At 42.1% G+C, this 274,941-nt stretch overlaps 1 protein-coding gene across 2 annotated transcripts; it reads left to right on the forward strand.

The window, feature by feature from the left end:
- The first annotated feature begins 122,044 nt into the window (after positions 1-122,044).
- Positions 122,045-243,217, forward strand: FOXN3 (forkhead box N3). Of its 2 annotated transcripts, XM_054398494.1 has the most exons (6): positions 122,045-122,587; positions 149,941-150,077; positions 174,569-174,633; positions 221,579-221,644; positions 232,416-232,524; positions 242,668-243,217. In XM_054398494.1, the coding sequence occupies exons 1-6, from the start codon at positions 122,045-122,047 to the stop codon at positions 243,215-243,217; spliced, it is 1,470 nt and encodes a 489-aa protein (XP_054254469.1). The 2 variants fall into 2 exon arrangements, with proteins under 2 accessions (XP_054254469.1, XP_054254470.1); XM_054398495.1 differs by lacking the exon at positions 221,579-221,644.
- The last annotated feature ends 31,724 nt before the right edge of the window (positions 243,218-274,941 follow it).

The following is a 274,941-nucleotide window of genomic DNA, read 5'->3' on the forward strand; positions in this document are numbered from 1 at the left end:
AATAAAATTACTCAAAATCCAAAACAGCTTCATTTTGCTTCCTAATCTGAGCAGAAATAAATCAAACAAGCAATCGAGCCCCGAGTTGGAGCGCCAAAAATAAAAAGTGTGTCGGTGTGAGCTGAAATTCCCCCCCCACCGACAATAACCAGGCTAGCTCAGTCTGGAAGCAAATGAAAAGCTGTATTTACAAGCAAAGTCTAAAATCTACAATGAAATGCAATGAATATGTACAAATATACAAAATTCACAACATTCACAAATATATACAATCAACAGAAAAAGCACAATCGATCTCCCTTTGCTTCCCCCCAAGGGGACCCTCCCAAAGGGGCCTCCCTCTCCCAGGAGCTTCCCCCCGAGACCCCCCTGGACAGAGAAGCAGAGTTAGTTAAGCAGAAAGTTGTTAACTTAGCTGCCAAGGTCAGTGTGTTATCTTCAGCCAGAAGAGAAGAAGAAAACAGCAGCCAGACAGCCCAGCAACTGCCCCCACTGCCGAACGCAGAATGTGCAGAGTGCCTACTTTGTTTTGGGTAATAGTTCTTAAACATTTCTATCTATCCAATGGAAGTGTTTAGAACAATCGTTATTTTGCTTTCTTACACCCAATAGTGACTTATTTACATTCTTTCACTTTCTCTGTTCTGAATTTTGCAAGGAAAAATTAAAAAGACAGTTTCAAACCATCACACCTTGGCAGCTAAGTTAACAACTTTCTGCTTAACTAACTCTGCTTCTCTGTCCAGGGGGGTCTGGGGGGGAAGCTCCTGGGAGAGGGAGGCCCCTTTGGGAGGGTCCCCTTGGGGGGAAGCAAAGGGAGATCGATTGTGCTTTTTCTGTTGATTGTATATATTTGTGAATGTTGTGAATTTTGTATATTTGTACATATTCATTGCATTTCATTGTAGATTTTAGACTCTGCTTGTAAATACAGCTTTTCATTTGCTTCCAGACTGAGCTAGCCTGGTTATTGTTGGTGGGGGGGGAATTTCAGCTCACACCGACACACTTTTTATTTTTGGCGCTCCAACTCGGGGCTCGATTGCTTGTGATTTATTTCTGCTCAGATTAGGAAGCAAAATGAAGCTGTTTTGGATTTTGAGTAATTTTATTTCATCTATTATCAGTGTGATTGTTTACAGATGGGCCATTTCTTGCATGATAGACAAGATTGTGAGATATGTGGCATATAAGTCGTTTCTTTGGGTTAAGAACAAGTTACTGAATGTTGGTGAATTCTGTTGTGGTCTTATTGGGCTAAGAAGCTATGGTAACTCAACTATGGATCTGCTAGCAGACACATATGAGTTTGTTACTCCTCTTACAACTACAGAGGGTCTTTGGAACCAGTGGTACCCTAGATATCTTGTGCTAGCCTTAATCTTAATTTTGTTGCTTCTTGGAATAATCATATGGCTACTGATAGCACTGTGTCAAGAAAGACATAAGGCTACTTGCTCTTCCAACTCTGCTGTGAATGTGAAAACCAAGCCAGTAAATTTGGTGGCCACTGTAACCAGAAAGCGTAAAGGAGATGCAGATGCTGCAGGAGATGGTGCAGATGGAGATGAGGGTCCTTCTACTCAGGGTCCCTCTGTTAAGAAAGATCCTTCTGATGAGGAAGAGAGGGTTAGCCTTAAAACTCTGGTAGACCTCTTGAGACCCCACATGGATGATGGAGATGTAGGTCAGGATGTAGACCCTGGTAGATTAGCAACTGCTGGTAGTGCCTCTGAACTCAAAGAAATTCAACGGAGGATTAAAATAGGATTATGGGGACAGCGACCTCAGGATGATGATGATGATGATGATGATGAGGATGACATACAGTCAGCTAATGCACCCAGACAGGAAATTAGACATGTGAGGAAGGATTACATCAGAGGAGATAATGAGCCAGTCCTGTCTTGGCTAGCCAGGTGTTTTGATATGGGAGCCCCAGCATTGGTGGTAGGCGACAAGTCGGCCTCTCAGTTGGGGATGCTCTCAAAGGATACAGGCATAGACAGGCACCTAGGCAAGTGCATTGGTAAAGTTTCTCTGTGGGCACGCCTCCTACTGGCAGTCTCGCTGAGGTACCCCAGCAGAGATGATTTACCATGGAACCCTAAGCCTTGGACCACAATAGCTGAGGGAATCAAGCGTCTGAGAGAGTTTGCTGTGAGAGAAGTAATGTATGGAGATCATAAGACTCTGAATCCTGATGAAATTCCTGTTGGAACAGGCCTTGCCAAAAAGCTCATTAAGCTTGCTCCTCCTAATTATGCTACTATTCTGGCAAGCAGGATTGTGGCAAGAAATTATGGTGGAGCACCTCCTACTGTTGGCCATTTCACTGACCAAATGAGGCAGTTGGAGGATAGTCTTGCACGTACTTCTTTGGTTTCAGCCATTGAAACTCTGTCTGGAAAGATGGAGAATTGCATGAAAGAGCTGAAGGAGGAACTTAAAACCTCCATATCCAACTTGATGAAGGGGGATGATTCTAATTCCTCTTCCTCCAGATGGATACAAGTTTCAGCTGTTAGGAACAGACGTGCTCCAAGAAGGCCATTCCAGAATAGGTCAAACCAAAACAGACAGCAGAGGCAATCACGTGGCAGTATCTGGATAACTCTGCGTGATCAGTTTGGTGAGAACATGAACAGATGGGATGGTCAACCAACTTCTGATCTTTTCAAGAGGTTACGGGAGCTGCAGAGGGGCAGATCCCGAGGTAGCAATACCAGGAGGGTAGCTGTCGCTTCCTCAGTTTCCCAGAACAACTCTGATAGCTCCAACAGTGATCCTAATTCTGGTGCTGGACATTGTGCCAGCTGTACATGTGGAGGTAATCCCCACCATTAGGGGTGCCCTGCCTTCCGCCAGGGGGAGGTAAGGGATAATGGAGATAACAGAATCTATTGGGATGTGTACATCCAGTGGCCTGGCACTTCAAAATTTCAGAAGTACAGGGCCTTGGTTGACACAGGAGCTCAGTGCACCATAATACCATCAAATTATCAAGGGGGAGAATCTATAACTATTCAGGGAGTCACTGGTGGATCTCAAGAGTTGTTTAAGATAGAGGTTGATATAAGTTTAACTGGGAAGCAGTGGAAGAAACATACTATTGTAACAGGTCCTAATGCACCTTGTATTTTGGGAATTGACTTTCTGAGAGAAGGGCGTTTTAAAGACCCTAAGGGTTACAAATGGGCTTTTGGAATAGCAACTGTAGAAATTGATGGAGGAAAATTGAAGTTGTCCATTAGACCTGAGCTTTCAGATGAATCTGCAGTTGTGGGACAACATGAGATAGAGGATGTAAAGCTGCCGGTTGCTTCTCAAACTGTGCATCACAGACAATACAGAACCAACCGTGACTCTTTGGTGCCCATTCAAAACTTGATTCGTCAGTTGGAGAGTCAGAAGGTCATCAGCAAAACTCATTCACCTTTCAACAGTCCAATCTGGCCTGTGAGAAAGCAGAATGGAGAGTGGCGTCTGACAGTTGATTTCCGTGCCTTGAATGAAGTAACTCCACCCATGAGTGCAGCTGTACCAGACATGATGGAACTCCAATATGAGCTGGAATCCAAGCAGGCCAAATGGTATGCTACCATAGACATTGCTAATGCTTTCTTCTCTATTCCCATAGCAGAGGAATGCAGGCCTCAGTTTGCTTTCACCTGGAGAGGCATTCAGTACACATTCAATCGTTTGCCCCAGGGGTGGATTCACAGTTCAACCATCTGCCATGCAGTGATCCATGATGCTTTGGAGAAAGGTGGAGCTCCAGAACACATTCAGTTCATCGATGACATCATCGTCTGGGGTGAGACTGCTGAAGAAGTCTTCGAGAAAGGTAACAAAATCCTTGACATTCTCTTGCAAGCTGGTTTCGCTATCAAGCGAGACAAGGTGAAAGGACCTGCCAGAGAAATCCAGTTTCTGGGAGTGCGGTGGCAAGATGGTCGCCGTCACATCCCAATGGATGTGATAAACAGAGTCTCCACCATGGCAAATCCCATCAACAAGAAAGAAACTCTGCGTTTCTTAGGCATAGTGGGATTTTGGAGACTGCACATTCCTGGATACAGTCAGATTGTGAAACCTCTCTATGATGTGACTCGAAAGAGAAACAGTTTCCAATGGGGTCCTGAGCAACAAGCAGCCTTTGACCAGATCAAGCGAGAGGTAGTCCAAGCGATGGGTCTGGGACCTGTCCGAACTGGTCCAGACATTAAGAACATTCTGTACACGGCCGCGAGTGACAATGGTCCAACCTGGTGCTTATGGCAAAGAGCTCCAGGGGAGACACGAGGACGTCCTCTTGGTTTCTGGGGTCGTGGCTACAGAGGCTCAGAGGCAAACTACACTCCAACAGAGAAAGAGATTTTAGCTGCTTATGAAGGAGTGAAAGCTGCTTCTGAAGTGATTGGAACTGAGTCACAACTTCTTCTAGCTCCTAGATTGCCAGTTCTGAATTGGATGTTCAAAGGCAAAGGTTCTTCACCACATCATGCAACAGATGCTACCTGGTCTAAGTGGATGGCTCTGATAACACAGAGAGCTCGAATGGGAAATCTCGAAAGGCCTGGTTTGGTGGAGGTGATCACAAACTGGCCAGAAGGCACAAGCTGTGCTAAACCTCCAGAGGAGAGAGTAGCTCGTGCTGAGGAAGCTCCTCCTTACAGTGATCTGTCTGATGATGAAAAGAGATATGCTTTGTTCACAGACGGTTCCTGTCGTCTTGTTGGGAACAAGCGGAGATGGAAATCTGCAGTGTGGAGCCCAACGCGCAGAGTTGCAGAAGCGAGAGATGGAGAAGGAGAATCCAGTCAATTCGCAGAGGTAAAAGCTGTCCAGCTAGCTCTTAACGTAGCTGAACGTGAGAGATGGCCAAAGCTTTATCTCTACACCGACTCGTGGATGGTAGCCAATGCCTTGTGGGGTTGGCTGAAAGACTGGAAGAAGAATGGCTGGCAGAGGAAAGGAAAGCCAATCTGGGCTGCAGATCTGTGGCAAGACATTGCTGCTCGCATTGAGAGAATCCCAGTGAAAGTGAGACACATCGATGCTCACATTCCTAAGAGCAAAGCTACTGAGGAACAACAACACAACCATCAGGCAGATCTAGCTGCAAGAGTTTCCCAGGTGGACACAAACTCTGATCCTGATCCTGATCTTGACTGGAAACACCGAGGTGAGCTGTTCTTAGCTCGGTGGGCCCATGACTCGTCAGGACATCAAGGCAGAGATGCAACCTACCGATGGGCTCGTGACAGATCCATTGACATTTCCATGGATGCTATCACACAAGTCATCCATGACTGTGACATTTGTGCTGCTATTAAGCAGGCAAAGCGGATCAAGCCCTTGTGGTACGGTGACCGACGGTCCAAGTACAAGTATGGTGAAGCCTGGCAGATTGACTACATCACTCTACCTCGTTCTCCATCTGGTAAGCAGTATGTGCAGATACAGCATCGCGCCCAAGAGGAGAGTTCATGAGATCTACAGTGCACGAACCCTGAGAGCCCTGAGTCACCTGAGAGTCCCTGTTCCTTTCTTCGCTCCATCTGCGAGGAAACAAGCTGTTTGCTGTTTTTCCTGTGATTTGACTCTTTTGTATCATCTACATCTGAGATAGCCGGAATGGTCTATGGTCTTTATTCACCTATTGTTGTAGATATTATTTTAGATTAGATAAATGATAGTCGCAGCCAATGGAATTGTTTAGAAGGGGTGGACTGTGATGGTTTGAAACTGTCTTTTTAATTTTTCCTTGCAAAGTTCAGAACAGAGAAAGTGAAAGAATGTAAATAAGTCACTATTGGGTGTAAGAAAGCAAAATAATGATTGTTCTAAACACTTCCATTGGATAGATAGAAATGTTTAAGAACTATTACCCAAAACAAAGTAGGCATTCGGCACATTCTGCGTTCGGCAGTGGGGGCAGTTGCTGGGCTGTCTGGCTGCTGTTTCTTCTTCTCTTCTGGCTGAAGATAACACGTACTGACCTTGGCAGCTAAGTTAACAACTTTCTGCTTAACTAACTCTGCTTCTCTGTCCAGGGGGGTCTGGGGGGGAAGCTCCTGGGAGAGGGAGGCCCCTTTGGGAGGGTCCCCTTGGGGGGAAGCAAAGGGAGATCGATTGTGCTTTTTCTGTTGATTGTATATATTTGTGAATGTTGTGAATTTTGTATATTTGTACATATTCATTGCATTTCACTGTAGATTTTAGACTCTGCTTGTAAATACAGCTTTTCATTTGCTTCCAGACTGAGCTAGCCTGGTTATTGTCGGTGGGGGGGGAATTTCAGCTCACACCGACACACATACCTAAGACTCTTTCAAGTGAAGTAAACTGACTATAATGGGTAAGTCATGACAAACATTAGAAAAAAGGGTGTTCAGGATATTTAGCAGAAAGAAAAAGGTAACATGAGAAAGACACAAGGGTCAGTATGGCAGTAATTATAACACTTTAACTTTTGCTCCCTCAGAATGTAAATAATGTATTTCTAATGGAAAGTGAAATACAAGTATCCTTTTTGGAGAAAGACAAGACAAACCACACAGCAACACACAAATACACAAAATTATGTTGTTAGCAATATCCTGAACCTGGCCAAAGGGTGTTACACTGGTCAGTGGCTGCAAATTGACCAATATTGATTTACATGTCAAATCAAAGGCATATTTTGACCAGCAAATGTAAAAAGGAGGAAAATAAACATCACTGCAAGAGATAAGGGATGGTGTTTCACAAAAAGCAAAGTGGTGCTTGGGTGACCAGAAAATTTGGTACTTTGGACAAGTAAAGGGAATCTTGGCAATAGGGAAGTCACCCCCAAATTTCAGGTACGTCTTCCAATACCCTAAGGCTTACCAAAAAAGGTGACCAACACTCCTTCCTAACATTTGTCACTATGTGTTACAGGAAATGAATATAACAAAGATCAGTGTAGGATATTTTGAAAACGAAGATTGATTTTTATTTTGAACAAATCTATGTCCAATTTCTCTTGCTCGTTTTCTCAGATTGCTCATGTATGCATACACATTTCTCACAGTCACACCCTCTCAAGAGCTTTCTTCTGCCTGTGCCTGGGGAAGCACAAACAAGGGATGCTGAGCCTTGAGCCCTTACCATGTCTCTTGCCTTCCTCTTCTCTGGCAATGACAAAATCCCTTTTGGATAGTCCTTTTATAACCTTTAGGAGTTGAGAAATTACTGTGATCTTATATATTGACCTCAAATCTTGCTCAGTCCTGACGCCATGTATGTAAAGCAAGGTTACACCCCTTTGTTTCCCAATTTTAAGCTTATAATCCTCTTTCCTGTTGAGATGAAAGGAGGATGATGGCAAAAGAGTTGTGGTATATCCTTGCTCCTTAATTGCTGTTACCAAAGTACAGGACTTCTGCTGGTGAACCATCTCTGATGGGGTCTGATTGCAGAGAAGCCGACTGGCCTCCATAAGAACACACTGGCCAGGATTTATAGCTCAGTTTCTGCCAGTTGCATCCTTGCTAATCAATGTGGGATATTCTTTTAAACATTGCTCTTGTTTCTTCTGGTGCTTTGACACACAGACATTTCTATTCATATGTCGGCTAGATGAATCTTTATATATATATATATATATATATCTCACAAATGTCTACATAATTGATAGCTTGCAGCCTGAGAAATTTTTCTCCAACTGTCAGTTTGCTAACCTAGCAGAGGTTCCCAGATGAAGAGAGCAGCCTGATACAGCCCAAATACACCTCTCATCCCAGTGAAAAGGGAGATCATAGCACTCTGTTAATTTCATATCTGGATAAGAAAGGTGTATGCTTATTTTATTTATGTCAAACAAGGGCCAAAAATTAGGATGGCAACAGTGAAAGGTATTGAGAGAAAAATGCAATTCTGTGTTCTCGCTTAAGATCTTTTGATGTTGTTTCACCATTTCCTAGTCCAGGAGATCTGCCTGCTCACCATCCCACCCATCCCAGGATGGGTATCCCGAGGCTTGCTTAGGGCCAGTTTCCCCTCCCTGCTGCTAAGGATACCTCACCTGCCCAGGTAGACAGGTGAAGACCCATCCTTCTCTTCCTGCAATCCAGGCTATTGTGTGTTTCCTCCTGACTGCCAAGATTCCTATGTTAAGGATACAGTGGTAAAACTTTATAAATTGCAACCTTTGGAAAAAAAGACATTTTGCAATCACTTTGTTAGAGTTCACTATCCATCCTACGCTGAGCTTGTCTTAAAGATTAGAAAATATGTGACTGCTAGGTATACAGAGATGGAATTTAATTTTAAGATGACACTCTTAGCCAGGTCTATCAAGAGGAAAAGGATAATACAGTATTAAAGTTGCAATTACTGTATTAGGTCCAAAATATAAATCCATATACCAGCTGTTACAACCTAGCTAAAGAAGGGTTAGGAATCAGGCAAAATATTTTCATTATTTTCATGGAGTTTTATATAGCTACTCATAACAGTGAAATTAAATGAATGCACATGTGTGTGTGTGTGTGTACAGCTAGATTTATAAGCTGTCTTTAAAAGTATTTCAGGTCCTGCTGAAATAGCACAGAAATAGAAGCCAGGATTATTTCACCTGCCTAGCTGGCTTCAGCAATCATGTATAGAGTTGCACTTGGCTATACAGATATACAAGACATAGCTTTGCACAGCTATGTCTTAGGGCAGTTGTGAAAATTTGTGGATTTGAACCTTGGAGCACCATGAAGCAGGAAGGAAGCTAACACTGCAAAATGTGCTACTCCTTTTCCTGTGTCAGGACCCCTCAGTGAACCAGAGCCTTCAGGACACCAGTGCTAGCTACAACACAAAGCCCTGCTAAATATCTGTGTTTTTTTAACCTATTTTCTCTCTATCCAAAGAAAGCTAGTGTAGCTTTGCTGGTTTGGACTACCTGAGGATGTAACCTTCAGAAATGAAGTGCCTTTTTCAGCTGCCAGAACATTTTGTCATTGTCTGGGGTGATGTAGAGGGAAAGGAGAGATTTTAGCCAGTATCCAGCCTGGTCAGAGTCTACAGGGGGGCAGCAGCTGCAGAGGCATTTCTGTCTCTTTGCAGGAATCCAGCGTAGGCTCTGTGGAGGTTGTAAACCCTGGCTTGGGCACTGCTACCTCTGTGCCACGTGCTACCTCCCAGCATCATTGCATCTGCATCAAAACCTTCTCAGAGGGGCCACTCCTCTGAGATGGCCCTGTGCACCCATCCTGTAGGACCCACCCTAAGCCCTTGGGCTCAGCAAGACCAGTAGCAGCAAGCCCAATTCTGAAGGACTTTTCCTTGCTCCTAGTCACATGGCCCTGCTGAGTCTGGATAGCTTCACCATCAGCGTTGCCCCAGGCATGACTCATCTATTTTACTGTAACAAGCTCTTCTAACTCCATGTTGGACTTCCGTACTGTGTTCACTCTTCCCAGCCTTGTCTGTCTCTGAGCAGAGCAGCCCTGGCTTCTCCAGACCCCCTGTGCATGATCAGCAGAGCTTCAGGCCTGGCAGAGGTCCTTCCCCACCTGTTCAAGCCTGAATTCCTCTTCATGTGTCACCTACTACCTGAACATTATGGAGAGATCCACAGGGGACTCTCCTCAGTGACTGCAATGGCACAAATGCTTTTCCAAGGATGAGAAATAACATTTCTGAATTCTCTTACTAGATTCTAGGAGTGCATATGATCACCTTTTAGAAGTACTCACCCTGCAGCTGAGTGAGCTGATCAGGATCGACACCGGGTCCACTGTGCCTGCTTTGGGTTCTCTCTCTTTTCGTTTCTTTTCGGGGTTTGCGGGGCGGAAAGACCCCTGGCAGAGAGCGACAACCAGCGGTCGTCCTCTCACGTGCCTGCTCCGGATTGAGACGTCAGCCGCGGGAATTTTTAAAACCCGGCGGAGCTGAGCGCGCGACGCCATTTTGGCTGGTGAGCTAGGCTTCTTGCCTGGTTGTACATGCCAGGTCAGCTGACAGGGTACAGAGGAAAAAAAAATTAAAAAAACAAAAAAAAACCAACCCTCAATAAAATCTCTGATCTTAAGATCTCTTGTCTGCAGGTACCTACCATGGTAGCAACTCGGACAAAGGGTGTTAAACATGCAGTAGGTTCTCAGACTGAGTTTCTCTGCAAGCATGCTGGTGTTCAGGCTTCTGGCTGCAGTGAGTGTTCAAGGCTGGCACTTGGTGTGGAGGGTGAAGGAGACACCTGTGTCAGGTGTGACCAGGTGAATTTTCTCATAAATTTGGTAGCTGAGCTGAAGGATGAAGTGGCTGAGCTGAAAGCAGAAGTAGCAAGGCTCAGGACCATACGAGAATGTGAAAGGGAGTTGGATATGTGGGAACAGGCTTTGAAACCCTCTCCAGTTGAGGGGAGCAGTGGAGGGTGGATACGGGTCCCTGTCAGGGGAAGCAAAGGGAATGCACCCCGACCCTCTTCCCCTCCCCCGCTGCCCTTGAGCAATAACTATGAGACTCTGCAGTCTGAGGGCAATGTGGATGAGAGTATTGTAGAGGAACCGAACAAGGAGATACCAAAGATGAAGCAGCCCCCCAAACCTTAAGGACCAGTGCTACAAAGAAAAAGAGAAAGGCTATAGTTATTGGAGACTCTCTCTTGAGGGGAACAGAGGGACCCATATGCCGTCCTGACCCATCCCATAGGGAGGTGTGCTGCCTACCTGGGGCCCGGGTGAAGGACATCACCCAGAGGTTACCTAAACTAATCCAGCCCTCTGGCTATTACCCATTGCTGGTAATTCAGGCTGGAAGTGAAGAAATTGAAAAGAGCAGCACCAGGAAGATTAAAAAGGAAATTAAGGCCCTTGGGAAATCAATTGACGGGGCAGGAGCTCAAGTGGTGTTCTGCTCAGTTCCCTCAGCAGCTGTGGTGTACACTGAGAGAAACAGGAAAACCCACACCATCAACAGTTGGCTTAGGAGATGGTGCCAGCAGCGGAATTTTGGCTTCTTTGATCACGGGGAAACTCTTACTGCACCTGACCTGCTGGACCAAGATGGGTTGAATTTATCTAGAAAGGGTAAGAGGGTGCTGGCACTGGGGTTGGCAGGACTCATTGGGAGGGCTTTAAACTAGGTCTGAAGGGGGTGGGTGTGGAAACCAGTCTCCCTGGAAAGGAGGGAGGACCACACAAACTGGTGAAATCAGCAGCCCAGCTGAAGTGCATGTACACCAATGCACGCAGTATGGGCAACAAACAAGAGGAACTGGAACTCTTGGTTCACCAGGAAGACTATGATTTAGTTGCCATTACAGAAACGTGGTGGGACGATTCTCACAATTGGAGTACTGCACTGGGGGGTTATAAGCTCTTTAGGAGAGACAGGCAAGGGAGAAGAGGAGGAGGGGTGGCCCTGTATATTAGGGAATCTTTTGATGCCTCAGAACTCGAGGTTGCAGATGAAAGGATTGAATGCTTATGGGTTAAAATAGGAAAGAGGCCACACAAAACTGACATCCTGGTTGGAGTCTGTTATAGACCACCCAACCAGGATGAGGAGGCTGATGAGATATTCTATAAGCAGATGGAAGCTGTCTCAAGATCATCAGACCTTGTCCTTGTGGGGGACTTTAACCTACCAGACATCTGCTGGGAACTTAATTCAGCAGAGAGGAGACAGTCCAGAAGGTTCCTAGAGTGCATGGATGACAACTTCCTGATGCAGCTCTTAGGTGAACCTACCAGGGGCAAGGCTCTGCTTGATCTGCTCTTCTCAAATAGAGAAGGGCTGGTGGGAGATGTGATGGTTGGAGGCTGTCTAGGGTGCAGCGACCATGAGATAGTGGAGTTTTCAATATGCAGGGAAATAGGGAGGAGCAGTAACAGAACCCTCACTTTGGACTTTCAGAGGGCAAACTTCAGGTTGTTCAGGCAACTTATTCAGAAAGTTCCCTGGGTAACAGCCCTTAAGGACAAAGGGGTCCAGGATGGTTGGACCTACTTCAAACAGGAGCTCTTAAAGGCACAGGAAATGGCAGTTCCCACATGCCGTAAGACGAGCCGGCGGGGAAGACGACCGGCCTGGATGAGCAAGGAGCTCCTGAAGGATTTAAGGGAAAAAAAGAGGGTTTATCGCCTTTGGATAGGGGGGGAGGCAACTAGTGATATGTTTAAGGATGTTGTTAGATCATGTAGAAGGAAAATTAGAGAGGCAAAAGCACAGTTAGAAATTAAACTGGCCGCTTCTGTGAAAGACAACAAAAAGCATTTTTATAAATATATTAATGCTAAAAAGAGGGGCAAGAGGAGCCTCCACTCTTTATTGGACGTGGAGGGTAACATTATAACTAAGGATGAGGAGAAGGCTGAGATTCTAAATACCTTCTTTGCCTCTATTTTCAACAGTAAGGCAGGAGGACTTCAGGATAACTGGCCTCCTGAGCTGGTTGATGGGGTCAAGGAGCAGTGTTGTACTCCTGAAATCCATGTGGAATTAGTTCGAGACTTGTTGAGTCACTTGGATATTCACAAGTCCATGGGACCTGATGGGATTCATCCTAGGGTGCTGAAAGAGCTGGCAGATGAGCTGGCCAAGCCTCTGTCCATCATTTTCCACCAGTCCTGGCTCACTGCAGAGGTCCCAGAAGACTGGAAACTGGCCAATGTGACGCCCATCCACAAGAAGGGACGAACAGAAGAACCTGGGAACTACAGGCCTGTCAGCCTGACTTCAGTGCCAGGGAAAATCATGGAGCAGATTGTCTTGGGGGCAATCACTGCATACCTGAAGGATAGCCAAGGAATCAGGCCCAGCCAACATGGATTTAGGAAGGGCAGGTCCTGCCTCACCAACCTGATCTCCTTCTATGATCAGGTGACCCGCCTGGTGGACGTGGGAAAGGCTGTGGATGTAGTCTACCTGGACTTCAGCAAGGCCTTTGACACTGTCCCCCACAGCAAACTCTTGGCCAAACTGGCAGCTTGTGGCTTGGACAGCAGCACTCTGCGCTGGGTTAGGAACTGGCTGGAGAGCCGAGCCCAGAGAATGGTGGTGAATGGTGCCACATCCAGCTGGCAGCCTGTCACTAGTGGTGTCCCCCAGGGATCAGTGCTGGGCCCCATCCTGTTCAATATCTTTATTGATGATCTGGGTGAGGGGATTGAGTCCATCATCAGTAAGTTTGCAGATGACACCAAGCTGGGAGCAGGTGTTGATCTGTTAGAAGGTAGAAGGGCTCTGCAGAGGGACCTTGACAGGCTGGACAGATGGGCAGAGTCCAACAGGATGGCATTCAACAAGTCCAAGTGCCGGGTGCTGCACTTCGGCCACAACAACCCCATGCAGAGCTACAGGCTGGGGTCACAGTGGCTGGAGAGCAGCCAGGTGGAGAGGGACCTGGGGGTACTGGTTGACAGGCGCCTGAACATGAGCCAGCAGTGTGCCCAGGTGGCCAAGAGAGCCAATGGCATCCTGGCCTGCATCAGGCATAGTTTGGCCAGCAGGAGCAGGGAGGTCATTGTACCCCTGTACACAGCACTGGTTAGGCCACACCTTGAGTACTGTGTCCAGTTCTGGGCCCCTCAGTTTAGGAAAGATGTTGAATTGCTGGAGCATGTCCAGAGAAGGGCAACGAGGCTGGTGAGAGGCCTTGAGCACAAGCCCTATGAGGAGAGGCTGAGGGAGCTGGGACTGTTTAGCTTGGAGAAGAGAAGGCTCAGGGGAGACCTCATTGCTGTCTACAACTACCTGAAGGGAGGTTGTAGCCAGGAGGGGTTTGGTCTCTTCTCCCAGGCAACCAGCAGCAGAACAAGAGGACACAGTCTCAAGCTGCGCCAGGGGAGGTTTAGGCTGGAGGTGAGGAGAAAGTTCTTCACAAAGAGAGTGGTTGGCCATTGGAATGTGCTGCCCAGGGAGGTGGTGGAGTCACCATCCCTGGAGGTGTTCAAGAGGGGATTGGACGTGGCACTTGGTGCCATGGTTTAGATAGTCATGAAGTTTAGGGTGACAGGTTGGACTCGATGATCCTTGAGGTCTCTTCCAACCTTCTTGATTCTTGATTCTTGATTCTTGATTCTTGATTCTTGATTTTATCTTCTTTAATGAATTTTCACCTTTCCATCTTACTGCAACAGTTTTGTTACCAGCCTTTGGTTTTTCAGATAAATTCAGCTATTTCTGGGTGGGGTTTTTTTTGTTGTTTGGTTTGGTTTGGTTTTTTAAAGTCATCTAGATCTTGCTACATAATATTCCAACCCTTTGCTGCACTGGCAATACTTTGGAAATTTGTCACATCAAAACATTTTATTAATAAATAGATATATTAATTAATTAGTATGTAAATATAATTTCCATTTTGTGTAAATGCTTCAGACAAAGTAATTGTGCAAGAGTAGTCCATGGGCATTATTTCCAGCACTTTCCTGTCCAGAAGCCTCTCTCAGCACAGTCCTTCCTTCGCTAAAATCTGTGGTCTTTTTGTGCTGGCCAGATCACTGCCTGCTGCATGAATGTGCTGTGCATTGCATATGCTGACTTCAGTAGTAATTTCCCACACAACACTATTGCAAACACATTACCAAAGTCAAGGCAGTTGGAATTTTTTCCTCTTCTTTCTCCTTCCAGAATATATTACTGAGTAAGCTCAGGTTACATTTTATCACATTTACTTTCATGTCCTCAAATTTTATTTTATTCAGAGATTGTCCTAACAAATTGCATGGAACTGATGTCAGGCAAAAGGACATATAATTGTCCAGATTACTTTCCATATTCCTTTTGTAGGTGCTATGAATGCTGTTATCTAAGGAGCCAGTGCTCCTTGACAGTGTCATTTGGTGTCCCGGTTATTGTGCTGCATCGTTCACAATCCGGCAAAGACATCACCTCCTCTTGTTCCCTCCTTCGCCACCTGAGCATGCTGCCTTACTCTTCCAGGCAAGAACCTTCTTTCCTGTTATGCATCCACCTTTCTGCCATTAAATTGGTATTGCTGTCATTATGGAAAACCAAAGTAAAGTAGTCATTTAGATTTGGAACCATACTTGAATTATCTTTAATCTTCACATCATTCCTGTTTCAGAGCAGTTCCGTTTTCCCCTCATTCTCCTTCTATTTATATAGTTGAGGAGCCATTTATTACTTTAATTTCCTTTGTAATGCTTCACTTCCAACAGTTTCTACTGTATTTCTACACTCCCTGACCTCCAAGTCAGTTTTCATTGCTAATCTGTCTCTTTTTCAATTTCTTATAAGTGCTTTGATTACTTAGACTTCAAGTGATTAACTTTGCTTTATTATAAAAGGCACATGGGGTCTTGTGTCAAGAGGCACATCCCTCACATTGGGGTGCCTGACCCTGGTGAGGGGCTGAATTCCCCACCTTTCTGTGCTGATGGCATTGGGAATGGGTAAGTTCTTACTGCCTGGAGGGGGAAAAGGGAAAATCCAGAACTCAATAGTCTCAGAGATTTTTGTCAGGACAAAATATATAGGACAATCTCTGTATTTCAGGATGGCTGTGGCAGTCTGAGATGTCTGATCTCTCTCTGAGTAACAGCCATTTTGAAGTGATTATTCATCCTGTTAGATCTGAAGCATTTCACCAGAGGTTTTTTGGTTTTTTTCCCTAACTTACTTGAAGCTTTCTTTGATCTAAATGTCAAGCCCTTCCTAAATTGAGGTCCCTGAATTATTTGGTCACTTATTTTCACTAGTTGTTTCTGGTAGTTAGCTCAATAAATAGTAACAGGTCTATTTTTGTTTATTCTTTGATTTAATTTTAACTAAGTCAGCCCATGCCCACTCACTGCAAAATTCTTGTCTATGATTATGTCTTGCGTGATCCATTCCCTGCTCACCAAAACCAGGTCTAGCTGCTACTCTGCATTCGGTGGATCTTTGATGAAGAAATCTGACAGTCTAATTCTACAAGTATTTAGGCCATAATATTGATGGCAGTGTTTGCTCTGATAATTGAGGCATGGAACATAATATTTCTGCGTGAGCGTGATGGAGAATAACTTTTCCTGATGCTGTTCCTGGAGGCTGTTTGAGATGCAGCAGAAACAACCTTCACTGTCCTTCCTCAGACTTATTTTAGCCAGAGCATCACAGCGTTTTCTCTTTCCTTTACAAACTACTGCATCACAGCATTACAATGTTAATCTGCCATGATAATCATAGAATGGTTTGATTTCTATTTCCATCTTCCCTGAACAGCATGTACTTTTCAAGGATTAGTGAAACACAACCAAATTGAGTCATTTTTAGGGCAGCGTTTTTCCTTAAGCCTTTCAAGTCCTTTAATCTGCACTAGTAAAGCCTAAGTAGCACTCTCTAACTTTTCTTAACTTTATCTTCTGTCTTAAGCCAACACGGAATAGAGGCACATACTTTTATCTATGGGCTGAATCATGTGGAGTTTCTGTTACAACCTTTTTCTTGCACTGAAGTTTACTGTGAGATCCCAGCAAAAATAGCAATGCTAACCATTTCTCTCTCTGTTTACATGTTAAAAAAAAAAAAAGAAGGCAGAAAGTCTTGCCTTGGAAACCTGTTTGTCTTGCATGTGGCACAGGTATTTCAGGGTCTTTATTTGGAATATCCGAGTTGTACAAATACTATGCTAATGTTCACCACCCCTCTGGAGGAAAGGAGGGCTCTTAGCATGTTTATCACATATCATCCCTGCCTGAGGCATGCCAGAGACACCAGCCTCCTTGTTTTTTCTTCATCCTTTATTGTGTACTCCACTATCTATCTATTATGAGTCACTCAACCTAATCATGACAAATATGAGGACCTAATTTTAAGTTCATAAAATGGATTGAATGATGAAGGCACTGATGCCACTAACTTATTTTGATTTGTGTGTTTTTAGACACGTTTTTGAAATCAACAGGGATATATATACAACTTGCTGAGCACAAATATTTCCTGGTTATTGTCTTCACTTTTCTCATAATGAAATTCATTTGCAAGTAACCACAACCAAGCGACACAGTAACAAAAGATTTATACCATGTTGGTCATTTGCTTTTCCAATGGGTTTCTGTTGCCAGGTAGATCCTCAACAGTGTTTCTCATGTTCAGATCTACTGTTTATGCAATCTTTATGATTTACAATGTCACAGGGAAGAATCCATTACAGTTCCTGCAAGCTAGATGCTACATTAGATAACCAAGTTTCCCAGGGCTATTAGCCATATGTATTCCAGAAAAATTGTTTTCCTCATGTAATGAAGTCAAAGTAAACCTACTAAAACAATAACACTACATATCAATGTCCTAAATTTCCTATTAAGTTTCATTTGCCTGCATCTCCTCCAAATGTGGGGGAGACCAGGTGAACAGCTCAAGGAAGCAACATTTCTAACATCCTAATGCAAAACAGTGCAGGGCCATACTGTGAAAGCAAAGCTTGTTTCATGAGGAAAGTAATGTTTTATTGAAACAAGAACTTGATGTCAATCCTGCTTTTCAGTTGCAGAAGCCTGTTGTTCATTGCAGCAGCACGTTTTGTCTAAGTTCCTTCCTGATTTATGATGATTCACATTGATAGACTTCTAGTCTGTGACACTGCCATCACAAACAATAATTTATAACAGCTTCTGCTCTGCTCTTTTAGTGCTGGTTTTCAAGGACTAGAGCCAAGATCTATTCACCATAAGTAAATCTGGGAGGAAGTTCACATACTATGAATATTAATTAATGTTTATATACTATGGTTTATTTTGTTAAGCAGTGATTTAATTCAGAACATTCAAAATGGTGCTGCATGGGTGAAAAGAATCAGCAGCCATGTGCTCAATTCATTTCAGAGATAAACCTGATTCCATTCATTTTCTTTTATGGTGAAACCTGAAAACAAGCTTTAGTAAATGTGGCAGAATAGAGAGCATATAAGCCAGTGACAAGTGGTGCTTCTCTGTTCTCTGTAATTATGCAATAAAGAGAAGATGTTCAACTTCACCTCGAAGTCCTCCTGCATTGCTCTTCTTATGCAATGGAAGGAACCTCTTCACTTTGCTACTTTCTTTTTATTCAGACTAATCATCTCCTTGTGGAGATACTAGTGGAAGCGATTGAGACTAAGGGGTATAGCATCATCTTGATGCTGAAGAGCATTCATGAAAGCTGAGTGCATGACTCCTCAGCAGCATGAGAGGATAATACACAGCAGAACCATATTTTTCTTTGTAAGAAAAAACAGGAATGGCCAAGTCATTACAGATTGCTAGCATGCTTATATTTCCCATGTTACAGCATATAAAGGTATTCTTCTGGTTTATATTTTGTTAATACAAAGCCTGCACTCTTGTTTGTGATCCCTGAAAAGCTTTTGGTTTACGAGGTTATGTTCTCAAAAGCACTCACATCAATTCGTGATATGAGTAACAACCCTGCTAGTGGAGCGGTACCCGAACTGTTTTCTGGACCAGCTCTTCTCTGCCTGAAAGTATAACCCCAAAGGCCAGTGTTCTTAATTGAAGTGGGCTGGGTGTGAGTGGGTGATGCTGCTAACCCCAGCATCACTAACTGCCACTTTTGCAGCCAGAGTATGCTCCCCAAACAACATAGCTGGTGCTTTCCTAGCATTCAATGTGGAGTGGTGTGGCAATGCTGCTGTATATCCTTCCTCTCTGCTCCTGGTCTGTCACGTACCTCCAAGTGTGGCTGGTTCTCCTTTTCCACAGTCTTTCAGTCTAGCCACTCTCTTTCTTCACAAGCCAAGCCCAAGTACCAGGCATGGGTTCCTAAGGCCTGCCAGTCAGCAGTCTGCTTGGTCCAGACCCTTCATAAGAGGGTGAAGAAGCTGCGGTCCCTGATAGCTGGTGACTGCTGTGCTGGGATGCCTCTCTTCCCACCAGACTGCATGCAAAGCACAGCCTCTCCTCAGCCACCCCTTTAGGGCTGGCTTTTCAAAAGACCTCTAGCTCACTGCTGCTCTGTGAAGCTGGTGTTGCTGGCTGCCCTCACCCAGCAGGCACACCAGCCTAGTGAGACCTCTCCTTGCAATTGCCACGCATGGTATATGTTAGATTAGCCTTAAATAGATTGCACTGACTCCAGTTAGTGGCTTGGAAGTATAGAATAGCACAGCAACAAAGACGACCCCTTATTCCAATAAATTATATGTTAGGCACAATGTGAGCTGAATTCCTCCTTCATCTATACCCAGATTTCCTCACTGAAGTCAGTTGAAGCTGCACCTTTAGGATTCAGGAAATAATTTGACCCAGTTAGATGTCCCTGAACAGACTTCAGTAGATTGCACAGACTGAAGGAAGAGCAGAATGTTGCCCATTGTATTTACTATCATGTTTGCTTTGGGAGCTAAATTATTCCTCCTAATTCTGCTAGCAGTGTAATATGCTGTCGCAGTAATGGAAAGCATATGAAAGCAAGCAGATGGTGAAAGCAAGAAAAAAAAAAAAAACAGCATGTCCTGATAATGTAGTAAGCAAGTTCATTTTTTTGGCATTAGGCTTTCATAACCAAGCCATCGTGATAACAAGTGCAGACATATTTTTAGAGTGCAGTTCATCAAAAAATACAGCCAGTTTCATTGCAGGGCAATGGAAGATTACTTTTTGAGACTTCTATATAGATAAACACTAGATGCGAATGTTGTTGAGTTAGAACCATCATTTATTATTGCCAGAAGACGAGTGGCAGAACAGATCCTGATCAGAGTGATTCCATCACAGCTCTTCTGATCTTTCAAATAATTACAAATATTTAACTCATTGATTTGCAAATATGCAGCCATCCTGCATTCCACAAATACAAAAGACACTTCAATATACATTATTATCACAATGGATGGTATTGGAAACTAAATTTTTTTTTTTGCTTTATAATTTTGAAGTTCCAAGTTGTTTCTTGGATATTTGTGTGTGTGTCTGCAGTGTGTGAAGCTCCCAGCCTAACTACAATGGTCCTTTGCTTCTCCTACCCACATGCTCCATCCTTCTAGAGTAGAAGGCAGAGCAGCCTCAGTGGGAAGCTCTCATTTGTTTAGCAAGTCTGAGAAAAGTGAGACAACCTTGACTCACTGGCTGAGCAAAAGGCCCTGAAATGTGATTTCTGGGAAGGACATTATCCAGCCTGATAATATCCAAACTACATTTTTAAGACTCTCAGGACAAAACATAGGCAGAAGCAAGGCCAGATTCACCATTTATCATTTTAAGATTTTTCAAAGAAGGAATAAATTATTTTTTGTTACAATTTTCATTTGAAACAATGAACCCATGTCTTTGGGTAGCTTTAGCTTCCAGGATTTTTGGTTTCAGACAAGACCAAAGGAGAAGCCGTGAAAGGCGCTGCTGCAGTTACGACAGCAAATGTCAGTGTACAATTGGAATCAACCCAGTTCTGACCATGCTGATCTCTTATATGGGGAAAAGGGGTGAATAGAGACAGCTCCATTTCTTATTAAGGCAAGTAATTGGTTACAATGCTCTTTTTTCACCATGCAGAAATGTGTACTAGGTAATGAAGGAGTTCGTATTTTAAAAAATGCTTCATATGCATCTGGTTCATTTCTGACTAGAAGAAACAAAGGTAAAAGAGTATTTTTGATTGCTCGATCCCTCTGAGGACCCTGTGCTTGCTGCTTCCTGAGAAAAGTTGTCTCTGTTTATTCTTTTTAGTTATGACTGGCTGATTTAACCTCCCAGGAGATAGTATTTTTTATTCTGGATTGCCTTTAATGTTTCTGGGAAGTGACAGGTGGCATCATTCAAATTTCTCAGATGTCCTCATGTCCTCTTCCTTCCATTACCTGCACAAGACTTGGAGCAAGGAGGAAATGGGATCAACATCATGTCCTGCAGTCTCAGTTGTTTCCCTACTCTTCTGCCTGTGCCACTGTCTTTTGCTGATGCCACTTACCCTTTCCAGGTCTTGAGGACATGGTACAGCAACCAGGTGAACCAGGGACACCTTTACTGCTGAGGCCACACAATTTTCTCCCAGCAGAAAGCTTTTCTCCCTGAAAAACCTCAGGCAGGCCCTAAGATGCCCAGCTCAGACTCACAAACCAGACTGGGAGCAGAGTGGTGATGGGCTTGGCTGAGCTGTTGGCTAAAATGGGTGGTGGATCACTGGTGGTGGTCATGTTAGTGTATTGCTTTCCTCTGCTGCCTGGCCTTCCTGTAATCTCCTTCAGGCCAAAAGCCTGAGGCCCCTCCTGCAGTGAAGTAAGTCCTTGATCCTAAACTATTTAAACTGAGGTCAGCAAGTCTGCTTCCAAAGCAAAGCCCTGCTCTCCGTGAGTAAATCTCCCTCTTATTTTTTGCTTGGCAATCCCACAGCAAATGGCTTTAAAGGCAGTGTCTGAATGTAGCTGCTCCTTTTGGTGCATTTCCCACAATGAGCTGTACCATATGTGTTTTGTTTTTAGTCACCTCAGAACAATGCTGCGCAAGCATTAAGAGGTTTTTCTAACAACTAGCGGATGTGCTGCTTTTCACAGCTCACCCAAGCATTCCTGGCTGATAAGCAAGCCTGGCTGCAGAGGGATGTTATCTGTGTTTCTAGGGTGAGAGGAAAAGCAGAAAAAAGGTGGGAGTTGTATCTAAATATTTCATACAGCTAATTCTGATGGAAATAAATTGTGCAGAGGGCACTTCTCTGACAGGGAGGCCTAAGGAGGTGTTTGTGGAGTGGCAACACTGTCCAGAGATGAAAGTTCAGTGAGAAGTGCAGAGACTCAAACTCTTTGCTCCTTCCCAATTCCATGTATCCTTAAGCGATTTGTTCAGTTTCTCGCTCTGGCAAGCGCCATGGCACTATATCCATAGTCACGCTCAGACATCTTAATTCACAGCAAGGGTATTAAACCCACAGCAGTACCCTGTGTACCTTGCACATATGTTTTAACAGTGCAGGGGCAGTATTTATCCCAGTGGTGTCTTTATTAGGGGAGTAAAGTGCAGTACATACATGCTTTATCCACCATGACACAAGCAGCATCTCCAGAGATGGGCATCTGGGGTCCTCTCCCTAAGTCTGACTGACCAGATGCTTCTGAGGCAGCCCTGGGGCTCATAAAACATCTTTCTGAAGAATAAGAATCTTGCTGCATTTCTGATTTTTATCTGAAACAACCTAGCCTGCACTAGCTAACAAGCATTTTTCAGAAGGATCTTTAGGCCAAGTCACTCATATTTTTGAAACAGAGTTGCACTCATGTTCAATGCATTGTCCTTTCCAGAAGTAGGCATTTCCAGGAAAAAAGAGCTGGATGTTTTTCCCCCGTGCTGCTTCTTCCGTCTTTGACTGCAGTTACAAGCAAAAGATCTTGCTGTAGTCTGTTGTCCCAGGAAGGATGAGCCCTTGAGATACGCACAGTGTTCCCATAGGATGAGCAAAAGGGGAAGCAGCGTGATGAAGGACTGCGTGGCTGCAAATCATGCTTGCTGGGCAAAATATAATGTGCATCTTTGTTGAAAGATCATCTAAGTCCAGCTTTGGCAGGCACACAGCAGTAGCCCTGATTTACACCATACCCCAACTGTGTGTGATGCTAGCACCAGCTCCACAGTCCTGCTGGGCCATGTTACCCTGTGCAGAGACTTTTGTCTACACTAACATTAGGAAATTCCCAGTTTTAGTTCCTGCAATGACCATAAAATTCTGAATGAATACTATAAATTAAAATTCTGAAGTTGGCTCCACAAGTGTTTCTCAGTGGGTCCATGAGAAACTACATGGTACAGTAGTTTGGGAGATGCCTGCAACCTCCACACCTGTCCCTGTAAAACCCAAACACAGCTAAGAGGCTTGAGGAGAAAAACTTTCAGTGGCTGAAGCTAGGCATCAGATGTTCTAGAGCAGATGTGAAATTTCTGGTGACCTGAAGCTATGATCCTGGTGTTAGAGAAGGTGACAACTCATGCTGTATGTCAGGGCCAGTGATCAGCAGGTGTTGGCTGAACTTTGGAGTGACACAGGCTAACCAGCATCCTCACACAACGTTGTATCTTATGCTCTATTTACTGCACTTGTGGCCTTCATTGCTTTGGTAGCTGAAGACTTCACGCTTATTAATGTGTTTATCTGCACAGCAGCTCTGTGAAGCAGGAAAGAACTCATCCCCATTTCACAGGGAGGGACTGAACCAACAAGAGGCTGAATATCCACCCCAAGGACTCAGAGAGTCTGTGGCAAACTCTCTGTCTGAGGTCCTCCCCTCTTTTTTCAGCAGTAATAGAACAGAATACAGATCCAAAATTTCGTAAGTGCCAGCCCCTGCTGGCTCTAATCCACAGGTTGTGACCTGACTTCTCCACCAGCATTCCCATGTTCTTGTTATTGCAAATGTTTTATCATAGCATTATCTTATCTGAATTTTACTCTGAAGGGGATAACATTGACAAATTTTGCTACTCCCATTGTTTGGGCCCAGACACGGAGAGACAAATGCATAAAGGAAACCTCCTTCCCTCTGCCAGCCCCAGCCTGCACTCTGCATGCAGCTGCATAGCACAAGAGCCACCAGCAGCCAAACAATCTCTTCCTACTCATACCAGGGTGTGTGCTCTGTCCCCCAGAACAGGGATATAGCTGTCGTTGTAGTGTGGAAAAGCTGCATGGCCTTAGATAGATGCTAATCCAAGACAAGACAAAAAAAAAAATGGTCCCCATGTTCCAAGCTGACCCACCAAAGAGAAAGGTCCAAACTGTGATGCTTCAGCCTCTGGATATGCTATCTCTTTAAAGTAGGCAGTGGCTGAGATCTCCAGCTTCTATTCAGTCCTGCCCCATTACAAAACCCCAGGTGTTACTGAAAGAATTACCCATGTCTGCTTTGGCATGTGAAGAATGTGTCACTTGTCTCATTGCCTTAAAAGCAATAAATCTCTCTTTATCTTGATGGTCACTTAGTAATGAAAACCAGTGGCCACATCAGTTATCTGAAAGAGGCTAAATGACAACTTGCTCCACAGTCTATACAAATCAGTCAGATAGCTTCAAAGCTCTTATCAGTTCCACGTGGCTGGATATATCCAGAGTGGCCGAAATGGGCCAGCATACACCACTTTGTCATCCTGGCACCTCTTACTCTTCCCAAACAAGGACTCACAGGGATTCCTGAGTTTCCACTGTGATTAGATACATCATTCTGCAGCAGTTTATGAAGAAACGGTAACTGTATTTAATCATTCCTTAAAATGTAAATGTAAATGTCCCACCCAGCTATCTCAAAGCATTTTACAAGCCTGGTCTTTCTCTGTTCAAGTATTCATTGCAGTGGGCAAGACCCTTGCATAGGAATTTGCTTGTTTTCAATCTTCCACCTGCAAATTAGGAAAGCTATTCATCCACCTTTACAAAGGGCTTTGGGAACTCTGCAAGGAGAGTGCTATTTAGTTATCAGATTTCTGTAGCAGCATGCCATGTCAAATTCATCTGGGGAACTCATTGAGGACTCAACTAGATGTAGCAAAATTCCATATGTGACTTAGTCTTTTTGCACCTTCATGCCTCACCTGTAAAATGGAGACAGTAATGTTTCTTTGAACATCGAGAAGTACTACATTAATGGTACTGAGATCATCACCATGAAATGGACACATTAATTTACATTTGTATTCAATGAACTATTGGTGGCACCCAACTACTAAGACCCCAGTTCTAGGGGGAAATGTCTGGAGACAGGGGCATTCAGGTGTCACTGAACTTCACAGGGTGCAGCATCCAAACCTGGGCTTGCATGTAGATTGCACAGCTAATCCGTACTTTATTTATAGTAGCCCAAACCTGAGTGTGAACTCCAACCTTACTAGAATCCTGGATCTTGATTCAGCTGCCCATTTTGTAGCTTGGGTCTACGTCTCAAAATTACTCTGTTGTCTGCTTCAGTCTACTCTTAAGCTGGAGATTTATTTCTATGGGAGGCAGGAGAACATATTATGTTGCCAAACTACTTCCAGTTTTTTCCAGAGTTACCAGTCAGGGGATGGTGGCTAAGTCTTGTGATTTTCATCCTAGAATCTAAACCAGATGGGCTACCCTTGCAGCATAAACACTTAAGCAAGAAAAGCAAAAAAAATGGCAGAAAAAGTTCTGTTTTCCAATTAACTGCATTATTATGACTTACATTAAATAATGAGCTGCACATAAAGCTAGTATACAAAATAACTTGATTACTGTCTTTAATTTATCCCAATAAAATGTGGAGGTTTTGGGTTCTCAAGTGACCACAGAATAATACAGCAGTTGTGCTTATTAGAAGCAGAAAGCTCTCAGCCTGCAGAAGAAAAGGGTCTCTCGGTAAAGTGCAGGTTAAATTAATCCAAATATATGAATAATTAAATGTGATCCAGCAAAGCCATGTTGCTATTAACAGCCTGGGTGAGATAAATAGAACAGGGCACAAACTTTGCCAAGCGAGAAAAAGGGAGGTTATGAGGAAATCTGTGCCCAGGATTCTCCATCCCTCTCAAGGCAGAACAGCCAAAAGGCTCTTGTCCTCTTGCTGTACAACACTCCAGTCCTACCTGCTTGTATCAGGTATGGAGGCTAAATACCTGTCAGGTTTCCTTGCTTACTTTCACTTTCTTCATTTTGATACAAGTATCAGGGTGTGGTGTTTGTTAAATGCCTAAGAAGTATCAAACACATGGCTGGCATATTGGACAAGTAGGATGGTAGTAAAAGTCTCTCTCCTTTCCATTTACTCTTTACAGACATGAAAGACATGAAAGTATCAGAAGTAAATTTAAAAAAGACACCAAATGAATTAGATGCCATTCATCTTATAACTTGAAAGCCAGCAAAATAAACAAAAATAAAAAATTTGCCACAATTAAAATTATGACAAGTGTATAATCTGTAGGGAGCCCTGCTGAAAACATTGCTAGAAGGATCCAGGTCTGTGTAACTGGGAAATGCAAAGCCAGATGAAGCTACATGTTAATTTCAAAACAGAGGCTTTGCAGGGTGAACAATTAGCTACAGCAGCACACAGCGAGCAAGCACACCACCAGAGCAGACCTGAAGCTGCTCCTCCACAGCCCTGGACACTGGTAGAGCTAAAACTGCACAGGCTAAGCCTTGGGAAGCTGCCAGCCACAGCCATTACACCAGGTGCAATTCCAAGTTTTGACAAATCCCCAAGTAATGGAGATGAAGAGGATAATGATCTGACTTTCTCTCTTCTGGCCATAGGCAAATGCCCCTATACTCAGGTGTGAGGCCTTGTGGCTGCTGTCTGTGGGAGACTTAGGGATGGGGCAGCTGGATTTCCTGATCTGGCAAAGAACTTCAGGAGATCTATTGGGGCAGCTGCAGAAGCCACTTGCAGCAGCATCGTAGCACTTTCTGACTGTTCCTCAGCCACAAAAAACTGAACTTCTCTACCTTTCTAATCAATTTCTATGCTAAATAAAGTAGATTTGCTCAAACTGCCTGAAAAAGTGACCTGCACCTTTTGCTGTGCTGATACACAGGATGTGATTGTAGCTCAGCAGTGTCACTTCAGAAGGGGAGCAGACCTATGCCAGGGAGCAGAATTCTTAACCCCCTCTGAGATGCAGGAAAGCATGCCTGCCTGTACTTGACAGCATGGTGGAAGGATAGCATGGAGGGGCAGCCTAGGGAAGAAGTAGAAGAGTGAGGGAGGGGAGGGGAAAGTCTTGGGGAGCAGATGCTGATGCAAATGAGGAGGCAGTGAACATCCCTTCAGCCCAGGCTAAACCTAGAATAACCAGCAAAACCGAGTGAATCTTATTGGCATGGCTGCAGCCAAAGCAACACTTGTAAATACTGTGTAAATTCGGGGATGTTTAATCAAAGAATTGAAAAGAAAAGGAAAAGTAGTTTTACAAAACTTCACAAACTACCATACTTCCCATGAAGCCCCTCAGACAGACATGTAGGAATAAGTTTCTCAGTGCCAGCACAGTTTCATAAACGTTTTCTGGTATTTTTTTCATTATTCTGAAATCTGGCTCTGAATAGTCATCAGTCTTTTTTCCACTGGCAATAAAGCATATGCTATCTTGGATCCTAGCTGCGTGAAGTTAACACATAACTACCTTCTTATTTTTTCCTTTCAGTCTTTCAAGCATTTCCACCACTGAAGATCCCCTTCTAGGACTTCAAGTTGAAAAATCTTTGTGGCAGATTTGGCATTGCCTGCAATAATTTATGAATGTGATGTCTTGACATGTTTACTGTGTGCATACATTGAGAAACTTCAATAGCTGGATTGTCAAATAATGCACCTATAAGGCAAAAAATGACGCTTTTTTTTTGAGGAAACACTTAGGAAACAAAGCAAGTGCCTTTTACGGAGATATTTTGGCTGAGCCTCATATAGGATTGCTGGAGAGAGGTTTCTGGGAGGAATGTGGGCACCTGCAAAGCAAGACATGAAAGACCCCAGCGAATTTGCAGTGAACCATTTAAAAAGAGATTTTTTAGAACAAGACTCCAAAAGAGGTTGAAAGTGCTCACATCTGTAGATGTTTAATTTAGTAGATGCTGTCAAAATTAGAAGATAAAGTGGATGTGAAATATTTTTTAACTGGCATGGCTTCTTTCAATGGTTAAATGCCTCTTCTGTTTTAAAAATGTTTGGGTCATGCAGGAAGGCTGCAGGTCTCTGCTCTTGTATACATGTGTGAGCTTGAAGTATGTACTGAGTGTGTAGCCTAGAGCTTGTCCTAAGCATGCATGAATCAGATTAGCCCATGAATGGAAATGTAAAATCTCAAGGGCTGGCCTAAGCAGAACGTAAACCAGAAAGACCGCATATAGCCAGATACACCAGTAACCATAACAGCACCATCATCTTTCTTGTAAGTCCTCACACATAATTCTGCTAATGACTTTTATTAAAACTTTAAGCCTTAGTATTCAAGTGATTCACATTTGTTACAAAACCCTGTCCCATTAACACAAAGTACAAGCTGAAAGAAAGTTATGGGCCCTAATACTTGCAGGATAATTCAAAGTTTAAAGGTGATATTAACAAAAATAAAATTAGGAAGAGTGGAAAAATAGAGTTTCATTGTCCACCAGAGAATCTGAGTTTTGGGTTCATAAAAATCAAATCTATTGCTCAAGTGGCTCTTGCATGGTTATCAAAGCAGTACAAGAACACATATATGTGCAGAGTTAAGTACTCCTTTGTGACCATAAACAGTCTGTCCAGCTGTCCATGGGCATTGCAAAGTGGGACTTGATTTATAAGCATGAAAGAGGGAATGTCATTACTGTTATCCCCCTATATTTCACTACTTTGTCTGAGGCTCAGCCGTATGTATTGGAGTGGTTGGGTGCACAGTGCTGGGAACAGGAGTGTTTTGGTGCAGGCTGTATGCCCTGTACACCTGAGAAGCAATAATAAATTGACCTGGAACTGCATAGGTGAGTAGTTGTCCTATGAAAATATTAGGTATAACTCAAGTAGGCACTCAAAAAATTAGGGATTAGGTGTATTAGGTATATCTGAAAACATACACTAGTATTTTTCTCTTTGCCTTCTGGTTTTGCTCTATCAGATATGAATGGGAAATAGGTAAGTGGAAAAAAAGTCACTGACATCTTCCTGCCCTTGAAAACATGAGATCTGGCTTAAAGCACTTGCATTTCTATCTTTTGTGTTCAAATTAAGAGACTAAATATGCTCAATAAACAAAAAGGGCAAGGAGCACAGCTATAAAATGCCATTTTGGAAGTGAAAGAGCAGCGGCATGGTGAACAATTTCCTAGCATCATTGCATTCATTTTGATATGGGCCCCATTACCCACAGTAGCCGGCCTCGGGGCTCCCCAGTCATCCCAGTCTCAATAAACAATTTTTGGAGTGAAAAAAAGGGAATGGGTAGTAACAGAAAATAATGGTGCTGTGGAGCAGGGTGTGCACAGGAGCACTGTTCACTTCCTAACTGCTCCTTGATAAATAATCACAATGTGCTACAGCAAGTCCTTTAAGAGATGCGAGGGGGTTTATAGCAGGCTTTGTATACAGCTGCTTTGTAGAGGCAGTCAAGCTCCACTTGAGCTGCCACCCCCTGGGACTGGAGCCATTCCCAAGAGCTATCCCTGTGGCAAAGTGCCTCTCATCTGTCTGTCCATGGAGCAAGCACTACATTGTGCTGGCAGCAGAGAGCACGTGGCAGGGACACTTTTTCTTGAGACCAAAGAGTCACCTGTGCCCTGGAGTTGCTCTGGGGGCTGTAAACTCAGGCCAAGAGGCCAGAAATAACCCAGGAGCTGCCAGCTGGAGAGGATTTACAGACTGTCCAAGAAAACAAGACTTAATGAAAAGCTCAAAGGAAAATTAGACAAAATGAACTGACGTGGACATGGGAATACATTCTACAGCATAACCCATAAATTCTCCTCAGTTTGAAGAGAGGTAAGAATTTAATCTCCATTAATTTTATCCAGCAGATGCAGATAATAAAGCATCCCTCTACATTGCTAAGACTGATACAGAGAGACAAGATGCACTTGGAAACGAAAGAAAAGCACATCCCTGAGAAAGTTTCCACTATTAATGTTTTTGCCTTGCAAATGTGGGTCTTCTAAAACACTCTTTTCTTTAGGAAGGATCTAAATGAAGAGGAGGTGGGAAGTAGAGCTACAAAGCATGTAATAATACCTCAAATCCATGAGTGGGAGGAAGGAGGAAGAAATGAAAGAATAATGAAGCTTGCATCACTGAGAGCAAACAGAAGGGAAATGCACATACTTGTGGATAAATTTTGCAGGGACTCAGGCTGAGGTCTAAAATTGCTGTGGTTAGCACGAAGGCATAGAGCAATTCAGATGACCTAATCAAAGGACAAAGCAACATTACTACCAATTTCATGAGGAGAATCATCTGGCTTAGAGTTAATGGGTAAGCACAGGAAAAAACCCTTCTTTATAATGTTGATATGGAGTAGCTCTGCAAAGGGTAATCGCTGCCTACAGAAGTGAGGCAATTTAGGGTTTACTTTAATGGGGTCAGGACTTTGCCCTTCATGGAGACATTGTTAACACCTCTGGGAATTCTTTATGTGGTGATGTTGCAAGAAGATATTTATATTTAAAAAAAACCCCAATTAATAGACATCTTGTTATTAACACTGTGCCTTGAGTGCACAGCTCTAGGTGCATGAATAGCTGAGCCCAAATGCTCAGCTACTCTTGGGAGTATTTTCATTAATAGCAGATATCCACATTGAGAGCATATCCAGTGGGCCTCCACAGCAATGGTTACCCATCTGAACTACAAAAGAAGCCTGGAAAAGGACCCCGGTGTTGGGTTTATTCCATGCCTTCAGATTTTTGTCAGTGCTTTGATCTAAGGGTGCTATTAGGCATACAGCGAGCAGGGCTGATCTCTCCTGCCACACTTTCAGGCATATTGCAGAGCAATCAGTAAAAACTTTCAACCAAACAGAATGAGGGGACCTTTGTGTCTTATGCAGGAATCCTGTGGGATGGGAACGCCTTCATCTCCATGTCACCAAAACCAGCTATAAAAGGAAATCTGTAACTTTGCTCAGGAAATCCCAGGGTTTTATATTCACTTTGGAATAAACTGAGCCCATCCATCCATTGAAGATGGAGCATCAGGGAATCAACAGGAGGTTATGGCCATCTGCACAGACAAGCAGTGCCCAGGGATATAACTAGGACCAAGGTGGGGGCAGGGAGAAGTTTTGTGCCAGCAATTTTTACAAATGAAAGGACTGAGCTGCTACTTCAACCTATACTGGCTTTTCAAAATCCATCCTGAGAGAGCAGGAAAAGAAAGGGCAGAGGAATGACGCTTCCATTCCCTTCTACCACTAAATCTATATGTGATACAGAAAAACCTAAAAAAAAATTTTAATCAAAATTCAGAGTTGCTACTTTTTGTATAGTGGTTGACCTCCAAAGTTTTCAATATGCTGGTGTCAAATCTGGGTTTCTTTATGTCACTCCCACACCACATTGTGTTGTGCCTGGGGTTGTGAGCTCTGTAGGCTAGGCTTTTCCTACAACCACTAAAGCAATTGCATGTATCTCAAATTGTCACTCTATAGGGTTGGTTGGAGAAAGGTAACTTTACAACGAGTAATTAAATACCCTTTACAGGCTTGACAGTTCCCCGGGTGTGTGGCAGTGCTGATAGTGCCAGCTCCCTCTGCGACCTTGCCAGCCTTTGCACTCAGAGGTAGGTCTCCCTTCAGGTCAAAGCTTTCTCACCTGCTTTCATGGGGGCAAGGCAGGAAAGGCAGGAGGAGTCTGGGGTGAAGGTTGCAAAGGGTTAGCGGAGCGATGACAAGGAGACAGGGTGCACCCTTCGTAGTGCAAGCTCTCCATTTACAGCTGTAGAGTGCAGTATACGAGGTGCCAGGCCTCGGCTGGAGCTCCCGGCTGGTAAGACGATAACTAAAGATAACCGTTTAGTTCTCAGTTTTCAACACGTAGAAGTCCGGCTCCAGTGGCAGGAAGTTGCAATGTGATGGCAGCTAAGGCGTGCAGGCATGCACGGGGGGTCGTGTCCCTCCCGGATGGCGGGATGACCGGGCCGGGTACCCCCGTGGAATAGCGGGCCCGCGGTAAAGAAAGCGTGGGAGAAGCCATCCGCCGCCTGCCCCGGCCCCAGGGCATCTCCGTCCTCAGAACCCGCAGGAAAACATACCTCAGGCAGCAGCACCTCCAGCCCGCCCCCGCCGGCTCCCCCCGCCCGCACTCCTCCCTCTCCCGAAGTTGCGTTCGGGGACGCCCGGCCCGGGCGGTGTAGGCGGGGCGGGCGCGCGGGTGGGCGGTTCTAGGGCCCGGCGGAGCGCGGCGCCGCCGCCGGGGCTGGGGTTGGGGGGGCAGGCGGCGGCGCGGGCTGCGGCTGCCTCCGGCTGCCTCCCGCCGCGGGGCGCGGAGCGCGCAGCGAAGCTGGCCGCAGCGAACACCGAACCCCGCGGCGGCGGCGGGAGCAAAGGGCTCCGGCGAAGGAGGTAACGGCCGCGGCGATGGCGTTTCGTGGTGTCACTGGGAATGTGTGCGGCAGGGTGGGTGCCAGCCCACGCGGCAACCCCCGTACACCTTCCCTCCCGAGACAAGGAGCCTCGGTTAAACTTTTGGGGTCTTTGGGCCTCTGACCGCCGTAGGCCAGCAGCGGCTCCGCCCCGGGGTCTTGTTCGGGGCATCCGTACGCTGGCCGCCCATGTCCCGCCGCCGACCCCCACCGGGCGCGCAGTGTCGCTGCGCTGGGGACGCGGAGTGCTGCGTGGAGGTGGCAGTCCGGTGGCAGGCACCGGGAAAGGGCGCCCCAGGGCGGGCCGCATTGTTGGCGGGCTGTGCCCCATCACTGGCGGGCCCGGCCGCGTCGCTGGCGGCTGTGCCCCATCGCTGACGGGCTGTGCCCTCACAGCGCCGCCCCGCCGCCCCCGGTTCCGCGGAGACGCCGGGAGGTAGCCGCGGCGGCGGGGCTGGGCGGGAGGAACGCGGTGTCTGCACCGGGCCCCGGCGGCGGGCAGCCACCCTGCCGTCTCTCTTTTGTTCCTGCCTGCCGCCGACTGTTAAATCTGTGCCCGGGGAGAAGACGCTTCTACTTCAGGGGCTCCGTCTACGTCTTCACACACGCCTGAAGGGCATCCTTTGGTAGGGCTGGTCTGTCAGAGACGCCGGGAAAGGTATTTTCTTGTTCTCACAAGAGCTCCCTTTTGCTTGATCGTCTTTGCTGCTGACTCTTAACTTATCCGGAGTTACAGTTAATTAATTTCTTCACCATACATGCATGCACCCCTACACCTTGGAGAAGGATTTCCTGATAACCTGCCAACTATGGCGGTTGGTTGTTATTTATATTATTAAATACACGTCTGTGAAAATCTGTTCGTGGGATCAGGGCACCACTGCTCTTACAGCCCAGTTTGCTGAAACTTTAATTGCAGCAGGGGATGTTCTGCTCTGGAGTCATTTACGTCAGAGCAGTGTTACTCCGGTGGGATAACAACGTCTCTCAGGGATGGCTTTTCATGCAGGGAGGGCTCGTGCTGTTTCATGGCATGAATCAGAAAGAAAAATGAGCAGACAACGACTATGAGTTTGTGTGGTATTAAAAACTCCAACGTGCTAACATCTGTTATGGGCATGGCAAATTAGGCAGCAGATCCCCAGTTTGCTCCAGTGTAGCCCCCGTATCTGCCAGTAAACAACACAAACTGGGATGGATCGCTTTGCAGCCGAGAATATAGGGCCTTGCAGCTCTGGCTGCCGAAGCGTTACGTGTCAGTAAAGTAGCTCTTGGAGGAGACGAACTGTCCCAGGAGCTGTAAAATCTATAAACACTTTTCTGATTGGTTTAAAAATTTAGACACAGGAAGTGGATGGTATCTAATAACAGACAAGTGGAGACACTGTTGTCATGGAAACTGAGAAGACTCCCCCCTCCATATATTTAAAAAAAATAAAAAAGAAAAAAAAAAGGAAAAAGTCTGCCTGGCGTCAGGAATGCCGGCACACCGCCTTGGCTGCCCGTTGCCTTTCCCACAGCATCTGTTGAAACCTGAGAACGTGCCTGTCAAATCAAGGTCATTTTACAATGAAGCCCCGTGCTGCCTCTCTGGACGTTGTCCCATGTTTACCACCCAAGGAAGAGTTTGGAAGACAGAGCTCGCCTTCTCCTTGCCCACTGGCTGCCCTCTCTATGGTGGGTGTCCTGCCCCAGCCAGGGCTGTGGCTGGGGGTGGGTTCAGAGCAGGACTACTGTGGGTGTTAGAAGCAGTGAGAGCTGACTTTAACGAAGTGACTAGGCCACATTTCTTTTCATGGGAATCTATGGACCTGGGAGAGAAAGCTGGGATTGATTAGATCTCCCTCCTCATTTTGAAGTTCTATTAAAATGAAATGATTTGGACTTGAACATTAAGGCTATTTTCACAATCCTGCCTTACCTGCATACACTAAAACACAACAAAAACCAGGCAAATGGCAGTGGGAAACCCTGTGCAATTACTTTTCATAAATGAAATCACCATTTGGTTATAGCATGCTATTTGAGGACAAAAGTAGAAATACAAGAATAAAATACGCCTCATTACAATGAGCGCAGCATGAGAAAATCAGACTATTGTTGTAAATTTAAGTTTTACTTTGCTGGACTATTGAAAGTTTATTGTGTGTGAAAGAAGAGAGCTATTCTGCTTTTGGAGTAGGAGAGAAGTATTTCACAGCAAACAAGAAAGGTTTTAATGTTCTTGCTTATTTTCTTGGGCAGCAGGTGTTGATTTCAGATGTTTGTGATGGAGAGATATCTTTGACTATTCACTGTGTTTTCTCAGAAACATTTCATTTTGTTGCTCTGTTTAACCTTTGTTTTGCAGTGACCAAGCTGAGAAAAAGCAGTTGAGTGCTTCACCCACTGTATAAATCATCACTTTGAAAACTTAAATGACTGGTTTGACCTCTGTTGCCTCTTCGATTGCACATTTCACTTTTTGCGTTACAGTTTTTTAAGAAAAGCAGAGGCCGGAGAGTAGGTTTTGTGAATCGGGAGGTAAATCCTGCAGGGCACTGAATTGAAGGTACTCAGTGTCCTCTCCACACGCTCCTTTGGATCTTGTCATCCAAAAAACCCAAGGTCTGGCTTTAAAATCTAACTGTGGTCAGAGCGGCCTGAAGGAGTGTTAAAGTCTGAGGGAACAGCACCTGCTTTTCCTCACGGAGTCTCCATTGGTGGCTGGGCTTGGATGGCAATGGGGTGTGGGAGCTGGGACCCTACTCCTGATGTCAGGGAAAGGCTTAGGGAGTTGGGCAGTTGTGTGTTTAATCCAGCTCACATCTGATTATTGAGAGGCTGCTCTTAATTGTGAAGTTGAAATGGAGAAAGTTTGGCTTGATAGCAGAAGTGTGCTTGCTTCTAGAAGCAAATTTCCTGTTGTTGGGAGCTCCCTTATCTGCAGGAAGGTTTGCCGGCAGGAAGTGTGTCAGTTACTTGTTTTTACACAGCGAAGGAAATGAGCTGGATTGGGTACTTTCTAGATTTACCCTTCATCGTCCTCCATGTCTGTCTACTCTATTTATCCTAATAGTTTTTGTTCGTAAAATTTTATGATGTCGGTCATTCCCAGGGGAAGTGCAAGAAGTTAAATGCCTGTGTTGTCCTGCCATTTTTGCTGCTATAAAAAAACAGCCCACTAACCTCTCTGGGCTACGTTTTCAAAAGTATCCTATTTGCAATTTATACCATTTGAGCCTCATTAATGATACTTGGATAGGCTTCGCTGCTCCTCTAGGATAAAAGATCAAAAAAATGTACCAGTTAATTTACTAATAGGGACAGTCCTTACACGTCTGAACTACTTTTCATCATGGATCATAAATCACTTTATAGAAATTCATTTTTTAATATCCATAGAAGTTGTACGAGCATAGGAAGCTGAAATGTAGCATTTCACTTGGACTGCCCAAAGTTGCAAGGCAAATTAAGAGCAGAGCTCATAGTCAAATTAATAGCCCCTTAATTAGCAATTGCTAATGGACTAAAACTTTGAAAATGCTTCTGCCTTTTCTGAATGCACTCCTGCTAACAAGCCAAGGCAGTGTGCATGTATTTGCAATGTGGGGTTGAGGGTGAGAATCTGTTAAGTGGTTCCAGGAAATACCAGGTTTTTGCTGGTCCCTCTCTGGCCCGGCATGACTCGGATGTCAGGCTGGAGTCTTGTAAGTTTAGACACAGCTTTGGACAAAGGTCCAGACTAAGGATGAGGGTTGGGGATTTTGGTCTTCATGTTACAGTAAGCAGGGAAATAAACATCATCCCTCCAATGTTGGCTCATGAGAGGGTACTTACGGTGTTAAACTGAGCTTTTGCATAGAGTTAAGGGGTAAATGTGGAAGTTACATAAACTTGTAAGAAGCTGCCTGGCATGCTTCAAGCAGTGATTTTTGGTGTAGGAGTTGTCTTGGAGTTAGACATTCCTGGCAGAAGAGACTGTAAAGGCTGTCTGGAAGCCTCAGCTGGGCTGGAACGGGACTGTCCTGGCTGATGCTGGAATTTCCCAGTTCATGACTTCAAATGTAACCCAGTGCAGCACGACTTTGGCTGCAGTTTTGAAATATTTCTAGTGAAACCGCATTTGGCTTGTTACCTGCTCTCCAAGCCAAAGTAAAATTGTAACAAAATAATGAAGAATAAAAATTAAAAAAAGGACCCTTACAAAACAGTCAATTTAAATGTAAAACTCAGAGCCCTGTTTTTTCAGAAGCCATCATCTGATTCTGGGAAACCAGCCTAAAGCTCTGGAAGGCAGGGCACTTTTGGGGAAGGCTTTGGAAATTCTATTCTCCATTTAAGGTGCCCAGAACTGAGCTGCCAAACATCAGGACAACTCAAACCCTCCTGAACTTCACTATAACACTTCAGGTGCATTTAGCAGTCTTGGGACATTTAATTGATCTGGACTGAGGCTGGTTGCCTAACCTAAAGTTTTCACCTTGGCTGCTTGTGTAGGTTATGAAGAAGTGAGGCTTCCTGTCTCCTGGTTGTCTACCTTGAGGATAGGTATGGAGCCCCACTCTGGAGGTGGCAGGTGAGAGGGATCTTGAGGAGTGGCTAGAACTCACCATGACTGGACACACAACTTTCAGGTGATCCAAGTCCCTTGTGTCAGTGCAGGAGCTGATGGCTGGTTGCTTGCCTCCCTTTCTTGGGGAGGAACATGTTATGCTCTTTCAAAACTCTCTAAAGCTCATCTATTCTGTAATGTCTGCAAAGATTGGGCAGCCTGAGTCTGATGGAGGTGAAACTTCTGCTTATTGTGCTGAACAGTATTTTGTTGGTCTTTTATTATCTTTAAGAGTCTCTTTGCTGGAGATGGTCTTTTTCTGTGTTGGTGCTGATTACAAGGCTGTGACTTGTGGTCAGGGTTGGTAGGTGCTGCTGAATGAGAAGGTCTGTCTAGCTGTTTGTGACACTTTTTTCCCCCAACATTAGCAGGAATTTACAGCAATGCTATCTGATACAATGAAATTTCCAACACTAGGTGTTTCACTTTTACTGAAAATAGGTTTAAACCTGTTTTAACCTGTGGGTTGTGGCCCACACCAGCTTCTTCCTTTGCTCAACTCCCACGTGCTGGGTTGTGGCAAGACCCAGTATGTGAGCTCTGTTTACTCAGGCTGAGCATGAGGTTCCATGGCGCAATCCTAAGTGCGAACTGCTTACCTGCCACCTGTTTGCTGATACAACCCACTCAGGGAGTCTGGGCATACTTATTTTTCTTGTAAAGGAAAATACACCAGACTTCCTAACAGACGGGGCTTTGCATACAAGGCAATCCAAGCTAGATTCTGGAGAGCATTTCACAGAATGGCAGCTTTATTGGAAACTACTTCTTAATACCGCATGGCAAAGCTGCTGCTCTTTTTAGCGTAGTTCTTTGCAAGATCTGCACCGGCCCCACTGAACTGGGCAGCGGCCTTGTGTTTCCTCTGACCCTGTCTCGAGTCAGGCTCCCCAGGCACCCCTCTAACCCCTGGCAGCTCTACGTTTCCTCAGTGCAGAGCTGCTTTTTGGTTTTTCTCCTGGGATTTGTAGAGAGGCTAACTTTTTCCCTGGATAAAGTCAGCTTCCGGCAAGCAGATCTGCTGTCCGATCCATCCTTGGAGAGCTGTGCTCAGTGTTAGTCCCCTCAGTAAGGTCTTATCGTTTCCAGTTTAATTGCTGTCTGGGCTTGCTTTGGAAAGGAGCAGAGAAGCATTAAAGGGGTTACAAGAGGTTATTAGGGAAGAAAGCTGCAGGTCTGACCCATCCAGATTTAACTGGATTAAATTTCATTTTACCCCCAACTCCAGCTTGTTTTGATCTAGGTTTTACAGTAGATCATTTGTAGAAGCTACCCAATTAATATGCTAATTTTAACACGATATTTTGTAAAGCTTTTTTATTGAAAGTGCAGAAGGGATCCAAATGTTTTGATCCTATTTTTATCATTATTTCACTGAGGCTTCCTCACTCTGTGCTTTGCAGAGAGGAGCAAAATTTTAATAATTCACTGATATACTTTCATTAACATGTTATCGTTCTGGTGTTGTGCATATGGTGAACTCCTTAGTAGCCTCATTAAGGGCTTGATCTTTCCCCCGTACTCTCACACCCCTCCAGGTGTGGAAGCCCCTGAACCCAGGTGCTGTTCTGCTTTTTTGGAAAGAGCTTTTCTCATTTTTCAGTAGATGGTAAAATGAACAAACCATGGAACCTGGTACATGTTTATCTGGACCCCAGGAAGTGTCCAGGTTTGCACATTCACAGGTGCCTGCAATGTTAACCACATGTGCTATCATTTGCCTTGGCCATCTGGACCCCAGGAACTGTCCAGGTTAGCACACCTACAGGTGCTTAGCCCATTGTCTGGGCTAGGGCATGTTTGGGGGTTTGATTCTTCAGGACAGTTACATGTATTGAAAATAGTGGCTCTTGTGAGACCAGAGGACAAGAGATCACAAATACAGGAGATGTTGAGTGGCCTGGCTGAAGGTTTTTTGTTGTCAAATAGAATATACTTGCTTCTAGAGGCACCAGAAACTCATTTCTTGTAAATTGGTGTAATGCTACTGGGATTAGTGGAATTACACTGACTTATACCAGTTGATGGTCTGGTGGTGTTACAAGAGTGAAGAATGGGGGAATTGGAAGAGGTTACAGGTCTGAGTAACAGGGAGAGGGTGGAAGTTTGTTCAAAAGTGTTAGAAAAGGTGGACAATTGAATAAAGATCAAAAGGTACGTGGCAGCTATACTAGCTTTGATTTGGTGATGAGATACACAGCCAACAGAGACGTCAGCAAGGCAGGCTGAGAGGTGGGCTTGGTTGGAGAGAGGAGAGTTGATGATGGATGGTACATTTCTATTGCCATTGTAGTGACTGGTGTGTGAGTGAACAAGAAACACACAGGATGGGGAGGAAGGAGTAAAGAAAAGGCCAAGGCCAAGGCAGGAGCTGGAGGAGAGGATCTGGAGGTACAGAGCAATCACTGGACAAGGAGGGCCAGAAGACAACGCCTCACTAAGCCAAGGTGGGACAAAAGTTTTTAAGTCTGGAAGGAGGAATAGAAAAAACTTAACAAATATTATTTAGGGTTGAAAAGATAAGGGGAATGACATTGGCTTCTTTAGAGACATGAGCCGTGAACAATCTCTCCTACAATTAGTAATCTTTGAAAAGCTGAGCTATAAATAAACAGCATCTTAACTGGTATGTCTAATTTTTTCCCTGTCGTCTGTTGTTACAAAGTAGTCTCGTGTAATGGTGCAGCAGACCTTAATGTCCTGGGGATGGTAACAGCAGCATCTCTAATTGATGCTGTGCTGCGTGGTACTGCAGTGGCTGCTCTGTGCAGAGCTCTGTGCCTCACTGTCCTGGGGGGTGAGGTGGCCATGTCAGCCCTTCTTTACCCTGGGGACCCACAGCTGGCTGGTGTGCCTGCTGCAGCTGGAGGTCCCGGGAAGCTGTTGCAGTCAGGTTTTTGCTCAGGAAATTCAAACATACTGGGAAATCACAGTATTTTGATTAAATATACCAACGCTGTAGCAGTAGTTGCCATAATTAACAGGCCCCTTGTTGGGGAGCGGGGCAATGTTGAACCACCTGTGAGCAGGGGAGGTGGCAGATGGATTCCCCTCTGTCTTGTGACATTTGATGGGAACAGAGCTGGGGTGTGACAAAGAAGATTTGGGATAAAAATCACAGCTTTCAGCTTGTGTTGTGACCAAGTAGGTAATGTCACTCGACATATTTTGCTATGGAGTAACTTTGTGCAAGGAAGAAGAGAACACAGACTGGAAAAAATGAAGCAAAATATAGTAAAAATGTAGAAGATAGGCCTGTGTTAGGATAGTCACCCTTGTTCACAAGCAGGTCTCATTACTGGAGCAACTTCAACCCATTTACGGTCCTGGGGCCCACTGCAACAAGTTGAAACAGCCTGACTAGAAATGAGACTGGCTTAATTGTACCAAGACAAGAAAAATTAAAAAAAAAAACCAAAACCCAGCATCAAAAGTATGAAGTAAAGTGCATTATTTTTATTTTTTTTTAATGTGTGTGTGTATTTGTAAGCCAGGGTGCCATTTTTGATGGTTAGGTACATTCCCGTTCCCTGTTCATAACTCTGGTGGGTCTCCCTGCCCAGCACCTCAAAGGCAGCCAGCCTGAGTTGGAAAGTGGGTGTCTTTAGAAACACAAAACATTTTGACTTTACAAATAGAATGATTTATTTCTTTCCTACTTTTATCAAAAACATATGTTGCTGCCATTGCAGCAGTTTGAGGGGAAAAAAGCTGAGCATCTTGAAGCTAAAATACTTGAGAGATAACTCCTGGGGAAAGCAAGGAAAGACATGGAGGGCTCAGAGGCAAAGTAATGGAATGCAAAGCTTTTCACCACAGGTTGTTCAGGTGGGCTGTCTCCAGAAAGCTGTAGTTATCCTCTGGCAGTGGCTGTCAGTGGTTTCACAGCTGAGTGGCTCATGACCATTCCTGGTCCCATGCAGCTGCTGGGATGTTGAGGACCAGTGTGAGCTCCCAACAGTGGCCTTTCTCTGGTTCCTCATGAGCTGACCACAGGGCTGTACACCCTCAGAAATCAATGTGCTGGTTAAAGAGAGTGGCTGTAATATCAGGCATCCTAGTGGTTGGAGCCTAGACCATCAGGTTGGAGAGTCATACAGAAGTGTTGAAGAAATGCAGCACATAAGGAAAGGGCTGGGTGCTCTGCACAAGTATAGAGCCCTCAAGCCCCGTATTGAAGGGACAATTTCACAGTGCTAGTAGCAAAGGCTTTTTTTTTTTACCAGAAAAGCTGTGTTACCTTTCGTTGAGGGGCTGCATGAAACAGCCTTTGCTACAGTGATGGTAAGAATAATACTGGTCTTGCCCACCTGCCCTTTCTCCCTGCAAAGGGTTGTGTCCCACGCTGGTGGAGCTCTGCCCACTCTTCATGTGGGCTGTGCTTGGTTTATTCAAGCTAGGCTTCCTCCTTGCTTTTTTTGTGTGAAGTATTTTCTCCTCAAAAGAGGATGCCTGTTCACTGTGTGACATGGGCAGTTCAGGAATTGGTTTGAAATCTGGAGCAGGAATTTTTTTTTCATAGTAATTTTCATTCTGAGTTTGTGTTTATTCTTGCTTACAACTATAAGCTTACTGCTAATTGTGTGGGAGCAGGAGCTGGGACCACAGAGCAGCAGGGATCCCAAATACCCTGCTCTGTCACAGTGAGAAAAAAAGGTTTTCTTTCAGATCCCCAGAACCTCCAACCTAAATAAGGTGTTTGGAGAAAAAATTGCTCCAGGACAGAAGTCTCTACACCAATATTATTATTTGTTCTTCTTCATGCTTCATATACTTTAAATTTCTGTCACCTGCTAATAACATATGAATATTGGGGAAATTTGGGCAGTGTGAACAGTATTGTTGGCATTTCTTGAGCAGCAGCTACTAACCTGCTTACATTCAGTGGATTTCTTTCTGTCAAAAACACTTTCAGCACATGAATGAATGGGCAGGAAACCATCTAAATATTGATTGATATAGACAGAAACCGGTCTTCCACTTCCCATTCAAAGCAACAGTGACAAAGTCAGGCAACAGGATTCACTCATGGGCTGTTGGGAAGAGCTTGCTTTATTTTAAAAGCAGAGCTTTGTTTTGATGAAGACTCTCAGGTACTAGGGCTAGGAATGAAACTTTTGTTTCCAAACATGAGGGACAAGAAGTTCAGCCCAGGTGCAACATCTGTAGGTGAGGAAGTAACTTGACTTCCACAGGTGTTGAAGCAAGCGGTATGGCACTTTGGAAAATCCAGACAGTTGTTTCTCTGGTGCCATTGTGGGCATGAATGCTGACAAAAATGTGAAGCTTGTTTCTCTATTTTTTACCAAAATCTGCTGACTCAGTTTGTCTTAGCTGACTTCAATGAAGATTTTGCTGGAGCAAGTAGCTTGGTGTTTGATCATGTAGACAGCTGATAATTGAAGTCCACCTTTGTGTATTCATGGGGAGCTCTCATGGGGAACAGTGGTAGTTGCATCTGATCTTGTGGGTGCAGAATTTGATGCTCCGTTGCTGTCATTGATATAGTAATGGTGTTAATGGTTATTAATCTGTATTGCAATGACAGATGAACAGTGTTAATATTTGGCTCTTCCACTAACTTTATTTCTCTCTCAGGCACATTCTCCATTGATACCACAGGGGTTATATCTGAGTATTCCCACTTCGGCAGTGAGTGACATACCTGCAGCTCTGGAGCCAGGAGATAAGACCTCTGTATAAGCAGATATGCTGTAATATAGATTTCTACTGCTTTAACCATGAAATCTCTATCTTGTTATGAACAACACATAGTCCATTACTTGTTTGTGCAAAATACAACATTTTGCCAGGCAGTGAAGGGAGAAGCAGAGGGCCAAACTTGGCCCCCTGAGTACTGAGTATTGGTCTTTACTGACTTGAAGACCTTTAAGCCCATAGACTGATCTTGAAGATGGTTACTATGGGAGCAAGTGAATATGGCTTGTCAGCTTGGCTTGTCTTGTGATGATGTTTAATGACTGAATCCATGTAGCAGCCTTTACCCAGTTAGCATACTTGCCATGTCTCTGCTGTGGCCACTGAGCTTTGCAGAATCGCAAGAAGATAGATGTGTTAAATTTAATTAGATAAACCTATTAAGGAGGAGACAGACAGCCATGGACAGAAGGATGATTGAAGCACTTTTTAATAGCCAGTAAAGCTAACCCTTTTCCCCTAAAACGTGTAAGTAGCAGTCTAAAAAACTGCTTCATCTATGAGCTGCCAGAGAAGGAAACATGGGTAGAAGAATGCATGTAATGACTTTGTTACAAGTGTTAATTACCACTACCCATAGTTATCCTTCATTATTAAAGCAACTTCCTTCAAGATAAAACAATGCAACATACATTTTCATTTGTTTCTGCCAGTCAGAAATCCAAGAAAAGCTATCTGTTCTGCTTCTATCTCGTGATATGAAGTAATGCAAGTCCACTCAAGTCAGAAATGCATAGCTATGGAGAAAGCAGCTTACTTCATTACCAGAGTGCTTTACTGCAACACTGTTTTGTTTGTGTACATTAATGTCAAACAGCAAAGTGTATTTTGCTAACAAACTTCATAGTTGCTCTGTAGGCTCTCATGATGCATCATTTTGAGATACCTTCTATCTATTAGGTTTTATCTGCCTGCAAAATCCATTTCTAATTCTAGCCATATCTCCTTTGCGATCACTTGACAGAAATCTATTCCCAGGATTCTCCTTATTTTAGTGAAATATCTCTGCTTCAGCACCTTTCCCAAGGTGGCTGATCTAATCATGGCACTATCAGTTATCACTTCTTATTTCCTTTGCTGGCTCTGTCAAATGCAATGCACTACCTAACAAAGTGACATTCAAATACTCTCAGTGACCAAGGCTATTTCACAGATTCACTGAATGGAAGGGGTTAGAAGGGACCTCGGGGGATCATCCACTCCAGCACCCCTGCTATAGGAGGTTTGCCTAGGTCAGGTTGCACAGGATCACATCCAGGTGGGTTTTGAAAGTTTCCAGAGAAGGAGAACCTCCCTCAACCTGCTGGCCACACTCTTCTTAATGCCCCCCAGGATACTATTGTCCTTCTTGGCCACAAGAGCACACTGGTGGCTCATGGTTAACTTGCTGTCCACGAGTGCTCCCAGGTCTTTCTCCACAGAGCCACTTTCCAATAGATCCACCCCCTAAACTGTACTCATGCATGGGGTTATTCCTCTCCAGGTGCAGGACTTGACACTTGGCCTTTTAGAACTTTAAGTTCCCCCTGCAGCCAACCATGTAGCTTGTCTGGGTCTCACTGAACAGTACAGCTTTCTGATATCAGGTTGGTCAAGCATGATTTCCTCTTTGTGAACCCATGTTGACCCCTTCTGATTCCCCTCTCTTATACTCTGCAAAACTGTAGCTGTATGTGGTTTGTCAAATGTATGCCCTTTACTCCAGGAGTATGACTTGAAAAGTGCCCTGTGAGGAGAGTTAATACTAAGTAGCTGAAGTAGCTCCCACTCTATCACAGATAGGTTGCACTTATAGTGGCCATCTGGATATTTAACCCCACATTCATGAGGTTTTTTTTTTTAAGTAGAAAAGAGCAATGCTTCATTCCTTCCAACTGGTAAGAGAGCCTTGTCTTGCTATTAGAGAAATAAAATATGTTGTCTCCTTGTTCCTAACTTACGTTCTTGTCTGCTTATAGACATGTTTCTCTTTTAAATATGAGTGTGACTGTATGCAAAGGTCAGGGTGCTTTTGTGTTTTCTCAAGTAAGGAGTCATCTGTGTAGTGAGATCCTCTGTTAAGGTTAAATGTGGTTTCTATGGACACAGGTCCAGCAATAGCATCATTTTTTTGGTCTCTTATTTTTTCCTTTGGGTGACAGGCCTCTTAGTGCTATCAAAGATTGCTATCACAGACTAAGACTTGTTTTAATAAGTGTCTGGCTGACTACTCCATCCGCTCTGGAAGATAGAGTTATCCACGTGCATCCTCACAGCCCTTCCTACTTTGCACCATTTAACACACTGTCATGTGCTTTGCTTTGCTGCAGTCCCTCCATTGTTTACTGTGAGGTCTGAATCCTAAACCTTGTTTTTTCAGAGAAAATGAGGAGAAATCTCTCAGTAGACTGGCTGGGAGCATAGGAAGGTGTGTCTGTTCCACACACCTGTCCAGGTTCCAGAGCACCACAAAGTGGAACCCTTGTGTGGTGCTGGGTGTTCACCATGAGCAACACCATTCTGGATTTCTTCTGAAATCACACAACCTGGGTTTTTTAGGGGATTTTTTTTTCCCCCACTGTGTGAAACAAATAAACCTGTCTTCTAGTCTGCAGCTGATCAATGCACATATTTTCCCTGTAGCCTGTTACAGATTGCAAAATTGAGTTTATTTCAGGCAGCAAGGGGAAAAATTAGTGTGTCGGTGTGAGCTGAAATTCCCCCCCCACCGACAATAACCAAGCTAGCTCAGTCTGAAAGCAAATGAAGGGCTGTATTTACAAGCAGAGTCTAAAATCTACAATGAAATGCAATGAATATGTACAAATATACAAAATTCACAACATTCACAAATATATACAATCAACAGAAAAGCACAACCGATCTCCCTTTGCTTCCCCCCAAGGGGACCCTCCCAAAGGGGCCTCCCTCTCCCAGGAGCTTCCCCCCAGACCCCCCTGGACAGAGAAGCAGAGTTCGTTAAGCAGAAAGTTGTTAACTTAGCTGCCAAGGTCAGTACGTGTTATCTTCAGCCAGAAGAGAAGAAGAAACAGCAACCAGACAGCCCAGCAACTGCCCCCACTGCCGAACGCAGAATGTGCCGAATGCCTACTTAATTTTGGGTAATAGTTCTTAAACATTTCTATCTATCCAATGGAAGTGTTTAGAACAATCGTTATTTTGCTTTCTTACACCCAATAGTGACTTATTTACATTCTTTCACTTTCTCTGTTCTGAACTTTGCAAGGAAAAATTAAAAAGACAGTTTCAAACCATCACAGTCCACCCCTTCTAAACAATTCCATTGGCTGCTACTACCATTTATCTAATCTAAAATAATATCTACAACAATAGGTGAATAAAGACCATAGTCCATTCCGGCTATCTCAGATGTAGATGATTCAAAAGAGTCAAATCACAGGAAAAACAGCAAACAGCTTGTTTCCTCGCAGATGGAGCGAAGAAAGGAACAGGGACTCTCAGGTGACTCAGGGCTCTCAGGGTTCGTGCACCGTAGATCTCATGAACTCTCCTCTTGGGCGCGATGCTGTATCTGCGCAACACTCTGAATTTAACCTCTCTCAGCCAAAGTTAGATTTCTTTGTGGAATACACTGAATTTCACCATTTTCTTGCATCACCCAATAGGTGTGACCAGGACCTTCAGCAGAAACCACCCCTCGGACAGGTTTGGCCTCTCCTGAAGGAGAAAATACCCAAACAGTTTTGCCTAACAGATTCTTTTCTCTGATAACAGGAACTCTATCACCTTCCTCCTTTCGCAACAAATCTGATTGGACAGGTCCAGCTCGATTCACTGAACCTCTACTATTCACTAACCAGGTTGCTTGTGCTAAATGTTTCTCCCAGTTTTTCAAAGATCCACCCCCCATGGCTTTGAGAGTGGTTTTCAGCAAACCGTTGTAGCGTTCGATCTTCCCTGCAGCTGGTGCATAGTAGGGAATGTGGAATATCCACTCAATGCCATGCTCTTTGGCCCAGCTTTTCACAAGATTGTTCTTGAAATGAGTTCCATTGTCTGACTCAATCCTCTCTGGAGTTCCGTGTCTCCACAGGATTTGTCTTTCCAGACCAAGAATGGTGTTACGTGCAGTTGCATGAGGAACTGGACAAGTTTCCAGCCATCCAGTGCTTGCCTCTACCATAGTCAGCACATACTGCTTACCAGATCGAGAACGAGGTAGAGTGATGTAGTCAATCTGCCAGGCTTCACCATACTTGTACTTGGACCATCGGTCACCGTACCACAAGGGCTTGATCCGCTTTGCCTGCTTAATAGCAGCACAAATGTCACAGTCATGGATGACTTGTGTGATAGCATCCATGGAAATGTCAATGGATCTGTCACGAGCCCATCGGTAGGTTGCATCTCTGCCTTGATGTCCTGATGAGTCATGGGCCCACCGAGCTAAGAACAGCTCACCTCGGTGTTTCCAGTCAAGATCAGGATCAGGATCAGAGTTTGTGTCCACCTGGGAAACTCTTGCAGCTAGATCTGCCTGATGGTTGTGTTGTTGTTCTTCAGTAGCTTTGCTCTTAGGAACATGAGCATCGATGTGTCTCACTTTCACTGGGATTCTGTCAATGCGAGCAGCAATGTCTTGCCACAGATCTGCAGCCCAGATAGGCTTTCCTTTCTTCTGCCAGCCATTCTTCTTCCAGTCTTTCAGCCAACCCCACAAGGCATTGGCTACCATCCACGAGTCAGTGTAGAGATAAAGCTTTGGCCATCTCTCATGTTCAGCTACGTTAAGAGCTAGCTGGACAGCTTTTACCTCTGCAAACTGACTGGATTCTCCTTCTCCATCTCTTGCTTCTGCAACTCTGCGCGTTGGACTCCACACTGCAGACTTCCATCTCCGCTTGTTCCCAACAAGACGACAGGAACCGTCTGTGAACAAAGCATATCTCTTTTCATCATCAGACAGATCACTGTAAGGAGGAGCTTCCTCTGCACGAGTTACTCTCTCCTCTGGAGGTTTTGCACAGCTTGTGCCTTCTGGCCAGTTTGTGATCACCTCCACCAAACCAGGCCTTTCGAGATTTCCCATTCGAGCTCTCTGTGTTATCAGAGCCATCCACTTAGACCAGGTAGCATCTGTTGCATGATGTGGTGAAGAACCTTTGCCTTTGAACATCCAATTCAGAACTGGCAATCTAGGAGCTAGAAGAAGTTGTGACTCAGTTCCAATCACTTCAGAAGCAGCTTTCACTCCTTCATAAGCAGCTAAAATCTCTTTCTCTGTTGGAGTGTAGTTTGCCTCTGAGCCTCTGTAGCCACGACCCCAGAAACCAAGAGGACGTCTTCGTGTCTCCCCTGGAGCTCTTTGCCATAAGCACCAGGTTGGACCATTGTCACTCACGGCCGTGTACAGAATGTTCTTAATGTCTGGACCAGTTCGGACAGGTCCCAGACCCATCGCTTGGACTACCTCTCGCTTGATCTGGTCAAAGGCTGCTTGTTGCTCAGGACCCCATTGGAAACTGTTTCTCTTTCGAGTCACATCATATAGAGGCTTCACAATCTGACTGTATCCAGGAATGTGCAGTCTCCAAAATCCCACTATGCCTAAGAAACGCAGAGTTTCTTTCTTATTGATGGGATTTGCCATGGTGGAGACTCTGTTTATCACATCCATTGGGATGTGACGGCGACCATCTTGCCACCGCACTCCCAGAAACTGGATTTCTCTGGCAGGTCCTTTCACCTTGTCTCGCTTGATAGCGAAACCAGCTTGCAAGAGAATGTCAATGATTTTGTTACCTTTCTCGAAGACTTCTTCAGCAGTCTCACCCCAGACGATGATGTCATCGATGAACTGAATGTGTTCTGGAGCTCCACCTTTCTCCAAAGCATCATGGATCACTGCATGGCAGATGGTTGAACTGTGAATCCACCCCTGGGGCAAACGATTGAATGTGTACTGAATGCCTCTCCAGGTGAAAGCAAACTGAGGCCTGCATTCCTCTGCTATGGGAATAGAGAAGAAAGCATTAGCAACGTCTATGGTAGCATACCATTTGGCCTGCTTGGATTCCAGCTCATATTGGAGTTCCGTCATGTCTGGCACATCTGCACTCATGGGTGGAGTTACTTCATTCAAGGCATGGAAATCAACTGTCAGACGCCACTCTCCATTCTGCTTTCTCACAGGCCAGATTGGACTGTTGAAAGGTGAATGAGTTTTGCTGATGACCTTCTGACTCTCCAACTGACGAATCAAGTTTTGAATGGGCACCAAAGAGTCACGGTTGGTTCTGTATTGTCTGTGATGCACAGTTTGAGAAGCAACCGGCAGCTTTACATCCTCTATCTCATGTTGTCCCACAACTGCAGATTCATCTGAAAGCTCAGGTCTAATGGACAACTTCAATTTTCCTCCATCAATTTCTACAGTTGCTATTCCAAAAGCCCATTTGTAACCCTTAGGGTCTTTAAAACGCCCTTCTCTCAGAAAGTCAATTCCCAAAATACAAGGTGCATTAGGACCTGTTACAATAGTATGTTTCTTCCACTGCTTCCCAGTTAAACTTATGTCAACCTCTATCTTAAACAACTCTTGAGATCCACCAGTGACTCCCTGAATAGTTATAGATTCTCCCCCTTGATAATTTGATGGTATGATGGTGCACTGAGCTCCTGTGTCAACCAAGGCCCTGTACTTCTGAAATTTTGAAGTGCCAGGCCACTGGATGTACACATCCCAATAGATTCTGTTATCTCCATTATCCCTTACCTCCCCCTGGCGGAAGGCAGGGCACCCCTAATGGTGGGGATTACCTCCACATGTACAGCTGGCACAACGTCCAGCACCAGAATTAGGATCACTGTTGGAGCTATCAGAGTTGTTCTGGGAAACTGAGGAAGCGACAGCTACCCTCCTGGTATTGCTACCTCGGGATCTGCCCCTCCGCAGCTCCCGTAACCTCTTGAAAAGATCAGAAGTTGGTTGACCATCCCATCTGTTCATGTTCTCACCAAACTGATCACGCAGAGTTATCCAGATACTGCCACGTGATTGCCTCTGCTGTCTGTTTTGGTTTGACCTATTCTGGAATGGCCTTCTTGGAGCACGTCTGTTCCTAACAGCTGAAACTTGTATCCATCTGGAGGAAGAGGAATCAGAATCATCCCCCTTCATCAAGTTGGATATGGAGGTTTTAAGTTCCTCCTTCAGCTCTTTCATGCAATTCTTTATTTCTCCAGACAGAGTTTCAATGGCTGAAACCAAAGAAGTACGTGCAAGACTATCCTCCAACTGCCTCATTTGGTCAGTGAAATGGCCAACAGTAGGAGGTGCTCCACCATAATTTCTTGCCACAATCCTGCTTGCCAGAATAGTAGCATAATTAGGAGGAGCAAGCTTAATGAGCTTTTTGGCAAGGCCTGTTCCAACAGGAATTTCATCAGGATTCAGAGTCTTATGATCTCCATACATTACTTCTCTCACAGCAAACTCTCTCAGACGCTTGATTCCCTCAGCTATTGTGGTCCAAGTCTTAGGGTTCCATGGTAAATCATCTCTGCTGGGGTACCTCAGCGAGACTGCCAGTAGGAGGCGTGCCCACAGAGAAACTTTACCAATGCACTTGCCTAGATGCCTGTCTATGCCTGTATCCTTTGAGAGCATCCCCAACTGAGAGGCCGACTTGTCACCTACCACCAATGCTGGGGCTCCCATATCAAAACACCTGGCTAGCCAAGACAGGACTGGCTCATTATCTCCTCTGATGTAATCCTTCCTCACATGTCTAATTTCCTGTCTGGGTGCATTAGCTGACTGTATGTCATCCTCATCATCATCATCATCATCATCTCTCCTGAGGTCGCTGTCCCCATAATCCTGTTGTAATCCTCCGTTGAATTTCCTTGAGTTCAGAGGCTCTGACAGCAGTTGCTAATCTACCAGGGTCTACATCCTGACCTACATCTCCATCATCCATGTGGGGTCTCAAGAGGTCTACCAGAGTTTTAAGGCTAACCCTCTCTTCCTCACCAGAAGGATCTTTCTTAAGAGAGGGACCCTGAGTAGAAGGACCCTCATCTCCATCTGCACCATCTCCTGCAGCATCTGCATCTCCTCCTGCAGCTCCTTTACGCTTTCTGGTTACAGTGGCCACCAAATTTACTGGCTTGGTTTTCACATTCACAGCAGAGTTGGAAGAGCAAGTAGCCTTATGTCTTTCTTGACACAGTGCTATCAGTAGCCATATGATTATTCCAAGAAGCAACAAAATTAAGATTAAGGTTAGCACAAGATATCTAGGGTACCAGTGGTTCCAAAGACCCTCTGTAGTTGTAAGAGGAGTAACAAACTCATATGTGTCTGCTAGCACATCCATAGTTGAGTTAACATAGCTTCTTAGCCCAATAAGACCACAACAGAATTCACCAACATTCAGTAACTTGTTCTTAACCCAAAGAAACAACTTATATGCCACATATCTCACAATCTTGTCTATCATGCAAGAAACGGCCCATCTGTAAACAATCACACTGATAATAGATGAAATAGAATGACTCAGAATCCAAAACAGCTTCATTTTGCTTCCTAATCTGAGCAGAAATAAATCACAAGCAATCGAGCCCCACGTTGGGCACCAAAAATAAAAAGTGTGTCGGTGTGAGCTGAAATTCCCCCCCCACCAACAATAACCAGGCTAGCTCAGTCTGGAAGCAAATGAAAGGCTGTATTTACAAGCAGAGTCTAAAATCTACAATGAAATGCAATGAATATGTACAAATATACAAAATTCACAACATTCACAAATATATACAATCAACAGAAAAGCACAACCGATCTCCCTTTGCTTCCCCCCAAGGGGACCCTCCCAAAGGGGCCTCCCTCTCCCAGGAGCTTCCCCCCAGACCCCCCTGGACAGAGAAGCAGAGTTAGTTAAGCAGAAAGTTGTTAACTTAGCTGCCAAGGTCAGTAGTGTTATCTTCAGCCAGAAGAGAAGAAGAAACAGCAGCCAGACAGCCCAGCAACTGCCCCCACTGCCGAACGCAGAATGTGCCGAATGCCTACTTTGTTTTGGGTAATAGTTCTTAAACATTTCTATCTATCCAATGGAAGTGTTTAGAACAATCGTTATTTTGCTTTCTTACACCCAATAGTGACTTATTTACATTCTTTCACTTTCTCTGTTCTGAACTTTGCAAGGAAAAATTAAAAAGACAGTTTCAAACCATCACAATTAGGAAAACAGATTTTAAGCTGACAAAAAGAACCAGTGTGATTTGTTGTTTATGGCCCAAGTTACAACACAAACCAGGTGCTCTGCATTTCAGTTCCTTGGCATACATTTTGATGAGCTGTGTCACAGCTTGGCAGCTTCCAGGGCAAGGTGTTTACAGTCCCTCCTGGCTGTCCCTCTGGTCAGCTGCAGAGGTGGAAACTGGGGAGTATGTGCCCTGTTGGGATGGCAGAGTGAAGTTCTGTGTATCCTTAAATGGCAATTTCCAATACACTTAAAGAACAAAGATCGCATCTACTATCTTTAAAAGCTACTCATTGGTGCATTTTTTTGAAGCTATTTCTTCACTGTAGGAAGTTAGAGCAACCTGTGTTAAAATAATAATTAAATGCTGACAGTACTAAATTTCCACCCAGCATGAGTTGGCAGTGGTTTCAGACCAAAACATTAGATCATTAAAAAAAAAAAGGCAACTTGGTTAAATACCTCTGTAAGCTGTATGTTTTTCTGATTAGCTATTCTTAAAAAGAGCATGTGGCTGTAATATAAGGGTGTACTTGACAGCAGCAATTGCTTTTTTTTGGAGAAAGGTAAAATAGTCATGTTTTAATATGTGTATATATGTGTGTTTAAAAGGCTTTCTTGCTGATCTTAGCTGTGAGGATTTATATCTTACTAATCATCCATTTTTAAAAGCCACCACAAAATCTCCCTGCCAGGAAATCCCCTCAGAATTATGTTTCTGGAAAGAACAGTTAACAGTGAATAATGTGCTCAGGGTTTTGGTTTGGTCTCTTTTTCCTCCTCTCTGGCTAGACAGCTGATTTCACACTTGAGTGTGGAACAGCCATGGTGGCCCTTGCTGTAGCATTGATGGTATTGAAGCCCAATGATGGAAGCTGTGGCGTTTAAGTGGCAATACAACCTTTTTCTTGGTATTAATAGACTCCTGTCTGCACTTAGAAGTTTTGTATAAACAGTGGTCTCACAAATATGATTTCTGCTACCCGAAAGACATGGGGAAAAATATTCACCTGAAGGAGTTCAAAGGAGGTTCAGCATTGTGTGTGTACGAATTTACTTAGCGCTTTTACCGGACTTTTTTAAGGGCAACTGGGATATTATTTTTTTTCCCTGCAGAGCTGTGTAAGTTACATGTGGAGTTTTGTTGGTTGGTTGGGTTTTTTTCTTCACTATGCCTTCCAGAAGGCAGTTTCTCAGGAAGACTTGTCCCGGTTTAATCTCTGGATTATCTGTTGGGTTTTTTTTCCCCAAAATAGAGTGACTGAATAATCAGCTAACCCTAATTCAGGCAGATCTGAGGACTATGTATGGGCATAAGCATAGGAATCCAGATTTGAGGAGTACTACTTCAATTGGCAGTGTTTCAGCTGTATAGTCTGTGTGCATCAGTAGCTCAGGTGCTCCAGCAAGCTTGGCCACTGTTCAGGGACTGGATCCCAACCCCTCTGGAAACACCTCAGGTTTAGAAAGCAGAGCAAAAAGCAGATTTATGCAAAGGTTAGAGCAGTGAATTTTTAGCAATTAAATACAGTGACCAAGCGTAAGGTAAGAGTGTGGCCTGTATTTCTCTCCTCTACAAAGATGTACCAAGCAAAGAACTGATGGGGTCAGAGGGATGCCTGTGGTTGTCTAAGTCTCAGGCTGCCTCCATCCTGGCACTGGCTGGAGGCCGAATGACCTGCTCTCTCTTATGTAGCCTGTGATGCCCTCAGTCACACTCCTGTGGGGTGACATTGCAGCTGAGACATCCCTCTGCAATGTGCTGTGGGGGAGCTGAAGTCCCTTTGTATGGTGACCCTCCCTCAGGAGAACTAAACCTTGGTGACAGAAAGTGGGTCTGAGAGCCTGGCCTTCATATCTCAAATATTCATTGGATTTTTGTAGTATTGAGACAAACTTTTTGTAGGGTTGAGACAAACTATTTCTCTGCTGATGTTAATGTACTTGGCCCTGTACAGTGCCAGCTAGCCAAACAGTTACATGCTGTTAATCTCCAGTTGCTCCTGTCAGGTGGTATATTCATTAATCCAGGGCCAAACAGTGGTTTAATTGCCAGCATAGACTATGATAATATCTTTTTTTAGCTCCTGATAATTGCCAAGTTAGCTTTAGTTAACTGTTTGCAACTCTAGTTAATACTGTTTGCAGAGTCCTGAAATTTCAGTCACTCCACTAAAGCTAAGGCTCAGCATTGAATCACAGAATGTTAGGGGTTGGAAAGGACCTCAAAAGATCATCTAGTCCAAGGCCTCTGCTAGAGCAGACCACCTAGAGCAGGTCCCACAGGAACACATCCAGGCAGGTTTTGAGTATCGCCAGTGAAGGAGACTCCACAACCTTTCTGGGCAGCCTGTTTCATTGCTGTGTCACCCTCACAGTGAAAAAGTGTTTCCTTGTTGTGGCCTGAAAGCACCACACTTACGTTCATGTGGAACCTCCTGTGCTCCAGCTTGCACCTGTTGCCCCTTGTCCTAGCACTGCACACTGAGAAGAGCCTGGCTTTGTCCTCCCAGCACTGCCCTTCACGTATTTATAAACATCAGTGGGGTCACCTCTCAGTCTTCTCTTTTCCAAGCTGAAGACAACCAGCTCTCTCAGCCTTTCCTCATAAGGGAGATGTTCCACTCCCATCATTTTTGTGGCTCTGCGCTGGACTCTTTTAAGCAGTTCCCCGAGGTCCTTGAACTGAGGAGCCCAGACCTGGACACAATATTCCAGATGCAGCCTCACCAGAGCAGAGGGGGAGGAGAACCTCTCTTGACCTACTAACCACACCCCTTCTAATACACCCCAGCATGCCACTGCTCCCATGGAATGCTTCTTGGCCATAAGGACACATTGCTGGCTCATGGTTATCCTGTTGTCCACTAGGATTCCCAGGTCCTTTTCCCTGGAGCTGCTCTCCAATAGATCAGCCCCCAACCTATGCCGATACACGAGGTTGTTCTTACCCAGATGCAAGACTCTACACTTGTCCTTGTTCGGTTTCATTAAATTTGTTACAATCAATCATAGAATCAATCATAGAATCAAGAAGGCTAGAAGAGACCTCAAAGATCATCGAGTCCAACCTGTCACCCTAAACTTCATGACTATCTAAACCATGGCACCAAGTGCCATGTCCAGTCGCCTCTTGAACACCTCCAGGGATGGTGACTTCACCACCTCCCTGGGCAGCACATTCCAATGGCCAACCACTCTCTCTGTGAAGAACTTTCTCCTCACCTCCAGCCTAAACCTCCCCTGGCGCAGCTTGAGACTGTGTCCTCTTGTTCTGCTGCTGGTTGCCTGGGAGAAGAGACCAAACCCCTCCTGGCTACAACCTCCCTTCAGGTAGTTGTAGACAGCAATGAGGTCACCCCTGAGCCTCCTCTTCTCCAGGCTAAACAGTCCCAGCTCCCTCAGCCTCTCCTCATAGGGCTTTTGCTCAAGGCCTCTCACCAGCCTCGTTGCCCTTCTCTGGACATGCTCCAGCAATTCAACATCTTTCCTAAACTGAGGGGCCCAGAACTGGACACAGTACTCAAGGTGCGGCCTAACCAGTGCTGTGTACAGGGGTACAATGACCTCCCTGCTCCTGCTGGCCACACTATGCCTGATGCAGGCCAGGATGCCATTGGCCTTCTTGGCCACCTGGGCACACTGCTGGCTCATGTTCAGGCGGCTGTCAACCAGTACCCCCAGGTCCCTTTCCACCTGGCTGCTCTCCAGCCACTGTGACCCCAGCCTGTAGCTCTGCATGGGGTTGTTGTGGCCGAAGTGCAGCACCCGGCACTTGGATTTGTTGAATGCCATCATGTTGGACTCTGCCCATCTGTCCAGCCTGTCAAGGTCCCTCTGCAGAGCCCTTCTGCCTTCAACATCTGCTCCCAGCTTGGTGTCATCTGCAAATTTACTGATGATGGACTCAATCCCCTCATCCGGATCATCAATAAAGATATTGAACAGGATGGGGCCCAGCACTGATCCCTGGGGGACACCACTAGTGACAGGCTGCCAGCTGGATGTGGCACCATTCACCACCACTCTCTGGGCTCGGCCCTCCAGCCAGTTCCTAACCCAGCGCAGAGTGCTGCTGTCCAAGCCACAGGCTGACAGCTTGGCCAGGAGTTTGCTGTGGGGGACAGTGTCAAAGGCCTTGCTGAAGTCCAGGTAGACTACATCCACAGCCTTTCCTACATCCAATTGTTGCCACACAACTCTCCAGCCTGTCCAGGCCTTGCTCAATGGCAGCACAACCTTCAGGTATGTCAACCACTCTTCCCAGTTTGGTGTCATCAGCAAACTTGCTTACAGTGCACTCTGTTCCCTCATTCAGGTCATTAATGAATATATTGAATAATATTGGTACCAGTACTAGCTCTGGAGGGACTCCACTAGATACAGGCCTCCAACTAAACTCCATCCCATTGACCACAACTCTCTGACTTCCATCCTTGTTGGTTCATCCCCTACATGTGCTTTCAGAGCCAGCCCCTTTTGCTCGGATGGCTGGTTCAATGAAAGCCAGCTGCTGCTCACATACCTGTAACAGGGGACACCCACTTTTAGTTCTCCTTCATAATGCTTAAGATACCTGAGAGGCGGCTCCTAGAGATCTCTTGATCAGCTGGGCTGCTTTTTCACCCTGTGACCTCTTTGGGCACAGCTGAAATGGAGGTGAGTTGCGTTATTTCAGGACATGTTCACATGCTGATTTTATTGCCTCATTTTGTAGAGGAGGAACGCTCCAGGCATCCCATAGCAGAAATTCCCCTTATTCTTGGACACTGCCCAAGGGTTACTCATCAGAACAATAATTGGTAAAAAATAACAATGCTGAGTGTGAAGACTTATGAAGTGCTTTGATATGGCAGGTTGTGATGATTGTGCATAGAGGGATGTCCTTGTGTAGCTTGAATTGCTATAAAAGGCTTCAGTAGCCTTTCTCTGGCAAACAGGTGGTGCCTGTAGTTAGGAATTTGAGCAACTTTTGCAAGCTCAGTGCCACCATACACATATTGATCTGTGGCTGCTCCTGAGGTGAAAGCTGTTTATATTTTAATGCAGTAAGTTCTGCTCGTGCTGTTCTGCATGGAGTTCTCATTTTGAAAGTATAAGAAAAAGCTTGAGATGTTTTAATACAGCCAAAAGCATTTTCTTCCTACACAGTGCCTTTTCAGAGAGGAAACAGCTTCTCTTTCAGTTCTGTTTTGGTCTAGGTCTCTGTCTTCTGATTTCAACATATGCTTGTATCAGTTCCTCAGCTGGTGTGTATCTGTTGGCACAGTACATCTACTGACATAATGCAGTTTCTGCATTTACACCTGATGTTTTTGCTGTGGGTCTTTAAACTTAGTAGATTCCTGTAGCGAAGCTCTAACATGGGGGCTTTGAGATTTTTTGTTTTCATGAGAAGAACATTGGCGTAGTGGCCAATAGGAAAGGAAAAAGTTGAAGAAGTTGATTTTTAACCTGGTATCTATAGGATTTCTTGCATCCCACAAAGCAATTTGCCTTATTCAGCAGATGGGAACTGTGATGCTCCAAGTGGCTGGATGTTACTAGCAGCATGTGGCACACCTGGAGCAAAGTGCAGATATTCTGTGTGTGAAGTTGTATCACTGCAAGACTTGCCCTTCTCTTGGGAAGCTGCTCACAGCTGAGAGCAGTTCCATGCTGATGAAACATGCAGCACGCTCTGGCTTTGCCACTTCCGATCTGGGCAAGTCATGGATTTCCAGAAGTGTGTACGTAAGGCTGGAACACAAGTCCTTTGAAAAGCCACATGTGTCCAGGTAAGCAGCTGAGATCACTCACAAATTGTCACTCCCCTTAGCAGAAATAGAAAGGACCACATTTGGGGACTGTTGGAGCTGCTGTGACTGGCTATAGGAGGCTTTGATTTCGGATTTTATTTGTTTGTGGGATTTTGCCTTAGCTGAAATAGTGATTGAGAAGATAGAGTAGCAACTTTAACTTCTGCTTAGGACATCTGCAGAAAAGATGTAAATTATCAGAGACTGGGATAAAATCCGAGTCCTAATGAATGGCTTTTGAGGATCCTGAAGTCATCTGTGGTAGGCTGACCTCATCACCTCTGTTAGATACTGTGAAAGAGACTCTGGCAGGCTGCAGGAACATAGTTCTCTAATTTTTGTTCTTTTGATTGCTCCTCTTGTCCTGGTTTTGTTTTTTTTGTTTCCCCTCAGATCTAAGCATTGCTATGTTTTCATCTTGTGTCTCACACATTCATTCTTCTGCTAATGAAGAAAAGGAAATAGTCATGCTCAGATTTTGTTCTTTGAAAAACAGATTTATCTTGATTTTGTTACAGTTTTGCACAGGCTACAAGAGATAAAGTGCAAAGTGATTTGGAAATAAGTTGAATTTTTTCACACAAAAATGAAAGGCACCAAATAAGCTGAAATGATTTTTGATACAGTGCTTGAGATGTTCTGTTTTTTTTTTTTTTTCAATTGTTCAGTTCTGTGCTACAGAAAAGCTGTGTTTTGAAACCTATGAATGGAAGTAAGGAATGCCTAAACTGTGTAGTTTGAATGTAATACTTCAAGTTAGTTCAGCTGTTAACCGGGCCCACTCTTAAATAGGGCCTTCTGGCTGATGTAGGTGACTTCTTCCCACAAATACCTTGCAGTTTCTATTTTATGTGATTTGATTTAGTTATAAAACTGCCACTCAGTCATCTGCCCTACTATGATTTCTTTGTTTAAAGAACATCCATCACAGGTTTTTTTCAGGCTGATACAATACCTCTTGGTGCCCAAGACCTGCCCTCATGCCACAGTTATTCCCACTGTTAGGGTAAGGCATTCATGGAGGATTCTCATCGTAAGGATGCATCCATCCTGCTACTGCAGCTTGAGGACTGCAATCAAAACAGAGTGATTTCACCTGGCTGGGTCTGTGGGGGTGCATTAACTTAAGTTACAATACCGTGGGCTGTGTATTGGGCAGTTGTGATAATAAGAGTTGTAGGTGTTTTGTCGGCTCTGACAGAGAGTTGTCTGCTGTGTGCTGTCTGTTTGGCAATTCATTGTAAAACCGTAGCTACAAGTTTCACTTTCCACAGGGATGGCTTTTTCTTTGGTGTGTGGTTTGGATTTTTTTGTTTGTTTTATTTTGGGTTTTGGTTTTGTTTGGGGTTTTTTCCCCCCTGTCTTCAGCATGCTAAGCAGAAATTGTTGCTTATCTGTGGCTCAAATCTGTTGTCATGCAGTAGAAAGACATCCTCTCCTCCAAAATATGGAAAATTTCTAGTTAGTTCTCAGGAAATCTGGGAGGGAGTGGGATTGCTCCCATGCAATGCTACAGGCTTGGGGAAGAGTGGCTGGAAACCTACCTAGCAGAGAAAGATCTTGGTCTCTCACTGCAAGAAAGACATTGAGGTGCTGGAGCAAGTCTAGAGAAGGGCTGGTGAAGTATCTGGGGGCCAAGTCTTATAAGGAGTGACTGAGGGGAATGTGGTTGCTTATCTTGGAGGAGAAGAGGCTGAAGAGAAACCTTATTGCACTCAGTACCTGAAGGGAGGTTGTAGCCACGTTGGTGTTGGTCTCTTCTCCTTAGTGACAAGTGATAGGAGAAGAGGAAGTGGCTTCAAGTTGCTCCAGGGGGATTTAAATTGGATATTAGAAGAAACTTCTTCTCTGAAAAAGGGTTATCAAACACTGGAATAGGCTCCCCAGGCAGGTGGTTGAATCCCCATCCTTGGAGGTGTTTAAAAGATGCATAGAGGTGGTGACATAGTTTAGCACCGGGCTTGGTAGAATCAGATGTTTGGACTCAATGATCTTAAAGGTTTTTTCCAAGCAAAACGATTCTATGATTTTTTTGTACAGTTTTCTTGCTACTCTCTCATGTAGAGCTACTCATTGTTTTGTGTTAACTGTTCATACCTGAAGATTTCTGAGAAGAGGCTTGATACAGTGAACCCTTAAAGAGCAAAATTAGATGGGATAGAACTGGCTTTGATTGCCACTTCGGGCTGTTATGCTGTGCTCTTTTCACTGCAGCACAGATGAAAGGATATGTTTATTCCTAAAGTAAATAACAATCTGATCCTCACCTGAGTTTGGCCATTTATTAGGAGGAAGAATTTTCTGTAGAAAAAAGAAGGCTATTCAAAAAAATTTGTGTTGGGTATTTTAATTGCAGTGTGCAGTGAATCCTTTGAAGTTTTATTACCTATTATATACTTGATTCAAATGTTGCCTTTTGCAATAGCTTAAAGTTTTTTATTTGCGTAAGAATATTAACATTTCTGTTTCAAGCTTTTAAAGAGCAAACTTCCTGAGCATGATTATGAACATTGGGTTAATTCATAATCCTCAATCAGAGGTTGTCCTAGATTTACATGTGCTTGTTTAGAGGCTGTTCAAAGGTGCTTAACTTTAATTGCCATTATGTGAGCACACAGAAATAAGGACTCAAGAGTCTTATCAATTATTCTGTTCACAAATTCATTTTTAGGTCTCAGAACTGTTCTAAATTGAATTTGCATTGAAGTTTCTGGGAGGTGTAAAGATTTTGATCTAAATGGGAAGAAGGTTCTGTTTTCTCCCTATTTAAAAACTCAGTAGTTGTACCTTTTTTTTTATCTTAATGCTGAGGATTTGTTTTCTGCATCCTTGTTTTTTGCAGGTATTTTACCTGTCTTGCCTTTGCATGGGCAAACTTCTAATTGCCCACATAGAAATAATAGTTAGGTCTGTTTAGTAATGGCATGAATGACCAAGTTTCTGTGGCCCTAGGTGAGCTATAAGATCTTAAATACTTAAGTTAGAATAGAAGGACCTTACCTTTTAAAAGCCTTTGAAAATGTTACCCTGGAGGGTTAGAACTGGGGCAGCCTAACTGAAAGCTGCATCTGTCCAAGAGAAGCCTTTCTCTTGTAAAAGTTGTTACTTCAGCATTTTATCTAAAAATCTGGTCCAGGGAATTTTAGAGTGAGTCATTGTTGAGTATGAAACTGGAAATGTGTTTCTAGAATGCAGGAAAGCACTGGCATGTGGGGAAAAGCTCTCCTATGCAGCCTATCCAATACCAGAATGGCACAATATAAGACTGAAGGGAAAAAAATCAACTGTTTTGTGCATTACACTGCAAAACAGAGTAGAAAAAATGTTTACATGGTTATACCATAGAATGAAGAATTTACTTCAGAGGTCATATGAAAATGCCTTGTACTTATTACCAAATTATGAATAGCTTTCTGGCACTGAAGATACTGACACCACTTTCAATAGCAAAACACAATGGGTATTAGAAGAATTCAGATAATTTCTGACCTTGTAAACAAGCTGTGCATGGGGTACTCTGGAAGTTGGGCTGTGTGGATTTGTGGTCTCTTAGCTAATGAGAACAAATAGTCCTCTTATATGTATATTTGAAACAAATAATGTGTGCTGGTGGTGAGCACAGAAACATGACGAGATGTTAAGGGTGTGAGAAATCCACCAGTCATCTCGGGTTAGTTGAATGCTGCTGTCAGCCAGGGAGTGAGAGATGCTGTCTGTCATTCAGCAGCCTGTCCCTGCTGGTGGCCCCAGCTCCAGTGGTGGAGGTTCATGGTCCCCCCCAGCCTAATTCCAGCAGTAGTGTCCCTGATGCTGCCTGGGGCTGCTTGCACTGCACCTGATGCCAGACTTGGAGAAATAAGTAACGTATGCACGGTGTGGTTATCCTCATCAGCTTCTTTCGCCTGCCCTGATGGTCTGAATTTCTTGTCCTTGAACTGAACAACTCCTTATTTGCACCTAAAGCCTTGCATGTTACTGTATCCTTAGCACAGTGTTCACTCCACTGGCATGGTGTGCTGCCTTAATCTCCAATTCCTGTTCAATTCTTAGATTGTTTTCCATTTTCCCTTTTCATCATTTGATTTTTTTTAAAAGAACTTTTGTAAACTCAGGGGTAAATATTTTTTTTTTTACATTAAATATTTTTACTTCAGTTAAAATTCTCCTCCTTTCTGACAAAAGACCCTCTGTGTGTTTGGTAGAAGTAGATTGGTCAGTTTCTCAGTGAAAAACTCAGTTAAAATAAAGCCTGTTGTTTGCAAAAAATGCTGAGGTTCTGTTTTTTGGTTTGCAAGCCTGGTACATGTTTTCAGGGTACCATGAAAAACAGTCGCCACAAGATATTTCAGAGTTCTCCAAGAAAAGCAAGTGCAATTTGTCATGAATCCTGGTTAATTTATTCCCCATTCCATAATGTTATCCCCTACCAGTCCAAAGGCTGTCATTACACTGCTGTCCTTACCCATCTGTTTAGTATGTAAAACTCCTCGGGGCAGGGATCCTGCTTTTACTTTGTGCTGTGTAAAGCTGAGCCTGTAGCTGAGACTTGAGAAACAATCAATGATAATACAGCTCAGTAGGGTATTGGATACCCAGCTAATAATAGTGGTATAAATGCCTGGCTGGCTGGGGTTAGAGGGAACTTCTGTCCCCCAGTGGTGGATCTCCAGCAGGGAAATACTCTTCAAACATCATCTGACAAAGAGCAGAGAAAGATGAGATGGCACTTCTGAAGGATGTGAAAGTCAAGGATGCAAAAGAATCACAGTTTAAGCCTGTATCTGTTTTTATTATTATTATTACAAGATTTTACCAACTAAATATTTTCTCTGCTATAGAATAAGGGATCACTTCATAGCCTTAATCTCATTAGTGTCTGTATTTTCCTTTGAACGGTCTTCTGCACACTTTATAAGTCAATGCTATGGTATTTGTATTTCAGTGATTCCTGTGTGTTGGGGTTGGAGTGGGGAGAGCAAGAGAAGCACAGTAGATTTTCATTTTATGTTAATCCATCAAAATTGAGTTAGTTGCAGGTGATGGAGGAGGTCTGCCTGTGCGCTCAGACGTCAGCACCCAGGCGAAAGCTTGCCAGTTGCCCAGCAACCTTCCCAGAGGAAGATGGATGTCCTGCCACTCGTTCTGCTTTTAGCTGAGCCACGATACATTCCCAGTACCGCATCCTGCATGCACCCAGGGGACGGGCACAGGGGCTCAGCCAGTGGGGGAAGCCTAGGCTCTCAAGAGTTGGCTCTTGTGCCAGGACTGGATAAAATGCATTTCACACTGTCCTTGTTAGTACTGATACTCAGCTGACTGCATCATGTAGGTTTGGGAGCAGGTGCTGTGAGCTCGTTCATACCATTGGCAGCGCTCTTCCCCTCCCTTGCGCTCTTAAAGCCACATTGCCAGCAGAATTTCTCCCTCCTGTTCAGAAACATAAATAAAGCCAGCGGCTGTTGTGCTGCTGTGCTCTATCTCTCTGATAGTTTCTTTAGCTCCTGAATTCGCCTTAGCCAGGGCAGGGCCTGATCTGACCTCCACTCTTCCCCATCTTGTGGTTGTCCAGCACTGGGACTCCTGGCAGTGGGACAGGGACCTTCAGGCTGCAGCCTGAAAAGCCTCTGGAAAAACCAAAGGGCTCTTTCTTTTGGAGAGTTTCATGTAATGCTGACCTTTTGAAGTCAAGTAAGACCTGACAGTGTCCTTTAATTTTATGGAATGTTTAATTATTATAAGATGCATTTAATCACTGCTTTAGAAGATGTACCAATCCCTTACTCTAGAATGAATTTGAAATTCTTGCACATTTACAACAATTTGAGCTAAATTGTGCTGAAAAGCTCACACAAAAATCCTACCTGCATAATTGCAGATACATTTCATGGTCTGGCTGCGGTGCCTTTATTTATGTTCACAAGCTATTTACTTCGGGTTTGATTCAGGAAAGAAATTATGATTGCACTTCACTTTAAATCTTTTAGTAGTCTCATTGAAGCTAATGAACCCCTTCACAGGTTTAAACTTAAATGTGTGCTTTGCTGGATCTGGACCTGTGTGAGTGGTGTTGCTAAGCCAGCAGGATGAGCCTGGGGAAGGTAGTAAAGGGCTATGCTGGCTCAGATGCTGTCAGACCAAGTTCTTTGACCACAGCAGATTAGGATATTATCCTTATTGTGCTGGGACAGAATTACAGGCCTGCCATGGACTGCAGGCTATTAGCAGTTTCAAGTCAGCCAGTGCAGCTGACCTCACCTAGGTACAGGTGTGTCTGAGACCATGAATGTCATGCTCAGTATAAAGGGAGAAATTTGCATAGGAAGCAGGGGTGGGGTGTCTTCTGCTTGGGCTTTTTCTGATCCTGCTTCTTTTGTGGACTAGTTTCCTGAGCATTTGCTGGACTGAGTATAAGTTTGTATGCTTTATATTTGCATTGCCTTTAGTTGGGTTGTTTCATTAAATCTACTTTCATTTCAACCCATGGGTCTTAGCTCCTCTTCCTGATTCCCCTTGTCAGCTGGAGAGGAGCCAACAAGCGACAGAGTGGCTACTATAGTTTAGCTCTAGATATGGTCTAAATGTAGACCGATGTAGAAATATGAAAAGGATATCAGGGAAAGCACCAGTTGTCCTAAGGGAGAAAATATTTGCAGCCACATGATGTAGCCCCTTAAACTGAGATAAATCTGTCCCAACCAAGAAACACTGCTCTATTTTAATCTGCGTTCCTCCCTCTGTTGCCTCACCAGGAGCAATTATTGGTGGGTATGGAGCTGCTCTGAGGCACTTCCTCACACCCCTGTCCTGGGCTGACTCTGTTGATGTGCCTATGACGTTAGGGTAGCAGGGACTGGCTCTGGGAGATTATATTTGTATTAGCAAGGAGGGAAAACAAGCAGCAGCAGGGAGCTGCATGTGGGAAGTTTCAGCATGGCTTTTGCTTACTCTGTGCTTATATGTGGAGCAATTACATGCCATTTCAAATGCAGTTTCTGGTGGCAAGCTATTTATCATCTGACTATTGAACTTGTTATTTTCAAAAGCATGTGGTGTGTGGCTCCTGATTGAAAAACTGCTGTTCTGTCTTCTTGGTCCTCCACCTTACATGGATTTTTTCTTACTCATTTTGTTAAAGTCCTTCAACTCTAGATTGATAACTTCCGTCACCTGGATAGTGGAGCTTTGTTCAGTGACAATGCCTTTGTTTTTGTCTGTGCCATTTGTGAAATTGCTGTATGCAAGGTAGCACAGAGAAGTACCTGGAAGCAGGGCATCAGATGCCTAAAATTCAAAAGATGTTATGTTTTCACCCTGCTGGTGTGCTTATTTGTTGGGAAACAAAAACTATGAAAAACTAATATCATATTTACCAGATAGGAGCCTGGATAACAATAAAAGTGTGTCGGTGTGAGCTGAAATTCCCCCCCCCACCAACAATAACCAGGCTAGCTCAGTCTGGAAGCAAATGAAAAGCTGTATTTACAAGCAGAGTCTAAAATCTACAATGAAATGCAATGAATATGTACAAATATACAAAATTCACAACATTCACATATATATACAATCAACAGAAAAGCACAACCGACCTCCCTTTGCTTCCCCCCAAGGGGACCCTCCCAAAGGGGCCTCTCTCTCTCCCAGGAGCTTCCCCCCAGCCCCCCTGGACAGAGAAGCAGAGTTTAGTTAGAGCAGAAAGTTGTTAACTTAGCTGCCAAGGTCAGTGTGTTATCTTCAGCCAGAAGAGAAGAAGAAACAGCAACCAGACAGCCCAGCAACTGCCCCCACTGCCGAACGCAGAATGTGCAGAATGCCTACTTTGTTTTGGGTAATAGTTCTTAAACATTTCTATCTATCCAATGGAAGTGTTTAGAACAATCGTTATTTTGCTTTCTTACACCCAATAGTGACTTATTTACATTCTTTCACTTTCTCTGTTCTGAACTTTGCAAGGAAAAATTAAAAAGACAGTTTCAAACCATCACAAAAAGGCTCCTTATTAAGGTTTTAATTGAACGAATCATGACTTGTTGGTGAGAAGCATTTCTTAGAATGGAAAGTGTGATCAAGGAACAAGCGGTCCTGCTCCTCTCCCAGTCCAAGCACCATTCTTGCCATAGGCACTCAATTAAGAGGGGTTGATGTTTGATCCCTCTGTAGCTAAGATGAGGGGGGATGAGTCCTGCTGCTTTTGATAGAGATAGTAGTTTGCTGGTCATGTGTTCCTGTTTCAGAGAAACATCAAAGAAAGACTTTCCTTCCCATGGTTAGGTCAATTTTTTTTTCTTCTTCTGCTCACTGAGGAGTCAGATGGGAATGTGCTGTAAGCCACACAATGAAAAGAGCTAGTCAAGGTCTGCACAGGCCTGTTTACTCTTGTCAGTCCTGACACTAATGAGTATGTCATTAATTTGCATTTTAAGGACTTGTGAGGAGCCTGTTTCTGACCTGATCAGTGCTGTATAAACACAAACCCAACAGGACCATATCCCACCCTAAAGGATTTACATTTTAAGAAACTATCCTGTAGTAGAGGCAGGTAAAATGATAAATTAGAGCCATTACTACAGACAGAGGAAGCATTTCAGTCCTGCTGTTTGTCCTGTAGGGTTGGATTTAACCTGGCCAGTGTTGTGTGGACACCCTAGTGCTGCAAGCAGCTGGCACCCCTCATATTCTGCAGAGAGAAGTGGGCACTCAGGGTGCAAATCAGCTCAGCTCAGCCCAAGAAGTGCTTCTGACGAGGTGATCACTTCCATGAACACTGCTCTGCCTCTCATCTGGAGCCCAGATGTCCAGTGTAGCTGTAGGCTGAGGTCAGCGTTGCACGGCATCCTAGTTTTTGTGGTACGAGTCACAGATGTAATGCCAAAACAGGTATGCTTTCATTTAGCTGGAATATGTTCAGGTGCTGGGTGTTTCTGCTTTTCCTTAGGATGAGGAGGATTTGAAGTCACCCAGTGCCATCCAGGAAGTTGTCCAGGAGGATTATGGGAAAAGGGAAGAGAAGCCAGGTAGCTGATCACAACGAGCTGCTAAAGCAGCAACAAGAATATCTTCACTTATTTGAGACCATTTAATCTTTTTGAATGAGTAATATAATATTTATAATATTATAGTAGCTGTAATAACTTGCTTAAAAATTAAAAAAATTTAATGGGTGAAGTGGAATAAGTGTGTTCAGTGCTTCGCACTGAACTGCTGCTGTACCTCCTGCTAGAAGAGTTTTCTTTAAATGAAAAAATTTCTCCCATTTTAGCTACACTGACTGGAGCAAGCACTCTGGCTCTGTATTCCCTTCTGGATGCACATCAGGCTGATGGTATTTATAAAGCTCCCTGTCTGGTATGTGTCCTAGCTGTCTTCAACACCATCTCCAACTGTCAGATGAATTATCCCTAGGCAGCAGAAGGCTTTTCAGTGAGATGAATTGATCTGTCAGGTCCCTTTTTGGGATGCAGTCCTGGGTCCTTTGTAGTAGGTGAATTTTGTGCATTATTTTATGTATTTTTAGGTAAGATTCCCTTAATTCCTGGGAGGTTAGCCTACGGCTTTGCCCATTGGCCATGGAAGTGCATTTCGTGCAGTGCTTTCCCAATGGAGTAGAGAGCTCTACTGTGCTTGAAGCGCCAAACTACTGACCATAGCCCTCAGTTAGGCACTGTTGGAGATATTGTAGACAGCGTGGACCTGTTGTGCAGGGGATTTTATGAACAGAAGACACTGGTCTGTGTTACGTAGTACAAAGGTTATAGGACAGTCATGTCTTGTGTTGATGAAGAAGTGTGCTGAGGCATTTCATACAAGTAGCAGCAGTCTCCATAGTACTGAAGGCTATTGGCAATTGAGAGGTGATAAAACACAAAAAGTTGCAGCAAGGTCATCATCTACCAGAATGGCATGGAGATTTAACCCAAAGTTGATAGAAAGTGTTTTGTTGCTGTGGGGTTCAGTTTATTCTTGGTGTGAAATGTAAGCCTGGCTGCAGGCTGTGTTGACTAAATGGTATAGGGTGGGGAGCAAGGGAGATGATTCCTTAGAATGAAGGGACCTGCTCAGTGTGAGCAGACTACTCAGAGTGCTGTCCTTTTCCCACCAAGATCATCTTTGCCTTCTTACGTCTTTGACTGGTTGATCTTTGTCAGTGATGCCACTGTGTGTGGTGAAGGCCAGGTAGAGCTATGTGTTGTATTCAGAGCATCAGCAGCTCAGTCCATACAATATTGTGACATGAGGTAGTGTTTAAACGTGTTTTATGGGCCAGATAACTTGTCAGAAATCTGAAAAGCGGTTGATGCAGATCTTTGGTCTGCTTTTTGTTAGCTTCTTACACCTCTTGGACATTCAGAGTGAACCTGTGCAAGAGGAAGATCCTGGGTAACTGCAGGCAGCTTAGTCCCAGGCAAAAGAATAGAACTGATAGAGGATTTAGAAAATTAAAGGCAAGGAATATAATTAATGCCATTCAATGTTCCTTTTTTGGGAAAATATATCTTGTCAAACAAACCTAATTTATCTGATGAGATTGGAAGTTTGGGGGATAAGATAACTGTGTAGATATAATATACTTAAACTTTTGTAAGGTGTTTGATTTTATTCCACATGACATTGTGATTAAAATATTAGTACTAGATACTTTCACTGAAGAACATGTTAAATGTATTTAGAATCAGGTAACTGACAGACCTCAAAAAGTAGTTGTCAATGGGGAATCATCACTGAATGTGAACATACTAGTGTAACTGCAGGGATCAGTCAGAGCTTCCATGCTACTCATAATTTTTGTCAGTGATCTGGAAGTAAATATAAAATTATTTCTGATAAAATTTGTGGGTGACGCAAAGATTGAAGTGAGAATGAGGGCAGTAGGATACAGTGCTGTCAGTCACTTGGTTAGTTGTCCCTATTGGAACAAAATTCAAAATTTCCTTTAAATCTAACTAAATCAAAAAGTTTTCATGCATTTGGAGAGGAGTGCAGCACAGAGCTGAAAAGCAGGTTTATGAGAACATTTTCAGTCTGCTGGCCTCTCTGGAGAAAGGAGGCTTCCTTAGGGAGGAAGCTGTTTGCCTGCAGGATCCCTCAGCCTCCATGTGACAGCAATGCTGGTCCATGGCTCAGCAGTACTACTGTTCGAGAAGCTTCCCTGAGGAGGGTTCTTGTAAGAAACAGTTCTTCAACCATAGTGCTGTGGATTTGAGACTGGTTACATTTCTGTGTTTGGTTGTATAGCTGTCTATATCTGTGAGTGTTTTCTCATTAAGATTTGCCTCTTGGAGGCATTTGAAGATGTCTGTAGAGCTGTATCACAGAAACATGGGAGTAGAGTTTAGCTTGAATGTGGGGTAAGGTCTGTCCTGGTGTTACTGGCTTTTAATTCTCTGTTAGTACCTCCAAACTTAAACTAGGCTACCGCAGTGAAATGAAAACACAGAGGTACTGCATGCCCATATCATGGCTATATTGAGTTAGCATGTAACAAAGACTATTTGTAAGTGCAGAAGCTCCTTGGATCCACAATTACTTTCACACCATAGATGCATGGGCATGTGTTCTATGACACACCAAGACTTTTCCTCGTGATGAGACCATGAGAGAAGTGGTACACAGACATAAAATTCTGGAAATGCCTTCAGGCTTTTTTGCGTTAGAGATTTTGAAAAGGCAGAGGAGGTAACAACTCTTCTGCCTCTGTTTTTGGTTTGAGTGACACATGCTGGCTTGTGCGGGTAGTGCTGGGACCTTTCCTTATTTTCAAAACCTGAACATAGCATCACAGGATTAGAGAGTTTTTAGGCTCAAAGGGACTTTTGGCAGTCCAACAGTCAGCTCAGGGCCAACACGAGCCTTTGCTCCAAGATGGAGATTTCACAGCCTGTCTGGGTTGTCTGCTTAAACATTTGACTGCCCTGCCTTCATTGTAGTTTTGTTTCTTTTTAATTCTTGATCCTCTGGAACTTTCTGTGTTCAGCTTCTGTCTGTTCTCTTGTCCTGTTCTTGTAGACCTCCATGGGAAATCCAGCTCAGCCTATGATACCTTCCTGCTAAGTAATTGTATACAGTGATAAGCAATCCCCAGAGCATTGTTTTATCTAGGCTGAAAGAACTTTGCTCCCTCAGTGTCTCCATCTATGTCCTGTATTCCAGCCCCCTGACCTTAGTGGCCATCCACAGGACTTGCTCCAATATATCAAGGTCTCTTGACCCAGTGCACAGGTGCTGAGCAGAGGCAAGTGGTCATTTCTGTCAACCTGCTGGTATGCTTTAAGAGGGGAGAAATGAAAGAAAAAAACAGGCTTTGTAAAGCCAAAATTTGTCTTTGCTGTAAAGCTTAGCTTTTCTCAGCATGATCCCAGCATGTGGCTGTTTTAAAACCCATCAAGGGAAAGTGAGTTTCAATCAGACCAGAACAAAGTGAACCTCGGGGCAAACAATGCAGCAGTGAAGTGCCCCCTGGGGAGGTCCACCTCAGAGTCAGCTGTAGCTTGGCTAGGCCTCTGGGATCCTCAGCTGTGTAACTATCATACAGTAGTGGTAGAGTGAAGATAGAAATGCCTGTGATGAGACTGCTGGGAACTTCAGGTCCATGTAACAAGGTGCATCAGGTTGTGCTTGCTCTTTCCCTCGCTCTTTAATGTCTGGTGCAAGCGGTTTTTCCCATTACTGTTTGAAGGACTGGAGTCCATTCATAAATAGACCCAACTTCTAGTGTGGCTTTCCACAAGTTTCCGTTAGCTGAAAGAAAACAGTGTATCTTACTAAATAAATGATTAGACATCAATGATTTTCTGCCTTCTAGAGCAGAGTTATTTGGAAGCATGAAGGGAAATTGCATCAGCAGTATAAAACCACTGCCCTTTGCACTTGCATCTTTCCCACCAAGTAATCCTTCATTCATTGTTTACTTAATGAGAAAAGAAAGAGGTTAATTTATAAAACCAAATTTAAAAAAACCACACAACAGTTAGAAGACTTTATTTGTGGAACAAAAACCTGAATTAAATGAATAGTCTGTCCATTAGTGCTGCTAATTGTGTCATGCCTCACTGAGGAAAATACACAGGTCTGCTAGTATGTTGCTCTTGCTGGTGGGGACCACAGGCCCTCTTCAGTGATGGTCTAAGACAGCAATCTGTGGCAGGAGTTTTCTGAAAAATTTTCTTAGTTGGTGAATTAATTTCAGTTCCCAGTCTGTGACAGGCTCGGCATCTCAGGGGTTTCTTAAATTTAATAGATAGGCATATGAATAATTGGCAGACCTGATTTTGCTGCTGTCTGAATAATTTGTAAGTTCTCATGAATATCCACAGAGAGCTTCTGCAAAAAAAAGAGAAAGAGGGCCTTCTCAATTCATTTTCCCTGCTCCAGAGAACTCTGTCATACCCGTGTTATAATTTAGCAGTTTCTAAGCTTACTTCTGTTGACTAAAGGATGTTTCAGAGATTGGAACGAAACCGAGGTTTTGCATTTCACCTGGGTTTCCCATGGTAGCTGTTTATCTTTGCTAGTCAGTGCAAGTCTGGAATCTCCACCATCCTGACCTGGTAGAGAAAGTTAATGGGGAGGGGAGCAGGATAGCTGTGCCATGATCTAGATGGGAGCACGTTATATTTACATGGGTGATGACTACTTGATGCTGGGGCTGGCTGGAGGCTAAAGCTGCTGTATCTCCCTCTTTTTCTTAAGGGGGCAGGGAAGACCTGGGCATATGCAGGGTTGTAAAGGCTTAGAAAGGATAATCAGTTCATGAAGACACCTAGGAATAAAGCTTTATTCCTTTTGGGAAGCTGGAGATTACTGTGAAGTGTAGCTGAGAAAAAACGTATCTGGGGGAAAACCAAAAAGTTGTTATGCCTTGGGATGATTTAGAAGATTTTTGTGTTGGAAAAGGCGTTTATTTCAGGACTGTGACTGAAATTAAAGGAAATACATAAAGAAGGTTAGTTTTTTTACTGAACTTTACCAGTTACCCTATGAATGTGGAGGAATCACGATCTGTCTTTACCTGATGGGGCATGAGAGCTTTTAAGTCCCAACTGCTGCGCTGCTGCCAGGACCTCATGAGGTTTTGTTCCTCACTAACTTCTCGTCACTTGTGTCAGCCAGTGCTAAACCTTGATTTCCAGATTGTGATAGCAAGAGTGAAATGCTAATTGTGAAAACAATCAGTAAAATTTAAACCAAACTGGTGCCTCAGGGCCTGTGCAGATTTTACAATGAAAGAAAAACCTGGAGCAGAAACATTTTGCCCATCCTCATGTCAGGCAGATTCACCGCTCTTGAATGTAATCTGCAGTTTGTCTTCTGATAGAATTCTACTTCTTAATCTTAAACAGTACTTGTTTCTCTATCTATTTTATGCATATATAATATATATGCATAAAATATATATATTTAGGAATAGAAGTAAATATATATGTATTGTGAATTGTAGAATCATAGAATGGTCTGGGTTGGAAGGGACCTCTGAAGGTCATCTAGTCCAACCCTCCCCTGCAGTAAGCGGGGGCTTCCTCAACTTAGACCAGGACGCCCTGGTCATATATATATGAAAAAGTATGTCATTGTTGCTCTAATGTAGCTTTCTGGCACACAGAATTATATGCAGTATTTGGAAAGTGGGTTTCTTGAAATGCAGCCAGATCTGTTAAATATTCAAAGAACATCTTAATTACTGCTGTGAATATCTTTTAGATGCTTGGTGGAAAAAGTTGCAAACATTTTTGTTAGAACATGTATTTTGTAACCTGTTCAATACATCACCTGTTTGTATGCCAGCTGGCTTCCTTCCAGGAACATAGTATTGAGAAGATACATATATATATATATATATATATATATATATATATATATATATATATATATGTATGTGTGTGTGTGTGTATTATTTTTTATCATTGTGATGCATTTTTATCCTGTGGTCATATTTTAATGGAAGTCTAACCCTTCTGTAATATCTTCTGGAAATATTTGGGAAACATAAGACTGTGCTTTTTCTGAATATATTGGCAAAATTATTCTTGGCTTCAGTGTGGGCAATCAAGTGATTTATTCTTTTTTCCCTCTCAGTTCAAACTTAAGTAGTTGTGCTTGCCAATGATTACATCAACATGGCAGTGCTCATTTTGTCTAGAAGGTATGTAAGCTGAAATGTCTGAAACTGTGGTTCTGGAATGTGTTTGGGTTCCTGGGATGAACTGCTGAGCAGGTGGAGTCTGTGGCTGATGAGGGCTCATAGAGCAAGCATTGGGTCAGAGGGGAGCCTCTAAGCACCATGTGCTTGCTGGCTTCTCTTTGTCTTCCCATGGAGTGACCTGTGGTTGTGGTTCTTCAAATGCTAATGCTGCAAGCTGCTTGTGCCTCCGTTGAGGTTTTGAACATTTCAGGACATGTGTCATTTTTGATGGTTGTGTTTGAACACAGGACTGCTAGTTGGAAGGGAAGTGTTCTACAATGCAACCAACTTCTGTAAGTGAACATTGTTTTGAAGGAAGTCAAGGATTGTGTTGGTAAAGCTAGACGCCATCAGAAGCAGCCTCAGCTCTTGTGCCTGTGTAGCCCATTCCTGCTGGGGCATGGGCCACAATGTGGGGTGGCTGAGTGAAGCTTCTAGTGAAGCCCAAATCAAAGTTAGGATCTGTAAGAAATCTCCACTGTTTCCCTAGCTTCTAGGCATGGCAGTCAGCGGCATCATTTTATTTCTTAGCTTTTCTGTTTCAGTTCAGTGAGCAAGGGCAGTGCATTTTTTTAGTGGAAGACAAGATTATCTTCGTGCAGAAGTCCTCCAGGGATGAGGAACCCACCTCTGCGATGGGCTCAGACAGGTCTCTTCCTCTCCTGAACTCTCCTTGGATTGTGCTGTAGTCTTGAGGGGAAGGCCATGGTGTTTTATGGATACATTCAAAAATTACTTTTTTCTACTGCTTAAATCTAGGAGAAACTGCAGTAGACTGGAGAAGCTGAAATTGCACATCCATAGTTCATGAGCAGGGGACTGTGGGCAGGATATCCTTGGCCCCTGCTGGCAGGGCCGCGTCATCCTGCCACAGCAAGCAGACGGAGTGAGAAATAAAACCCGAGATACGCAACATGTAAATACTCCATAAATACTAGGAATTTGGCAAGGAGGCAGCAGCAGCTTCCTCTCTCCCTGAAGATACCACCATATGCCCAGAGATGAATCTAGTTATTTCAGCAGTGTTGGCAAAACTTGACTTCAACTCCCTACTGCTCCTCAGCTGGCATGGGCACCACCCCTGTCTTCTCAGAGCTGGGGGGGCTTCAGGATAAGGGAGGACCAGGGAAATCGGGGAAGAGCACTGAGTACTCTTGTGGGAGTACTAGGACCTCCAGTGATGACACCTGGGGTGTGGAGCAGGCAAGGTGGTGGTTAAAGCAGGGGGCCTGGGTGAAGGGCAGTGCATCCTCATCCTCAGTGCTCCACCCCCTTGACTCAGATTCAGGGCCCAGGGTCAGGGCCAGTGGTGTGGGAGGTGTGCCAGGGTGCCTCCTGATCTCAGCCTGTGCTTCCTACTTTGGGTTTTGAGCTCTGATGGGATTGTGGCATAAGGTGGAAGAGCTGTTGGCAGATCACTGTTATGACAGATATCTTACTGCACTGAAAGTATGATTTATGGCAGTTGCAAGATAACTTTTCCTCACTTCTGTGTATTGTCCCAGTCAGGTGGCATATAAACTGAACCAAGCTGTAGAAGAAAGATATGACACTGGGTTTGCTGTGCACCTGCTTAGCACCTTGGGCCCTGGTGTTCTGCCCTGGAGCACAGCACTGCAAGGAGCTGCTGGAGCACAAAAACACAATAGGGGCTTTTGTGTGGGTTTTGATAGTGGGAAACAAGCTACTGCTACAGCACCTCCTCTGAAAGTCGTTATTTATTGGCTTGTGGCAAACCTCAGACTCACAGTCTTCAATGGCAGCACTTTTCTAGCCCCATGTTACTGCTACAAATGGAAGGTGCAAACTGTGTTGTAAAGTAATTTATTTTCTCCTTCACAGAAAGAGGAGATATTTAAAAGGGTGAAAATGTCAGAGGTAAAAATTCGTGTCCAGCTCTTGGCTCCACTCTTCTGTACATAGGCCTTCTCTTTCCATGCCATCTGTCTGTTGAAATTAATGCTTTAATAACCTCTGCAAGGGTAGCACTGCCATGCATTTTTTTCTTCCAATGTCTAAGTCACTTTTTGACTTCAGAGATTAAGCTGAATACCCAGGTGTCCTCATGGACTGTGAAAATCCCCAAGCTGAAGCATCACAAACTCTTTAAAAGGAGGAAAATCCGGGAGGTGGTGGTTACTGTGGTGTTTTCCTTGACTCATTTTCTTAGTTGAGACTCCCAGGGGAGGGAACCAAGGCTCCAGTCCCTGGGGTGTGGCCAAAGCAGAGGTAACATGCAATGCCCCACAGTCCTGGTGGATCCCACCTTGCTGCTGCTCTGCTTCTGGCAACCCTTCCCTGCTGGCTGCTCACTCACCACAGTCTCCTGGGAGTAGGCCTGTAAGTCTTCTGACTTATATGGTAGGTTATTTTTCCTTCAGAGGTAACTGGAGCCCAAGACCACCATACTCAGAACTTGTTTAACAGAAGAAAAATCAGAAGTATTGTAACCCAAATGGGAATAGGTCCTGCATTTCTCATCTTGCTCTGCCACTGGGAGCATCTCTTGAGATAGGCTCAGGATTGTCTGGATCCCAACTGCACCTGCAGCATGTTCTGGAAAACCTCTTCCTTTCTACTACCCATAGTTTCTTTGTTGCATTCTGTTTTCTGTCTGGGAGATGGTTGGTTAGGATTTTTTTTAGCTCCAGTCGAGTGTGTGACATGGCATGCTTGTTTTGCTGCTGGCTACTGCATTTCAGGAACCTCCTGGCACTTCCACCTGATAACCACCAAAGTGTCTCACCCAGTATCCATGGATACAGTCTTCCTATGAGCCAGCACCCTCATTTGCCAAGGTCTTCCTTTGACCATGCCAGCCTAAGATGGCCACCACATTGATCTGCAAACCAGCATTCTTGTTAGGCCATAATTGTCACACTAATTACTTCATGATAACTACATGGTATCAAACAGGGTGCACATAGCAGATTGCTCTGCTTATCCTACCAGTTTATCTATCCTGACAACCTCTGGGTGTCCATTAGCTGCCTGGGGATCTCACCTCCTACCATCAATTTGTGTACCTCGAGAAGGTGCTTTCTTTCCTTTGTGTCCAGATATGGTGTATCCCTTTTATTTTGCATCTTGGAGCCTTTAATTACTCTCAGCAAGTCCCTTTCACACTTTGAAAATCCTGTAGCAATTTCAATTTGAATTGCTTTCTCTGAAGCTTCTGTTTAGATGCATGCACCTGCTCTGGGATCCCACTGGTAATTGGGCTGTAATAGTTATTATCCTTTAAATGCACTTAAGGTACCATGAGCTTTAAGAGTTGATAACGATGCAATCTGGCATCTCAGCACCACTTTTATCTTGTCTCTGGGCAGAGAATTTTGATGTTAATTGTATTGTTTTGCCTTATGAAGATTATGAATATTCACACATTGTAGAACTTGGATGTATTTAATTAAACACTGCCCTATGCTCATGTACCCATCCTGTAGATCTGGGTCACAGGTTGCTTGCTCCTCAGTTCCCACTCTGCCAACTCCCTGCTGAGGTCAATGGGAGTTTTGCCAAACAAGACTCTAGAAAAGAAGTGTGGCTCGTTTGAGCACTCATTTGTGCACCAGCCCAGGGTTGTGTCAGTACTTACAAAAAGTACTAAATCATAGAATCACAGAATCAATAAGGTTGGAAAAGACCTCAAGGATCATCAAAGTCCAACCTGTCACCCAAGACCTCATGACCACTAAACCATGTCACCAAGTGCCATGTCCAGTCCCCTCTTCCAGGGATGGAACCTACTTGTCCTTGCACAAACTTTTATGCTGGATCTGGTCTACCAGGTTAAATATGGAGTTTCCTTTGGTTCATATGTTACCTTAGATTTTGTATGGTGGGTACAATGGTTTAGTGCACATGGTGGTATTTGGTTGGGAGTTGGACTTCATGATCTTAGAGGTCTTCTCCAACCTTAATGATCCTATGATTCTATATCATGAATAGATCAAAGTTTTTAGAGTTCTCTGCTGCCTTAATTACCCTCTAAGAAGAGGGGGAAAACAGAGAAAAGAGAAGGACATCTCTCTCAGGCATATCTCAAGAGGTGTGCAGCCTGTAGCATGCTGCCGCGCTTAGAATATAAAATTTCCAAAATTACATGTTGCAAGTGTGATAATAAACTGAAAGTAAATACGGTTCAGTTTTATATGAATTGTTCTTTGGAGGTTTAATTGGACTCAGATGAACTAGCATTGCTGCAGTGCAAGAATGGATTTGATTCAGAATTAGACAGACATTGCTCAGCAAACCAGAGCTGCAGCATCCAAGTGGCACCAGGGAAACCTTGCCATCAGAGGGGCTTCCCAGGATGAATTGAGGAAGGTCTCTGGGTGGGAGAGGAGCCAGCAGCTCCAGCAAACCACCGAGATTCAGGAATTCACCTGCTGGTGCTGGAGGCCCTCTCCACTTTTTGAATCACTCTCAGATGAACATCAAGTTAAGGTTGTTGCTGTGAGATGGAAGGCCTTACTTCACTCTAAAAGCCCTCTAAGCGATTCTGAAAAGGAAAGGGGATATGAAATGGTACTAATGGGAACTGCTATAGTGGGATGATACAGTAAACAAGTATTTTGTGCTCTTCATTCCAGCAGGAATTTAAGAACATGTTGTGGTGTTACCCCAACCAGCAGCTAAACACCATGCAGCCACTTCTTTACTTCTCCCCACTCCCAAGGGCATGGGGAGGAGAATTGAAAAGAAAAAAAAAAGAAAAAACAGCCATGGGTTGAGATAAGAATTTAATAACTTAAATATAACAACAATAGTAAGGAAAACTGGCTGGTCATGCTACTCTGGGTTAGAAATTGGCTAGATGGCCAATCCCAAAGAGCGATGGTGAACAGAGTTAAATCCAGTTGGTGTCTGGTCACTAGTGGTGTTCTCCAGGGCTCATTAGTGGGGCCAATTCTCTTTATTATCTTTATCAATGATCAATGAGGCAATTGAGTGCTCCCTCAGTAAGACTGCAGGTGACACCAGATTGAGCATGAATGGTGATCTGCTGGAGGGCAGGAAGGCTCTGCGAAGCAATCTGGACAAGATGGATTGATGGACTGAGGTCAGTTTTATCAGGTTTAACAAAGCCAGGTGCCAGCTCCTGCACTTGGTTCACACCAATCCCATGAAATGCTACCCGGCTGGGGCAGAGTGGCTGGAAAGTTGCACAGCAGAAAAGGACCTGAGCGTGGTAGTTGACAGCCATCTGAACATGAGCCAGCAGTGTGCTGAGGCAGCCAAGAAGGCCAATAGTATCCTGGCCTGTGTCAAGAATAGTGTGGCCAGCAGGAGCAGGGAAGTGATTGTGAGGCCACACCTCGAATACTGCATTCACTTTTGGGCCCCTCACTACAAGAAGGATGTTGAGCTGCTGTAGTGTGTCCAGAGAAGGGCAACAAAGCTGGTGAAGGGTCTAGAGAACAGGGCTTACAAGGAGTGGTTGAAGGAACTGGGACTGTTTAAGAGGTGGCTGAGGGCAAACCTCAGTGCCCTCCACAGTTGCCTGAAAGGCATTTAGTCTCTTCACCCTAGTATCAGGTGATCTTGTGCCAGGGCAGGTTTGACTGGATATTAGGAAAAAAAATCTATATGGAAAGAGTTGTCGGGCATTGGAACAGGTTGCTCAGGGAAGTGGTGGAATCAGCATCCCTGGAGGTGTTCAAGAGACATGCGGAGATGGCACTTTGGGACATGATTTAATAGTCATGGTGGTTTTAAGTTGATGTCTGGAATTGATGGTTTTAAAGGTCTTTTCCAAATGAAACAATTCTTGATTCCATGAAAAAGACACATAAAACCCAAGAAAAGACAAGTGGTGCATAGTGCAATTGCTCACTACTTATTGACTGATGCCTGAGCAGCGACTGGCTCTTGGACAAGTTCCCTCAGTTTATGTACTAAGCATGACATCCTATGGTATGGAATATCCCTTTAACTGGTTTGAGTCAGTTGTCTTGGCCATGTTCCCTTCCAGCTTTTTGTGTACCTTCTCACTTGCAGAGCATGGGAAACTGAAAAGTCATTGACTTAGGGTAAGTACTACTTTAGTAACAACTAAAACATCCTTGTGTTATCAACATTATTCTCACACTGCACCAGCTACTAGGAAGAAAATTAACTCTGTTGCAGCAGAAACCAGGACAGGTCCCAAAGCAGAACCACTAATGGCTCAGACACCATGTTGCATCCAGGACAATACTTTCCTTAGGAAAGTGATTATGGTTTGGCTTCCTGAGAGATGGAGCTGGGATGATATCCTAGCTTGTTGTTTGACTAGCGTAGCTTGACTTCACTGGGGATATACAGACAACTGGAACATGGGAACTGTCTATTAATTGTCTCTTTAAAGCCACAACCATGATTATGTCATCAGGTTCTTAACCTGCTGCAAGGAGATTTATATAAGTGATTCTCATTAATGCCAGTGGGAAATACTCAGAGCTGTACAGGTGCATCACAATAAGAAATGTGCCTTGGCAGTTCACTACTAATATTTGAAGAAAGTACAAGCAAAGTCGTGTTCTCTGACTCAAGTGGGCATGCACTAGTGATATTTTTTTGAAAAAAAACCAGAAATCTCTTATTTTAGTCTTTTGAGAGGTTATAGGAAGAATAAATCTTATGAGGAATAACTGAGGGAGCTGGGGCTGTTTACTTTGGAGAAGAGGAGGCTGAGAGGAGACCTCATTGCTCTCTACAGCTACCTGAAAGGATGTTGTAGAGAGGCTGGTGCTGGTCTCTTCTCACAGGTGATTAGTGATAGGACAAGAGGGAATGGTCTCAAGCTACAACTGGATAGGTTTAGACTGGACATTAGGAAGAAGTTTTTCCACAGAAAGAGTGGTCAGGCTTTGGAATGGGCTGCCCAGGATGGTGGTTGAATCACCACCCCTGGATGTGTTTAAAGGTCATTTGGCTGTGGTGCTTGGGGATATGGTTTAGGGGTGAACTTTGCAGAGTAGGGTTCTCAGTTGGACTTGATGATCCTGAGGGTCTTTTCCAACCTGAATGTTTCTGCCGCTCAGTGGAGAAGAACCATTCGTACTTATATTCCTCAAAAATAAGGGTTTTCTAATAGATCTGGTATGTTAACTGTTCCCATGAATATAACTGCAGATGCTTAGCTACTGTTTGCTGGTTACTGATGGGCCTAGCTCTGTAGCTGCTGACCATCCCTGCTGGCCCAAGACTTCAATCCTGTCTATTGCTCACCATGGCACAGGAAAAGTTGGTTTCATTCTGCTTGCAGTTACATCCTGTAATAAAACGAGATGAGGAGACTGCAGGCAGCAGAAGAAAGGGATAAGCAAAATCAGAACTTGTGATTTTAGTCTAGAGGAATACCTCAAAGAGCTTACTGCATTTGAAGTGGCCATTGAAGTGAGTAGAAAGGGCTGTGTATTTATGTGAGGTACAGAAAGAGGCCAATATTGACCTCTGCTTGATGTTTCTAAGTTAGTCATCATTGCTCTGTTCATTTTGTATCAGTAACAAGCTTTCAAGTTGGTTTCTTCAAATTTTGGCTTTATCTTTTTTTGGATAAAGTTGGCATGAAGTTAAAATCCAAGTTCCAGCAGCAAGCGTTATTTTAGGTACGGGTCCTGTCCTGCATTGTACTGAGTACAACTACGCAGCATTTGTCCCGTGGATTGCAGGGCACAGGCTGCGTCTGTTAGCAGTGTGCTGCTGCATTGCGTGCCCCATCCCCACAAGACCAATGGCTAATTGCTGATACGCCGTTTCACCTGAGTTTCTTTATTATTCTTAATATTATTATTACATCATTTTTACAGAAGCCTATTTCACATAAATGAGAAAGGGTAAAATTTACTATTCCTGACAGATAGGGGCAGCTTTGAAACAACACAGGATGTGGTAATTGCATCCCTGCAATGCCACTGGCTTGGAAGAAGATTCACCAAAGCAGATGAGTCTTGCCTCTTGCCCTGCAGATTATAAATGCCAAAGCTAACGTTTGTAACAATACATTGCAGGTTACCTACTGGGAAGGTCAAGGCTGCGCAAGCTGATTTCATCAGTTTTCATGTCTGCAGCAAATAAACTGGTGAGGTAGAAGTTTGTGCTATGGATGCTTGTTGCAAAGCTTCTTTGGGATTTATTTGAAAAATTGAGGGCCTTGGAGATCATCACCTGCTAAATTAGTAACTCCAAGGATGATGGTATATCCCTTCAGGGTATACTCAGAGTCGTAGATGGAGCATGGAGCTAGAGGGCATCCACAGAGAAAGTGCATTTCAGTTTTTCAGCTGAGCAGTGGCTAAATCCCAGCACAGCGTGCATACATCTTACCACTGCTGTACGGGGCAGGTGCTCTGATAGGGGAAGTTGGCATTACAATGATATGTACTGGTTTAATATCTCAACAGAGATAATAGAATACTGAAAAAAAATCTTACTTGATGCTTAAGTAAGGATTTCATCCTGCTATGTCTGTAGGCAGATACCGAACAGTTTGTAATTCACTATCCAAGGGTTCGATCCTTCCTTTCACTTTATTTTTTCTTTCCAACTTACAATATTTTAACTGCATAGAAATTGCTGTAAGGAAATAAAGACCATAGTCACATAGAACTTACACAGAATAAAGATAAAGTGTTGGGAACCATAGACCTAGGAAGATCCAGTTGCTTAGATATAGTGCATAGTATATTGGATGTTAAAAAGTGGAAGTTCTTGAATGTTCTCTGCTTTCCTGTTGTTAAAAGACAGTCAGACAAGAGACCATGTGAGGGGTCCATATCTCCCTTGCCCTGTGACGTAGCAATAGTTATAGGGTATTTTACCCTACCACTGTTACCATGTCTGCTGCATGACAACTGTTAGCACCAGCCAAGCCTCACCAGGAGCACTAGGCTCCTAAGATCGGACCAACTTTTAGACTACTGTGCTACTTAAGCCTAACTGAAGATGCTCCTGGCTGCAGGATGTGTATGGCCTCAGGAGCCTGGCTGAAGTGTGGTTTCCTCTCAAGTCCGGATGTGGGTCAGTGGTGGCAGCTCGGGACAGCTCTGAGCACCCAAGCAAGGGAACCCAGGTGAGGGCAGCCAGTTGTTCAAAAAAGGAAAAAAAGATACTTTTATTCCAGCAACTAAAAGTCATTTGTATTTTGATTTTCTTAGCAGCTATTTATCCAAAACATTTGGGAGAAAAGCTGTGTCTCTTTATTAAATATTTAACACCCTTGCCTTCAGCTGTGGGCTGATAAAGCTCCCAATCCACATGTGAGTCACCAAGAACTCCTGAACAAAACCAGAAGTCCAGATTGGAGATTGCTACAGGAAAAAAAAAAAGTTTGCTGATTTGGAAGAATGCCAGAATGGTTCACATCTCTAATGTATCATGAAGCAAGCACAGCAGTCACTCTGTTGTGTACATGGATTGAGGACTTGTAGAGTCCCAGATTTTAAGTGGAGATCTCAATATGCTAGGCAGCATCACACTCTACATAGTGCAGACAAGTAGTGCTCCCAACAACTGGATTAATGCCATTGGGGTTTCTATACAGACACGCCAGAAGTGGCAAGGCATAGATTGCTGTTTTCTTTAGTAGTTTGTTCCATTGGTAAATTATTGCTATTTTTAACCTTAGTGTGATTAATTTTCACCTCCAGCCATCAGCTGACATGCATCTCTCCACAATGCAAGGAGATACACATTCAAAGGTGCCCCGCTCTCTCAGGATGACAGCCTGGGACTTGTCTTGAGCGAGCATGAATGCAGGCTCCTGAAAAAACAGTGTATGGCAACAAATCATGATAAGGATGACATGTGATAAAACAGATGACAAAAAAATGTTATGCCTAAAGTTCTATTCTAGCACTACTGGTGGTGAGTAGTGTTGCACACTGTGCTTCCATGTATGCCTGGTGCTTGTAACCGACTGCAGTTTATTTCTGTGGAAGTGATAGGAGCTGAATGAGTAAAATTAAGATAAAACTTTTTTGGCGTGTTTTCTCCTTTTGGCCAGTTTGTTTTCAACATCCAAGTGAATTATCTACTGCAGAGACAGATGGCAATCTCTGTCCCATAGCCAATTACAGAGACATCTGCAGCAGTGGTTTTACACGTCTTTCCACTGTGGGCTACTTAAAAATTTTTCATGGCGATGTGGATTTCTTGTGCAGTGAACGTACATCTGCTGACAAGAACCTTATTCCACCTCATTGCTATTTGCAGATACTTTAAATGTGGTTCTCAATATTTTCACTGGTACACAGAGGTAGTTTATATGTACTTTGAAATTACTCCTGCAGGGAAGACAGAGATGTAAACCACTTTTTTTAGACTATATGCTCTGAGTAGTTTAAAACAACTATAGTTCATGGGCCTGATTCTGATTCAAAGTAGTGTTTAAATGTCAGTTTGTGGTAAGGTTTAAGACTATGTAAGTAAAAACTTTTTTTACCAGATTCTGAGCTTGGAAATACAGGCCTTATAGCCTCCTCTGCTTGTCCTGGCATGGTGCTCATTGGAGTGGTGCTCATGGTGAGAAGTAACACCAGTAATATCTGTTAATGACTTATCAGCAACTGAACAGCACTGACTGGCCAAAATATTCTGGCCCAGGTCATTTGGCCCCTTTGCTCCTTTGTCCTCTGCCTTGTGCAGGTGTGACCTTTGTACACGCCTGGCTTTTGGGTAGCCAAGATTAATGGATATGACTTCTTCTGTGGTTGGGCTCTACTTTCTGGAGGGTGAAAATGCGATTGCTAAAAGTCAGTTTGAACACTAAAGACTGAAAGCATTCAGATACAACTTTGACAAGCATTCGCAAGTACTCAGAGACAAAGTTGGTTGTCCTGGTTTAGGCTGGGATAGAGCTAATCTTTTCCTTCTTAGTAGCTAGAGTAGTGCTGTGTTTCGGATTCAGTATGGGATTTCCTATGAGAAGAATGCTGATAATATACTGATGGTTTTAATGGTTGCTTAAGAAAGCAAAGACTTTTCACCTTCCACGTCTTGCTAGCATTCAGGTGGCTCAGAAGCTGGGAAGGAGCATAGCCAGAGCAAAGGACCCAAATTGGCTGGTGAAATACTCCATGTTATACAGCAGGCCAGGGAGCACTTTGTCTCTTTTCTGGGATTGTGGTTTCAGGATGTTTTCTCTTCTAGGGTTGCCAGCTGAGAATGGACTGGGCATTGGTTGGCAGGTGGTGAGCAATTGCATTGTGCATCACTAATTTGTATGTCTCATTATTACTATTATTATCATTATTATTAATTCTAATGTTATTTCAATTACTTAATTGTTTTTATCTCAACCTATCAATCTCCTTACCTTTACCCCCCCAATTCTCTCACCTTCTCCCTGGAGCAGGGGAGGATGAGTGAGTGGCTGCACAGTGTTTGGCTGCTGGCTGGGTTTAAACCATGACAATGGTCAGGAGACAGTTTGTACCAGCATTATGGAAAATGTTAAGACTCTTCTAAAAACTCATTGCTCAGATGTGCTGCAACAGGTACCTTGATGAACATGTGTATAAGGTCTGCTCACAGGGAGGAGGTAATGTGGCCATCCACCTGCACTTGAGCTGGCTGATACAGCTGGCAACTTCGTTCCCTACCCAAGGCTCAAATTGCCTAATACTGCAGTTGCCAGCCTCTTTGATGAGAGGCAGGTTCATTTATCAGATTGTTGAGCATTAGGGATAGGGGATTAGATTTGCAGTATAATCTTCCAGTAATATTCTCTTGATCCAGAGATCGTGCTTTATAAAAGAGCTATTTTCTCTCTGACATTGCAGTGGCCTGCTAAGGGATGACTATCCTCCACCTTCATTTGGAAATAGTAAGGCTGCTACTGACCTGATGTTCATGAAGGTCACAGCTGCACCAAGCAAAATTAGTTCTGTGCAGGACAGTTAAGTAGATTGGATTTTCTCAGTTGTAGCTGATTTGCTTTCATCTAGGTTCCTTTAGCAAAACCGTTTAAAGTCGATTCCTCTCTCCCCCCCACTGCCCATCTATTGGAAAAGACTGAAAGGGAGAAGATTTCTGCCTGGGCTCTGATTGTGCTTTTAGTCCTATCCTCACATCTTTCTAGAAAAGTGTTTAGGCAGAGGCTGAGCAGGGATTTGTAGTTGCCCTGGAGTTTCAGGCTGTATTTCATCCCATCACAAATGTTGCAAGGCCAATAGGGATGGTCTTCCCCTGTGCCAGCTGACTGTAGCTTTCTACTGTCTGCTTTGAATCAGGACTCTTCAGTGACCCATCTGCAGATTCCTGGTAACAGTGCTGCAGATGTGGCTGAGCCCCTTTTCAGTCCAGCTTTTTTTTTCTTTTGGCTGAAAGTCTCAGCAGATTTTGAAGCCTGATGGAGCCGGTTAATTAGAGTTAAAAGGCAGTGTGATGGTTTGAAACTGTCTTTTTAATTTTTCCTTGCAAAGTTCAGAACAGAGAAAGTGAAAGAATGTAAATAAGTCACTATTGGGTGTAAGAAAGCAAAATAACGATTGTTCTAAACACTTCCATTGGATAGATAGAAATGTTTAAGAACTATTACCCAAAACAAAGTGGACACTCTGCACATTCTGCGGTGGGGGCAGTTGCTGGGCTGTCTGGTTGCTGTTTCTTCTTCTCTTCTGGCTGAAGATAACACGTACTGACCTTGGCAGCTAAGTTAACAACTTTCTGCTTAACTAATTCTGCTTCTCTGTCCAGGCGGGTCTGGGGAGAAGCAACTGGGAGAGAGAGAGGCCCCTTTGGGAGGGTCCTCTTGGGGGGAAGCAAAGGGAGATCGGTTGTGCTTTTCTGTTGATTGTATATGTTTGTAAATGTTGTGAATTTTGTATATTTGTACATATTCATTGCATTTCATTGTAGATTTTAGACTCTGCTTGTAAATACAGCTTTTCATTTGCTTCCAGACTGAGCTAGCCTGGTTATTGTCGGTGGGGGGGAATTTCAGCTCGCACCAACACAGGCAGGCAAAGCCCGTGACTTCTAATCAGGAAAAAAAGTCAAGTGAGTACCAGATTTAGGCCACTTAAGTCTAGCCACTAGGAAACATGCCAGGTATGTTTCTGTACTGGCAAAACACGGCATATGGTTAAGTGTGAGAAGCCCATTCACTGTGAGCATGGTGAGACACTAGAGTGAGAGCAATTTCCACATGGACACATTTTACTTCAGTTACTTTGCCAGTGGGATGTAATTATGGGAGCTTTGCCTTTTGCCCTGGAAAAAGCCTCTCCTTTCCCAGACATCCTCCTGGTTTCACTCCCTTTCACTGTAATTGTGGTGAAGCCTGAAGTCCGTGCATCTATTGCTGCCTGGTAAGATTGGGAAGCAATACTTGGAGGTTGTGGCAGACAACCAACAGAGGGAGGTGCCGGTCGTGGACTGTTCAGCTTCACAGTGCGAGTGGGTAAAATTCATAGGAAGATTTACATGAGTATCTGGGCAGAGGCTTACAGCTTGTGAAGGGCATATTGCCTTCTTTGCAAAGTCACCTTCACCCTATTTATAAAATCCTTGCCTCCTGGAACTATGTGGAAAAAGGGGATATTGTGATATAAGTAAAAGAGAGCTGCTGTGTGTTATGTTCTGTCCTCCCCAGAACTGTACCTGATGCAGAGTCAAAAGCATATAAGCCTTAATTGCTCCCAGAGCTCCGTGTCTTTCCTCTCTGGATAGCAGAGCTGCACTGGAATAGTGCTGGCAGCACCACTTGGTCTGATGCAGCAGGGCCCAGCATGGCTGCAGGAGCCAGGACAGCTGCAGAAAGGTCTGTGTCCCTGTCCCTGGGCCTCTGCTTGCTGCAGTCCCCTAGTGCCTGTCAGGCCCCCTTGACTCAGTCATGCTGGCTGACTCCAGGATCGTGGCATGCTGAAGATCACCCTGTAACTGGTGCTCCAGTGTCCCAGCGTTAAAACTGTTGCAAAGCAGAAGCACCAGGTCAGCTGACCAGAAGGGCAGCCAAATCAAGGTTTTTCGACTCCGCTTTCTTTTCTGAAAGCTTAGGTAACTTTTGTTTTCCTGCACTGCACCGAAAACGTGCAATGACCCTGGTTTGTCTTTTTTTCTTCTATTACTTTTTATTGGCATCTCCCTTTATATTAAACCAGTGTGTCCTGTACTGCCTTAGAGGTGTAAATACTAACTCAGGATTTGGGCTTTTCAGTCATTGCACATTTGGGAAAGGTGCTAGTGACTGCTTGGGGGTCAGCATGCAGCTTGTGAATGCACAGTCATTGGAAGCATCAGCATCCTTTGTGCTTCAGAACAGGTCTGAGGCGTGGGGATTTTGTGTTTTCAATTCAGGCAGTGTTATGTTAAGGGTATGAAGTATTTGACGGTTCTTTTAGCTTTACTCTTTTTAATGCCAAAATGTGTCACATCTGGTATTAATTGGCAGAAAATTATGGCTCTAATTTGCCAATTTGATTGTCTGGGAAAATTGAAAAGAATGCAACATAATAAATGAATGCCTATTAATCTTTTGAGTTTGTCTGTTTGCCACCAACTACTGTCTACTGAAATGGCTTGTTACATGGTGCTGCAAAACAGCTTTTCCAAAATACAGGTATTTGTGGAGCAGAATTACTACCTGGGAGGGCTGTGGCCAAAGCGTTTCAGGCTCACTGAGGGGAGGATGGAACCTGAAGAAGTCCTGGAGCTGGTGGTAGCTGAGACCCACCTGAGACAGTCTTTTCCAGGCTGTCCACTTTTCCTGGGGAGAAAGGAGGCTTCTATTCAGTAATAACCCTGGAAGAGTGACAGCACACATGCTGGTCCTGTCTTGTGCTGTCCTGGGTGCAGGAACAGAGGAAATGGCCTTTGCTCTCTACCTGGAGTTGTCTTCTGCATGTGGGTTTCTTATCCCACAGCACAGGCTATTGCCTCATTGATGCCCAGCCCAAATAAGAATGTTTGTCCACTCTAATTGTTTTATACATTATTACGGAACATCAATTATTTCCAATGCAAGCTCCCCTAAAGCCCTGATTTTTTTCAGACTCGTTGACAGAGACACGTAGAAAAAAGAAGCAGGTTGTTCCTCCTGTCTCACAGACAACATGTGGATCAAACCCAAACTGCCAATACACTTTGGCAAGGCACTGTCACTCCATCCTGACAACCCCCTCTCTAATGATATGGGTCTCTACTGCCCTTCCAGCTGATGTGCAGTTGAAGCAAAGGAAGGTGGTGGCAGTACACAGTTATCTGGGTAGCATATGTAGATGGTGACAAACCCGGTAGCTCTTCTATCAAAAGACAATTGGGTGTTTGTGAAAATACGTTTTTTTAGGATCAAATGCCAGGTGCTTATTTTAGTTGCAGAAAGCCCTGAAATATGCCAGCTCTGAAAGAAACTGATTCTGAAAACTGACACATTCTGTAGGACTATTCCAGTATATGCCATCTGTCAGTAGCATATCCAAATATTTATGTATTTTGATTATTGTAACTGCTAACGCAGATACTGAAGCTCATAAATAATTTCATTTTCAGCAATAATTTTATTACTCTTCCATGGCTTGATAATAGTATCTTGCATGTGCCTGTTCAGGCTCTGATATAGGGAACAGAGTCACTGTGTGGCTATGCAAGAGAAACCGTTCACACAAGGAGCCTGTGGCTAGAGGATGCCTGAGCCCATGTCCCCTCTGGGTCTGAAACATCCCCCCCCAATTCATCTCCTTGGACTTCAGTCCGTGCTGCACTTTCATTCAACTCAAACCTGCCTTGTCAAGTGACTACGCTTAGATTGGCAAATGATGTAATATGACTAATTATGTGTAATGCAGATAATGTCTTAGAATCAAAATAAAAAGCGGATTGCAAACAGATCCTTAAGGGCACGAGGCACAGAATTGACACCATGTTTATTGCCAGCATCGCTGAAGTGCTAACAGCTGCTCAGCTCTGGCAAGTGTGGGCCCTTCGCAGACTTTTCCAGAAGAAAGGCTAAGTGCATCGTAAGCACATTATTGCTGATAATAGTAATTATTTTAGTAGAGCTCTAAATGTTTGGGAAAATATTTTTATCCCAATTCTGCAACTCCACAAACATTGGCAGAGAGAAACAGCCTCCTCGGCTTGGAGGAGTCACTGCTGACCATGGGGATGGCCTTGGCCCCGTGAGCAGGGATGTTGCCCCTCTCTTTGGACTACATTGCTCTCTCCATTTGACTTCAGAAGTAGAAGGTATGTCACCTCCCTATCTCTGCCCTTGTTTTCACAAACATTAGCAAGAGGAGCCTGGATGCATTCCTGTGTGATCTGGTATAGGTGATCCTGCTCTGGCAGAGCAGCTGGGACTAGATGAGCTTTCGAGATCCCTTCCAACCCCTAACATTCTGTGATTCTGTGACTTCAGTAGATGGAGAAGTGCACTGATGTGAAAGCTGATTTTGGTGTTACATGTTTGAAAAGCCATTGTTGAACTAGAAGAGGAAACTGCAAGCTGTGAAGGTTGATGAAGCTCCTCTGTAAGGCATTCTTAGTTTGCTGTGTACGTTTGTTTTCTCTTGCTAAGTGCAATCTAGGTTTCAGAGAGAGATGGCTGATTAATCTGTCTGCCAGGTACATATGGAAATAAATTAGCAAATAGTGCATCTGGGATAAAACTACTGCAGAGATGATAAATTATTGCCATCTTCCATGGCTGTATTACTGAAGCTTCATTGGGTTCCCAGTCCTCAGTTACTTGCTATTCACATGGTATCACTGTGGCTGTGGAACGGAAAGCCTGTATGTTTGAAGCAGTTTTCTGTGATATGCTAGTTTGAGAGCAGATTTTACCAGACCTATAAGGATATGCAGTGTACTTAGAATAAGTTTAAGTAAAGAGATTTGGTTTGGTCCTTCTACTCTGCATGAAATTCTGCTGGTTTCTGAGGGCAGGAGTGCTTGGGAAGGTGAAAGGCAAGGACCTGCAAGATGTTTTTTCACTATCTGCAGTCATCTCCCACCTTTTATCCCAAATAGCAGAGAATTATCTATGCTTGCACAAAATTTCAGAGCCTGTAAGTGAGCATCCTCTGGCCTGAACCCCTCCCACATCCTCAACTTGACTTAGATGTAGCTCTGGATTGCACAAATCCAATTATCTTTGAGATTGTGATGGAGATGAAACACCAATGGGGTACGTGATATTTGCATTGAATTCTGGTACAGGTTTCTCAGCTGTGTCTTTGCTTCTGCTGTGTTTTTTGTGTCCATTTATACTGTGTATAGTTGATGGGCTGGCAGCCAGCACCTACTGGCGATGCCTATGCAACAGGGCATGCAAGTGGGGTAGGTGTAACAGCAGATGTGTGGTATGCCACATTTCTGAAGGAAGGGTCACGCAGAAGTTGTCATCAAGGCTTCTGCATTATAATACTTGGCAAGATTATGACTATGTCCACAGTGCTTGTTGGGAGCTCTCCGTGGATCAAATAGACTGGTGTTTTCTTATCCATGTACCTAGGTTTTGTTTCAAAAGAAACAGATATAGCTTTGGAGGTGATACAAGACAGGTAGCTCAATGTGCTCACCCAGGAGAAGTTCCTTACATACAGAAAAGTGATCTTATGATAGCAGTGCAGAGTAACAAGTTCTTCTGGTTTCCTTAGTTCCTGAGGCCTTTACTTGAGCTCTTGACACTTGTTCTGGGTTGTTCTTCCCTAGAAGGTATTTGAGGAAATAAGGCAACTCTCTGAATGGTCATGAAGAAATTGAGGAGGGGGCAAGTGAGAGCAGTGTTGGACACAGAGATAAATCAAAGATGAAGTTTTGCTTAATATGTGTTCTGTTTAAAAGCTTGTATTTTAGTTTGGGAGCATATTGAAAGAGTAGCTCAGCTTGTCCTAGGACAGGTCCACAGCGTGTAGGAGCCATGGTGCTAAGGGGCCAGATCATGTACAGGTGACAGGTTGGACTTTGATGATCCTTGAGGTCTTTTCCAACCTATTGATTCTCTGATTATGTGATCATTGAGATGTGGGAGCCAGGGCAGCACTGTGGGAAAAACTGCAGCCAGGATGTCACAGGGAGTCAGCAGTCTGGCACTGAGATGTGGTGTCTCCACATTGACCTACCTATCCCTGCGTGGGCCTGGCAGGTCTCTCAGAATTGGTCCCTGTGTGTGGAGCAGTGGTGTGGCCCTGGGGCACTGGATGGAGATGTGCAGGGACAGGACACTTGTGAAGCTGGGAGCTGCTGAGTGCTAGTTGTCCTTCGACTCCTGTCGGCGGCACTGGTGAGCAGACATGAGCCCGTCACAGGGTATGGACAGCTGTGGAAAGGGTACACTGTGTCTTCAGGCTTGGCAAGTGGCAAGAGCTGGGCTTGAGGGACAGTTACTGGGTGACTGTGGCCTCCGCTCTTACTGTCCAAGTCAGTCGTTGCGGCCCACGGGTCAAGCACAATCAGGCTGTACACATTCATAATTGAATAATGCTTACGAGAACAATGTGGTTTGTTACGAGATGCATGGATGGGTGCCGGGCTCTAAATCTGAGCTGGCAAGAACTGGCTCTGTTCAATTAATACAAACACAGAAATATTTACTAGAAATAGATTTATCTTCCGATGGCTTTATTTGCAAATTTTGGTTAACAACAACAGTTTGCTCATAACATAATCATGTCAAGCAGCAAGTGGGATTTCCTGTCGTTCTTGGCCTTTCCCACAAAGTGTTTGGAGAAGAACGTGGAGTGAGTCATAGGAAGCACTGTCTGATGGATGAACAGATTGTGGCACAGTCATCTATTCTACTGTACACTTCCAGGGAAACCCCTGCAAATTAGATGTGCGGCTTTTACATATACAGAGAAAACTAAATAAATTACATTATGAATGAAAAAGTAGGTGGCAGTGTCTATTCCTGTCACATAAACAGTTCAGGAATGACTCCCTCTAAAATATTCTGCTTTAAGCACACATTTAATTTGTGCTCTGGGAGCAAAATAAACTTGCTTAGATAAAACATTCTAATAATGATTTATGTAAATTATTTGAACAAAGCAATGATGTACTTGCCTATAGCAAATTGTTTGGAATGTGAAATGCTATTTACGAGCTGCTCCTCTATATATGAATACAATAGATGATGGGAGATGCTACATAAAGAAAACATAATTGTATATTCAAAATGGATTCTGATGCCATGTTTAGTAAGCATGAAAGCCAGTTGAACAGATTGCTGAATGTGATAAAATAATCTCCAGCTTGATTCTTCCTAGATTATTTATATCATGTGTTTAATTTAAAATTTAGGTATGTGCCACAGATGACCGTAACAATCATACCAAGGCCATGTATGACAATACAAATTGTTTGCCTCACATTGCACATATGCAAAAAATCTCAAGTTGCTTTGCAAGCAGAAGATCAGGCTCCATATCTTCAAAATACAGATGAAAAGAGGAAAACAATCATAGTCCCCAGCTGCCACGGGCATATGAGGCCAATTTTGTCCCGTCTGTTGAAGGTTATGGAGTTCTGCCAGGGATGACTTTGATCCTGTGTGTTTGGCAGTGTAAGACATCCTGCTGCTTCTCATGTTCTCCCCATAAAACAACATCATTCAAAGTGGCTTGAATTGTGCTCAAGTCACAAACATGATCAAGGGGGATATTTCAAGTGTTCTGATTTTTGCTGTGGTGATGGTAAAGCAGTGAACAGCAAATGGGCTTTTTCATCAATGAATGCTTAAGCCTGGATGTTGCTGATACAACCGAGTATGCATCAGCCCTAGGCAGAGAAGACCAAGAGCCATTTGAAGCATTTTTACAGAACGCTGCAGAACAGCGTGCTGTTTCTTCATTCAGGTAGCACAAAGCATGTTTCACTTGAAACACATTTTTTTTAAATCAGGAATGAGAATACTGTGTAGAAATAATAGGGTTGTTTACTGGGTTTGCTTTGGCCTACTAAGGCATCTCTAGATACCCTGATGATGGGCTGAGCCACAAAGTTTGCATTCATGCTTCAGCCATTTACAAGTTTAAGAAACATTTGAATATCTTGCTTTGAACAGGGCTGATTTCCTAGTCCCCAGCAGCTACTCTCTTATGAACATAAGTCACTTGTAAAGTAAATTTGGTTGAGTACCACATGAAGATACTCTCTTCTGGCTACTGTACAAAACCTGAAAGTTTGTGTGTGCAAAATTGTGCCTGTGGGAATCCTAGAAGGATTTAGGTGAAACAATGCTCTGCATCTGTCAGGTGACATTTTTGCAGAGTTAATTTTCTCCCAGGTTCTGGACAAGCACTAAAAGCCCAGTGTTGGAAAGCTATGGCTGATGCTCAAGATTTCACTGGTGCTGACAGAATGGTCTATACAGCACCAGACTTATATGTTAAAGGAAATAATGAACAGAAAGTAACTCTCTTTGGTCTCATACTTACAGGCTGTTCTTTTTGGGCTCTTCATGCATATCCAAGTGAGACTAGGAAGATGATATAAATGCTGCTGCAACAAACCTGCTAATGAGAATCTCTGACCAAACAGTTGTTCAAATCCAGCAATGCTACATTAGACTGTATGAAAGGCAGGTCTTGGTAAACTGTCAAAATTTTACATAAAATGATCCTGGAAGATGATTGTAGAGTTGAAAATTTAACTGCAGACATTTATAATCAAATTAATTTGTGTGCATTCAGTGTTCAGTGCCTTATAAAGGGGACTTTGAATGGCTATAGACAGAGCCACTCCAACCTCTATTTATAAAGTGTGCAGGCACTTACGCTTGGAATGAAGAGGTATAAAGGTACTGCCACACAAGCAGTGCCTGGAAGAATCATCTATTTTGCTCTATTTATTCCTTTGTGACCACTTTCTTCTGCCTGGGGCTTTCTTGTCTGCTCACTGAGTTACTTATTGACTGCCAGGCGAAATCTTTGAAGACATTTAAGAAAATGTGACAGGTTCACTTTCAAATCTTGATCAACACTGATTTGCCCTCCAAATCAGAATTAGCTGCACAGACAGCAGCCCCCGGAAATTGGGGTGAAGCCATATGTGTTTTTTGTTTTGCTCTTTGGGCAGCCATTCCTTTGCCACAGCAGATTGAAACTAGGGCAATCACCAAGTCTTTTACTACGATGGCATGTCTTCCTTCAGAAACATGCAGGACTGGGGTAGTTTTAATAGCTTACCTATTTCATGAGCTGGGTTATATCTATCACCATCTGTTATGGGTAATGAACTGACCTGGGACATCTCTGTCACTTGAGGGTGCTACAACTGTGAGGAGGGTTTCAAAAGAAACTCTTGATCTGTCAGTGGTGCCCGTAGCTTGAGTGTCTTCAGCTGAGATAAAAGCTTTGTTTGCTTAACAGGATCGAATTTTCTTCAAAGAAGTAATTGAAACAACAGGAGAATCACCCAAGGCCTGAGCATTAGCAGATGAGCTGGTTTGAAATCGATCCATTTGAAAAGGAAATAATGTACAGATTGGTCAAGGTAATAATGGTATTGGATGATAAAGTAGATACAGGGATGGAGAAAGCTTGTGAGGGATATAGTGTCACCTAAAAGCTTTGCAGAAGTGCTTTTATTACCCTGAATCAGCTTGGCTTTGCACTGACACTTAACTATTTGCAAAAGAATTATACCTGCTTCTGAGACAAATACATCTGACAGTGAACTCTTAACCCCTCTTTCACAGGTCCTTTCGGTGTAGTAGCCATGGAGAACAGGAGGCCTTCAATTTTTCTGAATAAAGAATTAGACAAAATGGGGTGCAAAAATATGGTACATAATTTTCCAGTGAGCAGAACGCTTCAGGAAAATTACGGCCATTATTGAATGTAATGAAACCTGACAAATTAGAGTTTCATGGGCCCTCCTTGAGATTAGCGTGATCCATTAAACATGCTCTCTGACTGCTAAATCGCCTTCTCCCATTTTACTGAAAGAACTTGAGAAATCCTGAGGTAACTCTGGCTAACAGCTGATTGAAAGTACCCAATCAAGAGCTCTTTAAAGTAAGGGGAGAAATTATCCTGATTAACATTATTTCCAAGAAGGTACTTTCTGAGTAGGCCGTAAATTGTGTTAGTAGCATTTGGGTATTGCAGGGAAGACCAAATTTGCCACTGAAGTGGCCACAAAGTAATGTACAAAGTGGAGTGATCAAGGAAAGAACATTTTGTTGATTGTGGCTGGAAAATTGAATTACTCTCAGTTGCATAGCTATTCAGAATGTGTATGCTAAAGTGAATGATACTGAGTTTAAAAGAAGAGCAAGCAAATATGAAGAGCAGAAAAAGCCTCTTTCCAAATCCTTCTTGCCTCATGATTTGCATCTTAAGAATGTTTTCACAGGGAATAGCATGGCATGCTGGTCATGAATACCTTAACCATTAGGCTAAGACATCCCAGTGATGCAAACTAAATCAATACAATAGTATTCCTTAAAATTATTCCTTTTTCCTTGACTGATTGTGCACTAAAAGCAACCTTCAAATGATAGCTAAGCATGATTAGCACCTGAGACTTGATCACTGGCACTGGCTGAGCTGATGTAAGATAAATTCTGAAGGATCTGTATGATAGAGTTGGTACAATCCTTCTGAATTTCACAATGGAGTCTTCTTACTGGGAGCTGGTGAAAGCAGGTTTAAGTTGCCAGTATGGGATAGAAAGTCATTATCCTAGGAATCTTCATATAGAGAAAAGCTGGAGGGGAACTATTTATAAGGGCCTGTGTTGACAGGACAAGGGACAATGGTTTTAAACTAGAGCTAGGTATATGTGGATTAGACATTAGGAAGAGGTTTTGAAGGAGGTATTCCTGCCCATGGCAGGGGGATTGAAACTAGATGATCTTTGAGGTTCCTTCCAACATTCTATGGTTCTGTGATCTTGTGGAAGAGGTAGCACACGGTATACGCTAGGGCTTGGTCCTTCAGGGCACTAAGACCACCTTAGATAGTTTTTTATAGGCGTAAGCAGAGGAGAGAGTGGTGTGGCACAGGTCCCACACATGAAAATGGTATATACCGTATGCTCTGATGAAACTGCAGTTTCGTTTTGCTTGCTTGTCTCTTGGTCTCGCCCATTTCCTGTCCCATGTCCCAGTTTGGGTGGTGCTGCACACTGCTAGGCACAGTCTGCAGCGTCTTTCTGAGGCTTCCAGTGCAATGATGCATGACACTGAAATGCAGTAGAAATTAAAATCTGGAATAATGGCAGGCATTAGTAGAAATTTCTGGAATTCTGAGGCAAAAATTTAAATGAAATTCTAAATGTCAAATTAAAATAGCCACATGACTCCGATTTACTGCTAGAATCTATCTAGTCTGGTAATGTCATCTCATTTCATGACATCCTCAATGACTAAAGCTGATCCAGAAGATTGATTTGTAGCATTTTTCCAGGATCACTCATTAAAAATGGCTTAGTGATGCTTTGGATGGTGTTTCAGCCAGAGCAATGGGCACTGATGTGAGAGGTAAAGTGCCATCATGGTGTAGAAAGCAGAACGAGGGGCATTGAAAAGTTGGAAGGAAAAACAAGCAGTTAAAATACATCTAAGATATACCCATAATCTTACCTCTGCCTTGAAAAAAGAGTATGTCAGCACTGACATGGTGTGGGGCAGAACATGAGCATAAACAAAATTCCAGAGAAGTTTCTTTCTTCCTAATCTAACTGCTTGTAAGCATTTACAGTGCCCATCCCTGTAATATCTGAGCTATATTTGATGTTGTTGTTCAGGACTGGCAGCTCATATCTGCTATCAAGAGCAGATCTTTAAGGAAGATCTCTGTTGGCTAGGATGTAGCTTATACATAAAAATATTTACGGTAGCTGCTTACATCTGTGCTCTTCTGAAAGATAAAGCACTTGAATGCACACTGACTGTGTGCTACCTACTCATCTCCCTGACATTCATTATCAACCTAGAAGCCAAGTTCAGATGTTTTGTGCTGTAACTTTCTCTAATAGATATATTCCTATTGATTGCAATGAAACACACAGAATAGAACAGATCAATTGAAGAATAAAGTTACGACAACAAGTACACTTCTTTTCCACTTACCTTAATGGAAACAGTTATGGCTGGATCTGTCCCAGGTGTAATGCTGGTGAACTCAATGGAGTTGTACCAGCGATGAATTTGGCTCCTAGTGTTTTTTATTTTGACCTTTGCAGGAGGTTGCTCTGCAGGAGCAAAAACTATTAAACACAGCCAGTGATACCTTAAGGTGAAATAAAGAAACAGCAAAGCTAGAGTGCATAGCACCTTTTTCATTAAGGAAGAGGCCTGACTTCTATAGAGTGAGGGTGAAAGAATTGATTCCAGGTAAGTGCTGAACTTAGTTTCAGGTTTCCCTGGTGAATAACAATCCCAATTTGGCCTGAGACTCGACATCTCTGCATTCATGCATGGTCATCTGGAAGGGACTGCATGGCCTTTCTGTACAGCTGTGCATAAGCACAGTTTTGAGTGGGATGCCAGTTCCTCCAGATATGCTACTCACCCACTCAATAAGGTATGTGTTAAGCAACTGAACATACCATCAGTTCAGATGACCTGAAATGGCCTGGAAGTGCTCTGTGTGATGATCTTTATTAGCAGTTATTTTTGGATTTCAGTGGACAACACAGATTCTTCACGTTGCAGTTCTCAGGGAGTAGTGCTGTGATTTTTGATTATTTTCAGCCTTAAGACATACTGTTGTACACCATTTGGTGTGCTGGTACAGGCTAAGAGACAGCAGCATGTTTTATGGCAACTGACAGGCAGCAGTGCAACTGAGAACGGGCCCTTGGTATTGGTGTCATTTCCCTCCTGCTGCAATGCAGGATTTTCAGTTCTTCACTGAAATTTCCAGTGATCTCTGAAAGCAGTAACAGTGAGCCATGCACAGAGGGGGAACAGGTTCCTCTCACAGGACAGGGGCTTTGCTAACAAGGAGGAAGACAGCCAGAAAAGCTCTGTTTCCTTCTCATCTGGATTTGGAAGGATGGCAGAAGTCCAGAGGGGTGTATCATAGGTGTGCTCCAGGAGGTCCCCTTGCCCACAGTGAGAACAGCAGGAGGGGATGGCTAGCAATTCCTTGGCCTGGAGTCAATGCTGGACAATCACTCCTGGGGTGCCTGTTTCTGTGCTCCTACCCTTCTCCTTATAGCTTCTTTCCCCTTCTCTTTTTCCATGTCCAGACCTCCCCTGCCCTTTCCTTTTAAGTGCTAACCAACAAAGCTCATCCTCAGCTACATTTAATAAATTGTTAACAGCCTGACATTTGCAGACTCTCATTCTGCTTATGCAGGGTGCTGCTGTCCTCAGCCCTAATGCAGGCTATGGGCCTCTTTGGGGCAATGTTTGATCCCACATTGCCTGGCTTAAATGGACCAGGGCCTGCCATTTGCCTTAGCTACTTGTATAGTAAATACACTGTTTGCAACGACTCCTCATTTTTCTGGTAGGAGAGGAAGGATGAATAGACCTAAAGATCTCTTGAGTCACTTGCACCTATTCATCATCTTGCACATGTAGGTGAGATGAGAGGATTTCAACATTGACAACTCAGAATGAGACTCTGCTAATGGAAAGTTTTATTTATAATACTGTTCACTGTTTTCCATGCTAGATTTTGTGGGGATTTTGTTTGTTGTCACTGTTTTTTGTTTAGTTGGGTTTTTTTAAGTCAAATACAGCCTTAAATTCCTTATTTGCCCGAATCCTTGCACCTCATGATTCCTTTATTGAGACCTGAGTCCCTGTCCCAGCAGGACGTTAACAGAGCCGTCTCCCTTAGCAAAGGCTTGCTTTCTTATGTAGAGTCTACTGCACTGTGTTTTCTAGTTTCTTCTGAAGTGCTATCATAAATAATTAAAGCTAAACTGTGCTTGTTAAATAAGGGATGCACATGTTCAGATGCATTATCTATGCTTTAATTGCAATCATTTGTTGAGGCCCTCTTCCCACAGGGATGCAGGAACCCCCTGCCTGAACAGTGGGCTGCAGGAGCTGGGCTGAAGTCCTGGGCCCCTGCTCATTTGCCCAGTTATTTTTAAATCAGGTTTCTAGCATAGTGGTGAATGTCATCCGTTGTGTCACGATGGTGTTCCTGGAGGCAAGTGCCATCATTTTGCTATGGGCTTTAAAAATGCAGAGAAACTATTTGCAGAGGGAGTCTTCTACATCCAGACTGCTATTCAGTGTGTACAGGACAACCAGGTGAAGCCAAAAATCTCTTCTGCTTACAGCCACATCTGTTGGTGCTAAGCACTTTGCAGTGCACACTGCCTGTGTGTGCCCTCATTAGCCTCCCTGGTTGGGCTGGGCTGTAGGGACTCCCTGACACATTCCCCAGACTGCTTCCTGGGTCTCTGGTTGTTTTAATTCATCCTTCTATCTTCGCATGTGCTTTTAGTCTTTCTGTGTTTCTGTAACACATACACACCAATGCATATGCTGCACATGACCGAGTAGGTTCCAGTGCATTGCTGCTGCATGGCTGTAAGAACACAGGGCCTCTCGGGGTTGACTGATCTGTGGGCTAAGGCATCCCTTTCAGAAAGTGATCCAACTTCATCTTAAAACTGGTTTCAAAACTAATTGCTGCATAGAGTCTCACAGCCATCCTCATTAGTGATTTAAAACTTCTGGACTTGGTAACTTTGTCTTCATTAGGAAGAACTGGTTTTATGATAATTGTCCCTAAAGAGGACCTGGGGGACTATTAAGGGATGGCATTCATTATCAGTAAAAATACCACAAAGAAATTTCCTAGATAAATGTTGACTTTCTGGAAGATGTTATTTTTTTCCACAAGAAGATTTAATACTAGTTAAAAAACTGTTCTGGTTTCAGCTAGGACAGAGTTAATTTTTTTCCTAGTAGCTGGTACAGTGCTATGTTTTGGATTTTATTTGAGAATAATGCTGATGACACACTGATGTTTTAGTCGTTGCTAAGTAGTGTTTATACTAAGTCAAGGACTTTTCAGCTTCTCATGCCCTGCCAGCAGGAAGGCCGGAGTGGCACAAGAAATTGGGAGGAGACATAACCAGGACAGCTGACCCAAACTGGCCGAAGGAACACTCCATACCATATGGCATCATGTCCACTATATAAACTGGGGGGAAAGCTGGCTAGGGCAGCCACCCCAGAACTGACTGGACATCACTTGGCGAGTGTGACCAGTTATAAAGATGATGATATCCTGTTAAACTGCCTTTATCTTAACTCAGGAGTTTGTTCTGGTTTTGCTGGGATACAATCATAGAATTAATTTCCTATTCCAGAAAGCTGCATTTTTGAGAAGGCTGCAGAACCTGATTTGGTGAGAAGAAAGTTGATGAGACACTTTGTTTTCACTGAGGATCAGCCATGGTATGTGAACTTCCATAATGATCATGGTCTTTAGTAGCTTTGAGGTAGCTATGTGCCAAAGCCAGAATGAGAGAAAACCAGGCAGCTGACCCAAGCTGGCCAACAGAAGTATTCCATACCACAAACTCAGTATAAATTGGAAAGTTTGCTGGGGATGATCTCTTCTCCAGATTTGCTGGAAATCAAAGCCAGAACAATACACTGATACAAGGCAGCTGTAAGATCAGAGTCAGATGTCTGTCTCTACAGTCACCAAAGGAACATAGGCATCCCTGGATGCTTGTCAGATACTGAAAGACTTTTGTTTTTATAAAGGACATGGTTCTAGAGCAAGAGAGAGTAAACAGATTTGCCTTTTTTTTTTTTTTGCCTTTTTTTTTAATCCCTGTGTCTCAACTTTACTTTCTTGATGTTTGTTTTGGTTATTATGTTTTCTGAGGCATTTTAAATTAGTGTTTATTTCTTAAAGAGAGTGTCTGTGAATGGTCCAGAATCTCGTGTCCAAGGCCACAGAAAATAATATTTTAGTGAAAAGGAGTGGGAAAGTGAATTTTCTCTAAGGAGATACGTTTTTGAATGATTGTTTGTGTCCGCATCTAAGAGAAATTAGTATTTCTTATAGCAGTAGAGAGATGGTCATGAGGAAAAGGAAGCCATTATTAGTCATCAGTTATTATTTTAATATGTGTGCACCACTGTATGACTGGTGCCCCACAGGGAAAGACGATCATCTCTCTGCTTGAGGAGCCTACATTTTAAATTTAACAGTAGCGAGGGCTGCTCATGGCAGATGATTTGTTTTCATCATTCAGTGCTCTGCCTCAGCTTTTTAGCTGAATCCCATTTTAATTCCCCATCCTCAACAGAGGGAACCTGCACCAAGCAGGAGTGTTGGGATTGGAGTCTAAAAGAACACAATAAATGTAGCAAAGGCAGGATTAGAGGTCTGATCTTGAAGTAGCATCTTGCAATCTTTGTGCAGAATTGCAGTAATGTGAATCCAACCTTTCCAAGAAGAAAGAGTGCAACATTTGGTGCCAATTTGGAAAGACCTGCCCTTCCCAGTTCCTCAGACTGGCGTTCAAGTAAAGTTGATGGGATCTTTTTTTCCCCAAAGTCCTTAAATTAACATACTTAACAGTGAGACCTCGCCTGCGTGGGGCTGGTGGCCGCAATACTGGATATTTCTCTTGCTGTTGTTTGCCCTGACCTTACTTCTTGCTGATGTCCCATTCCTATTTCTGTGATCTGAAGCAGTTGTTTCTAGATTCTGTGCCTGTACCTGATACTATGCTCAGCTGGCAGCAGTCAGCAGGGTGATGAACTCTGATAGATGTCTTCTGATAAAACATATATATTTAGTTCCTAGCTGATACATCACAAGAGTTGTAAGGTAGTTCTGTGTACCAAGCTGAACTCTTTCGTTGAAAGAATACATATATGTGGCAGTGCACTTGAAGAGGAGTGCATTTGAAAGGGCAACTGAAAATATGTAATACTGAGAGAAACCAATGTTTATGTAAAGTGCCTGTCATTGTCAAAGTGTGGCGTAGTGCCTAGGACAGAAAATGGGAGTCAAACAGTCTAGGGTCTGGTTTTGGCTTCAGTATATCTGTACTGAAGTCAAATTAATGGAGCTAAATACAGAAATCTCTCCGTATATAGGACTTTTTATCCACTCTCAGAATTCTGTAACAGACTTGTGCAATTTGGTTATTCTAAAGGATGATCTAAAAGCATGGAAGGGAAGTTATTATGATTTTTATTCATGTGTGCAAGATTTTTTCATGCGCATCAGAAAAATGGTTTCTGTACTGTGAGTAATGAATCTATAGAAATCGATAGCTCTTGCCAGATGCCAGCCTTGACCAGAAATCTGTTGGCTTTACTGAATTTTTGCATAGATATTTTTCCCTGTCAGGTGACCTGTGAGTGCTCGCTCTCAGTAGGTGCTGAGCTGAGCACATCACTTGTGAGGACTTCCCAGGAGTAGGACTTTAAACCAGCACTTGTGATGTACAGTCCGGAAATAATTCACAGAAGAAACTGTATAATAGTGTGTTGCCATCTCATCCATCAGAGTTAGAAACTAAAAATAAAGCTATCAGAGGAGAGGAAGACACCAATTAATTTATCTGCATTGCCATCTCCCACTGGCCTTGGAACAGGATGAGCGCAAGACTAACAGCAGCTATAGATGGTTTGTCCACACTGGCTTGTGTAATGGCTGGCGCCTGGCTGAGGGCGGGGTCATACTAATTTCTGTGCAGGTTGTTACCCCTAGGCAAGACAAGCAAAATGAACTCCCCACTGTATCTGCCCTCCCCTCTTACAAGCACTCTGTGTTGGTGGGGAGAGACAGGCAAACCTCTAGGCAGGGCTTTAAGATGATGCTTTTGGAAGTATCCAAAGGCTATAGCAATCCAGCCTGAAAGTCAGTTAGAAGTCAGCAAGACCTGAGCTCTTAAATCTTTCCAGTGCTTTTCTTACAAGTTGCCATCAGTACTTGAAAATCTAATCTGTTGGCTATGCCTCCATTGCACCATCCATCTGAGGATCTCTAATCAAAGCTGTAAATATCTATAAATCTGTAATACCTTATGAATTCTCTATATTGACTTGAGTTTTGGGATGTTTACTGTGTGAGTATATTGATTTAGGTTAATAGGAAAAATAACCCAGTCAGTAATAAAAGCTGATGGTAAATCACTTTTTGAGGAATGTGGTTCGGGTGGGTGAGAGGGAATGAGAGGATGGAAGGATCCTGTAGGCAAAGGCCAGCAATTGGACATAGTGGTTTATGTGGCCAGTCCTTCCCTGACCACATCAAGGGAGAGTGCAAGAGAGAGTTGCTTAGGGGAAGGCAAAGTCTCATCGGCAGTTAGTGAGTGAGTTAGCTGTAGCTGGGTGAACAAAGATGCACCTGCCCACTCTTCTTCTGGCTGTTAAGTAACAGCTTAGATTTAAAGTGACTATTTCTACCACTGCCACAAGCCCCTGATGGAAGTCTAGTGGAGTCTTTGCTGTTTGTTAGATAAACAGGGTTTGTGCTCAGAGTTCTACTTCTCAGGGCTGCCTCTTGTTTGGAGCAGCTGCAGGATTGCACCCCAGGAGAGTGATGCCTCACACCTAAGGAAGTTGCAATCAGAACAGCAGAGGTATCACTTATTGCAGCATGCTTCACCTATATCCCATTCTTATGAAGGAAAACATCTGCAGGTTATCCCATTCAGCAGCTGGTATGGATCTGTACCATTTTGCCTGAGGCCGTTCTGTAGACTGCAGGGAAAAATACTCATGATGTGCAGGAAAAGCCAGGCTGCCTGATGTGGATGTAACATTAGGCTTGGCCACAAGACTGGGAGTGTTAGAATTTGTAATAATATGTTTTTTCTGGTCAGGCTCCTTGGGTTATTAACTCTGATTGTTCTGACTCACTCTCTTGTCTTTGTGGTTGATAAGGCAAAAGAGCTTTTTTTGCCATGTTAATTTCCTGAAGCAGAGTGTTACTGCTTTCTTGTTTTAAATAAAGCTCCTGCTCTATTTTTGAATAACATAATGAGTGAAAAATTACTTTATCCACCCTGAGGGCAGGACAGCAGTTTGTTAGGCTGCCAGCTGGAGTACCTGGATCAGGAACAAATTTGGGTTCCCAGGCTCTATGCCAGAAGAGCTGAGACATATTTTTGAGGTGATGTACTTGGACTCTAGGGGGAGATTGTTGACTGAACTGATCTGCTTTCAGAAACATTCTGCCAGCTGAGGTGCAAAACACTGCTGGTCTTTGCCTCAGAATGGACAGGTCTCCTGCATCACGCTGTTGCATGGCAGTTAGGAAGGGCTTCCAGGAGCTGGAAACACAGGTGAAGAATTCAGAATACTTTGAGTGGAAATTAAGTTTCTGTATGTATATTCACCCTTATTTATCAGTTTTTACTTTGGTCCAAGCACAAGGAGGTCATGTATGAGTGCAGATTGTTGGAGGAAGAGTTGTCATGGGGCCAGAGCTGAAACTTGAGTAGAAGGTAATGCAAGGTGATCGCTTCAGTATCACTGCCCTGGACTTGACTGAGCCCCATGCCACTCTTTGAAAGCACTCTCTCTGTGTCCCTTCACCATAGCCCTTCCCATCATTCTTCACAGTTTCTCCTAATGTCCCAGACCATTTCTACCTTGGCCATGCTTCTGCTGTTTGGGGCAGATGCCAGGTGTAAGCCAGAGGCTGTGACATGGAATGGAGTGCCTCTGAGAAATTTGGTAATTCTGAAGCTGCAAGTTTTTTTAAGAACTGAACCTGCATAGGGCCTGATCTGTTACAACTTGTGTCTGTGTGAGGTAGCATTTTCCAGCTGCTGTTCTCTCTATTGATAAAGGTATTGTCAGCTGGAATGATCTGCTTCCGTATTTCATATGGACATACTAAGTGCTCCAGGTACTTCAGATGAGACTATAAAGGGGAAAGTAGAGCATGAGACTACAAGGGAAGGCATATTGTTTGGACCATCTTACTAAAAATGAACATTCTTTTCTCCTATCTGGATAGACACAATTATAGACATAATTATGACTATATGGTCATTGATAGGTATGTTTATTGTTTCTCTTTACCTGCAGTTACTTCAAGGAATGAAATACAGAATTAAGTTTATTAGTAGCACTGTCTGAACAGTAAAAAGGCACTATAAAATCAAGAGGAGTCTGTATAGACATGACTTACATGTCCTAGATATACAGTATTGATCATAATACAATAAAGAGAGGTTTCAGTATGTGGTGGGTTGAAAACTACCAAGTGGCAAATTTAAAGCAAAAGAACTTTTTGTACATAGTCAATAGTTACAACATGGAACTCCTTGCTATAGGCTGCTGAAGCTTACATGACTTTTTTTAGATAAGTATCTTGGGCCTATGGCATAAGACAGCATCTAATTGCATTTTTTGCTGAAGCTTTCAAGGAGCAGTTCTCCGTAAACATAGACAAATGCTGTAGGGCATCACCGTGCGTTTGCCCTGCTCTTCCTTAAGACATGGCTAGAACCAGGACATGGGCAAGAGAAGCTTTGGTCTGACTGTTGTTTTCGACCTCTTACAGTAAAGGCTACATGGAGATATGTGACAGAGACATAAAAGGATAAATAAAGGTAGAGGGTTGGATGTTGGTTTGGTTAGTGCTGACATAAATCCAAGGATGTAATCAAGTAGTGCATGAGAGCCACAGTGTATTGGGGTACCTGAGAGCAGCTTCAGCTCACCTCCCTAAGGACCCTGCAGGCACCAGTATTCTGCTTTCCAGCCAATAAGGCACTAAGTATAGGCTTAGGCATCACTTTCAAATCTTATTCCATCTGCCTTACCTATGAAGGAAAAATCCCTGCTGAAGTAGAACCTGTTAACTTCAGAAAGAACCCTGTCTGGGTACTTGACAACTAAATTCCCCATTTTGAAGAGACCTGAGCACTGTCTTCCAATGGCATGCATGTCCAAACACACCTCCTTGCACACAAGTGCTTGCTCACTCATGGAGATAGCTACTTGACAGGGGTTGTTCTGCAAACCCAGAGGTGTTTGTAGATGCCAAGTCCAAGTGTACTGTCACTAGGAAAGCCATCCAAAAAAATCCAATAAAATTACACAGTTCTTATCCAAATCCAGTAGTGTGTACCTAAGTGGACAAATTTGCCTTATTTTCCTGTTGTTTCCCTGTTGTGTCTTGAAACTTGCTGATAAGCATTTGGCTTGGGTTAACCCTGGCTGGATACTATGTGCCTCACCAAGGTTGCTCTATCACTCCCCTCTGCAGCTGGACAGGGGAGAGAAAATATAACGACAGGTTCCTGAGTCGAGATAAGGACAGGGAGATCACTCACCAATTACTGTCACAGGCAAAACAGACTCAACTTGGATAAATTAATTTAATTTATTAACAATAAAAGTAGGGTAATGAGAAGTAAAAATATCCTTAAAATACCTTACCCCCACTCCTCCCTTCTTCCTGTGCTTAGCTGCACTAATGATTTTCTATCTTCCCCCCTGAGCAGCACAGGGGGATGAGGAATGGGGACTGTGATCAGTTCATCACATGTTGTTTCTGCCACTCCTTTTTCCTCAGGGGAGGAGTCTTACACTCAGGGGAGGATGTCTTATACTCTTCTGCTCCAGCATGGTGACCCTCCTGTGGGAGGTGGTTCTCTACAAACTTCCCCAACATGAGTCCTTCCCACAGGCTGCAGTTCTTCATGAAGGACTGCATGAAGTCCTTCAGGAACAGACTGCTTCAGTTGTTGGTTACCTGTGGGTTCACAAGTCCTGCTAGCAAGGGTGCTCCAGCATCGTTTTCTTTCCCTATGGGTCCACAGGTCCTGCCAGGAGCTGCAGGCTTCCCACAGCCTCCTTTGAGACATCCACCTGCTCCAATGCGGGCTTGTCTACAGTCTGCAACTGGGTGTCTGCTGCACCAGTAACTTCCATGGCTTGCAGGGGTACAGCCTGCCTCACCGTGGTCTTCACCAGGGTCACCTTGGCTCTGGTGCCTGGAGCACCTCCTTCTCCAATGACCTTGGCATCTGCAGAGGTGTTTCTCTCACATATTCTCACTCCTTGTTTAGGCTGGTGTTACACAAGTTATTCGCACCCTTAACATATATTATCACAGAAGCACTACCATCAGTGCTGGCTGGCTCAGCCTTGGCCAACAGCTCTATTGAACATAATGGAAGCTTCTAGTAGCTTCTCACAGAAGCCACCCCTGTAAAACCTTGCCACACAAACCCTGTACAGCATTTTGAAGCAGAAACAGTTGCTCTTTTTTTGCTTGCTTAGTACCACGGGCTCTTGGTCCATAGCTAGGGAACAAGTGCTAGGAATACTTTCCCAGAGCACCTCATGTGGGACGACTCCTTACGATGGATTTGTGGGGAGTCTTCAAACAGCATTTTCAGGCCCAGGTGCAGTCCTACACTTCATGTATGAGTGCGGTATGTCTCTGGCTGCGTAAATCTGACAGGTGTGTGTGAGAATCCAGAGTCAGCCACGGCTGTGTATGAGGAGTACATCAGACCAGTGCTACGGCAGAAAGGCAAGTAATAAGTTAATGATGACAGTTCTTGTCTAAGCCCATTTGTTTTGCCTTCTCCACTATTGCAGTAGTTGTGACAACAGACAGAGAAAAGTAGAAGTAAGGGTTATTAAAGTGTTATTCTCTGGCCTCAATTGGGCAGTGTTTATGGGTTTTGTGGAGCTGCACTCTCCCACTGACTCCCCTGTAGCTACTGGAGTGTAGAAATGTTAACTTTCTTTGGACTGGGACCTGCATCCAGTGCGTACGGAAGCCGCAGTTTTTCCTTTGAGTTGACTACCTGAGTTTTTAACTTTGTGAACATTGAATGTGCTGATTTCTGGTAAGAAAAAGCTATAGTTTGTTGTAATGGTATGACCAAAGTACAGAGGAACTCAACCTTCCTGACAGATGGACACACACTGGGGTCTTGAGAGCCATGAAATTATGAGGTTTATCATGTGGTTTAGAGATGCAAGGGGAGGAGGAAGTGCAGGAGTGGTTTTCCAATAGTGGTATCAGCTGTGCAAGGTTTTGGATCAGGCTGCATTTGCCCTGGTACTCAGCATGATCTGTCTGTCGCCTTCTCAGCAGCACTGTCTGGTGTCAGAGTGGTAGTGAGGATTACCCAGTTGCATGGTGCTGGCTGTGCACCCTACCTATTGTAGGCGAGTCCTGCGTGAATTTGCTGAGACTAGTGTCTCAGAACCAACCAGGTGACCTTTTAGATCAAAGCCATCCATGGCACCCTCAGCAAGAGTAGCAGCATTTGATCAGTCAGGAGATTCATTAGCAGTTGTAGCCAAGTGTGTTGGCTTTGTTGCACACAATTAAAAGCTGTCTGTCAGTTTGTTTGCTTATCTTCCCCCAGATTTGGCATTCCTCTGATTTTGCAGCCAACTGTAGGTTGTTTTTATTTGGACAAAATCATGCCTTGGGGTGAAACTGACATCACTGCTGGGCCTCATTAGGGAAATGAGGAGCAGGGTGTGGGGAGCTGGCTGCAGGAAGTGCCTCTGTTTCCCACCACTGAAGTAGGAGGTGAACTCTGCTCGCCAGACAGGTTAGTGGGGTCCGGCATGTAATGGGGTTTCAAAGCGGCCCTTTGACAACACCCTTCAGCTACAAGAGGCTCAGGAATCTCATCAGGTGGAGAGCTTTTGATAAGTTAAGACTTGTATGCTATGTGGTGTGGTGTAGGCTGCTCTGTTGCTGTCTTGGTGTTTGTTGGGGGATTTGTTGTGGGTTTTTTAATCTTCATTTTAAAAACGACAATGGAGTTTCTGTGCATCTCTGGTAAATTCAGAATCATGGCTGTAAATAAATGAAGAGTCATCATATGGTTGTTGGTAGGTGGTAAAGTCCTTCAAGTAGTGCAGGACTTCATACTCTGCTTAGCTACAGTGTTTCCAGCTTGGAAGAAACTGATTAATGAAAATTGCAATGATTATCTCTTTTGTGAGCTTCTTTTGCTTGCCCCTTTTTCTTCTCATGTTTAGTTATTGCTGTGATGTTGCCTTATGTCTCACATACTTTTCCTTGTTTTATACCTTACACAGTGACTGGACTTTAGCTGTGTAATTTCTGGTTTTCCCTTTTACCTAGCTGTTTCTGACCTTTGGAGTTGGGTTGTGTAACCAGAGGTGCAAGTAACGTTTTTCCACTGGACATCAAATACATGTCGTATAAGACAGTGTCTTTAATGTCACTGTGTAGTTGCTAGTTCAACAAGCTAGAAGTTAATAAACTTAATCCATAAATATTGTGAGCAATTTATCTTCCAGAGAAAAGTATTGTTTGAAGAGAGCCAGTGGCTGTTCCAGCCACTCCAGCAGCAAATACTGCGGCTCACACTGCTAACACTGAACTGTAACCTGGCTCCTATTTCATGCTAAATAAGACAACAAAAGTATTCTGGGATGTTTCTAAACATACCAAAAGCTTGTTTGGCCCAGCAGCTAAAAAAAGTGTGGCTTTTAAAGTCCTGTCTTTTCATTTTGGCAGAAATCATAGATGTTCATGGAAGTATCTGTAAGCACAGTCTCTGAAGATGGGCTGTTTCTCATCAAACATGCGTGTGTGCCATTGTCTTCTTATTTCTTTAGACTTTCATTTTGAAGTCTGACTTTCATTTCTGAGGAATATAATTTAAAGTTATTTATAGCACTTTGTGATTACCTGCAACAACTAGCAAAAAAAAAAAAAAGACTTGGAAACAGAGAAATAAATATGTTGCAGCTGCTTTAACTCTGCTAGAGTAAAAAACGGCCTAAACAGCCGAGTGCGTTTTACAAGGGGGCAGAAGCAAGCAAGCGTCTGATTGCAAAAAGTTTTATGGGCAGAAGCAAACAACACTGGAGGCTCCCAGTCCCTCTATTTAAAGTTTGCTTTGCTGTTTGTCTTGAGTGGGGTCAGTGTTGTAGTGAATAATTTATAAGCAGCATGAATGAGCTCATTAGTCACCTTTTCAGAGCTTAAATGAGTTCTGCGGTTGTCATTACATGGGCCTTCTGTTCAGTGGCATGGCAAAAGGACAGCTTGGCGGCTGGCTGACTGGCTTGTGGCAGGACAGCCTGTCTCCTTCCAGCCTAGACTGGCCTTTGTCTTCTACTGAAATCCCCCCTCTGCTGCCCAGTGCTGGTCCAGCAACCTGCAGGGATTTCTCCAGTGATAAGTGTTGGTATGGGTTTTCTGGGTTTTTTTTTTTTTTTTGGTTTTCTGTCACCATTATTTTGGTTATATGTGTTTGGTTTGGTATTGTGTTGTCTTCCTGTTGTATTTCTCTTTTCCATTATGGAAAAGAATGCTGAAGGTTATGTGACAAGTGATGTGAAGTAAGTAAAACCCTCTACCTGTGCACAAGCAATAAAAATGACTTTTTCTCTCAAACTTGCTTCAACATTTTCCTGTAGCCATACAATTTCTTTTGTCCTTGAAATGCTTGTGGAAGTGTTAAACTGTTCTGGAACTACGTGAACCTTAGAAGGGGCCACAACTATCATTGTTTACAGGACTGCAGTTTTAAAAAAAACAACACTGAAATCCCAAGATGACATCCTGGTGCTTTGGCTTCCAAGGCCCACTCCATCCTTTCGGCATCCTTGTGAGAAACCTGTGGAATGACAAATTTACCTGCAAAAAATTGGCAAGGTGTCAGATGCAGTGGATTTCCCAGATCACTGCAGCTGTTAACTGAAGTTGCCAAAAGGACTGGAGCAGTGTCAAAAGACGTGGCATAAATTAATGCCCCAGTGGGTAAATCAGACCGTAATCATAATGAACTTTTGTTACCGCGTAGAAGCCAAAAGCTACTTACAGGGAAATGCACCTCACAGGACATGAATGTGGCAACCAGGGCGTGGTTCTCTGGCCAAAGCTGGCAACAGTAATTGCTGTTGGGATGTGGCTTTTATTCTGTGTCAGTTTTCCCTCCTCAAATCTCACTTACCTGCTCTGCCTGGTGGCTGCTCTCCGGTTTAGTCATGGAGCCCACCTCACCTCATAGTAGAGGGGAGCAGAGGACAGCATAGGAGCTTCTGCTGATGCTATTGACTGTTTTTAGTCCTTCCACTGCAGGTTCTCGTTGCTTTCCATGCCTTGTTTAAATTTTATAACACTTTGCTTGTCTCCCAAAGCCTGCACCCTCTCAGCATCTCTTTGCAGACACAACTGTAGGCCAGCCATGTTTGTGCTTCAGCACTCTGTCTCCTCATACAGGCTCTTGTAACTTGTCTGTGCATCGTCACAGTCTGGGAAACTGGACCCACGTATCAAAGAGTTCCTCTGGGACCAGTGTTCAAGAAATGCACAGAAAGAGTAGTGCTGGGCAGTAAGTAGAGGAAAGTACCCAGGAATATCCTGAGCTACAAAGAGCTGGAAATCAAGATGGGACTCAGTACAATCATGGCTAGGAGATCCACCTGACACAAAAAACAGTCAGATGAGAACAGTAGCTTACAGTTCTAATGATAGTAAACTGTGCATAATGCCAGGTCCTGAGATCCTCAGCTGATGAGATGTGAACAGAAACTTCACTACCTGTGAGGTACTGTTGTAACTTAAGTTTGCATGCATAGATACACAAATAAAGGACAAACTCCTTAAATCTTAAATGAAATGAACAGCTTGTGTTCAGAAAAGTTGAGATGTTGTCCAGAAAAAATTTTGTCTTAGTTTTAGAAATTGTTTGGCAATTCCATTTGGGAACTTTATAAGAGAATTTGGTTCTCCATTATAGTTCTCCACCCAAACTTCTGTTCTTTAATTCTGTGTGGTGTTGGCTGTTGCTTTTCCTTCACTTTGCTTTTAAGAACAGAAATTCAGTTGATTTCTGGTTCTGCTGATTACTTGTAAGTTTGACTTCAGCTGCCAAATGGTGAATACTAATGTTGAGATAACTCCCAGACACATTTTGTGGCATTACACATGTGCAACAGATAGCAGAGTGTGGGCACCAAACTCAAAAAAACAGTTCATTTTTTTTTTTCAGCCACTTTAAACACTGTAACAGTACTATAAATACTGGCTTGTATTGCAATTAATGTACCAGCTGTGTTAGGTTAGATGTGATTTCAGATTAATATAGCAATTAGAGCAGAAGACTCCAATAAAGATATGTTTATCCCAGCAACATTTTGCTTCGCAGTGGTTGAGCTACTAAGATAAGCTGCACTGGGAGAAGCTTCCATTTACCAGTAGAAGCTAGGTTTTTCCTTGGGGTACTAGTATGTTGGCGTAATTATACTGGGAAAGCATTTCTCATATGGACCTGTCTTGACAAATGTCTGTAGGACAAGTTAGCATGCATGATACTCTCTTCCCACTGTGCTCATGTACAGAGACACACTTGATGGTAGCTTGTCAACTGTATATAATTTTAGCACCAACTATACTCATTTTCTTAGAAGCTGCAAGTGTTACTACAATAACATCGTAATTGTGCATACATTATTTTATAAAGTCATTTCTTCATAAAAACTCTGGATTTTATTGTAAGAAATTAATTACATTTTAACCTGCAGAAATGCTATGGATACTTTAGTTTGCTCACACTTCTGACAAAGCTTCATATCAGTGATCCTTTTTTTCAGCAATTCAGTTCTGTTTCTGTTGGGCTTCACCAGTTAGGGCAAACGACAACTTGAACAATTAAATGAAAAGTTGGGGACGTGGCTTTGTTAATCTGATTACATCATCTCAAATGAATATGCAAAAAATAGATCTATCAGCAAGTTGGAGTAAGCTGGGCCTTCACTGCTTGTACAGCTCATATCTTTAGCTAGTGGTTGGAGTGGGAGAAGGAAGTGAAGTGCATGCTTGTAAAAGGCACAGGGCAGGAAGGCACAGTACAGCTGTGCTTGGAGCAGCTGCAAGGCAAGAGCTGCTTTTGCACAGGAGTGGGGCACTGTGTGCCAGCTGGTTAGGTGTGTTTCCTCTGTAGGAGGCAGAGAATGACTGTACAGCTGGGAATTCAGATACGGCTTTCTCTGCCCCAAAAGCAGGATAGCACAAACAACAGGGTCTGGCATGGTTAAAAATAAATGAGTTTGATAGTGAGGGTTCTGTAGGAAGGACTGGAAAAGAGCGCTAGGAACAGTTGTGAGAGAGGAAACAAACAGGCACATACTGACTGTATTGATGATTTAGTTTTCAGTAGTGCCCAAAGGTGTTCACTATGCTTCTGCTCTGTGCAAGACTAAATCCATTGCCTCAGAAAAACATGAAGTTTGTTTAGAAATGGCAAGATTGATGGGGGACAACAGACATTCTTCAAGGGCAAAAAAATGGGAACCACATGAGATGGCCAGTGTAGAGGGTTAAGAGCCTGAGATGTGGTGCACTCTGAGGGTCTGAGCACAATAGGCAGCAGCCCAGGCCACTCCAGTCTTTGAAAGGTACCTTACTGTAGTGGTTTAAGTCTAGTTAACAACTAACCACCACACAGCTGCTCACTTACTCCTTCTTGTGCCCTACTCCCTTCCTCTCCTCTGCACCCCCAGAGGGATGGAGAGGAGAATAAGGGGAAAAATTAAAAAAAGAAAGAGAAAAGTCATGGGTTGAGACAAGAACAGTTCTGCACAGTACTGTGTTTAAGATTTAGTATGAGAATAATGGTATTAACACACTGATGTTTTAGCTAAGTAGTGCTTATCCTAAGTTAAGGGCTTTCCAGTTTCCCGTGCTCTGCCAGTGAGGATGTGGGAGAAGCTGGGAGGACGCACAGCTGGGAGAGCTAAAGCCAGCTGACCAAAGGGATATTCCATACCAGAGGACATCATGCTCAGTATATAAAGCTGGGGGAAGAAGAAGGTGGGACATCCAGACTGATAGTATTTGTCTTTCCCATTAACTGTTACATGGAGCCCTGCTTTCCTGGTAATGGTGAACACCTGATTGCTGATGTAAAGTGGTGAATGAATTCCTTGTTTGGCTTTGCTTGCCTGTGTGGCTTTTGAATTACCTATTAAACTGTCTTTATCTCAATCCACAAGCTTTCTCACTTGTATTTTTCCAAGTCTCCTCCCAGTCCCACTCAGGGAGAGTGAGTGAGTGGCTCTTGTGAGGCTTAGTTCCCAGCTGGGGTTAAGCCACAACACTTGCACATCAGGACTGTTTGTGAATCAGGAATCTTAACATTGACAAGGATGCCAGTCAATGAGGACATTATAATTGGAGATCAGGTTGGGAAGGGGGACTTAAACATGAGGACAAGTGCAGGTCTGTTAAATGGTGAGACGGGTGAGGTGTCCTGGTTTTGCTGGTGTAGAATCATCATCAATTTCCTATTCCAGAAAGGACCTAAAGCCAGGATGAGAGAAAACCAGGCAGCTGACCCAAGCTGGCCAACAGAAGTATTCCATACCATAAACTCAGTATAAATTGGAAAGTTTGCTGGGGATGATCTCTTCTCCAGATTTGCTGGAAATCAAAGCCAGAACAATACACTGATACAAGGCAGCTGTAAGATCAGAGTCAGATGTCTGTCTCTACAGTCACCAAAGGAACATAGGCATCCCTGGATGCTTGTCAGATACTGAAAGACTTTTGTTTTTATAAAGGACATGGTTCTAGAGCAAGAGAGAGTAAACAGATTTGCCTTTTTTTTTTTTTCCTTTTTTTTTTAATCCCTGTGTCTCAACTTTACTTTCTTGATGTTTGTTTTGGTTATTATGTTTTCTGAGGCATTTTAAATTAGTGTTTATTTCTTAAAGAGAGTGTCTGTGAATGGTCCAGAATCTCGTGTCCAAGGCCACAGAAAATAATATTTTAGTGAAAAGGAGTGGGAAAGTGAATTTTCTCTAAGGAGATACGTTTTTGAATGATTGTTTGTGTCCGCATCTAAGAGAAATTAGTATTTCTTATAGCAGTAGAGAGATGGTCATGAGGAAAAGGAAGCCATTATTAGTCATCAGTTATTATTTTAATATGTGTGCACCACTGTATGACTGGTGCCCCACAGGGAAAGACGATCATCTCTCTGCTTGAGGAGCCTACATTTTAAATTTAACAGTAGCGAGGGCTGCTCATGGCAGATGATTTGTTTTCATCATTCAGTGCTCTGCCTCAGCTTTTTAGCTGAATCCCATTTTAATTCCCCATCCTCAACAGAGGGAGCCTGCACCAAGCAGGAGTGTTGAGATTGGATTCTCTTCTCCTCAATGGCCACCATCTCTAGAGGGTCTCACCATTCTGCTCCCAAGGCCTATTCTTCTGTTTACTGTGACCATTGTACTTTTGCTGGAGCTGTGGGGCTTGCAGCACTTGACATCCAGCATTTAATTGCTTGGAGTGTGCAGCTCATGGCCAGCGCATGGACTGAGTTTATAACTTTGTGTGCTTTGTATTACTATTAATACTTAGTTTTTATGGTTACTTTATCTGTTTCCATTTCACCCCACAGGCCTCCTTTCCTTTTCCCAGTTCCCCTTCTTAGGATAGTGCTGGGGACTGTTGTGTGATAGAACAGCTGACTGAACAGAGAGATGAGGTCACAGGGCAGAAGGTAGAAGTATTTAGCAAGGTCATGTGGCATGGTCATAATAGCAGCAGAGGAAGGTTCCCAGCAGAGATGGAGATGGAGGGGGTAAGATGAGCTTTGACAGGTTGATAAAGAGCCTATGACCTTTGCTGTGCTTGTGGAGGTTATCAGGGATTCCAGTCTAGAGGATGATGAGAGATAAAGGAGTACAGGGAGATGGTTGGAAATCCTCATTAAATAAGATACTGCAACATCTGCAGTTGGTATTCTGAAATCTGAGTGGAAAGATTAGACTGTTGTATCTAAGCCTACAAGGTCTTTCACTGTTGGTGCTTCCATCCTTTGGTATGGCAAATACTTTAGTCTTGATGCACAATGTTCATGTCAGTATTGCAGATCTTTGGCTAAATGAGTTAGTAATTTTCCTGTCTTAGAAATGGGGAAATAAATACCCTAATAAATTTGGTGGCTTGCCTAATACTACTGAGTTACTTCATGGCTATACTTTGGATGTTTTGATCAGTGGTGCTGTGTGAGACTGCAGTCTCCTTTCTTAAATTGGTTGTATTAAGTATTACAGCAAAGAGTCAGAAAAAGCAGGGGGACAATCTTCCAAAGAGGCACGATATCAGTGTTTACCTTGCTGCTGGTGTTTCACCGCTCTGCAAGTCAGCAGTTGCTGCTGAGCTCAGAGTTGAGTGAGAGCCAGCAAGAGGCTGCTCTGCACCACTGCACTTGTGGGGTGCCTCAGGAGGGAGCCCTGTGCCAGCCCTCCAGCCCTCCAGCATGCGGTCTGTCCCCATGCTCTCCTTGGCTTGTGTGTCACTCATGGCTGGCCCCTACGCTTGATCACACTGGCTTGTCTGTCTAAATGGCACATTTCTCATGGTGGTCCTTCAGTGTAATCCTTAGTTTGCACTCTGAGGAAATTTCTGCTTGCCATGGAAAAGTATAAACCTCTGGAACTGATCTTACTCCACCAATATTGAAGGGGAATTTTGCCACAAATTTTGAACTGAACTGAGCTGTGTACCTGAACAGGATGTGTATTATTGTTGTGTATTATTGTTGTTCTTCTACCCGATTCGGGGGCCACTGGCTGATGAATGGAGGCACGAACCCCAATTGCCATATATTAATGAGATTCCAGAAATGCAGAGAGCAGACAACCTCAGAAGTCATCCCAGAAGTTCTTCATTGCTGCGTTGTAGAATCCTTTGCATTACAGAGTCACAGAGTCCCACTTACAGAAGTCCCAGAAGCCCTGAATAGACAAAGCAGCTAACAGAAGTCCCAAGCATATCCCTCGCAGCATCCCTATACCGAAGCCCTAGCCAGAAGAAGTAGCTAACAAACAGAAGCAGAAATCCCCAGCAGCCCTAACTGAAGATAACGGCTGGTTTTGTAGTCTTTGTGATCAATCCCTTAACCAGTAAAATCCAGCCACAAATACAAGCTAAAATCTTTTCTCAATAAGAAAGGAGGTGGCTTCTGCAGCATGTTCTAATCAGAGGGTGCCAATGTGAGGATGTTGTTCTTGGCACACAAGAAATGTTACTGTTTTGCTCTACGCAGCATGCTAAGGAATTGGTCAGCTAAGGAATTGTGCACTCTGCACGCATCCAGCAGCTGCCCTCTGAGTGGCTGCAATATATGCAGTTGCATCTCATGAGGCTTCCCTCTTCTCACTTCTGGAATACTTCTCACTAACTGAATTCTCCTTGGTAGTTCTGTTCTAAGACACTTGACTTTTGCAAGTGATGATAAATGCAGTAAATTTTGCTTGCTGATAGAGACATGTTGATTTACTCAGGAAAAACGTCTGAAGCATTTGGAATAAATTCAGGTGGGTGAAGTTATGACTTGGTAATTTAGTTTGGGTTTGAAACCAAAGGGCCATGAGATAAGAACTGTGTAAACTAATGGTCTGCTGACTGTTGGAGTGTTAGGGCTGGTAGCGTCAGAGGACAGGGTTACTGGTGAGTGATGATGATACTCTGCTGTCTCATAGGTACTCTTTCCATTCTTTAATCCAGCTGCTGGCATGTCTTCTTGAAAATATGCAAGAATGTGAAACATCAGCTCACTGGGTAGGGGAGGGAAAGCTATCGGCAAAAAGAAGTTCTTAGTGAGTTATGACAGGAATTTCTAGTTTGAGAGAATCAACAAAATGCTTTTCAATCCTGCACTTTGAGAATGAGGTAGTTGCCACTCTTGTCTAAGGATGTGAATTTTCTGAGTGTCAGAGGTGGCCCATGTCTTGGGAAATGGCTAAGCACAGACACAGACATGCAGGAGGACAGTGGTGATCCTGGTTAAATGGGATAAAATTGACTGTGTGGGCCAGCACAGAATTCCTGCAAGGTATTGAGACAGCTGTCTGAAATTTTCTAAATAAAATGACTAAAATGCTTTCTTCTTGGCTTGGGGATAATTTCTGTGTCCAGAGCTGCACTGGTAAAGATGTACCAATATACCTGTATTTCTAACTTGTACTATGTTGGTTTTACACATTTCTGCAGCAGACCTTTTTTCTATACTGAAAGGAAAATTAATTTTAAAGTATACTAAATCTGCATGCCTTGTTTACATGGAGTAGAAAATGTTTGATTTTTGTGGATCAGCCACAAAAGAATTTCATGTGTTTGTTTTGTGGGTGGGCAGCCATACTTTAATTCTGTGCAATGAATCACTGAAGCTTCTTGAGGTCATGTTGCATTGCATGGGAGACCGTATGTTTAACCAGTGCTGTCTATACTGAGCAACTTCTGTTTTATTTTTAAACCAAGTTAGTTTCTTGCAATTAATTTAGCTGATGGTAACATTTTTTGCTCAAGTTAATACTAATTATGTCAGGATATGGTAGCAGAGGAGAAAAATGCACCATTCTTCCTAATTAAATCAGGCTTTATTTTAAAGCAAATTTCCCTAGATTAAGAAATTGTGGGGGTTTTTTTGTTCCCCCTCTCCCCCCCCCCAGCAGTTATTGCAGATTTCTGTAACAGGGTTCTTTACTGCAATTAATTTAGCTGATGGTAACATTTTTTGCTCAAGTTAATACTAATTATATCAGGATATGGTAGCAGAGGAGAAAAAATGCACCTTTCTTCCTAATTAAATCAGGTCTTATTTTAAAGCAAATTTCCCTAGATTAAGAAATTGTGGTGGGGTTTTGGGTTTTTTGTTTGGTTGGTTTTTTGTTGTTTTTTTTTCCCCCTTCAGCAGTTATCGCAGATTTCTGTAACAGGGTTCTTTACTGCACCATGTGAGGACAGACCCTCAGCAGAGCCCACAGTTTCATGATAGACCGCCAGCAGCGGAGACCCCTTGCATTGTCCCCTGCTTGTTGCTGCTGGCGGACGAGCTCTCTCCTGCCCGCACGTCTCCTCCTAGGACCGGACTCGCGCACACATTTGCAGGACAGCCGTGTTTGAAATTGTCTGACCGGAGGCTGGAGTCGCGTGTCGCTGGTGGGCTTGCAGGTGACCCCTTCTCGGCAGGAATTAATTGTTTGCTGCTAGATGTGGAAGACGGAGTCGGGTGGGAAGGTGTCTCCCCTGCTCCTCTTGAGGCGAAAGGGAGAAGCAAGGCTCCCGTCTATTGAGCTGTGGACTCCTGGTACGTGGTGGTGCCTTCAGTGGCGACCCTGTAGTTCCTTGCAGTTTATCCGGGGTGGGTCTGGCCGGGCCTCCCGTCACGCCGCGGGCAGAGGGAGAAACTCGTACAAGTGGGAGCGCCGGTGCCGCCGGCGAGGACGGACAACGCTGTCAGTTCTCTCCACACCGTAGCCTTTTTCGAGAGGGCTTCCTGCCTTCCTCCCAATCTCGAATACCTGGCCGCCTCAGGCAAACGCCGCCGGCCCAGAGCGACCCCGATGCTGCTGGGCCCGCGCCGCCTGCCTCGGCGAGGGCCCTGCGCTACGCTGCCGGGTGGGCGCTGGCGGACCCGTGGGGCGACACGTCCGAGCAGCTGACAGCGGCGGGTGCCCCCTGAGGGTGGCCGCAGGCCAGGTTGCCCGCGGCCTGCCGTGAGCAGCGCCGCCCGCGCCGCCGCCCTCCCCCACCGCCGGCGGCCCTCCCTTCCGCGGCTTCTCCCGTCTCGGCTGGCCCAGCCCACGTTTTCCCTCTCTCCCCTCCCTCCCTGGTCATGTGTCGCCTTTTTTGTTTGCAGTGGAAACAATTTCTCGCTCTTCGGCTCGCAGCGAGGCGGACTGCTGCCCGTCGGGAGCGCGGGGCGGGCAGGGGGCGGGCAGCAGCCAGGCCCCATGCTGGCGACTGTGCCTCCTGAGCCAGGACCCCCGCGGCACCCTCGGGGCTCGGGCTGAGGTGGGGGGTGCGAGATGCCCGGCTCCGTCAGATGAAAGTTTGCGCCACAACCATGAAGGGACCGCGGTGAAGCCGCCGCCGCCGCCCCCCTTTCCCCGCCAGGTAAGTTGTTGTTTGCGGGGATTGCGCAAGGCTTCGGCGGGTCCGCCTGGGCTGCCGTGCGGGCCCGTCCGGCTCGGCATGGCTCGCCCGCCGCGGGCCCCGCGGCCGCGACGCACCACAACTTGGCCAGGAGTTGGTGCGTGGCAGCGGCGCGCGCCGTCGTGTCCCCCCCGAGCCCTACCGACGGCGCCGCGGGGCCGAGCCACGGGGGCCGCCTCCAGCCCGACGTGGTTCCGTCGCGGGGGTCCGGGAGCTGCTAGGGCAAAGACTTTTGAATATGCAGACACACTGACACACACATATGTATAAAACAGAGGCAGAAAGAGGCGCCGCCGGGTGCGCGCGTTAGGGCCGCGAGCGGCGGGGCGGGCACGGGGAGAAGTTGCGTTCCCGGCGCGGCGGGGCCGGCGCGGGCCGGTGACATCTGGCCGGCATTGGAGGTATGCGCGTCGCTGGCCGCCCTCGCCCGCCCGGCCAGGGCAGCCCTAGTCTCCTAGCAACGCCATTGATTGGCTGCGGTGGCGGCCAATGGGCGCTCGTTCCCTTCCTTCCCTCACACACCCACCCCGCCGCACGACAAGTACGGTGGGAGCGCGACGCGGGGGGGCCGGCCCGGGGCCGCTTCTTCTCCTGCCGGCCCGCGGGCTCGGGGGCTCGGGCAGGCGGCTGGCTGGCTGGCTGGCTAGCTAGCTAGCTAGCTAGCTGAGTAGGTACCTGGTGGAGTACCCGTAATTAGCACTGCATTAAAATTTTTCGCTCAACTGCGGGCTCTCATGTGACCGGCACTCCTTTGTCTGACGGCGGGGCGCCGCGGCACCCGCCACGGGCCTCGGTAGCAACCCCCCTACACATCTTCCTGGCGCAGGCACGGCCGGGCCCCGCTGCCGCTGGGGGCGGCTCTGGGTGCCTCGCCCGCCCGCGGCGGCCATGCTGGGAACGACTCCGTCCGGGCTCTGCCGGGCCGTCCTGCAGACGCCGGTGGCCGGCCCGAGGGGGCTCGGCAGGGCCGCGGCTGCCCGGTCACCCTCGGCACCCGTGAGGACCGCCGTCTGGAGAGGGGGAAAAAAAAGAAAGGAAGGAAAAAGAGATGGTATGGTATGGCCCTTTGGGAGGATACTGGCAAATAAGCAAATTAAACAGAAAGAGAGCAGCATGTTGTCATAGCAACAGTGCAATTAAATTACTTTACTGTCAGCCATCATATAATTTTCCTGTTTAAAAGCTCATGGGACATAACTTCCATTTGGAGTCAAAGTTGAGCGTGCGGCATAGCATAGGCACTACTGGTGCCAGTGCCCCTAGACGCCAGCGATACTCGTGTTTACCTTCTGGCTGTACTGGACGTTGTTTTGAAAGCTAGGAAGTGGGACCTACATAAGTTTGGTCTCTTGGTGTTTATACCTGCCTCGGTATTTTTATCTCCTCCAGATACTTGTGTAAAACCACACGTTTGCTGAGCTTCTTGGGCGATTGTGTATTATTGGGCTTTTATGCATAAAGTTCTGTATGTTTCTTTAGCTACTTTTGTATAAAGTGCTTCTAGAAAAGGCCTGAGAAACTTTACTTTTTCATTTCTGCCGTTTTATAACAACTAATATTAAGTACATAATTTCTCTTCCACAGAATAGTCAGGTAGTTTTTTTTTTTTTTCCTGTAGATGGGTGGTTCATTTTGGTTTTATTTGCAGATTTTTGGCCCTTTATTTATTGCATTGACTATGTGATTGTATGTCTTCTGGAAGCTGCTGAGGATACATTTTGGATACAGGGAATCATTTTTGCAGGAGGCTTTTTGGTTTTAAATTTTGTTATTCACTCTTAAAATGTTTGTTTCATTGCTCTTCACATCTCCAGACCTAAATCTTGGCAGTTTCACTGCATGGAGAAGCTAAGGAGCCCCTCTTCTGCTTCTGAAGTAGAATCATTGGGTTCCTGTCAGTTTCCCTTGAGTTAGGCAGGTGCCCAACTTCACTCAGCTTCTGAGAGGCTCAGGTCCCTCCCAAATATTACCCCTTGCAGGTGTCCCCCTCCCCCACTCAAGACCTGCTAGTGCAGTATCATCAGCATCTCCACATCTCTTACGCCACTGTCGAGCATCACAGCAGCCTTTCTGACGGTTTTCTACCATGTTTGAAATACCATTGAGTTTACATTATGATCATCTGTTTACATACATCTTTAAAGTGCTGTATTCCTCTGGCATTTGTTTCCTTGTGCCTTGGCCCTGGTCCCAAAACTACCGTGCATTGCTTTCCTTCTTCACTTCTCTCACCCTTGCTGTTTTTGAAGTTCTGCTGTCATTCCTGAGGTTTTTTACAGATGTGACTATAGTCAGATTGGCCTCTCAGCCTTTAGCTAGAATGACTTTAATCACAGTGCTGTTGTATTCTGCTCAAAAGGGAAACAGCTGAACTTAATCTGAAGCAACTGGCCTAAGCCCCTTTATTAATTTATTTATTTTTAGTTCATATGCTTATTAAAGTAATATAATCAAGTATTGAATGATTTGATACCCATATTCATTATTAAAGGGACATATCTCTAGGATTTCCTTTGTGTGAAGCTTCCTGTGCACACAGAACCAAGGTGTATTTGGATTATTTTCTTATTCCATCGACTGAAATTTCTTCCCTTGCCCACACTTTAGATTTCAGCAGCTGTAGATGAGTGTTTACGTGTGTCATTTCTAATATACATGGCAAAAGACCTAGTGACCAGTTAGGGAGAAGCTGTTGAAATGTTATGCAGTGTATTTTTATGAGCTAACTTTTTTCTTTGTTGCTTTCTCCCCTTTCTTTGGATTCACTCTCCTAGGAGTTGCTGTCTAAATGGGTCCAGTCATGCCTCCAAGTAAGAAGCCGGAGGGCTCAGGAATCAGCGTTCCCAGTGGACTGAGCCAATGTTATCAAGATAGTGATTTATCAAAGGCACTTCATGATGATGAGGACCTAGATTTCTCTTTGCCTGCCATCAGATTAGATAAAGGGGCCATGGAAGATGAAGAACTAACTAATTTGAACTGGTTACATGAGAGCAAGAACTTGCTGAAAAGCTTTGGGGACTCAGTGTTAAGGAGTGTTAGCCCCGTTCAGGACATTGGTGATGACACGCCGCCGTCTCCTGCCCACTCTGACGTGCCCTATGATGCCAAGCAGAACCCCAACTGCAAACCTCCGTATTCCTTTAGCTGCCTCATATTTATGGCCATCGAGGACTCGCCAACCAAAAGACTGCCTGTAAAGGATATATACAACTGGATCTTGGAACACTTTCCGTATTTTGCAAATGCACCCACTGGATGGAAAAATTCTGTGAGACATAATCTGTCGTTGAATAAGTGTTTTAAGAAAGTGGACAAAGACAGGAGTCAGGTAAGTTTGGAAGTGTAGAAACCTATCTGACTCTGAAAATACTCACCCTCTAATCCCAGAATGTGTCCATAAAAGTGAAATGCAGCGTATGCAATGCTGTCCCTGATAACGTAGTTCATTAAAGTCAGAGAGGCAGTGTTTCTTTAGCATGGCTCATTCGGATTTTATTAAATTCATTGTCTAGACATCTATAAGAAAGTGCTCAATGTGTGTGTTTTTTCTTCTCCCCCCAGCTGGTGTCGTCATGCATAGTGGTTAAATATTGTTTTTAGTTATCATGCTGTGGTAATGGTTTCCAGCTATACTAGATGAATGTAATCATGTTATAAATAGGCTGCTTGCTGTTCTTGGCTTATACAGATGTATAGTGAAACGGTATGCCTTACGTAAGAGTCGCTTTTCCTTGGTCTGTGCTGTAATTTGAAAATAACTTTTTCTTTCGCTGAACAGAATTAGTTCTGAAATTCAGTGATGAAGCTTTATTCCATTTCAGGCAGTTTTTTTCAGAAATTCTTCAAAGAGAGCAGGTAGTCTGGCATGAAAAGTGGAAGTTACCATTCACCAAAATTTCAGTCCTTCTTTCCCTGGGGCTTCTGTAGCCTCTGAGACTGGTGCAGTGGCAGAAGACTGGGGAGCACATTTTTGCCCTTGGATCTCTGTTACCTCCTGGTTTCATTGCTGAATACTCAGCGGTGTTTGCAGGAAGAGGCTGTGTGCAAGGGTATGCCAAAGCAAGCTGAACAATGGAGGCAGTCCTTCACTTAGTAGCCTTCTACTACCTTGGCCTGCCTAGGGGCAGGTATCAGTTTCCAAAGGGGACCATCTCAAGAAAGTGCCCTGGATTAATCTTTGGCAAAGTCTGAGTATATTGATAAAAATACCAGCTTGCAGATTAATTTCACAGGCTTTCTCACAGTGAAATAAATAGCAAGTAAAATCACATCACTGATCGTTTGTCTTAAAAATGGCTGAACATCAGAAAGTGGACACTTTCTCCTGGCAGAAACAGTAGATGCATGCAACTTTTGTATTTCAGTGAAGTAAATGCTGTGATTGTCTTGTTACTGGTTAGCCTGAAACTAGACTTCTGTTGGTGGTGCTGTTCTCCCTGTTTTGTGTGCGATTCAACTCTTAAGTGCTGTGGAATAGGAGCTCAAGTAACTCTAGAAATACATTGCTCTAAACTAGCAACTTTTCATGTTTAGATTACTTAACTTTATTTTCTATCGTTTTTTAAATCATCAGCACTTTTCTCTTAAAAAAATCAAGATGCTATTCCCTGGAATCCACTGTCTGTGTGTTGCTGATCACATGTTATATGTTGGGGTTTTTTTATCCATTGGTTTGCTGTAAAAGAATGTATGTGAGCTTAAAAAAAAGCATTCCTGAACCAGATCTATTTTTGTGTAAACCAGTCTTAAATTCCTGTTTGGAAATGAGGCTATAATAACAAGTGCCACATCAGACTTTTATGATCCTGTCCCAGGATCATAAGAAACCTGGCCATAAGAAACCTTCACACAGTACATGTAAAAAAAAAAAAAACAAATATTGTAACTGACAAGGCATATGTTTATCATTGCCATTGGTGTTTCTGGTCCTTCTTCCTCTGTTTACAAGTTGACTGTTTAGATTACAGCTTCCTTCCTGTAAGGAACTTGTCTTCATGTCTATCTGTCAGATATCTGACAGTCTGCTGAGCTCATATGAACAATACCACAATGTGCTGCTGTTCTACAGGGAAGTGGCAGAGCACAATGCATGACTAGTCACCTATGCCTCGAATTTGTGATTAGAGCCATGGTTACATAGCCAGACTACAAAGTGGGGTGGAAGACCTTGCCTGTATGAATAACAAGGTGGGGTTTTATTCATTCTTAGAAATTCCTAGGTTCTGAGAAAGCATCTCCAGGAGATGGAGGAAATTCTAATAACTGCAGGTAGCTGGCATTAAGGTGAATGAGGTGAGAATCTCAAATGTAAAATGTGCCAAGGGCAGGTTGTTTACATCCTCTGCTGGGTTTTTCTCATGTCCTGGCCGATGGCTGTGGCAGACAGGGTCCTGAGCACAGAACTGGTGCACAGTCAATAGTTGCTGGATCAGGTGCTTGAAAGCTAATTGTGAACTTGGAAAGCAGTGAGCGTCAGCTGCTGGCTGTGAAAATAAGCCCTTGTGTGCGCACATGCACACTTGGTGTTGATTTGAGTACCTTGCAGCAAGCATCTCTGCTGTTTGGAGGGAAGGTGTGTAAAGGATTCTCTAGTTTTGGGCTGGGGTTTGGTACAGGGGGAGATGGGACTCTCTTGTATAAGGAATCATTTCATGCTACTTCTCCTTTGCAGCCAGATTCTGTAAATTACAGGTTTAAAGTCTGCCTGTCTTAATGCTTTTATGTGGAAAAAAAAAGCATTTAGCAATTTGCATGTTATAAAATGCTAACAAGATAGGCTCTGAAATGTGTACAGTTTGGGGAGAAGGAGTTAATCAGTGCTCGAATTGCAGGCATTTGCCAGTTGATATGCATTGACACACTGAAAAGCTAGATGCTTTTCCTCTCAAGTTATGCTCTCCAGTGTTTGTGTAGCCTTTCAGTAATTGTTTATCTAAAAAAAAGTTCTGCTGAACACTTAATTTTTTTTGTTCCCTCTGCATAGTATTTTTCTCAGTCTTAGGTTCCACAAATTTATATTCATGTTGCTAAATATGTCTTTAATAGCATGCAGCTTTTTCTGCCTGCATACAAATGCTTGTATTTCCTGATGTGAGATCCTTGTAACAGAGGTGGGGAGTAGCGGGCAAAAGACTTACAGGCTGCAACACTTTGTTTTTGACTTGCCCTGTCCTGGTGCTTTTAGGTCTAGTGTGGAATGCCAGGAAAAGACATTTTTCTTCTTCGATTTGTTTATGTGTTGCTGCTATTCCATTTCATCTGCAGTGCCATCAGGCTTACCTGGCAGTCTGACAGAGTGACTATTCATGAAACTTCCCGATGAGGCTGGGTGGAGACCGAGAGCCAGGCTGAAGAAGGAAAAATGCTGAGTGCTTGATTGTACAAACCTCTTTGCGTTGAGCTCAGCAGTTTAATAATAGTTGGCCAGAGTATGAAGTATCACATGATGGGAAGTAGATGAGGAGTTCCCTGGCTTTGTTTATACTGCCAGACCTGTGAATTCAGTCATTCAGATTAATCCTATTGTGAATGTACAGATCTAAATGTCCTCTAGTGTGTGTCCCATTTAGTGCAGCCTGTTAGCCCATGACTACCCTGACTTCCCTACCATCTGGTCCTTGGCTATAGAGAGGAATTTTTCTTGTATATGTGTCTCCATAGCAACAAGTTTGCAGTTGATATGGAAAGTAAGCAGTTGCCCTAGCAACGGAGTTACTGATGTGGCAGCTCCTCTGCTTGCAGGGAAAGGGCTAAGCTAGTTCAGACACATTATGTAGGTTTGCTGTAATTATAGCTGTGCCCACTAGTGCTGCTCTAGCTAAGGGTCTGTCAAAAATTTTTGTTACAAACCCTATTTTTTTTCCTCTCTCAAATATCTGTTTTATTCTTGTAGGGATTTCTGCTTTGAACAGAGGCTGGTAGGGTTGTATTTCCAGGGCATGTGGTATGTCTGTGCCTTTTATGAATGCAAACTTTCTCAATCATTGCTATCAAAAGAGGGGAACGGATGTTTAACCTCATTGGCTTCTTTGCATTTTTTTTTTTTTGTTTCTGTGAACAGCCCACGGTTATAAAGGTTGGGGCTCTTATCCCATGCTTGTTTGCACTGTTTTGTCATCTTTTCCCCAGTCTGTGCTTCTTCAGGCATCCATCCTATCAAGACAGTTCCTCTTTGTGTCTGTACTGTATTGTCTGAGATAGGGAAATGCACACGTGCTCCTGGCTGCCTGCATGCTGAAGAAATTAAGGTCTCTTAAAGGGTTGTTTGGCACTCTTTCTGAGGGACATCTTAGTAAAAATCTTAATAAAAAAAGGAATACGTTAATGGAGATAGGAGAAGAAAATTCTCCTTGCTTGATATAGAAGTTATTCTTAGAAGTACATGGTCCATAACTGGGTCATGGGGATCCAGCCAGGCTCCTCCTCCGTCTGGAGCAAGCTCTGAGATCTGAGGACTCCCGAATGGTCCTTGGGCGCTGCAAGAGCTGACAACCAACTTGTCCTTATCTAAGGCATTGACTCTACTGAGTGCTCTGCCAGGGCATCAGACAAGAGCTGTGGGGAACTCTGTGCACAGGAGAATTTTCACTAGTCCCCCCTGCCAGCATCTTTCCTCTAATGTGACAATGTCTGGGCTTGCAATAGGTAAAACCCTGCAGAAAGTGAGAGGAAAAGGAACCTGCTTGTTCTTGGCTTATACACAAAGGCAAGGGACCAGGGATCTTGTCCTCCTTTTTTTAACATTAGTATTCAAGAAGATCTGTGGAAGATGGTTGGCACTCTTGAGGACAGAAATTACCTCCTCCATTTTTAATATTGTTATCACCTAGACTGACCCAAATAACAGAAGCATCAAAATGTCACTGCATTTACAGCATCTGGTGAAGCTAAAGTGTAAAACAAACAACAAACCAACAAACCAGACAAACCCACAGCATAACAAACCTTCAGATTCATGTTAAAAGTTTCAGATGATGTTGAGTCCATTAATAAAATACTGTCCTAAATACACTTGTCCAACTGTTAATTTCCCAAATTGTTAAAAGAAGATGTTGTGGTTTTAAGCTGAAATACTTCTAGTTTAACTTGAAATCCATTTTCTTACACTCCAGTCTGTCATACTACGAAGCTCGCTAGCATGAGAATTTTTCATCTTTAATTGGTAGAGAAATGAAATTAATCTCATTCCAGAGCAATCATAAAAGTCTCTAGACATAGGCTGTAATGTGGAGTTTCCAGATATCAGACAGTTTATGGAGAGTTTTTCTTGAACCCTTTCAGTTTTGTTTTTGAAGTGGAAACCCAAGACTTATACAGAATAAATAATAGATTTCTTAAAGCTGTGTGTGGGGAAAAAAAAGCACACTTCCATTTCACTGGCTTCCAGCTGGCTGAGTTTGCATGAGAGCTTACTCTTTGCAGTGAAGTCTGCCTGTATTAACTGGTTTAAAGCTCTACAAAGCATCGTCATTTCTTTTTAAGTCACGATGGCAATATCCAGGAGTCCTCTGAACATTAAATTTCAGGAATTTATGTTGTCTTGCTCTTGGTTAAGATAGCCTGTGGGCAGGTGCCCTGCACATTGACAGGCTATTAACCTACCAAGGGGGATTGACTACTTAGGTTAAACAAACTAGAGTAACTGATGATGTCTGTGCTCCACAGCAAAGGTGATACAAAATCTCTTAAGCAGCACTGAAAGAGCCCAGACAGGAAAGCCTGGAGTAAGCCACTCTTTAGCCATTGGGGTTAGGTGGTCACAACTACAAGGTAAAGGTTAGGATGAAATGAGAAGTTGAAATACAGTCAGAGACTTTCTTCTGCTGGAGACCTTTCTTTTGGTTTTCCTCTAGAAACATAGTTGTTCAAGTGTCCTGTGTTAGCAGCTCTTGGTGGGGTTTTTCATCTGATTTAAAGTGATCAAAGTTTGGCCTACCACCACCAGGCATGGTCCCTGCCCAACCTGGCTGCCTGTTGCTTTTGATGGGGGATTGAACTGGCTGTATTGCCAGCCCCTCTCAAGCTCATACTGGCGTATGTGTCACCACATGATGAGCAGGCTGAAAACTATTTGTGTTTACTTTAATTTGGTTTATTTTTCAGTGAGTGAATGTAGTTGAATTCATTTTCATCTCCCTGCTTAGCTTATCATCACCATGGTCAGCCAAGCACCAGTGTCAGCACGGGTCATGGGCTCAGGTGTGTTTAATTTGGCATGAAACCATGCCCATGGCTTTCAGCCAGCTGTGAGGTGACCTGGCAGCAGCAGAAGATGGTGAAGGGAAGATACTTTTACCTTCAAGAACAGGCTATGGTTAAATCAGTGGCACTGCTTGTGTGTTCAGTCAGATGTGTGCTTGGTGCTAGACTGGGCCCATACAACGTGGGTGAAACAATTCTCAGAAACCTGCGAGGTGTTTGTGCCCATATGGGTGCATGTTTTCTCAGCTTTGCAAGGCTGGTTTCTTTTTGTTGCCCACAAGTCTTAATATTGGCTCTGAGTGGAGTGGTGGTGTAGATCCTCTGAAAGGCTATTACAAAGAGGGAAGGATATTTGTAATGTCAGTTGTCAGGCTTTTCTATGCAGCTGTCTTTATGTCCCCATCACCACCTAGGTTTCTTCCTGATTATTGGAGAGCTAATGAACTGCTGTTGTCCCTGCCAGCAAATGAAGCATGGATCCCTGGGCGGTGCTTTGGTTTGAGCATAGGAGGCCTCGCTGATGATGGGGCTGGAGTACATATGTACACAGGAGCACTTTACGTGCCCGCTGACGAAAGCAGGGGGTCGTCATGAAACCCCCATAGCAGTAAGCAAGACATGTCACTGAGCACCATGCATGCCATGGCAGCTGTGCTACCTCCAGTTGTGGATGAACGTCGGAGGTGAACTGGGCTTACTGGTCTGGCCAAGCACTCACTCTTCTGTCTTGCACTTCTGCTCTTCAACAAAGCATCAAAGAATCCATTTCCATTACAAAATATTTTTCCCTTAGACTTCCTCCTTCCTTTCCTAAAAGGGAAGTGAAATGTTGTACATGGGCTGAAACAAATATTAAATTGTGCAGTGTGGCTTCCTTTCTTGGGTGAAGATCTTGTGAGAAAAACATTTAAAAAACTGAGCAGTTGAAAATACTCTTCACGCAGCCTGAAGTAGCCTATTGGATGCTGGAGAAGCTTCCTTTTCTTGCTTGTTTCAGGCAGTTGCTGTGTCCCACTTGCTGACCCAGGCAGCAACGTTGGCTCATTCCTGCAGCATCTCTGGTTCCTGGTAAAGGGATTGGAATGACTGACCCAGTGGGGTCTGAGAAACAATTGCCAGTCTGCTCAGACCTGCTTCTTCTGTGTTGCTTTCACCTAACTGCTGTGTCTTCATCATAAATCTAGTTAAAACAAATAAATGGTCAAGGGCAGCATAAGTTGGAATCCTTAGGGAAAAGGAACCCATTGTGGCACTTTTTAAAATTCAGTTTGTAGGTGTTTGTGTGTTGGTCAGTGATGGCTTAGCCTGTAGAAGTAATTGAGTTCTGTTGAAATTTCAAGACTGGGCAGACCATTTCTAGATGAGGTGGTGGTACAAGCACAGCACATAGCTATAACAAAGCAGTATGTTGTGACACAGTCTCATGAATACAGGTTTGCTTAAATAAACCCCCTGTGGCTGCCTCTGGTTAAGTTTTGCTCTGTAAGCATCTAGGGAAAGACTGCTGTGTGCTTAGATGTGTTTCTTAAGCTAATAGCGATTTCTCTCTATAGGTATTTGCTTTTATCTTTTGATTTATAACCTGGTATTTTGGACAAGTATATGTTAAGTCTCCTGTCTTCTAGGAGAACAGTTTGCTTTAATGAGATGCATGTGAATCTGGTTGGTTTTCTGGTATTTCTGGTTTAAATCAGTTTGTTGCTAAGTAGTTTAAGGATAAGGAGATTTTGATTTTTTTTTTCAGTAGTAGCGACTGGCTTGTTATGATTTAGCATTTAAGTTTGTTCTCAAGGACAAAACTGTTCAGTTTTGCTTCCTAACATTGATGAGAGGAGATGCCAAAATGGTTTGTCTGGCAGTGCTTAACTGGCAAGTAGCAATAAGACAGTTCATTCAGGTGCACTTACGAGTCCCTCTCCTTGATGCTTGCACTCTGATGTCTTTAAAGATAGAAAGGAAATCTGTATGTCTGCTTGAATGCTTGCATCAGTCTTGTGTATTGGTTTTTCTAATTTAATTCCTGTATCTGTTTTCCCTGGTTTGGAAGTATTCAAGCACAGAAGTAGTGTGGATGACTTCTGGGATACTCACAGCTCGACAATCTACCTCACCTGGGACACAGATGAGGAGGACAAGGGACACTTTCCTCAGCTGTGCTGCTTTTAGTGAGAGCTTCCTGAGATGTTTTTCCTTTCAGAAAAATTAGTGTCCAGGACTGAAGTTCACAGCCATTCTCACTTTTAATTACTTGAGGGAGTGCAGAGTGCCTTAGCTCTGCCATGCCATTGTGTCCATGATTCCTCTAAGCCTGCCTTCAGATCTTACTGATGAAGTGGATGGAGCTACTGAGATGCTCTGTAGTTGAGATACCCGCACCATGCTCATCACTGCTGTGGTGTCTGGTAATTTAGTACAGATTACTGCAGTGGCAATAAAACTGTGGTTATCTTTTCTGGAGAATAATCACATTTATAGCAGTCCAAATGCTGACAAGATTTATCTACTTCTTGGCAACTCAACTAGCATCCACGAAGTCTTAAATTTCTTACAGCTGTAAGTGATGCCAGACTCAATAATAAGTAAGATAAGCAACAGTAGAGAGGAAGAAGTGAAGTGACCTTCCTACATTGGCTTTTCTTTTTTTTTCTTCCCTCCTGAATTTTTGGCAGGTCACTACTGGCCTTTCTTGGTCTTGGATGTCACTTGCTTGCTTTCTTCTGTTCTTCTACCAGTTTGGACTCCTGATTTCAGAAGAGCTGCATTTGATTTACTCTTGAGTAAACAACAGCAGAACTGGGCCTGAGAGCTGTGGAAATAGCAGTAAATAATGTCTCTGGATCTTACTCAATTATAAGAGTAATTTTGGAGACAGTATATTTTAATTTGTTAGTTGTGTTCTTCAAATTCTGTTCTGGGTGTTATGAAAAATTTGTTCTGCTAAATGTTGCAGGAATTTGTGGGAGGACTCCTTCCAAGGATCTGAAATGTGATTGAATTTTCCCTTGCTACAGTAGAAAAGAAACCAAATTGCTGCCCTCAGCCAGTGACTTAAGATACGAAGACACTGTCTGTGGCATGTTGAATTGCTGTGTTTTGTTGCAGTGGTGAGTGGTAGCAATTTACCACTAGCTGAGTAGTATCAAGATTTTGAAAGGCCAGTGTATCTTTCTGAAAGACAACTGTTCATAAGCAGAGGAGTAAACGTGCTTCGGGGAAGGGCATGGAAAAGTGTCTGTGACAGTATGTGGAGCAGAAACATACTGATGGAATTTTGAATAAGAGGAGCTAGTTGAATGCTGAATTCACATTCAAGCCAGGAGCAGAAAATCAGGTTCCTCTCCAGAGCTGTGTTCATGAGAGCCTACTGTGGAAGGGTACTCACTGAGACAAACAACTATTGTGGACTGTGGGTGTTAATGAAAGATTAGGGTTAGGTACTTGGATAGCTTATCACAAGCTTTCTTTTACATATTTTATCTTTTTTTTCTTACCCTTTGGGGTGATGAGTGGGAACACACCTCTCCTTAGGTTATGTGTGTTCCAGTGAAAATAGGGAAATTGGTCAAGAAATGCTCTAGTTTTAAATTATGTGGGTAAACATCAGTGTTAAGGTTAAGTGATACAGAATGTAATGAACACAGCAGTTTTGCAATTAGATCTGTTTTCTTTAAGTTGTTGGGGAAAACTAAATCATTCTTTCATGGTTCATCTTTATGAACAGCAACCTTGCCATGTGGTAAAAGCTGTATTTGTAAGATTCTCCTTAGTACCACTGACTTGCACTGGCTGTCTGCATGCAGCCTTATTCAGCTCTAGGATAGCACAGAAGCACTGTGCTTTCAAAGATCCTCACTGCTCCTGGGAGCTCTTTGAAGACTTTTGGAGAGGAATGTCTGACAGCTTGAAGAACTGCATGCTGCTGGCTCAGATGGAGCTACAATTAGACTTTGAGAGAAAATGATGCAGAGCTCATGTGTCAAAAGATATTTAGTTCTGCAGAAGCCCCCTTAGAGATTATATTTATGTATAAATTTAACTGGAAATAATGATATGATTCTTAACATAATTCTGTCCTTCTTGAAGTACCTTACGACTCAGGAGCAAGTCATAGAATCATTTAGGTTGGAACCGTTAACCAAATATTGCGAAGTCCTCCCCTAACCCATGTCCCTCAGCACCGCATCTATGCTAAATATTGCCAGGGATCGGGACTTAACTACTTCTCTGGGCAACCTTTTCCAATGCTTGACAACCCTTTTGTTTTGCTTCCTACTATCCAATCTAAATAGTGCAGGCTCATGCTGGAAGAAGTGCATGGTGTACATGGGAAATACAGGTTTTCAGTCTTTAGTTGGGAAAGGTGGGAAGTGAAGGAGTCAGGATGTGGCCACAGTGGCTGGGAATCAAATGCTGGTGCTTTTGGCATTGTGTGGTTTGTTTTGATGCAGTCAGGTGAACTTGTCCAAAAGACCTTTCCTGTTTTGGCAATTAACATACTTATTTTTACGTAGGTACCTCACTGTACTAAGTTACTTGGATTTTCTCTCTTTTACCTCATTCCTTGGTGCTTAGGGTCAAATATACAAACCTTACTGTTGTAAAGCAGAGTAGATTCGCTTTTTAGAATTTTATGTCAAGTTCTAATACTTTCTAGACTTTCGGCTGTGTGGCAGAGAAAGAGGGTGGGAACTGTCATGAAGACAAATTGTACAGAAGACTCAGTACAGTGCTAGCTCCCAGCCGTTGAGACAAATGTGATTTTATTGTTCAGGCTGCACCTCCTTTTTTTACTTTATTTTTGTATCTCTATCTACATGTATGTGTTTACAAGTACATTTTATGTATTAAAAGCATTGCATAGTCATACTGGTTTTTAAATCATCTGAACGTTTTTAGGGTAAAATGGGAGCAAGGTAGTATGAGTTTGGGTTGTTACATAAAGCTTTCTATCTACTTGAATCTCTGTGCTAGAACAAAACCCTGTCCTAGTAGTACATCTCCTTGAAATTTTCTTAGGACAGACGTGTTCTGTTGCCACAACCGGTTACCAATTAGTCTAAACAGATCACTCTTTAAGAGTTTAACTAAGCTGACCAATCTATTGTTTTCTCTCCAAAACACACCAGCACTAAAATTTAGGCAAACACCTCCATGCTGGCTAATTATTTTTCTTTCAGATTTTGCTAAAACACCTGGAAGAAATCACTGTTTTTTGGACAACGCTGCTTTTGCTCTGAGGAATAAAGTTCCTTGTTCCTGGCTTAGCAAAAGCCCACTTGGATGTGTCATTTGGATGGCTTTTAGAGCTGAGTAATACTGAATTTGGAAAAGCAGAAATGTAATTATGACCCTTTCCATTAAGAGACAAGTTTTTCTGTCATTATTGTTTAAGAAGAAACACAAAATTTTCATTTAGAAAACTTTGATTTTAATTTGTAGCATTGAAATTGTAGGAGAGATGTTTGCTTTCTCATCATGTTTTTTCTGCTGACTAGGAAAAATAAATAGGAAAATGTCCTGCCCCCTAGCTAAAACACTTGCATTATTTTAGTTTTAAAGTAAACATGCTTATGAACTAACCACTTCTGCTAATTGCCATCTGCTTCTTCACCAGCACTTGAATCCCACTTACTCTCCAGTGTCTAGTATGCCAAAAATGCATTTGCTTAGGCTTGAGCTAATGGGACAAGAGGCCATATCTTAATTATGGTAGTATTATCCACTTCTGTGCCACATCAATTTTGATTGATTTTTCTCATAATTTATAGAACAGGGTACACAAACCTGTTGGATTTGCACTCTGAATCTTTAATCTAGACATTCATTAAAAAGAGGAATAATTTGCTTCATCAGTAAGCTTAGTTTTTTCCTCTTTTGACTGTTTATTCCTGTTGTTTGTCATCAGGCAAAACTATAAAATGGTTCCAGAGCTGTTTTAAGTCATGCTTTTCAGTCCATGCCATGTGTAGCCTCTGTCTTTTCATGCTGTGTACAGAAACAGGCTTTTGTTTGCAAAAGGAGGGAATTTTGTAATTGCCCAAATAAATTCTCTGTGTTTGTGTTGTGTGGCTTTTAAGTTGAACGAAGTAACGTTAGCATCTACAGGGACGTGTGTAATAATAGGATGGATATGGAGGGAGGGGTTAATTACAGAGAGACTTGGGCCTTAGAAGTTATGAAATTGGCTTAAAAATCATATTGTCTTTTAAAATTATGGGGGAGTGGTTGTACACCTTGTTTTAGAGCCTTTAAGTTCTTTGCAGGCTTTTCTGCAGAAGTGAAGACAGTTTGAAACATTTTGGTTTGTGTTCCCCTTCACCCCATGGTTTTGTATTATCTCATGGCTTTCTAGTAGTAGCACCTAGCATCCCAATATGCTAACAATTCTATGACTTTGCAATATTAAAGTCAGATTCTGGGGGTTACAAAAGAAGCTGCAATCTTACCAAGTTTCTTTCAAACTCTTTTGGTGTTTAGTATTTCCCTGCAGAGTCTTTTGCAAGGAAAACACATCAATTACAGAAATCCTCTACTGTGCAGTACAGATGTCAACATTTGTTGTCACAGGGTGCAACTATGAAGAAAAGAAGGACCCTTTGGAGGATGCCAGCTCTTTTCCATGGGCTGGCAATTTGGAGATGGTATATCTAGTTTCCTTTTGTGGGGCAGGTGATGGTGAATTTTCACACTAGTGGCATGTACAAGGGCTGGTTACTGTTTTTCAGCAGGATTTAGTACATTATGCAGCTCTGAAAGGTAAGATCTCTGCTGTCTTTTAAGTTTTTCATCATCAGTTTTGAGAAGGGTCTTCAGCAGTTTGGACCTCATTTTCTGGCTACTTATTTTTCTCTGTAAGAGAGTGTACACATTATTTTTGGTTGCTTTTCACTTTCAGGTATTAATTTCCTATTGCTTTTTTGTGTATGTTCCCCCTTAGTTCTCTCTTTTCTTACTTGCATCAGCTAGAAATCAAATCATTCATAAATGTCTCTGAGGAACATGTGGCAGGGACAGGTACTTTAAATCCTTGTTGCACTATGCTGAAAGTACATCTGCATTTTGAAAAAGAAAACTGTTGCAGGTCTTTTTGAAGCAAGGTTTTAATTTGTAAACCATCTGCTATTTTTGGTGTGTCAAATATGAAGGCTTCCTGTGTGAAACTGATAAGAGAAAAAGATCACAGGAGACCTGGAGCAGTGACTCAGGTCACAGCAGGCCTGTTTGCATGATACCTGTGTTATCAAAATAGCCTTGCTTTGGTATCCTTAAATGAAATTTTCTTTTCCTTTTGGTGGTAGATCTGTTCAAAAGCATACTTGATTGTGAATAATTTGGAGGAAAACAATTTTCTGTCCCTCTGAGAATATCTATACATCTTCTCTTCATTGTTACTTCCGAACTCTTCACAATTTCAACAACTGGTGTTCTGCAAGTTGTCAATTTTCAGTACTGGAGTCTGCTCAAACATGTTTTCTCCCTGTTTTCTTCCACTTCAAGCATGTTGAGTAAGATAAATTCAAACAGTGATGTTTAATCACTGAGCACTAATCACCCTTGTGCAATATTGATCATCAGCCTTTTTGTATATAATGGTCAGAATGAGTAATAGCTTGCTAGTAAACGCCAAGGAGTGGGAGAACATAGAAGCTGATACTACTTTACTAATTCCTAGCGGTTTCTAGGCTCCATCAAACAATGTTTTCTTCTCCTTTTCCTCTCCCGTGTGCCAAACTCTATGTCTTCCTTCATGTACTCCTGTTCAAGGCAAGCAGTAATTACTCCATTCTGTCACAGCATCCACAAGTGCCCCAATCCCTCTTAGGATGCTGGTACTGCTGAGATTTTGCACCATCTCGTTTTCCCAAGGAGCCTGTCACTTCTCCAGTACAGCACGCTCAAAACACACGCAGGCTTCCCCTGCAGCCCTCTTACATGGGGGCTGCCTGTGAACATTACATTTGAGAATAACTGCTTGTGAGGTAGTTCGGTTAAAAAGAGACCAGGGAAAACCCAAGCAGGCAGGGCTGCAGTGTGTGGGTTGAAAGCTTCCCCTTCCCCCCTCCCCATTTCCTCCCACTCTTTCCTTAACGGCTAAAAGAGGAGGGCTGTGCCTGAACTTGCTATTCTGAATAACCTCTGTACACAGCGACTGATGCTCACATCCTGTTTGCTACCAGCTTAGCCAAAAGAGCGCCCTGGAGAGTGACATTTCTGTTTCTCTTGGGTTTCTTTCAAGGAGTTAGCAGGCTGGCTCTCTGCTGCTGCCTCTGTCACATGCCTTTTGATTCTCTTCTGTGAATTTGAGAACACCTGCTTTTCCTTTGCTTTTTGTATGGAATAGCAAAATCATTTTGGAATTTGGAATTGCGTCTGGAAAAATGAAGTGGAGTTTGAACAGAGGAAGAATCTATATTGAGTCAGGATCTTTAAGTATCTAGACTTCGATTAATGCTCTGCTAACGCAGAACTAGTCTGCCTGGGAAGTAACATGAATAAACCTGTGAATCCTACTTTTGCCAAGCTGTAGGAAAAAGATCTAGATTTAAATAGCTGTTTTACTTTTAATCCACGCACACCAGTGAGTCAATATTTTAATTCTCTAAAGTAATAACTTTGCCATATTTGATAATCTGTCTGCACAGTTTCAAATCTGTTTTACTGGTGGAGGTGCTCAGGGAAGCTGAAACGCAGTATTAATTATCTGCTCTACAATGTACTTGATTGAGTGGCTCATGCTGCAAAAGGTCCCCATGCTAGCTTTGTTGCATCTACTGTCTTCAGCATTTTAGCAACTGCAAGCCACACAACCATGCTTGTATAAATGCAGGCATCTAAAAAACCTAAGGCAACAACAACAAAAAAAACCCTTAAACTGTCAATTCTATTTTTGAGATGCTGCATGGAAAAAATATTAAAGGGAATCTTCTTACAGTTTTAACAAATCTTGCTGTGAGTAAAACTTTGAAGGCTAAGCAAGTTCATCTTCTTGCTATTTTTACAAGCCTGTGCCTTTATAGTGAACTTAAGTAAAAATGGGAGGAAATGTAAGTACATCCAAATTAATTAATCTCACAATGAGAAGTGCCCATATTATTCCTTTTATCTTCACCTTGAGGATGAATTTGATGAGACTCAGCACCATAGGTTTCCTTCTCTTCCTGCCACTGCATCCTTCTGCTGAGGAGGACAATTTCTCATCTACTTCTCCCTCCCTGACCTTTGTGGTAGGATGCTTCCATGGGACTCAGCTCAGGCTCATATGTCAGGTGCCATACACCTGCAGGGAGGGAAAGAGGACTGTGCTTGCTGCCTATGCAGGAAGGGTGGGAGAACCCACTGTGCTTAAGCCTCATGTCATAGTGTCTCCTGTTTGTGGTTGTGGTAGTGCCATAGCCCTGTCTGTCTCCTGCCACTGGTGGGCTGGGGCATCTCACCAGCTGGAGCAAGAAGAGTCTTTGTGTGCTTTTGCACCGGTGGGCTGCAGGGTAGCTGCTGGAGAAGCTGAAAGTTAGAGTTGGGATTGGGAGAGGGTGCTTTTATAGTGACATGCAGTGTAGTTGGTGGAGGCAGGAAGGCAGCTTAGCACCCAACTCTGCATCTCTGCCTTGCAGCATTGAGGTCAAATCTTCCCTGTGCTGGAAGGCTCTGCGGCAATTGGGGTGTGTTTCTGCCTTTGAAGGGAAGGTTTTTTATGGCTGGCTTGCCAGAAAACACAGCAAGAGGTTAGTGCTGAAGGAAGTGGTACTCTTCCTGCACAGCTAGGCATGGCAGGGGCTTTCTACTCTCTGTCTGACCCTGTGTAGATCTCAAATGTTGTAGCTCTTTAATGGGATTTCTTGCTTGCTTTGTATTACAATGAAAACAAGGTGCCAAATCCCATAAGGTGAGGAAAGCCCTCTCCCACAGGTGCTGCCACTTTAGTCTCACCAGGATGATCTGTGTCTTAAGATGAGGGGCAAGTTGGTGGAGTGACTGGAGTTTGATCTGCACAGGATGGTGGTTCACTCTTGGAGCTAAACTGGTCTTGCCCTGGTTTGCCTTCATTGCAGAACCGTTGTTCTTCCTGACTAATTTAGGAGATGTTTCTCCAGAGCCTTGTGACATTACCTGGCATTTGGGAGGAAGGAGGATTGCTGTAGGCTACTCGAAGAGATACTGAGTTATGGTGAAGTCCCAGGTTTTTTGGTGTAAGTGAGGTTTGGACTTGTGACATTTGGGTTGTTGAAGCAACATTGTGCTGTGTGAACAAGGTGAAAGCTTCAAATGCAGTCAAGAAGTTGCCTTGTTTGGGGGGATGTTTGCAGCATGGGGGTTGTTTTGTTCTGCTTTCTGAGGAACCATGAGAAAGAGGAGAGGGAAAGAGAAATTATAGGAAAGACCAAGTATCTCTCAACTTACTGTAGAGATAGAGTATGTGTATGTAAATGACAGAAATAGATATTTGTATGTTGACAGATGTGCAGATAAAAGTGTATGTGATAGATGGGTTTTCTTCACTGTCTGCCTGCTGCAGGTGACAGGTGTTTGTTGAGGCTGCTGAGCAGGGCTCAGGGTGGAGTACAGCTTTGTTTCCTTAAAGAGCTCAGGGACACTCCACATCCAGGCATCCTCTCAAACCATTTATCCACCTGCCTTGTTTTCCCTGTCAATTCGGTGTGCAAACCAATGCCAGGAAAAACACTACATTAAATAAACAGTTATGGGGGAAATGATGCAAATTCATTATGTTTTGTCAGGCATTCTTTATTTCTATTTTTATTAGTCACTGCTAATGGATTTAGTGCAATCTACTTCCTCCCACCTGTCTATACTAGCTGTTAACCCTTTTCCCTGGAAATCCACTCACTGGCTAATTAAATTATTAATATACTAGTATCTGATGACCAGTGGGTGTCCCTCTACCATGAATGTAGCATGGTCTGGAGTGTCAGGATTTTTTTCCTTTTTGCCTTTGACTTTATAGGTAACCTTGAGCCTTGACTTAGATTCTTTTTTTATTCTTCTGTTTCTGTGTCTCCTAAATTTTGTTTTCAATAGAGTAAGGATAATTAGGCTTTCCATGTATACACAGAAATTCTATAGACTTAAACAGCATTATTAATGCTACTTGCTGCCTAATCTCCCTCAGCTATGCCATGTGACGGGCTGTCATGCTGACAGGCTTGTCTTCTGGGCTTTCTTGCCTTCCCAACCCAGTCTTCCCCTATGTCTGTTTGATCTTACACTTTGTTCCTCCCTAGCAGTGTCACAGCCTGTCTTCTTCAGCACCTGAACCTCCATCTAGCCTGGGGAGGCTTTGAGGAAGATCTGAGGTTGCTAGGCATGCTAGCATGAAATAGCATAGTACTACTTTACATAGGAGCCAGGCATTGTTTAAGAGTAGCTAATGACAGCACTTTCTTCATTTGCTTGCAGGATTTCCATATGGCAGCCTAATAGCTTTATTAGGGTGGTTTGCATATAAACAGGCTAAATATGGCTCTTGGAGTTGAGTGACATAATGCAACAATTCCTGAGCCTGTTGAAGGAATCATTTTATGATGAGGGCAGTGGAAAGCTGATGTGTAGCAGATCTACTGCCAGCCATAGGCAATAATATTGAGTGAGATTACCTGTACTAATGTACCTACAAGTGCTAATGCGTTGAAGGAGTGGGCCAGCTATGCCTACGGTGATATCTGGCAGTGGGTCACCATGACTGAAATAATGATAGAGAATCATTCTGGACCCAGTTGTAATGTGCCCCTTGTGGGATCAGGAGCCTGCGGTCTGGAGGCATACCTTGGGTTGGTAATCCTTGGCAGCAACACAGGCTTGCTGAGTGTCTAGGTCTTGCACTAGAAGGCATTTGTGGCTTCTCTGTACTCATGAGAGGGAGTGCAGAGGTAAAAAAATGCTTAGAAGTCCATGAATGCCTTCATTTGTGTAAAAACCAAACTGTCCACAGTTACTCCGGTGCTGTCTCTCAGCCATTGCCTTGAGATGGTAACCACTATTTCTTTGGTCTGCTTCTGTGAGGTAGACAAGGCCTGTGCCTGTGCCTCTGCTTATGGGGCACTCTATGGATTTTGCATGGCAGCCCACCTTTAAAGACACTGCTGAAGGGAGCAGGGCTCTTCACATAAAAGCACATAAAAGTCCAAAGCTATGAAGAAATTTTCTAATGTCTTGTGATGGTGAGACTTGAAATGCTTTAACACTTGAAGACCACTGAACACTGTGCATTTCAGAAGCACTTTCTTGGTGCTGCAGGATCTTGGACTGCATCTTGCCTGTGAAATAGTTGGTGTTTTTTGGCTAGATTACTGCAGGCTTTCCTTTTCTCCAGCTGTTACTTCACAGCACTGCTCTGGCTTCTTGATTACAGCCTAATTATTAGATATTATTTAGCATTGTTTATTTGCATCCTTGGCTTCCCATTTGGTTTGGGGTTTTTGATTTACTTCCATTTTGAAACTAAGTAGTCTTTTCCACTATAATCATACATGCAGATAATGTAGAAGATTTAGCAAGAATAGTTAGCATGGATTCACAAAGGGGAAATCATGCTTGACCAATCCAGTAGTGTTCTAGAATGGTGTAAGCATCTGTGTAGATAAGGGAAGAACAATGTGGATGTTGTCTGCCTCGACTTTGGCAAGGCTTTTGACCCTGTCTTCCATAACATCCTCATAGGTAAGCTTAAGAAGTATGGGTTAGATGAGGGGGCAGTGAGGTGGATTGAGAACTGGTTGAATGACAGAGTGCAAAGGGTTGTGAACAACAGTGCAGGGTCTAGTTGGAGGCCTGTGGCTAGTGGTGCTCTCCTGTGGTCAGTATTGGGTCTGGTCTTGTTCACCATCTTCATCAGTGACCTGGATGAAGGAGCAGAGTGTGCTCTCAGCAAGTTTGCTCATGACTCAAACTGGGAGGAGTAGCTGACACACCGGAAGGCTATGCTGCCATTCAGCAAGAGCTGGATGCGCTGTATGGAGAGTTGGACAGAGGTGAACCTCAAGAAATTCAACAAGAGCAAGTGTAGAGTTCTGCACCTGGGGAGGAATAACACCTTGCATCAGTACAGGTTAGGGGTTGACCTGTTGTAAAGGAGCTGTGCAGAGAAGGATGTGGTGGACAGATTCAACCATGAGCCCACAACATGCCCTCATGGCCAAGAAGGCCAACACTATTCTGGGGTAAACTAAGAAGAGTGTAACCAGTGTTCTCCCCCTCCTCTGCTCTCCATGGTGAGGCCACACGTGGACTATTGTGTACAGTTCTAGGCTCCCCGGTTCAGGAGAGACATGGAACCATTGGAGAGAGTCCAGTGAAGGCCCATGGGGATAATTAGGGGACTGGAGCATCTCTTATGAGAGACCTGGGACTCTCTAGCCTGGAAAAGACTGAAAGGGGTCTCACAAATGCATATAAATATCTAAAGGGTGGAAGTCATGAGGGTAGGGCTGGGCTTTTCTCAGTGGTGGCCAGTGATAGAACAAGGGGCAGTGGGTACAAACTAGAACACAGCAGGTTTCTTTTGAACTTAAGGAGAAACTTCTTTACTTCAGGGGTGCCAGAGTCATGGAACAGCTGTCCAGAGAGGTTGTGCAGTCTCCTTCTCTGGAGACTTTCGAAGTCTTCCTGTGTGTGTTTCTGTGTGACCTCATTTAGGCAAACCTGCATTAGTAGGGGGGTTGGACTAGATCATCTCCAGGGGTCCCTTCCATTTTGATTTTAGGATTCTCCTTCTCAGTGAAGTTACTTACTTACACAGCCCTCCAGTTGGAAAGATGGTGCCCATTTTGTAATTACCATGCCCCTACTTTACTTGGGGCAGAAAAAAGCCACGTTCCCAAAGGCAAACAAGAGGTTTAGAAGATTGATGGCTGTGTTGGTGTCTAGGATAGCTCATTGAGCAAGTGAACTAAAATACTGAGAGATAAGCATGAAAGCAGAGACTTGGACTTGTGTAATTTGACCTAATGGATGTTTTTACTTTGGAGCAAATTAAGATGTTTAAAGTCCCAACTTTTTGTTTTCTTGAGAAAAGCTGGTGATTTCTTGATGCAGTTGGTTTATTTGGGTGGAAGACTGTACCCCAGCCATCAAACTTTTTAAAAGTTCATGCATTGACTGAGCATGTATTTATAGTCATGTAATTGTGTTTTAGCTGGTCAGAGTTCTTTTTCAGCTTGTGCATGAGCTGAGCTGTGACTGCAAGTTTACTAGAAAAAAGAGCTGAAAACATGCAGGAGACGTATGTGAGGATCATGTTATGCTGCATGCAGATAGTACTTCAGTTTCTTCTTAGTATCAAGCTGTCACATAACATTGCCAAACTTCCTCAGAAGGGCAGGGGAAGTTTGTGAGTTCATAGGTAAGGGGGATTTTGTGGTGAGGGTTTCTGAAAATTAAATGCTTGCCATACAGTTGTTACTGTAATTAAAACTACTGTTAACATCTTAGTGCAATTCTTTAAACCAGCTGTATAGAATTTCACTGGTTAGTGCCAGAAATGTTGGAAGATAATGAAGAAAATCTACTCTTTATCTGCATGTAATTTTTATGGGAGATTATAGTGGGTCTAAGGAATGTGTTTTATAATAATAGCAGTTATTGGCAATGGCTTTGTTTCTTTCTTCATGAATTTATTAGCAGTTGTCTTAATTTAAACAAACAAACAACCCCTAGCTGACCTCAGATGATTCCAGTGGTCTGTGTCTTTCTGCAAATTACTTAATTTGTTTTAAAAACAGGTAACTAGTGAGTCCACTAGCCCTGTCTGCAGGGTCCATAGTTGTTAAAGAGGGACCACTTATAAAAGCTATTTTAAACTGAAAAAACAGTGTAGATGAACAGAGCAAGTAACATTATGTCTGTCTTGCTGACTTGAAATACTGATGAATAAACATAACCAACTGAGTTTTCAACACACCAGCAGACTAACATTGTCATCTTAATCTTAAATAATGAGAGTTTGGTAGCTAAACTGAAAAGCAAGCCACATTCGTCTTGGCATCCTTGACTGCTAATAATAGCACAGAGCTCTCCTTTGAGTAGTGTTCCTGGTTGCATATGTTCTCGTTGGATGTTGAAAAGTCTCTCTGCACTTGCTGTTGTAGTGCTCATTCAACGCAGCATCAAGTAGACTTGCATTTTCTAACACTAGTGATTTTTGTAATCATGAACCACTTGTTTCCCATAGTGCCTGCACAGCATTTGGAAACCTGAAGGAGTAGCAGCGTCTTTGATGAAGGATGTGTAATCTGTGGTATTGCAGGATGGTTTTCAAGTCATTTGACAGGTGTTTCTGTGTAGTGCAAAAAAGCTACTTAAACAAGTCATTCTCTCCTGAGGTACATTTTGGAGTGATTATTGTGTTCCTCTTAGCATGTTTCAGGGCAGAGGGCAAGGTGTCATGAGGTGCCACTTGAAAAGTGTTTTACTTCCCGTTTTCCTGACTCTCCATCTCTTCAAAAAAATTCCTCAGTTTTCTGATGAAGTAGATCTTTTGATAAGATGAGGTGTTTAGAAGGAATTATTGACGTTTGCTGTCCCTGGGGACCAACCAGAGATGTGTCTTAATGAAAGTTCCCAGAATCGCTCTGTGTTTTGGGTGGCTGCAGTGTTAGGTGGTAAATGAAATACCATGCTCCTGTCATGGGTAGATATTTCTGTCATGCTGGTTCTACTGAGAGCAGCCTGTATGGGTCCTTGCTGCTTATCAGCCCTCACCATCCCAGAGATTTCATGTGCAGGTGTGAACCATCAGCAGTGGTTCCAGAGATACAGTGCTTGTGAACAGGAAGCCAATGACTTTGTGCCATCTCAATTAGATGTGGTGCAGATGTAGAGGCTGAGAAATATTCATGCTTCCACCTTATGCACAGAAATCTATTTCTGGTCTAACCCAATTACTTTTCAGATTCCGGTCTAGGCTATAGTTAACTCAAACTGCTTTTCAGTTCTGTGGTGGCATGGGTATTTCTATCATCCAATTGTTTTTAATTCTATAGAAACACTTCTGTTGAAGTGTTCTGTTGAAGAATGCATGGATGGCATTCTTGGACACCTGTATAAGCTGTATGGCATTCTCATGGAGAAACCTGGTGGCAAATCTATGTGAAGAGCTTGCTTCAAGCCTGCTGATTCAGGGTAATTGGGCACAATGAGCTTGGGATAAATATTTCTTTAGAGTAAGAACCTTTGATACCCAGTAATCCTTCCACTATTACTAGCAAAGAGGTCATTTGTCATAACAATAGAGGTTTCATCCATGAGAGCAAACGTTAGATCAGTAAAGGTGATTAGTGACACCAAAAATGTTCCTCATCACTGCAGAAGGTGTTCTCAGCATTATTTGCAGGTCCTGTATTAAAGACTGCAATGACTCCCACTGAGCTAGGCAGCGACTGAGAAGCCACAGTGGTGTGAATTCAAAATTTGATAGCTTAGGACTGCAGATGCTAGTTGGAAATGCCTTTTTTTTTTTTTTTTTTTTTAGTAATGGAAAAATTCTGGTTTTTTTCGGTTTGCTTTTATAGTTCCTAAAGGACGCCTGTAGACAGTATGGTGTATTTCTCAAAGATAGTGTACATCTACAGCACTTCATCCAGAGTAGTTGCCATATTCCAAATTCATATTCTTGACACTCAGTTCAGGAAAGTGTAGCCATGCCCACTCATCTCTGTTGGCTTGGCTTTGTTAACTTGTTTGAAGTAGCAGGGTCCTTAAGAGAGTTCAATGTAATTCTCACTTTGCCGGCCTAGCCTGGGTGCCTGTGCAGAGCTATGATATTGCTCAGGTGCAGTTGTTTTGGTTCCTGTCTTTCCAGCCTCTGAACCTGTGTTGGTGCCCACCATCTTGACATCTCTGATCTTGTCTGCATGGCCTTCCTGGTCTTCTTGGGGCTGTGTCAGCCAGTGTTCCTGCTCAGCTGTCCATGTATCCCTACTCAATGCTACACCCATTTTCCCTATTCCTCTTCTGAGTGACTTTGTGTCCAGCCAGGGTCCTGGTTTTCTTTTCCTCCTTTTTCCAGGAGACTCACAGGGATGTCACTGTGAGTCCTGCTGCAGAAGATGACAGCTCCTGTTCTCCTGGGCTCCAACCTCCATGCTCTGCTTTGCAGCAGTGCTGGGTGCTCATCAGACCCTTCATGTGAGCCGGTGTAATGACTTTAAATGCCAAAAAATTTGCCAGCTAAATAGTTTTTTTTTCAAGGAAAATGACTGAAATGGGGTTTTGGAAGAAGAGCCAGGCAGATGCAAGAAGGCAGGCAGGAGAACAGCACAGCAAGGACCAGGGAAACAGCAGCAGCAAGTCAGACCACCCATCCCTTTTGAGGGTTGTTCCCTTAGGGGTCTGTTCTGTTAGAGAGACCCTCTTGGTGGGTCTGCTGCTGTGAGATATGTTGGTGCCTGGAGCTGCTTCTTCATGGTTTCTGCTGCACAGTCCTGAGTGGATACACAGTGAACATGTAACTGGAGCTTCAGAAGGTACAATTTGAAATTGCCAGTGTCCCTCAGAAGTTATGTATTCTGCAGTTCCTATATCTACTATCTTCCAAAAGCTTTATTTTGGGCAGACTATTTGTATGGCAATGAAAAGAACAGCACTGGAAAAGAGTTGTGTTTCTAACACATTTCAAGTCTGTGTTAAAATAACCAGGGAAAAAAATCCTCAAATAAACATTTTCTGGCATTCGTGTATGAGAGAGCATGTATTTACTCCCAGCCATTGGTCTTGGAAAGAGCTCAGTACACAACTTTTGTTTGTTTGTTTGTTTGTTTTTGTTTTTAATTGCACTGTGGGCAGATCTGTAAGGCCAAGCAGATAATTGTGAGGTGTATGGAAGCAAAAGCTTTATAATGAAGAGTTTTAATAGTGGATAATGCTTGTTATCTTCAACTATAACAACCAAAAGAGCAGCAAGCAGCGTTTTAATTATTTTACTTTTAAATATCCAACTTTTGTTCCCATTCTACTAAAAGATGACCAAGCATTTTTGTTTGGTCTTAGTAAGATAAGAGTACTAATAGGTTGTATAAAGCAGGATTTGAAACTTTTGTATGCTGTCTATTAGGAGAAAAAACCCAATTAGACACTGAGTATATCGTGTACCTATTCATGGCACTGCATTGGTTTTAATTATTGAGGGAGGAATGAGATTTATGTATTTGAGATATGAGAGAGCAAATGAATTAATAATTTGGGATTTAGTACACAGTATTCTGATAGAATAGAAAAGATAATCAGGATTTTTTTAAAAGAAAATGTATTTAGTTAAAAACTTTTGTGGGGTAATTACTACATGTTGCTTTCTCTCCCCGTTAGTACCTCTGAAATAGCTTACCTGCAACTACAGCCTCTTCTTGGACAAGGCAAAGGGTATTCATAGTAACACTCTCACTGTTCTTAATAACCTTATATGTGAATGCAATGCAAAAACAGTAGCCTGTGGTAAGTGGGAGGGAGGCAGTTTTGCCTGGCCCTGGGAGGAGATGGCATGTCGGGAGGTCTGAAGGTACTCCATCACTGAGGTGATCAAGGGACTGCTATCCACCCCTCAGTTGCTTGTTGCCTGGAAGACAAATGTAATCCAGTGATTTTTTTATTTCCTTTTTTTCCCCCCCTTTCCTTGCTGTTTTTTGATTGGAGCCACTATTGACTTTTGGCTTGGAGGAGGTAATGAAGGAGCATGCCAAGTGTCATAAGATGGAAATTAATCACTAACTGATGGATCTGAGTTCCAAAGATTTCTGTTCTTTGATTGCTCTGTATATGGAAAGACTAATGACAAATCTAAACAGACAGTTAACGGAGCTCTTCACACCTCTGATAGTCAAGAAGGATTCTTAACTGGATGACACTTCAGTTTTCTTTTTCTTTTTGTTCTCTTGTGTGATTGTGGAAAAACAAAAGTAACAGTCTTAAAAAAGGGACTTTTCATGGTTGGAGACCGTTGCATTTGGTTTTGCTGCTAAATTATAAGTCAGCTAAGCTGCAGTAAAAATACAGCTTATCTGCCTTCCCACTGTTTCTTTAAACAAGAAGTATAATTCTTAATACTTTTTCTGTGAGAGAGTTTCTGTTTTTCAGTGAGATTATTTTTGTCTTTTGCAAGAATACCAGCAAGCCAAATAAATTTAGCTTAACAGTAATGAAAGGTTTTGAAATTACTGTTCAGTACTGACTTCATCTTGCAAGGCCCTCAACTTGAACTAACTCTTACGGGTTTTGAGGAGTAATCTCTTCCAGGTAGATGAAAAGTCTCTCTTGAAAATAAATGAAAACCCAGAGAAGTTTGGAAACAATATGTTGTGTTCCAGTAAGTACAAATAAGGTAGATGGTATTTAAGTGCAACTTTATTTATTTATTTATTTGTTTATTTATTTTAAGCTTAGCCCATGATGTAAGGAATAAGGAATCCAGCAAAGAGTTTCTCTGGAAAATGTTCCTAGTTTTGGTTGTTGCTTGCTTAAAAGGAAATTTTATGTTCTTCTTGCGTGGATGGGAGCATCGAAGTGGAATTTGAGAGGTTTGGATTCTATTTTTGACTCTGTCCTTTGCCTAAAAGTCACTTACCAAGTTTATTATGTCAAGTCTCTGGCTTATTGTCCCATATTTAAAGGAGGACTAAACATAACAACCTCGTTTTTGCAAACTGGTTTGAGATGTGTGGCACACAGCTTCTACCACTGACACCAGCAGTGGATCTTTCAGTCATCTGCAGTAGTGCTTTACTGAGATGAAAGCCCAAGAGTCTTGCTCCTTTTCTCTAGCCCATTAAGTCTTGGGCTTTTTGGCCAAGCAAGAGCATGGCTTTGGCTCAAGAGCTGGACGATGTCTTTCCTTAGACTGTTCAGTGGCCTGTGAGGTGCCCCTGGGAAACAAAAAAAGAGGCAGGCTTGAACCCTGCTATCCTGAAGAGGCTTGACCCCACATTTCTGCTTCTGCCAGAGCAGCATGCAGTTCCTTCTTCATGATTCCCCCTCCATCCCCTCTACCTGATGTGTTTGTTTCTGAAAGCAGCAGTTAGGACTCCTGTGGGTTGGTCCAGCTTCTATCATTTATATTCAAACCTGGTGTCACATGAACTTGCTAGATGCTTCCCCACAGTTATCCAGCAATACTGGGGAAGATTTTTAATCTTAATTCTGCTATTTTTGGGAGGGACACTTTAGTACAGATTTGTTGTCCATAGTCTCAGAAGGAGGTTTTTAAGCATTTTGCATGTTGCACTGTGTGTCCCAAATCTATCCATGAGGCAAAGGAGCACTTAGGAGTTGGTAGGGTTCTGCAAAGATAAGTTTTTGAACAGAAATAAGTGTCTGGTTTTGGTCTTCCTTGTGGCTTTAGAAAATAATATCCCACTTCTGGTGTGATTTTTGTGTTTGTGTTTTCTTCAACACATGAAACTGAGAGCCTTGCTCTGCTGATAGAAGTTGGAGGTGAGAAAAGGGCTAGTCCTGGGTTGAAAAGCGGCTAGATTGGTAGCGCAGCCTCCTCCATCTGTTCCAGACAAAGTCAACATTTACCAAAAATCTTATTGTAATGCCTTGAAAGCCTGCCAGTGGAGTTCAGTCAATAATTAGGACTGGTGTTTGGTTTGCTCAAGCAGACCAAGGCTGTTCCTGACCTATCATTTTATGTGCTTTCATAGTGGAGCAGAGGGAAAGTTACTTTTCTATTAGTTAGAGAACTTACACAAAACAATTAAAAATATTTTCACCCTGACCTCTGATGGGACTGAGACAAGAACTGGAACTGCACTGCTTGTAACTGGAGAATAAATACAGAATTTTAGTGTAGGCTTAGCATTACAAATTGACTGCTTGAGTTGCTATGTGTTCAGAAAGGGTGATTACAGTAGTTGTTGTTTTAACCGTTCGCAGTCTCACAACACCCCTAAATGGTTTAAACTCTGTTTGTTTTGTGGGATTTGCTATTTTTCCCCTTGGCAGAAGGGGGGGAAAATGATTAATTTCTTCTCATAGTATAATGGCACTGATGTCACATGGGTTGAAGGATTAAGTTCTTTTATTTTTAAAACAGTTTCTAGGGTGTTTAAACCCCTCCTTTTTTTAGCCCTGTTTCATGTTAGTATAACATCAAAAGACACTTACTTTCACAAATAATATAATTTTATTTAAAGTTTCCATTTAACAGTAATGGTAGTTTTTTTATTTTTCAGTGTAAGGTGGTGGGGAAATTGCCAGATGTTACTAAATCATCTTAACTAGTAACAAGAGGGGGTGGAGGTGGGGAATGGGGAAGCAACCAAACATTCATTCTTAGATTTTTTTTTACCCCAAGAACTGTACAGTTGCAATACGTTATTGATGGAGCAATAGTCTCTTGCAAGCAAACTGTGTTCACTTCTTTCAGAACAAAAACCCCAAACTCAATGCTTTTCCTGACAAATACTGTTAACTAAAGAAGGCTATGCCATTAGATCAAATATTTGATTTTTTTTTTTAATTCTTTTTTCTTTGCAGAGTATTGGAAAGGGGTCCTTGTGGTGTATAGACCCAGAATATAGACAAAATCTTATTCAGGCTTTGAAAAAGACACCCTATCACCCATATTCGCATGTGTTCAATACACCTCCCACATCTCCTCAGGCATATCAAAGGTAAGAACTAGATGCATTTTACAACTCTCAATGTTTTCATCCAGTGTTACGTATGGATCTTGGGTAAGATGTTAAATGTAATTAAGTGATGCAGTTTAGAAATGTGCTAGCAAAGAAAGCCCTGGAGTGCTGGTGGCAACCTGGCCTTGCTCAGCCTGCATCTGAGATGCCTTACCTGCCCATCCTTCTGCATGGCAGTCCTCCTGCGTGACAGTCCTCCCACGTGAGCCACAGAGCCCTTTGGCAAAAGAACACCTGAAATTAAAATGCATGTAACCAGATGAAGAGTTCCAAAGTATCTGCTTACTCCTTTGCATAGATAGAAGCACAGTACTCTCACTTGAAGGAGATGAGATGTTTTTTTTCCACAGGTGAGCTATGGTTCTTGTCCTGCCTGTGCTGCTCTCAGGTTTCCAGTCGAGCCCTGTGGCTTTTGTTGTCCATAAACCCCCTGCACAAGTGCCTGCTCTCCAGGTTATACCAGAGGGTGAGAGGGAGAGGGGTTTTAACTTGTTTTGCGTTTGGTTTTGATCTGCTGTTGCTTATGGCTGGTATTAGTGAAGAAAGGAAGATATCTACAACTGCCGGGCACCATGTGGGGATGCTTTTGCCTTGCTGCTGATGCAGCAGTTGTTTCTTTCACTTTTCCCAAATGTTGGCAGCGTGCCACAGCAGGGGGAGAAACGCTGGTCATGGCCAGCGCCGTACCACACGCCATAAAGCCAGGAAGGTGTCTTTAACCAGCCGTAGCAGAGATCAACAGCACCACCAGGACTGAGTGACTGTGACAGCTCTCTTAGGGTTCGGAGGTGGGGTCAGGGGTGTGTGTGTGTGCGTGATGATGTTTTTCCGGAGTCGTTTCAGCATCTGCGATGAGCCCGATAGGGCGGGCCTGGGGTCGACGGCTGGGCCGGAGCAGGGGCCGCGCGGCTGGCGCGGGAGAGGCAGCCTCCCGCCCTTACCTCCCGAGGAGCGTGATGGTCGCCATAGCAACGCGGGCGTCTCCCTGGCAACGCGGAGCCGGTGCGTCACGGGGCCGCGCGGCGCTGACTGGCGAAGGGGCCGGCTGGTGGGGCGCCGTTGCCGCGGTAACGGCGGGTACCGGGCGGCTCAGGGTGGTCCTGCTCAGCGACGGCAGCCCCGCCGCGTTCTTTCGGAGTCGGGGGCCCGCTAACCGGGTGTTGTGTTCCGCGGCGGCGGGCTGCCGCCGAGAACTGTCCCCCGCTTAGAAATGAGTGGCCGGCTGAGGGTCAGCCGGTAGGAGGGGTGTCCTGGAGCAGTACAGCTGCAGCTTGCTCCTCCTCTGATGTGTGGAGTGCTAGAAAAATATTTCCCATAGTACCACCTTTAGAAGGGATTTTTTTTCACTTCACATTTTTTCCATTTCCCAGCGATTGCACTACTATAGTGTTTTGCAGAAGGACAGATACATAATTTGAATAGTGGCATTGAAATTGTAAGTTGCGTGTTTAAACAAGGCTTGCATCCACAGTATCACTTCATTGTTTCTGTTTAAAGAGTATTTTAGTTATGGCCATACAGATTTATTCAAATATTGTCATATCAAGTAAAAGTGTAATGCACATTTAACACAGAAATGGAGGGATTTTGCTCCCTTCTAATCTCCTCAAGCAAATAATTCCAGTAAAGACACAGGGTTGAAAGCAGGTGGATTTTTTTTTTTAATTAATATTTGAAGTGACTGTTAACTTAATGGGTCAGGTTTGCCAGAACCACTGAGAAATTTGCTGGCAGATGTTGCCTGCAGGAGCTCACAGGATAGCTTTTCCAAGTTAGGTAGAAAGAAGTGATGCAGCAATGCTGGTGCTAGCAGTGCTTGCAGGGGTGAGCCATACATATGCCCTGGCTGGGGACTGGGTGTTAGGGAGTCTGTCCTGGGTGACTGCCATGCATCCTGTGCAGACTGCAGCCCACTGCTCTCCTTGCTGCATGTCGCAAAGAATGCCCATGGAGTTGCAGAGCTCGGGTAGAAGTCATGCTGCCATCTGGGTGGCCAGAACCTGATGACCTGTTTTCATGTGTGGGAGAGCAGAGGTGTACTGACAAGTGCTAAACAGCGTGGGATTTAAGAAAGCATTTTCAAAGACTGACTGCATTCACCAGTGCACAAATGTAGCTGGGCAATGGCAAAGCTATCTTCTGAGTGAGGCAGAGGAAGCGTGCTACCAAAATACCCGTTAATGAGTCCCAAAACCAAAAGAGAAACAGCTTCTCCTCAGAAACAAGGGAGTGTCAGAGCTGCTGCTGCACTGCTTCTGCTGTTAAGTGCTTTCCAGTCTTCCTTTGTCATGGCTGCATCACAAACCAAAGAGCTTCTGTGGCTGCAATAGCAGATGCTTCATGAATAGAGAGACCCAAAGGAGGCTGGGTTTTGTATGAAGAAATTCTGGTCTTACTGTTATTTTTAGCTGGACATCTCTCAGAAGTTCCATTGTCAAGTAAAACGTAATTTTCGTATGGTTTTATAAAATATTTATTTTTTCTCTACTAACTACTGGCAAAATATCAAACCAAAGCTGGTCTAGACCATCAGTGACTGCTGAATTAATTTAATTATGCATTGGCAGTTCCATGACAAAAGTTTTTTTTTTCCAGTATATTTCTGATATATTGATAAGGATCTGAACATTCCCTGCATTTGGATAATCTGTAATCTCATATCTACATGATTTCTTTCTCATGTGTACAAAGGCTTCAATAATGGATAGAAAATGTAAATCCACTCTCCAATCTCCAAAGCAATGCATCATCATAGTAATAGGGAAAACTTTTCTGATGGTGAAGATAACATATCTAGAAAAAAAAAATCCTTGAGTGTCAGAGGTTTTGCTAGGCATCCATCTTACGTAACTGAAGCCCACAGCTCTGAAAATCTATATAACCTGATATTAATGAAGTATGTGTGGAACCAGAGAATTTGCCAATAGTACTCTTTCCTCTAGGAAGGAAGGGAATTAATCAGAGGTATTACAAGGCTTATAAGGATCAGTTGGTGCAATTCCACAGAGGCAAATTGACCTATTGCTTATCTTTATCAGATGTTTTAAAAGAATAAGGATACAAAAATGAATCACATAATTCTGTTTAGTATCTGCATAAGCAGCTTAAGGGTGAATTGAGACAGAGTGGAAGAATGTATTGTAAAAATATCGCAAGCAAGATGATCACGGAACAAAGTCTCCCTTTCTGAGCAGAGTTAATTAAATCAGATAATTTAGCTTTACAACTTCATTAGAGCATCCTGCATAAACATAACAGGAAGGACCTTTTATGAAGGAGTTTTACACATCTGAATGATGGAGTCAGTGTTACACTTGTATTGTTTGAGATAAGACATACGACTCAAACCAGTAAGTTTGGATTATGTTGGGTCCATGTGTAGAAGTGCATAGTTAGGGGGGAAAAAGGGCAACCTTTCAGTGTTTGTACATAAAAAAGGACTTCAGACTACAGTTGTCTGAGTTGCTTCTGCAATTTAGGATGAAGATTATCTTTAAGAAGGGGGGGAATATAGCAGTGTGAATTGTTTCCATTTTAATTGGGTTGAGTGTGTGTTCTTAAAAAATAATACTTATGCCAAATAGCTAAAAAACCCTTGGATTTTTATCTGATTCTTCTAATTGAAGCATATATCATGTCACTTAGGATTAATTTCAGGAATGAACTAGCGCTGATGAACTAGCACTATAAAGAAAAGGCTCTCCTTGGTGTGGAAAAAACAGTGCTTTATTCTAATGTGTTTCTTTTAAAATATTTACAATTGCATTGTTGATAGCAACCTTAAAATACATTTATAGACACAGCATCAGTTAGGTAACTATGTAAGTCTGTGTCTTCTATAACTGAACCGTAGGTGGGATTTTTTACGTCTAGTAGTGCTTCAAGGAGATCTTAAATGGATTTTTCTTTTCCCTTTACACAAGGCTAATTCTCAATTATTGCTGAAAATTGTCAGGAAATGTAAAATAACAGAAATAATTAGTTGCACAGGTGGATAAAAGTTAGATCCCTTTACGGACTTGTGGAGCATTATTGCACTGTGGGTTTTGGTAATTGTAGTTTTCAAGAACTGGCAAACATTGACACATCTGTCCTAAGTTGCTCTATGTGATGAAATCACACACATGCCCAAGATGGAAACTGAGGAGTGGGTTTAGTTTTGCATTGCCCTAGTCTACTTGTTCAGAAAGACTTTGTTTGGCTCCTTGTTTGTTTGCTCCTTCCTGTTGAAACAGCTCCTTTTGGATAATGCATAAGCATTCTTTTATCTGTACACTTTCTAAGCTGAGATCAGATGTGATCTTCTGAGGCCGTTTGGTGAAGCTGGTGAAGCAACCTTTTGCCATTCACTGAAAATTTCAAGGCTGTGGAAGACACTGCAGGACGTCTCTTTGCAAGATGGGACTTAGAAAATAAATTGATTGGTTGTCCTTTGCAGTGTGGAAGTGCAGATTGAATTCTGTAGTTCTGGGTTTTGCTTTCAATAGGAAACGAAGCTGACCATAGAGCAGTCTAATGTTAATTTCTGTGCATGTTACAACCCCTTTATAAAAATGAGTCTAAATACTTACTTCCTGAATAACAACAGAATGGATTTGTTTCTCTCGGTGTGGTGTTAAGGTGGAGTCTTGTGGAATTCTGTTTTGTGGCTTTTGTAGTTCAGAATGGCAGGGAACACAAGTTTGAAGAGCATCTGTACTTGAGGATTGTGCTCCTTTATTTGTGCTTTCAGGAAAATTAAAGAATATCAGCTCCATTGGGTGTCAGGTAGGAATAACAAAAGAAAACAGAATTTTTGCTTGAGTGGATGACTGTAATGCTGGAAGTGTGTAAGTATTTGAGGACTTTGTCAGTCCAGGACTTGTTTTCTGACATATTCTTATCAGCTCTCTATGATATGGGAAGTGGCCAATTGAGCATAGTTTCAGGAAACAAAATAGATGAGCTCTTACCTTTTAAAAGGAAGTTAGTATGAAGGAGGCAGAGGTGAGGGAGATAAATTAGGAAAGGTGGCAGAGGTGAGGGAGATAAATTAGGAAAGGTGGCAGCAGAGCCTGGAGAGAGAAAGAAGTGCAAGAGAGAAAGTCCGAGTCTGCCCTCTTTCACACAACAGTTTCATGTGTCTGTTCCGCAGCACACTTCTGTTTAGCAGGAACAGATGATGGAAATAAAAGCAACCCCCTCTAATCATGTCTTTGTTCCTCTCAAAAATTAAATAAATGCTTAGCTGAGATGTTTCCAATTGTTATTCATCTATACCCTCAAAATAGTACAAATACCTTTTTTCCCCATTTTTGAACTACATGAAGATTTGGTTGTGTCTTTGCTTTGGCTGTATGTTTGCAGACTTTTGGTAAAAAACTGTGAAGAAGCATCCTTTCCTTACATGGGGAGTGAACACTAGCCTTTCCATTGTTATCATTCATAGTCACATTTGTTGAACAATCTTCCCAGTTATGTGTTTGGGGGGGGGGTTATTACTTTTTTCTTCCCCTACCTTATGACTTAGATGTTCAAGAGAAGACTGGATGAGGCACTTAGTGCCATGGTCTAGTAGATTGGATAGGGCTGGGTGATAGGTTAGACTGGATGATCTTGGAGATCTCTTCCAACTTGGTTGATTCCATGATTCTATGATATAGATAAATATAGCCTTATTCCAAAGATAGCTTGGAATGGTATCATAGGTATTTCCACTTCAGTTCATGGGAAAAGGATAGCCTAGGTATGTATTTTGTTAGTTTGTTTGTAAATCCCTCTCTAACCCTGGATATTTCACTATGAGAGTCGTTAGAGTGGCCTCATTGACAGAGCTGTGAATTGGTGACTGCAGAAACTTGGAAGCAAGTGCATGCTGTGCTTCTGAGACTATCTTCTGCAACACCCCATCTCTTTTCTTTGCTGTCCCCAGGGTGTGTTCTTGTGCAGTTAGGGCATATGTTGTGCAGTGCATGAGCTGTATATTATAGCAAAAAACAGAAAGCATGGGGCACACATCTCCTTTGGTTACTTGGCAGGGTTCAGTCCATCTTTCACCCTTTGTCCCATTAATAGCCATTGCATCACTATTATAACTTGCAGCAGTTGCATGTGTGGGGAATCCTTGTAAGGCAATTCAGTAACAGTTCACTGAAATTTTAGTATTTGAAAATTAAGACTTGGGAGCAAGTATTTGAGTGATGAGCAGTGGATGACATGAGCATCATGTTTATTAATACTATTAAGCAGTGGAAATGATCTGACTTATGCATTTGAAAACAGACTCATGAGACTTGGGAAGCTGCAAATAGCGTCATAGTGTGTCATGTCTTTATTGCTGTTGGATTGAGGATGGGTTATTTCCAGAACTCCAATAAATTTTTAATTTATTTTTTAGTTTTGGGTTTTTTTCACTTCTTTAGTTATTTACTTTCTTTCCATTGGTGCCTGTAGTAAGAAAGATGTACAGGAAAAAAAATCACCTTACTTGCAGTTCTGTTGTAAGACTGAAATTCTTAGAAGAGTTTCTAATGTCACGTTAATAGTAACAAACTTACTGTGAATTAGAAAAAAGTTATGATAATCATAGAATCTTCCACCCAGTAGAGAAGGGCTGACTTTTTTGGAATAGCTACTCTTGTAATTTTAAGACATTGTGCACTTTAACTCTTCATGATTTATTTAATGCTTGTTTAGACTCAAAGTAAAGTGCATTGACTAAACAGACAAGAATTGCAGCTCTGTCTTAAGCAAAAACCTGCATGGACCTTTATTCTGTTTACCTGACATTTGAATGTATATTGGGGAATGGAGTACATATTTAGAGTATGAGGGGGCTTTTGCTATATATGTGACACTCCCAACATTTGTCTAAATTATTGGTTCCATATGTAATATCCTGATAATGTCAGTTCTGCACACAGGTTCAATAGCCTTGCCTAAGTGAAGAGTCCAAGCACTTACTTGGCAGCCCCTCATCATCTTGGGGTGGTCCAGTTGTGTCCAAGAGGTGGAGGAACTGGCTGCAAGTGACCTGACTTCTCCCCAGGTTGTTACAAAAGGTGACAAGTGTACCATAAAACCCCTGGTTGTCCATAGAGAAACATCCTTGAAGATGAGCATGACCAGGGAGAATCAGTTCCTCTTTTCTCTGCGCAGTCTCGTTTCATTGATGCTCATGGTGTGACTGGAAAATCTGAATGAGGTGAGGTCCCTGTGATATAGGTGGACCACCAGGTCTTGGGTTAACCATCAAGTGGTAAAATACTGAACTAGTTAATAGACCCTCAGCCTGGGACCCGGGTAGCTGACAGCAAGTTGGGAGACACTGAGCTTCAGGGGAAGATGTACTGAATTTCAGAGCTCATAGGCCAGCTCGTCTGCAATACTCTCTTTGCAAATGGTCTTTGTCCTGAAAAAAATCCTCTCTGGTTTCCATGCCACCCTGTCATAGGGGGAATCTGTGTACTAGTCCATGTTTGTCTCAATAGTGTTTCCAGTTATTTAATACACATAGTTATAAATACAGTTGTGTTTCATGCCTGTGTTAGGTGTCTGTAATCCCAGCATGTGTATCTGACCTCAAGAGTATTTCTCAAATATCGATCAGTCTTTCTGCAAATGATTTTTTAAAATCCTAAAGACCCTAAATCTTAAACTGAAAGTCAATTTCCCTTGAAGCTGTTTCTTCAGTTTTATTCTCAGATAAAAATAAATAAAATCAACACAAGTTTCAACAGATGAGACTTTCTGAAACTTTATTAGCCAACACACTTTATTTGGGTTACTTATGCTGTATATACAGTATACTGTATGCTGATCATGTAGTATCTGTAGATATAGTTTGGTATGCTTTCTGGAGGTGGCAGGTGTTTTAATTTGTTTGTTTGAAGAAAGTAAATTTGGGGATAAGTTTGTATGTTGATATTTGAACTCTTGAATTGTGATTATGACTTCTAATGTCATAATGTCAGCTCAGGGTTACAGTTTCAAGTCATGATTACTGACAATGTTTGTTCTGCTTTTGTAACTCCCTTGATCACCATGATTTTCTTTTGTATCCAGTTTTTCATGTGTGTGAATCTGTCCTCTGATTGTATGATCCTACTATGTAAAAGTGGCATTCTTCCTATTTTGATGGAACTGGGTTTTGTATGAATAAAACTATTTTGCTAGAGTTTTTTCCTTTCACAGGAATGTCTGTACCTCAGAGGAATAAAAATCAAATGGCCTTAAATAGTATTAAAATATCTAATTCTGAATAAAAAGCATAGAGGTTAGAGTTTTTTTCATACTGAAACTTTTTTACACTTGGATTTTGAATTTTGACTTTATGGTTTTCATCTTGTTACAATTTTGGTAAGATACCTTGTTTTGCGTCTGAGGCTTTTTTACCCCATGATTGCATGCTCTTTTAGTGATAATTGTGCAAACCTCAGGGGTTTCAGTGCACAGGTATATGCATATACAGTGTGCTTTTTTATGTCAAAAGGCAGCTTGACTACTAGGGAAGCTGCTGTCTTTTGCACTCAGAATCAAAATGTTTAGTGCAGGTGACCTATTTTCATTACAGAAGAGTAAGTACTCAGAGCAACAGTGACAGCGGAATTGCTTGAGACAGCTAGCCTGAAGTAGGTTTGTGCAGACAGTTTGACTAGCAAACACATTAGAGAAGTTCCTTTTGTGGATGAATAACTTGTGGAAACCAGAAGAGGAGCGCTGGTGATGTAAAGCCAGGCTCTGCTGCCACTTGAAGTGCAGTTAGTTGGGTTGTCACATACACCTCTCTACTTACCACCTCTGTGGTTTAAGATTTGTTTTGGTTTTTTTCCTTTGTAAAACGGGAATGACTGAAGAGATTGACCAGGTCAGATATGAGGGTGGATCAGAGTTTTATAAAGTATCTTTCCTTTCTCTTCATCTTGATTCATTTCTACTTTGTTGGCAATCTCCTCCTTTTAATTGCCAGAATTTGCTCTGTGGGCTCCTGCGTATGCTTCAGTTGTGTAGGGTAATTACTCATTGCTTTGCTCTTAAAGCATCCAGGATTGCACAGCCAATGGGTCTTACTAATACAAATGTAAATGTATTTCTTTCTTGGCTTGCTGCAGCATGCATACACTTGTTACATTTTCTTTTCATTAGCTTGTATGACATATTTTAGGTATTACAGCTCATACTACAAGGACTTTTATTTGAGAAAGTGGGATAACTGTAGTTTATTATTTTGCCCTTTTCAAAGATAGCAGTCAGTGTCCAACTTGCTGTGGCTGGTGAATTTTCACATTTGTTGCATATGGCCCCTTATGCTTGACTGCTGTTCCCAGTTGTTCTCTATGTTGCAGTTTTCAGCGTCACTGATGGGCTCTCTATGTTGTGTGCCTGGATAATATAAATATTGCAGAGATACATGCCTCTCACTGTTTTTACTTTTCTGTAACTATTTTTATCAGGATTCCATTATATATCTTTCCGAAAGAAGTTCTGTTCAAATAGTGGTTACAGGCTTGATGGAAAATTTCATAAGGTTTATTTGAAACCCTAAGATGCTTAGAACAAGCTCCTTTTTTTAATGACACTTTAGTGTTTAGAAGCATATATAATTCTGGATTTTATCTTGTGTGAGCATGGTGGTGGTGTAGTTTTTTTTAAGACAGAATGTCACTGCAAAATGCAGGTTCCAGTAAAAGTATATGACAAAGAGATGTACAAACATTGGCATCATTGATTTTTATGGCATTATTAAATTTTATCTGGATCAGAAGATAGAGGAAAAAAAATGTAAACAAAAAGAAATTGGGTTACTTTCAATTATGTAACTTCCCTGAAAGGGCTTTTTTTTTTTTCTAGGCAGCTGTCTGATCAATGGCAAAATTCGTAACAACTCCCCAAGTATTTAAGTTGTCTGTTAATTGGAGTACCTTCTCTATATGAAGAATAGTTCTCTTGTTAGCTCGTTTGCATGAGAGAGATGAAGACTCATGAGATTAAAAAAGGAAAACCATTAATTAGAATGAAATAATTTTCTAAACTTAAGGGAATTAATAACAAACAAAGCTTCTGCTGTAGCCAACTTTTATTTTGCAACTAGCAAGTATAACATAGTGTACATGGAAAACTTTATACAAATACATTTATTTATACAAATACATTTATTCCATGATCTTATTCTGCACCCTGGGTATATTACCATCAAAACCCTGCTTTGAAAACAAGTTATACTGATGAGCTCTCTGTTTTGTGATGATGAAGGAACAAGAGCTTTTGGAGTTCAGTTTATGTTGAGCATGTTGCAGTTCATTTTTGCCTGTTTCTGTGCCCGTTTGCCCCCCTCAATTTGCTACAAGGGGTATGAGATGCCTTTGAGAAGAGTGACTATCACTCTGTGGGTGGTACTCTCAGGCACTGCAGTTGAAAAACCCCACTAACAGTTGCCATCTGATCAGTTAAAAAACCCCAAAACTAACATGTGAAACTTTTCCAAGCTGTTTGGATTTGCCACTGAGTTTGCCCTTTGGCTAGTCTAAGACAACAAAAGCACATTTGAGCTTTAACCATACACGTGACAGCCTCCAGACTAGTTTTCAAACAGCTGCCTAAGAACCCTGGGATCAGTGTCTTCTGATTGCTCAGCAGAGGGATTGGTTTACTGTTTGGTTTTATTTTGTGGGGGGGTTTCCTTGGTTTTGTATTTTATTTGGCTTTGCCTTTGTAAAGTAATTTTAAGATGCTATTGCTGTCCTTGTACAATAGCAAACTGCTATTTCAATTGTGCTGATGAAGACACCTGTGTAGTTGCACAGTAAGTGGGATCCTGGTGATTTTTTTTTTTTCCTGTGGTTGTTTTATTCAAGGAATTAGGTTTTCTTCTAACTTCCAGTTGTCAAACAGCAAGGTAGAAAAGAGAGGTTGCTTTGATGCTATAAACAAATATAGCATCCCTCTGCTAATGCAGGTGCTCGATTTTCACAGGCAAGTCTCTGGCTCTCTTGTATTGCTATTGTGAACATTGACTCTTGGGTGCAAAACTTGCCATTTTGATAGCATGTGAGGAGGAAGCAAGCAGACTCTGGCTTATCTTTCTTTGGTCGCTGACCAGGCGCAAATAATGAACTTATTAGACTGAATTAATCCCTTAAAGGAAATGGTCTGAAATCCATCTGGTAGAGTGCTGAAAAGCAGACTCAATAAAACTGTAGAAAATTGACTGCAGGAAGGAGTTTTCTGTTGGCAGAAAGCTGAATTGGATGACCTGAGGAGAAATTTCTGATGCAAATGCAAACAGAAATAAGCAATGGATCCTGGGCACAAGGTTTGTGGATGGCGTTTCAAGAGATGGAGAATTAAAATGAACTTGTTTCAGTGGTGGGGGATCCTAACTTTCAGAGAATGGTAGTATGCACAGAGCTAAGCAGACTTATTACCTGTCTTTAATTCAAAGACCATCAAGACACAGCCTGATCACAAGCTATGGCGCAAACAAAGAAAACTCATCAATAATTTCAGCTGAGTTGAAACCTGAGGTTGATTTCTGTGACTGGAGATAAATGACAAATTCCTACTGTGTGACTCTGTACCCACACCATTTCTAGAGGATACTTGTATTAACAGATGTGCCTTTTTCCCCAGTGATAGTCAGAAGCTAGCTGCATGTGCCAAAGCGCATGCCTTCTTACACAGCATCTATGGTGTTGCCTCTTTGCACTAAATCTAGTGAAACCTTGTGTCTTATATACTGCTTTCTGTAGAGTCTCAGCACCTGACAAGCCATCTCTTAGTGATGCTTCACAGGAAGGGTTGATCTCTCAGGACAGTGAGGCAAGTATTTTCTTTTTTCTTTCTTAATGCTAATGTATTCATAGCATACCTGCTACATAGCAGATACCTGCTAGATACCTAAAGGGAGTGGAACCATCTCCCTTAGGAGGGAAGACTGAGGGAGCTGGGTCTCTTTAGATTGGAGGAGACATTCATAAACTGTTTATAAATACAGGAACAGCAGGTGTCAGGAGAACAAAGCCAGACTCAGTGATGTCCAATGATAGGACAAGGAGCAGTGGGTGCAAGCTGTAGCATAGGAGGTTCCATGTAAACATAAGGAAAAACTTTTTCGCTGTGAATATGACACATCACTGAAACAGGCTGCCCAGAGAGGTTATAGAGTCTCCTTCACGGGAGACATTTAAAACCTGCCTGGATGTGTTACTGTGTGATCTGCTCTAGCAGGGGGATTGGACTAGATATTTCGAGGTCTCTTCCAACCCCTAACATTCTGTGATTTTTTTTAAAGGTGTGCAGTAGTGAGTGAGGGTGTGGAAATAGTTACAACTGCATTTAAACTCAGGAATACTCCTTCGCATTATGATGGAAGCAATGTGTATTTCATCAGATTGAGTTTCTTGTGTTGTCCTTAAGCTTTAAGACAATAATGATACTGTGCAGTATCTAAGTGTTAAAACTTCATGTGGACTCCTGGTGACACAGTCCTACCAACTTGAAAAACTTTTGAAGCTTTTGTCCTATTTTGCCTGATTCAAAGTTCAAGGTTAGCCTTAGGTTTGCTGGAAACAAGTGTCCATTGGACATAGCTTTATTTGTGGGTTTGTTTTAATGCATTTCCTAGACTGAAGTTTCCAGTTACAGAAGAACTAATTTTGCTTCCAAGTCTGGCTGGGAAATGGTCAACACTGATAGTACATCAGTAAGAGAAGTCATTGTTCCTTTTTGGCACTACCTGCAAACACAGTCATTAGCTGAAAAGTAGCAGGCTTTTTTAAATCTCCTCTTTGCTTGTTATCCTTCAGGAACTGTATTCTGCAGTCCTTTCTCCATACTGCCTCAGACCCCTCAAATTGTTGCATTTCTCAGCAGCAGCCTTGCTGCAGTGCTGGAGGTGAGGTGTGTTGAACACTTCCTCACTTCCCTCCTGGTTCCTGCTGCTGGTGGAGCTCTGGAAAATGCCTGTGCTGCCCTGTGTGTTGTCTAACAGGGCTTGGCCCAGGCACAGCACCTTGCGTGCCACCCAGCCCTCCACGTGTTGCAGATTGCCTGCAAACCTGCAGAGTTCCTTGAGCATCAGTGGAGCAGTTCTTTGGCTCTATGAAAACTTGCTGCTTATGCTGTGCAATTTAAAGAAAAAATGCTTCCTGCTAATTACTAACAGTTATTCTGTAGGAACAAATTCATTACAGGGGCACTGAACCCTGGCCCTCTTGTCTTTTTCAGCACCTGAACAATGTGAGAGGGAGGGGGAAGAAATGGCGAGAGAAACTGGAGTGCACCAATTAGTCCCAGGATTAGTCCTGAAAGAGGATTGCAATTTCAAGGCCAAAAAGAGTAAGGAACGGGTAAAAGGATTTGAAATGAGATTATAGGACCTAAAAGCGCCTTTCTTTTGTTAGGGAAATAATTCAGCACTTTTGCTCAAGCCAGTGAGACAATCCAGTTTAGTGGCTGAAGTAGGAGATGGGTGCTCTTTTGCTATTTAAGGTTCTTTAAGTTGATCCCTAGTTGCATTTCTTAATGCTTCCTGCAAAATCAAAGTGTTTTCAACAAACAAACAAAAACAGGGAGGAAAGCTATTGCTTCATCAAAAGGCCTGTTGTTTTTAGGAAGCTTATTTGTATTCTTTTAGAAGGGAGCCAAGAAGAGTAGCCACATTGAACTTCCTTTTTTCCTCTGGGGAAACTTTTTAGCTGGTGGTTACTATGAGACCAGCACAGGAGTCACCCTTTCAGTGCTTATCCTACAGATGAGTTTCACTACCAGTTTTTGTTTGTTGACCTACTCAGAGATGTAAATCAGGCAGTTCCTACTTCAACTAAAAGTACCTCTTCTGTCAGTGTTGTGGTGTATGTCCTTTCCTCTGGCAGCAGGCACTAAGCTTTGCTGCCCTATTGAGGCCATGATACACACTCATGTAACAGTAAACATGTCTGGGGTTGAAGACTGGAGCTTGCTTGGAGACGATAAAGAGAGGTCTTCCCACTCCCTCTCCCTCCAGAAAGAGAATTATAAACAGAAGAATTACTGAACAGAATTACATTGTGGATTTAATAGGAAATGTTGTGGGTTAGTCTATTCATCGAAGACTGTGTGAAATGGTGGCTCTTTTTCTGCCCTTTCCAAGATGGAAGCTGTTTCTCTTAGAGTGGCTTAGACTCAGAAGGTGTGGAGGGACCATGAATGTATCTATTACCAGCTTTTTCCCCCCTCTCTTTTCTTTTTCAGTGGAATTTCTCACTGTAAAACCTATGTAGGCAGGTTTGAAAGCCTTGCTTTCAGTTCGTTGTGCCCACAAGTTTAGAGGCATTTGTCGGCATGAAGGAGTAGTGAGTTCTGCCATGCTCTTGATTTCCCTTGCTGCCACATTTCACAAGAGCCTTTGTTAAATCTGCTTTCAAAGGCAAATGCTTAAAGCTGTCTTCCAGTATGGCACTGAGAGCTTAGCAGGCATCATCTTGCCACTGAGGCTATTGTATGCTCTTCAAGAAAAACCTCTCTTTTAATAGAGGAGACCCTTTTTCCCTAGAGAAAAACATTAAAATAGGACATTCTGCATACTTTGAGTTGAGTTGTTCTCTTTGGACTTGTTTATAAATGAGTATTTTAATTCCCATCTAAAACACTTGTTAAATGCTAAATTTTTCTCCACTTTGTTTTTTCTTCCATTACACTGCTCTCATATAATCCAGCAAATCTTACTTGCTGCTTTCTAGCCTTCACAACCTATTTGAGAGTCCCTCCAAGAAAAGAGGGAGAGCAACCAAGAGATGAACCTTTCAGTAGTTTCCATGGAAAATGATGAAGAAACACCACCTCTCATCCTGTTTATGGGACTTGTGTAAATGGCTTTAATAAGGCTTTAGATGTGAAGTTCTCCCATGCTGGGATGCTAAAGGACTTACAAAATAGCCATAAACTTTCAGAAAAAGAATAAAGACAGTAATAAAGTCCAGAAGGGGTTCAGCAGAAAAACTAATGTGGAGGAGGAAACAGTTTAAACAAGTACTGGCGATGATGACAGAATGGCAAGTCCTCTTAGGAGCAGGACAGAAGAATTGTTTGAAAAGGCTAAAGAGTGCAGTGAGATGACAACAGTTTCTGCTGATGTCATGCAAGTCCTGCTTTACTTCAAGTCACATTTCTCTATGATCTAAAATTCAAGTGCAGGGATTTCTAAAAAGAAGTTACTGGTTGAGCATGTTCCAGCTGAACTGAGAACCACACGTGATATTCACTGCACCTAGCAGAGGCAGCTGAGTGATTCAGTGCTGCCATGACTAGGCTTGCTGCTTTCCAATATGTGAGTATTTACTCTGGCTTTCATGTTTTGGCTGGAAAATTCGGTGATGTCAGTATATGACATTGAAAAATGAGACTTGACTATCAATGAAGCCACCAACATGAGAATTATCTGGAGTGGTGTGGCAAAGTCATTTGTTCCATTTTTACCCCCTGTGATTTGTCAGAAGTTACACTAACACGTGAAGAAAATATTTGTGCTTAATTAGTTGTAGCAAATGGATGAGATATGATGAATTGCCTCTTTAAAAGGTTATGTCTCGTTCATTCTGAGACTGATTAGTATTATTTCACTAGAGTGAGCAAGGTTGAGGTCATCGGATGTTTGAAAAGCATAGTTTGTTACTTTCTATGATTTGCAGATTTAGAGAGTTCAAATATAATCTGGGTATGTCAGGGTGTCAGTGTCTCTTTCTAAACACCAGAGAACCATAATTAATTGTTTCCTGTAATCTAACTCATTGATTTTCTATATTTGAGGTGATCCAAGGAATAGCTTTTCTCCAGGGATTAATTACAAAGAGAGAGGGAGAGTGAACATATACTCATGAACATATTTTTGCAAGTTCATACCAATGAATTTTTTCAACCACATGGCAGATACTGATCTAGCTGGAAGGAAAATTGCACAGTATCTGACAGATACAATGCCCATCCTTAGCAGCTCTTTTTGATGCTTGCAGAGATTGTACTCTTTGTTAGTGAAATACTTCTGGGTTTGGGGTTGCCCACCAGTAGATGGAACTCCTAGAACCTCTTGGTTTGTCAAAGAGAGATGTTGTTGTCTCCTCTACTGCCTGTTAAATTAGAGCTATTCAGTGAGCAGCACAGAGAATTGCTGAATTGTCCTATTTGGTTTTATTCTTTACCTTTCTTGAGCTTTGTCAGGAGAGAGTAAACACCCATGTTTTGGCACGAGGTTATTCCCAAACTGCTGTTTAGATGTTCTGTGTGGAAACAGTGAATATAAATACGTGAAGTTGAAGCAGATAGACCAGAGGTGCAGAAACCAGTATGTCATTGCAAAAAGCATTACAACTTTTTTCATACAGCCTTTGTTTCTACACCTCTGCTTTCTGCTGCAAATGCTAAAGTGAAGAGCAGAACGTTTAAGCCCTCGTCTTCCTGAGTCACGTTCAATTTCTGCACAAACAGCTGAGGAGAAGCAGTAAAGTTAGACCACATTGTGGATTCCAGCATGGACGCTGAAGGTTTTTTGAAATAACAATGCTGGAAGACAGTTGTTGGAAGGTACAGCTTCATCAGCCATATGAAGAATTGCTGCCTTAAAAGTAGAAGGATGACTTCTCACTATAAATTGTGTGAAGATGAGCTCTTCTTAGTTCCTTCATTCATTCAGGTGTTATTGTAAGTTGACAGAATTATTAAATAATACAAAGTACAATGTTAGTATTCTCAACAGGCTGAAGAGCTGTTTGGAGAGGTAAGCATTAGGGATAAAGATGCACACTGAATTTTGTTTTCCATTATAGGTGGGAGATTTATTTTTCTGCTAAGATTAAAGTGGCTAAAGATAATTTTACGATGTGTCAAAATGAAGTCCTGTGAGTATTTATTTACAGTTAGATTTGCAGAATGTGTGAATTTCATTATTTCATAGCTCTGCTTTGAAAATGTTAAGTAGAAGATACTGGTATTTGGATGCTGTGCCTATTGGTACTGTGAAAATAACTAGAAGCAGTCTCATTCTGAAGACCAGAGAGCTACAGATCATGTGCAGTTCCCAACCACAGCTCAGTGCTTTTTGCAGAGGCTGTAAAGAGGGAGTAGACTTCTGCAGTGTAAATACCTTTGAGGTCTCACCTGCTCTGCTTCATGAATTTAAGGCTTTGTTGAGTTGAAGGTTTTTCTGGAATTAATGGAAAATTCCCATATTTTCATGACTGGGTTGGGCTAATAGGATGAATTTAATTGAATTTGTTCTATTTGCTTTAAATTTACTGTATAGTGGAGGGCATATTATATTTTTGCTTTTAATTTCCTCTCTGCCTAACTGGAGACATTTGGGATCAATTCAGGACAGACACTGAGCTCTTGTAGGTAAAACTGATGTCAGTCAGTGATGTGGAGCCCTAAGACAACAGCATTGTGGGTTGTTAGCAGGAAGCTGGAGCTGAGAGGTGGGGTATCTGTGGGCTAGTTCATGTCTGCTACAGTTTTACTGGGTCTTTTGGAGATGCATAATTATCTCTGTGTGTATGTTTCCCTTTCCATGAATGGAAATAGTATCTCTGTGGGAGGGTTGATCTAGGTGATGTCTCTATAGTGCTTCTGAATGCAAAAGGTTCTGTGTTCTCTAACCTCTTGCTACATCTGTAGACCCAGACTGCAAGCCTGGTGCTAGGTGCTGTAATTTCATGTATGTGTTGGTCTGTCCCTTCCCCATCTGTAAAATACAGTTCTGAGTGCTTCAAAGAGAGTAGTCACAGGAATGTGAATGAGTGAAAAATGGACTCATTTAGCTGATATGTAGAATTGAGATAATCAGAAAATGTAACTGGGGCTTTCCAAATACGTGAGTACTTGACTTTTATTATTATTATTATCATCATGTTTTCTGTGTTTACGTAACTTTCTGACATGTGCTTCAAGTACTTTGGTGTGTGGCCCAGTGACTGCAAATCTCTGCATGCTCCTCTGCAGCAGTGCTGCAAAGTCTGTAAGCACATTAAGCTTCCCAGGGAAAAATATCCTCAGCATCTGGGAGAGGTTAAATGTTCCAGGGGGGAGGTTAAACATTCGTTTTGTCCTCTGCTGCTGTAATTCCAGAAGCCAGATTAGTTCTGAATCATCTGAACCACATTCATTCAAGATTAATGAGAAGGACCAAGTATGGAAAATTTCAGCTGCTAAGCACCTCAGCTTTGAGCAGTGGTGGAGGGGGGGTTCATACTGGTAGCAGCCTGTGGGTCATAGTTAGTTTTGAATTTCCTTAGTACTTAAATTGGTGGAGAATCACACCATACCAAATAAACAAGAATTTCTGCAAGCAACCTGAAGCATATAGGGGGTGGAATGAAATTAAAGGCCTCCCCTTTCTTTTTGCCATTTATTTCACTTCCATGGAAGATCAGATTTGTCCTTTTGAATATGCACGTTATTTACAACTTTGTGTGTGGTTAAGGTATGATGATATCTTTAAAGTTAACAAGCAGCATGTTCTCACTAATGAGCGACAAGTGTTCGAGCAGATTATATGTGCATGTCCTTAATCACAAGTCCAATTGTTGGGAAGGCCATGGTTAAACTGTGGTTAGAAATGTGAATGGGAGCCTCATGTAGAAAATATTTATGAAATCCAGGCAAGTGTACCAGCAAAGCTGTTTGAAGATCTGCAAAAAAATAATATACTGATTGTTCAAGACTAGAATAACAGAAGTCGATTGAACGATCCTGGGCTTTTTAACAGTTTCATCCATTTCAATTTTGGAGAAATGCTTTTTTTTTAGTAGAGCTTTACAGTTTGTGCCTGGGTGGCAGCTCTGCAGTTTTCACTGTGGTTCAGGTGGTTGGCATGGAATTTCTCCAGAGCCTTGTCTGTGCTGTAGCATTAGATCAGACTCTTTGCATCAAGTTGAAAATGAAGATACAGGCAATTGCTAGGACTCATTTGTTTTCTGGAACCTGAGATTACAGATTTTTTTTTTTCCCCCCAGTACAATTCTAATCAAGTAAAACCAAAACAGAAACAAACCTCTTTGTTCTTGTCACTTTTTTTTGCAGCAAACCAAGCCTATCGTCAGAAAACAAGAATGTTCTATTTCTGATTTTCTTCAATAGAAGAAAGTAAAAATTTTCCCTGGCCATGCCAGTGTTCAATGTTGGTGGGGCCCAAGAGAGACGACAGTCCTCCGCGGTCTCAGAGCTGCCTGCATGAGCTGGCAGAGCCATGATCCATAGCACATAAGCAAGTTTAGATACCTTGGAAGTTTTCTCATCCTGATGACCACCAGTTTTTCATCCAGGAATAGTTAGTTCAGGACCTGTCTATTAGCAGTTGCAAAATAAAAAGAAACAGAGCACTGCACCATGTGAAGTAATTTGCAGTGGTTTTCCTTACTTCAAAATAAGGAAAGCAGCAACAACTAACAGCCCATGTTCTAGAAGTGAGCTGTGTTGTTCCTTCTTCAACTACATGCACCTCAAAAGACTATTTCCTCACCTCTTGTGTTGTTACTTAACAACTATCTCTTCCTCACCAATGCAGGTAGACTATATCAGTAAGAACTTATTCCCATTCTTAACACAAAAGAAAAAAATAAAACCGAGACAAAAAGGAAAGTCATTTGACGTGCCTGAAGTCACTGCGCGATTCAATGGTTGAGGCTGAGAGCTGACATTTCTGAATTCCTAATGGAGACAATTCTTCTTTTAATTAAAAGTAACCTGGGACACTTGTCTCACCATGAATTTTCAAATACATCTGAACTTTCTTCTATTTCAGTATTCAGCCCAGAATTAGAATATGTTCACCACAAAAGTGTTAAAATATTTAAAGCAGATAAGTGAGAAATTTGCATTTTGCACTATAGCTGGCATACCTCAAATATTGATCTCAAAACAACAAATCTGTAAAACGTATTGATGTTTTCATTTATCTAAAGAACAAATCCTCTGTTGTTGTCCATAAACATACGTTCAGCTCTCAGCAAAGACCAAAATTCTGTCTGAAAGCTACAGAATCTCACCAAAGGATCAAGAAGGCTTCATATATCACGTGTTAACTGTTCCTGTATGCCCTGGGAGCTCCTGATCAGGCTCATCAGCAATCACAAACCCTTGCTGGCTGACCAGCCAGGTTTCATATCAGCTTGGTTTCCAGCACAAGTGCTGTCCAAATCAACACCATTCCCATGCAATATTTTAGATTTCAGCAGAGTAACATTTTCCTATGGAAAAGCCTTCCCTCTGAAAAATCCCTGCTAGCCCTTGGTCAGGAAGTTTCCCATGACAGGGCTTGGCAGTGTGATGGAGTTTCCTACCAACTGTGTCCTTAGAGGAAAAACAATTTATCACTTGTCTTGAACGGAAGTTGTGTCCCAGTCATTGTTAAAAATCAATAGTGAATCACTGGGAAAGGTTGGATTTGATCAAGGGTGGCTCCTGCTTCCAGGTATCTAATTTAACACAAGCAGATGCTCATGGTTTAAACATTGTTAGTTGTCAGTTCTCTCAGCTGTTAGTTTTAGGCAAGTGTGTGAATACTTCATTTGCTTCCCTTGTGGTGGTGCATGGATGCTGCAGGGACAATGACTGCACTTCAGAGAGAGATGGATCCTGCACTGGATGGATGTGAACTAGCACCTCTGAATCCTAGCATTTGCTAGGAATACTGTTGCAGCCTGCATACCCCTTTGGCTGAAGGTATGCTTGAGCTGATAATGTTTTCTGCAGATCAAACCAACAGTAACTGTTGGTGTTTCACCTGTCATCTTATCTGTAAACTATACTGTGTCGGTGTGAGCTGAAATTCCCCCCCCACCAACAATAACCAGGCTAGCCCAGTCTGGAAGCAAATGAAAAGCTGTATTTACAAGCAGAGTCTAAAATCTACAATGAAATGCAATGAATATGTAGAAATATACAAAATTCACAACATTCATAAATATATACAATCAACAGAAAAAGCACAACCGATCTCCCTTTGCTTCCCCCCAAGGGGACCCTCCCAAAGGGGCCTCCCTCTCCCAGGAGCTTCCCCCCCAGACCCCCCTGGACAGAGAAGCACAGTTAGTTAAGCAGAAAGTTGTTAACTTAGCTGCCAAGGTCAGTACGTGTTATCTTCAGCCAGAAGAGAAGAAGAAAACAGCCGCCAGACAGCCCAGCAACTGCCCCCACTGCCGAACGCAGAATGTGCAGAGTGCCTACTTTGTTTTGGGTAATAGTTCTTAAACATTTCTATCTATCCAATGGAAGTGTTTAGAACAATCGTTATTTTGCTTTCTTACACCCAATAGTGACTTATTTACATTCTTTCACTTTCTCTGTTCTGAACTTTGCAAGGAAAAATTAAAAAGACAGTTTCAAACCATCACATATACTAATTCATCTTCTTTCAAGATGTTTGTTTGAAATCTCAACTCTGTATGATTGGTTCAAGTCCATCTTCCCCTCACATGCATACCCATGCCCCAATACCCTGTGCTCATCTGCTACTGGAAATTCAGCCAGTCCAAATCTGTGCATAACAAAAAATTTATTGGGCCACAAGTTTCTTCTCACTGATATCAAAGTTCAATCTAGTTATTGCTTTTCTTCTAGTAACTCTCTGGGGATTTATTAGCAATCAAACACTATTTTATACTGTGTTTGGTTGATAAGTTTGGGGAAAACTCTACTATCAATAATGCTAATTGCACAAATATTAATCTTATAGCATGTATTGATTAAAAAAATAAAAAGAATTCTAAAACCAGATTTTGCATTTTTGTTTTGAGCCAATCTTCTCGAGTAGCTTACAGACTACACTGAAGATACAATTTGTTACAAAAAACACCTGTGATGGACAGAATGGGTTTTAAATTTAGGTGGTCTTTAGAAGAAAGAATTTCTTCAAATGGTTTTGTAGTGTGGAACAGGGAGGAATCAGCTTTTTGAACACTTTAAAGTGAGAGATAGTTTAACTTGGTCATTTCTTAGCTTGAAGTATGTTTTAATAATTGATACCATCGGAGACTTCACATGCAAAAGTTTAGGAAAAGGAGGAGAATATATCCAACATAGATCGGACATAGCTAAACTTTAGCAAAGCCCTACAAACACTGAAGTTTGTTGTTTGAAGACCTTGACCGGTCACTCTGGTACATTATTTACATGCTTGAATTCTTTAGCTTCCTTCCCTGGGAAGGCACAGTTAATTTTCTCAGTTCATGTGGGTTTGTGATGAATCAGATGGAGGTTTTTTTGGTGAGAGCCTCAGGCCTTTTTTTCAAGTTGGAAAATAAGATAAATCACTATCACTTTGTTTCTCTAGTGGAGAGATGTTGTCCATTTGAATATATATACTTTTTCCTCTTCTTTCTTTAACCCTCTTCCACCTATGTACAGGTATATGGCCACCTGGAGTACATTTTTCTGTATTTAATTTCAGATTTTTTTAAAATGTTTTTTTCCCTTGGGCTTTTGAAAGGCACATAGTTACCATTCCATGATTTCTGATCTCTCTGGTAAATCCGTACAGTAGAGAGAATATGCTATGGCTTTCTGCTTGTAGCTTGATGAGTCCTGTCTCAGAGATTATCCTGAACGCTGATTACTATAAAACTCTAAGCCTGTCCTACAGGAGTATGAATGCCGTCAACAGCTCTTGACCTTCATTTGAGTAGAGGAGCTACGCTTGAAGAGCTGCACTTACAATAAGGAATGCAAACAAGGGGTTACATTAGGCCCTATGAAGTGAGCGTGCGTATTCACGAGTGCATGCCCTAGCACGCTCCAGCTATGAATGTAGACTTACTTCTTTTTGGCCATTTTGCTTACTTTCTCTTTCCCCCTCTCTCCCTTCTCTTTCTGTTCATGAGTATTGAAGGCTTTTTTTTGTTATTTTTATTGGATCCTTTTACAGTCTGTGTTTTAACACAGTGACGCTTTTATATAGTAGCACAAGAATCTCTGCAGAATAATTGTGAAAGCAGTATGGGTTTTATATATTTATATATATGTTTGCTAATGCTGTCAATGTAATACACGACGTCCGTTTTCCATTTCATTGCAGTTTGTGCAGTGCTAGTCAAGACAAGACAAAGTTAACTTTGAGCAGAAATGGTGTGTGGGGATTGGTTTACAGTTTGCATCCAGAGGAAGGTGGATTGCCTTAAAAAGGCAAAGCTCCTTACAGAAATCTTACCAAAGCGTATCTGCTCTCTTGCTTTTAATTTGCATTTGAATTTGGGCATAGGCGAATTACTTATATATTGATAGCATAGTTTCATGATACTAATTTCACTAAAAGCATGATTGTCTTCAGAGGACTTTGAAACATGTTTCATGACTACAGGAAAGATCTCCTGGCTAGTCTGTCTCTTCCACTTGCCTTGATAACACTAGAAGTCGTCTTTTCCATGTTACCAGTTCTTTACCTTAGGTAATGTGCTTTTAAAATACTGATGCACCTGAGCCCTCAGATGTGATCAGTGAAATCCAACAGGTAGCGCCTCTCCCATCAAGGACCCCCCACACAGCAGTGGCAGCAGCAACACTTGCTCTGGGCAGCACTGCCTGTGAATTTCCCTGGGAGGGCAAGCTGTGCCCTGCTGGAATTGGAAGGGCATGCCTGGGCGGCAGTTATCTGCACTGAGAGGAAGGCTATCTTTTTTCTCTGGGAAGTTAGGTCCTTCTGCCAACAGCCATGGCTGGGGGCATCTGCTGTAGGAAGGAGAGCTGCTCTGGTGTGATGGTGCAGTGCTCTGGCACCTTTGTGGGAAAGGAAGGCCATCAGGCAATTCCTCTCAGCCTCCCCTCTTCTCCAGCTCATCAGCATCGCAAGTTGTTGTCAATCCTGATGCCCCCAAGATCATGGGCTGCTCTGAGGCAATGGAGAGAATAAGGCTTAAAAGATTATACCAATGTTTGCTCCTCATGCTCCTCTTCCGTTTCCCATATTTGAATCTGTTCCTTTCATTCAGCTGCACTAGTTGCTGAAGAAGCCTCTCAGAGGCTATTACCTTTGGGCAGGAAACAAAAGAGGGACCAAACCACCTGGTGTCTGACTGAGGCTTTTCCAGGTTGATGTGTTAGCTGGGGGCAGCACCATGTTACAGCTCAGTAAAACCAATGTTTATGACAGAATAAAAGCCATAAAGTATTTTGGGGTTTAGAAGATGTCTTTGGGAAAAGGCATAAATGTTACTGTACTGAACTCAGTAAATATTTTGGCACTGATTTAGTTGGGGCTTTTTTCATTATTTAGTCTAATTTTTTTTTTTACTCTCTTCCTCTAAGAGAGTGAAGGCATGTACTTTGCAGAGGAGATTTTTACTTATGACGAGAATGTGAATCTTGAATCATATTAACCTATGTTTAACATGAAATTTTAGACCCTTGCTTGAAGGCAAAAATGTGGCAGTATTACGTTAGCTTTTAAAACAAAACACAATTAATGCAAATAATAACTTATAACTGCTTAATGTAAATGAGATTTTCTTACAATTATTTCTTGTTATTTTTAGCACATCAGGTCCACCCATTTGGCCAGGAAGCACCTTTTTCAAGAGAAACGGAGCCCTTCTACAAGGTAGGTGATGGATACGACACATTGGAGTAACAGTTCTACATAAAAACAAGCCTTTTACAAATTGCACCCCTTTCGTATTGTTCAGTGGGCAAGAATTTTTGGTTTCCTTTTGTCTCCTTTATTGCACATCTGATGCCTTGAAAATGATGATTTATTGCATACAGTGAGTGTAGTCTGTGAAAGTGGCTCCTTTTCTTCCTTTCTTGGATTATTAATTTGCTTATTTTAGAATGTGGCAAAGAATTTTTTTTCCCCCCTTCCCTTTGTGTGGCTAAAGAATACCCAGAAGGGAATCTTCTAGGAACATTGCTTTTTAGCTCTGTGATTGAATCAAGGTTGTTCTTTGAAAGAGATCCTTTCTTTTGCTTCCTAATTAGGCTGATAGCAAAATGTACCCAAAGGTAGGTAGCAGCGTCGTATTGGGGCAAACTGGCTGAGTATTTGTCTCAAGAAACCTACCATATTTAATGCCATTTGTATTTATAGAGGAGTATTAAATCTCTTATTTCCATTGGATGGACCATATAAACAGAAGCTATATGACTGCGGTTTTGATAGGTGAAGATTTTCAGTCCACCTTACTACACTTTTAAATCACTATTCACCGCTGAGTGTGTTCATATTTCTGCCATTAGGTGCATCAAACTACCACTGCTCTTAGTGGAAGTGTTTTGGAAATACAGAAGGCTCTTTCCCCAGTCTGCATGCATTTGTTTGTGATGCAAAAGTAACTTACGCCATTTAGAATGATTTATGGTCTTCGCAAGTATTTGTCCATGAAGTGTGTCAGTCTTGTGTTTATTCTTATGATGCTAAGAGTTTTCTGGCCTTTTTCATGGCAGAAAATGCTATATAATGTCCTGGAACATTTATCCAAATCACCTAGAATGGAGCATTACAATAAGAATCACAAGCAAATATTTGGCAGTGTTGCTCAACTTCCACCCACCAGAGTAATCCAGCATCTGTAGTTTACCCAAGAGGATTTTTCAGCTGACTCCTTGCACATATTGAAGAATTTGCATAATTCTATTATCTAACATTTATGCTGAGTTTCAAGCAAATTTTAAACTCATTAAAGCATTCAGATTCATTTCTTAATACTAGGAGGTGGTGATATAAATTATAGAGGTTGTCAGCTCTTGGCTTTCAGTCTTAGGACAGATCTGCAATCTTTATAGTCCTTGCTAATGGGCAAAAATAGGTTGGTTCTATTTATTTTTAAAAAAACACACCACTGTTGTGAATATGCTTGATTTTTTTTTTTCAGTTGTTGAACAATTCTGGCTTTAAAGGTGTACCTGCACATACACAGACTTTGTAGTTTGAGTTCCTAAAAGGTAAACTATCCTATCAAGTCTGTGCAGCACAAATGTTTTTTACCTCTTCTTATCATGCAAGATATCCAGGAATTCAGAACAACTGTTTGATAGTCCTTCTTATCTCAGTGGTTGCTTAAAGCCTTTTCCCAATAAAGAATGGTACACTGTTCTCTACTCTCTTCTTTGCCCTCTTCTGCTTTCCAAATTGGGAAAAGAAAACCCTAAAGGCCCAAAACTTTTCAGCATATTAAAGCAATAGAGAAAGAGAGAGAGATGACTGCCTTTTCAAGCAGCTAGCAAAGCCTAACAGATCTTTAATGGAGTTGGCATTCTGCATTGCCATTTCAAGTGGAAAACCTAACCAATTTGAGCTCTAATATGCACAATGCAGCTGGGGTTGGAAGGATGAGAAGTGTGTAAAGAAAAACCTCATTAAAGTAGTCTTTTAACACTTCCTGGATTTAACTTTAAAACAAGAAAGTAACTCAACCAAGCCTTTCTGTCTTTCTGTCTATAATTTTCTTCCCTCAATGAGTACTTTAATGTGCAGGTTTCAGCAGGTTGTGTGAAAATAGCACGTCTACTTCTTTCCTACTTCTGACTGTCTTTTTCCAGAAGACTTGGCTACACTAGTAGTAGGTGCAAGAGGCATAGTATGAAGGAGCAGAGAGGTTTGTTGAGTAGTGCTATACATGACCATCTTAAGTCTTTTTTTTTCCAGTGCTTATATCCATCTTAATGCAAACATGAGGATGAAATTTCGAATCAGTTATCAGTTTCAAGTTACAGTACTGCCTTTTGATTGGGAAAAGTTTGGTAAACAAAGGGATGTGAAGATATTTTTACTTGATAAATACTTTGTTACATTTGAAAAGAATGTTCAGGGTGTGTTACAGATGACAATACAGAGTCATTCTGAAATTTTAATAAAGTTGATACTCACATGCACTTGTCACACTGCATTTCTTCTGAGTTACTAAGGCAAATGCTCTTCTTCTGGACTGCGGGATGAAGAGAAAAAAATTCTACAATGTAAGTAGTAACTTCTTTAGCCAAGAAAGAATTGTAGATGCTCATGCTTTCCATTTATAATATACCTGAACTATTTGGCTAAGTAACCCTAACCACTTTAAAGCATTTAATGTATCTCTCCAGAGAAAATGACCAAGAAACAAATTATCTGTGTACCTCGGAGAAAGGGAAGCTAAAATTCATTCTAGCTGTTATGTCCTTAATGTATTCAACTTTCCTTTTTGGCTGTCTTTGCTTGTACTTTGCTGAAGAATGTTGAACAAAATATTTGTGGTGTTTTCTTTTTGCTTATGTTCTTATTAGATAGGAGATGTCTACAGCCATTTCTTTTTTTCAGAATCATGGTACTGGTGTTCCAAGCATTAATTCTGTAATCAAAGAAACTAACAATAAATTTAGTTTTTGTGTTGAGTAAGTCACCTGCTCAGGTGCTCTTTGAAATTTTGAGCTACTTCTACTAGGTGAAGATTGCACCTTACATCCTTGCGCTCTTTGGTCTTATCATGAAGTCCTATGAAGAGCTTGAAATAGGTAGGACCTTCAGCCTTACTAGACTTGTATACCTTCTCTCAGAACTTACTGATACATCTGTGAAGGTTGCTTCTTGTAGCCTTCAGGATTCACAGATACAACAGATTTATACTCTTACTGTTTTGCTTTTTCAGGTTTCTTTTTCAGGTTTTGTAACTTTGTTACTGTACATGTTGTGGTTTTGTTTCAGTCACGGCTTAATTTTTTCAAACCTGCATGGAGAGCCTTTGTTCCCACTTCATTTTTATTCTCAGCTGTCAAAGCAGTTCCATTTTTATTTAATAAAAAGTATGACAGGAAAACATCTTTGTGGTGGAAAAGATCTAGACGTAGTCTAAACTCTTCAGAAACTTGTGCTGGGTAAGATAGATGGGCACATAATCACATTAAGACCTTGAAAAGTAATGCATTGTGTTCAGATAAGGTCAGCTTCCTTACCTCTCTTTTTATCTTGGGTATTAAGCTCATATTAGGGTAGGATGCAGTTTCTCACAGATAATGGGTAATAGTAAAACTATTATGCTCTCAATGTATCGAACATTCTTGCTGAATAAATTAAAAATACATCTTCAAATTAACTTTTAGTAGCAGTTGTGTAAATTCCAGCTGCTGTGTGCCACATAACCAGATTGTAGAGGGGTTTGGGTTTTTTTTTAAAGGTAAAATTTTCCTTTTGAAGTAACACCCTGCCCCCAATCTACCACACCCTCTTAGTAGGCTTATTTACCCTCACACTTCAGTGAAGTAAATGCAACATATTGCTGTGCCTTCTTGAATCATATTTGTTCTGTTCTGAGTTGCATGGAAGCATGTGTAGAAGGTACTTGTGGGTGTAATTACAGCTGGAACAAAACCAGCTCCATACAGTGAAACAGCGATCTCCATCTGCTGTTGCTGCTGCAGTGGGTGTTGAAACAAGAGTGCAAGACCTTCAAGAGTTACCCCAGAAGATTTGGGAGCCCTGTGACTAGGCAGTGGCTGACATAAAGCAATGCCTCCCCTCTTATTTACAGCAAGTACACATCTGCAAGGCTTAATGCCATTCTTTGGTAAGCTTTCTGAGTTTCTAGACTGGCAGAAGGAGGCCTTCGTGGTAGCACAGGTAGTGATTCTTCATCATCCAGGTAAGGAAAGTGAACCTGGGTAATCCAGTCCCTATTGCTGTTACAGCTGAAAAAAGAGACGGTCCTCATCACTGTGTCTAGATGGTCCTCCATAGAGTTGCTGCTTCCAGCTGTTCCCGACCAGCTGGAGATACATCCATGATCCTTGCCATGCTATCTGCTTTCCTGTGTGAACAAGGTCCTCTACTTCCTCTTCTGACATTCAGTAAAATTTAAATCTGCTGTCTGTAGATGTTAAATCAAAGATAGGAGCTCTTGCTCCAGAGATCCTGCATACCTGGACTCATACTTGTGAACAGGATTCATCAGTCAGTGAACTGAGTTCATGGCTTTTTGTTGAAGCTGTGTTTCTCTTTTAATTAGAATGGAAAAAAAGATTGGCAAAAATCACATCCCGTTCACAGGACAAAGGAGAGAAGGTGTGAGGAGCTGCATGTGGCCTCTGGTCCCTCGTGGCTGAGAAATCTTGAGAAAGGAGGGATTGTCATCCCCAGACCTCACAAGCTGCCGTGCTCTCTCTCTACCATCGGCTGCAGAGCAAGCAGTAGCATGTTTACATGAGAATAACTTGGCCTCTTTTCCTCTGGGGAGGAACTGTGTAAGACATTTCTGTCTCAGACTGATGTTTCCAGCAGACCATAGATGATCTGACTTGGTCCAGCTGCCACTAGCTGTCACTGCCTGCAAGGAGCTCTGTCAGCAAAGATTCGGAAGACACCGTCTTCACAGGGTCAGGTGTCCAGCATGAGACAGTGACTCCACAGTTCATTGCAGAGTGGAAATGGAAACTCAGGTCGCTGCTGCCACATCAACATTTGATGCCATCAATCTAAAATTGTGGCTTTCATGTTTAGAGTACTGACATCTGATATCTGACCATAATGCGAGACTTTTAGGAGATTGCCAGAGCACATGGATCAGTTTATTCTTGGTTGAGAATGGTGATTTATTTAATACAGCAAGAAAATTGCGTCCCTAACTCAGAACGTTTATTTTGTACAAATACAAGCAGACTAGACCTGAAAAGTCCTACATAAAAAGATGGGAAGCAAACTCTTTTATGAATACGTGCACACATTTGTACAGAGATGTTTTCCTTTTCTAATAAGCTTGAGAATCCTTGAAATGACCAAATAGGCCATTAATCCATTGTCTGCTGAGCAGTTGTAAGAACTTCATTGAGCAGATTTTGGACTTGACATTTTCAGGTGTTAGCTATTAGTAGAAGCACTTGCAGAGGTGGAAGTAAACCACTGGGGAGGAGGCAAAAATTCTCTCTTAAAAAGTAAGATGTCTACCCTGCATTTTTATGTAATAGTGATAGTAGCAGAAAAATACAACAGCAGCAGGGACCAGGTTTTTTTTTAAAACAAGTATTGCCCATACCAGCTACTCAGTCTTCTCTCTGGGAAGGTTTGGGAGGAGTTGTTACCTTCAGGATGGAAGTTGACAACAAAGTTACAAAATTGCCTATGTGCATACATCCACACATATTTTCTCTCTAATAGTGTGGAAGGATAGGGAGGTTTGTCAGTGCTGGCCAACAAATACAATAGGGCCCCAGCAGGCAAGGTGGACTTCTTTCTTCTGGTGGAAATTCAGTTCATCTGCTCTTGCCACTGCTTGAGAAAGACAGGTACAAATCCTGGGCATGTGGGGCAGAGATGCAGCCTATCCTGGAAAAGGAGGTGCTCATGAGGGTGAGGAGAGGAAGAGCAAAGAGCAGGGGAGACATGAAAAATCAGAGGATTCAGTAAGTCTAACATACATTTAACTTTCAGGATTGCATGTCTTACACCTCAGAAGAAAACTGAACTTGGAGAGAAATGCTGTTTTCTTCTGCTGCCTACACGTGCAAACAAAAGGCAGTATGGCAAGGTAGCATGTATGATACAGATAATTTAATATTATATAATACTTAAATGATGACTATAAGAAGAAGGACCAAAAAGAGTGCAAGGCAGTCCAGCCTTAGGACTGGTAGACTTAGGTGCTGTGATCTGTAACACAGCCTTGGGCAAAACCCTTATGCTCAGGCCAAAACAAACGCTTGCTTCACAACATGTATTTGGGTCTCTCACCTTCCCTGTGAATCTAAATACTTTGTTGGCTTTGGGTTATAATGCCTTGGGTTTCTGCTCTCTGAAATGAGAGTAATAATTGTTCTTCTCACTGTCAGAGCTGTTAGTCTGTAAAATGCTGGCTCTGTATCATATTCCAGTGCTCCACTAATAGGAGAACTGAGGGAACCTAAACTGTAAAGGAACAGTGCTGCTTGTTAGCTTTTGCAGGGAGGTGCAGTTTAGATTTTGGTGGGTATTTTTTTCTCCTTGAAGTTTCAATTAAGCTCCATACTTTGAGAAGTACGCTTGGAAATTGTCTTCATAAACGACTGATTTGTGTGGAGAACGGGAGGGGTTGAATGTCCAGTTTAGTTATCTTCATGAGAAGAATGCAGAACCTTTTGATTGCACCATGTCTTCTCTTCAAATTTTGCTTTTTGCAACTTCCAGTTCCACCCTCTTTGAAACTGTGGGGGCAATCATGTTCTGTGTTTGCTGGTGTCTTGGCTTTGCTCAACCTATTGAATTAACAGCAAAGCTGCTATATCTCCTTAACAATAAATCAGTTCTTATTCACACTGCATTATTATTTAAATTATGGGGGTTTCCTCCTCTTTTCCCTCCCCCCCTTGAAGGGTACCTTACAGTCTCTTCAGGAGCTTCTTTTCAGGAAGATGATTCACATGGTGCTTCCATAGAGACCAAATATTTGAGTAATTTATTTATTATTAGCATTCAATGTGTTTGCAGCAGTGTTATTGAAGAAGTAAAATTAAGTCTGAAGGCTTGTGCAGCATGTCCCTAAGGGAGTAATTTGAACAACAGAGCTCTCCTTTGTTTGGGAAAGTGGGTAAAACCCTTGTGGGGCTGCTGGGATCTTGAGGGTGCTGATAAGGGCTTGTGTTTGTTAGAGGATTTTAAAATGGCATTAACGCTGTGCATTCAATGAAAAAATCTCATTGAGAAACAGCATTTTGCATTGATTCATACAGAAGTAGTTACACTGGCATGACAGTTTCAGCTCTGTGTTCTGTGTAGGACATTTGTGTATACGGTGCTATATGTGCTATATCCACAGATCAGTTGCACAGTATGTTTATGGGGGTTTTATTTCTATTTTTCTAGCTGAGTGTTTTAAGACAATGGCAAAAGCTGTATTTTAGTAAGTGCCTGACATGTGGTCCTGTTAACATTGATGTTAGAGGCATTAGTAAGCAGATGTATCTGCTGGCTGTTTATATTCCTCATGACCAAAATGTCTGAGCTACCTTTGGCCTCTAAAGTTGAGAAGGAAGAAAACCGGACTGCAGCAGATAGATCACGTTGCAGAGTGCAGGAAGATAAGTTAAATTCCTACTGTGTTTAAACTCTGCGATTTATGGTTTAGATCTGCATAGATGTCTTTGCTATCTTTACAGATAACTTTGCATATTTTGTAACAGTCGCATGTCGTGACGTTTGAAATTATTACTTCTTAGTGACTCAAGATGAAGTTTACTGGCTTTGTTTACTTTCCTTGACAACTGGGGAGTGTGGGTGTGTGCTGCAAGGCAAGTCCTTCCACAGTGCTAACCTTGGGCAGAGGATAGGATACATCTGTATGTACCTGGCTGTCCAACCTTCTGTATCAGCTGCTGTGTGAGCTGGAACAGTAAAACAGCACTTCACAGTACACATCAAAGATAAAATAACTGCTGCTGCAAGTCCCTGCATTGCTGGCTTGGCTGCCTCAATAACTATCATAGTGCAGGAAGGAAGAGGGAAGCTACCCAAAGCATGGAGCAGGTGAGAAGCTGGGTGGTCCTTTCCCAGACAGAGTTCAATGCTGAAGTAATCTACAAGTACTGTTGCTCCTAGGATGATGCTAAATGGCTTCAGATATGTTCTTAGCTACTTTTCAGGTTGGTCCTGCAGGTTATGTGGCTGTGGCTTTGAGATTTGAACACTGAAATCTACTTCCTTTAAATTACCAGCAGCTGATCTCAGCTTTTTTAGGAAAAGTATTTTCTGTGACTGGCCCTTTTGTAGGCATTGGCACAGCTGGTTTTATCCAGAGATACTGTCCATTCCCACTCCCGCCCCCTGCAAAACACACATATGGGACTTAGAAACTAACTGTGCTGCCCTTGGGTTTCAGTTGGGTGAAGGAAGATGTAGACTAGATACAGCAAAAGAAATGTCAAATTCCATGCAGAATTCCACCAATGTTTTCCTTTCCCTTCCTGCAGCTCTAATCTTCTTAGAGCATGAGGGTTATTCCACCTGTGCTGAGGGTCTCTGGATGCCTGGCAGCACGGTGGGAGCATCTCTTTGAGGGGCCATCATGTAGCTAGACATGATCACTGCAGATGCAGAGACAAGTCTGACAGCAGCCAGTGTCAAAACTTTTCTGTAGATGGAATTTGGAGCCAGGCCACCTCTGGCTAGGATGGGACATAGAGTGGAAAATGTCAGTGGCCTATGACAGGGACCTAGTGTGCCACCAGTTAGATGCCATTTTACAGCAGCAGTTCTCTGAAAAAGGTCATGGTTAGAAACTAGCAGTAAGATTTGCATGGTAACTTGAAAAATGGTAGAGCATACAAAGATTTATTTTCCATAACTGTGAAATTACTGTCATTATTGCCTCAAAATCTCTGGGCTGATGAGCTGCAACATATGCTCCATGCTGAGAGCCTGTGAATGTTTGGCATTCCTAAAATGTGAAGGTGGCTGATATTAGAAGTAATCTTGGCTTTCATACTTCTAGAGTCTGTTTGAGAGCACAGCTACAAGAGAGGCATAAGCATGTGCTTTACATGGAGATTACTAAAATAAGAACACTATTGCAGTTGTGTTGCTATGATCAGTTTTTAGTAATGTGCAAATGTTACCAAGTTGAGCTGTTCTTAACTACGTGCTGGGTTTCTTGAGACAGACCTGTATTGAGAAAATTTAAAACGGAAGCTCTGGGGGTTTTTAAGATGCTCTTTTGCTATGACCTGCTTGTGCGATGGACCATTAGATGTTTTGTAATTCCTGGGAAAGCCAAAACTTCATAACTAGTGAAAAATAGTGAAGATAATGAAGTACGTTCATGTCCTGTGGGGTTTTTTATATGCTACTTGTGTTGGATGTTGTTCGTGGTTAACATTGGCAATAATTTTTTCTCTCTAACATGCTAAGAATTTCTCTCCACTGATCAGAGCAGATCCGTGTGCTGCTGGTTAAAGATTGGTATGTTCTTGTTTGTATAAAAGACACTTTTTATAATGTCTAGAAAAAACGGCAAATTAATGCAAATGACATATTACTAAGAGAACTTACTTTTGTTTGAACAGTTTGGAAAAGTAGGGACTTTCTTAAAATGGAAGGGTGGGCAGTGGCTTGCACATTTCACTGCATTATTTAAGATAAAAGTGAAGAAAATCTGTTGGTATTAGACATTGGAATAAATCATACCACTAGAAATTTTTCAGTTGTACACTTGAGAGTATGCAGAGCTCTAGCATGGCCAAGTTTGCTCTTAAAACTGTGAATGCAGCACTTGATTTTCCTGCACTTTGTATCAGACTCAAAAGTGAACTGATACTTCAAGAGGGAAGGAAGCAGGATTGTTTTCATTTATCAATAAAAGTGCAGTATGTTCAGAAACCCCAAAAACAAGGCTAGGGGTCCTTTCGGGGTACATAGTGCTTTATGCTACTGGTTTCATGCTACTTGAGGTGCATCTGCCAAGGCAGTAGACTGTGAACATGAAAATTATTCATACAGCACTTATTCCTTACATCCCTCCTGCTTTGTGAGGGGAAATAAGTTGCATCCAAATTCTGAAGGATGAGCTTGTACAAATAGTCCTCTCTAATCAGCAGAATGGGATAAACTCTCGCTTTCTTAAAGGTGGTCTTTGGGAAGAGTCCATAAGACTTTAAGGCTGGTAAAAGAATTTTTAATTCCAACCACAAAATAACAAAGAAAACAGGATTTTCCTTTAAAGTATTTTAGGATAACCTCCATCAATTTAGACATACCATTACAGAATCCTTGAATTCATCTTACATGAATCTCTCAGTGCTGTTTCTCTTTAAAAGTCGAAGTTTCACAATACTTGCAATAGCATACAGTAAAGGTAATAAATTCTCTTTCTCTCTCACAGTATTTATTTCTGCATCTAGCCCATCAGTCTGCTCTGTAGTGCATGAGAAGGATAAGGTGAAATTCAAATCAAAATTCTTCATACGGTAATGGGAAATTCCAGTCCTGGCTTTTACACATATGCACAATTTGAATGAAAATACTAAGAAGACTTCCTGCACATCTTTCATTTTCACATTTCTACAATACATCCTAGCTTTGAAGCTTTTGCACTTTATTTATTTGTGCAGATATATACATTGTTATAAAATAGGATGTGCTGCTTTGTGAACTGCATATTGGATTTCAGCACTCAGTTTCTGGTACTAATATATGAATTTGTTTCTGCTGAGAAACATGAACAAAAGGTTGTTTCTTCTGGAGAGGCAAACATAAAATAACTAAGTCCAGACCACCTGATCAGCTGTATGTGACAAGTGTCTGTGCTTGTGTGTATATTTAAATAAATGCATTTAAATATAAATATGTGTAGCTGTCTAATAAATTGAACATGTACAAAGAAACACACAGTTATGTATGAAAATACCGCTTTTTTGTGCTAGAAATTTGGTGCATCTGCCCTGTTCTCAAAGTCTGAAACTCATCCGTGGAGATAAAATTACTTTTAAATAGGTTCTAGTGCTTTTCTGGGATATCTGAATATTACCATTCTTGTTCGGAAATGTTTTCTGCGTCTTCCAAATGCTAGGCTTAAGATACCAATACAGAAAAATGCTATGTTTTACTAGTGGGTTTTGGTGATGAGTACTGTCCTTCCCACAACATGTTTTATCTCTCCCTTTCCCCTCTATTTTTTCTCTAGAAATATTTTCTTCTCTATAGCATTTTGTGTTTCTGTCAGTCTGCGCATTCTATCTTTTGGAGCAAATTTGAAGCTGTTCCCTTAATGATTTTTCTGTCGCTCTCCTCTTCAAGCAGTTCTAGTTTTTATTACTGCAGTTGACATTGCTAATGCTTAAAGCAGTTTTGAGTTAAAATACATTAGATGCATTGTAAGTTTGTGTCAGTGGAGGGTAGTGGTGGTGTTTAAAATAAATTAGTTTAATCTTACACTACCATGAGTTCATGTTGACTTGCCCCCCCCACACACACCCCCAAAATTTCCCTGGATGTTTTACATCAATAACAGTGTACTCTATTACCAAACAAAGATAGGTTTCTCTATGTGTCTTAGTTAAAAGGCACCTTGTTTGCTTTGTGATATCCAGAGAGGTCAAGCTATGCTTCTGGACCTGTCTCTTGCAAACTTTGCTGTAGGGGCTGCTGAAAGAGATTCTGTTGTTCCTTGCCTTGATTACACTAATAAACCACAAGCATAACTAAGTCTCCATTTTCAAACATCCTCATATGATTTAGCGCTTTAAAAGCATAAAACAGCAAATGGTGCCCAAATGCATCATCAGTTAAAAATTGGATAATTTTATTTGTTTGTTTCTCTGGGCTGTCATCAGTGTCTGAGGAGTTCTGTCTATTTGATTTTGCTTTTTGGCTTTTTCAGGTAGCTCCTTTCACTGTGTCTCTAGCTTAGCTGCTCCTTTAAATGGGTTATAGTATCTTGCACAAGTAAGCTGTTCCTTTCCTTTGGAAATGAAGCCGGTGTAGTATTGGTAACAAAATGAAACTGGAAGAATGTGAACTGGTGCCTGAGTAAAGGTTTAGCACAGCAGGTATGGAGTACATCACTGACACTTGTTTTTAGTGCCTTGGGTGGCATTAATCGCTGGCAAGGCAACCTGTGTATGACGTGAGGGCTTGGAGTGCAGATTTGTACAGAAAGGCAAGAGAAGTAGCTTGACACAGTCTGTTCGAATTGCTACTCAAAATAACCTCAAACCCTTAATTTTCCTCATGGCATCTGTTGAACTGCTTAATACGGTAGAAATGAGAGAGGGCAGAATTGGATGGGGACAGAACCTAGCAAGCACACGTACTGCAAGGTCACGAGTCCCTGGCTTTTCTGTTCAGTCACGATGGGGCTAGCAGAGCTCCGATTACTTCTGAAGAACAGGATCCAAATTTACTGGAAGATGTCTGAAATGAATCCTTCTGAAATTTTGTTACTAGGATTAGTAGTTACTCTCCTGCCAAAGTTGCAGATGCATATAGGTCAGTGGCGTTGTGATTTATTTTGTAAACATTGCATGGTTTGACTGCTATCTTTAGAGATGCTCCCTCTGCCTACATGTAAATGTTCTTCTTGAAGAGTGACATGTTAAACTCTTGCCAGGTAGCCATTAATTTCCACTCCTGGGATGAGAGTGAGCAAAGATTGTGAAACAAACGTTGCTGAGTTTTTCACTGATTTTTTACCTTCTCTGTGATTAACTGCAACAGCAAATCTTAAATATTTATTTTGCAAGAGAGGGAAAATGAAATGTAAAGGTCAAGAATGAGATGTGCTAGTACACATGACTACTTAACAGCTGTTTAGCAATCCACAGATTGAGTAAAATAGTTTAAGATGATAATAGTGAGCTACTAGTCTAACTAAAGTCATTTATCTTCTTTTATTTTTTTTTAGAGATGTGGCAGTACTCTGAGCAGGGCAATATTTTCCACTGAAGATGTAAAATAATAATAAAAAACGTGTCTTAGATCTATTACCTGAAAACAGATTCTAAAGTATACGGTTCCTCTAGATGTTTTATTCAGCTGGTAAACCTCTTTTATAAGCTGAAATTCTTCTCCAGGTAATATCCTAGAGGAGTGTGCTCTGTAAGCCTGACAGGGGAGGGACAGCTTTATAGACCGGCAACAATACGTGAAGAATCTTAAAACTGCTTCTTGGAACAGCCTGTAACCTGCAATTAGGGGCACATCCAAGTGTTGCAGTGGCTGGCCAAGGGTCCCAAGAGAGGAGAGAAGCTGTGACCTTCAGCAGTTCCTGCTGCTTGTCTGTCACCATGGAAAACTCTGGTTTGAAAATTACTATCCATGATTTAATTTTGAACTCTCAACTCAACCTGAGCAACTGTGTCTGTAAATGTGTAGTACCCCACCACACTTCACATGTTTCAGATTCCTTAATTATATTGTCCCTGCCCATGGCAGGAGGGTTGGAACTAGATGATCCTTGTGGTCCCTTCCAACCCTGACTGATTCTATGATTACTTCACATATAATTTGATGAAACATAGAATATTCATATCAAAGGATGTGAATTATGTGAAGCAGTGGGCGGCAGCGGTAATTAGTGTCATGAGCCTCTGTTTGTATGCCTGTGCTAGTTAAACCAGTCACATGTGCTACTGTTTGGGACTGTCTGTTGTGTTGAAGTGCAACACCCAACACACTGGAGGCATTTTCTTACTAAAGGTATCTTTTTCTACACCTCATCTTTCCAGGTTTCTTTCATTTTGATTGTTTCTTAAGTATTTATTAACCAAAAATTAGGAAGCAAAATGCTGCCAAGTTTACATAGGAAACCTACAAGCTGAAGCCTGTAGAAGTTGTTCCCTGCAGGCGTGATATTCGGTCATTCAGAAGCAAAAAAAATCCTGTGTGATGAGTAGCTCCAGGTATGCAAACTGCATGCAGAGTAATAAACCAGGGATTCCCATTGTCCTCAGTGGTTGGAATGCAGGGGCTGCCTTTGGCCAGGAGACTGGCTGCTTAGGGCTCCTTGTTGGGAGCTGCAGTCAGCCTTCCAGAAGGTGGTGATACTCAGCTGACCTCAGTAAAGGAAAACAATTCCCACAGTTCATCTGGGCAACTACTGTTTTGAAAAGAGGCAATTGCAAAAGCAACATTGGGCCCTGTGAAAGGAGAAACCAGGTGACAAGAGCTAATTCGTATAAACTGTAGTTGGAATTGCAGGCATCTTTAGGAAGATCTCATTGCGTCAGACTCACCTGTCTGAGAATTTGTTTGTACATTCTTCTCTTCTTGATTTCCCTGACCTGGCAAGGAACAGTTTTATGTGTTTACAAAATGCTGAAGTTCAGGAAGGTTTTGACATGCTGTTCTTGTTACACCACAAAGATTGTTCCAGCTTTCACTGCACTGCTTCATGGTGGTGGTTTTACAAGTCTTATTTCTTCTTCACTTTCTGAACCCTATCCGGTTGCCTTTCAGACATAATTTATTCTGCCAACAAAGGTGGTTGTTAGCTACATTAATGAGCTACTGCTAGCAAATCGTCTACTATAAGTGGTGTATAGGCTGGAGAAAAAAATAGCAATTTACGTCTTTCCATGTGTGAAGTGGTTGTAAATTCCATTAGTACTTCCATGACCAGGGAGAGTGTCTTTTTATCTCTGATTATCTGTACAACTTCACTGTAAGCATAGCTGCTGTGTAAGATCTGGGCTAAGTTCCATGTGATAAACCCCAATGACACCTTCTGCTGTGTGATTCTGAACATTCACATGAACCCTCTGAAATTTCAGCCAGGAGACTAAAGATTTCTCAGGTGTTGTTGCTCAAGTGTCTGTACTGGCAGCTGGGACTGCACATACACATGCAGCTATCTCTGTCTGTACAGCTGTACATAAGCTGTACATAAGCAAGTATTTTCTGTTTAAAGTACTTGAATCACAGAGCACTCAAATTAAGCAGTTCATGCACTTTGGAATTGAAGAGGCTGCATTGGAGAAACTCTCCAACTGCAGCTGAATTAATGCTAACCAGGGCTTGAGGTTTGATGGAAATAGGAGTAGATGAGAGGCTGAGAAACGTGGCAGAGTTTCAGATTGCAAGGGTGAGGTGGCTGGGGAGCATTATCTTATCTAAATGGTAATTTCTGTTCTGTACATTAATTAAAACACATAGTGTACAAACTAGCATTTAGGAACTCTTTCAGAGGATCTTTTCCTAAGGGGACGCTTTGGAAGTAAATTGCAAGTTGTACATGCCTGCTTGGTGCAGCCTCCAAGATTGTACTGAAGCAAACAATCCAATTATTTGCCCTCTTCAAGCAATAGGGGTTTATATATGTTCATACTTTTGGGGAACCTGTTTTTTTTTTTTTTTTTGTTCTTACTAATGCATCTTGGGTATCCTCCTTATCATAGGAATTATTTTGGGTGGAAAAAACCTTTAAGATGGTCAAGTCCAACCATTAACCCAGCACTGCCAGGTCACCACTAAACCACGTCCCTACTAAACCACATCCTTAAGCACCACTTCTACACATCTTCTAAACTTCCTCCAGGGATTCTACCACTTCCATGGGCAGCCTGTTCCAACACCTGACAACCATTTCTCTGAAGTCCTTCCCGATAACCAACGCAAACCCCTCCTGGTGCAGCTTAAGGCTATTTCCTCTGGTCTTGTTGCTTATTACTTTGGAGAAGAGATAATACCCACCTCACTGCAACCTTCTTTCAGGTAGTTGTAGAATGTGATAAGCTTCCCCTCCGTCTCCTTTTCTCCAGGCTGAACAACCCCTGTTCCCTCATAAGGTTTTTGCTCCAGACCCCTAACCAGCTTTGTTGCCCTTCTTTGAACATGCTCCATCACCTCATTGTCCTTCTTTTAGTGAGAGGCCCAAAAATGAACCCACTACTCAGAATGCAGCCTCACCTGTGGTGAGTACAGGGACATAATCACTTCCTTAGTCCTACTGGCCACACTATTTCTCATCTGTTTCCTTCTGTCAAGAAAGGAACAAAACTATGTTTGTAGAGATTAACAGTGTGAGATGCAAGAATCTGTTTCAAGAATACTAGATTCATCAGTTTTAAAAGAAAATTTTTACCAGCAGTTAAGAATTTTTACTTGTTTCTTAATGGCTATTCATTATGAAGACTACTTAAACAATATTATCCAGGAACTCAGTTGTATGAGGTAAACCTGTTCTAGATGGATCTGATTATATATTTATTGTAAGTATAGCAACAATGTTCCCATTTAGTAATCAGAAGATATTTACATGGGAGGCATATTTTGATTATCTTGTCAGTTTTGCTTTCTTTCCCGTATTACGGTGCATTCATGACACCGATTTGTATGCATCCTTGCTTCTGTGTAACATCCTGTGTTCTATGTCTCAGGTGAAATGATCTCATGCACTGGCACAAGTACTCCTGATATTTTATTTGCTACTTTGCCTTCTTATGGAAAATATGCACATACTGTCTGAAATACCAAACCAAAACAATCCCCCTAAAAAATATTTCTCACTTGAAAAACTGTAGAATTTCTTGATTTCATAGTAATTGCAGTGACCTCAGGTACAGTAAATGATTAACAATGAAAGCCAAATAACAGTCTGCTTCTAGATTTAGAGGCAGGAATTTTGTTTTTATAGCTTTTGCAGAGGGACAAATACTTCATGTCATGGGAAAAAGAAATTGCAAATGCCCATGTGGAATCAAAAGGGATTTGAAAATGAAATGCAATCCTATGTGCCAAATACGAAATTGCATGTGGTTTGCCTGGGCATTCAGGAAAATCCACTGTCCTAATCTAATCCAAATAATTAGATTTTGGGTTAAGGTAGGCTACAGTCATCAAAATCAGAACAGGTAGAGATAATTTTTGTCCAGTCTGGACCCTCTTATTATGCTTGGCTTATTTTTCATCTTTATAAACTTCTGTATCTTTCTCTTCAATGATTAATCTTTTGCAGAGTGCAAAAGTTATTAAGGCTAGCAACAGACAAAAAGATAAATGCTGACCTTTCTAATTGGCTCTTGAAACCTGAAATATGTACCACTTGGAGCATTAATAATATTTGTGGAATGGTTTGTCATCCAAAGTATTTCTTGCTTCTTCATGAAGCCATGCTAACCTCAGATAAATAAGTATCTGCTGGTGCCTCCACTTAATGGATTTTTCTGCATCATCGTAGAAAGAAATCTTAACTTCCAAGTGATTGTCAGTAAACTTCAGTAGCCAAGCATACCTTACTGATGGTTCCTTTGCTTGCTTTGCTAAGTGTGATCATGGCTGGAAATAAATGATTCACTTCTTTATCTGAAGTCTTTGACACTAGGAATCAAGACTTAATCATTCTCTGCATTGATGGGTAGCAGAGCATAACGACTCTCTCAAGGCTGACAGGCTGATATTTTGTTCTTTGTTCGTGTTCTCTGGAGTTAGTGGAAAGGGCTATAAAACCTGTGATTCTTCACAATGAACTGGGGGTTTTCAAGCATAACTTGAAGATTCTCTTACCTATGTTAGTACTGAAGCTGAGGTGTCTGGTAGTACCCTGGAAAGCACAACGGTGTCACCACTGAGAACATGCTTGTTTTTACTGTGTTCTGCAGACTAGCTGGGATTAACTATTTGCATTGTACTGTATTACAGCAAATTTTATTAGCAGTGCAAATCTATAGTCTGTCCTCACAATAAGGACTCAGTAAATGTGATGAAATGTGTTCCATTTGTTGGAGTGTAGGTCTGTTAAAAGTGTCTGAAAAGAAAAGAATGCCGGAAAGTACTATGCTTTTACAAAGGGGCAGAAAAAAGACTAATGAGAAATTTAAAAGAAAAACAAAAGAAACAACCACCACCGAAAAAAACAAAACAAAACACCACAAAAGACCTTTCCTGTGGCTTTGTTGCTGTGATAAAAGTAGTGGGTTCCAGAGGCTTTTAAGTCTTTAAAACTGGCCTGACACGTGAAAGTGCAAACACCAAGCTAATCTTGAAGCACAAGTGAAATCACATTGTATTTGACTTTAAAAGGAATGGTAAAATGTGTCTTGCTGGGCCCCTGATGGATAAATGAACACTGATGTTTCAGAATCAAAGCAGCCCATGTAAATTCATCCTGAGGTGTTATGTAACAGCTGAGGGTTTTAGGAGAATTATGACGTAAAAGCCTGATGCTTATTTAATAAACTGATCATTAATTACAGTTAAACAGTTTACTTCTGGAATGAAATTAAGAATAGCTTTGCAGCTCTTTTCATTTTAATTGCAGCATCTGTTGTGAGCCTAAGATTCTCTTCCCTGACACAGTATATGCTGCATTGATGTTGTATGTGTCTTATTGGCTGGTAGTGTTTTAAAACAGATTGGTTGTTTATTTGGGGGGTAACACATGCCCACTTCAGGAGACACTTACCAGTTTGCTCTGGTCAAACAGCAGGAGCAAATTGTTGATCCACTTTGGGTTTGATTAGTTTCCTAGCCATGTTTTTCCCTTTTTTCCCATCTCTTTTCTACCACTTCCAATTAAATCATGTAATCGTAGAGAAAGGCACATGTCATTGTACCAGCATTACAAAAAGATGATTTAGTAGGAAATGTATGATTAAATTTGCTTAGAAGCACTGCTGTGGCAGGTGGATGGATCCATCAGTAACTAGCAAGATTTCTAAGCAAAAGCTTCAAATGAGGTGCCAACTACTTGAAGTTTGGGACCATCTCTCAGTTGTGTCTTATTGTGAGTCTGTAGTGTGCTGTAGCAGCCACTTCAACTTAGAAGTTTTTGCCCTGAAATGAAAAGACTCGTGCTCTCAAGATGTTTGAAGTTTTGAATTGTCTTCATTTCTGCAGCAGCCACTGACTGAAGAAAGAATGGGCTTATTCATATTTACACTTTCCAGGGGATGGATGTCCTGTCCTAGAAGGGAAATGGCAGAAACAAATGTATATGCTGTAGAGAAGGAAGAGTTAGTACCTGAGTTTCAAAGAAAATCACCCAATGACCCAAAGCACTTACATAGCAGATGATTGTAAAGAAAGTAGTATCCTGTTGAACTAAACCCAGAACATCTTACAATTTGCAACTACATTTCTTCCTGAAAATCTTTCTTTTCCAAGAATACTTAACTCCAGAGTTTGCAGAGAAGATCAAATCTTCTTGTCCAGAGGTATGAATAAAAATTTGGATTTCCTGAGAGGGTAAACAAATTCAAGATAATGATGCTTCAGTTTTGATAATTCCTGCAGTCATTTTTTCATGTGGCCAGTAGTGGAATAAAAGCAAACAGGATCCTCTTATTGGAGCCTGTGTTTTAAGGCAGTGTTCACAGCAAAGAGTGCTGGGTGTAATAGAAATGGTAATTTTTACCATTTCTTTTGGGGGGGAAAATCTAGTATTTCACACCCCCACCCCCACTGTTTTGTTGTGCTTAGTTTTGGGGGAATTCCTGACACACAGACATATTAATAAAGAAAAAGAGTTAGTACAAGATTTGCACTGTGACTATTTACAGTTAATACAGAGAACAGTGGTACCTTGTCTAATTACAGGTTTTAGTTGTTTCCCTTCTTTTATAAGAGACCTTCAGAGAGCAATGTATCAGCTGATAGAGCAGAATAAAATTTTTCACATACATAGGTACAAATCTAAAGACACCACTTTGTTGCCCACATGTGGAGTCCTGGTACCAGCCTGCACATCTGGTGCACACAGCGCAGAGTGTGATCACTGGTGGGCTACTCTGCAGGTGACAGAAATGATGTTCACCTATGTCACATGAAGAACACTGTTTGACCTCCGGAAGACTTCACCGAAGAGATTATCAACTGTGGTGTTCTCAGTGAAGGACATTTAAAATTTTTCCGTAAAGGCTTAGAGTGTGCTATGGGAATTAGTGGTGACAAGTCCCTTTTGTGTAGCCATAGTTCAAACAGGCAAAAAAGAGCTCATTCCAAAATACTTGCATAAACTGGGGGCTTTAAGCTTAATTAGGGTATGTATGTGGTAAAAGGGGGGGGGGGGAAGTTTCCACCTTATTTTAAATTATATTTGTGCAAATTTTATACATTAATTCCGTGTTTTACTCTGAACAGCAAGTTAGGAAGGAAATGGTATAGACTGAGTCTGAATTTTAAGTGTGAGCAGTGTTTAAAAAGCAATTAATGCAGAGGTGTACAGAGTGATAAATGGGCAGGGAAGCAAGCGAAATGATCTTGCTATAACAGTTTAATGTTCAAGAGATGTGGTAGGGAAGCGACTCATGCAGAGCCTGCATTTCTGCTGGGCTTTTGCACAGACAGATCCTGTGGCAGGGCAACATTTGTATGCAAGACTTCAGTAGCAGCTTTGACTTTCCCAGTGGCTTTACTTTGCCACAGTATCAATGAGTGTTTAATTACATAAATATCAGTTACTGAATAACTTTAATTATAAAAAGCTAAGATTTAATTGTGGTTTTGTAAGATGTGAGAGAAGTGAGACTTCTGTCTAACTTTTCCTCCTGGTGACTCATGGACTTTTACCCAGCACTGTGATGTATTTGTACGTTTTACACCTGGGGCACACATTCAAAAATAAATAGCCTGAAACTCTGAAGAAGTTGCAGCAATAGTCATGTTACCTAAGGGGCCTTTTGAGTGCTAATCAACTTTAAATACTTCTTTGTATGCAGTTCTCTTGTCTGTTCTGGTGTCTCTGACAGCTGGTCACGTTACTGGGGGCAACACGTGTACAGTAGGAGAACAGCCCCCTGTGGCTGTTACTTAGTTGGATCTTTCCAAGCAGGCATGTCCATTCCTTTCAGAAACAAGACAGAACCCAAAGTAGTAGAATTCGTGAAGTAAATTTAGGGAGATGCAATGGGTTATGAGTAATTACTTCAGTTTCTGTCTTTTAAAATGTTTATTTTGCCTGTAACCGAGAACTCCTCCCAAATGTTGGGCCCATTTTAATCCTTTCTTGTGTTCGGGGAACAGTGATTTACCAGAGCGAGAGACTGTAAGTTACAGTGCTGGTTCGATTTGACAAAAAATGGAAAATTGAATTTCTGTGCTGTTTTGAAAACTCATTTCTTTAAAGACCTTCCAGGTCTTTAAGCTTCTAACTCTTGTACATATAGTAAAAATGATACATATGCAAAGCAGCAATATTTGGAAATATCTAACTCTTTAAAGCATCGTGGCAATTTCTATATTTAGAAGTACATGTTTGTAAATAGTACAGCGCACTTTTTCTTACTTGATGGATAATGCTATATTTTGTTCTACAAGAAATGCAGAACTGCATCCACATGGTGACTCTGTGTTATGCTGAAGCAGTGTTCCCTCATCAAGCCTGAGTACCTGATGAGAACTGGCTTTGATCTGGTTTCTCAGGAGTGCAAGATGTTGCACACCAAGGTAGTTCTCTGGCACTGCTGCACTCTACTTGCCCCTGGTTTCATCTAAGGTGACATGGATGTGTTCCTGGCTAGCAGTGGGGCAAGATCCTGCCGCACTGGGACATGCAGTGCTGGGTGAGTGCCACCCTGGGGAGACTGCAACAGCATACACCAACTGTACCTGGGCAAGAAGGGGGAACTGGCAAATACTAGTGTATTATTTATCCTTACTAAAACTGGAAAATGTCTTAGCATTGTTACTGCTGAACGGCTTCATGTGGGTATGAATAAGACTGCGCTGCCTTGTGGGCAGTCAAAGGCTATTCAAACATCTGAGAGCACAGCAATAGTATCAGAACTAAGCAAAACTCTGTGCTATGGATTAGATCACACCTGTGATGGGAAGGTTTTTTTACTGGGAGGGACTGTTTATTCTGGCATACTGCTGCACACCTGCCCATGTTTGTGTGCACTGTTGGCTTTTTGCTGTCTCTCAACTGAAGGTACTCAGACCACTGTTTCTATTGCCAGAAACGGAGCACAAGTTTGAACCAAAATACTTTCTGGATTTGAAGTTCCAGCAGTCAGCCAAGGAGGACAGAAAAGTAATGCTATCAGTGGCAAAGCACTGAACAAGCAAGGGGAATAAATCTGGCTCTAGGGCTTAGGAAAGGATGTTACTGGGATTCCCTATGCATTTAGTTGCAGTGTTTTTTATTTTAGAAGCGGAGTGTCCATACCCGTTTATCCCTGCTCACCGCAGGGGCATTGGACAAGATGACTTTTGAGGGTCCTTTCCAACCCAGTGCATTCTGTATGATTCTATGATATGTAACCAGTTGTTATACTGTAGGCCACTTACTTTTGCGGTAATATTCAAGTACGTTTTAAGTGAGAATTTCTTCGTTCTAATTCATTTTAAATATAGACATAAAAGAATAGGTTTGGGGTTGTTATTTGCAAGACTTTGTTTCTTTAAAAATGGCTTATATCAGATGTGTTTTAAAATGTTTTGATTCATATTATCAGTTTGAAGTGCAGATCAAGTCAACATTGCAGCAGCCACCATGTATAGATGTATGAAGAGCATCTTTTTGTAAATACCAATCGATCTTTCTCTGAGTGTTTTATGGAATGTAACATAAAAGGTGTATTCCTTGCCAAAACTTCCTTTGTGCTGGGCTTCTCTCTAATGTAATTTCCATCAGTTAAAGAATAAAGAGAACATGTTTTTGCACCCATTTTCCTTGGCAGTGCACAAAGAAAAAGAAAGGTTGAGAATATTACTTCTCAGCTACTTCACACAAAGAAATACTGAACTGCTTTCAGAAATCTCTTAGTACAAATGCCTTCTGTCACAAGCAATCAGTGTTACACCATTTTGACACAGCTGTACAGGATACTGCAGTGTGTTATAAAATTGTTGTGCTGGACTCAGTACAGGAGGCCTGAGCACAAGCCATAAGTCTGATTTTGCATGATCACATGGGTGCTAATTGTGGAGCAAGAATCATTTCAGCAAATAGCTCTTGTGAAACTGTCTAATGCAGTGCACTTGAAAGACAAGACACACCTAGAGCAGAGGTGCTTGGAGAGGGGCTGATTTGGAAGGGTGTCTGTGTCTATCTTTAGGTTTGTGCAGTCATGCTTGCCGTCTTACAAGAAGGAGTAAGTTACATCCTCCATTGCTTATACAGCACTTGCATTGGCTTGGCCTTCTGATTCTGTCAGCATGTCTCATGTCACAACACTGATCTAAACACTGAACTAAAAATCTACTTGGCTGTTCTTTCTCTGGTTTGAACTTAAATACATCTTGGTTGAATGCTTGATCTTAAAAGGGATCCAAACACTGTGAAAGGGCTGGATATTTTGGGGACTTCGTATTTCAAGCCTTTATATCCATAGCAGTAGATGCCCGACCAGTGCATTATACTTTCCTGACAAGTTGGACTGTAGGACACTGAGTGCATGGCTGTATCTTTTGCTAGCGGAAGTGTTTTCTGCCAGTTCTCTGTACTGGGAGCCAAGGTTTGACTGGGAGAAAGAGCTGAACCCTCACTTGAGAGGGATGGAGAGGGAAGAAGCCAGAGGGCTGCAAACCCCACCTAGAGTGGGCAGTGCTGCTGCCAAAGAGGGAATGGCCCTGGCAGCCAGCAGTTAGCCTGGTTCAGCAGCTGCCTAAAGGCATTGGGAGGAGAGAATTTGTGCTGCGTGCTTGGCATGCACTGTAGTTGTTCTGCTGTCATAGCCCCATGCAGGAAAAAGAAGGTAAAGAGCTGAAGTTCCCCATGGTTGTTGGCATAAACGTAGGCACATGGATGTGCTTCATGCTTGTTAAACTTATATCCCTGTTGCCCTGTTTCAAATGACCTGTGTAATACCAAAAAAGAGATTACAGTAAATAAAATGTTCATCCTACTTTGCGACTGTCAATAAACAAATATCTCCATTTTATGTTGTGTGCACGCATTTGGTTATCAGATGTTTCCTGCAATCCTGCTGCTTGATGCTCTTTGTATGTCTGTCCTTTCGGGACTAGCTTACGAATTCTCTCTCCTAATTACAGTCTTGCACCATTTAAAATAGTTCAGCAATTATGAGAGTGGTCATTATTTCATTAATGTGTAAGAAGAAAGCAAGATTCAACTCCGTTGGCTTCTGCTGGTCAACAGGTACTTTGAAGATAGGTGACTTCATTTGAATTTGAAATTCAAATATTTGAATATACTGGGGTTTATGCTCAAAATACCAAACGTCCTCCCTAGTGCACATACTATAAGAACATCCTCTAAATATGGTTCTTTGACTTAAAACCTGAAAAATTTATCAGACTTATTGACATCCCTGTGTTTTTTCATTTCCATTACAGTGTTTTGTTTAAAATTTAGTTTTAAGAGATGTTTTCTTCATGTTGGTTCCATAGTGCAGACTGTTCTATTTGCAGTGTGTCTCTGGTACATGGCTCAGTACAGGATACTGGAGGAGGAAAGGATGTTTGAAGATTGAGAGGAGGCAAAGGCCTGTCTATGCTTTTTCATGTTTGTTTGGGCTTTTTTGTTTAGCTATATTTCATTACCTTTTAGGGTGAGCCATTCAACTTCCATTGCTAGTTTTGGTTTTTATGTTCTTGAGGATAAAGAATGTATCAATATTTGTGATTCTAGTGCATTTTGAAACATAACTGGTGTATTTTTTTGCTTATATATCTGGGCATTGCATGATGAAAACAACTAATTATGCCTCTGGGCATCCATTTTATTCAGTGAGAAGGGGACTCCTGATATGCAAATGAAGGGCACTCCATACCTGCATGAACTCTTTTCTGTTTTGGTCTTTAAGTTTAGTGTTTCCCTGCTGTTTTATCACAGGCATTTATACATGGTCAGTTTAACAGTTTCTTTCAGTAGCTTCTGAAGTTTCCCAACTTTTTGGGGGTGTTACTCTTGTAGCTTCCTTTAAAATATAATAGATAATTTCTCAGATTTTCTCAAACTGTGAGGTCACAAATCTTGTACTTTCAAGCAAACTGTAGCTTTGTGTTTAGCATGGGTCAGGTTTTAAGATTGTTTGCCTTTAAACATGGCTTCTTGCTTTGCTTTCTAGTAAAGGCACACTTGCAGTTTCAGTACATGGTGTTCTTTACATTTGCTGATGGTGTGGATTGAGGCTACTACTAACACAGCAATAGAAAGGTTTTTATCGATACTTGTGTAAGGTGTGTGGTTCATTTTTCCCCATTGGATGTGTTGTTAAATAATAACCACTATAGCTCACTGTTATTTGTAGGTGAGTTTGTAAAGATATATATATATCATTTTGAAGGAGCACGGAGAATGCTGATCAGTGTAGAGTGTGTTAGACTATGGCAGTAAAAAAGGTATTCTCTAGGTGAAAAGAGAGCGATGTATGACATTCTGGTGACATGTATATAATTAGTTCTGGGGAAGTGAAATTAACCAAATTGAACTAGTCCTAGTAGGGCATTTTTCCTTGGCTTTCCTAGAGCAGCCTTCACTGAGGGCAGAAGGGAACAGGTGGAAGTTATCATAGCACAAGAAACATCTTTTTGTTCCTGCTTATCATCTAGCTTTGGTTTTGATCTGCCTCATACTTTGGGGGCTTTGGGAGCCTTCTGCTCCTCCACACAGGCTAGATCTGACTTTGCCACTATCTGGAAGCTCTACGAGGAGGATAAACAGGTATTTCCAGGTTGGTTGGTATCTTCCTAAAAGGAGAGGTAAATGCTAAAAAAACAAAGGCTGTCTTCTGTCTAGCTGACCAAAATGAGGCCAGATGGGTGTCTCAGTCAAACAAAACATCATTCTTGGAAAGATTTAAAGTACAGTCTGCAGCTGAGCATGTGAGGCAAGGGAGAGGTTTATGATGACCAGATTATTTCATCCAGCACCTGGAAGAGTCAGGATCTTGCTCTCTTCTGTGTTTTATTTTCTCTTGAAGGCTTTTATGTATGGCACAGTATTTCCTGTCCTGCCAAGGTGATGTGATGTGGTCCTCTGTGGTGTGTGGACTACTGCCAGTTGCCATGGCAATGGAAAGCCTCTCCAGCTGAGGACAGAAACACTCCATTGCCATGTTACCGCTTGGAAATGGCTACAGCGGGCAGAGACATCTCATCCTGTAGGGTGTATCCCATCAGTGATTGAAATGTACTGACCCTACCCAATGAGATTGTGGATCCTAGGATGAGAGTGCTTATTTTTAGACTGAAAGGGTATCACAGCATACTGAAATACATCTCTGCTCTCATGTGGAAAAACACATTTCTGGTGTACTGCATTCCTTCTGCCTAGAAGGGATTCTTTCCCCTCACCTGCTCCCACGCAAGAGCACAATTACCACAGTAGACTTGCTTAGCTATCAGTCAAATCCTGTATTTAGTTGACTTTCTCTTGCTTGGTAAGTTACGTTTCAGTACACCATGAGCAAGTAGAAATATGATTCTTATATAAGCCAATTTAATTGAGTTTGTCAACTTTAATACCCCATTCTGATCTCATTTGCTGCTTTTCAACTTCACTGACCTCCTCAGGAGAATAGTTTCTGATGTACAGGATGATAAGGGAGGTTCACATCTGAAAAGCCCAAGTACTGCAGTGGAGGAAGGCAGCCAGGCACGCTGCCTTGCATGTTGCTGTTTTCACAATGTGGCCTTTCCTCACATGGTACAAATATCCATTGGTTAGGAATGGAAGCTGATAACTGTTTCTATCTACAGACAAAACACATCCTCCATTGCAAAGTTGTTGTATTCCCTCACGCTCTCTACACACATAGGAATTTCATATAATTAAGTTTGTAGACTGTATTTTTGTAGCTCTTTTTTTATCTCTTCTACCCTGCTGTGGGTGCTGCCACTATATAAAAAGCAAGCAATGAGGGGAATGTTCAGTAGGCTTTTATAATAGTTTATTTTAAATCCTTGCCTGTGTATGGGTAAAATGTAATTAAAGCAAGCGCTACATTGTGAATGATGCTAATTCTGAAAATATATTAAGTATATATCATGAAAAGTTTTATTTCTGAAAGCTCTAGTTTAATAAAAATAATGGAGAGCAATGGAAATGGAAGTCTAGTTGCATTGTATTTTTTAGTAACTGTAGTACTAATGAGCAGAACATTTTTTTTTTCCTATAATTTTTTAAAATGGCATTAGTATTCCAAACAGCAAAATACCTGGCTGGAGAATTGTAGAAATGATGATTGCTCATTAGCAAATAGAATACAGATGTTCTGTTCATTTTGCCTGAGTGCTTCACATAAACACCTTGGGGAGTGACTGGCACAGAGTACAAAACTTGATAACATAACAGCGTGCTAAACACTTCGGGGCTGGCAACAGAAGCAACCACATGCCATGTAATTTTGTAAAATTTCATGTAATTTTTAATCATGTGTAGTGTTTGTGTAACACAGGAATCTTAGTGTGGGAAGTGCAGGATGGGGGGGTGGGGAGAGGTGGGAGGTTGGGGGGTGTCTCCACAGGGCTGTAATCAACACCAGAAACTACAACTGGGTCAACTTTGTGGAGATCTGTCTTTTTGCTTTGCTTCCACCTTCAGCTTACAAAGAAGCAAACTTCCATCCCACTTCAGGTCCATCAGTCTGGTATTGGTTGTATGTTTTTGTATTTGCCTGACCAGTTGCCCAGAATTTCTTGGGCTTCTGAGGGCAACATCTTTCTGGTTCTTTTCTTATACATCTTGGTGGTGATACCAGGTAAGAGATTTGTTGTTCCTTCTCTCCCCTTCATTCATTCCTCAATCCTCCCCCCCAGAAATAGTCTCAATTACTTAAAAAAAAAAAAAATTAATCATAGAGGTGTCATTACTGTAGTAAGTAGTTAGGTGTTTTCTGACAGTTGTGTTTGGTGGCTGTGGGGTTTTACATCCCAGCATGATGTTGCTGAATTCACAGTTCTGTCAGTGCCTGTGGTGCTTATGGTGTAGCTGAACAAGGAGATGTCCCTACTCTGCTGGAGAGGAATTGAGTGAGTTAAGCCTCTTTGTCTCTTTTGCTCTTGGACTCTGTTCCTTGCATAATTTTCTAAGAGAGAGACAGTTTCCTTTCAGTGAAGATGCAGGAATTGTTTGGGTTTTAAAGCCCACATAAGAAATGCTGAATCTCATTCGTGAAATTGGGTAAGACTTCTAAAGAAAGGGGATTTCTAGCTGTGATATTACTCTGGCCTCTTGCCATGGTGTCTGCTGTACTTGTTTAGTTGCCAGGGCCAGACTGGGAAGAAGCTGAACGAATTTTGAAAGTTTCGAAGTCATTTATTTTATTAAAGAATATGTTGATTCCAGTGGGTTCTTTTGGGGTTGTTTTGTTTGCCTGTGGTAAGAAGTCTTCCAAATACTGCGTAAAGTCATGGAACAGCGAAGCTGTGCTTCAAAGCAGTACCTCTTTCAAACTGCATCTGGACTACCATATGCCAGATCTGATTGCCTGCTGCAGATACTCCGCAAAATTATTACGCAGCAGTACATCAATGGCAAGCAGTGTTTTTACGGGGGTTATTTTAGGCATTTTAAAGTAGCTTTTTCTTTTCTGACGTAGTGGAAAAGTCTTAAAATTGTTGAAAAGTCTCAGCACTGGAAATTGGTCAGATGATACAAATGAGAAGATGGCACTGGCCCCAGGGTTGTAAAGTTTGTGGGTTGTGATTTCCCAGCCCACTTCTAAGCAAATACTTAAAACTGAATGGAATTTATTAACAGTAGTTGGTCTTGCTGAGTGAAAACAGATAGTAGGTATCAAAGTTAAACCACTTCTAAAGGTGGAATCAAATTAAAGTGCGTTGAAACAAGTTGGATCAGCATGAAATGACTGTTTATAAAGAGTACTTTGCATTTCTTTATCTTTTCACAGCCATAATTGAGAGAAGAATATTGGGAACTTCACTTAAAAAGCTGCTGTTTGCTTCCTTCTTTTGCCCTAAAGCAAACAAAATAGGCAGGCTCCCAATTTGGAATCTATTGAATGAACCAAATCACTTATGTGCTGTTTAGTTTAGCAGCAAAGCAAACAGAAGTGAAAAGGTTAGCCAAACGTTGACCCTGATGCAAGGACTTGGAAACCTAGTCGGTAGTTCATCAGTTGTTGAGGCTGCAGGATAAAGGCATGAAGGAAGAAGCAAGCCGAAAGTAAAATGTCTCATCTGAGAGATTTGTAGGAAAGAGGGGAGTTTCCAGTTTTACTTTTCCTGTTTGTTCCACTGCAGCTCCAATATGTATTGAAATCATATAGCAAGGATGTGAAGAAAAGTATGTTGAAGAAGAAAATTAATGAGTATGTTAGCTTAGTGACTAAGGCACTGCCCTGTTTTGCAAAGAGGTTATAGCTGAGAAAGATGTTAGTGAGGACATTAGATTTCTTAATGATATTTAAAAGATCTGAGAAACTGTAGACAGGACAACTATAGCACTTACTGTCAACTGATACACGTGTAGTAAGAAGCAGTCTTTGCCTCAGAAAGTTTACAGAGCGAGCACACCAGCCCAGCAGCCCATGCAAAGGAAAAAATGAAACTTGATTCTGTTTAGAAAGGAGGATGAAACACGTTACCTGAAAGCACAATGTCTGCATGTGAGTAGAATGTGAATCTGAGGCCATGATACTCCCAGGGTTTTACTGGCACAGGTTTCCTGGACATAGTTATAGGTGAAAAACGACTGTCCCCATATATCGTACTCTTGAGAGCATACTTAAATATGGGCCCAGGGCTTCACAGAGGGAGTCCAGATGGATTTGAGCCTTTAGTCTCCCGTCACTGCCTGGAGGTCTGATGTACTTTACTTCGAAACTGATAAATGGAATGGTGTAGAGAATTGTTGCTGTGGTATGAATTATTCCCACTGTTATTAAATAATAAACATGACCACAGTGAACTACTCACTTCCTAGACTGGATTCCTTCTGTGGCTTAATCTTAGTAATGGCTTCATATTTGAACTACATAATGTCAGGCCACTGAAGGAAGGGGGGCAGCAGAAGGAAGTTGGTAGATTGATACCATATCATGTGTATCATAAAAAAAGGTATTAAAAAGCCTCAGGAAATTATATTTCTTAAGTAATGCAATCAGCATTGCACTTAGACAGAGAAGATTGCTTTGTATTTACTAGCTGTGTTTACTGCTTTTTCTGATGTGCCTAAACAGGAAAACCAAGTATTTGGAGACTTCAGGGAGTGGAAAGTGGAGATATGGACCCAAAACTGTACAGTTACTTTTGGGAATAACAGCAAAATGAGTGAGCTTCCTTTGCTGCACAGCAGATGCCAGGATTATATGATGTGGAAGGAATTTTTTACTTTTAAACCCTTTCAGTGTGATGAAATGCAGGGGAGAGGAAGGAGGGGTTGACGTAAGTGCCCTCATTTATTTTTTTTTTAACCTCTTCTGTGCTCTGAATCCGGAGATACCAGTTCATTCATGCAAGCACAGCCTGTCTGTATAGGTGGACTCTACCAAAACAGTAATTAAGTGTAATATATGTTTCTGCAACACAGTTAAAAGGGAACAGAAAATAATACTATTTATTCTGTGGTTTAAAACCCTGATGCTATAAACAGAAAATGCAACAGGGAACTGAGTTCATATGAAAATTGATGAAGAGTGCAGAGTGTCTTTTTTGGTATTCATGCATTACTTAGCAGTTTAGCAGACTATAAAGCTTTAGATTATAGTCAGCTTGTAAGTGTGTTCTGCAACATTGTACAGCATCTCAAAATAAAACGGACCAGCAGTTGTTTACAAAAGCTAAAGGATTTCAAGACCCACTCATGTGAGGAGCAGATGGTGTTTGGGCATTGTGTTGTGGTCTTGCAGTCCAAACGATGCCATGTTGAGCTGATTCATGGAGGTCTATTTGCAAAGACATCACAGTGAGCTGCTTCATCGAGAGGAGAGGAAACATTTGAATGCGCTTTCTTGCCCTCTGTGCTGTGTTTACTAAATTCCATTGTCTGCTGTTCTATTTGAAGAAAATGACACGAGTATATCAGTCTATTAAAGTCAACTGGTATCCTTTGCAAGTGATGATCGTTCTGTTCAGGAGAGCTTTCTATATTGTCATACGGTGAAGAAGCCGTGTAAGCAAGGTTCAGCCTCAGGTTTTTACAGCTGGTCGTGCAGGGCTACGGGTCACCTGCAGTGGGCCTGGCAAGCAGGCAGCCTAGGTGTGCTTCTGCTGCACAAATGCCTATGCACTGCCTTGGCACTGCATTTCACTCCAGCATCTACTTTGTTGCAACTGATGCAAACTGAGGAGTGTTCCCACTCCACTGCAGGCAGGGTGCTGTTCCCCACTTCCCACGGGTGCCTGCACCTAGCCCTGCCATAGGCATGCACAATATGCTGGGACACTGAAATGTTTTAGTTGGACAGGAGATAAATGTTTTTCTTGGCCAATTTAAGGAGGGTCAAACTACTTCCTTGCCAAAGGAAGAGAAGGGGAGTGAGGAAGTTGCACTAAAGCAGAGACAGCAGTGAAACCCCAGATGGCAAGATCTTTGTGGTGTTTCCCTTTAGGTGCTAACAAAGCTTGGGACGACTTAATATTCAAAAACCTGCTGAACCTGTTGGTAAGAGCAGAGTCCTAGATACTTGTTGCAGGTGGTTTGTTTGTTGCTACCAACTGCATTTCAATTGCCTAGTGATAATGTTTGTTTTCTTGGAATTTGCTTTCTGGTGCAAGGTTTCAGCAGTGCCCTGCAAAGGCAGAGCTGCTGCAGGCCAAGGTACAGCAGGGCCTCTGGCACCCCACAAGCCCTGCCCTGCTACGGGGAGGGTGAGGGCAGGGGAGTGTCATGGTCTGAATTTGGGAAACGGAAAACTGCAGCAGCTTCCTACTCCACTGGCAGGCACAGTCAGTGTAAAACCCGTTGCTCTTACAGGAACAAGCTGACCTACTTATTAACACATTGTATTTCAGTGTGCAGCTATGGCTGTCCGCCCCAGAGGTGTTGTGTTTCCAACACCACTGGAACTGGGGCCCCAGCCCTTGTACCAGCCTTGCTGAGAGTCTTGGGCAGGGCATGTTGGTGCATCTATCTGGTGGTGAGGAGCTGTGGTACCACAGCAATGGGCACCATGCACTTGTCTGTGTAGAAAAAGGGAGAAAGTCTGGAAAGTAGAAACAAAGGAAAATTGGAGGGAAGTGATGTTTGAAGTATTATAAAAGGTTTTCACCAGAAACACGTTTTCAGCTGCTGTGATGGGTTGAAAAATTCCCACACACACACATTAACTTTGCTAGACCAGCTCAGTCTGGAAGCAAATGAAAGCTGTATTTACAAGCAAATCTATGGAATGCAATGAATATGTACAAATTTACAGTATTTATAGTATTTACAGATATTTACAATTAACAAATAGCACAAGGACCCCCCTGGTCTTTGACCAGGGGAACTGCAACAGCTTCTCCCTCCCTGCTTCCCCCTTATTCCCCTGTACAAAAGGGACAAGAGACAAAGAAACAGAGATATTAGACTTAGCCAAAATAAAAGCAATGTAGTCAAGGTCAGTAAAGCCAGTTAGTATCTCCCCAAGTGAAGAAGCAAGAAGAGAGCGAAAAATTGTTTTAGGAACCAAATTTTATGGGACATATCTCTCCAATGGAATGGTTTAGAATAATCATTATTTTACTTTTTAAACCCAATAGTGATTTATTTACATTTTTACTACTTTCTGCTCAAGATCTGTGGAAAATTTTAAAGGCATAGTCTAAAACTACCACAGCTGCATTCTGTGGTCTGCAGTAGAGTGGCAAGGCACTAATGGCAGTAGCTGTGAGTATGCATAGGGTGTCTGAAACAAAAACTGTTTAGCCAGCTTGTTGAATTTAGAGGTGACAGCAATTCTTCCCACACTCCTAAAGTGAGACTTACCTCACCTACAGGTTGGTCAGATAGTACATGTAACTGAGGGAATTTGGAGAAGACTAAACATCTGTGTGGGGTCAGTGAGGAGCTTCCTCTAGATTTGATCAGCTGGTGGCACTGTGGTGATGCAAGAATTGTGCATCTTTTCCCGTGGAGATGATGGCATAAGCCAACATGGGAGGCAGTCCTACAGCTCTTTCCAACCAGGCCTTTGGTCTGTTTTGCCAATCCAGATTTCTGTGAGCAGATCACAAAAGTGTGGTGCTGAAGAAGATGGGACAGAATGCCCTTTTACATGGTAGACTTTTGCTTATGCCTCTGCTCTGGAGGCCTTTCAGTGTTTCAGAGCTATTGGGTTACCATTTTGCTAGGCCAGCAAGAAATATCTGTTCCATCCATTGGTAACAGTGGACTTAGGCTCTCTTTGTTGGTCTGAGTTATGCTATGTGACTTTCCAGTAAAAATGAACTTGCTGCTCTGACAGAACGCTTTCAACCGGTTTGAAAGAAAATCATCTGTTGTGCTGTATAGAGGCCTGGAAAACCAACATTATTGTCCAAATAGTCTGAGCTTTCCAAGAGTTTTCCTTGAGTTCTGTGCCCTGAAAAGCTGCAACCTCCTTCAGTAATTACTACGTTGCAGTGTAGCCTTAGCTTTGAGGGCCATGGAAGGTGGAGTTCATGTAGGATACACACTCAGGCAGTGTATTCACAGGTTTTGATGCAAAATTAATTTCTCTACGTTTTGTGACTTTTCTGTGGTACTTTGTATGCACATTCATGTCTTTTTTTCTTTGATGTACACATATACCCTTAGTCAAGCTATTTACTCTAAAAGTTTTGAAAGAAGAGAGAGGATTTTTGTGTATAGATTCTTGAGAGGCCCTCTGCTATCATAATGATAGAGCTGTAGAATTACCCAGAGATACAAAATGACAGACATCATAGTTAATACTCATCAGCATCCTTTCTAGCAATTTCAAAGAAGTCTCATCAGTAAAAAGCTGTGCTGCATTATCATGATTGAGGGCCAGATCAGATTTGATGTTGCTGGCTGACATGAAAGGATTGGGAAAGGAAGTTTTCCCACTTCTAAAACTAACTTTATACATAAGCTTTTTGGAACACTACAAATACATCCTCACACTTCTGTTAAAATACCCAGTAATGATATGAAAATCAATCTCAGATACTTTGCCTTGTAACTAAACGGAAGTGAGCTGTGTACATTTCATCCCTAAAAAAAAGGAAGATGCTTTTCCAGCATTATGAGTTTGGGGGCTTATGAATTCCAGGCCCTTCCCAGGCAACATCAAGTGTAGCAATGTTGGGTTTTAATGAGGCTTAATTACCACACCAAATGTGTGGCACAACTTATTTCCATCCATTTTAAGGCTTTACACTGTTTTCCATGGCTGCATTATTGTTGTGCAGTCCATTGCTTGGGTTTATGCCATAAGGAATCCTGTTACCACAGAGTCTCTAAACTTCAGTGGAATTTCACTGACAGTTTTGCATGAAATTAGAAATATTTTCATTGGTGTGCTCCAAGTGGAGAATATTTGTGGGTTTTATAACAAAGGCTCTACAAAGACTATAATACATGCCACTAGCACGTTGCACCAGATTTATGAATAATTATTTCTAAATTGGGGTATCAGGTATGTGTTAGAGAGAGGAAAGGATCCCTATAGGGTTTTCATTTCTGTTCCTAAATGTGCATGACAGCAGTTTGCTTGTAAGTGATGGCATTAAAATGAAAAATAAGTAGAAACTACTTTCTTTTTGCATTTGCTGTTCTGAAGGTCCACCACCTTCATACTTTGAGATTTTTCTACCCCCTGCTGGACACAGAAAGAAGAGAAGCAGAAAGGTTCAGAGTGGAGAGGGTCATCTTCTACAGAAGCTGGGATGCTTAGAAAGCCTTCATCTTCTGACCCTGAAGGGTGGTGAGATGTGCTGGGAGCACCTCTGCGCAGTGGTGGGTAGCCCATCTGTTTGACTCTCCCATTAGAGGGCAGGCGATCGTTAAAGAGCAGGGCACAGAGAGGCAGAGATAGGGAGGGGAGTGAGATGAACGTTGTTCTCTCGGTTTTGTTTTGTTGCAATCATTATGATTACCAAACATTATTAGGTCTGTTTCCCTAAACACAGCCAGTTCTTTGGTCTTGCAGACACACAGCTCTGACACACAGCTCACGCAAGTAAATTGAGTTTGAGCTGGCAGAGTTAGTATGAACTGTTCGTAGAACTCTCTATAAGACCAGGAAGATGCCTGTGTGAAGCACTGGCAAGGATTGCTGAAACCTGTACAGAAAGTCAATAAACCATCTCTTACTAGAATTACTGAAATTGTGGGAATAAAAAAAAAATTGGACATTTTTGCTATTTGTAAACACAAATTTTACAAGAAGGGTTCAGACTTATTAAAAGCAACCCCTCTTTTTCTTTGTGGTACTTCTTACTCTATCTTACTGGCTGCAGTGATGACCCCAGCATTGACATGCCTGCCTGGGGTGGGGATGTGTGGAGGAAATGCGAACCATTTAAAAGGTGGTTTCCTTCTAACCTAGCAGTATGCCAATGAGAATGGAGCAAATCATCCTTGTGATTCTTAGTGAAAGCACTATTTTTCAACAAAACTGTCCTGAGCTACAGTTAAGCTTCCCAGCTGTCAAGCCTGGGCTGAGCCCTGCAAGATGCTGGTACTCTGGTCCTTTTCCACAGGCACTACTCATTCCCCAGCTTGTATACACATAAAGGTGCTTTCCTGGATTACAGCCACAGCTCTCACTACTAGCTGGATAAAGCTGAATTTCTTCTTTTTTTCTTAAATGTCCAAGAACTTTTAGACAGAGCACATGGTCTGCTTGGGTCCTTGTTCAGTGAAAAGAAGAAGGAAAAGGGGACAAGAACCCTGTAAACTATCCACTGTCTTGTGAAGTAGATACACTTTATACTATTCAGATGAGGTCCTGAAAAAGTCTGCAACAAAATTGTGGTTGTATTTTGTACATTCCTTACTCCTCTGGTAACCTCTTCTGTCAGCTACTGTCAATTCACAGTTTGAACAGAATCAGAGGTTGGCAGAGTTGGAATGCTGTGTCTCCCCTTCTTCTTTATTAAGAAAACATAACAGAAAATAATATGCAAAAGGTTGATGCAATGATTTTTTGATAGAAAGGAGCTACGTGATAGGAGTTTGGCATGTTAAAAGCATCTAAGGGGCCTATAAATGTGACATGGATGCAAAGTCTTACCTTAATGCTTGCTCTCTAGAGACTCAAGTGAATTATTCTCTCACCATATTTCAGTTCATGGCATTTCATATTTCCTCTGGTTTTGAAATGTTTAAGTAAAAAATTCAAGCAATGACAACATTTAACTTACACGTTTGCTACTATATAGCACAGATGGTACTAAGTCTTTGCATTAGAACAATGTTTACAGATCTGAGATGCGTATCCAGCTGAATTCATGAAAAATAAAAGTGAAAGCAAGTTTCACAGGGTTTTTTTTCAGATTTGCAGCATATATTCTACAAAATTTCTTCTATGAAGTATTGAAGTTAGATACAAACCCCCCCTAATAACTAGAATGGACCGTTTAGTCTAAACAAACTGTGCCAAAGTTGTTTAAATACTATTATATATGCTATTTAAGTTAAAGCTCTAACCAAAGGCTGACTAATTTCACTCTTCTGAGTCTCTTCAGTGTTCAGGCAGCTTGTGTTCACTGTGCTGCTTTCAAGCAGGAGCTTTCACTTAAAAAAAAGGTGTAATGGTTTAGCACAAGGGCTAGACTCCCTGCTCCTGCAACACAAAAGTGAGGGGAAAGGTAACACACAAAACTCAGGGTCGAAGAGATAGGAGTTAAATATAACATAATATATCATAATCAAAATTCATAATTACCTTATCTAATAACCTAATGAATCTAATAATACAATGCATGGTTACCTTATCTTAGCCTATTTGCAGAAGAAGCACAGTGAAATACAGGGGGAAAAGAATCATAAAAGAGAAAACCAAAGCCAGCAGCTACCCAACTTCCACCTGTTCCACCACCATGCCTGCAGAAAAGAGCCAACATAACCTCTAAGAACCTGGAACCAGCAACCAGAATAGGAGGCCTTCCATGTTACAATCTGAACTTAAAGCCCATAATGTTTTGCTCCAATTAGCACTTTCATTTTTGAAGCTGGCATGATTGCAGCATGGTATGAGTAAAAGCAGCAACAGGTTCAACTCAATCCGTGACAAAGGCCAATAATGGTCTGAAAATATTGAGTGTTGTGATTAGAAAGTAATTCTACTACTCCTCTGGACATCTGCAGTAGGAATGTCAAGATTTTCAAGTGCTATCTTTGGTTTTGTATTTCACAATAGTAATCCTTTAAAAAAATTACGTTACTTCCTGCACTACCATACCATTGGCCTGTGTCTCATCCCTCAGCCCATTTGGGAAGCTCTCCATCAAAAGAAGTCAAAAGGCCTTAAACACTACATTTCTGTAATTTTCCTTTGTTTGAAAATTAAAGAAATTTGGGAGGAGTATGGCAGGAAGAGTGGAACCCATTTTGTCAGATGAATGCAGGTTTTCTTCCTTTCTCCATTGATTGGCTTCTGAGAAAGCAGAAGCATCTTGTTCCAGCCATCTTGAACTTCACTCACTGTGGAGAGTGCTCAGCTGTTATCCACAGACCTGGGCAAGTCTTTAGCATGTTAATGTACAGGGTGAGGCTGGCTCACTCAATGCAGAATAACAATTTTCCAGTGCTCTTGGAAAATAGGCTTTAGTCTGCTTCCCTTTGTTTGGGTAGGTTTGTGCCTAGTCCTGTTGGTCTTTAATGGGGATATACTTGCAAAATATTGCTAGGGGAGAAACAGTTGCCCCAGCAGGGTTTTCCTTTCCAGAATTAGTGTTTGATTTGTATTTATTTATTGATTGAGTCATGCTAGTGGGAAGAAGGGAAGTAAATGGTATGGACTTTGATTTTTCTTTGTGTATAATATGCCTACCTGTGTTGGATGTAACTTCTCAAACAGGAAGATCTGTTCCCTCCTGTGTAACAAACCTCTGTTTATCCACTGTCCGTCTTGAGGGGAAATACCTAGTCTAGAACTGGAGGGCAAGCCTTGGTTGGCTGTCATGGCTGTGTGGTATGGAGTTGACCCCACAGCAGATGGAATGCCTGCCCATCTGTGTACCTACTAGTTGGCTGAATTTATAATGTTTGGGTTTTTAACATACTTCTAGTGGCAATTATAGCTGTCCTGCATATATCTACACCTTGAAACCCAGGATTACACAGCGTACACCAGAGTGGGGAACTGTTGGGCTTGCAGCCTGTTTTCCCAGCCTTTTCTAGGTTCACAAACAAGGTGCTGTGCACTGACCTCCTGTGGGCCACTGTCATTCCCCCCCGGCTCTCCCAGTTCCCCACATAAGGGGCACATCTCTGCACCATCCTTTAGAGGAAAGCAGTAGAGAGATGGCAGCAGAGTCTGAACACAAGTTTATATGCAGGCATGCAAATACAGTGGGAGAGGTGAGACCATTTGCAAGCTAGGTCTCACTGCTTTCCATCATTGTGTCATGATTCAAGTGCTACTGCAGTAGCCTCTGACCAGTTCCTTTTAATTTTACCAGGAGTCTCACTTGTGTGCTTAAGCTCAAAGCTCGGACCGGCTGCTTATGACAGCTGCAGGCATAGATCACCACTCTGCATTGTGTTGACTGTGAAGTGTGAGGCTCTAGCTCTGCATTGTTCTTCCTCCAAGTGCACATAGCCACCAAGCTTCAGGCATCCTGCTTGAATTCAGCAGCTCAGGGCACACTGCACTCTGGAAGCTGATAGGCAATGGGTCTGTGCATCTGTAGCACTGCCCACAAGCTTTCTGAAGGTCAGCTACATCATGAAGTGGTGAGAGGTCTGGTCCTGTACTGTCAGACATCATCCTGGTGCTTCTGTAGGTTTATGTAGAGGAGCATATGACCAAATAGGCTTTCACGGGCATAGTTTCTCTATTACTGTGTTTTTGTGTGTTTTCCCACTCTCAGAGTTTTGCAGAAGCCTTACCTGCTCTAGAGAAGCACAGTTTGGAAGACAGCGTCCAGAGAGTCACTTTTTCTGAGTCACATTGTGAGCAACAGTGCTGTGTAACACTTCTGAAAACTCATATTCAGACTTTTTCCCTTGTTCCATCTCCTATTAGAAGAGTTTTCCTGACATACCATCGCTCTTTTGTCTAGAATAATGTTATGGTTACCAGCTTGTCTTCAGCCAATGTTGATATACTGAAACCATCTTTAAACGTAATGGTTCTTCTGCCTTGTTTTCCCCCTCTTGCATCCCATGGACACCTTATTGTGTTGATGGCCTTACTTCTTTTCTGCCTTTGTTTTGCTTAACTGAGCTAGGCAAGCTCTCAGAGGTTGGACTTAGATGATCTTCAGAGGTCCCTTCCAATCCCTACCATCCGGTATTTTTTCTCATAAAGTCAGTTTCCATGTCAGCTACTTTTCTCAGGATACAAGTTGGAGTGATTGCAGAAACTGCAGCCTCCTCCAGGCTGAGGTCTAGAGTTCTTCAGCCCAGTCTGTTTCCCAGAGATTCCACAGGAACCATTTAGTTCATCAAAACTTGCTCTTTGGAAGTCATAGATCTTAAACAAAATTCGGCTTGCTGTTAACCTTCCCACTTAATCTAAACTGAATCACTGTCATAGAATAATAGAATGGTTTGAGTTGGAAAGGACCTCTAAAGGTCATCTCGTTCAACCCCCCCTGCAGTAAACAGGGGCATACTCAAGTAGATCAAGTTGCCCAGAGCCCTGTGGAGAGCCTCACCTTGAGTATCTCCAGGGATGAAGTCTAAAACACCTCCCTGGGCAACCCATTCCAGTACTCCACCACTCTCATGGTAAAGAACTTGTTCCTGACATCCAATCTAAATCTACACTTCCCAAGTTCGAAACCACTGCTGCTCATCCTATCACCACAGGCCTTTGTAAACAGTCTCTCTCCTTCCTTCTTGCAGGCGCCCTTCAGGTATTGAAAGGCTGCTATTAGGTCTCCCTGGAGCCTTCTCTTTTGCAGGCTGAATAACCCCATCTTTCCTCAGACTGTCCTTCTAGGAGAGGTGTTCCAGCCCGCTGATCATTTTCGTGGCTCTTCTCTGGACCCACTCCATCAGGTCCATGTCCTTCCTGTATTGAAGGCTGGACATAGTACTCCAAGTGAGGTCTCACCAGAGTAGAGTAAACACTTTGTGGTCCCTTGTTCCAAAGTCATTCTCCTTACTTAAGATAAAGAGCAGAAAGTTATCTGTTCTTACTCATTCAGCAATGTGGATAAAGAAACTTGCCGTCAGCTGTTGCATCCAGGAGTAACTGGCCTCACTGTGGTTAATAGCATTGGTTCTCCAATCTGTACTGTGAAGATAGTCTCTTATGTTCATGTAATTTCCATTTCTTTAATGGTGCACAACTCTATCCAGATCCGTATCTGGTGTAAGAAGTCAAGAGCAGATGCTGTGCCTCTCTCTTTAGAAGTCTTCTTTGGCCATCTTTCCACAGCATTTCCATAGATACTATGTCCACACGCAGCCGTTTCATTACTGTGTGACAGTACCTTTGCATAGAGACCTATGTTTCTTTTCCTTGACCTTCTGACACCTGTTTCAGTAAGAATTGCTATTCCTCCCTGATTGGGAATTTTCCTGTAAGAACACCGGTGCCTCAAGATCCTCTTTCATTAAATCAGCCTGCCTGTGTTATTAGCACACAGCTATTGTAACTGCAGGGTTTTTTATTCACGTTTTCTGCTCTTATTTTTGGTTTTAGGCTGTACTTGGCTCCCTGCTTGGACTATACACAGTCCTGTCACTGGCAGCATAACAAGCCCTTACTTGTTTTCTCATCATTAGTAGCATTTTTTCCTTCAAATCCCTGGAATAGCTTTCTCAATGTTGTTTTCCTGTTTATCTGATATATTCCCTTTTGTTTTTTTGGAGTCTGAAACTGTTGTGCAGTTATGTTTTCCCCACCCAGCCACCTTCCGCTGTGTTCATGCTGTGGATTGTGCCATGCTGATTCCTGTAGTTGGTATGTTTGGGTGAGGCTTTCCTGAAGACTCATCTGGCAGTGAAAGTACCCAAAAGCCAACATTTCCTGCAGTACAGTGGCTTAGGAGGAGGGGGCTGTAGGCATTTCCCCAAGGGCCACCTGGGCTGTGTGAGTTGTGTTGCTTTTTTTCCAGTTGCCATGCCCTGCGCTACCTGGACTGGAAGATATGCTTAATTCTCAAGGTCTGGTGGATATGAGTGTGCTTTGAAATAGCATAAGAAAGAAATGAGTGCTTGCAACAAACACACATATGGGACAATAAGATATGTTTTATTTGGTCTTAAATTGTGAGAATTTTATAGAGGTCTTCCTCCTGCCAGCCATCCTTCATGCTGGAAGAAAAAGCTATTGTTAACAGCAGGGACATTATGAAAGCTTTAGCAGTGATGACCTTGATGTCCCAGTTAGAGATAAGACATATCTGCATAACTGGGGACAAAGAGCATGAGTGTTTGTGTGTCTGTTTATCCTTTGGTCAAAAAAAATGTGTGTGCAACCTGTAAAGCTGAAAGGAAAAGCCCTCATAATCCCATCTTCTACTGTAGAAGCTGAGGCTGCAGCAGCCAGTTAAGAAGATGGTTGAAATTCCCGATCACAAATTAGGTAAGTACATGATGGAACAGTAAATTGTTTGGGTTTTGTAATTCTTCTGTGCTAGGCTTACTGGCTAGCGCTTTCTGCAGCTGGTGTTTTCTCTTTAGTACTACTTGCTGCACAGGCTGGATGGAGTGAAAACGGAATTTACTGTTGCCTTTGTGGTGGGTAAATTTTATTTTCACAGTCTTCAGCAGTGAAAACTAAACTTGCCAGTAATGCACGTCAAAATGAAAACAAAAATTAAATACAGGAACAAAACGAAAGCAAACATCTCCACCCTGTTCTTGAGCAGAGAATGTGTTATAATGTACCCGTTTTATGTATAGCATGTATATCTCATCTTTCCGTAGTGAGCTGTCTCTTAAAAGATTTAATCTTGCACTGGTAAGATATGTATCAGTGTTGTGAGTCTTTCTTTCAACAGTTAATGGATCTTAATCTTTACTACTGAGAGGAAATGTTAGGATGATATGTTCTGGTTTCATACAGCTTTCCAAATGATAGATGGACCTCTTTGGAGTTTGTGCATACGCAAGACCTGTAACTTTCTCCTACCTTCTAAAAGCTAGTATTAACAAGAATTTATGTTGTAACTCTTTGTTGCAACATAACAACTCTCAGCTGATTAGTGTTGTTAGAGAATGGAAATAGTGTGTGTTGCTTCATGGTGATACAGATTAAACGAAATAGAGGTTTACCAAATGCTTCCACAAGTACTCCCTTTAAGAGCTCTTCTCAAACTTACTCAAATATGTAAGAAGTGGACTAAGTGGCATCCTACATCAAGGATTTTGACAGACTTACAGTACTTACAGTTCTCTTCAGGTATTTCTTTCTATCTTGCACTTTGCAATTTTATTTTAACAGTTATGTTCTTATTTTGTCATCAGGCAAAATAAATTTAAAAAAGACCAGGGGAAAAAAACCTTCACTCTATTAATTATTCTCTATGTCTTTGACCTCACCTGCCTCATACCGAGGTTACCCATCATGATGTGGGAAGGTAGAAGGCACATCTATTAACAGATAAGTTAAACAGGGGCAAGCTGCTGTTTGTTCTGTCGCAGTTTAATAAGCACAAAGGTAAAAGGTGGAAGACAGTGTTGCTTTTGCAACATTTTCTTCCTGCTGAAAATTGAAAATATCAAAGAAATCGCAAAAACCGTGTAGGAATGAGCTGTGCTAAGAATTGAGGCAGTGAGTAAAAAGACTGATCTTGTAGAAAAGGAATAAACTGTCTTATGTCTTCAGAGTACAGTGGCAGTAAGTTTTATGCATTCTAGGTAGAACAGAGCATTTGAATGGAAGAAAGCAGTGGAGGATGCTGAGGCAGTAGTAGAATAGGCTGGAAAGTAGCATACTGAATAGTGAAATTCTTTACAAAAATACTTACATTTTAGATCTAGTGACTTCACATGAAAATATCTAAATTCCTTCCTAATGAGATAACATGTCAATGGTTGTAGTGTACAGATGGTGCAGTTTATTTACTAATTATATTTTTTACATCAGTTGGCAGTAAGATTTTAGTGGTGCCTAAGTATGCATCTTCAATGTCTCTTTCTGGGCTTCTGTGCTGGAACTGTGGCTGCTTTGAACTGATTCAACTGCCGTTTTCTTTAAAACCTTATAGTGTGGCTGTAAAAATAAATACTCTGTAGCCAAAATCAAGAAGGACCATGTTACCGTAATTTATATTGCAATTTAATTGTAAGGGGATGAATTTGAAGCATTCAATGAAATCAAAGTTTGAAATAAAAATATCATAATAATATGTATTATTATAAGCCACTTCTCTCTATGAAGTGAACTCCAATCAGAGATCACAATGTAATAAAGGGACAGCTGTCACATCCAGCTTTCTTGCATGCCTGTTTGGATTTAATTTTAATTATTTTTTGTCAATTCTTGAATAACCAGTCTGTTACTTGAGAGTTATCCTCTGCGTTGCTTAATGTTTGTATGTAATCTCATGCCAAAATATTTCATGCCTACTCTTTCACCACTTCACATGTCTGTGCAGAACAGATTCTGATCTATACAGGTAATGTGCAGAGTGAAGTTTGGCTGAAAGCACATCTGGACATTATATACTCCACACAGTGATAAGTTGTAGGTTAATTCCTCAGTGAAAGAAGTAGATAGTGGCAACTGATATGGTGTTCGCTTTCAAACACTTTGCTGAACAAGGGACTTGAATTTAAAATGCAGCAAACAGACCTGCCGTGGGGTTTGTTACTTACTCTTTGTTGGTATCTTCTTCATCAAATAAAGTTCTGTCTTTGGCAGCAATGCTGTCAAAAACAGTAGGATCCCACAGCAAGAGGGGTACTTCAGCTGTGGTAGAGTTCCTGACCCTTGTTGGCTTTGAACTGTATTGGAATGTATGCGTTCATGCCTTACGAGTTTGTGTTAGTGCTTAAAAGTTCTTTGAGGTCCTTTTTGAAACACTATAAAGGATGTTTGGTGCATGAGGGACCAAGCACTGCAACAACTTCAAAATGCAGCCTGAAGCTCTGAGTGTGAAGACAGCATTCATCTGTTAGGGAGAGCTGTCACTGCTGGCAATTTTTATCACTATTTTTCTGTCACTCTCCAGTATTTCCTGTTTGAGACTTGGACATACTCCTTTGTACAACACCCACAATCCTTCCTTCTTTGTTATTCCTTACTTTCCTCTTCCACTGGGAAAAAAATGGACATACAGTTTGTGCATGCAGTTAATTCACCATTTACTTTAATCTTTGCAAACAGAATGCATTCATTTAAATACTCAATTTTCTAAGTCCTGAAACTACCTGTAGTTATTTTTAACCTAGTTTGCTCAGGAAAGATGTTCCAGCAATCATTTTTCACTAACCACCTACTGTTAGTAACTTCAGAAGCTTTACATTGATCACAGACTTAAGGTAGGGCACAGAACTCAGTTTGAAATCCACAGTTTCATGAAGGCAGACAGGCAGGTTAGAAGGGAGAGAATCCAGTTACCAGGTCAGCCTGCTGTATGAGGTCAGCTCTTACTGCTTGGAAGTAAGGATGCACATGGAAGAGGCTTCACAAAGACAACAGTTGTGGAGAAAGAGCCATCAGCATGGGGACACCAATGGGTACCAGGTGTCTTATCCAAAAATGCCAGTCCAAACCAAGACACCCTTCATTTGCCTTTGTTGCTGCTCCTCATGACTACTTCCTGGTTCTTCTTCTACATACTCTTCTCAGGAGAGCACCTCCAAATTGCAAGCATAAACACTGCACAATAATGAACTGACCTTTCTGTTTGCCCAGGGACATTGCTTCTGCACCTCTTTCTGTGGTCTTTGACTGCTGGCTCTTGTCTTCCTTGTGCACCCAGTCCCTCCTTTTATCTCAGCAGGACAAGCCAAATCACATTGTCCTGGATTCAACTGACACCACCCTGGGTGCATGTCACCAAACCCTCTTACCTCTGACAAAGCATTATGGAATAGCTCTCTGGGTTTTTTAAGAGTATATAAATAGAAGCAGAGCTAGACTCCATAGTAGGTGTGGAGCATTGTGAACACATTACAGAAATAGGGTGGTGCAATTAGTGGTCTGAAAGCTGAAAATACACCTTTCAAGGTAAACTGATTGCATCAATTTTATCTCAAAGCATAGAGTTTGTTACTTGGCCAAAAACTGAAGTCAGCAGGAAATTTATTTTTTTTCAGTTGTGTCCTTTTATTCTTTCAACAGCAGAATTAACACTGTGCTGCCATGTTACCTAGTGGTGGGTAAAAAAAAGAGTTTCAGTGCAGGCCATGAGAAAACACTGGAGTTGGCTGCATGAATTATGATACAGTAAATTCAGTTTCTCACAATCTTCTGATTCCGTGGTGTGAAAGAATGGAAGAAGCGTAGTTTGATTTGACTTGATTTCTCAGGCTTCTTTACTTTTTGGCTTGCTTTTTTATGTTAGGTAGATTAACTCTTGACAGTTTGCTGAAGGGAAACTGTTGCTGTGTGTGGTGTGTGGAGCATGGCCTGCAGCATGGCACATGTTCAGGAGTGAAACTGTTTGGAAATGGCACTTTCAGCATAGATGCTCACAGCAGGAATATTGCTTTTGATGTATCTTCAGTCTTGATGATGAACAGAAGTTAGTAAAGCTGCTTTTCTCAGTAGTCTGCTGGTCTTTTGGAAAAGGATATGCTGACATGTCCAAAAGACAGATAGGCACCTGCTTTCCAATATGTGGGCACCTTTTATATACTGACTTAGTGTGCTGCTGCTTCAGCTTTAGTTTTACACTTGCTACTCTGTTGCTCTGCTTACTGTTCTAGCAATTAAATAATAGGGTGGCTATTAGAGTTCATTTCCAGCTATTCAGAGAAATACAGTACATACTCAAACTAGTTTAAGATTTTTTTTTTAAACCAGTAAAGTGAATTTCTATTTTGTTTAAGCAGATACTGAAATCCTCTGTGTCTCATTTGTATTGTTAATGAATTTCAGGGCTTTTTATACTACATCACATTACTGAAAATAGATCTGAAATATTTAAAAGTACAATGTACATATATTTTTAGCAGTGAAAAGTAATTTTCTGACATAATAGCCAAAATAAAGCACCATGAAGCTATTAGTAGTAAATTGAATTTTTTGGTCACTGACAAGCTGGAAAAAAGCAAAGCCAAACAACAAACGCATACTCATTAGTCATTCAGTTTAGCAGCACAGAAGCAGCAGTCAGCCAGGGTGTGCATTTTTCTGTCTGCTTCAATTGCACACTTCATTTATTTGGACATGGCATAGGCGGCTTTCTGTGTCACAGGGCATCACTGCACGATTAGCAAGTTGCGCCCCAGGGCAGCTGGGACGCTTTGCTGGGGCAGATGTTCTTTTCAGCTTATTCAGTGGCCATTGTGGGGTTGTTTACTGTTGTCATAGCTACCCTCCATTTCCATAGCAGCAGAGCTGCTGTGTGTGGAACAAGTGAATATAGTTATAAAAGGATCATATTTTGTTCTGTCTCTATAACTTACCATCTGTCAACTGTTAGTGATGGATTCAGAAACCAATTTAACAGCAGCCAAACGATGATTTTTGCTTATATTAAAGTAACAATGGATAAGGATGGAAATAAGTTGATGCTGCAGTGAAATGCTAGTTCCTTTTTTTTTTTCCCCTAATTGTAGCAGTTTGGCTTCCAACACTTTCTCAGACATCACTGAAATGCTTACCAACAAACCAAAATTGACTGAGCAGTATCTTCCGCATTTGCCTAGGCATCGGTGTCCCATACACTTTTCCACTCGCCTGTCAGCTTATCCTTGATGTGTTGCTTCCAAATTGTGACATTGCATCTGCTTTCACGGATCTTTTGTAACAAAACCTAAATACTCTCCACAGAATTAAGCAGCAAGTTCATGAGGCTAACAGCGAAGCTGTCGTGCGCACACACAGCCTTGGTTTGGTGACGTTCATCACTGTGCTTAATAGTAGCAATGGGATCACATGCAAGTTTGGGGGTAAATTCAATGTGTGGTCAACGAGGCCTCTGAATAATGAACCTTTTCACTGAAGAGATTTGATTGAACCTATAGTTTAGCAGTTGGGGCAAGAAGATTAGCCCAGTTGTAAATAATGTATTTATTGGTTGATTTTTCCAGATCCTGACATTGATGCTGCCACTGCCATGATGCTTTTGAATACTCCCCCTGAGATACAAGCAGGTTGTGAGTAGATATTTCTATAGCATATAGCAACATAGACGTGTAAAGTTACTATTCTCTTTTGTAAGTATACAGCATACCAGATAAAAAGAAGAATTTAATGAAGAAATTTAACTTCCCTTGTAGATCCTTACACTTCCTTGACCCTCACATGAGTATAATTTTGTGGTTCCTGTTCCATTCTTTGTTACATGAATAATAATAATCCATGATAGCTAATGTAAAAGAGGGTTTATTGTTATTCATGGCATACACATCATTGACTAACATACTCTCATCCATACTGATAGAAGGACCTGGGGTAACAGCCAGGAGAAAAGCAGGGAGAGAAAGAGAGCAAGAGAATGAAGTGTACATGGCATATGGTTTTGTTTTCATTTTGTTTTGATTTGACTCCCGTCATGTGAGTTACCACAGCCATCTGGATACTTTCCATTCACTTGGGCACTGTTTCAGCTCCTTCCCTGCACACATCCTGCCTGTTCCTCTTTTTTGCTATGTCTGATGCAAAGCAGTAGGCAGGCTCCAGGGAGCAAGGAAAGGTCTCATTTCCTGCCAGTACTGTCCTCCTTATTCTGTGACCAAACCTGAGGTTTTGATGCTATGTATTAACAGCACTGGAGGGTCCTAGGCCCCCACTGTACTGGGCTGTGCAGATAATGCAGGAATCATCTCACCCTACAGAGCTTGCAGTGAAGGTATTAGAGGAATTAATAGAGAAATACAGCTGCACAAAAGCAGGGAGTACAAGAAAACAAACAGCACTGGTCAGCAAGCACAGTAGTAATGCCAAGTGACAGGCAGCTCTAAAAAATAAAAGCAGAAGTTAAAGTAGAAGCCATTATCAAGTCTGTCTAGCATCCCTTCTATTGTTCTAGCTCAGGCAACCAAATCTAAATTCCGGGGGAAGCCTTGATTTGCACTTTGATACTCTGCCTGGGGAAGAGAGTCAGTTGCCATCAAAGCATTTCCTGTGCAGCTGAAGAAAGCTATTGTCAGCCTGCTTTGTGACCCTGCCAGAGAAATACCTCTTGAGAAGCTCCTCTTGGGGGAGAGCGGGATGTACCAAGAAACTGTCCATTCTGGTAAGAGAGAAGAGTGGTCCTTGTCTTCCTCTCCTAAACACTCTTCAGGGACTGTACACCAGGCTAGCAATCCCAGCTATGTGTAAGTAACAAAAAAAGAGAAAGATTATCATTGCTTATAGTGGGAGACTGAAAGGAGAGATCTGCAAAGGATCAAAAAATGCAGTAAGTCAGACTGGTGGGGCAGAGAATTGGGGAAAAGAAATTGGTGAGAAGGAAAATGTAGGGGTAAAAGGGTATATGAGAAGGGGAAGGAGACATAAATCAGTATGTGCACAGAAAAGGATAGAGAAAACACCAAATAATCTGAGCTCCTGGATGAACTGGAGAGCAAGAGAACACTGCAGTCAGCAAAGGGAGGAGATCCATAATAAGCTGCATGTACTAAACATGCTGCACATTTTTATCACATGTACATGTTTGCTAGCATTGTAGGTGTTAGTGTGGAAATTATTTGGAGACTTGATTACTGACATTTCAGAGAGATCATATTGTGCAGGTTGGCAAATGGCTTACTGCTATTTTAAATTGCAGAGATCATTCTGCAGAAGGAAATTCTAGGCTTCTACGAGTTTGGCATATGTCTCCCCCTGTGTCACCTTCACGGTGGGCTCTTGTGTCAGGATGTCAAAAGAGAGAGAGATGAGAGCGGAAAGGTGGCTCTTCAGTCACACTGCTTCCTCCTTGATGTCTGCAAATATCAAGGCCTTCCTCTGTGCCTTTAAGCTGAAATGCAGAGTCTGCTCAGAAATTGATGAGTACTTCCAGATGTTGGGTAGAATTGGCTATTGCCAAGAGGAAAGTGCAGAAGATTTTATTGTAACCTCGGAGGTCCTTTAATTTCCAAAGGAGAAATATTACTGTGCGCCTGTGTATGGATACCTGAGGAGCTAAATCAGCCTGTCCTGTGAACTGCAGTTGAGTCTTATTTACCCACCATATTAAGAAAATCTTAAGCAACTTAGTTACTACTGTACATTAAGAAATAATTGCATGAAAAATCACATTTAAAATCAGTTTTCAAGTAAAAGGCTATAAAAATTTCATCACAATGCTTGGCATCATCTAGAAGCTCACAGTTTATTCTCTGCTCTGTCAGTGACTATGGTGGTCTGTAAATCAAGCTGTGAATGATCAGGCTAGTAAGCATGCTAATGTTGTTTGATGGCTTGAAGATTTAGTTATGTTTGTCATATTAGACTGTGGTGTCAAATGTGCTTAAGCCATGGGGGCTGCAGAATGCCCTGTCTTCTGAAGATAAACTTGTCAGGAAGTGATCTGAAGAGAGACACAGTTAACAGTTTGGCCAGAGGTGTTCATACCTGACTGCAAACACCCTTTCAGTCTGAATGTCTGACTTAGTGTGCCAATTACTTCCACAACAAAGATGGTCTGATGAAGGCAGAACCTGAGTCATTTCACAGTATAACACCTTGACAAATCAACAAGTTTAAACTCCAGTCTATTAAGGCCTTTGCCTGTCCTACAAGCATTTAACCATTGTCGTGAAATATAGATACCTCAAAAGCAGATGGTGACAGAGTCTGGATTCATGTTTGTTTGGATGGTTATGTGTGTTGGCTTTTGACTTTGAAGGCGTCTTCTTGGATTAAAAGCTACCTTCTGAGGCAATGTGGATGATAAAAGCTTTACGATGAAGTTAGCTACAGCCATCATTCAAAGTCTTATTAAAATCTATTCTTTTAATATAGTCTGTCAGAAAGTCTCTAGGCAGCATTAGAAAATCCAGAGTAAACTACTCCTTCCTCATAACAGATTGATCAGTTAGCTTTACAGTTTTAAATGGCCATTTAAAATTCCATACCCGATGTGAAGCTGCTAACAACCACACATGAATTTTAAAATGACCTTTTGCTTTTATATGAAATCTTGAAATGGTGTCTGGTCTGGCACAAATATTTCTTACCATTTACCCCATTCACACTATGCTTTCGTTTCTGTGCACAAAAGAATGGTAGAAGACTAAAACACTGTTACTGTGATTGTTTTGTGTCTGGATAGGTTTTACTTTATAGATTCATTAAATTGATTGTTGACATTGTCATTAAAGGTTAGGAATAATTAAATTATAGCTGATGTGTTGACATCAGAAATCTGCAGTGTTTTCACAGCCCAGGTGTTCCAGGTAGAAGTTCAAAGTAGCCAGCTTTATGCAAGACTACCAAAATAGACAATACACCTGGCACCAAGACTAAAGCATGAAGGATACTGTTGATATCCTAAGGAAGGCAATGCTACGGAGCACAGTTTTAAATTTGTTTTCCCTTATTTTAGGTGAGTCTGTTTATTTCATCAAGTTTTGTATGGTTTGATTATGTTTAGAAAGAAACAGCAACTGAAATGCTTGCTATCTTCAGTAGTAGCTATCACAAGTTACAAGTACTTTGGATGTCATTAGTAGCCAGTACATGAATATTAATTCAAAAATAGGTGACTTGCACTGAAGACTGTGTTTCAGCCTGCAGGGAACTGGGTTTGGGCTGGGCCGTCTTGGGCAAGTTCTATCAGTTTTCTGGGCATGTATTCCCTGATGCAAATCTGATTTACAGAGGGGACAGAGCAAAAAGAGATGGTGAACAAATGATAAAGCTCAATTTAGAAGTCACTGCTACTAGCTCCTTGGTTAGTTTTGTACATCTTTATTAAAAGGTTTTCAATACTTCAGTTCTTCCTAGTGTTGCCAGCTGTCACTACAATGTAGCATTCTAGACTCTTTAAGAATGCCGTGTCCTGGGCATCTCATGCAGTTTTTCCAAACCATTGTGGGTTTGCCATTAATAAAATGGAGATTAGTTTTCGTGGGTTTGCAGTGTGTTTGGACTTCCTCAAGTCACTGTAAGCATTTTAAGTAGCAATACCTTCTTAATAGTGAGATCATTCTGAACTTGGAACCATTAGCTCTTCAGGAAGGGCCAGAAGAGAGTGTGTATAGTGTACTGCTGCTACTGCTAGTGAAACAGTGCTGTGGTCAAGCTGATCATACTGGCAATCCTGATTTACTTCAGGAAGCTGTCAGTGATGTCATACTCAGTGATGTCATACATAGCTTCAAATTCATGAGTAGTGCTTTGCCTGTTGAACAGCAATGTAAGCACATTGCACAAGCTGAAGTTTAATACAGCAAACAGTGCTTCCAGAAAGGGTTTGGGCAGAAACCAGAAAACTGGTTAGCTCTGAACACTCATCTTTGGTTCCACAATTCACCCAGGTTAGCTGGAAAGTGGTGGCATTCAGGAGACTTTGCAACACTGATTTTCTGGAAGGTGGTTCCTTACAGAAGACTGAAGTTCTGTGGTAAAGATGTTTGGGAAAGTAGTGAGCATGGAGTTTCGCTGGCTGCTTCTTAAAAATAAAAGACTTTCCAAGAATGAGATTAACATTTCCCTAGTTGGAAATCTTTATGAATCTTTGTCTCAAAGCATATATATATAAACGCCAGGATATATTTTACATTTGATGGGAGAAGTTATTCCCTAAAGAGATAGCTACTAATACTCTGCCTCTATGCTTCTAAAATTGTACCCCAATGAAATTTGCTTTCTAAGCTAATGTAAGGGGATTGTATGTGTGGAAGATGTATTTACAGGAATCAAGAAAAAAAATACAAAATTGCCTTAATAACAGACATTAGTACTCCAAACAGGATCAAATAGAACATGCTGTTTTCTTGAACATGTTTTATTGTATATGAAACCTGGTAATATTCTATTTGTACAGCTTGTGGAAAAGTCACTTATTAGGCAGCTTCCAGCCTAACTTTTTATATTAGAAAATGATAAATCACTGACAGTAAAATTTTCTTAAAGCTATTTTTGCTGACAGTTCTGTATCAAGTGAAAATTGGGGGGAAAAATAACTTTTTCATAGGGTTGAAACTTTCTGTAGCAGTTACTGGGATTTTGGGGGAGAATGGCATCCTCAGCTTCTAATTTAGAGGATTTTTTTTTTCACTTCAGTGTTTCAGTATTCAGTAATTAAAGTGGGGAAATAGAATCAGAAAGAAAATTTACATTTTTAAATAGTTTCTAACAGTTGTGTACAGGGCGATGTTAGGTTGTGACTGGACTTGATGATCATAAGGTCTTTTCCAACCAAATGATTCTATGATACTTCTTTATTCTTACTCCTCATGTTTTGATTTAGCGGCATGGTTTAGTTTGTGATTGAGCAGTTCCAGTATTATCAAAATGAGGAATTGCTGTTCCATGGTTTTCTACTTGTACAAAAAACAACTCAGGAGATTGAATTATTTTTATTAAATGTCCTTAGACATGGTATGAATGTCATAGGATTATCAGGATATACTTCCCTCCTCCCCACTCAGATTTTCATTTAGAGTAAGTGGCTTGTTGGATGCATCCTTGATTTCTAGTTTTAGGACTACAGACTATGGAATATAAGAGCTGCAAAACTGTCCTTGAGCAGTAAAACAGGAGTTAGGTAGGTGGCATCAAATTTATGCCTGAGATAAGAGAGTTGAAGTGAATAAAGTTACACATTTGGTAGGTAACATTTGCTTTTGGCAAATTCTAACGTCCCATCAATTATACATCATTAGCAATTCCCTATTTTCCATTCTTGTAGCCTGAGAGAAAGTCTTCTGTTAAACACTGTCCTGGAAGAGAAATGGGCAGAAAAAAACTGACAGATAATAGCAGAAATTCAGTTCTCATGTCTGCAGTGGTTTCTTCTGTGCTACAAGAGATGGCTCAGGAAAAAGAGCCCTGAGATAAATGCATGTGCCACTAGAGGACAAAAGAGGCAGAGAACCAGTTTGTCCCTTCAGAATACCTTCATGCTCTGACATTCCAGTTTTTAAAGTTCATTTTCAGTAAATACTGTTCAACCTTTCTCAGTCTAAATATTGGCTACCTTGAGCTAGACAGTTTAATGAAGTGTATGCTTGTTTCCCTGATGACATGAAGAACATGCTTGTTACCTCTTCCTTTTTAATTTCCTTGATTCTCAGCAGATCACTCACAATGCTTACAGTTTAACTTCCACATGCCAACATTTAACCAGCAAGTTGATTTCCTTATTTAGTAAGCTGTTGGGGTGTCAGTGTGCCTGGTGACTGTATTCATCAAGTATTTCCTCCTTCTTTCCATTTCAATTTTGTCAGATTGCTGTGTTGCATGTTAGACAATCAAATCTTCACAGAGGGACCCAGTCTAACATGGTTTTGATTGTTATGAGGTCTTGGATGAGATAGCTCACATGGAAGGGGGAAATTCGCTTCACTTGCCTGTGCACTTAGACGTAAGAGATTATGGATGCAATCTGCTGAGGAATGTGATGAAAGAAGTCCATAGTTTGGGTTATTCTACTCAGCTAATGTATGTGCAAGACCATGCTCCTCCAGAGGCTTGAGTACAAGCTACAAAAGAACACTGGATTTTTGAGGGCTTCTGTTGGATCCTTTTAAAACTAAATGTGGTGTATTGGTAGATTCAGATTATAGTATGTTCTCCTACATGACATTCACTTTCTTGTCTGTTAAATCATAATGTATACATTTGATACAAAAGATTTATTTTTTTCCCTCTTGGAGAATGTCAGAGATGCCATCTTGATTTTTGACATTGGATGCATTGCTGCTCTCTGCTGTTAGCTGGTTGACACTTTTGAAATACCAGTGGATCCTGCTCCAGCTATGAAATTCTACCCAAGCAGTACAAGATCCAAAAAATAATTTTCCTGTTCATGCACCAGGTTAGGAGAAGATTCTCTGTACATGACTTAATTACTTCAGAGGGACTATTTCCTGGGTTTAAGCTTCCTGAGAGCAGAATGAGATGCAGTGCTTCTTTGAAAGTACAGCAGTGATGAAAGCTGAAAGGAGAATAATGATTTTGTTGTTTCAGACTCTTTGCATTTCACTGGAACATTTTACAAAAGATGAAACGTTTATGGAAGAGATGCACAGATCCTTTTGCACGGTTTGCTGGAGCTGAGTTTCTCAGACATGGCACTTGCATAGAAAAGGTGCAAATGATATTTCACACTTTCACCCAGGAGCGGGGAACCATGTAACCTGCCTCTACTGTTGGTTATAGAAGCATTAGAAAAAAGGAAGAATCTGGACTCTAAGGTGTTAGTCCACACTGGCACTGATTGATGGTAGGGCTTAGAGTAAATTTCCTTAGCTCCACAACTTCAGTCTTCAATCTAAAATATAAACACCTCAAAGCATGGTTTTGTAGGGCATAAATATAACTTTGGAATAAAAGCATCATGTATTTTCTAGTAAATAATCCACAACCCTTCAAAAGTACCAACATGTGAAAGTAATTCCTTGGTTAATAAGCAAATATCCTCATACCTCCTGCACAAAGGCAAGAAAAGTGTATTACCAGTTTGTATACATAGACTTTTTAAAAATAATTACTGTCATTTTGGTAGGGGAAGGATGAGTGTTGATGCTTTAATTGCTGCAAGTAGAGATGCATGAACAACGCATCTGGATTAAGTAGGGATCAGTCTTAAAATGGTGCCTTAGCTAGATGGGTAAATAGAAATTAATACCTTTTACCTTTGAATGATTTTGATCCCAGTTTTCATTTTAGGTTAGAATGCTATAGAAGCTAATTAACAAGCAAGTTGTGGTGGGTTGTTTTGGTGTGTTTTTCATTATGGTTCCAGATATTTACTGAATATATACTGCATCATCCAGTGTCCTTCAGTTGGTCCCTTGCATACAACCTTTCTGTTTGTCTGTCTGCATAACTTAACTAGTGATGTGTAGTGGTACTACTGCATCATAATTCAGAGTTTAGGGAAACAATAAAAATCATTAGCAGTTATACTGCTGCTTCAAGCTGAAACAGTTACTGAATTCTGAATGGTGATTTCAATGTACAGAGCTGTGGTGTACTTCACAGAAAATCATAGAATCATAGTTAAGGTCTCCTCTGGCATGAGGAGTCCAGACATAAATGAAGTGAATTTCATAGGCAGTAGATCCCAAGTTGTATCCTTCGGGACATTTTAAGAGGACAGCTGACTTATTTTCTTCTTCTCTTTTTTTCTTTTTTATTTTTTAATGGTGGGGTGGAAGGAACAACAGCATGTTCCTGAATAGCATGCCATGACTTGCAAACCTGCAAAAGGTCATCAAGGAAGATGAAGGGTGTGTTCCAGTGAGGATGCCAACATACAGAATTCTAAGCTACAACACTTTGCAGTGTATTTTACATATATATAGGAAACTTGGGGAAGGTAAAGAAGGAAAGATATGAGATACTCTTTTTAGAGAAGTTAATGAGGAAGTGAAGAGAATATCTTTTAAAGAAGCAGTGAGAGTTGTCCATAAGGAAGAAAGAGAGAGGAGGAAAGGAGGAGGGATAAGGTAGGCATCAGCTAACTACCAACAAACTAGGATAATGAGGTAACCATAGTAGGAAGAGTCTGGGCATCAAGGAGCCTGTTGCTCTTCATCTGCAACAGAACTTTAAGTGTGCTTACTTTGTAGGTTTACATCTGTGTGTATTTATACAACATCCGTAGCTAACTGATGTGGTTCTGTGTGTATGCATATGTGTTTAATTTCAATGTAAAACTGGTTTTGTCAGAGTAAAGAGAAAATTCACAGATATTTCTTGGTAGAAACTAGTTCATTTCTTTTAACACAACTTTGTTAATGTGGAGAAACTGTACTTTGCATTGCAGTACAAAGTGTCCCTCTTGAAAGCCTGTTGGAAAAACCATTCCCACTGGAAATTGTCTTTTTGTCAATCTTTTGATACTTAGCAGGTGTATCTACTGCTTTGAATTCACCTTTTATCTGTGCGTTTAGGTTAGCCATAACTTTGAGCAGACAGCTGGAATTTGGGCAAGTAAAGGTCATGCTGATGAAACAAATATAGTAAGACATTGATTGATTTCCTGTAATCTAGTGCTGGGGGGAAAATAGACAGTGTAGTGATGTATAAATAGAAGAAAAAATATTTTTGAATTATTTTGGTCATTGAAAGCTATCTCTAGTTGTTGTAATTTTAGCCATTTGAGCCTGTACTTGAACACTTAAGTGAAGTGACTTGTTCTTTAGAGGGGCCCAAAAGCAAAAGTGGGTATAATGCAGTGGCAGGATTTGATTAGGGGGGCGATGTGCTATCGTCAGTAGGAAAAAATATTATTTTCTCAACACTAATCTGTGTGGTCTGGAGTAATGCAAGGTGAGCATCAGGATAGCAGGAAGGGAGGTGTGAATCTAGCTTGGTGTTGATAGGAAGTTGAAATGTACCTTCAGCAGTTTAGAAATAATGTAGTTCTGAGTCTCTATTTCTCTGCCTTAGAATACACTAACATTTCTGGGTGTGAGCATCTGGGCATGTAAAGGTATGTTGTTTCTTAGGCTGAAGGGTTTTTTTAGTTTTCCTGTAATTTGTTTAAACATAAAAATCTGTAGGTGTATGCAAAGTGATGTGGTTTAAATTTCTCTGAGGTATAATAGCTGTATGTTTAAAAATAATACATCCAGAGTAATGATGACCATTCTGGGTTTGGACATTCCTCATCAGGAGAAGTTACAGTATGAATGATGACATAAAGAAAAAGAGAGTGCATTGACTAGCTGTGGACATTAAAAAAGCAAGTTCAGGTGGAGGCTATTGGAGGTTATTGTTCCAAACTGAGGGGATGGAATAGCTGTGTAAACATAAGTTTTAAGTTGTAAGTGCCTAGGATAAGAAATGCCTTCAGTAGTCCTGCACCCCACAGTGGAGGAGGAAAATGCTAAAGAACTGTTAAGGACAGACTTCTTTGGTGGTGCCTTAGTAGTGCTTCCTCTGCTACTCCTTCAGCTGGTTGCCCTAGGCTGAGCAGCGTACAGTAATATGCCTGAATAGAAAATAAGCATTTGGGTGTAGGTTAAAATCTTGCTGTCCAGAGCTGCAGGGTTTGATATACAGCCCAGCTGAAAGGCCTCAGTGAAATCTCTCATCTCTAGTCGCCACTACCTGTGCAGTTCAGTGTCAGTGGCATCAGCACTCCACATTGGACAGGGAAGACTTGGCTGTGACTCAGCTGTGTGCTGGAGAAGCATGACTGCTATCAGTCTGGGTGACAGAGGTCATCACTGGCAATAGAGCTGTGCTAATTAGTGGTATGGAGCCAAAGCCTTTTTAGCTTCTTTCCCTTACTAGTAAATCCATATTTGTCGTTAATGTTTTATTTTGCAGGATACAGAGGTCAAGAAATTGCTGCTTAGGAAGTACACTGGATGATAAAAGGCTAAACCAATGTTTTTGGTGTGCAGTGCTTGTATTCTGTTCACCTGTAAAGAGTTGTCGTTTCTTACTGTAGATGACATTGTTATGTCAATGCTTGTAGCTTGGCTCTTAAGCACATGCATTCCCAGCAGAACAGTGGTTACAAAAGTGATTTGCTTGTACAAAGAATGGTCTGCAGCAACCTAGGTCAGGCAGTGGCTTCCACAAGCCATGTTATCATTGGTTGCTGTTAAATTTTTGCCATGAAAATAGCATTGGAAATAGCATGGCATCCATAAGAGGTGAGGCTGCAATGTTCATGGTAAGCAGTATGCTACAAAAGCCTCTCTAAATTCACTGAACAGCTTCAGTTCCACATTTTGCTCCTTCATTTTTCTAACTTTTCAGAAAAGGAAAAATGTTCTCTTTTTTCTCTTTTTTTTTTTTCATCTTTTTTAGTTCCTGCAGGAGTGATACAAAATGGAGCTCGAGTTCTGAGTAGAGGAATATTTCCTGGAGCCAGGCCATTGCCAATCAACCCTATAGGAAGCATGGCTGTTGCTGTAAGGTAAGGGTGGCTCATTGTGGCACCTTTGTGAAATAAATCAGTATTTTACAGAGAATGTAAAAGTATATGTAAGCTCTGGTCAGCAGATCTTTACTGCTTGCTAATACTTCTGCAGTTCTAAATTGAATAAAATCCTGCCACCTAAAATTCTTGGGTTGTCGTTATTTGCAGGACAGTCATGGCATGTCTGTCTGCTGCACACTGATTCATAAAAAGCAGGTTATAGTGAGAACCGACTTCAGTGACCTTTTTTCCTAAGTGCAAATGCTTTTTCATGCTCCCTCGCTTTCCAGAAAACCATTTCCTATGTTAAACACCAGTGACAATATCAACATGTTAAAATAAATTCTGAAAGATATCTAAACGTAAAATTGTTACTTTGTTATTAATTTAGGTCTTTCTGAGGTAATTTCTTTCACTACAGGTTCTATTTCAAGGTTATACAAAAATATTCAAGGGTAAAATGTTGTTTGAAGATATTCAGGTTTTTCAGAAAGCAGGGCAGTAAGAGACATCTAGTGATGGCACTAAGAACTGTGGTTTGGTGGTTTGCTGTATTTAAAGCAGTGATGGTTTATTGGGGGAAGAACAGTTTGCCTCTGGTGTAGCTCCATTTTCCATCAGTCCAATAGTTTAGTTTAGTTAAGCGTGCTGCCAGTGCTCTTCTCTTTCAGAACTTTCAGTATTTGCAAAAGTCATTTCAGCCCAGGTAGTTGGGTGTTCCGGGTGGGGTTTCATAATCGGCACTGATCTGACTTTACTGAGCTCTTCCAGTTGCACCCTCGGATCTCAGTAAATGGCTGCAAGGTAGTGAAATAAAGTATCTTACAGCTACTTACTCTGCTACTATTTACTTGGGATTTTTTTTTCCCCAATTGCTCTTTATTTTTTATCCCTTTTAGAATCAGTGTCTAACTCTTTGAGTGCAGTATTTCAAGAGAAAGAGAGAACCTATGACATTCGTGCACTCTTGATGCTTAAAATGCATGGAGAGGAAGACACTAATTGCAGTAAAATCTGTTATTTTTTGGGCAGCTCTTTCAGATGGTTTTCATATTTGCTACACTGAAGGGACGCAACCCCAAGGATCATCCTCTGAAAGTCTGCAGAGTTCCTCTGCATCTTTCTTTACTACGGTCTGGTCTTGCTAGCACTGAAAGTCAGCTGTTTTCAGTTTGCCACTGGCTTTAGCCAGGACTTAGATTTTGCTCCAGTGGGAATTACAGAATTGTGGGGCTACTGGATCATTAATTATACATAATTTTAATGAGGTGTCCAAGCTACATGGAAGGACATAGTAGTCTTGAATATTCTTTCTTGAGTTTATCTGCATTTAATGCTCAGACAGTTTTTCATAATCAGGGTTGAGAACTGGTTTTCTTTGCAGGCTACTTGAAAACAACTTCTTCAAAATTGCTGTGCTATAAGGCTGTATATAGTTAAATTTCACATATTTTCCAAGGACTACTACTCATTACTTTTTCCAGCAGGAAGAATAGGGTCTTTACAAGCTACCTGCTATTATAGAATTGGGAAATTAGGGATTTTAGCCATCCCTTGCTTACGTTCTTTTTGCTGTGTCTCAGAGAAAAGCATTCGTAATTAGCTAATGCAGACATTTCTAATTCTTTTTTTTCTCTAATACTGCCTAAGGCAGGAAAGGAAATGGCTGCTATGAATATATTCCTGGTCTGCATGAAGCCTCCTCATATTTAAAGGTTCTCCTTATAATTATTGAAGAAAGGGCAGCAGGGGCGCAGAAGGGGCTTTGAAAGCTTTTGAGAAGTTAGGGGACTCTGCAATAGAACCAGGTCAGCAGGCAATTTTGTCTTGTTTCTCTCATTGAGAATAAGATTCAGAATTTCTAATTGGGAAGGTCAGTCTGGATGCATGATCCCTCTTGGATCATCTGATCCTCTCAAAACTGGATTCTTCTGTTATCAGTTACTGTAGAAATGACAGCCTGTCTCTAGATGCTTACTCCTTTCTCAGATACAGGACTAAGTAGGGCCTGTCATGTTGAGCTTCCATGGCATCTTGTAACTTCTGCTTATCATGTGCAGCAGGGGGAATTTACCACAGCATCTTTGCAGCCACCTTCTGTTGCTGTTAAGAGTAGGAGTACTGCTCACACAGACCTGTCATTCCTGCATAGAGGGAGATACTCCAGTCAGGCTGGCGGGGCTGGTTCAGGTGCAGGAAGTTTGATTTCCCCTTCCAGCTTTCACCAGCAGAGAGGTCTGCTGGGCAGCTACACGAGATGGTGCAGTCTCCTATTAAAAGTTATTTGCAGAAATTAGGTGCCTCTGCCTATACATTGAGAAGCCAGGCAGCCTCTTTACAAGAGTTTTTACTCAAATGTGTATTTTCTTGGGAAAGGTTCGTTAGGTGCTCAAAATGAAAGGCCTAAGCCCACTAAAAGGGTGGGTTTCATCATTCACATAAGAGGCCTGTATTTTGAGGTTTTGTGGTAGTGGATGCTTGCATAATAAATAAAACCTCTTAACTGGCTTTCTTTAGTTACTATATAGAGGAATGAGATGCAGGTTCTTCTGCAAGGTGCTGGTCTTCTTTTGGCACTTCTTTGATATCTGAGCTGTCTATTTAATTTTATGTTTATTTTCTAAATATTTTAATGGTCTTTGGTTTTGTTGCCCCCCAAACTGCACACGAGTAACTTGCAGTGTGTTGTCATGTTGTGCCATTGTTGTCAAAACAGAGTAACAGAAAGCTTGGCCTGGGTTTATATATGCAGTTGTAATTTAGTGGAGTGTTTTGACTAACCTGTTACTGAGAAAGGAGGCCAAAACCATAAAAGTGGGCTAAGATGATGAAATCTGTGATTTCTGATGTGTTAGCTCCATCAGTTGGAAAGTTTATTGTGCTATTGTTCTTTTAAGAGTGTGATTGAATGTATTGGTACATTTTGTTGCTGCACAATGTATTGCCGTGTTGCTGTTCCCATGTACTTACATGTAATTATTTTTTATATATAAAGTGCAATTGAATTAAGTAGTTTGGATTTTATAAAACCCTACTGAGAAGCATTTAACAAACACAAGAAATCCACCACTTTCCATGAATAAAAAACAGCAGTTGAGGGAAGCATCATTATGTTGTAGCACATTTGGCTTAAATTGCACAAACAGGCCTTGCGTTCCAAGCTAATCTACAAATGGCAAAGCCATCCCACACTATTTTTATTTCGAAAATCACCCTCTGGTGTTAAATCTCCACAGCAGAGTATAATTGAATGTGTTTTGACAGTAGCTTTTTATTTACTTTATTTATACCACTTTTAGCTTGTTTACCATCTATATTTTCCCTGTTGTGGCTGACAAGTTTAAGGCCCACCTGAAGACAGCAGGGGAAAACAATGCTTCAAAGCTGCACAGCGTGTAGTATGTCTCTAACATGAGATCCATCATACACATTTTTCGTAGACCATATCCCCATACAGTTTCCTGAGAGAATCTAAAAGCAAATGCAGTGGTAGTCTGGATGTATATAAAATGCTGACTTAACAAAGGTATTAAATGGAAGCAAGCAAAGCCAGTAGAGCCCTACATATATAGCAAGGAGTTGGTTGTGCTTTGAAGGTGAGCCCTTGCTCTTACTATGTGTATCTATTGGAAAATACCTTTTAAATGTTTAATTAGGAGGACATACATGTCCACTTCAGTAGGCATGGTCTCTACCAAAGTGGCCAATGCATCTGTTAACTTTGAAGAAGCTTTATCATGTATGATCACCTTCCACATGAGTAAGATGTTGCCAGTTACACTGAACTTTTTGAAAGAGCACAGTCTTGGAAGCTGACATATTAGAGCTGTTTGAGATACGATTTCAGTACATCTTCAGATGTACTGAAAGCAGACATCTTCTATCAGGATGTTTGTAGTTTCTTTGGATTTCTCTATTGCATGAGCGGTTTGTGTCAGTGTCCACGTTCTGATGCAGTACAGCAGACCTACTGAGCCTAAGCCTCATCTGCCTGAAGTGGGCAAATCCACTGAGGCGAGATTGATGAAATTTCACTCCACAGAGAGTCTCACCTGCTGTGTGGCCTTTTAAGCTGATCCAGTTCATCTAAAGATGTTTCGTAAAATATCCTTGGTAATTTTTATGTATTAGGCCTTCTTTTTCCTCTGCCCCAAATGTTCAGTGCTACAGAGGCCATTGAACAGTCTTCAGACGGGCTCTTAGGGAATCCAGGGATTATGAAGCTCTGGTCTTGAGTGCATTTTGTACTGTGTAGGCTATGCTTCCTCATCTCCTTGGCCAGACTACGGTGCTGTTAGTCCTGGCCATCTGGGCCTAATGGTCTGTTTTGTGACCTTTTCTGATGAGAAGACCAGGTGAAAACCCCATCCTGTAACACTAGCCAGGAAATGCATGTGAGATGGAGGTGAAAAAGAGAGGTGAAGAGTTTGCAGTTCATGGGAAGCCTTAGGAACTGAGTAAAACCTTTCGGATTTGGGAAGAGATAAGGAGAGCCAGTCCTAGTAAAGATGCTTTGGCCAGATTTGCCATTTTTTTGGTCAATGCATCAGAAATGTCAGGATGAAGGATAGCATAGATTGTTTTGCTTAACTGCCTTTTTTGGCTTCTGTTTCCTCAGAAAGAATCTTAGCTAGTTGAAAACCTCAGCAAAACTTCTTTATGTGCTGCTTATGCCAAGGTAGTAACTTAAATTACTTTTGGTAGTATTTGTTAAAAATACAAGGTTGTTATTTATTGTTATTTTCACTTTATAGGATAATTATTAGATTATTCCTTAGGCCTAGCTTTCATTATGGTGACTTAATATCTCATGCTGGCTTTATTTTTGCTTATTTTTTCCTCCCTTGAAGCAGCTGTTCAAGCAGTGATTAAATAAACCAAATATAAGTAACATGTGCAGCATAGATTCCAAAGCATGAGTTAAATTATGCTTACATTATCAGTAAATTAGTGTTTTTACTCAAGTAAAGGAACTGGTGGGTACTTCCTTTAATAAATTCTTAACTGTATATTATTAATTTTCTTGCTTAGCACTGGCACAATCAGCTTTACAAAGCTCAAATCATCCTGGTTGTATTATATTCCCCTTTATACCTGTAACAAGCAGGGTAAGATATCCTTGAGACCTGAAGGAATCTTTAAATGAAAAAATAACTGGCTGAATTGTTACTGATGGTGCTCTTTCTGCTGGCAGTTCATGACCCACATTTATTGTGGTCCTTTGGATACAATTATGCTGTGAAGTACCTTTTAAGAGCTTCTATCAATAATGTAACCAACTTGGTTTTGACTTTTAACTCAGTAACACCTGACAGAATCTCATCATAAAGCAAGTGAGCACCACTTCCTTTTCATACGATTGCTCATCCTCATGTCTGCTGGTACATAGTGGTTTTCAGTAACAAAGTGGTTTTGTGTTCAACTGCCTGTAGCTAGAAGTCCTGAATTTCCTTTTGAAATGGTGTTACCTGTATAGTAAAAAAGTGCTGTGGGTTTTTTTGGTTCGTTGGTTTGGTTTAGTTTTGGGGGTTTTTAGCAAACCTGAAACCTGTCAAAATCCATAAACCCAACCTACCTGTACTGCTTTCTATCTTTTAACTGGATGTTTCCAATTATATACCAAAGCTGTCACCTATAGGTACACAATAGCTGTCATCCAGAAGGATCAGAGATAGGTAAGGCGATATTTAAAGTCCACATAGGTTTGCTTTTTTCATCAAAGGAATATACCTGTCTCTAGTGTGGAATACAGTAAGTATTTTTCAGCAAGATTTTTTGCAATTTTGCAAACAGAGTGTGATGATGTATCTTTTTTTTTTTTTTTAAGCTAGTAGAGAAATATAAGGAAGATACATCTGTGTTTGGTGAAATGACAGACTTACTTTTGTCACATCTTGAGGAAGACTTCTTTGAAAGGCAGAGGCACTAAAGTGTGCAAAGGACGTTATTTCCTTACTGACTTGAGCTTCTGTGAGTCCCATCTGACTCCTGACAGCGTTAGTAGCAGAACTCCCATTCATTAACAACGGGAATGGAGTCAGGCTTAGTTAGCTCTGCAGTGCTTGAAGGTTGTGACATTGTGCTACAGACAAATTGAAATATTTCAAGAAGAATCTGTGCATGCTACTGCTGTGTAACTGCAGATATGATCACTCAAACTCAAAAAGTAAATTTTCTCTAGAAGACTGTCACATGGGCTTTCCTGAAAGGGCAAGCCACTGCTGTAAAGTGTGTGAAAATAGGTTTCTAGAAATTTTGAAATAAAGTTCCAAACAAAAAAAAAAAAACAACCACCAAACTAAGGTATTACTTGAAATACATTTCCCCTCACTGTTAAATGAGAACAGAGTTCTTAAATAACTTTTCTTCCCCTCTGTAATTGAAAAATCATCCAAACACCAGAGCAAGCACTTGTTTTAAAAATCTACTGTAGTTTAAGTAACAAATCAGAACCATGAGCAAAAATAGATTCAGTTGTCCCCTGAAAGCTAGGAGTGCTCTGTCCACTGATGATCTAGATTGAACTAAGTGGATCAGAGAGTCATTTCTGAGCAAGTATGTGAGTGTTTAAGAACAATATAAAGCTTTAGAATATCCCACAAGTGCATGCAGAATGCAAATGAGTTCAGTATTAGTTTATTCAACTCTTATTTATCTCCTAATATCAAGTGATTTGTTATATCTTATGTTTGAGCTATTGCATATCAAAATAAAAATCAGATTAATTTACTTTCAGGGTTCATGACTTTTGATCTTGAGAATATCCTAAAACACTCTGCCTGTATAACTCATTTCTGTGGATGTCCTTTGATAATTCTCTCCTTGACCTGATTTCTCTTCCCTTTTTTGTGTCCCCAAGCAGAACTGGTTGGAAATCTTTCAAAATGTAAGTGAAAACCAAGTATTTTTCTGAGATGCAAATACTATCCCATTTCCTGACCAGTTCCACCATAGATACCTTTCTTCTGAAGTGTACTGGTGTTTCCTTACCTCTTTTTTTTTTTTTTCCAGTGGTTTCTTTTTGTACTTTTCTGTGGACTTCTGTTTTTCTTTATCATTATCCCTATTTGCAGTTTCTCCCTATGGGATGCTTACCCTATAACAGTACACCTTGTCCCTGGGCGTTACGTTTCATTCTTTGTTCATTACTTCTTTGAAAGGATTGTGATCTAAAGTCCCATGAACAGAGCTTTTGGATCCAAATTATAGCCCCTTCATGGAAAAGCAAACATGAGAGACTCAAGAGTGGGGCAAATCAGGGATGTCTTTTTGGCATATGGTTGCTCTGCTCCGTGGAACTGTAGCTCTCCATTTTATTAACAGTCTTAGTACAAACTAAAAAATAGGAGTATCTCTAATAAACATGAAAATGGGCATCTTGATTTAAACCCTGTGCATTAGAAGTTTTGTTCACTAATAACCTAGTCAATAGGAATCTCATTTGAGTTCCCATCAATTCTGTCCAGCGTTTATTTCCTTGGAGTGAGAATTTATTCCTATTTCTTAATGGAAAATTAGTAGCATGTGATTTTTCTTGAGCCACAGTGCTATGACTATTAGCTGTCTAGTAAAATCAAATAACTTTAATTTTATGCTAATTTATGATAATTTTAGCATCTTTAAATGTAAATTTACCCTAAAAATGAAGAATCTGTCACTTAAAATGCATCACATGCCTCCTTGTAATGACTGATCTTAAGGAGTTGGTTATAAATTCACCTTACAACTAGTTTAGTATGGATGATTTCTTCTTTTAAGCATTTGGCATCCTGTAATGGCAACCCCTGCAGTGTCAAGCCATCACAAGAGTAAATGCAGCTGACTTGCTGCACAATCATGAATGACATTGCATTTAGTTATTAATAATTGAAGAAGCTTTGTATATTCCTTTTGGGTTCTGTATATAATTTATGGATCATAAAGCTACTCGAAAATCTAGGGGAAAATAATTTTGTTGACAGGAGGCTTTATTTGCTAATAGCTGGGCCTTCTATTACATACATATCTTTGAAAATACTGTAAATAAAAATGTTTGGAATGACTGATTAATTTGCTGCCTTCTAACCATTGTCTTGTCACTGGTTCACAAAAGCCTGTTTCTTATTCCAGCAAGAGCATTTAGATGAATAGGAACTGTGGAATGGTATACCATTCTTATATTTTCCATCTTTCAGGCTTTTCTTTCAGAAATGGATAATGCTCTACTGTTTCTATAAAGAAACCAGGCATGAGGGCCATTCCCTGGAACCTAAAACACTTCTCTGTTTTTTGAGTAGAAGAGCAGTAATACTCCGGACTTGCCACTGTGCCATTCCACTTAAGAAATACCTGTGCTCAGTGCATGCGTTTAAGAAAAACCTTTAATCTAATATTGCACTGTGCGAGTGCAAAAGCACCCTAGTGGTAGCCTGAAGATGGCAAAGGTAGATTTTAAAGTAGTTTATTGTGTGATAGTTGAAACAGTCTTGCTTGGAAGATTTTTTTTTTAACTGATATAGGGGTTCAAGGCTGGTGGACTGGCAGGTGACTATGACGATATCTTTACTCAGTGATGAGCATAGTGTCCTTTTTTTTCAGCAGGAATTAAGCACTACACAGAGTCAGTCCCTTCTTCAACAGATTTGCAAGCTTTGTGTTCTGTGTTGTAAAGTCAGTTGGCAATGCTCTAATACTTTCCAGTGCAGGAAGGAACAGTGTTGCTTTGTAACTACATCGTGCTGCAGTAGTTCCACAGCACCAGGTGCAGTAAAACTGAAGTGGAAAATGACAACTTCTAGAGCAAAACCAGATGTCTTTTTGTTTTTAAACATGTTGTATTCTTTTGTTGGCAACTAGCAGCTTTAGATTGTAGTGCTTTTAAGGTTATTCAAAAACTGAACACAATCATATTCGACATGGGGGTCTATACTTAGTTGCTGCTGCTGTTGGAAGGAGCAACTCGATTACTGTGTCCAGTTCTGGGCTCCTCTATTTAAGAAGGACATTGAGATACTTGAACATGTCCAGAGAAGGGCAATGAGGCTGGTGAGAGGTCTCGAACACAAAGCCTACAAGGAGAGGCTGAAGGAGCTGGGATTGTTTAGCCTGGAGAAGAGCAGGCTCAGGGGTGACCTCATTGCTGTCTACAACTACCTGAAGGGAGGTTGTAGCCAGGAGGGGTTTGGTCTCTTCTCCCAGGCAACCAGCACCAGAACAAGAGGACACAGTCTCAAGCTGCGCCAGGGGAGGTTTAGGCTCGAGGTGAGGAGAAAGTTCTTCACAGAGAGAGTTGTTAGCCGTTGGAATGTACTGCCAGGGAGGTGGAGGAGTCACCATCCCTGGAGGTGTTCAAGAGGGGATTGGAAGTGGCACTTGGTGACATGGTTTAGTGGTCATGAGGTCTTGGATGACAGGTTGGACTTTGATGATCCTTGAGGTCTTTTCCAACCTTATTGATTCCATGATTCTCTGTGAGTCCTTAAATGGAAGTTGTGCTATTTCGAGGTGAAACATCCCCTACCCTTAGACGACTAGGGCTGGAGAAGAGTCATTGAAAGGAGGCAAAGAACTACTCCAAAAAGCTAGTGTCTCTTACCCACATTTTCCAGAGTATCATTTTACATGGAGGAGAAAGTTCTTCACGGAGAGAGTTGTTAACCGTTGGAATGTGCTGGCCAGGGAGGTGGTGGAGTCTCCATCCCTGGAGGTGTTCAAGAGGGGACTGGACATGACACTTGGTGACATGGTTTAGTAGTCATGAGGTCTTGGGTGACAGGTGAGGTCTTTTCCAACCTTATTGATTCTGTGAAATGGGGAGAGGATATTTAGGCAACTTTATCAGAGTACTAACCAGTAGAACAAAAATGTGTGTTTTTTTCTTTCTAACTTTTTTTGCAAGGTATTTCAAACGTAAATCAAGACTGTTCAGACATCATTGATTTATAACCATCCCCTACTTGCTCTTGTCTCTTGTGCCATTACTTGTCTTTTGGCTTGTTTTACACATGGGGTCCAATCCTCAAACATTGTCAATCTTTGGAAACAGCTTGCATGGACATTACATTGATAGTCCTAATTTTAGATTGTCTGTTAGTTGGCTTTTGCAGTGAAGTAGGATCACATCTCTATGGCTTCTAAGACTGATCTGGTTTGTTTTTATAGGAATGGAGTAACAAACTGCCGGATGCGGACAGAAAGTGAGCAGTGCTGTGGCTCTCCAGTTGTTAGTGGTGACCCAAAGGAGGATCACAACTATAGCAGTGCCAAATCTTCCAACCACAGGAGCACATCACCTGCTAGCGACTCCATTTCCTCTTCATCTGCTGACGACCAGTATGAATTTGCAACTAAAGGTAGCCAAGACAGCAGTGAAGGAAGTGAAGTTAGCTTCCAGAGCCACGAGAGCCATAGTGAAACAGAGGAGGAGGACAAAAGGCAAAATCGGAAGGAGACCAAGGATTCTTTAGCTGACAGTGGGTACGCATCCCAGCATAAGAAAAGGCAACATTTAATGAAGGCGAAAAAAGTACCAAGTGACACACTGCCTCTTAAAAAGAGACGTACAGAAAAGCCCCCTGAGAGTGATGATGAGGAGATGAAAGAAGCAGCAGGATCTCTCCTGCATTTAGCAGGAATTCGATCCTGTTTGAATAACATCACCAATCGGACGGCAAAGGGGCAGAAAGAGCAAAAGGAAACCACAAAAAATTAGAACAAATCAATGATTTGTTTGAACTTAAAAAGTTTTGTTTCAGCACGTCAGGTGAATTCTAATGATTTGTGGCAATATCAGCAACTTATTCCTTTTTTGGTTTTCTTTCTATTTGATTTTCTTTTGTTTCTTTTTTTTTGTTACTTTTTTTTCTTTTTTTTTTTTTTTTGGACCCTTAAGATTTTTATTTTTAAAGGAGATTGAAGCCATAGAACTCATACTGACATTCAGCTAATTTACAAAAGCTTTTCATTACCTGAAGACAAAAAGCTAACAGAAAAAAAAAAATCGCCATTGCTTTCTCCAGCTTGTCAAAAATGCATGGTTGAATACACAGTGACATCAACAATAATGTTTGGGACTAAAATTTGGCACTTTGAAATCTCTCTTTTACTAGAAGAGCTGTGCAGAATTGGGTAGTCGTTCAGGCCTGGCCCTTAAGAAATTGTATTTATGGTTGGGTTAGAAGTGAATGTGAATAAAAGAGGTTTGGGGGAAAGAGGAGGCATGTACTTCTCAACACCAAACCAAGATCTAGTGGCACTTGGATACTTTGTGCCATAAAAGTCTTTGGAGAGCCACTGGTGGCAACTGTGCAAACAGTAATGCACTTTCAGTGCTTCACATACGCTATGTGGCTTGTAATGTGAAGACTGATAACTTAAAGTTTGAGGAAATTTGAACTATGTATGCAATGGGTTTTGGTGAAATAACAAGAAATGGGAGGGGAGTCACTGTTAGTAGCATCGTTAATCATTGAATTCTGTCTTCTACATCAGATTAAAACAATGTTCAAAAAGCCATAAACCCAAAGATTGACACTGCGTGCAAAAAATAATAATAGGGAAAAACAAGCAATGTCTTCTAAACTGCCTAAGTGAAAAGCAATCAAGTGTAAGAAATTACAGTAGATATTAAAGAAGGAAATTCATCAGAATCTTTTTCTGTGGATCAGATTCTTGAGCTAATTGGGAAAACAAAGCTACAAAACCTGCCGTTAGTAATAAATATAAAAATGAAAGCATATTGGTGAACAGTAAAATTCAGAAGTTCAACAAAAGAGCTCTTGTGCTGCCCTCAGAAATGAGAGTGCAGTTGCCATCAGTCAGGATTCATCTGTGCAAAAATGACAAGAGATACTCAGATTCAACCAGCATAGCCAGCAGAAGAAATTTGATCTGCATTGCATGGATTCCTTTTGGGAGGGGGTGAATACAAAGAGCAAGCAATTTTTTTAATTCAAAGATTACAAAGTTCTTGTAAGGTAAATAATGTATTTAGCATGAAGCATGAATTATTTTCATATAAATATAGAAAAAGAGAAAAAGGCTATGCCTCTAATTTTTAAGCCCTTAGGCTTAGCGGTTTTGGGGGGTTTTATGTTTTGTTTGTTTTGGGTTTTTTTTTGTTTTTATTTTTATTCTTTTTTGTTGCTGTTGAGGTTTTTTTGAAGCAGGTGTTTAAGGTTTAACCTTCTTCAGGGACAAACACTGACTGTTGGGGAACTTACTCTGCAATATTAAAAAATAAAATCTTCATGCTCTGGTAGGGCTTGGATGGTTGAATTATACTGCCTTGTCTGCACATTCAGCCCCCCTCTCCCTACTTCTGTTTTAAGAAAGAAGAAAAAAAAAAAGTAAAAGTGTGTCCTTCGTCTGTACATGTGTAACATGACGCAATAATCTGAGGGCAAATTTAGTAGTGAGTGTGTATGACAGAATCAAGAGAATAATGGGAGGTTAATTGAGGTAAATTATCTGATTTGATTCAGGAATAAGTAGACAAGAAAATAGCTTTGCTAATTTGCCATGAGAAAATGAAGTTAGTAAAGAGCCTTACCGAGGTGTCCAGAGGAACAAAACAGTGTTACAGAGAGAGCAATTCAGGTACAGTGCTGCTCTCCTGGTAATGACCACTATTAGATAGGAGATCCTGGCAGCAGAGGGAAGCTGTGAAATAAGTAAGACAGTCTCTCTCACCTTGATTTGTGAACTTGGCATGAAAAATTCTACACTTAGAGTATCCTAGAGGCAAAAAGAAAATCCCAGGAACCAAACATAGAACAGAACAGTCCACTTCTTAAATAAACTACAAGCTCGTATTTATCCCTAACAACTGTTTCAGGCAGCAATTTCACCAAGACAGATCTAGTTTATAAAGAATGAGTTAAGAGAAGGCTTCAACTTCCTACTCAGTAAAGTGAACTAAAAATTTCATTTGGAGGTGCCCATGGTGTGCCTTTGGTTAGGAACCAGCATGACTGGAGAGTCGGTTGGTGTGGACCTGTTTACATGCTCCGCAAGCACTTCACCACATAGGGAACAGGTCCGCACTAGGGGCAGCACAGCAGAACAGTGTCTGCTCTCCCGTCTGGCCCAGTGTGATCCAGGAGCTGCCTGACAAGTGCCATAGCCCAGCACAACCGCCAGATATGCAGATAAGGAAGGAGAGAGCCAAGGATGATACAAGGAACAGCTCTGCACTTCCCTTCATTTGCTGGGACTGATGCATGTAAGGTTGATTTCTAACATTAGTTAAGAGGGAGTACAGATGGCAAAAGCAGGAAAAAACAGTCCCTTGGTTAGGTAGCACAGGGATGAGCAAGCCATAGCTTTTCCCTTGGATGATTGGACTGAGATAATCAGTTTCTTCCCAAATACACACTCCCTCCAGCCAGAGTCTACAGGCAATGAATCACACAACCCCTGCACAAAAATACTTAGTCCTTCATCTTTTTATGGACTTTGGGAAGAATCATTTGAAATATAAAGTACTGTAGTATTAGCTTGCCACCACCTTTGATCATTAATGCATGGTCATACCAGCTTGAAAGTGGTTTAGTATTTACTAAAAAAGCAATATTGAAAAGTCAAATTTAGTGACAGAAAATACACTCAAACCATGGCTCAGCCATCTGTCATCTAGAGAAAACTGATGTGGTTGTATGCCAGTAGCCAGATTCTGTCCACAGTCAGGACAATAATTCTGGAGCAACTTCACTGGAACAACTGCAGCATACCAGTGCAACGAGATCAATGTCTGCTGAAAAAGTACCATTCAATAATGTGGACTCTTAGTGGCTAAATATATATTTACCACTAGTATTACTCACCTTAGAAAACAGTCATTTTGCATAAAGATCTAATTAGGCAAGTTATCTATCTATATATATATAAATAATATCTATCTAAGACTTCAATAACTCCTTTATATAATTGCTGGTAAGCCTAAAATGTTGGCAAGCATCTATTTTCATGTAAAATTTGTTGCTCCTAGTCTGGCCTGCTAAGGAGGTGTTCGGTAGGAGTTTACAAAGTTATGTAGAGGAACCAGTTCAGTTGAGGGCTAAAGCCATCAACAGATTATTTCTGGAGTTTAAAACCAACTTGTTCTTCCTGACCCTTATTCTAACTATTGATGAGAATTACCTAATTTGTATTTGCATAAAACATTTAGGAGTCAGGTTTTGAAACATTTTTGTGCCTGGCTGACAATGGCAGCTTTGTCAAAACTGGTTCTGTTCCATCAGAGAACTTCTCTTTTTCATAAGAATTGAGACTGATTTGTTTTCCAGAAAACGTCAGCAGTCAAATCCAGTTGTCTCCATTTTGACTGAATCATGCCAAACCAGAGTGATAATTGCACTGTATTATGAACTCTCTCACTTGCCAGACATAAAGTAGCATGGTTTTGCCTGTTTGCTTTCCTTACTAAGCCATTTTGGGGTGAGAAGTTGTCAGATCTCATAACTTCCTATTTTTCCTCACTTTACCAGTATTGCCAAATTAGCATTTCTTCAATGGAGGGTAGGAGAATCCCAGCACTCAGTGTTGAGTTTCACATGGGCATGAATTTTTATAAGGACTGCTGGGTTCCATTGAAATAGGCCTTCTGCTGCAAGAAGCTCTTGCGGGTCAGAGCTAATGCCACAAGCAGTTTTCACCAGTGTCTGCTGGGAAGGTGAAACCTGCCAGTCGTGCTTGCATTCTTCAAGCAGTTGGATGTCCTGCTGCATTTTGATGCAGATTTTGCCTGCATTTAAAAGTTCAAGCACAGATCTCGGACAGCTGTAATGTATCACCCCATAAACGTTTGTGAAAGCAGTCTGTTTCTGGTCTTCTGGCAAAACCAGCAGTAGTTCTATCAACATCACAGGGCTTTACAGCTGAAAAGGCTGATGTGGGACTGGAAAACTGTCCTGTAACTGTGTTCTCTTCTCTCTGGAAATTCAGTTGAGGTCCTTATTCTGGATCCTCTCTTATTGTAATGGGAGAAGGGAAACCCAAAAGAGGTGCATCAGATCCCACTGTTTGACTGAATAACTTTGTACCTTCAGAAAAATACAGAGAAATTCTGGGGGCTGCATTCTTCACTGACGTGAGGTAGAGTTTCATCAACAAAGATTAGCAGAGAACATAATCCTGACTTGAACAACAAATGGCACCAGGGATAAAATGATCAGAACTACATTTTGTCCCAGCTCCTCTCTAGCTGTTACTGATTCTGACTGAGATTTTGGCTCTGAAATCTAGATCTAAAGATGTGGACAGGCACGATCTGAGTTTATATAAAACATGAGGGTGTCTAATCTCCTTTGCAGTCAGTGGAGCTATAGACACCCAAGTGCTCCTGGAAATCTTTACCATTTCACTGTTATTACCAATTTTATTGGATTTGACCATAGGCATTTTTTAAGACATTACTCTCCCATGCTCCAGGATCAAAATAAAACTATTTAGAGAATGAATTTCCAATTTCGGGTGCAATTTACTTCACATCATGGAGAATGCAAACCCAGGTCCTTCAGGTATGTCACTACCACCTGAAAAGCTCATTGGCATATTTTATAGAAATATTTTGAAACATTTTCTTGACTTTGCCACCGAAAGAGCATTTAAACCACACATCCTCCTGGTTGTAACAGAATATCAGTGTTGACTGTCTGACCAGTTAAGTTTTAGTAGTGTTCTTCACAGCCCTCCAGTAATATATCAAACACTGTTATGCACATAATGCAGCACTGTGATCTAATTTAAATAATACTTTTTTATTATTTATACTACTCTATGTAATATACATCAACACTTTGCTATATAACCTAAGTGATAACCCTCTTCTTAGTTATCTGCCAAATTCTGAATTTGTTTGGTTTATATCGCAGTTAGCACAGTTACCAAGTTGTAATGATGTCTCTTTTCCTTTGAAATGGGATGTGTAAGTCAAACTATACATTTTGTGTGTTTCTGTTTTGAGCTGAAGTTTGTAAGATTTACACACAACATTCGGTGTTCTGTATAAATCTGCATACATTTGTGAATTCATCTGTTAATCCCCTTTATTTAGGAAGTATTAATTGATGGTGGTTTATTAGGGGGTTTTATTTTTGCTTTTTTAATTTTAGTGCTGGTTATTCTTGAATTAAGCAGAGACTTGTCAGCTGGGTTGCTTTATCCTTGATCATGTACATGACCTTATACTTCTTCCACAGTTCAGCAAGCAAGTACTAGCTTCACTGACCAAAAAAAAAAAAGTCTCAATGTGTCTATGGTGCTGTATTTTGCTGGTGTACATTTAAAACCAGAAATGATTTAAGGTCACTTTTGAGTTGTACTAATAAGTAGCCTTTCCTGGTTTGGGGAGTTTGGGTTTTGTTTTAGTACTGAAACAAGGTATATTTATCTGAAGCTATATAATGTTTTTTCTACTGTATCACATTTCCTTTGCAAAGAGGAGGAAATCAACCCAATGTAACATCCTTTCACAATCAGTGGAAGGCGGCGGGGGGGGGGAAGGGGAGGTTGGGGTGTTGTTTCACTTGTTTTTTTTTCAGTTGATTTCATTGGGCTCTGGATCAGGCCAGAAGTTACAAGAGCTCATCATCTGAGGGTTTAAGGGGTAAAGGACAACTTGTGCTGGTCCTCAGTGCTGGAGGAGATTTTACTGGATACTAAAATTACATGCTAGATTCTGGGGTGGCAAATAATCCAGAAATAGGAATCTTTATCATTTGTTTACTCTGGCCTGAAATCCCAAGACTTCCTTTTTTGTTCAAATTACATTGAACTCAAGTACATTTTTAAGTTGTTAGAGCATTGTGCATTTCCTGAGTATGTGTGTGGGACAACAATTTAAAGTCATACCTCTATTTGATAACCAGTTCCATGCCTGCATCATTCACACTCACTACTTAAAACTGCCATGATGTAAAATGTCGGGGGGAATGATTTGTGTGTGTATGAAAAGCATTATGGACTTGTACATTTTTTTATAGTCTGATCTGTAATTTCTGAAATATTTTGTTTTACAGGAAAAAAAAAAAAGTGATAAAGCAATCAAAAGACCAAGAGATGTAGTATCAATATTTAAGGGTCACAGGACCTTAACTGGCCAATAAGTTAATTTAGTACAGTGATAAGCCAGTTTTGTTGCTGTACTTGGCATCTGAAACTGCCAGTTTCATCAATATTAAAATACAAACTGTGACGGGGAATGAACAGTGATGTTAAGTTGTATTTGTGTTTACCTAAATGAGCAGTCCGAAGGCAAGTGCAATCAACTGATCTTTAGGAAATATGAAAATGTTGATTTAGAGGCATACTTGCATTTTACATTTTCTTGATGTGTAATCATATTGCCAAAGACAAACTATTTCATCAATTATTCTTGTAAATAACACTTTCCCAAAACCTACCATAAAGTTTCTGTGATGTATTGTCTTCCAGTTGCAATAAAAATTACTGAGTTGCATCAATTGAACAACTGCAGTTGTGTGAATATTGGCTTCAAAATATGCCCAGATACAAGGAGGAACAACAAGTGTTTTGTTGGGTTTTTTTTCTTTACAAATTACTTCCTTCATGATTAAATTAGTTCTGGTCCTCATGCACAGCAGCAGGTATCAGCACCTGTTAATTTGCTGTTGTGCAAATGGCCAGACATACTAAACTGCTGTTGAGTTAGGGCCTCATCTTTCTTTCTCATCAGTTTTGCAGCCTGGAAAAAAACTTGATTTCACTGGGAATTGTATCTTCCTTTTTTTTTTTTTAACTTAGTAACAATCAGGTTCAGTAACAAGATATATATAACTCTATATATATATATAAAAAATATCCCAAAAAACATTGCTTTCTAATCTCTGCATCAACCCTCCCTAGGTTTTTTCTGGTTTCTGTAGCACCAGAACTCAAAATTATTTTACTGTCTTACTACTATACCTTGCAGGAGGAAGGGACTTTTCGCAGGAGGAAATCCTCTAGAGCCAAGAGCTTCAAAGCTAGTTGCCTCAACTTACTCAGTCTGTAGCCAGGAAGTAGCCTGCTCTTCAGTTACTTCATGCCTTCCATGGTCACCTTGGACTGTTGCAGAAATCAGTAATGGTCTTTGTTCGCCAGTGCTAAAATCAGCTTGTTCAGTACCTCTTTCAATACATCCAGCAATCCAGTCTGTCTGGAGTTAAAGAAAACAGGGCAAAAGTCAAATCTTCAGACAGTGAATCAGAAAAAAATGTACTTGCCTTATAGCTTTCTCTAGTTAAACTAAATAGTAAAATCTTATAAATAAAAATACTGGTTTGAAAGTGTTCTGTAAACAGCCCTATGTAACTATAGGTTAAACTTTTTAAAGGGCTGAGAATGAAAAAGACCCTCCGTCATCAGTCGTATGAATCCTGCCTACACCTCGTGTGAGATGTTGCTGAAGCAGGGCAGTCTTTTCTCACTTGTGTAATGACAATGTACAGCTGCTGAAGCTGGAATGCCAGCTGATCCAGAGTTATCAAAGCATCCCCTTCACACGTTTTAACACCATCCTGAGTGGTTTGTATTGGAGACCACTACGGTAAGCATCTGAAGAGCAAGCTGGATGTCAACAGGTCCTAGGGCGAGTGGGGCAGAAGCAGCAGATGTCCAAGATACACATGAAGTTGCGTAAAAATGCCAATATCTGACCAGGCAATTCATACTTTCATGTATTGTCTGGAAAAGTTTGCTTGTAACCTACCCTCAGCATCTGCCACGGCAATAGAACAAAAAAAAAAAAAAAAAAAGGTTTTAAAAAAACACAACAACAAAACACCTCAGCCAGATGAGAGGAGACTGGTGAGAAGGAAAAAACAATTGTGCTCTGGACCATCATCTTCCTCTAATGGATCCCCCCACCCATCCACTCCCAGTTAAGCACACATCATGAAGCACAGTCTGTGGATGGATCCATAGAGACATAGGGAGAAACTTGCAGACTCCACAGAAAATGTTTTAGCTTTTACATACAAGCCAGCAAGCTTGCCAAGAGACTAGGCTTGGGCTTGTCTCAGTGTAGGGCATGACACAAGGGCCTTAAATCTCTTAGACCAGGCATGCTGTTTCAATCCCAGTTCTGCTACAGGCTTTTTGTACAGCCTTTCAATGGGCCTACCATGGACAAAGCAGCCCAAAGTTCCAAGATTCACTTCATTGCCAATTAACACGGACTTCTGATCATTCATTTGGGTATTTAGAATGGACTCAAAGATCCAACCACTTAGAGAAACACCTGTCCTACCTCCTCTCCAGTCTCAGCACCTGTATTTCCACCACAGGTTACACTTAGTCTGTCAAATGCCTCTGACAAGCTATTGGGCATCATACAGTTGTATGTACCGCCTCTTTCTGCTGCTTTTTGGCTCATCCTGGTTGCCCTTGTGCTTGTCCTTCTGCTTTAAGCATATTTGATTCCCCTGCTACTACTCAGGCATCTTCCTGCTCTACCACAGGCAGCCCACAGGGCATTCCTGCCCTGGCCCAGGTGGACCATGGGTTGCAGTTCCTCAGGGGCTGTACTCTCCAGGCCTCTGCAGCACATCACCCTCCTCAGCTGTGGTGGTGATGATGCTTGGCCCACTCAGGGCCTGTCCTGACCCTAAGAAATCCAGGGGGCAGGCACCATGGCTGTACTCCAGAATGGAGCCTTCAGGGGCTGGAAGGGCCAGAGGGAAAGCACCAACCCAAACTTGTGGCCAGGACAACCATCACTGGTGCAGAAAGACACTTTGGGAGGCTGCCTCTGTGCTAACAGCCCCTTGTGCATCTCCCTTTTAGTACTCTCCAGGTAAAGCACTGGCAGGGCACCTGCACCTCCTCATTATGTAGAAACTGATGTGGCAGGGGACGTGTATGGTTGTACCAGCATGCAGCACAAGGTGTGTACAGGACTGAGCTTTTACAGTGCAAATTTTAGCTACAGAATTTCAAGCATCTCCATTGCACAGACAGGGTGCATCTCGCTGAGACTGCAGAGCTACCACACATCCCCATCTGGAGTCTCCTTGCTGAAGTTCAGCAGTTGTGCAGCCAGAGGTGCAAGGCTTTGGGGACCCCAATAAGCAAGCAAGACAGACCTTGCCTAGAAAGGGCACTCAGGGGAAACCATGCATCCCCAGGCTCCCCCAGCTTGCGTGCAGGAGTAGGTACTTACAGGTGTCTTGCACAAAATGAGTATGCACTAAATACCTAGGTCTAGATGGCCTCCTTTCTTCACACAACATCTGTTACTATGGGCTCCCCTGTGAAGAGGCTGCCTTTCACCCTTCTGCTGGCATATGCACAGTCTGGTGAAGTTACCTAGAAAGAAAAAAAAAGAGATCATAAATAACGACAAAAGCTTTGTTCTATGTACTGCAAATCCTCTGTTATGACAGGAAATTATTTCTGTGAGGCCTGCTTCTTAAAGAAACATTATAAAGCAATAAATCTTCAGCTTTAACACAGTGTGGTGCTTTGACTGGACACATTTCAACCCATGCAAGATAATTAAAGAGTTTTTAAACTTCATCATAAAATACATATGATTAACAGTGGTGAAAAACTCCATGGAAAATACTCCACAGCAAACATCTGTCAAAGTTAATAACAAACATAGACACTGCTCTTAATCTTATGCTGTTTGACATAATTTTTGATTGCCTATAAATCTGCAGGTTTTGTTTGTATTTCTCTTCACATTAGGATTGGTTGCTGCTTTCTGTCTGATCAGCAGTGCTGCCATTCACCATGGTGTAAGAAATCAGATGATGATTGTGTACATACAGCAATCCAAGCATTACAGTGCAGGAGACTGTAAACACAGTATTTCAAAATCTCTGCTTATCATCATAAGCAATGCTCTCTCCAGGTCTTTAATGACAATCAATTTCTAGAGGCTCTTCCCAAATAACTGCCACTGAAAGCAACAGTGTCTTTTTTTGATAGTTTGGTCCTACTGCTGAGACACACCTTCTCATTAACTGTCTGTTTGCAATCAGTTAGACAATCCACAAAGATAGTGATGACATTTTTCTTCTCCTGCTTTTTGCAATGAATTTTAGTACATCAAGAAATAGAAAGAAACCACTCCTGCTAGAAGCATTTTAGGGGTCAGAAGCTGTGCATTAGGGACAACCTGTAACTCATCTCTGTATTGTGGGATGATGCAACAGATTCCTCCTGAGTCAACATTTCCAGATGTGTGCATCCAGTCTTAAAAAAACAAATGGCTTATTAGCAAAATATAATACCAAAAGTATGGTGAGTAGAATGACAGCAAAGAGGTGGATGGCATAGCTGCTTGTCCCTTAATTAGGACAGGCAAACAGCCTTTTAAAATAATACAGCCTCCTCTCATTCCTTTGCAGCTTTGTTTTTGCATCTCTAAACCACGGATCAGTCTGTGATGCAGGGACCTGATTTTAATCATCATCTTACATAATCCCTGCAATCATAGTAAAGAGCAGTGCTGTTCAGTGATTTCAAAAATAGCTTTATTCTGCTATCAGCATACTAATTAATACACTTGCTCATTCCAACTTAGTTCATTCACCATCTCAGTTACAGAAGCCACACTACCTGGGGTGTAATCAAATAGAACTGGCTTGGTGTATTACAGTGTTGTATGAAGCAGCTCATCAATCAAGAGGAGAGACCAGAACCCTGCTCCTGGCAGCCACCACCTATTGTCCCCTCCTGGTGCAGCAGTGGGGAGGAGCTGTGCCTACAGCGAAATCTAGCTGGTGATTCACCATTAAAAAGCAAAAGATTTGAGGAATATTGTCTAAAAGCCTGCAACAAGCATTCAGTCAGCCATTTTGAACTGCTGAGCTTTGCAAGCAAGGTAGGGGGGAAGGGACCAAAAAGCTCCCACTGGCTGCCAAAGAGAAAAAGGTGATAGCATAGGAGGTTCCTAGTGCTGCCTGAAGCATCCAGGAGCCATAGGGAAAGGACTGGGGGAGAAGCCCTGTTAGAAATTCTGGCTCTAACAGTTGTGTACAGGGAGATGTTAGGGAATAGTTGGACTCAAGAATTTTTTTCCAACTCAGTGAGTCTATGATAAGCAAGTACTCAGCATTTGACGTAGGAAGCCAATGTGGCTTTGTCTCTGCTAGCCCTTTTGTTCCTGAGGGACTTCTTCCTCATCGCTTTTTGCCTATTCCAAAGTACCATGGCTCCGTGTTCCATGCCAACACTGCCACTGTTCTGGCACTGTGACTCTTCCTGGCCACCCGAGGCCCAGCTGCATTGTGTACCTTCCTCACCCAGGCACTAAAGCTCACACACAGGACCACACAGGATGTTAGCGGTGGTGAAGGGACCTCCAAAGATCGAGTCCAAGACCCTGCCAGAGCAGGACTGTAGAATCTATCTCAGGTCGCACAGAAACACATCCAAATGGGGTCTTGAAAAGTCTCCAGAGAAGGAGACTCCCCAATCTCTCTGAGGAGCCTGTTCCAGTACTCCATGACCCTCACAGTGAAGAAGTTCCTCCTCATGTTGAGGTGGAACCTCCTGTGCTGTATTTTATATCCATTGCCCCTTGTTCTATCAGGGTACAACCAAGAAGAGCCTGTCCGCTCCCTCTTGACACCCAGCCCTCAGATATTTATAAACATTTACTAAATCCCCTCTCAGTCTTCTCCAGACTAAAAAGCCCCACGTCTCTCAGCCTCTCCTCATAGGGCAGTGCTCCAGTCACTTAATCATCCTCATAGCCTTCTGTTGGACTCTCTCCAGCAGATCCCTGTCCCTCTTGAACCAGAGAGCCAAAAACTGGATGCAATATTCCAGGTGTGGTCTCACCAAGGCAGAGCAGAGGGGGAGGAGAACCATCCTCAATCTGATGGACCAAGTTAAATGGTATTTTAAAACCGCCTACAAGGCTTTCCTGAACCTTAGTTAGATTAAATGCCATTACCTCCAGTGGGCTGGATGGAGACTGATGAATGCTGATGTGAGTGAGAACAAAATCACAGCCTTGAAATTATTCCACTTGTTAAATGATTCGGAAGAGAATCATCAACTGATTCCTGGGTACTTTGTCAGGATACACCTCTGCTGCTGAAAAGCCACATCTCCAATCTCCTTTCTTCTTCCTCACTACCCTTTTTTGCTTCATTTTGGGCAACTGACCCATATCCTAGGTGGTGGCAGGCAGCCTGAAACATGAAATCTGGGTACTAAGTACCTTTCACCTGTTTCTACAGCTATTTGCAGAGATCCCGCTGACTTAACCCGGTATCTGACCACTTAGGTCTCACACAGGCACTGTGTTTGTCTTAGTAAGCTGCAGTTTAAACAAATGTGAAAACAGGGGACTGCTGAAATTTGGTGAACAAGAAGCCTAATTGCCTGGGCATTTAATGCTCCCATGCACACAGTAGCTGTTTGTTGTCCTGCTGCTTTGCCACTCCTTGAAATGAGGCTACAGTAAAATTAATAGTCTGTGACAATGTATCTAACTGGAAGCAAATCAGCCACCTTTGCCACGCTGGTGATATCATCTCCATCAACAGGGTATTTACAGCAAGTGGAGTGATCATACAGGAACCCTGGTCTGTAGGACAAGTCAGTCCCGAAGAAGTAAGGACTGAGCCTGGATATGAAGCCATGAATAGCTGGGCTGAGAAGCCTAGATTGGGTGGTCAGGTTTAGGGCTAGGTAGTAGGGGTAAATTAAAAAAAAATATTTTTAATTTCAAAAAGGATTAATTATTTCTGAGAGTGGGGAGTTTTCTGGGTTTGTTTGGGGTTTTTTGTTTGTTTGTTTGGGTTTTTTTAGCAATTCATCTTGAAACAGCAAAGTAATAACTTGTGCCTGGCTGTGTTAGCAAGGTAGAATTGTAATTATTTCTGGTTCAGGGGCAGAATAAAAGATTATTTGCTCAAAGGCAGGCAAAGCTTGTATCTCTTCAAGTGCCTCCAGTTGTTTATTCATGCAGACTAAAATACATGAGGGCAACTGTCTGATGCTTATAAAAAGACAAACATATTTCATTTTAGAAAGAAGACACATTAGTAGAAAATACAGCTTTTCAGAAAAAATGAGACACTTGAAAGTGACTGCCAAAGGAATGGGTGAGCTGCCATGAGGATTTTTTTGCCTGGGACATGGCCAGGGCTTGTTGGATGAGACTTAGCTCACTCCTAATGTTAAAGTTAGTGTTAGGAAGGAGAAAAAGCTTGGCGGCCTGGTACAGCTTAGGCTGCAAAAGAGCTGCCAAAGGAAAGGAGCATGTAGCCAAGACTGGTATTTTTCATGGGAGTCAGGGCAAAGCCTCAGCCCATGCCTAGGTAGGGAGATAGCTGGAGCCTAGAGCTGAGGTGTGAATGGGGATTCAAAGGGGATAATCAGCTGAAAGGGTCCTTGCCCTGACAACTTTTTCACCTGGGCCAGGAGGTTTTGATTGCCTCTCCTTGCCAGTGACTCTTACTGGATTGCTGGGTTTCATCTGCTGATATATGAACTAATGGAAAAGACCCCTGTCCCAGTCTCAATATTATCCAAGACATGTCACTGCCCATCTATCTCTGAACTGGAACTTTCAAACTGTAAATTTTTGGTCTCAGTCTCTGGCTGTTATGGAGGCAAATACTGTGTGGATTTATTGCCTCTAAATACACAGCACATCCTGGCTGGGTTTTAGCCACCTCTGGCAATAGAGACTTGTACTTTCTCTTGTACTGTGGCTCACACTTACAAAGGACTCTGAATGTGGAAGTTCATTACACATCCAGGGAGGCATGCAGGCATATGGTGCAACATGCAAACCATTTTCCACTCTAACTGGTGAGGAAAACCTTCAGCCTGACAGAGCTAAGCCCACTCAGGCTACTGGGGTGATAAGAGACTGGTCAGTTGGTGGGAACCCTGGGTGCAGGAACACAAGGCAGTTGGTGCCAAGTGAACAGGTCAGCATATCCCAGCTGTGCTGTGCTCTGAGCAGTGGAGCTCAGTTACCTTGAGAACAGCTCAGCAGGAAGACACTTTCAGGAGGAGCCCTGGCACCTCTGTGTGGCATTTATGTATAGACATCAGCAGGACTGTGTACCTGGAGCATCCATTGTCTTACACTGACAGTAGGAATGATCAGGGTCTGTGAGACCCTGGAGATATCTTTGCACTTCACTCACCACAGGGGAGCCTTTTGTGCTGTGCCAGTGGGCCAACAGGCCAGACAGCAGCTGCACTTGTCAAGGGAGTCCTCTGCAAAAGGTCAGAAATGCTTTCTGCTCAGATCTTTACCGTGGCAAAGGCAGGCTGCACCGCTTTGTGTTGTCTTCTAAACAAACAATTGCACTTCTCTAAAATAACTCACCTTGTACTGTGCTCAGTTTTCAGTGCAGGGATGGATGCTCCAGCACAAAATCCTTTGAGACATGGAGGTATCCTAACATGCTCATTTCATTCTTACTGTGAGCTTTTCCTGTATGTGAATTGTTTACTATCATGACACGAGCACACAACAGCTCCAAAATGAGATTCTTGCTGAAATGAAAAAGCAAATGTTAGTCTTGCACAATCAGACTTATTGTCAGGGCACTAAAAGACTTTAACAGCTCTAACCAGCCTCAGCTGGGGGTCTTCACCTACTCCTCTGCCCATGGACACAGAAGCCCCATTTCATCTCAGCCCTGGGCTGTCCATCTTTGCCTGAGCTATGCTGTAGGAGTACCAGTCTCCAGCTTAGCCACAGCCATGCCTGTGTCTGGCCATGCACCTTCTTATCTACACCCTGAACAGCAGACTGACTTCCCAGCTTGACCCCAGACCTGCCTTGTCACTGTGGACCTGCCCAGCAATCACTGGCTGCCATCACTGAACGTGGACAGATGATCAGCTTCCCAGCTTGATTTCAGAGTGGCCTCATAAGCACAAAGTTGCCTGATGAGATCTGGATTCTTGGAGAACCTAGTTACTGTTTCAAGGCCTCGCTCACTTTGCTCAGGTAGTGTGTGGCTGGGCCATGGCCGGAGAGGTCTCTATCCCTTAGAGAGCAGTTTGCCTTCAAAACTCACTGGCACTGAGGTGGAATCAGGCCTCATGGTGCTCCTTAAAGGCGTACAGGACTCCTAGGTATTAGAGATGGGACACACTGTGACATGAAACTAGCACATGATTCACTCAACTAATCTACTCAGTAAACTGGAAAGATATAATTCATCTAAATTACTACTGCAAAAGAAAAAAAGGGGGAAAAAAGTCATCTAAATGTCTAATGAAGTCCAACTGGAAATCTAAATGGATTATGTCTCCCATCAGGATACAAACAACAGTCTTGTTTCTAATCACCAGTGGTGGTATGAAAGTGATGGGTTTGCATTCCCCACAGCCCTGAAGGTGTTCCTCATGTATGCATGCATACTAGAGCAGCTCATTTCTGGAGCTCACCTCCTGTCCACACAGTACAGAGTTGCTGGGCAAGCTCCATTATCTACTGGACCTAGGATTTCATGAGCACCTTGCCAAACCATTCCATATGTAACCAAGGCTTCAGCAGAGGGCTGCCCACGATGCTGCCAATGGCACCACTAACTGATTTGCACGGACATAAAGCAATTATTCCCTTTGCAAAGCATTTTCATGGGTGTTCTTTGATTTGTGTGACCCCCTACTTTGCCCTGCCCTGATCCTCACTTGAAGGAAATGTTAAATACAGATAATCAGACAGGTATAACTAACTGTGGAGGCAAAGCAAGGAAGCAAGAGTAGCAAAACTAAACCTGTGGTCTCTCCCATTACCTGGCACACCTGTTGCATATTTTCAGGTGAAGGGAAAAAAATAATCACGATTTCTGTTATTTTCCAAGTATGATCTAATGGTCAGGCTAAAGTTTTCTTAATTGTAGTAAAATTAATTATCATTTTGTCAATACTGGTCCAGGGGTGCATGGTTGGTAGTCTTGTCAGAGATGCTGCCATCCAGATAACCAGACCATCAGTCCTGGTTCCACTCTATCTGGAAGCAAAGCTCAAACTGGCCAAAGAGCAAGGCTGACCCTTTAAACATGCACAACTGTGGGTATATCTACTTACATCTTGTCATTTGCTACAAATTTAAACTAAGAGAAGATTCTGTTATTTCTTTTCCAAGCCTATAATTTTCTAGTCATTTCCCTGCTCCCTTTCCCTTTACACAGGCTATTCTGTTCAACTGCTGCAAGTAATCTCCACAGGCACACAGCAATGATTTTGCCCCTCTCCCCACCATGCACGTTATCTCATTTTGCTTTAAAGGACCTCTTCTGGGTGGGGTTCTGCTGATCCAATTAAACATGCTTCTGTATCAACAGTGCTCCCAAGCAAAATATATTGACTGGTAAAGCTTTGGACCTACTTTAATCAAGTAATCTAAACAGGGCTTAAGCTTCAAAAGCTTGGTGATGCTCCTAGCTTCAAAGCTTTTACTTACACTGAATTAATTTATCCTGGATGTTCTAATGCTCCCAGCAACCCTATGGATTATAACGTTAGAGGTTGCAATCATGGCTCTGATAATATTCCCTAAGCTTAAGGCTGTATTGATCATAAGGTAAAAGCAGAAAGGAGAGTGGGGAACATGAGGAGGAAACAAAAGCATTTGATATGACATGGGAGTGGATCTGTACACCCCTGGAGCGGGCTGCTGGGAAAGAGTATCAGAAGGTGTTAACAGTTATTATCTCTCTTGACCAAAGATCTATTCTGATATGGACTGAGGGTAAAACACTGGGCAAGACTCATTCTTGCATAATATTGTAGGTGTATTATGCCGTGAATATAGCTCCTTAGCCAAAAGGAAGGTTGGTTTCAATTTCACACATAGTAGCTAGCACAGCATTGCTGCGTATCAGTACAAGTTACAGTATTAGTTCAGCTCCACTCTGGGAAATGGGAATAACAGTTTTCCCCAGTGCAAGTGAGAGCCAGAAACCATGGTGTGTAGTCATCAGATGATAAATTACATGCACTAATCACACAACTGATATACGCTCAGGAAACAGACCTAGTAGTGTCAGGTTAAGAGTTGGACTTGATAATCTTAAGGGTCTTTTTCAATGTAGATGATTCTATGATTCTAACATTCTCATCTTTACAAACCAACATGTTTACATTTGCAACAACCAGCAGGGCTCTTCCATAGACCCTGGCTGATGCACTGAACACCTGTGCAAACACATGTAAATGTCTAACTCAATGTGCACTATAGTCTAAAGATGCCATTAAATCTGATATGGCTGACCCTCATTAGTGGTAAGATAAACATGTCAGTGTTTGCTTAAACAAATATAACTGCACTCACTGCAGGCATGTAGGCTGGTGGCATCTAGCAGTTGTATTAGAAAGACACAGAGCTGGCATCCTTTGTCTCTGTTCCCCTTGGCAGCAACCCAGGGGAGTCTATATGGGTAGTCCCATCCTGGCAGGGCACTGTCTGGTGAAGCCTGCAGATGGTCTTGTCCAGCACCAGTGGGTGGCAGAAGCCCCTCTCCAGGTAAATCCCATAATTTCTTCAGTGGCCTTGCCTGTCTTCCAGAGATTATAATGAAAACAGCATATTGATGAATGAATGAAAAGAGCAAAGATAAATTTAACTTTGTTATTAGGTAGCCAGGTAAAGGCTCACACTATTTTCAATACAGACTATCTCCTGCTTTATGAAACTCAAAGCCTATGAAGCGATTTCACACAGAGAGCTCTGATTACTACAGCAATAATTTCTTCTAACAGCCTTTCAAACACTATTAATAGAAAAAATATCAGTTGAAACCATCTTCCCATCACACAGAAAATATCAATGTTCACAGTGGGAACTTTAAAAATCCATCTGATTAGTTAATGCCAACAATTATTAGTGATCTGTCAATTTACATTTCTATTGTCCTCCATTCATCTCAGTCTCCACATACTGTGCAGTGCACATCATTTAAAAAGTAATTTTCCTATGCTGACTGGCTAGGGATGATTTTCTGTCCTGCTGGCAACTGGCAGTAAGTAAAACAGGAAACTTCTGCACATTTTCCTGTGACAGGCTCCCATCTTGCTGCTTACCACCAGCAGACAGCATCTTTAAGGACACAGAAAATGGCTTCAAGAAGGAATCAGGGAAGAAATAGCAAGAAGAGAGTCACTTGTTTGTTGGGTTTTTTACTTATATTCTTCTCTTATTTCTTAAATTTGGGCACACACAGATGGCAACTTTTCTATTGCTATCACAGCAGAGATGACCTCCCATGAGAAGAGACACAAAATGGAGCTAAAAAGTCAATGGTGGTCTAGGTAAGATACTGACAGTTCTGCACCTGGTGTTCGGAAGGCATCACGACTTCTAAACTGTTTCTTTCTTTCAGTCTTCTAGTGTTGAGAACCATATTCCTCCAAGGGGTAAGGTAAAGCAGCCTCTGGCATTTTGGCATTCCTTCTCTGAGCCCTAATTAAGTTTGAATGCTATTTATAATACTATTTAAATTGTGATTTACTATATTTTGGCCAGCCTAAGCTTGCTCCATTTTGCACTTAGATTCCAGAATGAGCTGAATTATTCCATAGGCAGTGATTAACCTTTCCTGAAGCAGGGTTAATATGGACTGCAGCTGCCAAAGATAAAGCTAGCTAGCGGTGCAGCTAGCTGCACTAGCCCCTGCTTCTCTTGCAGCTCTCCCACCCTATACTCAGAGATCTCTTAAGACATACCAAGACATTTAGATATCTGCATCTCAGTGGAAGGGAGAGATTGACTTTTAGCTCTGCAAAATCTGCCTCTCAGGTTCACAGGTGCTGGAGAAGACTGAGGAGACTCAGTCCAGCTGATCAGGTTTGCTTAAGGTCATGTAACACAAACTCAGCCCTGAACAGATGTGGAGTCCTGCATACATGTCTGACTTTGCAGCACAGTATGCTTTATTCTATTTTATTTCCAAAACCCTTGGAAACTGTATATAGAGAATAGACATCTGGACTCCTAATTTCTGTCTCCCTGCTCCTGCCTCCCTCCCTCCCCCCACAAATAGTAATCCCTTTCTGGGCTGCCTGCAGGAGAAAATGAGTCTGCTTGTACCTCCTGTGTGCTGCTGCCAGGCCATTTTATGTAAGCATCCTTTTCTGTTCTCCATGGCAGGACAACATGTCCTGTTAAGCCAGTTGTTTTCTTTAATCTCTGACCACAAACACACAGATTACATTCCATTCTGCCACCGGTGTTCAGTGGGTAACAGCCATGCTGTCAGATCTGTGCTGCTTTCCCTGGGCTGTGCTGATCACTCTCCTACTGAGCACATGGCACTGGCTGGGATAAGCCTTCCGTGCCCCCCTCTACCCTAGGCTTTGATATATCAGGTTGCTCCACTCAACCCTCTACAGGAAGCTTTAGTGTCATCCTTCTACTTATTCAGGGGTAGGAGAACATCACCATAGGCAGGCTGGGCTCTCTGTGGCTGTGGTCACATTTGGACCACAGGGGCTCAGAGAAGGAATGCCAAAATGCTAGAGGCTGCCTTACCTTACCTCTTGGAAGTCCCTCCTCTGCCCTCAGAGTTTTCTGGTGTCAGTCCTTCAGGGCAACTCCCCCAGAGTTGTCAGAGGTTGGAGAAGAGGTTTGAAATTAAATCCAGCTACCACTCAAGTTCTGTGTGGCCCCATTGCTTCAAACAGCTTAGGGACAATGCAACCAAAATGCCATAAATGTTTCTCTCTGACAATTCCCCACCCCCAGGCCTTCCCTCCTTCCACTGGTGGAGCTCCTTATAGGATAGGAGATGGAATTCTATAGCTTGAGATCAGTCATCAGCTAGATTTTATGCAATGTCTTCACTTGTAGGGCTAGATGTGGGAGGGATAGGTGTTTATCCACATGGATAAACATAGCTGGATTTGCTATGTTGCTGCAGGCTCCATTTACCTGGGGAGATTTGGTTTGGCTGCAAACTCAGTAAGATGGGGTTACAGGCAAAATTTCACTACGGGGTAAGTCAAGAGAGTGTGTTAGCAGCAGGAGGGGATCAATTAGGATGCATGATCATATCAGACATGCATGTGACTCCTCACAGACAGAGAGCTGTAGGCAACATGATTTCTTTAGGTGCAGGTTGCTTCCTTCCACCCACGTTGAGGCTTCCAAACCTCACCATGTTTGGCTGCACCATGGCTGAAAAAAAGACTCATATCTTGTGCAGGCATTGAAACCCTTGCTGATTAGCAGCTACCTACACCGTGCATCAGAGCCCATTTTACCTGATTTTCATTGTGGTTGGTAGTAAAGGCATCAGAGCAGTTCCAGAGAAGATCACGTTTCCTTATACTGAAGAGGAAACGGGAGTTTACTGAGGGCTTGCAGTTTTCCAAGTTCCTGATTGCTCATTTTGTATTAAAGTGCCATCTTCAAGCAGATAGTAGCAAGAGCTGGGGAGAAACATCATGGTTCGTTCAGTCATTAAATTAATAAATACAAGGAAAGGGTAGACAATTGGCTGTTTCCTTTACTTAGTGCTTTATCATTTGACCTTTATGTCAGGAGATGAAGAACAGTGATATTTTCACAGAATTGTCAGGGTTGGAGGAGACCCCAAGGATCATATAATTCCAACCTCCCTGCCATAGGCAGGGACACCCTCCACTAGATCATGTTGCCCAGAGCCACATGCAGCCTGGCCTTAAAAACATCCAGGGACGGGGCTTCTACCACCTCTCTGGGCAACCTGTTCCAGTGTCTCACCACCCTTATGGTAAAAACTTCTCGACATCTATTCTAAACATCCCCTCCTCTGGCTTGGATCCATACTCCCTAGTCCTGTCACTACCCGACACCCTAAAAATGTTCCTTCCCAGCTTTCTTGTAGGCCCCCTTCAGATATTGGAAGGCCACAAGAAGGTCTCCTCAGAGTCTTCTCTTCTCCAAACTGAACAACCCCAACTCCCTCAACCTGTCCTCATAAGAGAGGTGCTCCAATCAGTTGTACTGGCAGCTCCAAACTGAATTTAGGGGGCTCATATTGGGAAATTTGCTTCTTCTCAAGCTCAAGTTGAAGCATGGACAACTGAAATAGCGCTGTGAGGAACAAGCCCACAAATGGGGATTGATGCCCAGCTCTACCTCACATCAGCATTGCGTGAACCTGGGAAATTCATCAGCTTTCTGCACTGATGGCATCCAACAGATTGCTTTACCTAACACCAACACAAACCTCTAACAGATGTACATTCACTGATTTGAACGCACCTAGCAAACCTGAGAAGGCTGAAAAAGGATATCTACGACCAGTTAACTGCATTTATTCTACAGCTTTCTACTGGATCGCCAATCTACGTTGATCACACCAGGATCACACCTAATATAACCAAATCCTGAGCAACAGAGCAGGCTGCCCCCCAGGCTGTATACTGAACTGCTGTTCACTTTCTTTCCAAGTATTTGTCTTTCTCTCATTTTGTCTCTCTCATTTCTTTTTTCCTTTCTTCGTGCAGAGAAGAGAAATGATTGCTAATGAATTGCAAGCATGGGGTAGGGAAAGATCAGTTAATATGGCCCAAGTATTCAGCAATACAAATACATTAAAGTTTTCAAGCAATGAATGAAAATTGACCCAAAGAGCAGGTTCCACTGAGAAAACATGAGAGAATGTAAATTAATGTGACTTGATGAAACTTGAAATGTCATAACACAGCAGGGCATACAACACATCAGAGGAAATGTGAAAATTACACTTTTTCCTGAAATCATATTTTTCAGAAATAAGTGGCTTTTAAATTATTCTAAAAATATAATAAAGGAATTAGTGTCAAGAAAAGGTTATTGTTGTTTATCAGACTGCAGGCTCAGTCCATGACAGCTTTTCACAAATATCTCCTTTTATTCCTCTGACTGTGCAATGGGAAAAGAAAAATCCCAAAGTCTTTCTATTTATCTGGTTCCCTCTCATTCTTCACTTTGCACAAGTGTATCTGTGAAGGTGTTTGGAGGGCAAATGGCATTGTTAGCTAGTTGATTTTTTTACCTTTTAGCCATCAGCTTTTATCCAAAACTTCTAACGCTCAAAACCAAAAAAAAACCCCAAGAAAGGTCACTTGGAATTAGCCTATCTTCTAACAAAACTTACTTAAAAGGGAGGAATAAAGAGGAAAAATCAGGAGACAGAATTAAATAGTTACGCAGGCAAGTTTCCAAAACCAAGCAGAAAATGTAACATTTTCTCCCCCATCCGCTCTGTCTGTATTTGTTTGGTGGATGACTGGCCCATATGTTGATAAAGTACTCCCTGTCATTCTGCCATGAGAGAGACCAGATTTTTCTACTGGCCTCCATGCTGGAATATGGTCCTCACAGTGATCTACGACAACATAGAAGGGAAAGGATTCCTTCACTATACTGCGCCACACAGCCAGCAGGCAGCACGACAATAGGTCTCTTTGTCCAGTGCAGAGTGACTTACTGTACGAAGAACACTGAGAGCAGGGGGCTGCAGACTGAAAGGAGGAATTGCCACACACCACAAAATTGTTGGTTTGGTCCTCTGACTGCAGTTACCACTCATGGAAAAGGGACCCTCAGCCTCTTTCACACCGAGTGAAGGAAGCTCCACAGGAAGACTGTGTATTGGATTCTGGCTGCCAGTGGCTATCCATTATGGAGTATGTCCTAACTGCCCCTGTGCCAAGCACCGCCTCCAGACTGCTCCAGCTCAGATGCTTTCCTCAGACTATTTCTCAGGTTTTTATTTCCACAATCTCTCTAGCCCTCTTTCTCTCAACTGAATTAATATCCATACAGGAGGGATTAACAACAGCCTGTGTCCAAGTAGGGAAATGAAAATATTTTTACTCCACTAGAAGAGAGTGTCTAGTTAGCAGAATAGTCTGCAGTGACTAGAGGATACCTGAGCACAAGGTGTTCCTGATGCATCCCAGCCTTTTTTCCTGTTGAACTGCACAAAGGTGGGATGGTACTGTCACAAAGAAAAAGTCAGCAGGCTCCTGTGTACTGAAGCCTGCTCATACACAAAAGAAATAGAAAGTAAAAAGAGAGAAAAATAATTGCAAGTACAAAACTTAAAAAACAGACTGGAAAGAAGAAATACAGTAGGTCAGTAAAACTATTAGATGGCTAATTAAATAGTACATTACATAATTTCACCTATTTATTCTTGTATAATAGATAAGATTAATTTCATGAAATATAATAATGACGAGAAACAAAATTTCAGGTTTGGTTTGTTTTGTTTGTAAAATGAATGTAGGAATCTGTCTGTAAAGGAGAAGGGGGGGAACAGGTTAAAGGATATGTTATCACTCGTGGTGCGCTCAGAAAATTTGTAAATGCAACTTGGTTAGCTTTGGTGCAAATAAGCAGAACATGAAGCTGATTGGTTCATTTTCATCGGTCAACGACAGAAGTAGAAATGTTTAGTGAGAAGTGGTTGCAAACCTTTTGTGTCTCAGCCCTGATAATTGGTTTGCTTTTTTTTTTTTCATATTTGAAGTTGTATTCTGAAACATGAGACCACTGTAAAGCAAATGACCAACAATACAATAGTTGTGCCATCCTGAACACAAAAATGCAGCCTTTCAGAAAAACAAACAAACAAGCAGCACCTCAACTAACGGAAAATATATTCTAGATGTTAAAAAAAAATTGAATATGACTAAGCAAATGATAAATAGGAATCAAAGGCTTTTTCTGAACATTTTCCTGGCATGGCTCATATGTAGTTTCTCCAGCTGGGTTGCAATGTAAATTATAGTTGTTTTTTCTTGGTAACGTTTGTTACATATTTATAATTTGTCTACAACTGACACAAAGTGGAGTCTGAGGAATGAGACCCTGAATAGTCCTATGCCTTCTATTAATTATTGGCTAAAGCATACAGACAGAAGAGCCATCCACATTAGAAATAAATGCATATATTAATAATAAATCCATATTTTCTTCGTATTAGAACTAAATTTTGATTACCAATTAAAAATATGATTGGGTAGTGTTGTCTGGTCACAATCCAATTATTTATTTTGAACATGTAAGATGCATACATCTTATTAGATAGGAGAGACCTCTGACAACAAAAATAAGCCAAAATTGGCTGAGCACTCAATGGAAAAAATAATGATCCATGTTACCTATCTTGTGTACACTGAAGCAAAGGCTACTGACACTGCACAGCACAGATTGCTCTGAGGTTGAGCACTGGCACCCAGCAGACTGACATTCCACTTTAAGTACATCTACAACACAAATGGATGGCATGAGGTATGGCTGTAAAGTAGCAGTTACTATATCAAAACAGAATGCCAGCTTGGTCCCTCAAACTGAACTCCTACATGTGCCAAAATGCCCACGTCTCCTTCTTACCCTGGTGTGCTGTACAAGAGGGGTCCTGATGCATGGGCAGCTCCTCCAAATAGTTGGTATTTGTGAGAGTTGGCTTTCCACAGCAGGAGGTAGAGATCTATGGCAGAGGGCATATCATTCACACAAATGCAGACACACAGAGGGCACAAAAGCTTTTTTCTGCCAGCTTCACTGAAAGACACAGCTTCTCAGGGTTATTGGCATGAGAAAAAACTGTGTTCAGGCACTCAAGGTCATATTTTTTTCAACCAGTACCTTGACACAGCAGGTTAATGTGGGGAGCATTTGGGCATGCAGAAATTGCAGTAGGTAGGAAGGGAAATTCCTTTTCAAAGGAGATGGTTGTTGAAGAAGAGGACTTTCAATTCCATAAAATGCAGCAGAATATGAAGCAAAACCACCTTCCACTTATTTGGTAGAGATAAGGTAAAGAAGCCAGTTTGCTTTTGTAGTCCTCATGTGTGATGTCTCCAAGACCCCTTTTATTTACTTATTTATATATATATCATTTCTGAGAAATAGGATTAAACTTCCCTACCACCCATGTTCGACTCAATACATTATTGTATTACTTTCTACACTCTTCAGGGCCAGTGTTTAGACAGGACTTCTGAAGTATCTTGCCCATGTTTCCCAAAGGAGGAGTCAGTGGCCTGTGGAAAACCTCTTCTGTCTCAGAAAGCCAGGAGACCGCACACAGTGTTTAGTCTTGCCTTGTTGTAAACAAACCTTACAAATGACCTTTCCCTGCTGGTAGATTCTTGCTGCTGGAAGTTATTTCTAAAGCAGTTTTATGTCTTGTCTATATTTACACTGCAGCCCCATGTATCTGCTTGCATGTGAGCTCTACGAGTGCTTTCCTTTTTTCCTGGTGGGATGAGGTATGTTCCTGAATGAGGAGTTACTGTTACTAGGACATTTCCAGAAGGATTAATTCTGGCTAGTTTCTTATAGCCATACCCCTTAAGCTCCCTGGTACTCTTACCCTGGTTTTGTGTGGCAGCCCTTGTTTCTTGCTTAGAATCATCAATGCCAGAAGACACATTAACATCCTGCAGTGCAAACCGATTTTTTAGAAATAAACTCCTTTCATTGGTAGCAACTGCAAACCACAAGTGGAAACTAAGCATCTGGGTGAGCTACACCTCAGAAGAACTTAAGAAGATGAGCCACTGGGGAAAATCTGAGCCAGGAGTACAGATGCCTGCTTTATCAATCCAGATTGCATGGTATCAACAGTTATGCCCATACAGCTGGGATCACTGGTAGGAAACAGCTCTTTGAAAGCTTCTCCACCAGGTTTAATGAGATCCAACCACAGCAACTATGTGCACATTGTGGAAGTTTTGGGATTGGTTTCAAGCAAGTTTTGGAAATCAGATGAATTACAGAATGAAAAAACAAACAAAATCTGAAAGGGGTTAAAATACTTTACAGTTGCTTAATAGAAAATGTGACATATTAACTTTTTTTGTTGTTGCTGAATAATTGTGCATGTTCTTTGGAACATTTACTCTTGACATATTTTTACAGAAGCTGTTCCTAAAAAAAAAATATTTTTTGCCAAGAAATTAATAAAGTTATATGATTTATGCAATCACATGAAAAATTATTTATCCAGATGATACAAAATTTATAGAGGGAAGAGGTAACCTCTTAAAGTCTCCAAGAATATTGGTTTCCCTAGGATCAGAATTTCATTCTAATCTCTCAGTCTCAGACATACTCTGGTAAATTGTTAATTATTGTATATGTGCTAATTTAACTTACAATCATCTAGCTCATAAGTAGCTCTCACAATAGTACAAAGGATTCACTATTTTTAAGCAATAAAGACTCAAAAAATTTTTATGGCATTTTGGATATTGCAGTAGCCTTTAAAGAGCTTAGTGATGATACAGGTGGAATTGAGGTACAAGTCTCAGGTAATATTTTGTGGCCTTTGATGCTTGCTGTTACTAGCATGTTTGGCTGCCTTCCTCCCTACTGAGTCTATAAGCCGTTTGCACAAAATCACTGAGGTCCTGTAGTATGGTATTACAGCATCTCTGTCAAAAATAATATGCAAATCCCATTCCTCAAAATGAAAGACATTAAAGGAGATCTCTGTTTAAAAACTATTTAAAAGACTGTCAGCCACCTTCATTTTACTGTCACCTGCCTGGAAAGCAATGAAGAGAACACATACCTGTGATTATGAATAGTAGGAATGAAGACAGGTCAGGCTGTTTTTTTCCTCAGGAGCACGGGCTCATTTCCATCAGGCAAGACTGCTGAACGCTGGCCCATATCATCAGAAGACACCATGCTCCCACTGCAACCTGTACAAAATGGGATGAACCTAAACTTATTTCTCATTCTCTAGATATATCTCATTCCTTGCCACTGCTTCATTTCCTTTTACTATGCCACTTCCCACACTTCATTTGCTAGCCACTCTAGCAGCAGCAGCAGCAGCAGGAGGTCCCTCTCCATGTTAGGCCATGTTCCTCTCCAAAGCAGGTTTTGTAGTTGTAGTGTTATACATACCACAAAAGCATCTATTTCATGCTATTCCTCCCTCCCTCAAGCTCTCTCTCACATTCCCTCTTACTCCCAGTCTTTGTTCTTTCAATTTAAATATTCCTCCTATATATAATTTCCACCACTCATGTTGTTTGTGTTTTGCTAACCTGCTGCTTGCTAGCACTTCAAAGCATGTCTTTCCTCTGCATGTGAAGTCAGCAGTGGGGTTTGGGTTCCTAGTAGTAGCTATTGATGCTGTTGCAGTCAGATATGCTAAGAGGTATCACGTGTCCTTCCTTTGTATCCTTTCAATCAGGATGCAGTTCACCTAAGTCATATTGGCCATCATCTTGTGAAATCCTAAAGGATTTTAAAGTAGCACTAGGCAGCCATGTTTCAACACATAAATGGCTCCCCAGTTGTGATCAGACACTTTCTTTCCCCAAAATTCCACATTATCATTTGTTACCAGATCTTATAACTGGATCATGTCCAGTATTGCTCACAAATGTGCAGTGGGCAGTATCTTAGTGGTAGAAATCCTCATTGCTCATGTGCAGTCACAGAAGCTTCATGAAAGTTGCCAAAGCCCAAGGAACTATGTGGTTTATTATGTCAGCTCAAGACATGACCTGCTGTTGTAAACGTGTGCATCTTCTCATGTCTATAGATTGCTTGTGAATGTCTTAAGAGCAAAATCCTTGGAATAAGGATGGTTTTCTCAGCACAGGGTGTGCGTAACAAAATCTCAAGTACATCCCCCAAAGGATTGTCCAATTATACTGGTATCCTGGTTTTGGCTGGAATAGAGCTAATTTTTCCCTCTTAGCAGCTAGAGTAGTGCTGTGTTTTGGATTCAGTATGGGATTTGGTATGAGAAGAATGATGATAGTATACTGATGATTTTAGTTGTTGCTAAGAAAGTGAAGACTTTTCACACTTCCATGTCTTGCTAGTCTGCATGTGCCCCAGAAGCTGGAAGGGAGCATAGCCAGAGCAACGGACTCAAACAGGCCAAGAGAATATTCCATATCACACAACATCATGCTCAGCAGATAGATGAGGGTTGGCCAGGAAGCTCTTTGTCTTCCAGATTGCAGTTTCAGGTTTTTCTCCTCTGGGATTGCTAGCTGGGAATGGGCTAGGCATTGGTTGGTGGGTGGTGAGCAATAGCATTGCATATAACTTGTCTGTATGTTCTATTGGTACTTCTATTATAATTGTTATTTTAATTTTATCTTATTTCAATTGTTAAACTATTCTTATCTCAACCCACAAGTTTTACTTGTGTTTTTTTTTTACTGTTCTCCCCTTCCCATTGGGAGGGTGGAGGAGTGAGTGAGCATCCGTGTGGTGCTTAGTTGCTGGATAGAGCATCTTACCTATCTTTCTCTGTCACTTGATTAACCATTCCGTAATATTCTGTTTGGAGGTTATATTACCCATTTTGAACTCAGTGATAGTGTTCACAGTGCCTTGAATGGAACATGGACTGGATTTCAGCTTCATGTACAAATTACATGTAACAAGAGCCTTTTGACAGTCTTTCAAGTTCTTCCATTCTTTTCAGAGTAAGTTAAAATGTACCTTCTCAAGAGAAAAGTACCAAATTGCACCAGATTTTGCCAACCTTCCCTGATAAAATGTTGAAGTTGAGATCAAGTATATCCTTATATTTACTAGTCGATGATGATGCTATGCATAGATAGATAGACAGATATTCATTAATCTTGCATAAATTATCATATCCTAGTAACTATTTATATTAAAAGATTGAGTTGTGCTCAAACACCTGTTCCTATGTTGTGGATTCGATCCTGTATTTATATACATGTATATATATCATGTATTTATCAGCAGGAACTTGGGGACTAAATTATTGATAAGGGGTAGACAGGTAAGAGGGAAATAAATGGTCCTGAATGAAGTCCAGTAAAACCATACTGCTGCACCATATATACCACAGAAAGATTGCTTTTGGCTATTTCAAGATTATTCCAGTGCTCTCCATTGCACCCTTCTGTCTCTCATGAAGGCAGACTATTTTCTTCAGCATCTACCTATGATACCATAAAAATTGTCCTTCTCCCACCTCCCGAACCCCTGCCCAAGATATCTGTGGCTACAAGCATCATGGAAACAAAATGTATTGTTTGTCTGTTTGGAGAAAGGAGGCATCTTAGATTAGTAGGAATCTGTTGTCTCTAGCTTGTACAGACTTTTAAGGAATGGCCTGCCACTCATTATATGTCTACAACATGGAGTGCAGAGGGGTTGTCCCACTGGGGGCCCAGGGGTGGTTATTACAATACAAATGTTAGGTTATGCAGGTTCGTGGTAAAATGATGAACTGCACAGCCATGTGGCATCATTTATCACACAGCTTTTGCTTCAACAAACAAAGCATGGAATAGAATAATTTATAGAGATGTATATTATTTTTTTTCTCCCTTTTCATCTTCTTTAGAGAGGAAATTTATACAACACTATGGTAAATTGTGACTAAGAATGTTGGTACCATTAAAAAACAGGGCTGCAGAAAAAGTATCATTTCACAATCTTAAAACGTCTAAGAAAGCTTCATTAGAGGAAGCTGAAAAATACTTGATCATAATGTGCCCTCAGTCTAGGATGCTGATAAAATAACATTCAACACTTGAACATTTGTCTGTAGCATTAGGATTTTTAAATTAATCAGCTTTCCAGCTGCACTACAATCTATATCTGTATTTGTAATTCAGTCATTACAGACAGGAAACTGTATTTAGTAATCTTGCTTATTCCTCATGCATCTTCTTGACAGACAGATGGAAGCTGTACATCTCCCTGAAGCCAGAGGTCCTCTCACACATGATAAAACCTTTCATGAAAACCAACAAAAGACCAACAAAAATGATCACCCAAAGTCAATAGTTCTGTGATAGCAACACACAGGAGAGCAGGAAAGGGTGTGAAAAGGAGTGGAAGAGTTTGATGGGAAAGGATCTGAAGGGTGGACCAGGACCCACAAAGGGATGCAGAAGGCAAGTCTGAGACCTCTGGGAAGCAGAGAGAAAAACAAGGCAGTTTCCCACAGACCTGAACACGCAGATGGCCTTTGTCTCTCACTACATCTGTCTCCCATAGGGAAAAGTCTGGCTTCCCATCTCTTGGGTCATCAAGAAGGAGGGGGCTTGCTAGGGCATGCGTGACTGGGAGCTACCAGCTCCTCCTCACAGCCAGCACTTACTCTGCTGCTAAATGCAGTATGCTTTGCCATTACCTAGCTGTAATTTGTTAAATCATTATAATGAACTTTATCACTATAAAGAAAAGCTTCAGCTGCAGAGTTGAAAGGCTTATTCCAAATGTGAATATTGCATATGAAAGAATTTCTCTTGTTTCAAACTATTTGCATTTCCCTTACTTTCTATTGATCTCATTGAACAGTTCCCAGATCAAAGGCACACTGGTAAACGAACACCCAAGCTAGCAATATGCAAGTGCTGTTAAGAGAGCAGTTTAAATAATAGTTCAAGGATTTATGGGATAACATGATTAATGATTATGGAAATATGATGATATAGTGTGCTGTGATGGATGGGGAAGTTGGATAAGGCCAAGCTTAGATGCCGGAGTATGGGAAATAGTAATACAGCTTGTAATCCTGGTACATATGATGCTTAGCTGTTAGGAAATGTTAGTGTTCATTTTTGCCCTCTGATAGGAACTCAAACTGCAAAGGATGTTGTGTGTAACATTTATCTTGTAATGAGGTAGGAAAAAAAAACTCCTGCTAACAGTGCACTGTAATAGCAGGACTGATTCAGAGGCAGTCACCTTTTTATTAAAAAAACCCTTTCAAATTCCCACAAAACTTACTCAAAGCTCATTCTGCTGATTTCATTAACACCTGAGAGAACTACATGTAACACATTAAAAGAGAAAAAGATCTGTTGCAGCACTGACAGTAGTTTGCATACAGACAAGTTTTCTGTGGTTGAGAGGTTTTTAACCTCAAATTCCAGCAGTCAGCACTAGTATATCACAGGAGATGAGAAAGGAGAGGATCAAACTGCAGGCTAGAGCTACTCCATGGCAAAAATATTGCAAGCTCTTGGAGCTGATACTCTGTTCAAAGTTGCATGAGGTTCCTAGTCACTCTGTGCTGGTGGGTGACACAAATCCTCCTCCACTTTCAGGAATTTTTTGTTTAAGAGCTCATGAAACAGAAGATAATATTTGAAAAACGAATAAAAAGTATTATAAAATGTGAAACATCAGCAGACAATTTTCCAGGTGAAAGTTAAATCCTCACTGTGAAACCCCAGTCCAGGAAAAAGGAGTGTGAAATTGTTGCTGGCTTTGCATGAACAGGATTCTATGTTGGTTTTTTGGTTTGGTTTGTTTTTTCTATCTATTTCCTATCTTGAATATAGTTGAATATACACAGGATCCTACACTGCATTTGAGATACATGACTTCTGTGTGCCAGATACTTGGTTGCTGTAAGTGAGGGGATCTCATTAGGATTTTCAGTTGGGTTGCAGTAGATGACAGCTATTAGGCCCAGAACTGTAGATCCTATCATTAGATGGTTGTGGTATGACAACAATTGTCATAGCTTTAAAAACAGTGAAGTG

The sequence above is a fragment of the Indicator indicator genome, unplaced genomic scaffold (genome assembly GCF_027791375.1).
Source record: "Indicator indicator isolate 239-I01 unplaced genomic scaffold, UM_Iind_1.1 iindUn_scaffold_60, whole genome shotgun sequence".
Taxonomy (NCBI): Eukaryota; Metazoa; Chordata; class Aves; order Piciformes; family Indicatoridae; genus Indicator; species Indicator indicator.

Bases quoted from the DNA above. Each gene is read 5' to 3' on its own strand.
- FOXN3 (XM_054398494.1), top strand. From the start codon at position 122,045: ATGGGTCCAGTCATGCCTCCAAGTAAGAAGCCGGAGGGCTCAGGAATC. The intron at 174,634-221,578 runs GTAGGTGATGGA...TGATTTTTCCAG, and splicing joins AAACGGAGCCCTTCTACAAG to ATCCTGACATTGATGCTGCC. The intron at 221,645-232,415 runs GTGAGTAGATAT...CATCTTTTTTAG, and splicing joins CCCTGAGATACAAGCAGGTT to TTCCTGCAGGAGTGATACAA.